We start from the raw sequence: 288,358 nt of genomic DNA, 5'->3' as shown, positions 1-288,358 counted from the left end.
TTTGAGGCAAATTGGTATGTCACCAAAGACACTGAAAAATTTCTACAGATGTACCATGGAGAACATTTTAAAGCATTGCAACACCTTCTGGTAGGGAAAGGCCGCTGCACAGGATCGTAAAAATGCTGCGGAAAGTTGTAAACACAGCCAGCTCCATCATGGGTACTAGCCTCACCAGTGTCCAGGACACCTTCAAGGAGTGAAGCTTCGGATTAGATATATAGGGAATTGTTTTGAGGGAGGTATATTAATGTCATTTGATCAATTAAAGAATAAATATAAAATATCAAACAACACTTTATTTTGTTACTTTCAATTAAGGGCTTATTTAAGAGAAAAATTAGGTCAAACAATGTTATTGCCGAAATCTAATGAAATAGAAATTTTAATTCAAAAAGGAAATATAAAAAATATTATATCTTGCATGTATAACGTGATTCAAAGACAGGTAATTAAACAAGGAGTCCATAAGTCAAGACAAAAATGGGAAAGTGATTTGAATATTAAAATTGAAGAAACAAATTGGTCAAGACTATGTCTTGATAGTATGACAAATACAATAAATGTTCGGTTAAGATTAGTGCAGTATAATTTTCTACATCAATTATATATTACACCACAAAAAATAAAAAAATTTAATCCAAATTTATCGGATCAGTGTTTCCGATGTAACCAGGAAACTGGTACTTTTTTACATTCGACATGGTCTTGCTCTAAAATTCAACCTTTTTGGACAAATTTAAGACTTTTACTGGAACAAATTACAGGAACGCAATTTCCTCATAATCCAATATTATTTTTACTAGGTGATATTGAAGGGATAAAACCGAAACTCAAACTAAATAAGTATCAGAAAGAATTTATAAAAATTGCACTGGCAGTAGCCAAAAAAGCTATTGCAGTTACTTGGAAATCGGATACACATTTAAGTATAGATTCTTGGAAGAAAGAAATCTATGGTTGTATTCCATTAGAAAAAATTACTTATAATTTAAGAGATAAATATGAAACATTTCTGAAAATTTGGAGCTCTTATTTACAAAAGACAGGATTAAATATATAGATGCTCTGAAGATGAAACAATTGGTTATTAGGGGAAAGAAATAAATATACATATTAAAGTTATTACGAATTCCATGGAGCATGTGGAGATCTTCCAACAACCAGGCATTCTTTCTTTCTTTCTTTCTTTCTTTTTTTTCTATAGGGCAGTTAGGGGGGAGGGGTTAAGGGGAGGGGGTAAGGGGTATATACATTGTTTTTTCATACTTTGTAACCATTTAAAAATGTAATAAAAAAAGTTTTTTAAAAAAAGGAGCGAAGCTTCAAAAAAGGTGGCATCACCCTGGACATGCACTCTTCTCATTGTTACCATCAAGGAGGAGGTACAGAAACCAGAAGACACACCATCAGTGTTTCAGGAACAGCTTTATCCCCTCCACTATCAGATTTCTGAATGGACAATGAATCCATGAACACTTCCTCAGTACTTTTCCCTGTCTTTTTGAACTACTTACTTCATTTTTTAAATACTATACATCTTGCAATTTATAGTTTATACTCTTACGTATTGCAATGTACTGCTGCCTCAAAACAACAAATTTTATGACATATGCCAGTGAACTATGGAAGGATATCAGACTGTGCTGTATTGGAATCTCAGCAACCATAGGAAACTGTGAGACATGGCATCAATACATGTATACCAACAGGCATCAGCAAAGCTGTGGCATTCTGTATGGGACTACTTACAGTAAGAGCTCTGCTTGCTGCTTTTGCACAAAAATATTTATTGAACTCTGACATTTTTTACAGCAAAGAAAATGAATCTCTTTGACAAGGTCAAAAGAACAATATATTTCTAAAGCTACTTTTGGTGATAGTTGTGATTGAATCTTTTTGTTGTATATGATATGCATTTAATGAGTTATCATCTCCATTAATCTTGCAGATACAGGAAAGCCAATTTCATAAAATGTCTCAAGAGGCTTCAACCAAAATTTGATCTCAAGTCAAGCACACAGATGACAAAAAGATTGGATGGAGGGCTCTTAAAGAGATATCAAAGGTAAGGGTATATTAGGAATAGAATTTAGGAGACTGCTAAAGACAAAAATAACAGTTGGATGAAAGACCAAATAGGAGAAACAGAGAAATTTAATAGGTTGTAGGGATCACAACAGACTAGGACCATGGAGGGTTCTGGATAATAAAAAAAGATTTTAAAATCAAGGCTTACCAATCTGGGAGGCAGTATAAGTCATAGACCTCAGGTGGATAATTACATGCAACTAATTATACTACAGTTAGTAGAAAGTTAGATAGGCTCAAGTTTACAGAAGACACAAACTGGGAGTTCAGCCAGTAGAGCACTGGTAGTTTGAGAGCCATCAAAAGCAATAATGTTTATATCCACCTGATTGACCATCTTGTGATTGCAGAGGGGAAGAAATTGAAACATCTCCATTGAACAACTGAAAAGGCAGGGGGAGATTCTGAAGACCTGTGGTACCCTCCCAAGCAATGGGCAAGTTCGCTGATGTTTTAGGGACTCACTTTGATTCAGATTCAGATACTGGGTTATGGACTGTAGTTTTTGATGGACTCTAGATCACGGTCTCTTTGGGGGCTTTGCTATTGCTTGCACAGTGAGTGGTGGGGGCTGATGCTTCCTGCTGGAACAAATGGGGGGAGGGAGGGGAGGGTTGATGCTTTGATGCTGCTTGTGTGTGGGAGGGGAAGGGTGTACTGGGGTTCTAACGTTTTTCTGTCATTTATTTTTTGGGTTTTCTTCTGTTTCATGGATGTCTGTGAAGAGTTAGAGTTTCAAGTTCTATATTGCATACATTCTCTGATATTAAATGGAGCTATTGAACCATTGAAATTCAGATCCAGATTTATTTATCACATGAAGATTGAAACGTGAAATGTGTCATTTGCATTAACAATCAACACTCCCAAAGATGAAATGGGGCGGGGGGTCAACCCGCAAGTATTGCCACATGTTCTGGCACCAGCATTGCTCACAGAACAACACAGAACACAATAAGTGACAAAACACCAACAGCAAAACAAACCCCATTCCTCGTTCCCACCCGTGCACATGCACAGCCTTCTAACCACAGGATAGACTGTCTTCTTTTCACTCCAGCCTGTCTAATCTATAAAATCTGTAATGTGATGAAAGAAAAATCCATCTAGCAGAACAAACAGCATTATCTGGCTACTAGAGAAACCCTAAAGTGGCAGTAGAATTTTCCATTAAAACAAGAAAACCAACACATAGAGGCATTCAGAGCAAATAAAGCAACTGTTCTTCCCATATATTTCAATAAAATAAGGTAATGGTTGTAAAACTACAGGATTCACTGATAGGAATTTTACAGCAACACATTGAATGTAATTTATGAAAGGGCCAGCAACAGTGTGAGAGAGGATTGAAGTCAGTCAAGACTCTTTCCCACAGTCTGTTATCAAGGATTTGGCCTTCAGATCTTATCTGACTCAAAGATCTTTTGATGTGTTTTAAACTGGCAGATTATTTCTTTGTTCTTGGCTTGTTGCCAAAAGCTTTGACTAGCTGTCTTACTGATTGGTTAGGTTTGCTTCTGATGATTATCAATAAATGGCTGTAATACGTCTCACTTACTAAATCACTCAACTGATGTTAATCAGTTCTTTTGGTTAAAAAAGGTACATGAAATAATAAGGAGGCATAATTATGCTGCAAAAATAAGAGGAATTGTAGGCTTGCTTTAAGCTGCAGGGTGAGATGAGAATGGTGGAAGAAGGAACAGAAAGGGAATTATTACTAGGAGAGCAAAAATATGCATTTCCTGAAAGTTATATCAAATTTTCTTACAAGGCTTGCATTCTTTTTCATATACCTTAACAGTCTGTCAGATGGAAAGACAGCCTGGATGTAATAATGTCTGGCATGATCTATTGAGATGACATGAACAACAAAACTGTTTTACTAGATATACCACAACCACTCAGAGAGCCAGTAGCAAGATCACATGGGACAAACAGGAAAGTGGATCATTGTTGGGACTAGGTGAATTCCGATCGCCAGAGAACTACCAGCTGCTCAATGGACTAATGGGATGGGTGGGGGAAAGAGCATGTTTGATGGCAACTCGAAGACACACACCCTCCCTTTAGCTGAACCAACAGTCTGTAGAGACTTTTAATTGATGGACTCCGTGCTTTATCACATACCATCAACTCTATGTTTCTCAAGACCAGGGAAAAATGTGCCATGCAAGTGTTAAAGCAAAGCCTTAGAGTAGGGGTTCCAAACCTTTTTTATGCCATGGACTCAAACCATTAAGCAAGGGGTCTTTGGATTCCAGGATTGGAACCCCCGCTTTAGAGCAAAAGAAAAAAGTCAGGAGTTAATTGTGCTGTGCCTCAAAAAGTCTCCTGAAAATACTCCAGTCATTACACTGCATTCTGAGAGTAGTTTGGTTTTCTGTTGCTGAGTTTGGTGAGTGAGAGTAAAGGCCTTCGATATCAAGGCAGCATTTGACCAAGTAAGGCATCAAATTGTCCTAGCTAAAATGGAGTCAATGGGAATTAGGGGGAAAACCCATTGCTGACTGGAATCATACCAGACACAAAAGAAGATGATTGTGGTTGTTGGAGGTCAATCATCCCATCCTCAGGACATCACTGCAGGAGTTCCTCAGGGAAGTGTCCTAGGACCAACCATCTTCAGCTGCTTTATCAGGGACCATAAGGTCAGAAGTGGGGATGTTTGCAGATGACTGCACAATGTTCTGCACCATTTGTGTCTCCTCAGAGAGTGAAGCAGTTCATACCCAAATGCAGCAGATCCTGGACACTATCCAGGGCTGAGAAGTGGCAAGCAACATTCAAGCCACACAAGTGCCAGGCAATGATCATCTCCAACAAGAGAGGCTCTGACCATTGTCCCTTGACATTCAGTGGCATCACCATCACTGAGTCTCCTTCTATCAGCATTCTGGGGGTTACCATTGACAAGAAACTGAACTGCTCTACCCATATAAATACCATAGCTACCAGAGCAGTTTAAAGGCTAGGCTGCGATGTGTAACTCACCTCCTGACTCCCCAAAGCCTATCCACCATCTACAAGGCTTTGGCAGGAGTATAATGGAATACTTGCCACCCACCTCGATGATTACAGTTCCATCAACACTCAAGAAGCTTGACACCATCCACTTAATTGGCAATGCACTTAATTGGTACTCCTTCCAGAAGCATCCAATCCCTCCACCATCGATGAACAGTTACAGCAGTGTGTACTATCTACAAGATGCACTGTAACAACACACTGAAGTTCCTAAGGCAGTACTTTCCAAGACCATGACCACTACCATCTAGAAGGAGGAGAACAGCAGATAACTGGGAATACCACCACATGGAAATCCCTCTCCAAGTCACTCACCATCCTGACTTGGAAACAGATCACCGTTCCTGCATTGTTGCTGGGTCAAAATCATGGAATTTCCTCCTGAACAGCACCTTGGGTGTGCCTACACCTCAGGGACTGCAGCAGTTCAAGCAGGCAGCTCATCACCTTTTCAAACGCAACTAGGAATGGGCAATAAGTGCTGGCTTAGCTGGCGACGCCCCCATCCCGAAAATGAATAAGTAAAAAAAATCCAATTCTTTCCAAAGCTAAACTGTGTTGGTTGGTTTCAGAGCAGCCAATAATTTATTGACATATTGTGTTATTGGCTTCTCAGTTCTATGTCCAATTTAATAATAAACATGTCTAATGTTATTAATAGTTAGAAAACCCTCATCTGAAGAAACTGAAAGCTTGCATTTGAATTATAGATGGACAATCCAATCAATCAGTGTCAGTCAGGCACCCATTCTTGTTCACCTCTATTAGCAGCCCTCACTGAACGTATTGAGCCCATAGATCATGCTTTTGACAAGAGACCATTCGTGCGGGCTATTTTTCTTGATTTAAAAATAGCCGTTGACACTCTAAGTGATGGAAACCCCTGTTGGAAGTTAGCTGTTAGATTTGCTAAAACTACAGGGATGATATTTCATTTGTTGTAGAATAACAACCTTGTGAGGCATGACTGATATAAAATCCCTTTCTGCCACACTACAACTTCAGGGAACGTTTGTCACCTCAATGAGAAGCAAATCAGGATGTCCCATTGTAATATGATTTTTGTAAACTAAACAATTTACTGTTTTTTTCATGCTTACAGGCAGCTTCACTATCCACTGCTTGTAGTATTGTGAAAAAAATCAAACTTAGAGTCAATGGTTCTAATAGGAGAAGATTATTCTCCGCCAGTCACACAACAACGTATCTTGGATTTGTTTGTGTTCACCAAGAATACAATTGTTCCAAGTTGTACTGGAGACTGGCTGACTGTAGCACCACTACAGTTCACCGTTGAACTCAACAGCAGAGTAACTGGTATATTGAAGGCTCTAAATACACTTCGCATCAGGCCCCTCACATTTACACTGGCTTAAAATTGAATGACGTAACCAAAATAGTAGATAAAGGTGGATATTGTTCAATATTTTGCGATATCTTAATGTTTTTGATTGCTCATTTATGTTTCAATATGCTTTAATTCTGCAGCTTTATGTCTAATTAAATAAACGAAACGAATGAAGTAACTTAGGATAGACCTTACATGGTAGTTGAAGTTTTGCAACAGGAGGATGTGAGAGAAAATAGAACCAATTGTGGTACACGACAACCACATCTGCAGTAGGTACTTTAGTTTGAGGACCTTTGGATCTGAAATGATGAGCTGGAGAACAAGGTTTAGTCATTGCAATACCTCAATGTTACCTGGACGTTTTTTCCCCCCATTTTGTTGAAATAGATAGACAAGGGGCAATGGAGATTATACTAAGGAGATTCAGAACGTAATGTTAGACAAGTCTCAACCCTTGAATCCGTCTATCAGTCAGAAAGTATCCTGACTGGTTGCATCATGACCTGATACAACAATTCCCATGTATAAGGAACAAGAGGTTCAAGAGAGCAGTGGTGTTGCCTCAAGGAGGCAGAGTCTATCAAGGATGCCAGCCAAGTGGGTCATGCCCTCTTACCACTGCTGCCCTCACAACCTCTGAAGTTCCACATCACAAATTCAGGAACAGCTACTCTCCTACAACCACTTGCTCTAACCATTAGGTTTTAGAATCCTATCCCTACTTCAACAACAGAATACTACAGATCACCTATCAAAATACTATGGACTTGCATTTTGTTTTTGCTTTACTTTTTTTTTCACAGACCTTCTTTCACTTCAGTGTCTTATATGATTTGTGTGTTAACTGAGCCTATGTGGCTATGATACTGCTGCAAGTTTTTCATAATAAACTAAATGGATTGCAGTTGACAAAAAAATGAGGCTTCTGTAGCCTATGTGCATAAACACAAAGATTGCAAAGAGAATTAGAAATCTGTGAAAGAGCAGCCATTCAATCTGGAGAAGTTAAAAAGCATTTAGCAGTGAAAGGGGATAGTAGAATTAAGGACCAACAAACACAATGCTGGGGGAACTCAGTAAGTTCTGAAACATCTATTCAGGGGAATAAGCAGTCAGCATTTCAGGCCAAATACTTTCATCATGACTGCCTGCAGCATTTTGTGTGTTGCTCTGGATTTCTAGCATCTTCAGAATCTCCTGTGTTTATGAGAAGAATTAAGGAGTTAGATGCAGTTTTCTGCAGTTATGAGGTTCAGTCCCAAAGGCCATGTTGTGTGCAATTCTGCCAGGGTCAGGAGTTTCTTTGCTAAAGGTACATCAGCAGCTGGTGTGCAAATAATGAAAAAAAAAAGCAGAACTACAAACTAATGTCTGCTGATTAACTAACAGAGCCACATGCAAATTCCTATTGGATCAATTATAAATTGATTGTCATCTGTTATCACTGACACATAGGCTCAGACAATCCATAGATCGCACAGGCAATATCTGCTGATGTTTTGCAAACAGCTCACAAAATGGCTAGGTACATTTCTGAACTATGATTAGCAACCTTTAAGATATAAAAAAAAACTCTTCATCCTGCTTCACTCACTTCAGCACTGAACTCGCGCCGTAGCCTGTGCACTCGCTTTCAGGAACTCTGCAGCTCAGATACAAAGATTTATTTGTTTACTTTATTATTACGTGCCAAAATTATCCTCTTTTGCACATTGGAAATTTGTCAGTCTTTGTTATGTGTGATTTTTCATGGATTCTATTGTTTTTCTTCATTTCCCTGTGGGTGCCAGCAATAAAATGAACTTCAAGGTCACTATGCTATATATATTTTTATAGTAAATTTACTTTGAACTTTGGACTTTGATCTGCACAAGTACAGGTATGCACAGGTGAAAATCTTGTAGCAGCATCAGAAGTACATAACATTAGAGAGACAACATTCACAAGAAAGGCATAAATATAGAAGATTATACAAGAAAGTACATATTTGGAACAAAAGATGCTATATCTTTCGCAGTGCAAGGTGATCAGAAAAATACACTTGTTACTCAAATTTCAGTGTGGAAAAATAGGTGTCCATTCATGGGGCATTTCTTCACCATAACCAGAGAAAAGTGAATCTATTTCATTGGGATTCAGACTATTTCCAGTATCAAAGCAAAAAAAGCATCAAGTGGGTGAATAGTGTACAAAATTAAATCATGGCAGCATGAGTTTCTGATGTGGAGAAATTCAACAACTTGGTAAGAAAAGACCATAAGATATAGGAGCATAATTAGGCCTTTTGGTACATTGAGTCTGCTCCGCCATTTCATCATGGCTGATCCAATTTTCCTCTCAGTCCAAATCTCCTCCCTTCTCCCCATATCTCTTTAGGCCCTGACCAATCAAGAATCTGAAGGAAGAAGGCTAATGAAGTGGGTTACAAACATCAGAGGCTGTAAGGAACAAATGATTAGAACATATAAATAAAGCAGCCATTGTTCTCACAAAATATAATTAAATAAGTTGATTGAAGTAAAGTGGATGATACAGTGATTGGAAAGTTCCAAGAGTTTTCCTGCATTTGCATCAAGATCAATTAATAAAAGTCTTAAATTGAAAGAGCACATTTGCCTGTTCCAAACAAATGATTCACTGTGAGCTTCAGTATTCAAAAATGAAGACAGATAAAGAAAAGAAAACATACAATTTGATGCAAGCCAATGATTGGCAACGTTTTGTTGATTGTCGCACAGTTACGAGCTGTCCAACGCAAGTGTAGCAGAAGACAGAAGTCAGTCCGGACTCTTCGCCAGAGGCTATGGCATTAGAAATTATCCTTCAGGTCGTAAAGGTGTTATGATCCATTTTAAGCTAGCAGATTCTTGGTTTGTTACCAAGAGCCTAATTAGCAATTCTCCTGCTTGGTCACATTTGTTTCTGATGATTATCAAAAAACATCACTAATACACCCCACTTACTGAAACACTCACTTGATAATACTGATTATTTTTACTAAAATGTTGTTTGAAACAGAAGAACAAAAGAGAAGGATGTTGATCTGAAAACATTTCACAAGAGAGATCAATTAATGGCACCTCTAATATGCAGGTTTGATCTCATTTCTATTACAGAGACATGATAAATAGTGACCTGCGTTGGAAATTAAACATTCCAGGATACATAAAATTTGAAAAAAATGGGCAAAATGGAATTAGCAATAATAGTAAAGGATAGGATAAAGATAGTAAAATAGGAAGAAACTTTACGTTGATAATTAATTTACTCCAAAGGATCTGCTCGACCTGCTGAGTTCCTTGAGCAGATTGATTGATTAATTAATGGGATGAGCTTTGGTGAGAGTAATAAACATCAGGAGGCCAAAAACGTTCATTGGAATTTCCAAATAGTAAATATAATGTATAACATACGCTCAATGCTCACTTTATTAGGTACACCTGTACACAAGCCCATTAATGTAAATTCTAATCAGCCAATTATATCGCAGCAACTCAATGCAGAAAAGCATGCAGATTTGGTCAAGAGGTTCAGTTGTTCAGACCAAGCATCAGAAATATGATATAAGTGACATTGTGGATTGATTGTTGGTGTCAGTCAGGGTAGTTGGAGTATCTCAGAAAATGCTGATCTCCTGGGATTTTCATGCACAACATTCTTCTGAGCTTACAGAGAATAGTGCGAAGAAACAAAAAAAAATCCAGTGAGTGGAAGTTCTGTGGACAAAAAGGCCTTGTTAATAAGAGAGGTCAGAGGAAAATGGTCAGACTGGTTCAATCTGACAGGAAGGCAAAGGCAAATCAAATTAATCATGGATTACCACAGTGATGTGCAGTTGAGCATCAATGAATGCATAACACATTTAACCTTGGTGGATGGGCTACAGCAGCAGAAAACTGCAAAAACACGGAAGTACTTTCAGAGGCCACTTAATTAGCTACCTCGGTATCTAATAATGTGGCCACTGAGCGTAGGATGAATGTTGGATAGTTAAGAAAGACCACCAAGGGAACTACAGCCCTGCCATGGTTTAGAGGTTTGTGTGTCTCAATGACTCAAAGAGCTATGTCAGGGCTTTATGCATTGTCTCTTGGTAGCGTCACCCATGCCTAACGGGTCAAAGGGTAGAAGGTAGTTTAGTCCACTGGTCCTCCAGGATTGGGGGTTAAGTTCAAGACTAACAACTATATCTGAGTGTGATGGTATTCTTGGGTCTCCACCCAGGACTTGCAAGGCTGGCCACTGAGAGGAAACTGCTGACATAATGAATGAAGCTCTGACAGACAAAGATGGAGGACCTTCATAGTTCCTCTAAATGCCAGCAGCATATCGGGCATTAAATAAGTAAGTATTTAAAAAAGAAGTGAGAGATAAAGCAGGGAATAATATACTCATAAGTCAGAAAACTGCAGTAAGCAAAATACACTCATTAAGTACATTGAAAGCAGAGATTGATAGGTCCTTGATTAGTAAGGGCATCAAATAGTAGGATAGATAAAGGGGATGCTGTGGATGTTGTATATTTGCACTTTCAGAAGGCCTTTGATAAGGCACCACACATGAGGCTGCTTACCAAGTTATGAGCCCATGGTGTTAGAGGAAAGTTACTAACATGGTCAGAGCATTGGCTGATTGGAAGAAGTCAACAAGTGGGAATAAAAGGATTATTTTCTGGTTGGTTGCCAGTGACTAGTGGTGTTTCACAGAGGTCAGTGTTGGAACCACTTCTTTTATGCTGTAAAAAATGATTTAGGTGATAGAATAGAAGGCTTTGTTGCCAAGTTTACAGATGATACAAAGATTGGTGGAGGGGCAGGTAAGTGTTGAGGAAACAGGTAGGATGCAGAAGGACTTAGATAGATTAGGAGAATAGGCAAGAAAGTGGCAAATGAAATATAATGTTGGAAAATGCATGGTCATGCACTTTGGTAGTAGAAATAGATGAGCAGACTATTTTCTAAACAGGGAGCAAATCCAGGAATCTCAGAGGGACTTGGGAGCCCTTGTGCAGAACACCCTGAAGGTTAACTTCCAGGTTGAGTCGGTGGTAAGGAAGGCAAATACAATGTTAGCATTCATTTCAAGGTCTAGAATATACTAGCAAGGATGTGATTCTTAAGCTTTATAAGGTACTGGTGTGGCCTCACCTTGAGTATTGTGAACAGTTTTGGGCCCCTCATCTTAGAAATGATGTGCTGGCATCAGACAGGGTCCAGAGGAGGTTCACAAGGATGATTCCAGGAATGAAACGGTATCATACCAGGAGCATTTGATGGCTCTGGGACTGTAATTGCTGGAATTTAGAAGGATGAGGGGAGAGCTCACTGCAACCTTTCAAATGTTGAAAGGCCTAGAGAGGGCAGATGTGGAAAGGGTGTTTCTCATGTTAGAGAGTCTAGGACAAGAGGGCATAGCCTCAGGATAGAGGGGCACCCTTTCAAAATGGAGATGCAAAGAAATTTCTTTAGCCAACGGGAGGTGAACTTGTGGAAATTGTTGCTACATGCAGCTGTGGAGGTTAAGTTGTTGGGTGTATTTAAGGCAAAGATTGATAGGTTCTTGATTGGACATGGCATCAAAGATTGCAGGAAGAAGGCTGGGATCTGGGGTTGAGGAGGAGATAGACAAAAAAAGGATTGGCCATGATTGAATGGTGGAGCAGACTTGATGGGTCAGATGGCCTCATTCTCCTCTCATGTCTTATGATCTAAATGAGACAAGGAGAGGTAGGAGAACGGTGTGAAGTTGGAAAAATAAATCAGTTATGATTGATGGGCAGAATAGTCTAATTCTGCACATTGTCTTATGGTCTAATAACAAAATACAGAATAAAGTATTACAGTTACTGAGAAAGTGTAGTACAAGGAGTGTTATGAGGTGGAGGGCAAGGGTGCTTGAGGGGGACCAAAAGCAGGACATAAACACGTTTTTCTAAGGTTAAATAAAATAGAGTTTATTACTCTTTACAAGGAGAACCATGACACAAGGATAGAACAGGGAAATCAAGGCGGCAAAGAGGAAATGGGAATAGGCGTAATGAACGAGGTCTCAGGCCCGTGTCTAGGCTGGGACTTAGGGTCTGGGGGGCCAGGACTCAGAGATCGGGGATCAGAGCCAGGACTTGGAACACAGACCTTGGACTTGGAGACTTGGAGGAACACAGACCTTGGACTTGGACACTTGGAACTTGGATCACCACGGCCAGGACTTGGTACTCAAATATAGGACATGAAACACTGAGCCAGGACTCCGCCTTAAGACACCAGCATGGAGTCGGGACTCTTTAACACCAGGGTCAGGACCCTTCTAGGGTATAGGGCCGGGACCCCTCTTTAGACAGGACATGGATATGGAGACCACACAACGACAGTCCATTCAAGTAGCGGCAACGGCCTGCCTACTGAACTGGATACAAGATGACAAGCCAACGGATGGTACTAACACTGAACCCAAGTTTGATCCAAGCTGTGGAGGCTCTTAACTCACCCCTGGTGGGTTAAACTTGCCCGGACCCACTCTGGAAAGGGAAGGCGAATTGCTGGCACTTGCTGCGGGAGGAGTCTTGGCTTGCTCCGGCAAGAAACTTAGTTGGCTCTGGCTAGATAACTTTGGCTCGCAGTAGCTACGGTAACTCGCTAATGCTCCAAAACACTCTCGCTCCGAACAGCTGAAGCCATGGGCTTATAAACTGCCAGTTCAGTTGAGAGTAGATTGCCCTAATCACCAAGATCGAGGGACATGGGAAACAGGGAATTAAAGGGGAACAAGGAGTCAATGGTCCAGATCATAACACAACCTAGATAGATTTAAAGGGAACCTGATCTGGACCATGACATGGAGACAATAAGATGCAAGGCCATAACAGGGTGGACTGTGAGGGCAAGAATCCATCTTATCATACTGGGGGTTACTCAATCCCTCATAGCAGTGGGATAAAAGCTATACTTGAACCTGTTGGTACAAGCCTTCAGGCTTATGTATCTTCTGTTAATGAAAGTGGGAAGGGTGGTGGTGGGAGATGAAAGAATATCCAGGATGGCTGGGGTCATTGTTTATATTGGCACTTTTAGCAAGGTTGTGGGAAGTGCAGATAGAGTCTGTGGAGGACAGGCTGGGTTTTCATGATGTGAAAAGCTGCGGAGAAGATCCAAGAGAATATAGCTATATTAAGTGAATAGAAGAGGACATGTTGGATGAAGATGGAATTCAACTTTTATTTCAACTGTACAAGATCCCAATGAGATTGAAACTGGAACAGTACAAGTTCTGGCCCGCCTGTGAAAGAAAGCATATACTGTATTTGCAGGAGAGGGAATGCAGCAAAGGTTCATCAGATTGATTTTTAGGATGTGGAGATTCTCCTATGTGGAGGGATTAAGTATGCTCTATAGAGCTTAGAAGAATTAAAGGAGATCTCATTGAAATGTTCAACATTCCTTTGGGACATGGCAGGGCAGATATTGATGCTTCACCTGGCTGGACTGCTGAGAACTAGGGCTCACTGTCTAAAAATGAAGAGTTGGTCATCCAGGACGGAGATGAGAAGATTTTTTTTTCCCCTCAGAGTAGTGAATCACTGGAATTTTCTATCAGAGAGGGCAGTAAAGGCTCAATGACAGGGTACATTCATGACAGTGGCTGATAGATTTTTAGACACTAAGGAAATCAAGGATAATGGGGTTAGTACAAAGGTTAAAAAATCAGTATTGATCACTGATCAATCACTGGCAGCCAGAAAGGGGTTGAATGTTTTATTCTGGCCATTTCTTATGTTCTGTATAGATTTTAAATATTTATATGATATGTGTTCTTATGTTCATTATATAACTTTATTTCTGAAATTATTTACACATTTCAATAGTTCTCAGTTGTTTATTGTTTTATTATTGTCACCCTTCTCAGGCCTGCAGAAGCAGGCACCTCCACCCAGCTAATTGGAGTCACGGGCCACTCATTTTCAAATTGTCACTTGCAGCCCACTTAAACCTAGTTCTCATCCACAATCCTTGTTCTCTAAATTGGTTCAGATATTTCCAGATTGTTATATGCTGATGATGTTCTTGTGTGAAAGAGAGGCAGGAATATATAACTAGGAAAATGAATGAAGTAAATGAATGGAGGTTTACTTTTTTGTTGCAAAAGTTCAAGTTATTTGTTTCGAGAAGGAACATTGCACCCACAATTGATATCAAGTTGCATGGTAAATATCTTTAATCAGATTCAGTGATAAAGTTTCTAGGTATGTGGATGAGTACAAAGCTGACATGGAAGGTGCAGGTGAATAAAATTCCTAGAGGAGTGTGAAAAAATGCTTCATGTGCTCAGGTGTTTAATTAGATGTGATTAGGGTGTGAGTAGGAGATCACATAAACAGGTGTATATGTTTTCATCTTTGGTTATGGATGTGTTAAAATCAAATTCTTAGAAAGGGGTGACATAGGATTGGAAGATGTAGAATCCTTGTGGGTAGAGTTCAGAAACTGTAAGGTTGAAATGACCTTGATGAGAGCTATATACAAACCTCCTAACAATAACCAGGATGTGGGGTAAAAATTACAATGGGAGATAGAAAAGGAACATCAAAGGAACAATGTTATGATAGTCATGGGGATTTCAATATGGAGTTGGATTAGGGAAATTCTGGTTGGTGCTGGATGCCCAGAGAGAATCTGTAGAATGCCTCTGAGATGACTTTGTAGAACAGCTTGTGGTCCACTGGGGAAAGGCCATTCTGGATTGGCTATTCTGTAATCAACCAGATTTGATATGGGAGTTTATGGCAAGGAAACCCTTAGGCGGCAATAATTCATAATATGACAGAATTCACCCTGCAATTTGAGAGGGAGAAGCTAAAGTCAGGTTTGTTAGTATTACAGCGGAGTAAAGGGACTTACAGAGACTTGAGAGAGGGAGAGGAGCTGGGCAAAGTTGATTGGAAGGGGACACTAGCAGGGCTGATGGCAGGGCTACGATATCTGGAGTTCTGGAAGCAACTCGGAAGGTGAAGAATAGATGCAGCTCAAAGAAGTAAGGTGATGCAACTATTTATTTATCATTATCATTTTTTCCTTCTATATTTTGTATTGAACTGCTGCTAAATATACAAATTTCATATTCTGATTCCATGGCTGACAAGGGGAGTCTAAGCCAACATAAGGCAAAAGAGAGAGCATGTAACAGAGGAAAAACTGGAAGGAATTTAGAGGATTTTGAAGCTTTTAAAAACCAACAGAAGGCAACCAAAAAGCCGTAAAATGAGAAAAAATGAAATATGAAAGCAAGCTAGCCAATAATATCAAGGAGAATACCAAATGTTTTTTCAGATACAATATATAAAGAGTAAAAGGGAGGTGAGAGTAGATATTGGACTGCTGAAAAATGATGCTGGAAAGGTAGTAATGGGGGACAAGGAAATGGTGGATAAACTGAATAAGTATTTTTGCATCAGTCTTTGCCATGGAAAACACCAGCAATATGCCAGAAGTTCAAATGCACAACTTATGGACCAGACTGTGTGTGTGTGCAGCTTTGACTACCTACAGAGTCTATCTCTCATCCCATCTGTATTATGGCTATTGACAGATGTCACTTGGAGACTGTGATGGTCAGAGCTTGCACATGATCTACTCACATGAGCATTGGAGAGCACTGCTAGTCCATCCAATTCCTCCTGATTCACTCTCACAACACTCCTTTCACCTTGGACTACCCCGGTTCTCCACTCATGATCTTTACTTCATCTACTCATCTGGTCACTGCTGAGTTGGGGACCCAACTGACTGCAACCTCAGTTGATTTCAACCCATAAATCTGTGGAAGAAACCCACAATCTCACCAAAAGCCCACAAAGAATATGAAGACTTAGACATTGCCTTCAGTAAAAGGGAAGCCAACAATGTGGTGCCTCACAGACCACACAACTACATGATCTGCCTCCTCCTGGGTCACCACTCCTCTCTGAGGTCATCTGTTCTCCCTCTTTGCTGTGAGCCATGAGTGACTACATTGCTGAAGTGCTAAAGCACAGCTTATTCGACTGCCCAAGTCCCCTGCCAGTGAATGATTCTTCTTTGTCAAAAAGGAAAATTGGGATCTTCATCACTACATTAACTACTGTGGACTCAGGATTATTACCATTAAGCATTGCTGCTCTCTCTCTTTGACAGATAGCAAATTCAACTACTTCTTGGGGCCCAGATTTTCCGTAAACTAGATCTGCCAGGGGGATGAGTAAAAGAAGGTGCTCATAAAGCTCACTGACCATTACGAATACCCAGTGATGCCTTTGGACTTTAACAGTCCAGCCGTTTTCCAGGTCTTTATCAGAGAGATCCTCTGAAAAATGCCTCACAGGTATGTGTTTGTCTACCTCGACAACATTTTCATCTTCTCAAAGGAACAGTAATACCTCGTCTGTCATGCTATCAGTAATTCAAGATGTACTCAAAAATCAACTGTACTGCAAGTTAGGAAAATGCCAGATCCGCAAAGTTCAAAGTATTTTTTTTTAAATCAGAGTATATGTCACCACATATAAATCTGAGATTATTTTTCCTTAAGGAATATACTGCAAATCTAAATTAAAGTAACTATAACAGGATCAAAGAAAGATCAAATAGAGCCTAGAAAACAACAAACTGTGCAAGTCCAAATATAAATAGCAAAAGGTAACTAGAGCATGAAATAACAAGTTAAAGTCAGATAATTTGTTGTAGGAACATTTGAAAAGATGAGTTTAGCTATCACCTTTTATTCAAGAACCTGATGGTTGAGAATAGCACTGTTCTTGAACCTGGTGGTGTCAGTCCTGCGGCTTTTTGTATTTTCTACCTGATGGTAGCATCGAGGAAAGAGCATGACCTAGGTGATGAGGATCTTTGATGATGGATGCTGTTTTCCTATAACAGTGTTTCAAGTAGATGTGCTCAGTGGTTAGGAGGGCTTTAACGTTGATGTACTGGCCTGAATTCATTACCTATTGTATTGTTTTCCATTCAAAGGCATTGGTGTTTCCATACCAGGCAGTGATGCAGCCAGTCAATACATATCTATAGAAGCTTGTAAATTATTATTATCTATATTCTTATTCTGTACTTTATTATTAGTTAAATCTGCACACTGCTAAGTGTTTTTTTTTAGATGTTGCTGCAGTAACAAAAGAATTTCCCACTCGGGATCAATAAAGTATATATTATTATTATTAAAGTTTTTGATATCATGCTGAATCTCTGTAGACTACAAAGGAAGTAGAGGCAATTTTTTGCTTTCTTTGCAATGGTATTTATATGATGAGTCCAGGCCAGATTCTTTGAGATGGTAACATCAAGGACTTTAAAGTTATTGACCCTCTCCACCTCTGATCCTCTGATGAAGACTGACTCAAGGACCTCAGATTTCCCTCTCCTGAAGTTTACAATCAGTTCCTTGGTCTTGCTGACATTGAGTAAGAGGTTGTTGTTATGACACCACTCAGCCAAAGTTTCAATCTCCCTCCTGTATGTTGATTTATCACCACCTTTGATACGGCCCACAATAGTGGTGCCATCAGCAAATTTGAACATGATGTTGGAGCTGTGCTTAGCCATTCAGGCATAGGTGTAAAGCGAGTAGATCAGGAAGCTAAGAACACAACCCTGTGGTGCATCTGTGCTGATGGAGATTGTGGAGGAGATGTTTTTTGCCAGTCTGAATTGAAGGGGTTCTGCAAGTGAGGAAATCGCAAGCATTCTCTTCCTGGTTTACATCCTTTCACTTCAAGACAAAGCAATGAACCAAGAGAAACTGTGGACCGTTGTTGAATGGCCTTGACTGCACTCCCTCAAACAGCTAATGTACAGCACTTCCTGGTCTTCCCCAACTTCTACCACCATTTCATCAGGAACTACACCGAGTCACCTACCTCATGGGTAAGCTGTGTCTGTTGCCTCGCACCATGCTTTCAAGGAACTCAAGAGGCATTTCTGCACTGCCCCGATTTTTCACCATCTGAATCCTTCTGGACCTTTCGTGGGAGAGATGGATGCATCTGTCCGGAGCCATCCTTGTCCATCAAGAACCAGACTTCTCATGCAAGTTCAAATCTACATAGCACTGTTGTGGAGCAGGAGACTGGGAGCTACTTGCCATCAAATGGGCCTTGGAGAAATGGAGACATTGGCTGATGGGAAACACTGAGCCCATCCTGATCTAGACTGATCATTGGAACCTCATATCCATTCAACAGACTCACCAACTCAACCCATTATCAGGTTCACTGGACCCTCTTCTTTGCACAATTCATCTCCTCCCAACATGCTTCAAAAACACAAAGAGGATGCCCATCATGACAGGTCAAACCAACTGAAACAGAGTTGAGCCCTCAGCCCATCATTTACAATCACAGATCCTCATCCCGATCGTTGGGGTTGTTGAGAACCAGATACTCTAGACCCTCGAGCATTAGCCTGTTCCAGCCAACACACCTGACGACCACATGTACATGTCAGTGGCTGTGTGCTTTGAAGTAGTCCAGTGGGCTCACTCCTCAATAGTCTCTGGCCATCCAGTGGCACATTGGAACCTGGATTTTCTGCAACGTTGGTTAGGTGGCCTACCATGATCACAGATGTACGTCAGTTCATCCCTCCCTACCTTCAATGTACCCAGTCTGATTTCACCAACCAGTGCCTCTCTGGCCTGCAGTCCCTACTTGCCCCTCAACGACTTTGATCCCACATCACTATGGATTTCATTATGGTTTACACCTTCTGATGGGGCGATAGTGACCATGAAAGTGTGGATGGTTCCCCAAAACAACCCATTCCATTGCTATCCACAACATCCATTAACCACTGATTTGGTGGACCTGGTTCACTAACATGCAATTTGTCTCCTGGGATGTTGTGTAAGACTGGTGGCCACTATTTGCCTCCCAGTTCTGGTAACCCTTCTGCTCATTCCTATGCACCTCTGTGAGTTTGTTGTGTGGCTATCAACTACAGAAACAGCCATTCAGCAAGTGAAGAAATAATTGCAGTGCTTTGCTGCCTCTAACCCTTCCACATGGAAGCAGTATCTTCTCTGGCCTGAGCTGTCCCACAATCCACACATCTCCTCTGCCTTAGGTACAGTGTGCCACCCTCTGAAGTGCTTCATGGTTCCACACTGAGGAGTCAATATTGGAAGTCCCATTCACCGAGGACTTGGTTCACCGATGCCAGACCTCTTGGAAGAAGTAATTGAGGGCTATCCCAGTTGCCGACTGCACATATTGCCACCAGGCTAACTGCCATTGGCACCCAATCAGATTACTCTAGCCTGGGGATCGTATCTGGCTGTTGCCATGAGATATGCCTCTGTGCACTGACTCCTGTTAGCTCTCACCCTGGTTCATCAGTCGCTTCAAGATCACCCATCACATGAATCCAGTCACTTACTGTCGCTAGCTGAATGATCCCTCAGGATCAAACCTATCTTCCACTATTCCTGCCTCAAGCCCATTGTCCATGGACCACCGATTCCACCTGAGCCTGCACCTCTAGAACCAAGATGGTGGAAGGGGGTCCAGTGTCCAGGGTTCGCCAGTTGGTGGATTCATATCATTCTGCAATACCGAATCAACTGAGAAGAGTATGGCCCAGAGGAGAGGATTCGGGCGCCACCCAGTTTCATCTTCGATCTATCATTCAATATAGAGTTCCACCAGAGCAATCCAGATTGCACTGGGCAATCAGGTACCGGCTGTAGGAATGGAAGGGGATGGGGATGTCCAGTTAGGTATGCACAGGTAGGCACCTCCCAGTCTCCACCCAGCTAACAGGAGTCACCTACCACTCATTACTAACTCATCACCTGCAGCCTATTCAAACCCAACTCTCATCCACAATCCCTGCTCAATCAACAAAGTTCAAAGTACATTTATTATCAAAGTATGAATAGGGTATATAACCTTCAGATTTGTTTCCGAACAGACAGCCATGAAACAAAGAAACCCAAAAGAATCCTTAAAACAAGAGAGCATTGAATATCCAATGAGCAGAGAAAAAAAAAACTGATCTTGGAATCCACTAAACCCTATACACCTGCCTTCTCACCATTTTCTTTGATGCTCTAACCAATCAGGAATTGGTCAACTTCTGCCTTAATTGTACACACAGACTTGGCCTCCACCATAGTCTATGGCACAGCATTCCACAGATCTACTACTCTCTGATGAAAATTTTTTCCTTACCTATGTTGAGTCTATGTCCTCTAGTTCTGGATATGCCTACCATAAGGATCATCCTCTCCACATTCACCCAACCTAGTCCTTTTAACATTCAGTAACTTTCAATGAGATTCCCCCAGCATTCTTCTAAACTATAGTATGCACAGGCCTAATGCTGCCAAATGTTCATCATATGTTAACCTCTTAATTCCTGGAATCCTCATGAACGTCCTCTTCATTCTTTCTAATGACAACACATTCTTTCTGAGATATGGGGCCCAAAACTGTTGACAATATTCCAAGTGTGGCCTGACTAGTGCCTTATAAACCCACAGCATTATCTCCTTGCTTCTATATTCTATTCCCCTTGATATAAATGTCAACATTGTACTTGCCTTCTTTATCACAAATCCAACCTGTAAATTAACCTCACAAACACAAGAAAATCTGCAGATGCTGGAAATTCAAGCAACACACAGAAAATTCTGGTGGAACACAGCAGGCCAGGCAGCATCTATAAGAAGAAGTACAGTTGACATTTTGGGTCGAGACCCTTCGTCAGGACTAATGGAAGAAAAAAATAGTAAGAGACTTGAAAGTGGGAGGGGGAGGGGGAGACACGAAATGATAGGAGAAGACAGGAGGTGGAGGGATGAAGCCTAGAACTGGGAAGTTGATTGGCAAAAGGGATACAAGGCTGGAGAAAGGGGAGTATCATAGGATGGAAGGCCTTAGAAGAAAGTTAGGGGGAGGGGAACACCAGAGGAAGATGGAGAAAAGGCAAGGAGTTATTGTGAGAGGGAAAGAGAGAAAAAATTATTAAAAATTAAAAATTAGGGATGGGTTAAGAAGGGGAGGAGGGGCATTAGCAGAAGTTAGAGAAATCAATGTTCATGCCTAGACCCGAAACATCGGCTGTACTTCTTCCCATAGATGCTGCCTGGCCTTCTGTGTTTCACCAGCATTGTGTGTGTGTGGTTTGCTGTAAATTAACCTTCTGGGAGTCTTGCAAAAGGACTCTTAAGTCCTTCAGCACCTCTAATGTTTAAACATTCTCCCCACTTAGATAATAGTCTGTACTATTGTTCCTTTTACCAAATTGCATTATCAGACATTTCCCAACACTCTATTCCATCTACCAATTTTTTCCGTTCTTCCAATTTGTTTAAGTCCAGCTGCAATCGCATTGCTTCCTAAGCACTACCTACCAGTTAACTTATCTTCATACCATCCACAAACTTTGCCATAAAGCCATCAACTCCTTCATCTAAATCATTGACAAACAATATGAAAATCAATGGTCCCAATACTGACCCCTGAGGAACACCTTTAGTCACTGGCAGCCAGCCAGAAAAGAAGGCACTTACTGCCTCCTGTCTCTCAGCCATTCTACTATCCATGCCAGTATCTTTCCTGTAATACCATAGGATTTTATCTTGTTTAGTAGCCTCATGTATGGCACCTTATTAAACCCCTCCTGAAAATCCAAGTAAGTGACATCCTCTTCCTCTCTCTTGTCCACATCCTTAATAATAGACTTCAACACTTTCACAACCATTGAGGTTAGACTAACTGGCCTATAATTTCCTTTCTTTTACCTTCCTCCATTGTTAAAAAAGGGAGTAACTTTTGGAATCATCCTGTCCTCGGAGACCATGACCAATGTATCTGTCATCTCTTCAGCAACCTCTCTCAGGACTCTGGGATATAGTCCATCTGGCCCAGGTAACTTATCCACCTTAAGACCTTTGAGTTTGCCTAACACTTTTTCCTTAGTAATAGCAATGGCACTCACTCCTGCTCCCTGACACTCACAGACCTCTGGCACACTGCTAGTGTTTTCAGCATTGAAGGCAGATGCAAAGTACCCATTAAATTCAACTGCCATTTTTTGCCCCCCATTACTACCTCACCAGCATTATCTTCCAGTGGTCCAATATCAACTCTCGCCTCCCTTTTACTCTTTGTTCAACTGAAAAAACTTTTAGTATCCTACTATATATTATTGTCTAGTCTGCCTTTATATTTCATCTTTTCCCATCGTACAGTTTTTTAGTTGTCTTTTGTTGTATTTTAAAAGCTTCCCAATCATGAAACTTCCCACTCACTTTTGCTACCTTATACCCTTTTCTTGACTTTTATGCAATCCTAACTTACCTTGTCAGCCACAGTGGCCTACTCCTGCCATTTGAGAACTTCTTCCTCTGTGGGACATTCCTATCCTGTGTCTTGTGAACAATTTCCAGAAACTTCAGCCATCTCTGCTCTGCCTTCATCCCTGCCAGTATCCTCCTCCAATCCACCTGGGCAAGCTGCTCTCTCATTCCTCTGTAATTCCCTTTATCCCATTGCAATACTGATACGTCCAACTTGTGCTTCTCCCTCTTAAACTGTTTCAATCATATTATGATCACTGTCTCCTAAGGTTCCTTTAACTTAAGCTCCCTAATAAGATCTGGGCTATTGCACAACACCCAGTTTAAGATAGCCTTTCCCTGAGTAGGCTCAAGCACAAGCTGATCTAAAAAGCCATCTCATAGGCATTCAACAAACTCCCTCTTTTGTGATCTGACATCAACTTGATTTTCTAAATCCCCTTGCATATTGAAGTCGACCATTACAATTGTGTCATTACTCTTATTACATGCTTTTCCAGCTCTCTTTGCAATCTTAACTGCACAGCCTGGTAATTTCTTAACTCCACCCACAAAGATTCTACATTCTCTGACCCTATATCACCTCTTTCTAAAGATGTAATTCAAGCTCTTACCAGCAGAGCAAAACCACCGCCTGTGCGTTTTTGCCTGTCGTTTTGATACAAAGTATATTGTTTGATGTTAAGCTCCCAACTATGGCCTCCTTTCAGCCACGACTCAGTGATGGCCACAATATCATACCGACCAGTCTCTAACTGTGCCACAAATTCATCCATCTTATTCCAAATTCTATGCATATTTAAATAAAGCACTTTCAGTCCTGCATTCTTCGTCTTTTTGAATTTTGTCTCTGTGGTGTAATTTAGCTCTTCGTTCTGTCTGCATTTGTATCCAATTATTGGCGTGTCCTTCCTTACATTTATGTTACAGCCGTCATTTACTTGTAAACCTGCTGGTTCATCCTCAAGGCTATCATACTGGTTCCCATCCCCCTGCCATGTTAGTTTAAACCACTCCCAACAACTCTGGTAAATCTGCCCGCAATAATATTGGTCCCCCTTGATTTCAATTACAAGTTCATTTTGTACAGGTCCCACCTGCCCCAGAAAATTGCCCAATGATCGAGAAATCTAAATCCATGTCCCTTGATCCAATTCTTCAGCCACACATTTATCTGCCAACTCATTCTATTCCTATCCTGTTGCGTAGCACAGGCAGTAATCCCAAGATTACTCCCCTTCAGGTCCTGCTTCTCAACTTCCTTCCTAACTTCCTTTCTAACTCACTATTTTCTTTTTCAAGGACCTCCTTGCTTTTACTTTCTATGGCGTTGGTACCAATATGTACCAGAACTTCTGGATGCCTACCCTTCCTTTTCAGGATATTGTGGATGCATCCAAAAACATCTTGGACCCTGGCACCTGGGAGGCAGCTGCCATCTATGTTTCTTTTTTGACCACAGAATCGCTTATCTGTTCTCCAACTATAGAGTCCCCTGTTACTGTTGCCATCCTCATCAGTTCCCTACCCTTCTGAGCCACAGGGCCAGACTCAGTGCCAGAGGTATAGCCACTATTCCTTCCTCCAGGTAGGTTGTCCCCCACTAACAGTACTGAAAATGGAGTATTTAGAATTGAGGGAGATGGTGACAGAGCTGCTGTACACTGCCTGTTGTGCCCCTTCCATCTCCTGACAGTCACCCATTTATTTGTCTCCTGTGGGATTAGGGTGACTACCTCCCTTGTAGCTCCTGTCCATCACTGCTTTACTTTCCCTAACAAGCAAAAGGTCATCGAGCTGCAGTTCCAGTTCCCTTACACAGTCTCAAAGGAGCTGCATCTCGATGCACCAGACTATGACTTGTGGTGTAATGAACATAGTATGTAGTTGCTTTCCTTGTTTCATTAGCCACCAGCCAGAAGTCGCCATTCTACATCAGAAACTCATACGAACCAGCTGGCCTCAACCAGTTGCTCCGAGCCTTCAGTTACCTTGTTGCTTTGTCGTGTTAAGTATCTGTTCTCTCTTTTTCTAATGCCCCTTGTGGCTTGTTATTTTGCAGTTTATTAGTAAAACACTGTTTACGACTGAATCATCTCTGCTACTGTGCATTTGGGTCAAGACTCCTCTACATTTCCTGACAGTCACATGCAATATAATACAGTGGAAAGCTTTTGTTCTGTATGCCACCCAGACAGATCAGGCTATACATAATTGCTTTGAGGCAGTAAAAAGGAAACAGAATGCAGAATCTAATGTTGCTGTTGTGAAGTAAGTACAGTGCAATTGTACTGTCTTATCAGAGGCATTTAATGCAGTTAAAAACCCTCTGTGAACCGGGAGACACCAGAGAATTCATGGGATAGAGACTCGGCAGATGGTGCCTGAGGCTCAGACATTTCTCAGAACCTACTTTGCCTCATGGGATGCTTCCCAAGTGCAGCTGGTTCCATAAGCCAAGCTCACTTAAGCCTAAATCTCCTGTTTTTCTACCTCTGTCAGAACTGTATCTACTAGATCGTGTTGCTTCTTCTTCGTTATATCAACACGTAATACTTCAGCATCTAATGTCACTTGCCACCTATCTGCACAATCCATCGACTTACATATCTTCTTCACGTTGGGTACAATCCTTCACGTAGGTCACTGCACCTCCATGTTCTGTGTCATCAGAAAGTTGTTTACATTTTAGGGTTGGGGCCTCATAATCAGAGGATTCTGAGCAGGATGCCCATCTTAATCTCTAAAGCAGGTGCTTGAGAGTGGATCACAGTGGCCTGTATGTTCAGGTAGCAACGTGATTCCAGTACTATCAGGTTCATAATGTCCAGGAAACTTTTTTTTTACTGGGCCAGAGAAATCTACATTTAATTCTGAAACCTACTTGTTTCACTTGACACATTTCAGTTCATGGTCCTGAAGAAGGTTCTCAGCATGAAACATTGACTGTTTACACATAGATGCTGCCTGACCTGTCAATTTCCTGTGGCATTTTGTGTGTACTGCTTTGGATTTCCTGCATCTGCAGATTATCTCCTGCTTGGCAGTTAACGGTATACAGTATATAGGGTCAGTGAGAATTTGCTGTCCATCTAAGCCCCAACTCCAGTTTCTCACCACTTTTTACAAATAAGTGCACCGTAGAAAGAGTTTCATCCAGATATATCACGGAAAATGCTCTGCCCAAGACCCCAAGGGATTGCAAAGAGATGTGAGCAGAGCCCAATCCATCAGACAAACCAGCCGCCCCTTCACTGACTCCGTCCACGCTACCTGATACCCCAGGAAATGGTACGGCATGGTACGGTAGTGATTTGCAGTACCAATGGCCTCAGCTCTATTCCGACTACTGCCTGCAAGGAGTTTGTATGTTTTCCCTTTGACTGCATGGGTTTCATCCGAGTGCTCCAGTTAGCCTCCACAGTGAAAGACATACTGCTTGGTAGGTTAATTGGTCATTGTGAATTGTCCCGTGATTAGGCTACAATCAAATCAGGGAAATAAAAAACACAAAATGCTGGCAGAACTCAGCAGGCCAGACAGCATCTATGGGGCAGAACTCAGGGTTTGCTGGGCAGCAAAACTTGAAGGGCCAGAAGGGCCTATTCCACACTGTATCTCAACAAATAAATAAATGAATAGCAGCCAGGTAATCAAGAATTCCTCACACCTGTATCAGCCTCTCTTATCCCCATCCCACACCCTCTGCCCCCACCACTGAGCTGAAGACACAAAAGCTTGAGAGCACGTTCCATCTGGCTCCAGGACAGCTTCCATTGCACTCTTGTCAGACTCTAGAACAGACCTCTTAAATTCGAAAAGATGAACTCTTTTGTCATCCAATCTACCTCATCATGAACTCTTGCTCTTTAGTTTTCTCCTGACCTCGAATTTCTCTGTAACTCTAAAGCCATATACTGCATTTGGTTTTCCTTTATACTACCTCAGTGTATGTATGTATGGCTGGCATAAAAAGAAATGCTTTTCACAACAAATAATGCAACAACTCCAGTTTCATATAATATAACTGCTTCGTATTTTCAAGTGCTCTTGCTCACCATCACAAGTTGCAAGGTTATTATCTCCGACCATTGTCCTCTTGACAGTACAATTAATTTGCTTAGAAAAGACACTTTTCTAGTACTGAACTATCTATATTTTTATGCTCCAAGTCATGCTCCAAAATGCCTATACATCAATATTCACACTTCTTTGTATTTCGTAGTCGTACCTTTTTAGTTTCCTGTACAATATAGTGAGGTCAGTCAAAAACGTGTTGGAGTAGTGTGAGGACATTTGATATGTGCTTGTGGTGAACTACATATACCTGTCTGGACACGCCCCCTGCTGACTTCTCCCGTGGCTCCTCCCACAGCCCCCTGTATAAAGGCGATCAAGGCCTGAGCCCGGCCTCTCAGTCTCCAGGATGTAGTATGGTGGTCACTCACTGCTTGTTCCTTCTTCCAGTCAATAAAAGCCGATATCTCGCCTTCACATCTCAGAGTGAGTTATTGATGGTGCATCAGTGCTAAAACTATACAATTTGCGATACAGCAGCTCATGGAACATGATGCTTTGCTACCCTCTAATAACAGAACTGTTCCAAAAGATTAGCTTTATCTTCCACATGTACATTGAAACATACTATGAAATGTGTAATTTGTGTGACACATCACACCAACGAGGATTTGTGCTGAGCAGCCTGCAAGTCTCAACTCACCAACCTTAACCTTCCAACTTTAGAATGTGTGAGGAAACCTACATAATATTTATGTAGGCACACTGCCTTAGCTGAGGCTTGAACTAGCGACCTTCAGATCACTAGACCAACGGCTTAACCACTTGGCCATGTGCCCACACCTAGGCATGGGGAAAACATGCAAAATCTTTACAGACTGCAGCAGGAATTAACTCCTTATCTTATAACTGCTCCATATATATTGTTGTGCTAACCGATATACAACCATGCTGCCCCAATCCATCAGTGTACCTACCAAAGTAAGCAGAAAATAGTAAACTGTGTTATATTTCCTCTTGAGGTGAAATTCACAGGGTACAATAAACAGAGAGAAACAGAGATGAGTGCGCTATTTATCACATTCTCCAATATTTTCATGAAATACTCCCAGATGAGCTCAAGGCATTTTATGCATGCTTTGAAAGGGGGAATAAAACTACTTTCTATGTGAATCACAGCAGCACCTGGTGACCTTGTGATCTTTGTCTCAGAGGCCGACAGTGGAACATTTTTCAAGAGGGTAAACGCTCTCGAGCTGTCAGGCTTAGATGGTGAGCCTGGCAGGTCTCTGAAAACCAGCGCCTACCAACATCTTCAATATCTCACTGCTGCAGTCAGAGGTTCCCACTTGCTTCAAAAGAATGACAATCATACCAGTGGCCAGAAAGAGCAGGGCGAGTTGCCTCAATGATGATCATCCAGTGGCACTCACATCTACTGTGATGAACTGCTTTGAGACGATGGTCATGGCTAGAATCAACTCCTGCCTAGATCGGCTTCAATTTCCCAATTGCCACAATAGAATGCAGCAGATGCAATCTCACTGGCTCTCCACTCGACCTCGGATCACCTAGACAATAGCAATTCTTAAGTCAGGCTGCTTTTTCTTGATCGCTACTCAGCATTCAACATAATCATACCCTCAGTCTAATCAAAAAACTCCAAAACCTGGGCACTGGAGGGAAACTCATGCTGTCCACAGGGAGAACGGATAAACTCTTTACAGACAGTGGCAGAATTGAACACTGAGATCTAGAATGCCCCAAGCTCTAATAGCATTGCGCTAGCTGACAAGCTACCATGGTGTCCATTTTATTTGGAATGCTGGTAATTCTGTTTGACCCTTTCAATTCCCATTCTGTGGTCATGGTTTATTATTTCTGAATGGCGAAGATGCCAAGAAGGTGTGTACCTTTGCCAGTTAGGGAAACTAGCTGATCTTCAGGTTCAGATGTTTCCCCATGACTGCGTAGATTTCCTACAGATGCTCCAGTTTCTTCCCACATTCCAAAGATGTACTGTCAGGGTTCATTGGTTGTGGGCATGCCATGTTGCTGGCAGAAGTGTAGCGACACTTGTAGGCTGCCCAGGCCAATTCTCACTAATTTGATGTGACACAATTGGCATATTCCACTCTGTTTTTCACTATTTCAATGCGCATGTGACAAATAAAGCAGATTTGTTGCAAGTAGAGGTATTGCAAGGGTTGAAAGAAGCCACAGAAAAGGTTAGCAGTTCAGTCATGGTCAAGGTCATCAACAGAGGTACTAAACTGAGGCTACGTCCACACTATGCCAGATAAATCTGTAACCGAAGCCTTTTCTCTTCGTTTCTACCCTCTGTCCACACTAAAACACCATTGTTGTCCCCCGAAACTGGAGCTTTTCAGAAATGCTTTCCAGGGTGGGTATTTTTGAAAATGCCGGATTGGCCAGAGCAGTGTGGATGGGGTAACCGGAGAAACCTGAAAATGCTGTCAGACAGTAGCGTGCCATTTCATTGTTTTCTTGAATGCAACCTAACAATTTCAGAACAGACCGCAACAAGACTGAAGCCAGAAGAGTTAGAAATGTACTCACCAAATACTTTGACCCATAACTTACTGAATAAATAAGGATACTCACTTTGCCCTGCATTCTGTCCTTGAAGGTTGTTTACCTATTTATGTAAGTACTTCTCTGACAATAGATGTGTAACAGCCTAACTTAACATTGTATGGAAATACAAGATAATACTGATGCAAGCATGTTTTACACACTTAACAAGGAGCTTTATTAATGCAACAGGGTTAGTCAGCTTTTCAATGTTCATCGTCAGCCGGGTCAATCTGTCCGTGAACTCCCTGTCGGTTGCCTCCATACACTTCAGTATTTGTGTTTTTACTGTTAAATCCTCCTGCGTGAGAGCTAACAGCAGCCCATCGTTTACGTTTTTCTAGCCTGTAACTGAACAAATGCAATTTCACAGCAAGATTCGACACCAAACATGTTGCTTGTTTTCCATAGATGTGTCCTGCACACGTGCAGTAGGAGGAGATTCACCAAAATCTCTGTTTCAATTTGGACAGAGGTATTTTTGTTAAACCGCATAGTGTGGACACCTACCGTTTTTACATGAAACTGGCGTTTTCAAAATTATCTGGTCTAGTGGTAATGTAGCATGAATGGAGCTAAATTGGAAGGTAAGGAGTTAGGCAAAGTTCTTGCCAACATTTGCATCTGAATGATGAAGTAAGAAGCAGCCAGAGACTGAAAAGGAGAACTTTTGGGGTGTATGATTGGACATAGTCTTGCCTGATCCATTGCTTCCCAAGACTTCTGGTGCCACAGTGGCAAAGCAAACCAGGTTAGATCCTAATCTCTGGTACTGCCTGTGTAGGGGTTACATGGAGAGCAGAGAATAGGTGAGCTGCGCTCCCAGAAATGCCCATTAACACATCTGTGATTCACACACTACCTCTCACACTGAGGTGGTCTGCAGTAGATCATTACCATTCCAACCATTAGTCGTTAGGTTGCGGGAGACATCTGGAACACTTGCAGGAAACAGAATAAAATAAGAGCAGGAGAGGCCATTTGGCTCTTCAGACTTACCCCACCATTCAATGTGATCATGGCTGATCTGCCCCTGGCCTTTAAATCCAATTGTCCTTGATTCCATAAACATTTGAAAATTTATCTCTTTCTGCTAATGATTTTGCCTCCACTGTTCCAGTCCATGTGTGAGCTAGCATTCAAAAGGAGAACAAGCTAATTCAACGCAGACAAACCTAAGGTAAGGATCAAATATGGGTTCATGGAGCTTTGAGACTGTTGCACTACCTGCTGTGCCACTGTGCCATCTCCACAAGAAAGTGAGCAACTATGTTGTAAGAAAATATGAAAATAAGATGAAGATTAATTTCATTTTGAAATGTCAGAGAAAGATCCACTTCAGTATTTCAGTTGCATATTTAAAGCAGGGACAACCTCATGATTAGTTACTGAAGGATTAAAAGGAAAAAAACTAGCTGTTTTTGGTTTTTTCTCCTTACTGCACTAATTATCTAGCTTTGAGCAACTGGCAACATTGAGGTAGAAGGCTTCTTTTATCTATCCTGCAGTAAAAAAAATTCCAGTCAGCTTTGATGTGGTCATGTTTTCCACTATTAATTAAGTGCAGGCAAATTGTAAATACGTTCACAAATGATGTTTCTGTATTTGGGACTCAAAGGAAATGATCATGTATGGAAAAGGAATGTACAAGAATACAAAGGGGGCCAATACATTACTGAAATGTAAATATTACTGGCTTAATTCTGAAGGCACTTAACAGAAGGCAATAAACTCATTGCATTAAAGTGCAAGATAGCAGAATGGACATTGGGCAGCCATTACACGTACTTTGAATGGATTTGCATTGACATAAAGAGAAATTACAATCAGTTTCCTGAAGCACTGAAACTTTATTAGTTTGACACAAAATTAAGGGTCAGAGGGCCTGTCCCTCTGCTGTGTAGTTTATTTTAGAGATATGGCACAAAAATAGTCCCTTCCCCTCCAGGAGGAACACAACCTTATCGTAGGGTTTGGAGGCTTGCGTGCCTCAATGACCCAGAGAGTTTATGTTGGCTAGAGTCAATGCTTTCTGCTTTGGCTCTTGGTAGAGTCACCCACGCAAAGCAGATCAATGGGTAAAGGCCAGACTAAGAGTGGTCAACCGGTCCTTCCGGTTTGGGAGCCACCTCAGGGCTAACAACCCTGAGTGGTTAAGAAAATTGTTACAGAAACAGCAATAAAGAATCCTTCTACAACACGGATGGAGATGGTGGACTTCCATTGCTGCCTTAAGAGCAAGCGGTGTTATGGGCAGTAAATAAGTAATAGGCCCTTTCAGTTCAACAGGTCCGTACTGCCCAATTACATCCATGTGACCAAATTAACCTAATAATCTGTATTTCTTTGGAATGTGGGAAGAAACCAAAGCACCCAGAGGAAACCCACATGATTACAGGGAGAACGTATAAACTCCTTACAGATAGCCACGGAATTAACCCTGGGCACTGATGGAATAATAATGTTACATTAACTGCTATGCTACCGTGCTGATCTCTACATTACCATGCCACTCTCTACATTACCATGCTGATCTCTACATTATCGTGCTGATCTCTACATACCGTGCTGATCTCTACATTACCATGCCACTCTCTACATACCGTGCTGATCTCTACATTACCATGCCACTCTCTACATACCGTGCCACTCTCTACATACCGTGCTGATCTCTACATTACCATGCCACTCTCTACATACCGTGCCACTCTCTACATACTGTGCTGATCTCTACATTACCATGCCACTCTCTACACTACCTTGCACTCTCTACATACTGTGCTGATCTCTACATTACCATGCTGATCTCTACATACCGTGCTGATCTCTACATTACCATGCCACTCTCTACACTACCTTGCACTCTTTACATACTGTGCTGATCTCTACATTACCATGCTGATCTCTACATACTGTGCCACTCTCTACATACCGTGCTGATCTCTACATTACCATGCTACACTCTATGCTACCATGCCAATCTATACACTACCATGCCGTTCTCCAAGCTATCATGCCAATCTATACACTAACATGTCAATCTATACACTACCGTCAATCTGCATGCTACCATGCCAAGCTATACACTACCATGTCAATCTCTATGCTACTATGCTGTTCTCTACACCACCATACCAAGCTATACACTACCATGTCAATATCCATGCTACCATGTCAATCTCTACACCACCATGCCGTTCTTTACGCTACCATGCCAATCTATACACTACCATGCCAATCTCTATGCTACCATGCCACCCCCATAGTTTGTGTTTGATGTTCATTCCAGACAGGACAACTTGAGTGAGGTGGTGAGTTACTGGAACCCAATTTAAATTTCCTTAAAATCCTGTAATGATAATAGGCAGGAAGCATATGATGAACTTGTTAAATTCATTGCCATTACTAATGAATTTGCTTGTTCTGAGTAGAAAGAATAGACTGGAGGATTACTTTAAGTGGTTACACTTACTGTCGGGCAGTGCAGCTTTAAACTCATTAGACTAGGGAATTAACCAATGAATTTATAATATATAATTATTCTCTGGCACTTTTATGGTTAATAAAACTGGTTGAAGTAATTAGGAGGATTGAGATGGATCCTGTAGCATTTTGCTTCAGTTCACCATTCCTACATAGGTTCCTATCAAAACCCCATCCATCAGCAAATTCAGCTGAAAGTGATCCAAATGAAAGTAAAAGAAAAGCAATTACAACCAAAAGGGATTAATGGCTCAAATGATGTTAATTAATAGTCATTACCAATGACGACTGCATTGTAATTTATTAAATTAGCCCAACATGACTCATTAAGATTGTATATAGAGAAGGTAAGATGTAGGCCAATAGGTCTCTGGTTACAGATATTTTAGGATTTGTGTGTGTGGCATAGTCTCTTATATATTCTTGCTATAAAATACAAATTGTCACTCCATCTAATTAATCCACATTTTACAGTGAGCTATGACATTTATTGTACTGCTCAGGAAGTGTTCCCTGTTCCTGCCATTTATCTACTAAAGCTTTGTATCTGCATTGGTATGTCACACACCAGTCAATAAGTGATTATGATTCTAAGTAGTTTAAAAAATGGAGAATAGTTTCATTTGTCACACATGCATGGAAACAGCAAAACCTCCAGTGAATTGCATTGTTTGCAATGTGCTGGTGGGCAGCCTGAAAGTAATGCCACATAGCATGCCCAGAACTCACCAACCCTAACTGTAGGTCTTTTTGGAATGCGGGAGGTAACTGGATCACCCGGAGGAAATGTATGTGGTCAGGGGAAAAACGTACAAACTCCTTGCAGACAACTGTGAGAATTGAACCCAATCAGAGGTCGCTGATGCTGTAAAGAAATTGCGCTAACTGCTACACTATTATGCTCTCTTTTTCTAAGCAAACTGAGAATCTTCACGGTAATCTTTTCAACAACATGTCATAGTAATAGTAAACTGAATAAACCATTGGTGCTGGCTGTGCAGTCTAGCAGTCAAGCAATAAAATATGGTAACATTTTAAGTTGCTTTTGTTGGCTCAGAGAAAATGATAAAAAAAAAGTCACAGAAACAGGTCATTGAGCCTAACAGGTCCGTCCCAAAGTTTATGTTTCACCAACTTTAATTTTTCTAATCTAATCAGCAAAGTTTTCTGCTACTTTCTCTCTCATACATTGTGCATTTTCCTTTTCAGTGTGCCTTTCATGTTTGTCCCAAATACTATTTGTGATATCAAGATCAATATTTTGAACTCTGTGAATCCGAAAGTCATGAATTAAAGATCTACTTTTGAGGTTTGGCTGCACCATTCAGGCTGTAAGTTCAGAGCAGGACTGAGAAAAAGTTCTAAATTGTCAGAGGTGCTTCTAAAGACTCCACGTTCTGTATCATGTAGGCTTGTGGGATTCTGTTTTGAAGTGCAGAAGACTTTTCTTACACTCATCCCAAAAACCAATACAGGTCCCACATCCTTTATCCGAAATTCTGAAATCCAAAAAGCTCCGAAGACCGAAGTTTTTTTCACCAACAGCTGACATCACTCAGGTGTGACGTGGCAGCACTAGCTGAGACCGCCAGACTTCAGCAGTGGCTCAGCGCTAGTACTGGTTACACGTGAATTTGCTGTTTGCTGATATTTTGTATTCACAGTTGACTTTGTGTTTAACTTCACTGTGAAAATGTCAAAAAGAGCTGCAGATATCCCTATGGGTAACATTGAAAAAAAGAGAATAATAGCAAATAATAATAATAAAATAATCTATCATTATCAATAATGCAGAAAGTGGAGTTATTGCAGAATCTTGATCGTGGTGTGTCTGTGCGATGTCTTACTGAAGAATATGGTGTCGGAACTACCACTGTATATGATTTAAAGAAACAGAAAGACAAGTTACTGAAGTTTTATAGTGATGTTCTACATTTATTCCAATATGTCATTTACCATGTGTTCAATTTGGTTTGTTTGAAGCTGTATATTTTTATGTTTTATTGAATGTTTTTGTTGGAAATAAAATATTTTTCTTGTCATTATTCCCTAAACAATACAGTATAACAAGTACTTAGATAGCATTTACATTGTATTAGGTATTACAAGGAATCTAGAGATGATTTAAAGTACACGGGAGGATGTGCGCAGGTCTGGAGCTCTGCCTGGTCCTAAAGTCCACCTGCACTGTGAGTGGTTAAATAAGGGACTTGAGCATATGTGTTTTTTGGTATCCGCAGGGGGTCCTGAAACCAATAAGGAGGGATTCTGAATTCCGAAATGCAACTGGCCCCAAGGATTTCGGATAAGGGATTGTGGACCTGTATCACCATCTGGTCGTTATCGTACAGTGTGTCATCTTAAAGCAAAATAAAAGAATTACAGATGCTGGAAGTCAGGAGTGCAAACAGAAAACACTGGAGTTATTCCTCAGGTCAGACAGCATACGTTAACATGTAACTTCATTGTGTGGAATTTGCTAGATGCAAATTGTTTTACGTATTTCCGGCATTATAATATTTTCTACAATTTAACAAAACTTCACTGAGTTGCCTATGGATTATGAAAGATGCCAGTGTTTTTCTTTGTCTTTTCCCATTTGGAAGTTTGTCCTTACTAGATTTATTGGTGACTCTCCAACATTTACAGGTCCTCTCCAGGTTATGGCGGTGTTCTGTTCCTGGGAACTGTTCAGAACCCAGAGAGTTTGCAAATTGGAAATGCTGGTGCAAACTGAATTCCCAGGTGGAAGGTGACATTTCCATCCATGCATCAAGTAGCAAATTCATCCCATTGATCTCCCAAATGCTCACTTTTATGAATAGGTTGTGCATCAGTCAAGCATTTGTTAAACCGGGGAAAGGATCTCTATTATTTCTAATATTGGACTCCTTTTTTTTGTCTACCCTTCATAATTTAAAAAGTAATTTGTCTCTTACTTCATCCCCTAGTTTTTGCTTTCCTCGATGAAAAGGTGCCTCAGGCTCAGAAACATGAGGAAGTTTGCAGATGCTGAAAATCCAAAACAACACGCACAAAATGCTGGTGGAACTCAGCAGGTCAGGCAGCATCTCTGAAAATGAATAAACACTCAACGTTTCAGGTCGAACCCCTCAACGGCCCAAAACACCATCTGTGTATGCATTTTCATAGATGCCTCCAGCATTTTGTGTGTGTTGCTTTAGGCTGCTAGATTCCTTCAATCTCAATTTCAAATTCAATTTCACTGGGGTCAAAACACTTTCTCATTGGACTCAGTTTAGATCCAAAGTCCATTGCCTCTGGAGGTAGGTCAGAGAAGTCATTTCAAAATTTCTTATACAGAACGGAATTCCTATATTGCCAAGTTTTTATGATCTTATATCCTTCAGTTTAGATGTGATCTGTCTTTTCAGAGAAGAAGAGAACACAGTGTGCAATGTATTGCAGCAAATAGAAGCCTTTCTTCAGTAAGATAATCTTTATCATATTTGTTAATTAGACACAGCTGACAGAAGGACAAAATAAAACTGAAAAAATACATAACGTCATTCACTGAGGGATATAAAACTAGGCTGCTTCCACTAATTTTACCCAACATGATAGAGAAAGGCAAAGAATTGTCTTCTAAAGAATATGGCGCAGCAAACAAGCAATCCCAAGACACAGATCATCAACACAAGAGGAAGGATATAATGGATGGTGTCACGTACCCCATGACCGGGTTACGGAACCAGCAGAAATGGAATACACGGTGGAGTCTGGTATTACTGTAACTAGTAGTGTTTATTAGTAAACTAAGTGATACAGTACTATAAAATGCAAATACATGTAATAGGTTAGCAATGATTTATACAGAAGTGTGGAAATAGGAATCAAAACAAAGCTCTTTCAAAGTCTAGGGGTAAATGAATAGTCTTACGACGATGCACAGTTCAGTTCAGTTCACTTTAGTTTAAGTTGAGGTAGTTGCTGGTGTACCGTTGGAGAGAGAGAGAGTGAGAGGTGATGCCGTTACCGTCGATCTTCCTGTTGCAGTCATCAACTGTGACCATACCAGGCACGACCGTTCTTCAGTGGTAGGCTGTAAGCCTGTCACCCAGGCAAGGTGGACATACAAAGAAGATCCCACCGGTCGCACCTTCACACACTGTGAGCCTCTGATTGATTCCCCCCCCCCCCGAATCGATCCTCCAAACCCCCACCTTCATGTGGGTGCACAGCGCTCTTTCAGTGTCCCGTGGGTGCGTCTGCTGGTATCTTCGCAGACCTCTTTATTTCCCCTGGCGGGGTACCGGCCTTCCAACAGGCCGTCCATCACCTGGTCCCACCTTGCTGTCTCAGCAGGCAAAGAGAGTGTCCTTGGAGCAAAGGTAAACAATCAGCTGAAGCCATAATTTTAAATCATGTCTCTCTCTCTCTCATCTGCAGCAGGATGCCTCCCTGCTCTTCTTCTCTCTCTCTCATTAGCAGAATAGTTCACAGGGGGGTCAACTCTGGACCCCATCTCAGCTTGGTTTGCTCATCACAATGGTACACTTACTATAAAATAAATATCGAGAGTATTCGATATTCTTCTGAAGAGTTGAATACTGGTCAGACCCCACTTGGAGTAGTGTGCTCAATTCTGGTCGTCTTACTACAGGAAGGACGTGGAAACCATAGAAAGGATGCAGAGGAGATTTACAAGGATGTTGCTTGGATTGGAGAGCATGCCTTATGAGAATAGGTTGAGTGAACTTGGCCTTTTCTCCTTGGAGTGACAGCGGATGAGAGAAGACCTGATAGAGGTGTGCAAGTGTATTCAAGATGGAGTCATACAGCAAGAAAGCAGGCCCTTCCGCCCATTGAATGCATGCTGACCATCAAGTACCTATTTCCTTTAATTATAAACTAATTCTATTTTATTCTTCTCTGATTTCTATCAGCTACCGGCCCTACGCACAAAGGGCAACCTTTAGCCCCCAATTAACAATTAATCACATATACCTTTATGATGGAAGACGGAAGAGGTACCACATTATCAGAACAAGGACTGTTAGGCTGGGTAACAGTTTCTTCCATCTGCCTGTGAGAACCTACTAACACCCAGTACACATTATACTGGACAACAAGGATTTTGGATCTTGAAAACTTATGGCTGTATCATAATGGATGTTAGGCTACTGATCATGAAACTCACCATGAAATTTCCCTATCATGCTCCATTTTTTTTTAGAATTGTCTATATTTGTTATTTTAATTCATAATTCAAGTCAGAATAACTGGTGTCAAGAGAAAGGAAGACATTTTTGTTGGTCCACAAATCAAACAGGTCATTATCAAGAACTTCTGGTGGGACCAGAAAAAAAATTGCATGGAAGGCATTCAGGGATATTGCTGAAAATTTTTTTTGGCAACTACAGAGCACCAAACTACATGCAGCTGGTTGACAACATATCTCAAGCTTACAAAATCATGAAGTGCAACCTATCACAAAAGGTTCATTTTCTGCATTCCCATTTAGTTTTCTCTCCAAATCTTGGCACTCTCAGTAACGAGCATGCTGAAAGGTTTCACCAGGATATTGTGGTTATGGAGAAATGGTATCAGAGCAAGAGGAATTACCAATACTCACTGGTCATTGTTGGACACTTAAGCGAGAAGCCTCAGACACTGAGTACAAACAAAAATCATCAACAAAACATTTTTAGCTTAGTTGAACTAATGCAAAGCATCAGCAGTTATGCAATTAAATGCATTATATTCAATAAAAGTTATTTTTTTGTTTCTCCAAGTTCCTATGTGATACAAGTAGTCTGAAATTATACTTGCATTGAGCTTCAAGTGATCTATCATAAACAAAATAACTTTTTGAGGAAGCAACACTTTCGAAAAAAATTGTTGTCCGGTGTTAGTTATGACAGTGCCAGTAACATTATACTGTTATATGTTTAACTATATGTCATATATGTACTTTATGTCAACTTGTACATCTACAGAATATTTTATTATCTATTACAGGTTGAGCACCCTTCAGCTAAAGGGCTTAAAGTCAGAAATGCTTCAAATTTCAGATTTTTTTTGGATTTTGGTATATTTGCATCTATATATTGAGACAGATTGGGGATGAGTCCCAAGTCTAAACATGAAATCCATTTATGTTACGTATACAGATTATACACTTTATACTTTTCACAGTTACCCATAGGGCTAACTGCAGGCCTTTTTTGACATTTTCAACAATATCTTCAGAGCATAGAGCAGAGAATAAGCACAAAATACATGGTAATCTCTGTGTGTAATGCACGAAGGTCTGGCTATGATGACTGCTGAAAACATGCTGGCACCAACAGAGCATGCTCAGTGTATGAGGTCACTTCTCAGAACTGCCTGTGGTGTGCATCACCCTACAAGGCCTTTGTAGTGCCTTGCAGAATTTTCCATTTGTGGTGTCATAGAAGCATTCAAAATATTACAGTTTTTGGAGGTTCTCAGATTTTGGATAAGGGGTGTTCCTCAACCTGTTACATTGTTGTGTTAGTATTTTATGTGCTGTATATGATATTTGTGCACCTTAGTCCCAGAGGAATGTTACATCATTTAGCTGTATACATGTGTACAGTTGAATGACAGCAAACCTGAGCTTGAAATTGAACTGGAGTACCAAGAGAAAGCCCACGTGCTCTCAGGGAGAATGCACAAGCTCCACAGAGACAAGCGCAGAGGTCAGGAATGCACTTAGTTTGCTGGTGTTGAGAGGCAGCATATGGTGCCAGCTTGTATCCCAAAGGCCACAAAGGAGACCCCAACCAATTCACGGGTGAAGTATCACTTCGCTTGGAAGGACTGTTTAGGGCCTTGAATAGTGGTGAGAGAGGAGGTGTAGGGGCAGGTGTAACACTAATCCTGCTTGCTGAAACTTGTTTTCATAAATTACTGACAGGAACCACCATTTTAAAGAACAGGAAGGAAGTTTCAGTGTTTTATTGAAGGAATGCATAACTACATTCATGATTGGCTGTTTCCTTTAGAATAGATATATTTATGTCAATTGATTCTGTCTCGCTTGCATTCCGTAAAATATATGCTATGAAATGGAAACAAGGCAGATTCAATAGGCAAGGACTCATTGGGTCAAATAGCAGCCTTCTGTGCTGCAAGTTTCTATCATTATGGGATTTTTAAAAGGTTAACAAGAGCATATTGGATTTTAGTTGTTTGGAATGAAGTTCTTATCAAGAACCAAGTCCTGATGTGGTGTTTTTTACACAAAATGTTAATAATTCCCCACAGATGTTGCTTGATTCACTAAGATCCTCCAGTAGATTGATTGCTGCTCCACAGTCTAGCATCTGCTGTCTCCTGTGTCTGTAATGTTCCTACCAAGTTGTTTTTGATTAGGAAAAGGATTCAATGCGACAGATGCAGAAAACTGAATTATTCAAGTAGGAGCTTCCAGAATAATTCCAACATTTTAGATGCTGGGCATTGAGTACTTAAATCAAGAAGGATTTTTTCACACAGAAAGGCTATTTTAAGCATCAAACATTGGGTGAACAACAGCCTGCAGCAAATTGCCAGACTGCATCTCCAATTTCTTTTCCACTGATTTTAGTACTACAAGGTGTTAAATGGGCTGTCAATAAATTATCATCCATTTTGTAGAAACCTAGTACTATCTTTCTCTCAAAGTGCAGTGATGCTGAGTCAATTGGCATTTGCACGATGAAGATCAATAGTATTTTTTTGTTTGACAAGAGAGACGAAAATCTGGAGAAAAGAATGCTAAAATGTCATCAAGAATGAGATTTTTTGATGATATCATATACCAAAGACTGGACCCATTTAGAGAAACTGATAAAATACCGATGCTTTACTGCATTTTTGGAGACTTATTTTGCTGCTTCACTGTGAAGTCCCTTCAATGTAAAATGGCTTTAAAGAAGCTTTCTTCCAGTCCAGATGAAAGGTCTCAATGTAAATCTGACAGTCCATTTCACTCCATACGTGCTGTTTGACCCATTGACTTACTCTGGCACACACTGGTTTATTTCCCTTTAACTTCATTTAACTATTCATTGCTCACCAGAGGAGTGCAATGGAAATTGTCTGAGATGCCACATTTAAAATAAGAACTTAATGATGCACCATCAATAACTCACTCTGAGACGTGAAGGCGAGATATCAGTTTTTATTGACTGGAAGAAGGAACAAGCAGTGGTTGACCACCATACTACATCCTGGAGACTGAGAGGCCGGGCTCAGGCCTTGATCGCCTTTATACAGGGGTCTGTGGGAGGAGCCACAGGAGCAGTCAGCAGGGGGCGTGTCCAGACAGGTATATGTAGTTCACCACATTCATCCCCTCCCTTTGTTTTAAAAAGAGTCCCCATGTGGTGAAGTTTCTTACAGGTTAAGTCTATCAGGTGGTCGAATCTGTCGCTGCGATTTACGTAGCACCGGCTGTGATTGCACAGGTGCCGGTGGTGATTGCACCGGAGACGGAGGTTGTGCTGGTTCCGGCCTAACTGGAGGTGTCAGCCCACTAGGCGACAGTGATCCCTCACGCATGTGCGAGGCGCCTGGTATATGAGTATCGTGAGGAGTCTGTGTAGGGCCTGGTGAGCGCGGTGTCACCTCAGTGGGTACAGGGTTCATAGTTACCAGGGAGTGTTCGGGGTAGTGGTCTGCTGCTCCTGCAGGTGCCAGGTCGCATACGGAGACCGTGTCCTCCCGCCCATCAGTTAAGACCATGTAGGCATACTGGGGGTTCGCATGTAGAAAGTGAACTCTCTCGATCAGCGGGGAGTAATTATTACTCCTCACATGTTTCTGGAGCAGCACTGGCCCTGGGGATGTCAGCCAAACTGGTAGAGTGGTCCCAGTGACAGACTTCCTGGGAAAAGAGAATAGGCGTTCATGAGGGGTGGCATTGGTGGACGTACATAACAGGGAGCGGATAGAGTGGAGTGCCTCAGGGAGGACCTCCTGCCATCGAGAGACTGGCAACCCTTTTGACTTCAGGGCTAAAAGTGTGGCCTTCCACACTGTGGCATTCTCCAGGCATTCCACCTGTCCATTTCCCCGGGGATTATAACTCGTGGTCCGACTAGTAGCATTGCCCCCAGCCAGCAGGTACTGGTGCAGCTCGTCACTCATAAAGGAGGACCCTCTATCACTGTGGATATAGCAGGGATATCCGAACAGAGTGAAGAGCTGGCACAGGGTTTTTATGACGGACGTAGTAGTGGTGTCAGGGCAGGGGATGGCAAAGGGGAACCGTGAGTACGCGTCGATAATGTTGAGAAAGTAGACATTGCGGTCGGTGGAGGGAAGGGGGCCCTTAAAGTCGACACTCAGTCGCTCAAAAGGGCGGGTGGCCTTGATAAGTTGCGCCTTTTCAGGACGGTAGAAGTGCGGTTTGCACTCAGCGCAGATTTGGCAGTCGCTGGTCATCGTCCTGATATCCTCAAGGGAGTAAGGCAGGTTCTGGGCTTTCACAAAATGGTAAAATCGGGTGACCCCTGGATGGCAAAGATGTGCATGAAGGGCGTATAGCTGGTCGAGCTGTGCGCTAGCACACGCTCCCCGGGTTAGGGCATCAGGGGGCTCATTGAGTCTGCCAGGCCGGTACAGGATGTCAAAGTTGTAGGTGGAGAGTTCTATTCTCCACCGCAAAATTTTATCATTTTTTATTTTGCCCCGCTGTTGGTTGCTGAACATGAACGCAACCGAGCGCTGGTCGGTCAGCAAGGTGAACCTTTTGCCGGCGAGATAGTGCCTCCAGTGCCTAATAGCTTCCACTATGGCCTGGGCTTCTTTCTCCATCGCGGAGTGCCGAATTTCAGAGCCTTGAAGGGTACGAGAAAAGAATGCTACCGGCCTGCCTGCCTGATTGAGGGTAGCAGCCAGAGTGAAATCGGAGGCGTCACACTCCACTTGGAAGGGAATGGTCTCGTCCACCGCATGCATCGTTGCTTTGGCAATGTCCCCTTTAATGCAGCTGAAGGCCACGCAGGCCTCGGCAGAGAGGGGAAAAGTGGTAGACTTGACCAGGGGCGGGCCTTGTCTGTGTAATGGAGGACCCATTGGGTGTAATAGGAAAAAAAACCCAGGCACCGTCTGAGGGCTTTGAGAGTGGTGGGAAGAGGGAGTTCTAACAGGGGATGCATACAGTTGGGATCAGGGCCAATGACCCCATTTTGCATGACACACCCAAGGATAGCGAGTCCGGTGGTTCTGAACACAAACTTGACCCTGTTATAAGCAAGGTTCAGAGCTTCGGCCACTTGGAAAAATCATTGGAGGTTTGTGTTGTGATCCGGCCAGTCGCGACCACAGATGGTGATGTTATCCAGATAGGGAAATGTGGCCTTCAGTTGGCACTGGTCCACCATCCGGTCCATTTCCCTCTGGAAGACTGAGACACCATTTGTGACACCAAATGGGACGCGCAGGAAGTGATAGAGCCTGTCGCTCGCCTCGAAGGCGGTGTAGGGGCGGTCCTCTGGGCAGATGGGGAGCTGGTGATAAGCCGATTTCAGATCTATTGTCGAGTACACCTTGTACTACCTGTTGCCCATATCCGCGATGCAGGGTAGAGGGTACGCATCAAGCTGCATGAACCTATTGATGGTTTGACTATAGTCCACGATCATCCTATTTTTCTGCCCAGTCCAAACAACAACCACCTGGGCCCTCCAAGGGCTTGTGCTTGGCTCAGTGATCCCCTCCCTGAGCAGCCGCTGCACCTCTGACTGAATGAAGGCCCTGTCCCCTGCGCTGTACCTCCTGCTTTTAGTTGCCACAGGTTTACAGTCGGGGGTCAGGTTGGCGAACAGCGATGGGGGAGGGATCTTGAGGGTGGAGAGGCTGCAAGTGGTGTCGATAGCACAGCTGTCGGCATGGTGCTGGGTGGGATGTGTGGGTCGGTGTGTGTGTGTGGTCAGTAGCAGGGTATATGACGAAGTCTCACCAAACTGAGGATTCCGGACAGTGAGTGGTGGGAGGGGCCCGTCATATGCCATAGTCACACTTTCGAGATGGCTCTGGAAGTCCAGCCCCAATAGTACAGGTGCGCACAGTTGAGGCATGACCAGTAGTGCAAAGTTCTGATATTCTGTGCCTTGCACCACCAATGTCGCTACACAACCCACCCAGATGTCTGTGGAATGCGACCCAGAAGCTAAAGTGATCCTCTGACTTACCGGCTGTGTCACGAGTCCTCAGCGTTGCACTGTGTCCGGGTCAATAAAACTCTCAGTGCTGCCTGTGTCAAACAGGCAGCTAGTCCTGTGCCACTCCACCAGGATGTCCATCATTGACCTTGCAAGCTGGTGTGGGGCGCTTTGGTGGAGGGTTATGGTGGCCAGAGTTGAGCCGTCTTGGTGCCCGGTAAACACCGGCGGGTCGGGGGCAGGGCATGCTGACGCCGACAAAGATGGCCGCCCACATCTGGACATGCAAGATGACGGCCCCCATGTCTCACACGCAGCGCTGCCCGACCACGCTTGTAGTTTAGACTTACAGACCTTGGCAAAATGGCCCTTCTTCCCACAGCTGGAGCAGGTTGCTTCTCAGGCCGGGCAGCGTTTTCGGGGGTGCTTTTCAAGTCCACAGAAATAACACTGCTCAGGCTTTCGCCTGGCCGCAGCCGTGGTCGGGTTTGGGGAGTTCGTGGAATCGCGTCTGGCAGCGGCGTTGGCGAATTCGCTCATGGGAACTGGCGGTGGTGGGGTCTGAGGCATCCACGGAACCGGCGGTGGATCGCGCGACTGGACAGTGTCAGTGTTGTGCAGAGCAGCCTCCAACATGTCGGCCGTCTTGATCGCTGAGCGTAAGGTAAGATCGGCATTTTCCAGCAACCGCTGACGCACATACACTGACCTAACTCCTGTAACAAAGGCGTCTCGTACTAGCAGCTCCGCATGCAGTTCTGCCGTGAGTGTTTTGCAGTCACAAGTTCAGACGAGTGTCTGTCGGGCTCGGAGAAACTTGGCGCTTGACTCTCCAGGCCCCTGTCATTGCGTAGCTAAGCGATGTCTTGCATAGACGGTGTTCACTGGCCACAGGTGCTGTCTTTTGAGGGCGTCCAGTGCCCCTTCGTAGGTCAACAGGTCCCTGATAAATGAATAAATTTTTGGGGTGACCCTCAAGAGGAGAATTCTGTGCATAACAGTGGGTTCAGTTGCACGAACCTCCGCCAAGTATGATTGGAAGCATGCAAGCCAGAGTTCAAAGGCAAGAACTGCTTCAGTGTCTTGGGGGTCCAAATCCAATCTTTCAGGACGTAAAATGGTTTCCATGTTTTAAAACTTCCAGTCAATAAAATTGATGCACCATCAATAACTCACTCTGAGACGTAAAGGCGAGATATCAGTTTTTATTGACTGGAAGAAGGAACAAGCAGTGAGTGACCACCATACTACATCCTGGAGACTGAGAGACTGGGCTCAGACCTCAATCGCCTTTATACAGGGGTCTGTGGGAGGAGCCACGGGAGAAGTCAGCAGCGGGCGTGTCCAGACAGGTATATGTAGTTCACCACACTCAAACCAAGGCATTCTATTTACTTTCAGCTGTATTATGCCAGAAAAGAATTTTTAAAAGTTTGTGTAGTGCTAATGAGTTATTTGATAGTTGTTAGGATATCATCACAAGGCATTTGATGGGAACTTGCTGTATGACAGGTAGCTGCTGTTTTCATTCAACAGAGATACAAGTCGCTTTAAAAAATGTTCAGAAGGTTCAAAGGTTCATTTTATTATCAAAGTTTGTACGCAAAACACAACTTTGAGATTTGCCTTCTCCCTGTAGCTATGAAATACAGAAAAATCATGGTAGTCGTTCATCAACTTCCCCTCCCCCCACACAAAAAAGAACAAGAAACAAAAAGTCGCAAACATCAAGCCCCCAACCCCCTCCCTGGCAGAAAACGAACATATCGCCCACAAGAAAAAGAACAGCGACAATAACATCAAACTCCCAACCCCTCTCGGGCACACAAAAAATTAACAGATCCCCCACATCGATAAACACCAACAGGAACGTCAGATCCCAAATCCCCAAAATGGGAAATAGTGAGGGGGGGAGGGGGGACAGTTCCAGGAAGTTCGGGAAATTGATGTTCAGATTTCTCAAACTTCTGGTTCTTGATGACGCGAACCTCAATTTCTTGAACTTTCAGTAATGGCCCCCCCCTCTCCTTCACTGTTCCCCATTCCCAATTCCCTCTCTCATCTTACCTCTTTACCCACCCATCACCTCCCTCTGGTGCTCCTCCCCCTTCCCTTTATTCCATGGCTTTCTATCAGATTCCCCCTTCTCTAGCCCTTTATGTCTTTCAACAATTGACTTCCCAGCTCTTCACTTCACCCCTGCCCCTCTCCCAGTTTCACCTATCACCTACTACCTTGTATTTCATCCTCTCCTCCCCCTCCTCCCCCTCCTTCTTACTTTGACTCCTTTTCATTCCTTTCTAGTCCTGACGAAAGATCTCGACCTGAAATATCGACTGTACCCTTTTTCTGCCTGGCCTGCTGTGTTCCTCCAGCATTTTGTCTGTATTGCTTGGATTTCAAGCACATGCAGGTTTCTCTTGTTAGTGAAATGCAGTGTTTTGTGTCAAGGATTAACACTGTCCGGGGATGTGCAGTGGGCTGCCCGCAAATGTTATCTCACTTCTGTCACCAACGTAGCATACCCACAGCTCCCTAACCCTGACCGCACATCCTTGGAGTGTGGGAGGAAACTGGAGCACCCAAAGAAAACCCACATAGTCACACAGAGAATGTAGAAACTCTTTACAGACAGCGGCAGGAATCAACCCCCTACTGGTGCTGTAAAATGAGCGGGCTAACCGCTACGCTACCTTGCCACCCACATGCTATGGTGCCGCCCACAGATGAGTAATCAAGGGAGTAAGAGAGCAAGGCAGCGAACAACTTGATGGTTGAGGAACCCAGAGGTGGGTTCTCAGAATTGAACTTGGGCGATAGGTGTGCCAGATTATGGGTTGATGTACAGGTATAAGAGACAATGTTGAAGTGATACAGAAATGGCATGAGTGAGGTAAGGACAGCCTCATACAGAATAAACGTAAGCTTAAAAGGAGGCGAGCAACTGGCCTCCTACCACCATTCAGAACATGTATCATGTTGTTGAAGTGACCATGAAATTAACACCGTTCCCATTATGCTCTTTAAAAAAGCCTTGGAAGAACGATGCTACTGTTGGCATCATGATCAGGTGTTGAAGGCAGTGGCAGAACGTACTTCCTTGGCCACTAACAACAGAAGGCAGCTCTGCCAATCCAGAAAGCCCATGCCTTTGTCAAAGCTGGAAGCCAACCACAGCTTCGCCCCAGATCAGCAGCAGGCTTGCCTGCCACAGTGTCTGACTTGCAACTGAAAATCGATCTTGAATTGAATTGACTTTATTGCCTACATCCTTTATATACATGAGGAGTAAAAATCTTTGTTACTTCTCCTTCTAAATGTGCAATGTGCAATTTATAGTCATTTATAATGTTACGTATCCCGTAACTGGATAACTTACCAGCAAAGATAGAGACGTCTGTTGAAGTCTGTTGTCACTATTTTCAAACATTTTTATTTATAAAGGGACACAAAAGTAGGGTTAATACATACATTCAGATAGTGCACATTGTAAACATTCAATCTAAAACGCGGGTATAGTAATAATCATCATTAAGAAGTGAGCTCTGCTGGTGTCTAGGGGTTAATAGATTGTCCATTGGAAATATAAAAGTCACTCTGAAAGTCTGCAGGCCTCAGCCCTTTGAAAATCGCTGGGCTTTGCAAGGGGCGACCGAGAGAGAGAGATTGGGGGAGAAGAGAAAGAACTTGCCGAGTCTCGACGAATCTTCCGTGAAATCGGGGGAGCGTTGGTTTCCTCTCCCCGATGTTAGTTAAAAGCGGTTTTCTGTGATTCCAGCCACAGATTCCAATCCTGGAATCTAACGCACGTGGCTTCCTTCAGAATGGCTTCCCGCCGCTGCGGGATCACTCTCTCATGTCTTCTGGGTGCGTCTGAGGGGGCTGTCCCCCTGAGACTCTTCTTTATACTTCCTCACGGGGTCGCAGGTGTCAATCAGGTTGGGATGATGCAATCTCTCTCTCAACCAGCCCACCTTGCCCAAGGGCTTTTCACGTGGTCTCCATGAGACAATAGTCACTGTTGTCTTTATTCTGTATGCCTGGCTTAGGACCTGCAATTTGGCACGTTTCTCTCTCTCTCTCTCTCCTACTGGGTCTACTGACCCCCCCCCCCTTTCGACGGGTGCTCTTGCGATTCTCACAAAGGAGGGGGCTGGGATCATAACAATAATAAATAGCATGTTCAACAGGACAGTTAATATAACATAGAAATACAGTTGTATCTGCATGAATTAATCAGTTTGATGGCCTGGTGGAAGAAGCTGTCCTGAGTTCCCATTCCCATTTGGATATGTCCATACATGACCTCCTCTACTGCCATGAAGGGGCCAAACTCAGGTTGGAGTCTCCAGCACCTTGGTGTGAACGTTGAATTCTCCAATTTCCGGTAATCCCCTCCCTCTCCCTTCCCCCATCCCACTTTCTCTCTGCCTCCCCTTCCAGCTGCCTATCACCTCTCTCATGATTCTGCCTTCTTCTACTACCCATGGTGCTTTCCCCTTACATTCCTTCTTCACCTCTCCTGCCTATCCCCTCCCTGCTTCATATCCCCAACCCATTGATATTTCCTCTGATTGGTTTTTCACCTGGCACCTTCCACCCTCCCCCCACCTTCTTTATAGGGCCCCTGCCCCTTTCTTCTTCAGTCCTGATGAAGGGTCTCGGCCCGAAACATTGACTGCTTATTTCAACAGATGCTACCCGACCTGCTGAGTTCCTCCAGCTTGTTTGTACATGTTGTCCTGAATCCTGTTGGTCCTGGCTTTTATGCTACAGTACCATTTCCTGAACAGTAGCAGCTGGAACAATTTGTGGTTGGGGTGATCAGTGATCCTTTGGGGTCTTTTTACACACCTGTCTTTGTAAATATCCTGAATAGTGGGAAGTTCACATTTACAGGTGTGCTGGGCTGTCTGCACCACTCTGCAGACTCCTGCAATTGAGGGAAGTACAGTTCCTATACCAGGCAGTGATGCAGCCAGTCAGGATGCTCTCAATTGTGCCCCTGTAGAAAGTTTTTTAGATCTGGAACCCCATATCAAACTTCTTCAACCATCTGAAGTGTAAGAGGCGCTGTTGTGCCTTTTTCACCACACAGCCAGTACGTGCAGGCCACAAGATCCTCAGTGATGTATATGCCTGTGGTGAACTACATATACCTGTCTGGACACACCCCTTGCTGACTGCTCCCGTGGCTCCTCCCACAGACCCCAGTATAAAGGCGATTGAGGCCTGAGCCCGGCCTCTCAGTCTCCAGGATGTAGTATGGTGGTCAACCACTGCTTGTTCCTTCTTCCAGTCAATAAAAGCCGATATCTCGCCTTTACGTCTCAGAGAGAGTTATTGATGGTACATCAATGCCAAGGAGCTTAAAGCTGTTCACCCTCTCAACCCCAGATCCACTGATGTCAATAGGGGTTATCCTGCCTCCATTCCTCCTGTAGTCCACAACTAGCTCCTTTGTTTTTGCGACATTGAGGGAAAGTTTGTTTTCTTGACACCACTGTGTCAGGGTGATGACTTCTTTGCTGTAGGCTGCCTCGTTATTATTTGAGATTAGGCCCATCAATGTAGTATCGTCAACAAATTTAATTAGCAGATTGGAGCTGTGGGTGGCGATACAGTCATGGGTATACAGGGAGTAAAGGAGGGGGCTTAGTTTGACGACCGACTAAAGTTCCGTAACTTCATTGAATCATCATCATGAGCATAGACATGGTCGTTCTGTCAGAAACCTCAAAGTAGGTAGCCTTAGGAAGACTGGATTGAGGAGGTGTTTGAGCATAAGAAAGCCAAATACAATAAAAGTCTTAGATTTATCCAAAATGTTTGAATTTTAAAACAAGACCAAGTAGAATGTAAAAAAGTACCAATTTCTTCATTACATCGAAAACATTGGTCAGACATATTTAAATTTAATCTATTTATTTTCTGTGGTGTTATATATAATTGATGTAAAAAAATATATTGTATTAATCTAAGTCGAACATTTACTGTATTTCTCATACTATCAGAACATAATCTTGACCAATTTTTTCCATCAATTTTAACATTCAAATCAGATTCCCATTTTTGTCTTGATTTATGAATTCCTAATTTAATTGTCTGCTTTTGAATCAAATTATACATACAAGATATAATTTTTTTAATTTTTCCTTTCTGAATTAATATTTCTATTTCACTAGGTTTTGGCATCAACATTGTTTGACCCAGCTTTTCTCGTAAATAAGCTTTTAATTGAAAATAACAAAAAAGAGTATTATTTGCTATTTTATATTTATTTTTTAATTGATCAAATGACATCAATATACCTCCTTCAAAACAATCACCTATATATTTAATCCTCTTTTGGAACCAGTTATGTAAAAGTTTATTATCCATTGTAAAAGGAATAAGCCTATTTTGAATTAAAGCTCCTTTTGCTAGTAAATGTTTTTGATGTAATCAAGAAATTGGTACTTTTTTACATTCTACTTGGTCTTGTTTTAAAATTCAACCTTTTTGGACAAATCTAAGACTTTTATTGGAACAAATTACTGGAGTACAACTCCCACGTAGTCCAGTATTATTTTTATTAGGAGACCTTGAAGGGATAATACCGAAACTTAAACAGAATAAGTATCAGAAAAAATTTATAAAAATTGCATTGGCAGCAGCCAAAATAGTTATTGCAGTTACTTGGAAATCTGATTTATATTTAACTATGGATCATTGGAATAATGAAATACATAGTTGTATTCCACTTGAAAAAATTACATACAATCTAAGAAATGAATATGATATATTTTTGAAAATTTGGTTCCCATACAAAAGATAGGATTAAATACATAGGTCCTTTGAAGATAAAATTATAAAGTAATTGGGGAAAGAAAAAAATAAATATTAAAATTATTTTGAACTCCATGGAGTATGTGGGGATCGTCCGATATCCAGGCAATCTTTCTCTTCTTTCTTTCTTTTTTTTTCCCTTTAGATAAGGGTTAAGGGGAGGGGGGAGGGTTAATATTATTTTTCTTACTATTTTATCATCACATTTATTCTTGTAATTTTCTAAAATTAAACAAATAAATAATAAAAAAATAGAAAGCCAAATACCAGGAAATGGTAGAACAGTGCCAAAGACAGGGGTGGAGGGCACAATGCGACCTGTAGGGTTGGTTTTACTGGCTGCCTGTTTTGCAGAATCTACTCTTTCCTTCGCATTATGGGACCTGCAAACAAAAAGAGCCATCAGGACTGTCACAGAGGCTGCTGAACGGGCCTCCAAATGGCTATGGATCAAGAGGTGTGACCTGTAAACCTATGAAGGGTCTGATTCAATGCTGTTTTTCTTCATGATTCAAGAGCATTCATCTCCTCCTACAGTAACACAGGCCTACATTAAATGGTTCTTCTAGTTCTTCAAATTGGCGCACCTCAGGGATGTGTGCTTAGCCCATTGCTCTACTCCCTGTACACCCATGACTGTGTGGCTAGGCACAGCTCAAGTACCACCTATAAATTTGCTGATGATACAACCATTGTTGGCAGAATCTCAGATGGTGATGAGAGGGCGTACAGGAGCACGATATACCAGCTGGTTGAGTGCTGTCACGGTAACAACCTTGCTCTTACCGTCAGTAAGATCAAAGAGCTGATTGTGGACTCCAGTAAGGGTAAGACGAGGGAACACGCACCAATCCTCCTAGAGGGAGCAGAGGTAGGGAGAGTGAGCATTAGTAAACTTCCTGGATGTTAATATCTCTGGGGACCAAAACTGGTCCCAACATACTGATGCAGCTTTAAAAAAGGCGAGACAGTGGCTATATTTCATTAGGAAATACAGAAACATAGAAAACCTACAGCACAATACAGGCCCTTCAGCCAACAAAGCTGTGCCGAACATATCCCTACCTTAGAACTACCTAGGCTTTACCCATAACCCTCTATTTTTCTAAGCTCCAAGTAGCCATTCAGGAGTCTCTTAAAAGACCCTTTCATTTTTGCCTCCACCACCGCCATCGGCAGCCCATTCCACGCACTCACCACTCTCTGCATAAAAGCACATCTCCTCTGTACCTACTTCCAAGCACCTTAAAACTATGCTCTCTCATGCTGGCTATTTCAGCCCTGGGGAAAAGCCTCTGACTATCCACGCGACCAATGCCTCTCAATATCTTGTACACCTCTATCAGGAGTTTGAGGAGATTTGGAATGTCACTTAAAACACTTAAAATTTTCTACAGATGTACTGCAGACAGCATTCTGACTGGCAGGATCACTGCTTGGTATAGGGAGTGGGCTACTACACAGCATGAAAGTAAGCTCCAGAGATTTGTAAAATTAGTCAGCTCCATCACAGGTACTAGCCTCTTTAGCTTCCAAGACATTTTCAAGACGCAGTGCCTCAGAAAGGCCGTGTCCCTCATTAAAGGTCCCCACCACCGAGGACATGCCCTCGTTACATTGTTACCATCACGAAGGAGGTACAGAAACCTGAAGCACACATTCAGTGACTCAGGAACAGCTTCTTTCCCTCTGCCATCTAATTTCTAATTGGACATTGAAACCACGAACACTACCTCACTGCTTTTTATTTCTGTTTTTGCACTATTTATTTATTACATAAGAATGAATTGGGGGAAATTGTTATGGGAAACAGGGAAATGGCAACAGAATTTAATACGTACTTTAGATCTGTCTTCACCGGGGAGGACACAAGCAATCTCCCAGATGTATGGATGGGCCAGGGTCATAAGATATCAGAGGAATTGAGACAGATTGACATTAGGAAAGAAACTGTGATGAGTAGACTGGTAGGACTGAAGGCTAATAAATCCCCGGGTCTAGATGGTCTGCATCCGAGGGTTCTAAAAGAGGTGGCTCAGGAAATTGCGGATGCATTGGTAATCATTTTCCAATGTTCCTTAGATTCAGGATCAGTTCCTGAAGATTGGAGAGTGGCTAATGTTATCCCACTTTTCAAGAAGGGAGGGAAGGAGAAAACGGAGAACTATCGCCCTGTTAGCCTAACGTCAGTCGTGGGGAAGATGCTTGAGTCCATTATTAAGGACGAAATAGTGGCACATCTTGATGGCAGAAATAGGATTAGGCTGAGCCAGCATGGATTTACCAAGGGCAAATCATGCTTGACTAATCTGTTGGAGTTTTTTGAGGATGTAACAAGGATGTTAGACGAGGGTAAGCCAGTGGATGTAGTGTACCTAGATTTTCAGAAGGCATTCGATAAGGTGCCACATAGGAGATTGGTGAGTAAAATCAGAGCTCATGGCATTGGGGGCAGGGTTTCAACATAGATAGAAAACTGGTTGGCAGATAGAAAGCAAAGGGTAGCAGTGAATGGGTGTTTCTCGGACTGGCTGGAGGTGACTAGTGGGGTACCACAGGGCTGTGTATTGGGACCACAGCTCTTTACGATTTATATCAACGATTTAGATGAGGGCATTGAAAACTATATCAGCAAGTTTGCTGACGATACTAAACTGGTTGGCAGTGTGACATGCGAAGAGGACGTTAGGAGAATACAGGGAGACTTTGATAGGCTGAGTGAGTGGGCAGATACTTGGCAGATGTCATTCAATGTGAATAAATTTGAAGTTATCCACTTTGGAAGCAGGAACAAGAGGGCAGAGTATTGTCTGAACGGTGTAGAATTAGGTAAGGGAGAAATGCAAAGAGACCTAGAAGTCCTAGTTCATCAGTCAATGAAGGTGAATGAGCAAGTGCAACAGGCAGTGAAGAGGGCAAATGGAATGTTGGCCTTTATTACAAGGGGGATTGTGTACAAGAGCGAGGATGTCCTTTTGCATTTGTACAGGGCCCTGGTGAGACCACACCTGCAATATTGTGTACAGTTTTGGTCTCCAGGTTTAAAGAAGGACATTCTGGCAATTGAGGAAGTGCAGTGTAGATTCACTAGGTTGATTCCTGGGATGGCAGGGCTGTCTTACGCAGAGAGATTGTAGAGATTGTACACACTGGAATTGAGGAGATTAAGAGGGGATCTGATTGAAACGTTTAAGATAATTAAAGGATTTGATAGGATTGAGGCAGGAAATATGTTCCAGATGTTGGGAGAGTCCAGTACCAGAGGGCATGGATTGAGAATAAGAGGTCAGTTATTTAAAACAGAGTTGAGGAAAAGCTTCTTCTCCCAGAGAGTTGTGGAGGTGTGGAATGCACTGCCTCGGAAGACGGTGGAGGCCAATTCTCTGGAGGCCAATTTTCAAGAAGGAGCTGGATAGATATCTGATGGATAGGGGAATCATGGGATATGGGGACAAGGCAGGGACTGGGTATTGATAGTGAATGATCAGCCATGATCTCAGAATGGCAGTGCAGACTCGAGGGGCCGAATGGTCTACTTCTGCACCTATTGTCTATTGTCTATTATTTAACTATTTGTTGTATACACATAACATGTGATTCACAGTTCACTGTTTTTCTCCTACATTGTCATGTATTGCATTGTAAAGCTGTTGCAAAGTTAACAAATGTCATGACATAGGCAAGTGATATCAAGCCTGATTCTGAGTCTGAGATGGTTAGAACAACCTTCCAGCCCTTCTTCTTATAAAACTTCCAGACAGCGCCCCTAAGAGAACTGATGCAGTTTTAAGGTGAAGTGTTGTCACACCAAGTATTGATTTTATTTAGTTTTTACTGTTTTTTAGTACTCTTTTTAATATTTAGGAACTTTTCATTTCATTACTTTTGAAAGCATCTTTGCTTTACAGGAGTTTTTATGTGTGCCCAAGGCTTTTGCACAATACTGTAACTTAAGGACACCAGGAACACAGATCCAGGAAATAATATTGCCTCTGGTGTAGCCCAATTTACTTGACTGCCAGAAAGTCAAGGGCAGTAGGTTTTACATAGAGAAAAGGAGCTAACTTTTCAAATCAAATATCGTTCGTCAGAAACTGGACGGTAACTCTGACCTTTTCTTTCGCGATCCACTGTTTTTCCGTGATTTTCACTTAAAACAAATTAAATCCACTGGACAAGGGCTCACCTACCCTCTGCTACTTCAATTAAAGTAGAACTCTGTTGATTCCAGAAATTTAAGTCAAAAGCAGAAAATACTTGAAATATTTAATGGGCCAGCTGAAAGACCAGAGCTCTGAAACATTAACTCAACCTGGTCTGCAGAGAGTTTCTGCCATTTTCTGTGTTTATTTCTGTTTGACACAAGCTTTTCACAGACTTCTTCATCTATCCCAATCATAATAATTGTTTTTTTTTTCTTCTCCCTGTGTGGTTACCTTATAGTCCCTTAAATTCATGAGTTGGCTTTTAACAGCACTGTGATGGCAATAGCCTGGCACTCAGTTCACTGGAGCCTTTTTACAATAAGGCTCAAAGTCAACTTGACCCCTAACCAAAATTATTAATCTCTCATATGACTCTCAGTTAATTTTAGTGGCTTTGTGAGCAAAAGGAGCATGTAACAGCCAGTTTAGCACCTAGCACATTGAGAATGTGACTGAAAGTTGCTGCCGGCAACACTAAAATTAACACCAGGAGGAGCAGAGAGGAGACACAACACTGAGTAATGTTCCTACTGAGCAAATGTCCTCTGACATGTTTCACTAAATTGAAACAATGACTTTGGATTTCTGTACAGCAATTCAATTGCAGGTTATTTTCAAAACCAAGTCATCAGCATGACTCTCAATTACTGCCAAAGGATTCCTCTCTATCAAGTAATGAATAATCCCCTGCAGGTGATCAATGAGAACAGAGATCTTTATGTGTGGACCTTGTCTTAAAAATATTGCAACGCTTGCTTAAAAAGCAAAAAAAAACGACATGTTTTGAGAGATTGTAAACTGGAGAGAGTCTGCTTTCATATCTGACATAGAGACAGGAATTATCTAACTGTGACTTTTGACAGAACTGAGTTGTAGGTAGAATAACTCAAACCAAATAGTTAAACAATCTAAGATTGTTTAAAGAGTGGGGCAAACAGAATCCACCAACAAATCCAACATAAAAGTAAAGCATTTTTTCAGGCAATAAAATGCAACTGGACAGATGTATAAATGTTGTGCCCTGTAATCACAGGAAAATTGTTTTAGAGTTGTACACAGGATCTCCAGGTAGCAGCCAAGACAATCCACCTGACTCTGGAAAACCAAACTTCCAAGCTAACAGTCCCAATGAAGGACTGTTCAGCTTTCTCCACAACCTGACATGCTGCATTCTCCCAGAATTTGTGCGTGTAGGTACAGGAGCCTCAGGGATCACACCACCAGGTTAAGGAACAGTTACTACCCCTCAGCCATCAGATCCTTGAACCCAAGGGGATAATTTCACTCAATTTCACTTGCCCCATCACTGAAATGTTCCCACAACCAATTACTCACATTCAAGGACTGTCATCTTATGCTCTTAATATTTTTTGTTTATTTATTATTTATTATTATTATTATTATTTCTTCTTTTGCATTTGTACAGTTTGTTGTCTTCTGCACTCTGGTTGAATGCCTTAGTTATGTGGTCTTTCATTGATTCTGTTATGCTTATTATTCAAAGGATTTAATGAACGTGCCTACAAGGAAATGAATTTCGGGGTTGTATATGGTGATATTCATGTACTTTCTATAATAAATTTCCTTTGAACTTTGAAAATTCCCTGCATCTGTGGAACCTCTTGTTTTTAAAACTTACTTTGTTGATGGAGTGCATTAGATTAATCTGGTCACATAAAGTTTTTGGGTTCAAAAGACGGGGAAAATAGTTAGTATATCCATCAGCATCTGTGGAAACAGATTACTGACCCTACACAATACAGAATTGCTAAGTATTTTAAGCAATTTTATTTAATAATTTTTGCAATCTTGCTATTTTACTTTGATTACAAGGAACTACTTATTCATCTCCATTTGGCTAAAAGCGTAATATGCTTCTAATTGCTCCTGTAACTGCTATGTTAACTCATCTGTTTTCAACATATCACACTTTATCCTACAAGGTCATCCCCCATTTCCTCTGCTATTGAAAACTAACTTGCACTCTCTCCTAGTTCTGATGAGCATAGAAAATAGTAGACAACAGAACAGAACAGGCTTTTCAGTCCATGATATTGTGCTGAATTAATAAAGCCATTAATTAAATGTCAAACTGTATTAATCCTTTTAATCTATACAATGTCAATATCACTTCATTCTCTACACATCCATGTGTCTATCTGGGATATTCAAAAACTCCTCTCCTGTATTTACCTCTACGACCCTCTGCATCCACAAGGAATCTAAGCTTGAAGCCCTTCTATACCTTTTTCTCTCTCTCTCTCTCTCAGCTGAATGGAGGATTAAGAGTCAAAATTTAGAATTTTCAGCAATATTGTTGTCTCACTGGAGATAGAACCTCATCATCCAGCAGATAGTTCATTCATTTGATAGACCTGCTCTACTCAATTTGAGAATGTTTATCAAAAGCTGATGAAACCAGTGACGAAGAGATAATATACTTTGTGCGCCAGTAGCGATTCTGAATTACAGCAGTTCAGAAATCTAGGTACATATCACTCTATCATTTTCAATATTATGCTGAAGACTATAATGTATAAAATATAAGTTGCATATAGAAGAACTGAGCGTACCATATATATGATCTATTATTGTTTAGGACACTGTATTAGTTGGGAATTAATAGCCTTCAATAAAGAGCAACATATATAAAATGCTGGAGGAAATCAGCAAGTCAGACAGCACCTACAGAAATGAATAAACACTCGACATTTTGGGCTGAGACCCTTCTTCAGGGCTGCAAAAGAAGATGGAAGATGCCAGAATAAGACGGTTGGGGGGGGGGGGGAGGAGAAGGAGGACTAGCTGGAATGTCATGAGTGAAGACAGGTGAGTGGGAAAGGTGAAGAGCTAGAGAGGGAGGAATCTGACAGGAGAGATGAGTGACCATGGGAGAAATGGAAGAAGGTAACGAGACCATAAGACCATATGGCATAGGAGCAGAATTAGACCAATTGGCCCATTGAGTCATGGCTGATCCAATTTTCCTCTCAGCCCCAATCTCCTCCTTTCTTCCTGTATCTCTTCATGCCCCAACTAATCATGAATCTGTCATCCTCTGCCTTAAATATACATAAAGACTTGACCTCCACATCAGCCTGTGGCAAAGGATTCCACAGATTTACCAGTTTCTGGCAAGAGAAATTCCTCCTCATCTCTGTTTTAAATGGACACCCCTCTATTTTGAGGCTGTGTCCTTTAGTCTTCAACTCTCCCACCATCGGAAACATCCTCTCCACATCCATTCTATCAAGGATTTTCACCATTCAATAGTTTTCAATGAGTTCACCCCTCATTCTTCTGAATTCTAATGAATACAGGTCCAGAACCATCAAATGTTCTTTATATGCCAAGCCGTTTAATCCTGGGATCATTTTCGTGAATCTCCTTTGAAGCCTCTCCAGTTTTAAAACTTCCTTTCAAAGATAAAGGACCCAAACAGCAATTAAAAGTGCTTTATAAAATCTGAAAATTACATCCTTTTATATTCTAGTCCTCCTGAAATGAATGCTAACATTACATTGGTCTTTCTCACTACAAACTTAACCTGCAAATTAACGTTTAGGGAATCCTACATAAAGACTCCCAAGTCCCTTTGCAGTTTTTTTGTATTTTTTCTCCATTCAGAAAATAGTCAATCCTTTAATTTCTTCTACCAAAGTGCATGACAATAAACTTCGCAACACTGTATTCCATCTGCTATTTCTTTTCCCAGTTTTCAAATCTATCTAAGTCCTTCTATAGCAGTGGTTCCCTACGTGGGGCATACGCCCCACAAGGGGGTAATTTGATTTTTAAGGGGGGGGCATTCAAGAATGAATTATTAACAGTGAATTGTTTCTAGTAAGTCTGTGTGAGTATGAGTGTGTGTGCGAGTTAATACATACATGTACATACAGTATGCATACATAAAAATGTATGTATGTACATGTGTAATTGCGTATGTACTGTATCACCATCATTACAACCATAAAATGGCTTTCATAATTAAATTAATGAATTGACTGATGTAGGAAGGAACGAATGAACAAGTCCAAACGCGTAAGAAACTTGTACAAGGTCGCGCCAATGCTGCTTTTTGCAGTAGCTTTCGGTTCTTGGTGGTGTGAAGGTGTGTACATTGCGTCATCTCTTTTAAACGGTGTATCTGTCTTTGTATGCTGTAGAAATGAATCGGCACTGTTTTATTTATTTATTATTATTATTTTAATATCACTTAATGTTCTTTTTTTTACAATTTCTTAGTAATTTCTTCCTCAGAACTTTAACAGTCCTTTGGTTCTTTTATTTTTCTCTTTCATGAATGCCATGTTCTTTGGAAGCTTGCTTAAACCAAGTTAATGGTCTTTTAGGCTTCCTCCAGGTGAATAGGAGTTCACTTTTGAATAATAAGAATTATATATCACCACAGGGGGCATCAGGATTTTTGAGGTGATTAGGTGGCGCATGGCCAAAAAAAGGTTGGGAATCACTGTTCTATAGTCTCTCTACTTCTGCAAAGCTATCTCTCCCCCCGCCCCCCACCTATTGTCTGCAAGCTTTGCAACAAAGCAATCAAAAAGAATCAATCCAAATATAGACCCCTGTGGAACACCACTGGTCACTGGTAGCCAGTCAGAGAAGGGTCCCTTTATTCCCACTCTTTGCCTCTTGCCAATCAGCCACTGGTTTATCCATGCTAGAATCTTTCCTGTAATACCATGGGCTCATAGCTTGTTGTTGCAGCCTCAAGTGTGGCACCTTGTTAAAGGCCTTCTGAAAATCCAAGTACACAACATTGACTGATTCTCCTTTGTCTATCCTGCTTGTAATTTTTTCCAAAGAATTTGTCAGGCAAGATTTTCCCTCAAGGAAACTACGCTGACAATGGCCTATTTTATCATGTGCCCTCAAGCACCCTAGGACTTCATCCTTAATAATCAACTCCATCATCTTCCCAACCATTGAGCTCAGACTAACTGGCCTATAGTTTCCTTTCTTCTGCTCCTCTCCCTTCTTGAATAGTGAAGAGACATTTGCAATTTTTCAGTCTTCCGGAACCATTCCAGAATCTAGTGATTCTTGAAAGATCATTTCTCGTGCCTTCACAATCTCTTTCAGAACCCTGGGATGTGCATCATCTGGCCCAGGTGCCTTACCTACCTTCAGACCTTTCAGTTTCCAAAGAACCTTCTCTCTAGTTATGGTAACTTCACACGCTTCATGCGCTGAGACACCTGGAACTTATGCCACATCGCTCGTGTGTTCCACAGTGAAGACAGATGTAGAATACTTACTTAGTTCGTCCACCATTTCATTGTCCCCAATTACTACCTCTGCAGCATTGTTTTCCAGCAGTCCGATATCCACTCTCACCTCTCTTTTACACTTTATGCATCTGAAGAAATTTTTGGTATCCTCTTTAATATTATTGATAACTTACCTTTACCTTCTTTACCTTCTTAGTGACTTTTTTTAGTCACTTCTGTTGGTTTTTAAAAGCATCCCAAAATTTTTACTTCCCACTAATTTTTGCTCTACTATATGCCCTCTCTTTGGTTTTTATGTTGAGTTTGATTTCTCTTGTTAGCTACTGCTGTGATATCTTTCATTTAGAATACTTCTTCGTCATTGGGGTATAAATACCTGGTACCTTCCAATTTGCTTCCAGAAATCCCAGCTATTGATGTTCTGCTATCATCACTTCCAGTGTTGTTTTCCAATCAATTCTGCCCAACTCCTCTCTCATGATACTTTAATTCCTTTGTAATTCCCTTGTAACTCCACTGTAATATTGATACATCTAACTTCAGCTTCTCCTCAAATTTCAGGGTGAATTCGATCATATTATGATCATTTATTCTAATTATCCTGGGTATTTCTACCTTAATTAAGTTCTCTGATCAATTCTGGTTTATTGCTCAGCACCCAATCTAAAATAGCTCATTTCCTAGTGGGCTCAACTGTGAGCTGCTCTAAAAAGCCATCTCTAGGCACACCAGAAACTCCTCCTCTTAGTGTCCAGCACCAACCTGATCTTCCTGCATATTGAAATCTCTGGTGATGATTGTACACATTGCATTTTTGGCAAGCATTTTCTCCCTGTCACTGTAATTTGTAGGCCAGATCCTTACTACTGTTGGGGGTATGCATACAATTTCCATTGGTGTCTTGTTACCCTTGTAATTCCTTAGCTTTATCCACAATGATCCAACACATTCTGACCCCATGGCACTTCCTTCTAATGATTTGCTTTCATTTTTTACCAACAGAGCAATGCCGCACCCTCTGCCTTCCTGCCTGTCCTTCTAATACCGTGTGTATTCCTGGACATTAAACTCTCAGCTATAATTTTTCAGACATGATTCATTGACACCTACAACACCATACCTGTCAATCTGCAACTGTGCTGCAACTTCATTTACCTTATTCCATATACTGTACGCATTCAGATACTACATCTTCAGGCCTTTTTTGATTTTGTCGCACCATACTCAACCTTTCGATTCTTAACTTTGCCTAAGATCTTAGCAACGTCTGCCTCCACAATCTCTCCAGTAACTCTTTTGGCACTCTGGTTCACATTCCCCTGCAACTCTAGTTTAAAACCCACTGTGCAGCATTAACAAATCTTCCCACGAGGATATTAGATCCCCCTCTGTCCCTTCTGTGCAGGTGTCACCTTCCCTGGAAGAGAGTCCAATGATACAAAAATCTTATGGCCTCCTTCCTATGCCAACTCCTTAACCACAAATTAAACTGTATATTCTTCCTAGTTCTGGCCTCACTAGCACATGGCATGGGTAGCAGTTCTATGATCACAACTCTGGAGGCCCTGCTGTTTCACTTAGCACCTAACTTCCTGAAATCTCTCTGCAGAACCTTGTCGCTCATCCTACCCATGTCATGGGTACCTACGTAGACCATGACTTCTAGCTGTTCACTCTCCCACTTAAGAATGCTGAGGACTCAATCCAAGCTATCCCAGATCCTGGAATCCTATAGGCAAAATACATCCAGGAATCTCATTCTTGCCCTCAGAACTTCCTGTCCATTTCCATAACTAAGAAATCCTCTATCATCACGGCAAACCCCTAGTTCTAAGAGGAGAGGTAAGAGGTGGAATGGGGAATAGTGAGAATCAGGAGGAGAAAAAAATTACCAAAAGGAGAAGTCGATGTTCATGCCATCAGCTTGGAGGCTACCTTGATGGACTATGAGGTGTTGCTTCTCTCCCCTGAAAATGGCCTCATCATGGCAAAAGAGGAGGCCATGGACCAACACATAAAGCCTTCACTAAAGTATGTTTTGGTGATAATTCCATTTTGGTTACCTGCTTTTGGAAGTTGCAACTCAAAACACTATACAGTCACTTCAGGAGAGGAACAAGACTGTGACTTTTCTGAATCAAAACATGTTACGCTGGCAGTGCTACTGAGTTATGAATCACTGTCGACTCTGAGGTAATTTGCAGAACGGGAATTTCTCTAATGTCGTCCTTTTTAATTTTAGAATTGTACCAAGCAAGTGAGTGTGTGAGTCTGAAGCCTATATGACCCACTGCCCAATCTGTCCATCGCCACTCAATTTCCCAACTCCATCCACCACTCCGGTTTCCCTGATCGAATTCTCACAAACCACTAAGGCAGTTTCAGACCATCCACTGCTGGCGCCCAACTGGAATTCCAAATCCATTTTTGCTCTTACTTCAAACCCACCAGACCTTCCTCTGGTCCTTAAATTGTAATTAAGCCTATCACAGTTACTGGGGTATAGGCCCCAGTAGTAGCTTCCCAGAGTCCTCTGTCCTGAGCTAGCCTTTAAAGTTGTCCTGAGATGTGGGCCATCTTTCTGGTGTCAGCTTTAAGGCTGAGTCACCTGGTGTTCTTCGGCTGGAGAAGTGTTATCAGACCAGTGGCTTCCACGGCCTAGCGGGTTTCACCACATGACTTTATACGTCTTCTTGGCCATTGCCCTTCCTCTCTCAGGACTCAGGTTTTCAGGGTTTTGGTTGCTGCTTCTGTAGCTGCGGATTATTTTACAGGATGGGCTTGCTGGCCCCATGCCCAACCCTCCTGATTTCACAGCCGAGCTTGGGACCATTCATGGCACAGTTTATAGTTTGGTAAGCAGCATTTATATCTGCACATTCTGTACTAGCTCAAAGAAGCAAACAATAGTGAAGTAAAGGAAGAAGGCCTTGCCTGGTATAAGTGAGGATATGTTGGTTATAGGCCAGAATATTTTTGGATGAGTGGGCAAAAGGTATAAAATAGAAAAATTGAATGGTTCAAAGCATTATCATTAGCATCCTTCCCATGTTATTAGATATTTATGATATTGAAAGTGGTTTCCCATCTTGAATTGTTTGCACCTTGTCCAACAGCACAAAATTCCCAATAGCTGAACCAGCAATGGAAATAGAATCATGGAGACGTGAAGCACAGAAATGAGCCTTTCTGCCCAAATGATCCAGCCAGGCAGGGTGTTTCAAGCTAGTCTCAATTGCCAATGTTTGTCCTCATGTTTCTAAACCTTTCCCATCCATGTAGTTTTTGTACCTTCCTCTGGCAGTTCATTCAATATATGGACAGCACACAAGTTCCTAGAATATCTTCCCCTCTCTCCTTAAACTGAAGCCTTCTAGTTCTTGATTACCTAACTCTAGGAAAAAGATTAAGAATATTACCAATATTATACCTTTTGGGATTTCTTACACTTCTATACAATCACCCAGTCAGCCTCTACTCTCCAAAAAGTAGGAACAGGCACTTCTGGCCCAACAAGCCACACTGCTCAGCAATCCAACTATTAAACACTAGCCTAGTCACAGGTCAATTGACAATTACCAAATAAACTACCAACAGGTACGCCTTTGGACTGGGGGAGGAAACCCACGTGTCACAGGGAAAATGTACAAGCTCCTTACAGATTTCACTGGAATTGAACACCAAACCCAGGAACACCCCAAGCTGTAATAATGTCACACTAACTGCCGTGGTGCACCAGAAAGCTGGGTCTGATTTACAGGTCCCAATAACTAACCTCTGAGTTCTGGCAGCATCCTTATAAATCTCTCCTACACTCTTCCCAGTTTAATAACATCTTTCCTATAGCAGGGTGAACACCACTGAATTTAATACTCCAAGTGCAGCCTCACCAACATCCTGTTATAACTTCAACATCCCCTCCAGACTTTTATACTAAGTGGCCTGATTGATGAAGGTCAGCATGCCAAAAGTCTTCTTCACTACCTTGTCTCCTATGACCCCAATTTCAGAGAACAATGTACTTATACTCCAAGGTCCCCCTGTTCTATAACACTCCCTAGGGCAGTTGCAGTGAAAGTTCTAACCTGATCTGACTTTCCAAACTGCAAAAACTCACACTTTTCTGAGTTAAACACCATTTGCCATTCCTCGGCCCACTTACCCAACTGATCATATTATTCTACTTTTGAATACAGCAGTTTTTGTATTCCCATTTTCAAGCTGCTCTTTTTATCACTTGAGTGACTCCCCAATGGTTAATTTCAGCAGCCTTCAAGTATATTTGTCGGAGTCTTGGCTTCAAGGATAGCCTTTGCTATCTCATCAACATTAGTAGGCTTTTGTCAGGTGATACAAATGACACCAATTATTTTTCAGTGGCAATAATGAGATTTAGATCATAAATGGTCAGGAACTGATACATGAAGCATTTTCATTTTCATACATATGCATGATTTCTTTAATCACATAAAGCCTAATTTATATTACTATTGTCGCACCAGTCTTCCTCTTCTCTCTTTAGTGATAACTACTTGCTCTTTTCCACAACCGTATCTAAAAAAAATGAAATAAATTAAATTACATTGAAATTCAATCAGAATAAAATATCCGTATGGTATAAGTACGCAATCAGCCAGTCAATTAGGCATACTTCACGAGTTTACAAGTGTTACAAGTTGAATGAAAAACCAATTGTTGCATCACCCAACCTTTATGTTATTTGCACAATGTGCTGAGGTGTGATCATGCAGTTTTCTTTTACCAAGAGGCCTGAGACCTAATGGCTTAATTAGAACCACAGAACCATAGAACATTACAGCACAGAAACAGGCCTTTTGGCCCTTCTTGGCTGTGCCAAACCATTTTTCTGCTTAGTGCCACTGACCTGCACCTAGACTATATCTCACCGTACCCCTCATCCATGTACCTGTCCAAGTTTTTTTTAAATGCTAAAAGTGAGCCTGCATTCACCACTTCAACTGGCAGTTCATTCCACACTCTCATTACTCTCTGTGTGAAGAAACTCGCCCTAATGTTCCCTTTAACTTTTCCCTTTTCACCCTTAACCCATGTCCTCTTTTTTTTTCTCCCCTAGCATCAGTGGAAAAAGCCTGCTTGCATTCACTCTATCTATACCCATCTTAATTTTATACACCTCTATCAAATCACCCCTCATTCTCCTAAGCTCCAGGGAATAAAGTCCTAACCTATTCAACCTTTCTCTGTAACTCTGTTTCTCAAGTCCCGGCAACATCCTTGTAGACCTTCTCTGCACTCTTTCAACCTTATTAATATCCTTCCTGTAATTCGATGACCAAAACTGCACACAATACTCCAAATTCAGTCTCACCAATGTCTTATACAACCACATACAATTCACACCTGAACTGAAAGCCCATCAAGTGTCTCCGTCCAAACTACTCTTTATTCAAAATGGGTGCAAGATGTATTATGATTATTATGTTTGTATATACAATATAATATATAATAACTCTGAACATATTTTAAGATTCCAGTTCTGGGGAATGTGTTAAAGATTTGAATGAAATGATATTACAAGGACCTTTGTTCCATTCATCAGATTGTGTTTTTTTTAATTAAAGGAGCATGGTTTTGTTTTTTCATCAGGTTGTGTTGGAAAACCTGATGAAAAAACACCAGCATATATCATGAAATTTGTTGACTTTGCTGCAGCTGTACAATGAGATACATGATAATAGGAAAAATGAATTAGAGTATATATATAAAACAGTTAAATATGTAGTGGAATAATGGAAATTAAGAAAAAAATAATGAGGTAGTGAAATAGATTTTGAGACACTATGACAAAAACTTCCATTTGTCACAATGACAGTACAGAAGGAAGCCACTTAATTCTCAATTCAGCTGGTCTTATTCCACTTCTTCTCAGTATTTTCCTGCATATTCTTTCCTCCCAATGTTTATTCAGCTGCCTTTCACGTGCTTCTATTAAAGCTGTCTCTCCCTGGACAATAGCAATTGACTGTGTGAGAAGTACTTTCCTCTTGCCACTATTAGTTCACTTCCAATCACCTTCATTCTATACCTTCTAATTCTTGATCACTACATCCATCATAAAAGTTGATTTCTTTCACGTGTCAACACCCATCATGATTTTAAACACTGCTATCAGCACTTGTTCTGAACTTTTCCACATCAAGGAGAAACCCAGTATCTCAAATGTATCCAAATAGCTGGCTAAACTAATCTCTGATAGCTTCTTGCTGAATATTCTCCTGAATCTTCTCTGAGATCTTCACATCATTTCTGAAGTACGCCACTCAGAAATGGGCACAACATAAATAGAAATGTCTGAACCTGTGGTTTATAATTACTTACTGGTTAGTTTACCCTATGCCTTTCTTTATAATGTCCAGGATTTCATGTTTTTGAACCAGTAGCTACACCCCTGTAGCTCTCTGCCCTGCTACAGAATGGTGCCCATTGATTTATGTTGCAGTTTCTTACTTTTTCTACCAAAACTTCTCAGCTTTAGGCTTCACCTACCACACACTTCCTCATTCCATCGGCTAACAACAAATATCTTCGTCTTAATTCACCAGGTTTTGTGTCTTTCCAGATTTCTGAATTATGTCCTGTAAAAAAGTAGTCATCCTTTATCAGTCCCAGGGGTGACTGGGATTGTGCATACTTCAACTTAAAAAAAATAACCTATTTCCTGTCAGTTAGCCAATTTTCTACCCATGTCACTGCAGCTGACATCATATTATGGCCTTTGATCTGGCTGCGTAGTTAATTCTTCATCAACCCTCTTCTATTAATTTCTATTAATAAAGAAATTCAAGTGATGAATAAAGAAATCCTATGAATTTCTATTAATAAAGGAATTCAAGTGATGACTTGCCTTTAATACATACACTAATTCTACAATTGACTTCAAAGTTTAAAATGTTCAAAGTACATTTATTATCAAAGTATATGTACTTTATACAATCTTGAGATTTATCTTCTTACAGGCAAAAGAAACCTAATAGAACCCATATAAAAAAAGACCGTTAAACCCCCAATGTGCAGGGAGAAAAAAAACAAATCGTGCAAACAATAAAAGTAAGTAAATAGCATTCAGAACTGAAGTTCACAAAAATGAGTCGGCAATTACTGCAGCCGATTCAGTGTTCAGTTATTTGCAGGCCACAGCCTCAGTTCAGTGCAGAGATGAGTAATCTGCGTGGAGGAGCAAACTAAATTGGTCCATCCCTCACCCATGTCCTTAACATCCTGACCTTTGCAATCAGGCCCTGCACTTAAATTGTCCAAAGCACAGGTTGTTCCCTGTTCTCAGTCCAGGACCCGCGCCCTGCCGCTTCAATATGCTCTTTGGCCAGAGCCCCACCTCCTCAATTCGGCCCTCACCAGACCTTTCATATTTGGCTTGGCGTTTTAAATCGGTCAAACCTTGGGTCTTCCCATGCTCCTGAGTATGGGCTCTACCTTACCTTGTCTCAGTTCTGCTGCATCAAATTGTCCCTAAGTCTGTTCCAGCCATATCCACACATTAGCTCATTCCCTGCTCTCTTGGCCCGCACCCGCCTGCCTTTGAGACTTTGGTTCACACTGCAAAATTGCCCGGTCTTACAGGGCTTACAGGTGGTTCAAGACCTCAGTTCTGACAGTGAAATTATGGGCTATTGTTTGCAGTGTTCATTTACCAGAAAAGAGTAATAATAAAGTATTTCATTGTTTTCTTTGTTTTATTTGTCACCAGCAAGTTATCCAAGTGACTACTAATTCTCATCCTGATTATTGTTTCCTCTTTCCTGAGGATGTTTATGACATTTGAAATTAATTCTCAAGTAACAAGAAAGGGGAAAGGAGAGAGGAGGAGCAATGGTAATAGCATGTCCTTCTAGCTTAACTCTAATGTTGGCATCTTTCATTCTCACTCTTAACAAGCTCATTTCAACACTTTGGTCTGCAACGTATTATTCCATGTCCATTGTCCCATCCTTTTGAGTCCAGTTCTGAAAGTTAATTCCTCAAGACTTTTATTAGCCCCAGTGCAATTGCCGATCAGTTATCTGTTGCTGCTTGCATCTCCCACAAACATTTTGCACTTATGCTCAAAACTTTTCCAAAACTTTCTCTTTCATGCTACATTCAGTCACCCTTCAGAATGTGTTCTCTTCCAAGCTTAGTGTTTGTTCTTATCACGTCCTTCTTGACAGTTGTTGAAGAATTTGATAAGTTTAAATTTGTTGTTGTTCAATGGTTCGAACTATAAAATGGCACTGAGGACTTCAAAGATTTCATCCAAATTCAACCTAATTAGGCTTAGAAGAATCATAGAGAAGCTAATTGCACAGAAAGATCCCAATAGGACTAGCATGACCATTCCAACTCTGAAAGAGCTGGTGCAATTAGTCCCAATCCCTTGCTGGTTCTCTATATTCCCTGCTCAATTATACTCCATGTATGTATCAAATTCTCTTTTTGAAGAATTGTCTTGAATCTGATTCCAACAACCTTTCAGGCAGTTCATTCCAGATCATAGAAGCTTGCTATATTTAAAAAAAAACGCATTTCTTCCCTCCGGGCTTTTTGCCAATTATCCTAAATAGACAATTTTAAAAAAAATAGCTTTTAAAACCCCACAGTGAGTCTTTTCAGTTCATTTGAAGGGGTGTAAATACACCTTTAAAGTTTTACAGAGAATAGAATTCATAGCTTGTGGGAATGGCACAGAGCTGGCAAAAGGAGATTCTCAGGGGAAGAGTTAATGATGCCCAAAAGGCTTAAGACAAGACAAGTAGGAAATTAACTTTGCCGCAAAGTCCCCAAGGGGAGTCAGTACATTTTAATATAAATCAGAGAAATCTGGACACCAGAGGTTATAATAATTAAGGAAAAAGCAAATGGGCTGGAAGACAATCATATAAAGTGGTCACATCAAGGGTGGCATATAAGTTAGAATAGTTCTTAATTACAGAGAATTTTATGTTTTTAGATTTTCATGCTATTTGGCCTAGAAAGATTGTCTATTAAAAATATTCAATTGATCCCACACCACAGTGGATTAAATTCATTCAGCTTGTTCTCTAAATATGGAAGAAATCCAAATGAAATAAGACCATAAAACAAAAGACCATAATTAAACCATTCAGCCCATCGAGTCTCTCAAACATTCAATCATGGCTGATTTAGTTTCACTCTCAAACTCCTTCTGCCTTCTCCCCATAGTCTTTGCAGCTCTTCCTAACCAACCCCTTCTTTAAGTACACTCAAAGACTTGGTCTCCATAGCTATGTGTAGCAACAAAATTCACAAATTCACCACTCTCTGACTACATAAATTCCTCCTCATCTCTGTTCTGAAGGAACGTCCTTCCATTCTCAGGCTGTGGCCCCTGGACCTATATTTCCCCACTGTTGGAAACATCTTCTGCCTGTACATTCTATGTAGAACTTTCAAATTCCTCTGCCAGCTATTATTTCAAGTGTTGTTTGCGAACTCAAGACTTCACAGAGTGTCTTGAATTCACACACACACACACACACACACACACACACACACACACGCACACACACACACACACACACACACTTTGAAGCATTATCTTGGAGAACCATTCAAATTAAGTTTCCAGGTGAAGGCATTCCAGTAACATTCACCTCTCACTGGGCAAATGAAAGCTGTCAAAAGCTCCATTAACATGTGATTAGCTATAGGCTCAGCTGGCTTTGAGAAAAAGGCAAGGTCAGAGGTTATCTCATTGATATCCTCTCAAGGTGGAACATAAATAAATCAGGATAAACAGTGTGGAAAGCAAATATATATCTTATGCTAAAAATAAAAGATAGGTAAATATTTATGAAACTTTTTGACATTAATGCTGATATCTTCAGAAATGTTGCTGATCTGTTCCAGTGAATATAGATGGTTGACATGCTTCATTACTTTTAAGATATGAAGAATGTTATGAAATAAATTGAAATCCACCATCAAATGTCCCCTTTGACATTTACATCATGTTGAAAGTAAGCCAGCTTGTTGATTTACAAGTGGCCTCTTGCCATCAGCATGTTAACCAAACTATCACCAAAGATATAAAAAGTACATATGGGAATAGGTTGAGTTTTAGAGTAATGAAGCAAGAAACTACAGGGATATCCTTCAGCCCAGCTTACCCATGCCAACGAATTAGCCAAATTTCCCCATGATAGGCCTACATGCCATGAAATCATTACTATTGAAGTAGCAGCTGGCATTCACCTTACTTATGCCTTTAATAATATTGAACACTTCTATCATGTCTCCTCTCATTCTACATCTACTTAGGCTAAAAAGATTTAATTCTTCCACTCCTTCCTCATAGCTCACACCCCACATATCTGGAATGGGTCTTGGCTCCCTTCTCTAAACTCTCTCCAGTGTCTTCACTTCCCTCAGAAACATGGAAACCAAAATAGTGCACAGTACTCAATGTGTGGCCTCACAAGGGCATTATACAGCTTTAGGAGAATGTTTCTAGACTTGAATTGCACTGAGTGCATTACATAGCCCAACATTCTATTAGCCTTCCTAATCACTTCTATACATTGTCTAGATGTTGATAGTCTACCAGGACACACAAATTCTTCTCATACAGTGCACTTTCTAACTTCATTTCAAGAGGACTAGAATATAAAAGCAAGGACATAATGTTGAGACTTTATAAAGCACTGGTGAGGCCTTACTTGAAGCGTTGTGAGAAGTCTTGTGACCCCATATCTTAGATAGGGGTCCTGAAACTGGAGAGGGTTCAAAGAAGGTTCACAAAAATGATTCCAGGATTGTATGAAGAGTGATTGATGGCTTTGGGCCTGTATTCACTAAAATTCAGAAGAATAATGGGTGACTTCGATGAAACCCATTGAAATGTAAAAGGCATTGATAGAGTGGATATGGAGAGGATGTTGCCTATGGAGGGAGAGTCTAAGACTAGAGGACACAGCCTCAGAATAAAGATTCAGATTCAGATCAGATTAAAGATTAAAGGTGCACCCTTTTAGAATGGAGATGAGGAGGAATTTCTTTAGTCAGAGAGTGGTGAGACTGTGCAATTCTTTGCCACAGGCAACTGTGGAGGCCAAGTCTTTTTATATATTTAAGGCAAAGGTTAATAGATTCTTGATTGTTTAGGACATGAAGGGATACAGGAACAAGGCAGGGATTTGGGCTGAGAGGAAAAATGGATCAACCATTATGAAATGGCAGACCAGACTTGATGGGTCAAATGGCCTAATTCTGCTCCTATATCTTCTGATCTTATGGTCTTAAATTCTGATATTATCTGGCATTGCATTAATATACATTCAGTTGCCACTTTATTAGATACACCAGTACATCAGCTCATAAAGTAAATATAGATTTAGTCGATCATATGGCAGCAACTCAATGCATAAAAGCATGCAGACATGGTCAAGAGATTTGTGTGTGCTTTTCAGACCAAACATTAGAATGGGAAGAAATGTGATCTAAGTGACTTTGATGGTGGGATATTTGTTGGCATCAGATAGGGTGGTTTGGGTAACTCAGAAACTGCTAATCTTCCGGGATTTTCATGCACAACAATCTCTATAGTTTTACAGAGAATTGTGCAAAAATAAGAACAAATCTAGTGAGTGACTGTGGGTGAAAATGCCTTGTTAATAAGGCAGATCAAAGGAGAAAGGGCAGACTGGTTCAAGCTGACAGGAAGGTGACAGTAACTCAAGTAAGCATGCATTACAAGAGTGGAGTGCAGAAGAGCATTTCTGAATGCACAACACATTGACCCTTGAAGTGGATGGGCTACAGCAGAAGAGCAAAAACATACACTCAGTAGCCACTTCATTTGGGTACAGGGGGTACATATCAACCTATCAAAGCGTTAACTGAGTGCATAACATTACATTTTCCAGACAGTTGTTCAGATCAAGAAGAGTTTCACTGTCATCCTTCTAGTCATGATTTCATAATGTATGAATGATGGACCATAAAGTTCAATGGTACATCTTTCTAGTGAATACCACAACAGCAAAAGGCTAAAGAAGATATTTGATGGATTGGTTCCAGTGCTAAGGGATTGTGGACTGTGTGCTGTCAGTGAGGCTGTATTTTAGAGCATGGAAAACAAGGAAAAAATGAATATTGTTCAAAGTCTCGAGGAAAATAGATAGAGTAAATATAGGTAAAAATTTGACCTTGGTTGTACGTGCAAAACACATTAGAGTAGTTTTATGTTATTTCCTCGTTCAAAAGGAATTTTCATTGGCTTCATGGAAACTAAATTTCAGAAGTGAAATACAATGATATAGTTTATTCCTTTACACAAGAGAAGCCAACTGAATCCTATCAGTTTTACAGTGGAGTGAACATGTTTGACTGTAATCCCTGAAAAGATGAAGTCAGACAACTTTCATGGCTTATAAGGAAAAGAGTCAACTATCTCAGTTGCGTGACAAATTAAATTCAAGTCATAAGTTTAACAATAAAGTTATGAAATATTTATCATTTTCATTACACAAGGAGATTCTAAAGCCTGTCTGTTATTTATTCTGTTTTGTGGGTACAGGACAATGTCAGAAGTGAAGTCATCTCTAAAAGACTCACCTCCTATAATACTTTTCTACTATCTTCAATGCAATTGTCAGGAGTATTATAAAATTCTCTCAACTTGCCTGGATGAGTACAACCCTAACAATATGCAGAAACCTCTGAACTATTTAGGGAAAGCATCCTGCTTGGTTGGCAACATAGACAATGCATATTCTGGAATGTAGAACAACAACCTAAGTGCTGGACGAACTCAGTGCATCAGGCAGTACCTGTGGAGGAAAATGTACTTGATATTTTGTGTTGATTCCCTTCCCAGGAGAGAAAGTGTTCAGTTGAACAATCTCAACTCAAAACATTGACCGTCCCTTTCTTCTGCAGAGACGCTGTCTGCTTCACTGATTTCTTTCAGCACTTTCTTTGTTTCTGCTTGATTGGTACCCTTCCTTCTGCTCTCCAAGTTCATTCCAAAGACATCTGGTACACTGTGCCTGGAATGTGCACTATCTATAAAGTATACTGTAGTTATTCACTTAAACCTTGAACCTCCATGGACCGGAGTACCAGACATATGGAAACACCACATAATCAGAATTAGGTTAATATCATGAGCAAATGACATGAAATTTGTTATTCTGTAGCAGCAGTACATTGCAACATATAATAATAAAAGTGTTGGCACATGGGCCTAGTGGATAAGGCATCGGTCTAGTGATCTGAAGGTCACCGGTTTGAGGCACAGCTGAGGCAGAGTGTTGTGTCCTTGAGCAAGGCACTTAACAACACATTCAACACATTGCTCTGCAATGACACTGGTGCCAAGCTGTTTGGGTCCTAGTGCCCTTCCCTTGGACAATGGTGGTGTGGAGAGGGGAAGGCTTGCAGCTTGGGCAACTGCCAGTCTCCCATACGACCCTGCCCAGGCCTGCGCCCTGGAAACCTTCCAAGGTGCAAATCCATGGTCTCATGAGACTAACGGATGCCTATATAAAATAACAATAAAAATATATAAATCATAAAAGAAATACATATATAAGTTAAATATATATTTAGTGTGTGTCTGCAGGCTCCTGTATCTCCTGCTCAATGGTAGCGATGAGAAGAGGGCATGGCCTGGGTGATGGGGTTCCTTAATGATGGATGTCGCTTTTTTGAGGCAAGCCCTTTTGAAGTGTCTTGAATGCTGGTGATGACGGAGGTGGCTGACTTTATAGCTTTCTGCAGCTTTTTCTGATCTGTGCTGTTGCCCCTCCATACCAGACAGATGATGAAACCAGTTAGAACGCTCTCCTCGGTACTGCCATCAGGTTGCTTTTTATACTTGGTTTCTTTCCTTCATCGTAGCTCCATCTTAGTGCTAGACTTTCTGCCCCATTATCAGAAACAAGGCAGAGGAAAGAGAAATTGATTCTCTGTCGTCCTCTCAAGGTCATTTGAGAAGTCGTTATAAATCCCAGTTTTATCAGTGACATCCACATCAGCAAGTGAACAACTGCTTTAGTGTCATTCTACCATTTTCAATGACTTATCAAAACAGTTCCTATAAAATCTGAATAAGAGTTTTTATTCCTTTCTCAAGTGAGCTGTCCTGGATATCAAAATCAAAGCCTCTGGAAAGAAATTCAAGTGCAGAGAATGAGGACCCACTTTCCAAGAGAATTCATCAGGTCAAGAAGCCCCATTGTACTTGAAAGTTAATTTTCCTCTGTTAAGTGTTGAGGGACAGCTTATTCCCCAAGTGTCAAGCAGAGGATGTAGGGCAGAGGCCTATAAGACCACATTCTGCCTGGCTCCAATCTGGCACTGCTTCCTCCAGAGTACTCATGCATACAAGGCAGATCAGAATCATTCAAATAAGGCAGACCTGGAATCGTTTTATCTCCCGGCGGTACTTCAAAAAATCACAGAAGGAAGCTATTCAGCCCATCATGCAGTTAATCCTATTTCACAGACCTTGGTCAAGACTCAGCAGAAATAGCCCTTCACGTGCTCAAGCAAGCCATTTCAATCAGGACTAGAAAAAGTAAGCCACGTTCTTGTATGCATCAATGTACCTGGGAGGGAAGTGGATGGGGGCAGGCCATATCCAGCAAGCAAGTTTCCTTAGAAAGGAAAGAATTTGCATTAGTAGAACCCTTAATCTTTCACGCTTTCAGGAATTTCCCATGGTTTTATAATCAATTGACTACTTTTGAAATAGCAGAAACAAAGTACACTGCCGATGCTGTGGTCAAAGCAACACGTACAACAAGCTAGAGGAACTCAGCAGGCCAGGCAGCATCCGTGGAAGCGAACAGTCAACGTTTTGGGCCAAGACCCTTCGCCAGGACTGAAGAGGGAGGGGGCAGGGTCCCTAAGAAATAGCAGAATTGTTTATATTGTGAGGAACATGGAGCATTGCAGAGAAAGCTAGCATTAACAGCAATATGATAAAGACCAGATATCTGGTTTAACAATATTGACAGAGGGGCAATTATTGTCTAGGAGAGGAAGGTAACTTATCTGGTTGGTTTTCTCCAGCAAAGTGGATTGTGGGAGGATCAGAGGGAAGTTGATGGGCATGTGGAAGTTGGAAGAAAATAAGTGGGATCCACAGCTCTGATCTAAGAGCTGACATAGAGTTATAGGGTCAGAGAGTCATAGAGAAGTATAGCACAGAAACAGGTCTTTTGGCCCATCTAGCTCATAGTACACTTTGTTATCAAAGAACATGCCTGTCACCATATATAACCCTAAAATTAATTTTCTTGTTCATATTCAAAAGATCTGTAGAATAATAACCATAAGAGAATCAATGTAAGACCTTACCAACTAGGGTAACCAACCAGAGTGCAGAAGACAACAAAAAGAAGAAATAATAATAAACAAAAAGTATTGAGAACATGAGATGAAGAGTCATTGAAAGTAAGTCCATACGTTGTGGAATCATTTCTGTGATGGGGCAAGTGAAGTTGAATGAAGTTATCTCCTTTGGTTCAACAGCTTGATGGCTGAGGGGTGGTGACTTCCTGAACCTGGTGGTATGAATCCTGAGGCTCCTGCATCTTCTTCCTGATGGTAGCAGTGAGAAGAAAGTATGTCTTGGGTGGCGAGGGTCCCTGATGATGGATGCTGCTTTTCAGTGTGAGTGTTCCATGGAGATGTGCTCAATGCTTGGGAGGGTTTTTCTTGTGATGGACTCCGCCATATTCACTACCTTTGTAGGATGTTCAATTCAAGTCCATTAGTGTTTCCAAACCAGGTACACTGATCCCGCAAATCAATATAATTTCCACTACACATCTAGAGAAGTTTGTCAAAGATTTAGAGGATAAGAAAGTAGTGAACATTGGTTCAGATATCGATATGTTTCTGTAGCATAGATTGTTGTAATGTCATGAACTCTAAGACCATAAGATATAGGAACAGAATTAGACCACGTGGCACATCAAGTCTGCTCCACCATTTCATCATGGCTGATCCATTTTTCCTCTCAGCCCCAATCTCCTGCCTTCTCCCCATATCCCTTCATGTCCTGACCAATCAACAATCTATCAGCCTCTGCCTTAAATATACATAAAGACTTTGCCTTCACAGCTGTCTGTGACAATGAATTCCATAGATTCATCATGCTCTGTCTAACAAAATTCCTTCCTCGACTCCTTTATAAAAGGACACCCTTCTATTCTGAGGCTGTGTCCTCTGGTCTTAGAGTCTTCTACCATAGAAAAGATCATCTCCACATCCACTCTGTCAAGGCTTTTTACCATTCGATAGGTTTGAACTAGGTCACCCCTCATTCTTCTGAATTCTAGAAGTACTATTCTGAATTTAGTCCTGGGATTGACAGTGGACATTTACTTCTTTTTTACATGAACACACAAGAAATATCAACACAGAAGCTTTCAGCACAAATAATGGGAATATATATTTGGTGGGTCAGACTGCATCTGTAGAAAGAGAAACAGAATTTATGTTTCAGGATGGACTCCTGTGATGTTGAAAGGTATGAAGACCCTTTAATAAAACTGAGACCTCTGTTATTTCCAGTTCGATTAACTCACGCGCTATACTTCGATGACTCTGGGCTGGTATTCATTGAAGTTTAGAAGAATGAAAGAGGTCTCATTAAAACCTATCAAATATTGTAAGCCGGAGATAGAGTGCTTTTGGAGAGGATGCTTTCTATCATGGTGAGTCTAGGACTAGAGGGCAGAGCCTCAGAAGAGAAGGATATCACTTTAGAACAGGGATAAGGATAAATTTCTTTAGCCAATAGGTGGTAAATTTGTAGACTTTATTCCCACAGATGGCTGTGAAGGCCAAGTTATTGGACATATCTGTATATAAGGTGAAGGTTGATTAGTTCTTAATTAGTAAGGGTATAAAAGGTTACAGGGAGAAGGCAGCAGAATGGAGTTAAGAGGGATAATAAATCAGCCATGATGAAATGACAGAGCAGATGCAATCGGTCAAATGTACTAATTCTACTCCTATCTCTTATGGCCTATTTATCATGCAGCCTTACCAAAACTCCATCTGTTGAAGAGTAAAGTTTCAGATTCAAGTCCTTTTCTAAAAAATTATATCCAAATCAATCTTAATTCCATAACACTTCATTATTTCAGATCACCTTATCTTTTTAAAATATATCCCCATCCACATTATTCTTCACTTAAAAATATAATTCTTTTGTTTTTTCTATTATTTTCTCCATCCTTTCCAGTAACAATAGATCGGAGGATCTTCGTTGTTAGCTACCCATCATCCTCTACGAGTAAACAAAAGAAACTCTGCAGATGCTGAAAATCAAGGCAACACACACTCAAAATGTTGGAGGACCTCAGCGGCATCCATGGAAATGAACAGTCAACATTTTGGGGCGAAACCCTTCTTCAGGGTGGATGATCTTCTACTAATGATTCCCAAACTCACGACATTCCTTAACTTTCTGATAAATGATCTCATCCTGAAACATCAACTGTTTACACTTTTCCATAGATGTTGCCTGGCCTGCTGAGTTCCTCCAGCATTTTGTGTGTGTTGCTCAGATTTCCAGCATCTGCAGAATTTTTCTTGTTCCTTAATTCTGTCTATCTTTCTGCTCACAATTTTCTAGGCTTGCCTTATTGTTGAAATACTTGTCTCTTCAACTATATCTCTCCTGAACAACCAACTTTAAATATTTTAACACACACTCTATTTCCTGAGGAAACTGAGGTCCTTTAACATCTGCCGGACGATGCTGAGGATGTTCAATGAGGCTGTGGTGGCCAGTGTTTGCTGCTGTGTGCTGGGGCAGCAGGCTGAGGGTAGCAGACACCAACAGAATCAACAAACTCATTCGTAAGGCCAGTGATGTTGTGGGGGTGGAACTGGACCCTCTGATGGTGGTGTCTGAAAAGAGGATGCTGTCCATGTTGCATGCCATCTTGGACAATGACTCCCATCCACTCCATAATGTACTGGTTAGGCAAAGGAGTACATTCAGCCAGAGAATCATTCCACCGAGATGTAACACTGAGCGTCATAGGAAGTCATTCCTACCTGTGGCCATCAAACTTTACAACTCCTCCCTCGGAGTGTCAGACACCCTGAGCCAATAGGCTGGTCCTGGACTTATTTCCACTTGGCATGATTAACTTATAATTATTTAATTATTTATGGTTTTATACTGCTATATTTCTTTAGTATTCTTGGTTGATGCAGCTGTAACGAAACTCAATTTCCCTCTGGATCAATAAACTATGTCTGTCTGTCTGTCAAATACTAGGGGAACTCAGCAGGTCAGGCAGCATCTATGGAGATGAATGAAGAAGAATTGATGCTTCAGGCTGAGACACTTCATTAGGACTGAAAAGGAAGGGGGGGAAGATGCTGGAATGATTTCTTCGTTCTTCCTCCTTCCTTTCCAGTCCTGATTAATGGTCTTGATACAAAATGTTTGTTCTTTATTCCTTTCAAACATTTCTGCCTGATCGATTAAGTTTCTCCAGCATTTTATGAGTTTAACTCTGGATTTCCAGCATCTGCAGAATCTCTTGTGTTTTAAATGTTTTAACTTCAGTTTTCAAACATAAAAAAAGTAAATTACACTTTTTTTGTATACTGAAAAACATGAATACATTCACTACTGATTCTTGATCTCTAAAAATCAGCTCAAAAACTCACTAAATTTCAAAGGATAAGTTGCAAATGTAGAATGCAAATGATTGACCCTTGTAGGTATAAAATATATTGTAAAGCATAACTACAAAATTCAAAGCTTAATGTTTTAAACAGATTTACAGGGAGCTTCAAAGCAAGGAACCTAAATGAACCAAATTAAAAAGAAATAAAGACCAACCCCCAATGCGCATATGAAAAGAAAAAAATAAATCATGAAAACAAGAACAGCATTCCAAACCAAATTGAGTCCCTAGATCTAAATCCCCAGAGCAGCCTGGATTAGGCCCGAAGCCTTGGTATTCGGTTCATCATACTAGTGGGGCAAATCGCTGCTAAGGTGCAGCCACAATGTACAGCAGCTGGGACCAGTCTCAGCCTCAGTGTCGCAGAGATAGGAGCCCCCAGGCTATCTGGTCCAGTATTTAAATTGTCTGAACAGTGGATTGTACCTTGCATTAGGACCTGGTCTCTACCACACTGAATAATTCTGGGCCTAAATTTCGCAGCCAAAGAAGCCATCTTGTCCTCTCCAACTCGGCTTGGCATCAGGAGCGATACAGGCTTGCCTGACTCTCGATACCTGCCTTTCCAGTCTATGCTGGCCAACATTTTAATTCTCCTAATAGTGGACTGTGCCTCGCAATAGCACTTGGGTTCTATTGCAGCAAGCCAATCCGGGTCTAGAGCACACAGCCCAGCAGGTCGCTGTGGGCCTAGATTTCACTGCGGAAGAAGCCATTCTCGATCTCTCCAAGTCGGTTCAGCATTCAGAGTGATCCACCCCCAAACCCCGGTTAATTGGACGGGCATCTGAGTTCCTCGGCCTTGTCTTCTCCTCTTCAAATCATTCGCTCCAACCAGCATATCTCCAACTCAGAGTGCATCGATTTTGCAATGCAGCACACCTCATGAATTTGCTTTGCCTCCGTTCCCCTCCTCATTGTTCGCAGTGATAGTTTACCCCAATTTACATCAAAAATGTGTTATTAGTAATGCTTTAAATCAAATTCCAATTAAAAGATTCCAATGGGTTTTACAGATGCTAGAGATCCCGAGTAACACACCCAGAAGGTTGGAGTAACTCAGCAGGTCAGACAACATCTGTGGAGAGAAATAAAGTGCCCCGATGAAGAGTCTCGGCCTAAAACATCATGCCTTTATTAATTTCCATGCATGCTGCCTGACTTGCTGAGATCCGTCAGCATCTTGGAATGTAACTACATAGTGCAATCAGAAAAGATGTCTTAATATGTTGGAATGGTTTACTCTTTGTACAAATAATGGATTAATTAATTTTTTAAGAGAATAATGAACAAATCAAAATGGATGCTTGCAATTGATTTTGCTTCTGAATTTTTCATGCAATCAGAATATATTAATAATAATGAGTGTGAAGTGGTCAATCATGACCATCTCTAATAACGTTACTTTCAGATAAGACCATAAGATGTTGGAGCAGAATTAGGCCATTCAGTCCATCGAGTGCTCCACCATTCCATCATGGCTGATCACGGATCCCACTCAATCCGATACACCTGCCTCCTTGCCATATCCTTGGATAGCCCAACTGATTAGAAAACAATCAACTGCTGCCTTAAATATACTCATGGACTTCACCTTCCACTGTGATCTGTGGCAGAGCATTCCACAGGTTCACTACTCTCTGGCTAAAAGAATTCCTACTTATCTCTGTTCAAAAAGGTTGCCGCTCAATGTTGAGACTGTGCCTCTAGTTCTGGATACTCCCAGCACAGGAAACATCCTCTCCACATCCACCTACCTAGTCCTTTCAACGTTCATTACGTTTTAATGAGATCTCCCCCCCCCCCTCAAATATTCTTCTAAATTCCAGTGAGTATAGGCACAAAGCTGCCAAACATTCCTCATATGTTAATCACTTAATTCTCAGAATCGTCCTCGTGAACCTCCTCTGGTCTCTCTCCAATGACAACGCATTCTTTCTGAGGTATGGGGCACAAAACTGTTGCTAATATTCCAAGTGTAGCCTGACTAGTGTCTTATAAAAGTTCATCATATCTCCTTACTTTTATATTCTATTCCTCTTGAAATAAGTGCTAATATTACATTTGTCTTTGTTACCACAGACCCAACCTGTATATTAACCTTCTGGGAATCTTGCACAAGGACTCTTAAGTTCCTCTGCACCTCTGATGTTTGAACATTCACCCCATTTAGATAATAGTGTGCCTTATTGCTCCTTTTATCAAACATAACCATACGTTTCCCAGCACTGTATTCCATCTGCCACTTCTTTGCCCTTTCTTCCAATTTGTCTAAGTCCAACTACAATCGCATTGCTTCCTCAACACTGTCTACCCCTCCATCTGTCTTTGTATCATCCACAAACTTTGCTACAAAGGCATCAGTTCCATTATCTAAATCATTGGGGTAACAATGTGAAAAGCAGCAGTCCCAATACTGACCCCTGAGGAACACCACTAGTCACTGGCAGTCAACCATGAAAGGCCCCTTTTATTCCTACCCCCACTGCCTCCTGCCTATCAGTCATTCCGCTATCCATGCCAGTATCTTTCCTGCAACACCATAGGATTTCATCTTATTAAGCACCCCCGTGTGCGGCAACTCATCAAGTGTGTTCTGAAAATCCAAGTGAATGACATCCACTGCCTCTCCTTTGTCCATCCCGCTTGTTACTTTCTCAAAGAATTCTAACAGATTTGTCAGACAAGATCTCCCTTCACATACACCACGCTGACTTTGACTTATTTTATCATTAGTCTCCAAATACCTCGAAATCTCATTCTTAACAATAGACTCCAACATTTCCCTAACCACTGAGGTTAGGCTAACTGGCTAATAATTTCCTTTCTTTAGCTTTCCTCCCTTCTTAAAGAGTGGAGTGACATTTGGAATCATCCAGTACTCTGCGACCATGCCAGAATCAACTGATTCTTGAATGATCTTGGCTAATGCATCCATTCATTATCTCTTCTGCAACATCTCTGAGGATTCTGGGGTCTATTTTGTCTGGTGCAGGTGACTTATCCACCTTAATACCTTTGAGTTTTCCTAGCAGTTCTTTCTTTGTAATAGCAACCGCACTCACTCTTGATCTCTGACACTCACGGACCTCTGGCACACTGCTAGTGTCTTCTACAGTGAAGACAGATGCAAAGTACCTTTTACGTTCATCTGCCATATCTTTGTCCCCCATTACTACTAGCATCATTTTCCAGTGGTCCAGTATCAACTCTCATTTCCCTTTTGCTCGTAAAATAATTGAAAAAACTTTTGGGATCCTGCTTTTGGGATTGGCTATTCTGCGCTCGTATTTCATCTTTTCCTTTCTTAGCTAATTTAGTTGCTTTTTGTTGGATTTTAAAAGCTTCCCAATCATCCAAATTCCCACTCACTTTTGCTACCTTACATGCTCTTTCCTTGGCTTTTAGTAAGCCAATAACTTCCTTTGTCAGTCACAGTTACTTATATCTGTCATTTGAGAACTTCTCCCTCTGTGGGACATATCTATACTGCGCCTTGTGAACTATTCCCAGAAACTTCAGCCATCTCTGCTCTGACATCATCCCCACAGTATCCTCCTTTATTCCTCCTAGGCAAGCTCCCCTCTCATGCCTCTGTAATTCCCTTTATTCCATTGCAATACTGATACATCTGACCTGTGCTTCTCCCTCTCAAAATGCAGTATGAATTCAATCATATTATGATCACTGCCTCTTCAGGGTTCCTTTACGTTAAGCTCCTAACAAAATCAGGGTTATTACACAACACCAAATCTAAGATAGCCTTTCCCCAAGTAGGGCCAAGCACAAGCTGCTCTAAAAAGCCTGCTTGTAGGAATTCCCTCTTTTGTGATCTCAAACCAAACTCATTTTCCCAATTCCTTTACATATTGAAGTACCCATTACAATTGTAACATGACCCTTAGTACATGCCCTTTCCAGATCCCTTTGCAGGCTCAACCCCACATCTTGGCTACTATTTGGAGGCCTATATATGATTCCTGATGCACCATCAATAACTCACTCTGAGACGTAAGGTGAGATATCGGCTTTTATTGACTGAAAGAAGGAACCAGGAGTGAGCGACCATCATACTACGTCCTGGAGACTGAGAGGCCGAGCATAGGCCTCAGATCGCCTTTATACAGAGGCCTATGGGAGGAGCCACAGGAGCAGTCAGCAGGGGGCGTGTCCAGACAGGCACTCGTAGTTCACCACAATTCCCATAAAGTTTTTTTTTACCCTTGCAGTTTCTTAACTCCAACACAAAGATTCAACATTTTCTGACCCCATGTCACCTCTTTCTAAAGATGTAATTCCATCTCTTAGCAACAGTGCAACATCACCATCTCTGCTTTCCTGCCTGTCCTTTCGATACAAAGTATATCCTTTAATGTTAAGCTCCCAACTAACATCTTCTTTCAGCCACGACTCAGTGATGGCCACAATATCATACTAAACAAACTCTAATTGCACCACAAGTTCTTCCACCTTATTCCAAATGCTACACGTATTTAAATACAGCACCTTCAGTCCTGCATTCTTTGTCCTTTTAAATTTTGCCTCTGTGTTACAAATTAACTCTTTGCTCTGTTTGCATTTGTTCTCTATCATTGGCTTTTCCATCCTTACATTCATGTTACACCCTTCATCTACTTGTAAACCTACAGGCTCATCCTACAACATACTGGCTCCCATCCCCTTACCATATTAGTTTAAACCACTCCCAGCAACTCTAGTAAACCCGAGTGTGAGAATATTGGTCCCCCTTGGATTCAAGTGCAACCCATCCCTTTTGTATAGGTCCCATCTAGCCTAAAAGAGGTCCCAATGATCCAGTGATCACAGTGAATGGTGGTGCTGGCTAGAAGGGCAGAATGGCCTACTCCAGCACCTACCGTCTATCATCTATTGTCTAAATCTGAATCCCTGCCCCCTGCTTCAATTCTTCAGCCATGCATTTATCTCCCACCTTATTCTATTCCTATACTCACTGTTGCATGGTACAGGCAGCAATCCTGAGATTACTACCTTTAAGGTCCTACTTCTCAGCTTCCTTCCTAACTCTCTGTATTTTTTTTTTTTACAGCCTCCTCCTTTTTTATACCTATATCATTGGTACCAATATGTCTCATGACTTCTGGATTCTCAGCCTCCATTTTCAGGATATTGTGGGCACATCCAGAAGAATTGCAGGCCCTGGCACCTGAGAGGCAAACTACCATCCGTGTTTTCTTTTCATGTCCACAGAATTGCTTACCCGTCCACCTGACTATGGAGTCCCCTATTACTGCTGCCTTCCTCTTCAGTTACCTACCCTTGTGAGCCACAGGGCCAGATTCAGTGCCAGAGGCACAACTGCTATTGTTTCCTTCAGGTAGGTCTTCCACCACCACCCCCAGCAGTACTCAAAATGGTGTACTTGTTGTTGAGAGGGTTGCCCACCGGGGGTCTGACATTCTCCCTTTGCTTTCCTGACAGTCACCTATTTATCTGTCTCAAGCTGCAACTCCAGATCCATAACACATGGAAACATAGAAAATCTACTGCACAATACAGGCCCTTCGGTTCACAAAGCCTCTGACTATCCACATGATCAATGCCTCCCATTACGTTGTAAACCTCTATCAGGTCACCTCTCATCTTCCGTTGCTCAACCTATTCTCATAAGGCATGCCCTCCCCCCAATCCAGGCAACATCCTTGTAAATCTCCTCTTCACCCTTTCTATGGTTTCCACATCTTTCCTGTAGTGAGGTGACCAGAACTGAGAACAGTACTCCAAGTGGAGTCTGACCAGGGTCCTATATAGCTGCCACATTACTTCTGGACTTTTAAACTCAATCCCATGATTGATGAAGGCCAATGCACGATATGCCTTCTTAACCACAGAGTCAACCTGTGCAGCAGCTTTGAGTGTCCTATGGACTCTGATCCCAAGATCCCTCTGATCCTCCACACTGCCAAGAATCTTACAATTAATACTATATTCTGCCATTATACTTGACCTACCAAAATGAACCACCTTGCATTTATCTGAGTTGAACTCCATCTGCTACTTCTCAGCCTAGTTTTGCATCCTATTAATCTCCTGCTGTAACCTCTGACAGCCCTCCACACTATCCACAACACCCCCAACCTTTGTGTCATCAGCAAATTTATGAACCTATCCCTCCACTTCCTCATCACAAAGAGGAGGGGTTCCAGAACAGATCCCTGAGGCATACCACTGGTCACCGACCACCATGCAGAATATGAGCCACCTATAACCACTCTTTGCCTTCTGTGGGCAAGCCAATTCTGAATCCACAAAGCAATGTCCCCTTGGATCCCATGCTTCCTTACTTTCTCAATAATCCTTGGCGTCGTCGTTGTGGCTATCCCTCGAAGTCGAGGATGATGGTCTTCATTCCATTGGTCTATTTATGGGCTTTCAAGTGGCTTATGAGTCCAATCTTGGCTTTGAAAGTTCTTCCGCATTCAGGACAGTTAGTTCCAGATGGCTGATCGGGCTTTGGTTGTTGCTGCCTCTCTTTCCATTTTCTTCTCTTTTCCTCTCTTGACCATGAGTGGATGGGCCAAAAATAGCTTTAGTTGTGTTGAAAAAGCCTCAAGTGTCATTGATATCTGCTAGTTGTTGGATTTCCTGAGCTTTCTTCCTCCACTGTTGGTTTTTCAGGTTTCGGGTGCTCTTCTGGACTGCAGCCTTGCATTCCTGATAGCGTTTCCTTTTGGAATGTCATTTTGTAAGGTGATTAAAGCTTTTCTCTTTTTGTTGATGAGTTGTTGGAGTAGTCTGTCATTATCATCGAACCAATCCTGATGTTTCTTCATCTTGAACTCAATTGTTTCTTTGCAGGAGGTGATGATAGCGTTCTTCAATTGATTCCAGTGTTCTTCTACAGATGGTAGGATTTGTTGAGGTAGTTGTTCTTGAAGATTTTGTTGGAACTTCTGTACATGGTTGATGTCTTGAGGGATGTCAACATTGAATTTCTTAAAAGTGTTCTGATTTTGCTGTTTCCTTTTGGGCTAAATCTTCATTCTCATGGTGGACAAGATGAGTCGATGGTCTGTCCAGCACTTGCCTGCACCAGTAACAGCTCTTGTTATCAGAACATCTTGTTGGTCCTGAGATCGTACGATGATGTAGTCGATGAGCTGCCAGTGTTTGGAGGGTGGATGCTGCCAGGAGACAGTATCTGGCAAAATTGGGTGTTTATAATCACCAGGTTGTGTTCAGCACATTTGGTGAGGAGGAGTGTTCTGTTGATATTGACCTTGCCAACTACTTACTTACTTATCATTCCAGTCCAGAGCTTATGACCTTTCCCGACTCTGGCATTGAAGTCTCCCAAGAGAATTAACTTGTTGTTGTTGGGAACAGAGGAAAGGACATCGTCAAGTTGGGCATAGAAGTTCATCTTTACTTCATCTTCAGCATCCAAGCACTGATGATGGTAGCATGTTGGTTCTTGACGAGCTAGATTTGCAGAGTCATGAGACGTCCGTTGATTCCTAGTGGTTGCTCTGTCAGCTTCTGAAATAAGCTGTTTCAGATGGCAAAACCTACTCCATGGATCCTCGGTTGTTCAGGATCGAGTCCTGAATTTTTGGAGTTCTTGGGCAACATAGGCAGTTCTCCTCTCTGGTTGGTCTAAGTTTGGGTTATCCATCAGAGTTTCTATATTCCAGGTTCCATATTTCATTGTTTCTCTTCTCGATGTTTTTCAACTGCATGATGGTGATCCGTCTGGATGCAGCTTTCCAGACAGGATGGTGTGAAGCAGGCTACTTTTAGAGCACCTTTTCTAGCCGCTTCCCAGTTCAGGGTGAGCAGAGTGGATCCTAAATAGGTCTGCTCAAATGTGAATACTGCTACCGAACAACTTTCCTGCTTCTGTCCAAAAGTTGAACGACTGAATCAAGTATTCACCACTTCCATCATTGCCTGCTCCCGCCACCCTCCCCCGATCTCCGAAAGACTTGAAGATGTGGCTCACAGAGCAAGGACACCTGTGTGTGTATTTGTTTAACGTGTACTTGATGTTGCACTCCAAGATGCACATGATACTTCACAAATCAACCAACTGATTCCAATGGCATGGAAACTGCGATGACTGGAGCTGATGGATATACTCATTGCATTAAAATAGACACATCACAAACCACCTGTCTGAGCGCATCCCTTCTCTATCAGCTGCCTATCCTCCCTTTCACACCGTCTATAAGCTTTCTCTTTTTGTGAGCCAACCTCCTCTTCTCCAGTCTCTTCAGTTCAATTCCCACCCCTTTCAACAATTCTAGTTTAAACTCTTCTCAGTAGCCTTAGAAAACCCCGCAGCAGGATATTGGTCCCCCTGGGATTCAAGTGCAACCCATCCTTTTTGTACAGGTCACACCTGCCCCAAAAAAAGGTTCCAGTGATCCAGAAATCTGAATCCCTGCCCCCTGCTCCAATCCCTCAGCCACGCATTTATCCTCCATCTCATTCTATTCCTATACTCACTGTCACGTGGCACAGGCAGTAATCCCAAGATTATTACTTTTTTGGTCCTGCTTCTCAACTTCCTTCCTAAATCCCTGTAGTCTGTTTTCAGACTCCTCTCTTTTCCTACCTATGTCATTGGTACCAATATGTATCACAACCTCTGGCTATTCACCTTCCCACTTCAGGATATTGTGTACTCAATAAGAAACATCCGGACACAGGCATCCATGTTTCTTTCCTGCATCCACAGAGTCACCTGTCTGACCCCCTAACTATAGAGTCCTCTATCACTACTTCCTTCTTCTTCCCTTCCTACCCTTCTGAGCTACAAGGGCAGCTTCTGTGCCAGCGGGCCACTATTGCTTTCCCCAGGTAGGCCATTCCCCCCCTCCCCAACAGTACTCAAACAGGAGTACTGGACAGCCACAAACAGGATAGCCACAGGAGTACTGGCTGTAATTTCACTCTTGCCCTCCCCTCTCCTGATTATTACCCACTTATCTGTCTCCCAAGGCCCCAATCTCTAAAGAGCTGCATCTCAAGCACTGGGTGCAGATGCAGCCATCGGGGAGATTGGAAGTTTCCTGGAAATCCCACATCTGGCACTCAGAACAGAACACTGGCTGTGTAGGCATACACCTTATTCTCTCAACATTCAAATAAGAAATAAGGAATGAACTTACCTCCTTTCCTTGCCTCCACTTGTTCTTGCCGAAACCCTGTTGAGCCAAAGCCTTACTACTTCGCCTCAGACTACTCCTTCTCTGACTGCTTCCATGACAACCGCTCCGCTGGGCAGTGCCTCTCTTTTATAGAGACTGGGTTTCTAAAAGCTCTTTGCCAGACCTGCCCAGTAACGCTTCTGTTTCATCTGTGCAGTACTCCATCTCAAGGAGTTAAATTAGCAGCTAACTGGGAGAAGACAAATGAAAACATTTTTAGCCTGGTATTGGAATTTGAAAAACTTGGTCAAAATTGGCTACATACCATTTGAGTTAATATACATTTCATTTTTCTTCCTTTTCGTAAAGGCTCATCTCAGACAATCTGAGTCTTGATTATAGTTTACCCAATAAAGTAACAACAACTGTGTCAACATTTCAAGATCTGAACAATTCCTTAATCTCCACAGTAAAATTAAAGATCAAACCATTAGAACATATAAGTTATGAGCCATGGAGTGTCTCATTATTGTATTATTTCCTTGGTCTTGTTGACTCTGAGTATGAGATTGATGTTGTGACACCACTCAACCAGCTAATCTATATGATTCCTGTTTGTCTCCTTGTCACCATCTGAGATTCAACAAACAACAGTGGTATCATGAGTGAATTTATAGATGGAGTCCCCAACCATACAACCATGAGCGTAGAGAGAGTAGAGCAGTGGGCTAACCATGCATCCTTGAGGTACATTTGTGCTGTCAGTGAGGAGGAGGAGGTGCTATTATCAATATATACTGACTGTGATCACCTGAGCAGGAAGTCAAGGATCCAGTTGCAGAGGGAGGTACAGCATCCAAGGTTCAGACGCTTGTTGAATAGTAATGAAGGGATGATGGTGTTGTGTATTGAGTTGTAATTGATAAATAGCAACCTGACAAATATTTTTCTGTCGTCTTTGTGCTAGAGAGCTACTGAGATTTGGCCACCTGTTCTGATGTTGGCAAATTGCTGCAGGTCCAGGTCCTAGCTCAGGCAGAAGTTAATTGGAGCCATGACCGACCCCTGCAGATACTTCAACACCAAGTGCAACCAAGTGATAGTGACTGGGGCAGCTCACTCTGCTCTGCTGGATGGCAGAGGAGGTTTGAACTAAGAGATGCAAAGTTGCTTTTGGATCAGAAACTAAGGTAGAACTGAGCTGATGGGCGAACATGCTCTGCAAGTTAGGATACAAGCAGCGGAACTTTGGGTGAATTCAGTTAATTGCAGGGTGGAAACAGATGCGAACCAGCTTTGCCTTGAGATATTTTAATTGAGCTACTTGAGGTAACTTTAAAGTAGCACCAATTTTCTCAGGTTGTCAGTTGATGCCTTATCATTTTCTGCTGCAGATACTTCACCAAAGTGCACAAACTGAAAACAGGATTCAGCTTTATAAAACCTGAAGAAGGTTTGATTAAAGATAGAGCTTCATTATTTGACACATATAAGTCAAAACATAGAATGAAATGCACCATTTGCATCAAATCTAATCAGCGAGAATGTGTTTCCGGAGCATGTCCACAACTTGCTAACCCTAACCTGTACATCTTTGGAATGTGAGGAAAATTGGAGAACCCATTGGGAAGCCATGCCATCATGGGGAGAACGTACAAACTCCTTGCAGGCAGTTACGGGAATCGCACCCCAAAGAGTGATAACCGGTGCTGTAAAGTGATTGTGCTAACTGCGAAGCTAGAGTGCTGCCCTAACTATAACATGCAATTTGCTCATATTTAAAAAAGTATAAATGCAGAACATGTTGTGAAGGATACAGTGCATATAAAAAGTATTCACCACCCCTCACCTTCATATTTTATTGTTTTACAACTTTGAATCATTGTGGATTTAATTTTCTTTGACACTGATCAACAGAAAAGAGATTAATGTCAAAGTGAAAACAAATTTCTACAAATTGGTTTAAAATTATTACAATTATTAAGCACAAAATTACATAAGTATTCACCCCCTTCAAGTCAGTATTTAGTAGGAGCGCCTTTGGCAGCAATTGTAGCCTTGAGTCTGTGTGGATAGGTCTCTATCAGCTTTGCACAACTGGGCACTGAAATTTTTACCCATTCCTCTTTACAAAACTGCTCAAGCTCTGTCAGATTGTTTGGGGAAAGTGAGTGAGCAGCCTTTTTCAAATCCAGCCACAAATTCTCAATTGGATTGAGGTCTGGACTCTGACTTGGCCACTCCAGAACATTAACTTTGTTGTTTTTAAGCCATTCCTGTGTAGCTTTGGCTTTATGCTCGGGGTAATTGTCTTGCTGGAAAACAAATCTTCTCCCAAGTCACAGTTCTCTTGCAGACTGCATCAGTTTTTCCTCCTGGATTTCCCTGTAGTTTGCTGTATTCATTTTACCCTCTATCTTCAGAAGTTTTCCAGGGCCTGCTGCAGTAAAGTCTCCCCACAGGATGATGCAACCACCACCATTCTTCATAGTAAGGATGCTGTGTTTTTGATAATATGTGGTGTATGACTTACGCCAAAGATAGTGTTTAATTTGATGGCCAAAAATCTCAATTTTGGTTTTATCAGACCATAAACCTTCTTCCAACTGACTTCAGAGTCTCCCACATGCCTTCTGGCAAACCCTAGCCGAGATTTCATGTCAGTTTCTTTTAACAGTGGCTTTCTCTTTGCCACTCCCTCATAAAGCTCCCACTGGTGGAGCCCCTGGGCAACAGTCGTTGTATGCAACACACATAAACTTCCAGCATCTGCAGATTCTCTGTTGTTTGTGAGTTGTATGTGCAGTCTCTCTCATCTCACCACTGAAGCTTGGAACTCCTCCAACGTTGTCATAGTGGCCTCGCTCACTAGTCCCCTCCCTGCATGGTCACTCAGTTTGTGAGGGCAGCAGTTACAGCTGTGCCATATTCTTTCCATTTCTTGATGATTGATTTATCTATACTCCAAGGGATATTCAGTAACTTGGAAATGTTCTTACCTCCAACTACTGACTTGTACTTTTGAATAACATTTTTGCGGAGTTGTTTGGAGTGTTCTTTTATCTTCATGGTGTAGTTTTTGCCAGGATACTGACTCAACAGCAGCTGAACCTTTCAGATACAAGTGTATTTTTACTGCAGTCAATTGAAACTGGACACAGTTTCCAAACTGGACACAGGTCTCCAAAACTCGATCTCAATTTAACTGATTATGAGACGACTAAAACCAATTTTCTGCGCCAGTGATGATTTGGTGTGTCAAATTAAAGGGGGTGAATTCTTATGCAATCAATTATTTTGTATTTTATGTTTGTAATTAATTTAGATCTTTTTGTAGAGATATGTTTCACTTAGAAATGAAAGGATCATTATCTGTTGATCAGTGTCAAAAATAACCAAATTAAATCCACTGTGATTCAACATTGTAAAACTATAAACCGTGAAAACTTCCAAGGGGGATGAATACTTTTATAGGCATCGTAGGTAACAGGAAAGTACAGCTGATGGAAGGAAGTGAGTTGAGGTTTTGAGTACTGCATTTGTAGCAATACATTCAGGCATTTATGAATTTTATTCTTTTTGTGAACAACCGAAGATGGAATAACAGTTTAGACAACAGTCATTTTAGATAAATTAGCATAAATACTTAAATAAAGGAGGTAAACTATTTAAGCAAATCAGAAGAGTTAATAGATGTGTAGAATGATACTAATAATAAGATGATTGCAAATGATCTGGAGGAAAATAAATATGCTTCAGAAGACTGAATGAAATAAAACGAGTGAAGTTTTTCTTTTGTTAATTAAACCAATTTGCATTATGAGCTTGGTGCCATTCAAATTAACAGAAACAAATACATGGGGAAACAAATACAAATACATTAAAATTTTCAGCGATGAGTCAACGGTGGTATGGGCAGCAATTTATCCCGTGTGACTACACTACCAGTCTCACCATGGTTAACCATCTTTTTTGTGCAGAGAGGTAGAAAACGTTCTCAATATTATAGTGTCTTGCACTAGATGTGCAGGCTGCTCTCAATTGCGTTATCAAGACTCATCTGCAGTTTTAAACTGCCAAGCAAAAATGGGATCCCTATTGTTTCAGACTTCTGGAAGCTGGATTGTGGGCCAATTGACCACAGAATAACGCCTCTCTGCTAGTGAACACTAAGTAGCTGGAATTTGTATTCAGCCCTAGGGACTATTTACACAGAAGTCATATGGAAGTTGTAACTGATGTTATACAAATCTAAATAGTTGGAATAATATGATTTGTAATAAAATGTTTACTAAATATTCTATATAATGTACACTTGAATGCATCACATCTTGGTATGGCAATGACCCTACTCAAGATTACAAGAGGTTGCAGAGAATTATGGACACAGTCCGTCATGAAGACCATTCTCCCCTCCATAGCCTCCATCTACATACCCTGCTGCCTCGGAAAAGCAGCCAACAGAATCAATGATCCCTCTCATTTAATCATTCTCTCTGTTCCACCTTTCCAAGATGCAAAAGATACAAAATTTGTAACACTCATCACCAGTCATAAGTCTATTCTTCTGTTCTAAGAACCTAAAGTGGATCTTTGTAAAGTAAAGATGGATTCTTGATCTCACAGTCTACCTTGGAATTCCCCTTTTACCTTTTTGTCTACCTGCACTGAACTTCCTTTGCAGCAGTAACTGTAACACTGTATTATTCATTTTATTATTGACCTTCACTTTGAATTTCTTCCATGTAGTTTTGATTTGTATCGATTGCATGCAGAGCAGTTTGTCATCTCAGTCCAATAGTGAGTCAATTACTAATTATAAATAAAGCATTTTTAATTAAAAAGGGAATATTCTATCTCCAAAGAACATTGCTTCTGTTTTGATTAGCAGAAATAGTAAGTCTCCTTCTGTTCCTTGGTATTTACATAAAGTGAACAAAGTTGAAGAAAAATTATTCAAAGATTGAATGCATGTACAACAAAATATGGGTACAACAAAGGGAATACCTCTTTAAGGGAGGAGACCAAATGATTTAATATGGTAATTGGAAATCCATCATGCATTTCTTTGGTATTAAACTGAGAACATGCTGAATACCAAAATAAAAAAGGAGTTTAGATATCTAGGAGATTTTCAGGGATGAAGGAAGACACAGAGATGGAGAGGGGTGATTCTTTGGAAGAATTAAAATACAAGCAGCCAATTCAGGACAGCAAGCAAGTAACCACATTATCAAAAGATCCCAGTTAACTAACAAGAGCTTTCTGATTTCCTGGGGTTGCAAAATGGGTTGGAGCAATGCAAATTCTTTCAGTACTTAAACAATCGATGTTGTCTGTCAAATCTGAGGCAATGTTTTCTGTCGGTAGGAAAAACTCAGAATCTGGATAACCTGATTTACATAATAATGAATTAAGGAGCATGCCTTTGTTAGAATGGTTGGGTTGGCCCGATATGCTTTGGTTTGGGATTTTAGTGGGGCAATGAATGCAAAGAAAAGAGGAAGTGTTCCGTTTCTGTCCAAATAAAATGACTTGAGCCATGGCAATGAGAAATTGAACTTGCAAATACAGTATGTAATTGGTAAGGCAAATAATCCACCAGATTCTTGGGTGGATGCCAGCAGCAGGCTTGTTTGGCAAATACTGCATGATTAGACTTCATTAGAGCACACTGAGAGCATGTGATCTATTCTGACAATGTCAATGATATATCAATCATCCAGTCATTGTATATCATGCAGTAGTGAATCAAGGCAACTGGACTTACTAAGTTGTCTGGAAGAGGTTTTGCCACTCATCCAAGAGGCTTCTTTAGTCCTGATCCATGGTGGGTGGTTTCCTAGCTTATAAACTCTGTGAGTTGTTTAAAGGTATAGCAATCACATAAGGGTTGTTAAGAGTTGTAGTGATAATAAGAGGGTCATTAGTCTTATCTTTGCATGAATGGAGGTGTGAATTGTCATGGAGACACTGGGGTAGAGATGTTAGGGCTGCACTTTGAGTACCCCAACCCTTCTGTTCAGGGATGAGTTTTCCAGTTTGAAAAAGACGGCTTCTTTAACCTCTCTTTCAAACCACCGGTCCTCCCTGCCCAAAATGTCCATATTGTTATCATCAAAGGAATGTCCCTTGTCCTTTAGGTGTAGATATACAGCCGAGTCTGAACGTATATCGCACTGAGAATATCCCCACCAACATTACTGCTAAAGACAAGGAGATTAAGTGTTTGAGAGAAGCCTTGAAAGCTCATGGCTACTCTGACTGAGCTTTCAACAAGACAGCAGCAAAAACCAGCAGGGACATCAGCCCAACAGAGGTAAGGAGCAAAGCAGACAGACAAACATATCATCCCATAGATAGCTGGAATTTCACAACACATGCCAGATCCCTGTGTTTTTCAAACCTGCAAACACACTCAGACAGAAACTCGCCCACCCCCGGGATCCCACACCCAACCATAAACAGAGTGATACTGTATATGCTATCGAATGCAGTGAGAACTGCACAGATCTGTATATCAGCGAGACAAAGCAACCGCTTCACCAGCAGATGGTTCGACATAGGAAGGCTAACACCTCAGGTCAAGACTCGGCTGCAGATCTGTACCTAAAGGACGAGGGACACACCTTTACACATTTTGGACAGGAATGACAGGCAGTTTGACAGAGGGGCTAAAGAAGCAGTCTTTGTCAAGCTGGAAAACCCATCCCTGAACAGAGCGGCTGGGATACAACACCACCTATAAGCTACTTACAATGCAGTCAGAACATCTCTGCCTCAGCATCCCCACAACAGTTCACACCTCCATTCATGCAAAGATAAGACTAATGACCCTTTCATCACCTCTACAGCTCCCAACAACCACAGATGATTACTACACCTTTAAACAACTCACAGAGTTTATAATCTGAAAAACTACCCACTATGCATAAGAGCTGAAAAAGTTTCTTGGATGAGTCACGAAATGTCTTCAATACAATGCAGCAAGTCCAGTTGCCTTGAGTCACTGCTGCCATTAAATTATTTTCAGCAAGAACACACTGGTTGGTGGAACAGATTTCATATTAACATGAAAACTTTATCTTTATGCTTGTATAATTTTTGCAGTCCTAACTATCAATGAGCCCATCATACAACACTGCGGTTTTGTCGATACAGAATGACGCTGGAGTAAAAATTGAAAACACCGGAAAACTCTGATCAAGGAATGTTGCCCAATCTGCTGAGAATGTCAAGGATTTTCTGTTTTTCCTTCAGATTTACAGTGTTTCCTTTTAATTTTTTTTATTTACTAGTAGGATGCTGGGATTGTTGTAGTAGGAAAGTCTTCACTACTTGCTTCTGACCACATCTTCTTCCTGCTTAAGATCCTTGACATAAACATGGAATACAGCATGTTCATCCTCAATTACAAACCTTTGCATTTTTAAGTTCAGTATCACAAAGAATACAAATTTGAAGTAATTGATAATAATAACCTTAATATTCTTATCAATGATTGTTATACTGGCAGGAAAATATCAAATAAATGTAAAGAATCAGATCTACATGTGCTTATATGTTTTTACTTCATGTTAGCATATAAGTAGTCAATGTTATTTAATAAATGTGAAGGCAATTGATTTTGAAACTAAGTGCATGTACAAAATGTCACTTAAATAGAGAAGAATTATGGTTTGATACAGAGTTCATGTCACCTTGATCATACGTTGAAGTGTCTTTGAAACTAAGGATCTTCTTTAGCTTGGTCTTACTGGAGAACACACTGAGTACTTTCTGCTCTTTCAACCTTAAGACTAAATGTTATGAAACATTAAGCTTCTGATTAGTGAATCATATAGTCAATCTACGTATAAAAGTGGGAGAACGGTATAGTATCTGAGACCACATTGAAAGTTTCCAACAGACACAATTTTTGCATCTGCTAAAGCTTTGAGATTGACTCAAGCTCATATAAATGCTTCAGGCGTACTTTCTCAACATTTTTGCTAATAATTTTGCTGCACTATCATTAACCCTATGTGGCATTTCTCTCTTGCCAAAATACCAAAATATATTTAACAGTATTATAATTTATTTCCCTATTTGTTTTATTTGTTTTATTTCCCTATTTATAATTTATTTCTTCTCTGGAAGAACAGACCTACATTTGCAGTACCTCCTCTTTGACTGATTTGCAACTGCATGTTTGAAATTCAAATGTTCTCCAACAATGAATGAGCATTATAAATTATTTTAGCTTTGCTGACTTTAGGAGCCTAATTAGTATTATAAATTTATAATGGTTGTTTTCAGGTTTCTGTGCATTTTGTAACAGAATATGTAGATTATTTCCTGACAATTAAGGGCCAAGTTATTTCACTCTGGTGAATCTTCATTGAATTCCTTCCATAGGTAAAACGTTCCTCCTCAGATAAGAAGACCAAAATTGCATACACACTCAGCAACCACTTTAATAGATACACCTGTAGACCTGCTCATTAATGCAAAAATCTAATCAGCCAATCATGTGGCAGCAACTCAATGCTTAAAAGCATGCAGACGCAGTTAAGAAATTCGGCTGTTTTTCGGAATGAACACCAGAATGGGAAAGAAATGTGATCTACGTGACTTAGACTGTGGAACGATTATTGTTGCCTGATGAGGTGGTTTGAGTATTTCAGAAACAGCTGACCTTCTGGATTTTCATGCACAACAGTCTCTAGAGTTTATAGAGAATGGTGGGAAAAGCCAAATAACATCCCATGAGCTACGGTTCTGTTGGCAAAAATTTCAGTTTTATGAGACAGGCCAGAGGAGATTGGCCTTTCTGGTTCAAGTTGACCAGAAGGCAACAGTAACTCAAGTAACCACATGTTACAATAGTAGTGTGCACAACATGTCAAACATGAATATGGATGAACTACAGCAGCAGAAGACCATGAACATACAGAAATACATTCATTGGCCACTTTGTTAGGTGCATCCACTGATGCACCTGAATGTAAATCAGTGATGTGGTCTCACCATGGACCTGCCTAAAGCAACAAAGCTCCTCTGCCCAGATCATCCCAATATGAAGGTTTGTCTTGTTAACCACTGCACTTAGAATATAGGACATCTAACACAACTGCACAGTAACAGATCCTTCAGCCTATTATTGCTGTGCTGACCTTCTAACTGACTCTAAGACCAATCTAACTCTTCTCTGCTACATAGCCCTCCATTTTTCTATCATCCATACACCTATCAAAGAGTTCCTTAAACACCTTTTCTGCTTACTTTCAGCAACAGGTACACAAAGGCACTTATATCTTGATGCATCTCCTTCTTTCACATAGAACATAAAACATAGCACAGTACAGTACAGGAACAGGCCCTTCAGCCCACAATGTTGTTCTGAACCAATTAAATTAGTTATCAAATGTCCAGCTAAACTAATCCCTTCTATCTACACAATGTCCATGTCCTTCCGTTTCCCTCACATTCATGTGTCTATCTAACCATTTCTTAAATATCCCTAACATACCTGCCTCTACCACCACCCCGGGGCAGGGCCTCATTATATTGCACCAGCCATTTATCTGCCCCCCCCCCCACAATTTGCCCAGTTTTGTACGTTCTGAGGTGACTGGAGAGACCAATGTGGCAACTGCAGTCTCCTCTTCAAATGCTGTCTTTCAGTGCAGGTGGGCAAATAGTTGGTAAGGTAATTTATTACTTACATAAATAACTCCCAGCACTCTTGATACTGTCAATGCTATTTTGAATTCTCTTTCACTCTGAGTGAGCTTGGGTCAAATATTCCTAGTAGTTGGTGGGGATTTCTTCGTATCTTTAAAGAGATATCCTTGACCCTTTTTCTCTGTCTGACTGGTAGTCTATTCCAATGGCAGAGCTTAAAATAGATTTCATCATTTCAGTGACATGCAAATGAGGAAGACTCTCAACTGTAGCCAACTGAATCTTTAGTGATGGGGATGATGTCCTAAGAGAGGATACTGAATGTTTGCTCACTTGTGACTTTGCATGCATTCATGCTTCAAAACATTGTTCACTCATTCACTGAAGCTTATGAAAGGACGAGTACAGGGTGATTAATGAACTCAAAGACTGTAAAGAAAATAGGCTGCACTAGTTGCATAACATTTAACATAATATTGTTAAACAATTGTATTTTAAAGACAACAATGCTATTGATAGCAGGTTAAAATCAGTTAGAGTTCATGGGAGATCAAATTCATTCGTATATTTATCATATGTACATTAAAACATTCAGTGACGTGCTGCAGCACAACCTAAGGATGCTCTGGGTGCAGCTCACAATTGTCACCACACATTCCCATGCAAACGTAGTGCATCCACACTGTCCAGCAGAACAAAAACAAAACAGCAGCATCAGAACGCAACAACACTGAACATAACGAGCAACGAAAGAGCAACAGCAAAGCAAGCCTTCTCCCTCCCTCCCACTTACTCGCCCACTCACACATACCGACTGTCCTCCAATCCCCGGATTGGCCACTGCTGGGCTTCCATCCTCCAATTAACACACAGTCTCACAGACACCAGGCCTCCAATTTGCCCAGTGGATTCACTGACTCATAGACTCAGGGCTTTGGCCAATAGGCTTTGGTGTCTGGACTTCAATCGACCTTTGGGCTTTGAAATTGACCCCAGGACGAGCCAGTGGTGGGATCTTGATCTCCAGGCTTCAAACTCCGCACTGATCTGTGGATTTGGCACTGAGCTAGAAATTCAGAGGAAATTGTGCAAAGAACATGAGTATAATGGCAGCATTGGACTATCAGTGTAATGAAATCTGTGTTTCAAAAACAGGTTTCAGTAAGGGTTACAATCTACTTACTGGATTGCCATTAAAAATTTACTAGTTCACAAATGTCCATTGTGGAGTGAGATCTGTGGTTGCCCAGTGTCAGTCTCTGTAACTAGAGAAACTGATCTCTTAACAGCCATCTTTTCAAGCTTTACAATCCAGACACACCATTGTGTGACTGACTTTAAACTGCCCTCCGGAACAGTCCAGCAAGCTTCCTAGTTTATAGAGTAAATAAGAAAAAACAATAGATACCAGTCTTTACGCAGCAGCCACATCCCGCAAGGAACACCATCAAATCCAAAGGGATTGTTGGGAACAGATTTTCAATGCTTAGTTCCAGTACACCAATGAATATTAACTGACCACCTTCGCAATTCACAGTGAGCTGGATGCAGAGAAATATTAAATCATGTTCATTTCTTTAGCACCTCACATAATCTCATCACATTGCAGTTAATGAAGTAATTGTGAAATGTAGTCTCCGCTGCAATGTAAGAAGAAGATTAGCTTTATCTGTCACAAGAACATTGAAACTTCAAAACATATAGTAAAATGTGTCTCTTGTTCTATGAGGCTGTGGTGGCCAGTGCTATCATGTTTGCTGTTGTGTGCTGGGGCAGCAGGCTGAGGGTAGCCGACACCAACAGAATCAACAAACTCATTTGTAAGGCCAGTGATGTTGTGGGGGTGGAACTGGACTCTCTGACAGTGGTGTCTGAAAAGAGGATGCTGTCCATGTTGCATGCCATCTTGGACAATGACTCCCATCCACTCCATAATGTACTGGTTAGGCACAGGAGTACGTTCAGCCAGAGACTCATTCCACCGTGATGCAATACTGAGCATCATAGGAAGTCATTCCTGCCTGTGGCCATCAAACTTCACAACTCCTCCCTCGGAGTGTCAGACAACCTGAGCCAATAGGTTGGTCCTGGACTTATTTCCACATGGCATGATTAACTTATTATTATTTAATTATTTATGGTTTTATATTGCTATATTTCTTCATTATTCTTGGTTAGTGCGGCTGTAACGAAACCCAATTTCCCCTCAGGATCAATAAAGCATGTCTGTCTGTTACATCAACAACGACATGAATATGTGCTGAGGGCAGCCGGCAAGTGTCACCACACTTCTGGCATTAACATAGCATGCCCACACCTGACAAAGCCTAACCCTTATGTCTTTGGAACGTGGAAGAAAACTGGAGAACCCAGAGGAAAACCCAAGCAATCATGGGGAGGATGTACAAACTTCTTTTTAAATTGAGATACAGTACAGAGTAGGCCCTTCAGGGGCATTGAGCCATGCCTCCCAGCAACTCCTGATTTAACCCTAGCCTAATCACTGGATAACTTACAATGACCAATTAACCTCCCAATTGGTACATCTTTGAATTGAGGGTGGAACCCAGAAGACTCAGAGAAACCCCACGTGGTCACAGAGAGAACACACAAACAGCTTACAAACAGCGACAGTAAGAAATGTGGCAGCTAATTGGTGTACTATATGGTACTTAAATATATAACCTGGCAACCGACATTCTCGGTTTTTGTTGAAGAATAAAGATTGTCATGTGAGTGTGGGGAAAATTTACCCACCATTCCATGAAGCGGTACTACAAGTTTTTAACAATAAGCAAGAACAATGAAGATTTTGGGAAAGTTGACTATCTGGTCAGGAAATCAGAGTGCGACAGTTAATTTAAGAAATAATCTCCCAAAACAAATAAAAAATCTAATTTAAGGATTAGTCACAGGCAACTGCTTCCCTTAAGTTGTTTCTTGTATTTGATCACGTACTTGATATCAATAATCTGCAGATGACACCATGCAATTTCATTGTTCAATGTGTTCGCATCAAATTCCTCTTTCTGCTATTTTAATGGATAGTTACGCTAATGTGATAGTTACAAGAAAGGAGGGGGAAATCTGATATGAATATGTCAGGCTTTCTGAGGATATATCAAACACTGTAATTTCCATGCTAATGTTTAGCTGGTTAGGCAAACATTCTAGACCGACAGTGTTCTGTCAAACGTGTATGAAATGCTTGCAGCACACCTTCAATTGTCCAGTGCACTGTATAGTCAGATGTTATACCCTCAATGCATATGATTGTGTCATGTATTTCCAAGCTAAAAACAACAACTTTTGACCTGCTGCTATTAAAATGCTGTGTAACAACACAAAACAGATTAGAAATTAGGAAAACCTTCCAGATTCGAAATTCAAGATTGTTTAATGTGATTTCCAGTGCACACACAGAGTAAAAGAAAATGAAATAATTGATACTCCAGATCCAATGCAGCACAGAAAAATACAAAAAGATAAAGAACATAATGACAATAAAAGGCACAATAAATATATATTCATAAGATAGCTTATATATTCTGTACATAGATTGATTGTATGTACACAAAGATTCACTAGGTAAAGAAGTATCTGTACATGAGGTGACTGACAGGAAATGATAAAGTAGTGGCGGTGGGGGGCTGTGGAGGGGTGGTTTAGTGGGTGGAGGTGTTGATCATCCTTACTGCTTGGGAAAGTAACTGTTTTTGAGTCTGCTGGTCCTGGCATGGGTGCTACATAGCCTCCTCCCTGATAGAAGTGGAACAAAGAGTCCACGAGCAGAGTGTGTGGGATCTTTCACATTGTTGTTGATATTTTTCTGCACCTTTCTGTGCATGTATGTCCTTGATGGCGTGTAGGTTGGTACCGGTGACACACTGGACAGTTCTGATTACCGTTGCAGATCCACCTTGCTGCCGCAGTGCAGTTTCCATACCATAGAGAGGGGCAGCATGTTAAGATGCTCGCTACTGCACACTTATAGAAGCTTGTGTGTACGGATCAGCACAGTCCAGCTCCACTCAGACTCAAACCTTACAACATATCTTAAACTCAGCTAGCAGTTGTGGCAGGCCTTAAGTGTTATGATGGGCTACCACACAAGATCAGGCAGCATTACTGGCAACAGCACATTCTGTCACAATGAGCTTAACACATTCAAGGTACATTGTGAGCAGAAGGGGATTGGAATGTCACCACAAGCCCTGACAGTCTCCAATGCACCTGAACCCACAGTCACCATTGCAGACATAAGACCAGTCTTCCAGAAAGCAGTCTGCGAAAAGCACTTGGCTTGAATGATGTTCTTGGCTGTGTCCTCAGATCCTGCTGGCAGGGGTACTTGCAGACATGTTTAATCTCTCCCTGCTTCAGTCTGAGGTTGCCTTAATGAGAGTGGCCCAGCTGCTCTGACAACCACCATTATAAAGTTCATTGAGAGGCTGGTAATAGTACACATTAACCACAGCATCTCAAAAAACCATGATAGACTTCATTTCATCTACCACCAAAACATACCTACGGCAGACATCTCTCTGGCCCTACACTAACCTCTGGAGCATCTAAAGAGTAAAAGCATTTATATAAGATCATTGTTTATTGATTAGAGGTCACCTTCAGGACTATAATCCCAAGCAAACTCTTCTCCAAACTCCTAGACTTGGGACTGAACAGTTCACTTTGCAGATGGATCTTCACTTCCTGACCCACATACTGCAATCAGTAGGAACAGACAGCAACAGTTACTCTCAACACTCGTGCCCCATATGGTTGTGTCCTCAGCTCTGCTCCCTGTACATTCCAACTTTGTGGCGAGACTCTGCTTTAATTCCATCTGCAAGTTTGCAGATGATACCACTGTAGTGGGCTGTATCTCAAATAATAATTTGGTATATTCCCGTTCTTTTTGATTCTGCTTTTGAAACCTAAAGCATTCTGCAGTCAACAGTAGTTTTGGTTCTAAATGTTCCTGCATTACATGCCTGATATCAGAATGGAACCACTCTCCCACAAAGTGGTGAAGGCATCCGATGTCATCTGGAGATGACACCTAGGTCTTTTTAGAAAAGCAGAGTCATATGTCAGAGAAGGAAATTGTCTATAGCTGTCAGAACCGCTTCTTACAGTCCCAGAATCAACTCCTATGGAGGAAGCCCCAGAAGCCAAGATTGTTTCACAGACATAAGTCTTACCTGCCAAACAGAGTGACCTTCCTCTCCTCCCTTCGCAGGAAAGACATTATCCCCAAGAGTAAGAAACCATTAGTCCAGAATGGGACAATTTAAATGTTACTGTGCAGTTGATGTCTATAGAGTAATTCTACTATATAATATATTGTGTATATATTATATACACAATATATTGATTTGGAGTGTATCACTAATCAAAGAGGAGTTTAGTGTATTTAATATTTCAGTAATACTGAAGTAATATTGTAAGTATTTTGTTTGATTAAGCACTCTTTGTTTGCATAATTCATGACAGGTTATTTGTAAGAAGCGTGTGAATGGCATATGTCATTATGCTACCATGATATATGTGAGCTCCTTTCCAAAGTAAAACTAAGCATACATGTTCTCCTGGGTTCCTGCACTTTTCTCTTGATTAGTTTCTGGAATTACAAAACATAACAATTAATAGCCCGTTCTTGCCCAATCACGTAAATGCCACAGCCTAAAACGCTCACCAGCACATCTATTTCCTCAAGAGACTGAAGAAGTTTGGCAGGTCCCCTTTGAGCTTCACCAATTTTTATCAATTTGCCACAGAAAGCCACTTAATTGGATGCATCACAGCTTGGTATAGGAATAACTGTGTCTGTGATTGCAAGAAACTGCAGCGAGTTGTGGATGCAAATCAGCAAACCATGGAAAACTGCCTCCATTCCATGGAGTCTGTCAACACTTCTTGCTGCCTTAGTAAAGCGGACAGATTACTCGAAGACCCCACCCATCCCAAACATACTGAGTCCTTCCCACTCCCATTAAGAAGAAGAATCAGACCTCTACAAACCTACCACCAGGCTCAAGGACAGATACTACTTCACTGTTAAAATACAATTGAACAGTTTCCTGGTATGAAAAGATGGACTTGTGACCTCACAGTCCACCTCATTATGGCCTTACACTTCACCGTTTTCCTATACTGCGCTTTCTCTGTGATTGTAACATGTAAATCTACATTCTGTCGTTATTACCTCAATCCAATGTTATAATGAATTGATCTGTATTACCTGTTTGCTAGACTAGTTTTTCACTGTACCTTGGTACATGTGATATAATAAACCAATTTACCATTTTAACAATTTGAAAATCAGTATGTAAATGTGCAACAAAGGGCACAATTATAATGGTTCTCCTGCAACTGATTGCTTATATTTCCTTCCAAGAAAGAAGGTGGCAATTTAACCTGTGGTGAACTACATATACCTCTCTGGACACGCCCCCCCCCCCCACCGCTGACTGCTCCTGTGGCTCCTCCCACTGACTGTGGCTCCTCCCATGGACCCCGATATAAAGGCGATTGAGGCCTGAGCCCTGGTCTCAGTCTCCAGGATGTAGTCTGATGGTCAACCACTGCTTGTTCCTTCTTCCAGTCAATAAAAGCCGCTATCTCGCCTTTATGTCTCAGAGTGAGTTATTGATGGTGCATCAATTTTATTGACTGGAAGTTTTAAAACATGGAAACCGTTTTACGTCCAGAAAGATTGGATTTGGACCCCCAAGACCCTGAAGCAGTTCTTGCCTTTGAACTCTGGCTTGCATGCTTCCAATCGTACTTGGAGGAGGTTAGTGCAACTAAACCCGCTGTTATTCACAGAATTCTCCTCTTGAGGGTCACCCCGAAAGTTTACTCACTTATCAGAGACCTGCCGACCTACCAAGGGGCACTGGACGCCCTCAAAAGACAGTACCTGCGGCCGGTGAACACCTTCTACGCAAGACATCGTTTAGCTACGCGACGACAGCGGCCTGGAGAGTCGAGCGCCGAGTTTCTCTGAGCCCTACAGACACTCGTGCGAACTTGCGACTGCAAAACTCTCACAGCGGAACAGCATGCGGAGCTCCTGGTATAAGACGCCTTTGTTACAGGGATCAGGTCAGTGTACGTGCGCTAGCGGCTGCTGGAAAATGCCGATCTTACCTTACACTTGGCGATTGAGATGGCCGACATGCTGGAGGCCGCTCTGCACTACGCTGACGCTGTCCAGCAGCGCGATCCCCTGCCGGTCCCGTGGACACCTCAGACCCCGCCACCCGCGAGCAAATACACTGCTGCCTCTGCCAGACACGAGTCCACAAACTCCCCGAATCCGACCACAGCTGCTGCCGGTCGCAAGTCTGTGCAGTGTTACTTCTGCAGACTTGAAAAGCACCCCTGGAAATGCTGCCCGGCCCGAGAAGCAACCTGCTCCAGCTGCGGGAATAAGGGCCATTTCGCCAGGGTCTGTAAGTCTGAACCACGAGCAGGGTCGGGCAGTGCTGCATTTGAGGCCTGGGGGCCACCATCTTGCCTGCCCGCCTCTTGCGAGGCATGGGGGCCGCCATCTTGCCTGCCAAGATGGGGGCGGCCATCTTTGTCGGCGCCACCTCGCCCCGCCCCCAACCCACCGGTGCTTACCGGGCATCAAGACAGCAGTTCAACTCTGGCCTCCGTAACCCTCGAACAAAGCGCCCCACACCAGCTTGCAAGGTCAATGATGGACATCCTCCTAGCTGCCTGTTTGACACGGGCAGCACTGAGAGTTTTATTGACCAGGACACAAAACAATGCTGCGGACTCATGACATGGCCGGTAAGCCAGAGAGTCACCATGGCTTCTGGGTCGCATTCCACAGACATCCGGGTGGGTTGTGTAGTGACATTGGTGGTGCAGGGCACAGAATATCGGGACTTTGCGCTACTGGTCATGCCTCAACTGTGCGCGCCTGTGCTATTGGGACTGGACTTCCAGAGCCACCTTGAAAGTGTGACTATGGCATATGACGGGCCCCTCCCACCACTCACTGTCAGGAATCCTCAGTTTTGTCGGACTTCGTCATATACCCCGCTACTGACCACACACACACACACACACCGAACCACATGTCCCGCCCAGCGCCATGCCGACAGCTGCGCTATTGACACCACTTGCAGCCTCTCCACCCTTAAGATCCCTCCCCCACCGCCCTTCGCCAACCTGACCCACGACTGTAAACCTGTGGCAACTAAAAGCAGGAGGTACAGCACGGGGGACAGGGCCTTCATTCAGTCAGAGGTGCAGCGGCTGCTCAGGGAGGGGATCACTGAACCAAGCACAAGTCCTTGGAGGGCCCAGGTGGTTGTTGTTTGGATTGGGCAGAAACATAGGATGGTCGTGGACTATAGTCAAACCATCAATAGGTTCACGCAGCTTGACGCGTACCCCCTAACTCACATCGCGGATATGGTCAACCAGATAGCTCCGTACAAGGTATACTCGACAATAGATCTGAAATCTGCTTATCACCAGCTCCCCATCTGCCCAGAGGGCCGCCCCTACACTGCCTTCGAGGCGGGCAGCAGGCTCTATCACTTCCTGCGCGTCCCATTTGGTGTCACAAATGGTGTCTCTGTCTTCCAGAGGGAAATGGACTGGATGGTGGACCAGTGCCAACTGAAGGCCACATTTCCCTATTTGGATAACATCAGCATCTGTGGTCGCGACTGGCCAGATCACAACACCAACCTCCAACGATTTTTCCAAGTGGCCAAAGCCCTGAACCTTACTTATAATAGGGACAAGTGTGTGTTCGGAACCACCCGACTCGCTATCCTTGGGTATGTCATGGAAAACGGGGTCATTGGCCCTGATCCCAACCGTATGCGCCCCCTGTTAGAACTCCCTCTTCCCACCACTCTCAAAGCCCTCAGACGGTGCCTAGGCTTCTTTTCCTATTACACCCAATGGGTCCCCCATTTCGCAGACAACGCCCGCCCCCTGGTCAAATCTACCACTTTTCCCCTCTCTGCCGAGGCCCGCACGGCCTTCAGCTGCATTAAAGGGGACATTGCCAAAGCAACGATGCATGCGGTGGACGAGACCGCTCCCTTCCAAGTGGAGTGTGATGCCTCCGATTTCGCGCTGGCTGCTACCCTCAATCAGGCAGGCAGGCCGGTAGCGTTCTTTTCTCGTACCCTTCAAGGCTCTGAAATTCGGCACTCCGCGGTGGAGAAAGAAGCCCAGGCCATAGTGGAAGCTATTAAGCACTGGAGGCACTATCTCGCCGGCAAAAGGTTCACCTTGCTGACCGACCAGCGCTCGGTTGCATTCATGTTCAGCAACCAACAGTGGGGCAAAATCAAAAATGATAAAATTTTGCGGTGGAGAAAAGAACTCTCCACCTACAACTATGATATCCTGTACCAGCCTGGAAGGCTCAATGAGCCCCCTGATGCCCTATCCCGGGGAGCGTGTGCCAGTGCGCAGCTTGACCGGCTATATGCCCTCCATGCACATCTTTACCACCCAGGAGTCACCCAATTTTACCATTTCATGAAAGCCCGGAACCTGCTGTACTCCCTTGAGGACATCAGGACGATGACCGGGGACTGCCAAGTCTGCGCTGAGTGCAAACCGCACTTCTACCATCCTGAAAAGGCACAACTTATCAAGGCCACCTGCCCCTTTGAGCGACTGAGTGTTGACTTTAAGGGCCCCCTTCCCTCCACCGACCGCAATGTCTACTTTCTCAACATTATCGACGAGTACTCGCGATTCCCCTTTGCCATCCCCTGCCCTGACACCACTGCCACGCCCGTCATAAAAGCCCTGCGCCAGCTCTTCACTCTGTTTGGATATCCCTGCTATATCAACAGTGATAGAGGGTCCTCCTTTATGAGTGACGAGCTGTGCCAGTACCTGCTGGCTCGGGGCATTGCTGCTAGTCGAACCACGAGTTATAATCCCCGGGGAAATGGACAGGTGGAGAGGGAGAATGCCACAGTGTGGAAGGCCACATTTTTAGCCTTTAGGTCAATGAGATTGCCGGTCTCTTGATGGCAGGAGGTCCTTCCTGAGGTACTCCACTCTATCCGCTCCCTGTTATGTACGTCCACCAATGCCACCCCTCACGAGTGCCTATTCTCTTTTCCCAGGAAGTCTGCCACTGGGACCACCCTACCAGCTTGGCTGACGTCCCCAGGGCCAGTGCTGCTCCGGAAACATGTGAGGAGCAATAAATACTCCCCGCTGGTCGAGAGATTTCCCCTTCTATATGCAAACCCCCAGTATGGTTACGTGGTCTTACCTGATGGGCGGGAGGACACGGTCTCCGTCCACGACCTGGTGTCCACAGGAGCAGCAGACCACTACCCCGAACACTCCACAGTAACTATGAACCCTGTACCTGAGGTGACGCCATGCAAGCCGAGCCCTACAAAGACTCCTCACGACACTCCTATACCGTGCATCTCACACGCGCATATACCAGGCGCCTCGCACATGCATGAGGGATCACTGACGCCTAGTGGGCTGACACCTCCAGTTAGGCCGGAACCAGCACAACCTCCGTCTCCGGTGCAATCACCACTGGCACCTGTGCAATCACAGCCGGTGCTACGTAGATCGCAGCGACAGATTCGACCACCTGATAGACTTAACCTGTAAATATACTTGTAAGAAATTTCGCCCCATGGGGACTCTCTTTTAAAGCAAAGTGGGGGGGGGGTGAATGTGGTGAACTACATTTACCTGTCTGGACACGCCCCCCCGCTGACTGCTTCTGTGGCTCCTCCCACTGGCTGTGGCTCCTCCCACAGACCCCGGTAGAAAGGCGATTGAGGCCTGAGCCCTGCCCTCAGTCTCCAGGATGTAGTATGGTGGTCAACTACTACTTGTTCTTTCTTCCAGTCAATAAAAGCCCATATCTCGCCTCACGTCTCAGAGAATTATTGATGTTGCATCATAACCCACCTCAGATCTATCCTATCCATTTTATTCTCCCACTTATTTCCCTCTAAGCCATTCTCTCTCACACTCACATCTACAGTATGCAACTATAATTCTCTGAGGACCCAATGGCACGAGGAACAATTTCCAGCAGTCAGTTAACCTCCCACCTAGCCTACCATCCTTTGGAGTGATGGAGGATACGGAGGGAAGGGAACACACATGATCACGAGAAGAACATGCAACCTTCACAAAAAGATCACCAGAGGTCAGTATTGAAACCTGTTTTTGGAAATGCGAGGCAGCATTACTGCCTGCTCAGTACCCTACCTCATAGCTATCTTTTTTTTTTCATAAACTAATGCAGTTTTGCCCACAGCAAGGAACATTCATACATTCGTGAGTAAAAGTGCAGAAGATGGAACCAGCCAACAACGCAACCAAAGGCGGCGTCCTTCAGACAGTTCATGAAACTATTTATTTTACTTCTTCTTTCAGGTATGATTCTTCTACTATTATAACCTGTGACTTACATTTTGATACTGTGTTTCCAGCAAATTGAATGATCTAGCACCCTGCTGTCTCCGAGGGGGTTCAGTGAGGTTTCAAACAGAGTGTGCAGCCTGGTGGCCAAGAAGCCTGGAGATGGGGAACAAGCCAGAAATCGACTCCATCTCTCACTGATCCTGCCAATAAAGCATCAAACTAGATTGAAATCAATGAGGATGAGAGCAGAAGGTAAGCAGGTGTTCAACATTTCCTGCCTGCAAGTGACCAGCCTCTCATTCGCTCTCGGTCGCTGTTGCTTGAGGAAGGTGCCTGGACTTGAGCAGTTTCTCTCTCGCTCTCACTCACCGCAGCTGAAGGAAGATGCCTCCGTCCGATCAGTCTCTCTCTTCCTCTCACTCGAAGCTGCAGGAGGAAGGTCCAGAGTCTTGAGTCTTGAGCAAGGTTCGGTTGACATGGTGTGTGGATAGGACTCCATCGTTCTCCTTATGATGCATTTCTGGTTTCTGGTTACTCTTCTTTTTGTTGCTATTTTGTGCAGTTTTGATCGGGACAGACAAACTCTGTGGCCCACAGTCAATGAACGGCACAGCACTAAGTTGAACTGAATTGAACTAAACTAAGCATTCCTCGACTGTTTCAATGACTTTGTGGCTTGATGTTTTATATTCTGTGGTTTTGCACATATTTTGCTGTTAACACAATTTTTTTTTTGCACATTGGGTTTCTGATGTTCTTGAATGGTTTCCATGGTGTGTGTTTGTTTCGGGGCTGTCTGTGGGAAGACGAGTGGCAGGGTTGTACATTCTTTGATAATGAAGTCAATAAATTTTGACTTTGAATCTTTGACTCTTAAAAATTTAAAATGAATGAATAGCCATTATGTATTAGATGTAGATTTCCTGCAGTTTTTATCATGAGGCAAGGCAACTTTAATCATGTTTTCACAATCTCCCCCTCAACAAGATTTATTTCCTTGCATTCAGAGGTATTCATCAATTTGCTGTTCAACTGGGAAATAGGACACAGCACATAAAAAAGAACTTAAACTTAGCTGATAAGAATACATTCCAAAGAGGAACACATAGAAAAAATATTATAAAGAGTTTTCTTCCTATTCTTTCAAACAATGAACATAAATGTATATTGTCAGCAATAGCTGCTATCATATAATTAGTCAAAGATCTGAGTATGGAGTTTCTGAACTGCATTGTATAGATTGTGGAATAACTTATTGCTGTGTTGAGTAGATGGGGCAGATTGGAAGGAAATTGCTCATATCAGAGGTAGATAAAAATAGATTTAAGGCGAGGGATTTTTAAGGGGAAGACACTTCGAGGGCATTTGAGGGGGACTTTTCCATCCAGAGATTGATGGAGCGCACTGCTGGAGAGTGTGGTGGAAGCAAAACCACTTATAGCATTTAAGAAGTTTTGAGATGAACTCTTAAATCATCTAAACATAGAAGGCTATTGACCATGGGGATAATCTGGATGAACTCCCAGTTGTTATCCTGGATGTGTTGGGCCATAGAACCTGCTTCCTTTTCAAGTCTCCGGGACTCTCTCTAACAATGGATTGGGTGAGATTGAGTCTGTGACCCACCTTACCAATTCATACTGAGAATTTGCATACCATGGAAGGAGAGCTGATCTGAGTGTTAACTGCCTATCAAGCATCAATACACTATTTTGATTTAACCTACATATTTTCTCCTATTTTCTAATTCTGATCTGACAGAGTAAGAAGCTGACTTTGAAGTGAATAATCAAGAGAGTCCTAAGGTCAGAGTTGTAGAGGTATGAGGCACAGGAATAGATCTTACGGCTCAATTCATCCATATCGATCAAGATGTTCACTTGAGCTGGTCCCATTTGCCTGCACTTTTCCAGTTGATTCACCTCTCTAAATGTTTTAATTATCATTTATCGTAATCATACCCATTGCTACCATTTCCTCAGGCAGCTCATTCCATACACTTTGGCTTATCACTCTTCTGATGAAGTGATTCATTCAAAACGTCAACTGTTTATTCCCCTCTGTAGATGTTGCCTAACCCATTGGGTTCCTCTAGCATTTTGTGTGTGTTGCTATCATTATGCTTTCTTTATTTTTGCTGTCAATATGAAAAACAGATCACTTTTTCACATGTTAAACTTCATTTGACAGTTCTTTCAAGATTCGAGATTGTGAATTGTCCTATTTCAGTACACAAGTGTAAAAGAGAATGAAATGATAATTACTCTGGATCCGATACAGAATAAAGAACATAAAAAATATAAATATAAATGTTTTGGCCATTTACTTAATGTATCTCTATACATTAATTTCCCCTAAACTTTTGTATCATCAGCAAAGTTAGCATGACTTAGGCACTTCCATCCAAATCATCTGTGTAAATTTTTGGAAGTTGAAGACCCAGTGTCAATCTCTCTGATATAGAAATGTTTTGATATTACTGAGTAAAACAACAAAAGTGCTGGATGGCATCATACCTGTACTGAACTTCCAGTTCCAGAACTTACTGAATCTATCTGTTGAATTCTTGGTAATTAATGAGCATGCATCATAGATTAAAGGAAAGATCCAAGGACATTACATGCAATCTGCTTTGTACATCCTAGGCCTCTTATCCCTAATTATCAATTTATTTAAATTAAAGGTTCCAAATTAACAAACTCACCTCTTGTGTCCCAGTTAATGTTTTATTCACATTACTGTAATGGTTGATTAATTATTATCTTTACACAATGTCAGCTGAGGCTCACTTGGAACATATTGGTTCCTTAATCAAAGGATTTGTGATTTGCAATCTACAGCATAACTCCCAACCAGGAAAGTAGCTATTCCTTCAGAGCAGCTTTGAGGGCTTGTTGTATGGCCAGGGATCCTGCTTGTGGTGATTGACTACTGGAGAGACAGTTGACACTTCAGAAAGTCGGCAACTGGGGCAGGAAGGACTAGCAGCCCAACCTGTATCTTCCAAGAGGAAGATACCATACATGCTATGATCAGGCTTATGGAGACATACCCCAAGGGGGATCTGAGAGGTGAGGAGGATGACCACCACACAAGGATGGACCTGAGAACAGCAACCTTTGCAAACAGACCATCGAATACCAGTGACAGATGAATTTGCGGCAAGGTCTGTAAAGACGTGCGTGGCCTAAAAATACATCAGACCAAGATGAAATATCTGGAGCAGGAGAGAGCAACGCAGTGCAGGGATTTATTCCTTGTGGGATGCAAGGGGAGCCTGGCCTGGAGTCACCCATGGTGCTGCAAGCATCAGAAACCCCCACTCCAGGCAGAGTAGCAAGTCACTGGCAGGTTAAGTGGCCCCCAGCAAGTAATTGGAGGGTGGCTGCATTTTCAGGAGTGTATAGTCCATATCATTGAGACAATAGTCAAGGGAGATGTCGATAGATAGTTCCAAGCCATAGTCAGCTTCACTACTGAGAAATTCAGCCTAGTAGTGAAGAAAGACAACAAAGGACCCTACACAATGAACCACAGGGTGGCTTAAATACCCAAACTGCATAAAGAGCTCCAGTCCCTGGGTAAACAGTACAGGGGGACACGAAGAAGAGAAATCACCATTTGTTGAGCTCCACAATATCCTCAGAAGTAATCTTATGACACTGTGTGGGGCCGAATGGCAGAGAAGACAGGGAAGCGAGGGAGTCAGGAAATGAGTGGCCTTTATTGCAAACTCCAGTCCAATGTATCATCCCTTCTGGGCTTGGTTTGGATATGGACCAACAGCAGCATCTAACCCTTTAAAGTGAGTGGTTTTCAATGGATGGTGATGGGAATGGGGAGAGGATCACAGTCAAAGCTGAATCAAAGTCTAAAGCAAGTTTATTGTCATATACGTAAATACATGTGTGGACAGGTGCCGTGAAAATCTACCTGCAGCAGCATCACAGGCACAGAGCATCATCTTAATTAAAACCTAAACATATTATCATACACAATTTTCACAAGAATGAACATAACAAAAACAATTAAAAACAAAGTCCATTTTAGTACAGTGAACAAAGTATTGCCGTGCTAGAGTGGTGATTAGGAGTTGTGCTGGGTGTTCAAGAACTAAATGGAAGAAAGGAAGAAGCTTTTCTTGAACTGGTGGCATGAGTGTTAGGCTTCTGTACCTCCTGCCTAATCGCAACTGCGAGAATATGGCATGGTCCGAATTGGTGGGGATCTTAGATTATGGATTTTGCCTTCTTGGGGCAGACATACTACCAATGGTGGGGAAGGATGCGCCCAATATATATTGTATAGTGTCCACTAATCTCTTTAGTTTCTTTATCGAAAGCATTCTGTCTGGGTGCATCATAGCTTGGAGTGGCAACTGCTCTGCCCAAGACAACTAGAAATTACACAGCCCAGTTCATCACGCAAGTCAGACTCTCCTCCTCTGACTCCATCTACACTTCCCTCTGCCTCAGAAAATCAGACAACAGAATGCTCCCACCCCTGTTACAAGCACTACTCCCCTCTTCCATCAGGCAGTGGACAGAAAAACCTGAGAGTGCATACCACTCAGTTTAGTGACAGATTCTATCCTAACAGACACTTGAACTGACTCTTTTTACAATAACGATAGCTCCTAATCTCCCTGTCTATTTCTCATAGTTCTTGCACTCCTACCTCCACTGTTCTTTCTTTGTAATTGCAACACAATACTCTGCACTCTATTCTTCTTTTTATTGCCTTTATATAATCATGTATGGTATGACATGATCTGTCTGGATGGCATGTAAACAAAAGATTTTTACTGTATCTCAGCACAAGCGACAATAATAAACCAATAATAATAATAATAATAATAATAATAAACTTCTTTCAATTGTCTCTGGCAGTCATTTAAAATGTCTTCAATTTGATTTAAATAATTTAAAAATATTAAAAAGAACACCTAATGTATTATGGAATAATTAAAGACAGTAAAATAAATTGAATAACTCAAATAGATTTTCCACAGAATTGAAGACAGCATTCAAATTAATTGAGTCATCGTTTGCATATCAGGCAGCCCTGCTATGAATCTGAGGGGACAGATGTAAAGTTTGTCTGAACATTTTCTCCCGCACGTCGGAGTTCCATGGGGATCAGTGGTGAGCCCAGCGATGAAGCCGACAAGCAGGGCAGCTAGATTTGGATCACTAGCACACTCATTGTGTACTTCTGTAGAGGCTGAAAACTGTGTTAAGTCCAAGCTGAGCCATGGCACAAGCTGCTGACAGCTGGCCTGTCCCAACAGAACTGCTGGCTGTATTCGACTTCTTAGTTAATGAGAACTCAGCCTCCGAGTGCACCAATATCCTTGCAGCAGTACTGTATTCAGATGTAGAGCTTGTATCACTGAGTTATCGCTGTTTTAAACCACTCTAAGGGTCTGACTTCCTTTTGGGGAATTTGAGGGCAGCAAATTTATCCTTCCGATTTTATCTCAGCAGCCAGCATTTTAACCTTAGTTATTGTTGCAACTGTGAAGCAACAGAAAACCTTCTCCCTGTATTGGAACACATGAAAGTAAACAGTTTTTAATGGCTCACGCTAATGAAAATGTTCAGATCATGTTGGATCAATTAAGCATCTCAGGAGAAGCGGCATTAAGAATTAGTTGGTATTTAAATCCAGGATTGTGCCATTATCCCTCACAGCTGTGGTTCAAACTTGAAAATTGCCAACACTAGTTCTATTGGAAATAAAGCCTGGTCATTGCATCTCTAAAAAAATATGACCAAACTCAATGATTCTGTTCACTAAAAGCTGTACAGTGGCAACTTTATTAGGTTCCTCCTGTACCTAATAAAGTAGCCACTGAGTGTATGTTCATGGTCTTCTGCTGCTGTAGGCCATCCACTTCAAGGTTCAACATGTAGTGTGTTCAGAGATGCTCTTCTGCACACCACTGTTGTACCGCATGGTTATTTGAGTTATGTTGCCTGCCTGTCAGCTTCAGCCAGTCCAGTCTCCTCCAGCCTCTCTCATTAACAGTGTTTGTGCTCACAGAACTGTCGCTCACTGGATGTAATTTTGTTCTTGTACCACTGTCTGTAAATGCTAGAAACTGTCGTGCGTGAAAATCCCAGGGTATCAGCAGTTTCTGAGATACTCAAGCCATCCTTTTTGGCACCAACAATCATTCCACGGTCAAAGTCACTTAGAAAACATTTTTTCCTTATTCTTCCATCCTGATGAAAGGGCTCGGCCGGAAGCATTAACTGTTTATTAATTTCCATAGATGTTGCCTGACTTGCTGAGTTCCTCCAGCATTTTGTGTGAGTTGCTTTTCTCCATTCTGGTGTTTAGTCAGAACAGCAACTGAACCTCTTGACCATGTCTGCATGCTTTTATGCATTGAGATGTTGCTGCATGATTGGCTGATTAGATATTTACTTTAAAGCACAGATGTATAGGTGTACCTAAAAAAGTGGCCACTGAGTGTATCACAGTGCTTAAGTACTGTAGGGGTATTCCCGATGCCTCTGCAGCTATGCCAAAGACATAGAAATTATTTGTTGAACTGCTGGAGGTTGAGGGTTTACCAGCCAACATTTAAATGGATGGCAGGTTGGATCCCGAGAAGAAAGTTCACCACCCCTGTCTTTGCCATATGATGTGTTCTTTACAACCCTATTGCCACAAGCACAAAAATAAGAGAACTTCTTACAAATAACAGAGCACCTTTCTCTGACTTGAAACATTTTAGTGTCAAATTAAGAACATAAGAACCAATCCCTTGAGTGTCACTGAAAGATGGTGCTGGGGTTTGTGTTTTTATTGTAGGAATTGTGGCAAGCTTTTGACAATTTGGAGACTCCCACAAAGATAATTATTAATGTCAATTGACACACAAACCTTTTGCTATGGTCTTGTTCTTCAGCATAATGGCATGGGATCTTTTGGGATCTTTCATGCTTGAAGTTTCAGAAAGATCCTTTGTTTAGCATTGTGTTATAAAGGTAATACCACCAACATTGTGACACTGGTTTACAGTCTAAGAATTATTACTGAATCCCTAAAGTAAGATGGAACTACAAATTGTACAGGAGAGGAGCCATTCTGAAGTTTAAAAAGATGGAAACAAACAGGAAACCATACTTGTGTATACCTGTGAGGTATTTTGGCATTTATGCAAAGAATGAGAGAATGTTGGCAAAACCCTAATTGTTCATTTAAAAATATTGGTGTGCTGTCTTTTTCAACTACTGGTGAAATATTCTCTCAATATTCCTGAACTTTAATCAAGCAACAAGAAAGGATCAGGAATACATCACTTCACTTGCAAGGGATCCTGTAACAAGCGATGCTCCTGCCCTTGTTCTTTTTGCTAACAGAAATAAAAATTGTCAAGAAGGAATTTTTGAGTAATTGCAACTAATTTTGCAGAAAATACATATTGCAGATGGTGGAGTAGTGGTGTTCATTGTGCACAAGATCGACCATGGCACAGGACTGAAAAGAACTGCAAGTTCAATGCAAGAGCATTTGCCTTCCCACCATCGAGGACATCCTCAAAAAAAAACAACGCCTCAAAGAAATGGCATCCATCATTAAGGACGCATGCAACCCAGGGTGTGTCTCATTCCTACATCAGGATGAAATTACAGGAGCCCAAAGACCCACACTCCACATTGTAGGAACAACTTCTTCTTCTCATTCACCATTAGATTTCTGAACAATCTATGAACACTGCTTCACTATTTTGTTCTCTTTCTTCACTACTTCTTTTCTTAATATTCCTTATTATAACTTATAGTAATTTTTAAATGTACTGCTGCCACAAAACAACACAACACAACACAACAAGGTGCATGGGGTCATTTGAATCGGGAGCAAGTTACAGCTTGTGATTCAGCTGGGAGCTCAGAGAATTCGACCGTGTAGGTAGGATTTAAGCCTACCTGGTCAATACCTGTGGAGGAGGGGGAACTGCGCAGGCACGAGTGACGTCAGCATCGAGCGCGCACTTTAAAAGGCAGGACTTCTTTTCAGAGCGGGCAGCGGAGTCCGTGGAAGCAGAGTCCTGGGCTTTGGCTAAGTGGGCTTTGGCGTAAGGGGACTTCGGTAAGCCTGTGTGATTGCTTGCTGAGGGGAAGAAGGTAAGGTCGCTAGGTGCTTTTTAGACTTATTCTATTAATCCAGTTCAGGTATGGGGGAGACAGTCAGAGCAGTGGTGTGCTCCGTATGCAGTATGTGGGAAGTCAGGGTCAACACAGTTGTCCCTGATGACCACACCTGCAAAAGGTGCGTCCAGCTGCAGCTCCTATCAGACCGAGTTAGGGAGTTGGAGCAGGAGCTGGATGAACTACGGATCATTCGGGAGGTGGAGGCAGAGATAGATAGGAGTTATCAGGAGGTAGTCACACCAAAAAACCAAGAAGTAGGCAGATGGGTGACGGTCCAGAGAGGCAGGGGGAGCAGGCAGAGAGAGCAGAGCACCCCTGCGGCCATTCCCATTAACAGTAAGTATACCGTACTGGATACTGTTGATGGGGATGACCTACCAGGAATGAGTTGTAGTGGTCCTGCCTCTGGCACAGAGGTTGAACCCTCAACTAGAAAGGGGAGGAGGGAAGAGAAGAGAGCGATAGTTTTAGGGGACTCTATAGTTAGGGGGGCAGATAGGAGATTTTGTGGGGCAGATCGGGAGTCTCAGATGGTATGTTGCCTCCCTGGTGCCAGGGTCCGGGACATCTCAGATCGGGTGCAGGCTATTCTTGAGAGTGAGGGCATGAACCCAGATGTAGTGGTCCATGTAGGGACAAATGATGTAGGTAAGGTGAGTGAGGGGGTCCTGCTTAGAGAGTTCAGGGAGTTAGGAGTGAAGCTGAAAGGCAGGATCTCCAGGGTGACAATCTCGGGATTGCTACCTGTGCCACGTGCGAGTGAGGCGAAGAATAGAATGATTATGCACATTAATACGAGGCTGAGAGCATGGTGCAGGAAGGAAGGGTTCAGGTTTTTGGATAATTGGTCTTTGTTCCAGGGACATTGGGGTCTGTTTTGAAGGGACGGTCTACATCTGAACCGGAGGGGTACTAACATTCTTGCAGGAGTACTTGCCAGTGCTGCTCGGGGGGGGGGGGGGGGGGGTTAAACTAGATGTGCAGGGGGCAGGGATCCAGACCCAGAGGGTTGGTCAGAAGGTGCATGGGGTTAAATGTGTAGAAGGTTTGGGTGATCTTGAGAAGGTCATCAAAATTCAGGGTGCAATTTGCCCGATGGAAGTTCAAGGAGCTGGGTTAGGTACAGTAGACAGTGTTTTAAGCAAAGAGAGGAGGAATGGGCTAAGAATTCTATACTTGAATGCGCGTAGTGTCAGAAATAAGACAGATGAGCTTGAAGCTCAGATGAAAATGGGGAACTATGATATTGTTGGGATAACGGAGACATGGCTGCAAGGGGATCAGGCCTGGGAATTGAGTGTACCAGGGTATACGTGCTATCGTAGAGACAGAAATATGGGAAGAGGGGGTGGGGTGGCCCTGTTGGTGAGGAATGAGATTCAGTCCTTAGCAAGAGGTGACTTGGGAACAGGGGAAGTAGAGTCTGTGTGGATTGAGCTGAGGAACAGTAAGGGTAAAAAGACCCTAATGGGTGTTGTGTACAGGCCCCCAAACAGTAGCGTGGATATTGGGTACGTTGATTAGGGAGTTAACAGTGGCATGTGCTAAAGGTAATGCAGTCATTATGGGAGATTTCAACATGCAGGTGGACTGGGAGAATCAGGTAGGTGCTGGACCCCAGGATAGGGAGTTTGTGGAGTGTCTAAGGGATGTATTTTTGGAACAGCTTGTGCTTGAGCCAACCAGGAACGAGGCTATTTTGGACTTGGTGATGTGTAATGAACAGGAATTGATAAGTGATCTTGAAGTAGTGATCATAACAAGATAAGTTTTTATCTACAATTTGAGAGGGATAGGGGCAGATCAGAGGTGTCAGTGTTGCAATTAAATAAAGGAGACTACGGAGCCATGAGGGAAGAGCTGGCCAAAGTTAAATGGGCGGATGCCCTGGCAGGAAAGACAGTGGATCAGCAGTGGCAGATATTCTTGGGCATAATACAAAAGATGCAAATGCAGTTCATCCCCCGAAGAAGGAAGGATTCAAAGAGGGGGAAGGGGCCACAGTGGTTGACAAAGGAAGTCAGAGATTGTATAGCATTAAAGAAAAAGAAGTATGGGCTAAGATGAGTGGGAATACAGATGATTGGGAAAGTTTTAAGGAACAGCAGATCTTAACTAAAAAAGCAATACGGAGAGAAAAAATCAGGTATGAGCTCAGTCTAGCCAGGAATATAAAAGGGGATAGCAAAAGCTTTTTTAGCTATGTGAAGAGAAAGAAGATAGTTAAGAACAATGTTGGCCCCTTGAAGAATGAATTGGGAGAAATTGTTATGGGAAACAGGGAAATGGCAACAGAATTTAATGCATACTTTAGATCTGTCTTCACCAGGGAGGACACAAGCAATCTCCCAGATGTATGGATGGGCCAGGGTCATAAGATATCAGAGGAATTGAGACAGATTGACATTAGGAAAGAAACTGTGATGAGTAGACTGGTAGGACTGAAGGCTAATAAATCCCCGGGTCCAGATGGTCTGTATCCGAGGGTTCTAAAAGAGGTGGCTCAGGAAATTGCGGATGCATTGGTAATCATTTTCCAATGTTCCTTAGATTCAGGATCAGTTCCTGAAGATTGGAGAGTGGCTAATGTTGTCCCACTTTTCAAGAAGGGAGGGAAGGAGAAAATGGAGAACTATCGCCCTGTTAGCCTAACGTCAGTCTTGGGGAAGATGCTTGAATCCATTATTAAGGACGAAATAGTGGCACATCTAGATGGCAGAAATAGGATTAGGCCGAGCCAGCATGGATTTACCAAGGGCAAATCATGCTTGACTAATCTGTTGGAGTTTTTTGAGGGTGTAACAAGGATGTTAGACGAGGGTAAGCCAGTAGATGTTGTGTACCTAGATTTTCAGAAGGCATTCGATAAGGTGCCACATAGGAGATTGGTGAGTAAAATCAGAGCTCATGGCATTGGGGGCAGGGTTTCAACATGGATAGAAAACTGGTTGGCAGATAGAAAGCAAAGGGTAGCAGTGAATGGGTGTTTCTCAGACTGGCTGGAGGTGACTAGTGGGGTACCACAGGGCTCTGTATTGGGACCACAGCTCTTTACGATTTATGTCAATGATTTAGATGAGGGCATTGAAAACTATATCAGCAAGTTTGCTGCCGATACTAAACTGGGTGGCAGTGTGACATGCGAAGAGGACGTTAGGAGAATACAGGGAGACTTGGATAGGCTGAGTGAGTGGGCAGATACTTGGCAGATGTCATTCAATGTGAATAAATTTGAAGTTATCCACTTTGGAAGCTGGAACAAGAGGGCAGAGTATTGTCTGAACGGTGTCGAGTTAGGTAAGGGAGAAATGCAAAGAGACCTAGGAGTCCTAGTTCACCAGTCAATGAAGGTGAATGAGCAAGTGCAACAGGCAGTGAAGAGGGCAAATGGAATGTTGGCTTTTGTTACAAGGGGAATTGAATGCAAGAGCAAGGATGTTCTTTTGCATTTGTACAGGGCCCTGGTGAGACCACACCTGGAATATTGTGTACAGTTTTGGTCTCCAGGTTTAAGGAAGGACATTCTGGCAATTGAGGAAGTGCAGCGTAGATTCACTAGGTTGATTCCTGGGATGGCAGGGCTGTCTTACACAGAGAGATTGGAGAGATTGGGCTTGTACACGCTGGAATTGAGGAGATTGAGAGGGGATCTGATTGAAGCGTTTAAGATAATGAAAGGATTTGATAGGATTGAGGCAGGAAATATGTTCCAGATGTTGGGAGAGTCCAGTACCAGAGGGCATGGATTGAGCATAAGAAGTCAGTTATTTAAAACAGAGTTGAGGAAGAGCTTCTTCTCCCAGAGAGTTGTGGAGGTGTGGAATGCACTGCCTCGGAAGACAGTGGAGGCCAATTCTCTGGATGCTTTCAAGAAGGAGCTGGATAGATATCTGATGGATAGGGGAATCAAGGGATATGGGGACAAGGCAGGGACTGGGTATTGATAGTGAATGATCAGCCATGATCTTAGAATGGCAGTGCAGACTCGAGGGGCCGAATGGTCTACTTCTGCACCTATTGTCTATTGTCTATTGTCTATTGTCTATATGTTGGTTATAACAAGCCTGATTCTGATACTGATGTTGATTCAGTGGTGAACATGATGCTTCAAAGTTCAAATTTCAAAGAACATTTATTATCGAAGTATATATGCTGTATACAATCCTGATTTTCATTTCCTAAAAGGCAGCCACAAAATATAAAACCCAAGAGAACCCATTAAAAAAAGACCATTAAATACTTAATATGTGGGGGAAAAAATCTTGCAAATAAAACATTCAGAACTGAAATTCAAGAAAGTGAGTCCAGAGCCATGAAGCTCGTCTTCACTGCAGCTGATTCTGGAGCCCTTTAGGAGCCATCAGTTCAGCGTAAAGACGAGTAAACCTTGCAGAGCAGCAAGATGAACCAATCTGTCCCTCATCTCAGGCCCTGACACCCTAACCTTTTCAATCTGGCCCCGCACTTGGATCATCCAAACTTTGGGTCATTCCTTGGTCTTGAACCTGGAAGGCAGAAACATAGAAAACCTACAGCCCTTCGGCCCTCTAAGGTGTTGAGATGTTAGAAGATGTTGGAGCAACATTCATCCAGACACACAAAGAATTTTCCATCATGTTCCTGACTGTGCTTTGTAGGTGATGAAATACTGTGTGTTATCGGGAGATAGATCAGTCATTCAGGATACATAATGTCTGGTTTGCTCTTGTCATCATAATTACATAGCTGATCCAGTTAGGTTTCTAGTCAACGATAGCCGTAGGCAGTCTTTCCATATCAACTATGCTACACTCTGCAATTGACAATAATTTTACTAACACAAACAGCTGAGATAGTTAAACTTTGTATCAAATGATTTCTGTCAGCGTTACTTTGATATGCAGCCTTCAAAAATCAGCCTTCGGCTCCTGCTCAAGATTAGAAAAGTCACATTTTCCTGTGGGTAGTCTCAGACATAAGCAAGATTCACAATCAGAATCAGATTTATTATCACTGACATATGATATGAAATATGTTGCTTTTCATCAGTCGGACAGTGCAAAGGCCTACAAATCTATAAATTACATGAATAGACAGATACTGTAGTGCAAAAAATGTGTTAATGGGTTGATGGACTGTCCAGAAATATGATGACAATGGGGAAAACCATTCCTAAATCATAGTGAGGGTCCTTATATACATTCAGTGGCCACTAGAGGGATATCCATTTAGAACGGAAGTGAGGAGGCATTTTTTTTATCCAGAGAATGGTGAGTCTGTGGAATTCATTGCTACAGGCAACTGCGAGGTCCAGGCATTGGTATACATAAGGCAAAGTTTGATAAGTTTTTGATTAGTCATGGATATGGGGAGAAGGAAGAAGATTGGGGTTGAGAGGGAAATGGATCAGCCACGATGAAATGGTGGAGCAAACTTGAGGGCCTAATTCTGCTCCTTTATCTTCTTACCCAATGGTGTTATGGTCAAGTGATAAATGCAGGTTTCTTGAGATACTGTTTGTTGAAGATGTTGTCAATAGTAGGTGAGGGTGTGACTATGAACCTATACTCTCTGCAGTCTGTAGCAAAGCTGTGCAGTGGTGATTCCATTTCAGGCTGCAATGGCATACACAATCACCTCTGTTTCATCATGTCAGACGGTCTTCAACCTGTGTGCTTGCATGCAAATGATCATGACCTTTGTGACCAGAGTGGCTCAGATTTTGTACTAATAATAATGGTGATGAAGCTCAGAGTACTAATAGTTATTACATGGGATGCACCATCAATAACTCTCTCTGAGACGTGAAGTTGAGATATCGGCTTTTATTGACTGGAAGAAAGAACAAGCAGTAGTTGACCACCATACTACATCCTGGAGACTGAGGGCCGGGCTCAGGCCTCAATCGCCTTTATACCGGGGTCTGTGGGAGGAGCCACAGGAGCAGTCAGCAGGGGCCATGTCCAGACAGGCACACGTAGTTCACCACAACATGTAAATCATTGAACAGCCTCCAGTGACTACACTTACAAGGTTATTCACTCAGTGGCTACTTTATTAGGTAGACCTGCATACCTGCTCGTTCATGCAAATATATAATCAGCCAATCATGTGGCAGTAACTTAATGCATAAAAGCCTACAGACGTGGCCAAGAGGTTCAGTTGTCATTCAGACCAAATGTCAAGATGGGGAAGTAATGTGATCTAAGTGACTTCGACCATGGAGAGAATATTGGTACCAGACAGGGTGGTTCGAGTATCTGATTTCCAGGGATTTTCATGCTCAACACTCTCAATGGTTTACAGAGAATGGTGTGAGAAACAAAATTCATCCAGCGAGTAGCAGTTCTGTGAGCAAAAACACCTTGCTAATGAGAGAGATTGGAGGAAAATGGCCAGACTGGTTTATGCTGACAGGAAGATGACAGTAACTGAAATAATTGGGTGTTACACCAGTGGTGTGCAGAAGAGCATCTCTGAATGCACAACACATTGAACCTTGAAGTGAATGGGCTACAGCGGCAGAAGGCCATGAACGTACATCCAGTGGCCACTTTCTTAGGCACCTCCTGTACCTAGGAAACAGGAAATTATTTTCCAAGTTTGCCTGCTCTTGCATAAGTGAAAGATAACTGACAATTTGCTGAAAGGCTCATTCTTGAAATAAGTGGAAAAGGATGGAAGTAGCATTTTATCACCATAGGGGAAAAAAAATTATTTTAATTACGCAAGAGTAACTTTGAAAATGTTTTAATGAATGTAACTCATCTCTGAGTATAGATAGAGTGTAGAACGTTACAGAACAATGTAGGCCCATCGGCCCTCAATTTTGTGCCAACCTTTTACCCTATTCCAAAGTCATTGTATCACTTCCGTCCCACATAGCTCTCCCTTTTTCTCTTTTGTCCATTTGCCAATCTGAGGTTCTTTGAAAATTCCTTAATGCGTCTGCCTCTACCACCACCTCCGACAGCTCATTCCATGCATCCACCTCCATGCATCCTCTATGTAAGATTTATGCCATCCTGCCTATGTTTTTCTCCAATCACCTTAAACTATACCTTCTCATACTAGCCATTTCAATCCTGGGAAAACATGTGCTGGTGGTCAAATCAATCCATGCCTCTTACCATCTTATATACACCTCAGTCAAGCCATCTCTCATTCTTCTTCATTCTTGAGCGGGAAGCCCTACATCATTCGACCTATCCTCATAAGACATGGTCTCTTATGCAGGCAGCATCCTGGTAAATCTCCTCTGCATTCTCTCTAAAACTTCCACATCCTTCCTGCAGTACGGAATCAAGTGTGCCTACAGAGGCCTCTGCTCTCTCCCACACTGTCTCTGGCATCTTCTCCCTTAAGCAATTGCAACAGGCAGCAATGCAGCAAGGGCCAGGTCCTTGACACAACTGAGGCAAGGCAGCTAGTCCACTGTCAATCTCACCAAGGAACCCGTGAACCGAACTTGCAATATTCTGTTTCTGGAGTTCTGCGATCACAGTAAAAATGTCTGAAAGAATCACTCACCTGCTGCACCATCACAACACAATGCAAAAAGTCCAATAAATTCTGAAATATAAATTCCGACATGAATTTCCTGATGACTGAAAAATACAAACATATAATCTAGTTTCTTCAAATCTTAATGATCATTGGAGGATAAATAAAACAGTAAATTAAATGTTATCACTTGTCCTCCACCGACCATTTATCTCTTTCTGCTTCTTGTTCATTTCACGTGGATCCCATCTTTTTCTCCTCTGTTTTGTGACTTTGTGAACGAAACAGCATTGAATTAAGCAAGCAATTTTGCATTGCTGATTTCCTTAATCTACCAGCATCAGTGATAAAACTCCATTCTGACTCCTTCGGTTCACACAATCGCTGATTCACTTCAGAGGCATTAAGCTTCGGTGACATGAGCATTTCTCCAGGTTCTATTGCAAAAGCCACAAGAAATTTGTGAACAAATGCTATGAGTCTTACTGCTCTTCTTTCATCTTTAGAAATCTCAGTCATTATAAACTTTTATCCTCGTGATTGTCTTTCCTGACCACCAGTTGGATGCACACAGTAACTGGCCTAGCTACTGGAATATGCACCTTCCTCGATTCCTTTGAAATTCTCATATAATCAGAGGATAGAAGGAAAGTGGAACTGAAATTGAAACCAACCATAATTATTGTGAAGCAGTATTGGAAAGGAGATTTTGCAGTCCACCCTTACCCCATGTCTTCCATTCTGCCTTGAAGCCACTGTTCCTTAGCAACAAAGACCTTATTACTTTCCACGATAGTATTCTACACAGTTCACAGTTGTCTGAGAAACAAAACATTTGCTGTTTTGGTTGACCGATTAATTTAGTGTTTTGGAAGTGAAAGGAAGTACTTTTTGTATATGTTACATGTTTTTTCAGTTCTCTGTAATTCCCACTAAAGAACAAGAGCATCTCTAAAGTAACAACTGGAATCTTGTCCAGTCACTATTTTAAGGAGCAACAATTAACAACAGCAATGAATAAGATTCCCAATTTAAGGAAAAATTACAAAAGAAATCCTTAAAATAACTTCCATTCAGCTTGTATATATTGATGCTATAGTCCTATCCCTGTTCTGTTCCTTCAAAGCACATAAATGCAAACCCACAGTGAAGCTCTAAGATTCAGGTCAGAACTGATCCTCCTGGGTACTGACACAAAAAAAGATAAGAGAATAAGATAATTTTTACAATGAGAGCCTTTCAAATTTACTTCAGCAGACCTGCAGTCCTGTGCAGGTCAAATAGTCCCGGGGTGATTCGCTGAATGGTCTAGTAATGTTTTAAAGGAAAATTTGAATGATATTAATGGTATGAAAGCACAGCTATTCCTGACAGTTCTCTCCTCATGCTGAAGTGAAAGACAAGCCCTTAATCTCAATCTTGTCTCTCGTTTAATTACTCCAGTACAACTGCCTTTGCACAACGCAGGTTAAAAATAGCATTTAATGAATAAGAAATGGCAGTACATTTTTTTCAACCTTAGCCAATGAACCAAAAGAAAAGTACAAGTTAAGGAACTGCACATTGATTTAAAATATTCTATAATAGGCTTAAAAGCCAGTAATTTAAGAGTCTCATTTTGTTTTTGGTCATTTGAAAATATACAGTATATATTTTATATATATTTGAGCCTTCAATGTTTGAAGTTTGTCACTGCGAAGTGCATGGATATTCTACTTGACTGTTTTCCAAAGGTATCTCAAGAGGGGATAAATTAACTAGCGGTACTAACTTTCAAAGATTATTGTAAACATCAATAAATGCTTGGCAGCACTTTTACACGATGAATTCTGCAGACAGGTTCCAGATATTTTGCACAGGTCTTTAAGGCAGTGGATATATCCAACTAATATTAAAATAAATACTGAGGAAGAATTAAGCACCATTTTCAACACGAACGAGATAGGATTATATAAACCGAGTACAGGGCTAACAGCTAACATATCTCCAGGACATGATATTTCATATCCTGAAATCCTAAAAGAATTAGGATTCACTGGTTATAATTTTCCAACAATGCATAGGTTCTAGAAATGTACCAGAGGAGTGGAAAAAAACAGTTTTATTTAAATAGGGGGGAGACAGAAAAGGTGTAACAATAGGCTAGTTAACCTGATATCATTTATTGTTGGTATTAACTATCATGGAGAATATAGCAGTGTACTGGAAGTCTTAGTTTGATCTTAGAGAGTTGGCGTGGTTCCTCAAAGACAAACTTATCATAGGTCCATGAGGAATTCACAGTAGTAGTGGAGGGAGAGGAACCAGCAGATGTAGTAGTGTGTTTCAATTTTTAAAAGACATCCGAGTCGGTTACTTTGCAAGGTGAAAGTTCACAGTGCTGGAGCTGCAGTGGATTGGTTAGCGAGCTTGAAGCAGCGAGTAAGGAAGGGCAAGGGGTCATTTGGTTACTTACAGACAGTGGGGTTCTGCGGGGATTTGAACTGGGATAATAGCTGCTTGTGATATACATGAATGATTCAGAGTTAGAAAGCAAGTGTGCTGTAGCCACGTTCAGAGTTGACCCAAATGTGACTAGATGCTGGTATTACAGACACATGCTTGAAGGACTGGCAATTCCTGGCAATTATGATAGAAGCTATATGACAGAGGGACATAGCTAAAGGGATGTTTGGCAAGTGGGTGGCTTTTAAAGTGAGATGTGGATAATTCATGGCTAGCGTGTCCCAGCTAGGGTGAAGGGAAAAGCTGACAGAATGAGGAAACCCTGGAGTACAAGGGATGTAGTGAGGGGTTGCTTCACAGAGGTTTGTGACCAGTGTTGTGGCACAATGATTGATGTTAATCCCCTTGTTTTTAGACATGCATGTTACCGATCTGGATGAGAATTCAGTTGGCATAATTAGTGTGTCTGCAGATCATACCAAAATCGGTGGAGTAGTGGACAGTGAAGAAGAATGTCTAATTTTACAGCAAGTTCTAGATCAATTGGGAAAATAGGTGAAAGAATAGCAAATGGAAATTAACTCAGAGATGTGCAAAGTGATGCATATTTGGGAGTGAAATAAGATGTACACTACGAATGACACTATGAGTGTGTTTGTGGTCTTCTGCTGCTACAGCCCATCCACTTCAAGGTTCAATGTGTTGTGTGCTCAGAGATGCTGTTTTTTGCACACCACTGTTGTAACGCATGATTACTTGAGTTACTGATGCCTTCCTGTCAGCTTGAACCAATCTGGCCATTTGCCTTTGTCTTCTCTCATTAACAAGGTGATTTTGCCCACAGAACTGCGCTTACTGGATGTTTTTGCACCATTCTCTTTAAACTCTAGAAACTATTAAGCATAAAAATCCAAGAAGATCAACAGTTTCTGAGATAACCAATTCACCCCATCTGGCACCACAGTCCAAGTTACTTGGATCACATTTTTCCCCATTCTGATGTTGGATCTAAAAAAAACAACTGAATCTTTTGACCATGTCTGCATGCTTTTATCAATTGAGTTGCAGCCACATGATTGGCTGATTAGGTATTTACATTAATAAGCAGGTGTACACATGTACCTAATAAAGTGGCCATCGAATGTATATTTCTTAACCAGCTCTTCAAACGCTGGTCATTTATCTCACCGCTGACTGAGGGTCCTTAGGTTAAAATGAGCTGCTACGTTTCCCATCTTGCAATAGTTACTACACTTCAAAAGTTCTGAGTTAGACATAAATCATTTGGGATATCCTAAGGTCATAAAAGGCAATAAATATTTCCAATTTCCTTCTTTTTGTTCCTTAGAAAACCATCAAATTATACACTGAAATACAAAATACTGCATTATAGTTCATGAAGCAAACAATATTGAAATCATATTAATGAACAAAGATTGACATATTCAGAATCAGAAATATCCCTATTACCCTTTTACTTTGGCCAGCAAAATATCATGTTAGAGATCTGGGAAGAACCCAATTGGTGATAGATGTTATTAATCTTAAGTGAATTATGGAAATAAAGAATATATTTAATTTCTTCCAGCTAACATAATCAAATATACCATGTATTATTTAATTTATAGAGGACAAAATCTATGGTGATATTACATTTCTAAATACTTAATTAGCTGTCTATACATTTTACTCTGGTTCATGATTTTATATGCACATGAATTGAAATGTTGTAATTGCAAAATGATCATTTGATTGCCCAGTCATTATACCCAATATAGCTTTTTAAGTTGCTTGTTTGTGCGTTTTGGAGTTTTGGAGCAACCCATTGGTATGTAAGGACAGCTAACTATTACACACAACATTACTCTGCAGGGATTATATTTATTTGCATACAATAGAAAACTCAATACACATTTTAAAAATGATTACAAACTTCCATTTTGTTCAGTGTTTCTTGGAACACTGCTTTGAAATGTTCAGTAAATATTTCAGCTGTAGACTTTACTAAAATAGGAAAAATTCCCTTTGATTTACATAATCTACAGTTTATTGTTGATCAGTTGAGAAAAAAATGAATTGAAGGAGCCATCAATCTGATGATGTGTCTTAAAGTATGAACTCTCTTTACCTTTCCACAAATGTGCCTTCAGCTGCAATTTTCTCTAGATTCTCTGATTTTATTTCAGATTTACAACATCTGCAGTATTTTGATTTTTCATGAGATTTAAAGATGAGCTTCATTTGTCATGTGTACAGCAAAACATCAAAACATACAGTGAAAATCACCGACTGTCACCCCTGTCACTGCACTGCACTGTAAACACTTCAAGCCACTTTTTAACCACACAGTCAAAGGATGTGCTGAGGTCACCCCATAAGTGTTACCAAGCTCCAGGAACCAAAATACCAAAATAAAAGGTATATTGAATGATTATAGATGAATAATGTCTTCTACTTCAAATAAACATAAAACCATAAGGCTATGATTTGTGTGCTTTTAATAGAAGTATGTTCCTTGAGATTCGCAAAATTATGTCAGCAATGTTCCACAATAAGATACAATTTGGGGGAAATGTTTATTTGTAAAAGATGTATATTTATTAACGGTTATACAAAATACAATGCTATTCAGAAATAATTTCCTGTTTATGTCAGAACTGAGTAGTTTCGATGTAAGGTCGTCAATATTTAACAAGAATTTAGTTTTTCTCTCTCCAGAGATGTTGCCTGATCTACAGTGTATTGCCAGCATTTTCTTTACTTTCAGAATTCTAACTATCACTGTCTTTGCATCTCAGAGCTTGTCCATGATATAGTGTTTTTTTTTGTCACTCTCACACAAACTGCTCCTATTCAATATCAATCCAATAGCACCAGAAGCGTTACAGGGCTATTAGAACAACAACTTCATGTCTTCATAAACCTATCTTCCTCTAGGCAGTTAATCTGATTAACCACTCAAGTTATCTGCCCCCAGCCCACTGTCACCCCTGTCACAGCATTGTACTGGAAACACACCTTAAACCACTTTTTATAATGTTGTTTACTCTGTAATCACACGCTGGTGTTTATGTACATTTTATTCCATATCCATACTTCAACCTCTAACTTTATATTTATATAATTCTTTATTCATTATAATTGTGGAATGGTGTTTTTATTTTTATATCGTATCCTGACTACACACCACAGCAAGTTCCTAATACAAGTAAAATTAATCCTTGATCCTGGATATCATATTTACTTGATGTCTACTTCATCACAGACATTCCACTTGTTCTCTCCATATCATTGTTCCTGAAACTTTAAACATTTTCTTTCTCATTTGTCCACTTTTGAAGAAAGGTCATTGGATGGAAATATTCTCCGATGCTTCCTGGTTTACTGGATATTTCCAGCAATTTCTGATTTTCTTTAATATTTTTTTTTCTTTGAAGTAGCAGATTGAAAGCTAAGACTTATTTTAAACATAGAAAATAGAACAGTTCACCATAGGAACAGACCCTATAGCCTACAATTAAACAGGTAGTTAAATATGTAACTAAACTAATCACTTCTGTTTACACAATGTCCAAACCTTGTGTCCTCTACACTTCCATGGCTTAGGCTCTCAACAATAAGAGCTTCCTTAATGTCTCTATCTTCTGTGCCTCTGCTGGCAGTGCATTCCAGGTACCCACCACTTTCTGTGAAAAAAAGTCCCTGACATCCCCTCTGAACTTAGCCCCTCTCACTTAAATGCATCCTTCTAATGTTAGATATATGATTCGGGACAAAAGACACTGATATTAGATATATTATCATGGGGAAAAGATACTCAAGTCAAGACAAGTCACTTTTTAATTGTCATTTCGACCATAGCTGCTGCTACAGTACACAGTAAAAACGAAACAACGTTTTTCAGTACCATGGTGCTGCATGAAACAGTACAAAAACTACACTGAACTACGTAAAAACAACACAGAAAAAAAACTACTACACTACTCTAAAAAAACTAGTACTACTCTATGTATCCTCTAAGCTTTTAAGCTTCTTTCAGATCTTCCCTCAGCCTTTGCCACCCCAGAGCAAATGACCCAAGTTTGTCCAACCTCTCCTTTTCACATATACTCTCTGATTCAAACAGAATCCTGGTGAATCTCTTCTGTGCCCTTTCCGAAAACTCTACATCGTTCCTATAATGGGCTGACCAGAACTGAACGCAATAGTTCAGATGCAGCCTAACCTGTGGTTAAGAAGATGCAACATAAACTATTGAACAAAATACTTGACTAAAAATGGTAATAAATATTTTTGTCCTTGAAGTAATACAACGAATGATAAATTTCAGAGTACACTTACTTTCAATAGTTGTTAACTTTATTGAAATGTCGTGAAATAAAGCTTTCTGAAGTGTTGGTTTGACCTCAGGTTTTCAGTTCTTGAGTCCTCAACTTTGGGAGAGCTTTGGAAATGGTGCATAAAATCCTATTGGAATAATAAAGGAATAGAAGGCTTGTATGTGAGGAACCTGGAGAAGCTGGTGATGATCAGGGAACAGGGAAGGTAAAAGGAGATTTATTTAGTTTTCTAAATCATAAACAGTTAGGGAGAGTGACAGTAAAATGAAAAATATCAACAGACAGATGCTTCTTGCAATTAATGAAAAAAATGAGGCTAGACATCAACTTTTTTAAAAATGCAATTTGCTGTTGTATTCTGCAAACTTTGCTGGAGCAGATTCAATAACAGCATTCAACAGAGAACTGGATAAGTAGCTGTTTGGAAATGGTACTATAAATGCAGGAATAAAAGGAAGATCAAAGGTTTGGAGTCAATTGGACAGCTTCATTTCAGAGAATTGGATTTCCATGTTGTTTCATGAGAGTAGGATCGAAAACAGTAGGAGATCTAAACAAAGGAATTAGTTTGAGAACTTCAATTTAGTTTAGAAAATACAGAACATGTCAATAACAATAAAAATAAACTTTCAGTTGCTAGATTACTACCACATTTGGTTCATTCTGAGAGTCAGGGCCATTGAGTTATATAGCAAGAAGCAGGCAATTCAGCCGAACTCATCCTTGCTGAACAATATGTCTACCTAAGCTAGTCCATTTGCCTAAATTTGGCCCATATCAGTCTAAGCTATTCTTATCTATGTACCAACTTTTAACTTTTGTAATTGTTTCCACCTCTAATGCGATTCTCTGGCAGCTCATCAAACCGCTTCCTCTGGCAGTTCATATACGTGTACTTTGGAGAAATTTACTTGTTATCTTCAACAGGTGAGATCTCTATGTTTGACTCCTTTGCCACACTGCCTTAGCTATGTATAGATTGGTCTAACAAGCTGCACATTTGTGACAAATAACAACCAGCAATTTGAAGATTCTCAACAAAACCTCGTGGCTTAACCTTACATTTCCAGTGACCTGGGTTAAATACTAACCCCCGTTCTGCCCGTGTGGAGTCTGCAGGTCCTTCCTACAACTGTGTTTCCTCCCACTTTTCAGTAGGTTGCCCAGTAGGTTTGGAGGTGAATGGTAAAATCTGAGAGAGTTGATTGGAGTGCAGAGAACATAAAAATAGAATTGGAGGGAATGGATGCTTACTGGGAGGTATAGGCTGGGTGGGATTCTGTTTCCTATCATGGCTGTAAGTGAGCTAAGGAATGATAACACAATAAAACTCTCAGGACCCGCGGGACTTGGGTAGTGGCAGACTAGCTGATTTTCCAGACTATTAGATATTAATCTTATTCATAAACCAGCACTAATTCATTTACTTTAGACGCTACACAATATTATAATAAACACTCTGGTGAACAGGGTATTTAAAAGGACTGGGGAAACAGAGTCTCACTCAGTATCATGTAAGTATGGGAAATAGGGTGCCAGTGAGTCTAAAGGGAGCATCGGAAACATTGCCCCCATCAGCTTACCGGGAGAAAGAGTAAAACAGTGAGCCAGTGAATCTAAAAGGAAAGTGCTCAACAGGGTCCCAGGGAGTATAAAGGGAGCGTGTGAAACAAATCCCCAGTGAGCCATATGCTAGGGCATCGGAATTTCTCGAAAACATGAGAACTGATTTTAGGAGCTTTATTGTAAATGCCAGCCTTTACCTGTCAGGCCTGCAATCCATACGTGAGTAGTGTGAGTATCAATAATGTTTCAGAAGTGATAAAGTTCTTGTGAAAGCATGATATATAAAGATTAATGTGAAATGAATGAAGAATGAATCAATGAATAAATAACCGAAAGAATGATTTCCCCTGGTATTATATCAACTCTGAAAGTAGCCCCTTCAATGTAACTTGGTTATTTTGCACTTTATAAAGTAGTTGGAGTGAAAAGGCAAAAGTGGAAGGGGTATTGTCTCTATGGGCATACTTTTCCTCAATATGAAGAAAACATGGCCAGATTTTTGTCACTCTCAATCATTTCCAACCATTGGAAAGAAGCTGTAATTAAGGAAGAAATAGCTAGTAATGTAGAGAAGCTTCATATTTTCAATCTATTGGCATGTTTTTATGAAAGATAAATCTTGTTTGATCAATAGAGCAGAACCAGTAGATATATTCAAATTTCCAGAAGGCATTTGATATGGTTCTTTATAAAAGACCTGTAATGATCTCTTTGGGCTTTTGTGTGGAGATGGACAGTGTTGGGCTCTAAGGCTTTTAGAAGACGTGAACTGATTAATTGTTGTCAAATGAGAATTATTAATCGTTTAGAGTTCCTTGTGTTTTTTCTTGAGCAACTCACTCTTTCTAGTGCAGTCTCTTGCTCCTTTCTGTTTAAACTTGTTGAGTTTATTTTGATAGGCTTGGGGATTCTGAGTTTCTTGAGCTATTTAAGCAGGCGCCAATTAGCATTACTGACAGGCTTCTAGCTTTGAGAATGTTACGTCTCCTGGTGTTGCTTAGCAGAGACACTGATGTTCTGTTGGAATTCTTCATTGCCAACATACATCATGACAAGACCAGTCACAAGGTACGGAGAAACTTGTGATAGCATAGGTTGAAGTCTGTTTGTCATGTAGAAGATAAAGAGAAGCAAAAGCCATTTTCAAACTGGAAGGAAGTGACTAGTGGAATACTCCAAGGATCACTTTCTACTCCTCAGTTAGTTATTATATATATTAATGACTCGAAGAAAGGGGCAGAGCATAATGCATGCAGTAATGATGATGTTTGGACTCCACAAACAAAACATAGAAAGATATAAGATATAACAAGATATATATTTAGTGAGTAAGTGAGTGAAAACTTGGCCGATGAAGCTTAATGCATCAAACTGTGAGATCATGGGAGAAATTCCACTCCATAGATGCTACTTGACTTGTTGAGTTCTTCCAGCATTTTGTGTGTGTTGCTCAGGTTTTCCAGCATTTAATGGAAAGCTTTCACTTAATTTCTATTTACTTCCAATATCTATTTTTTTAAAACTTAATTCTGAGTTACTCGCATGTGTTTATTTGGTAATGTTCTTGATTCCCAATCCACCACATTGTGGCCCTTATACTGTGCTTGTTTACCTGCACTGGCCTTGCTCTTCAGCAGTAACATTATATTCTGCATTTAGTTTTCCACTTTACTTCTTCAGTGTCATTATGTTTGCAGTGGTCTGTCTGGATAGCAAGCAAACAAAAGCTTTGCACTGAATCTTATACATGAGATAAAAAATAAGGCAACACCAATTGAGTTTTAATTGCAAAAACTGTCTGAACTGGAAATATTAGTGATTACATTCCCTGCATTTCCATAGTGTAGCACGAAATGAGAGCATTGCTCTTGCCTCCTTCCCTTTAGAGTTGTTTAAGAATATTTTAGTACAATGTTTACTGCAGTAGGGAGTACCTGCTCCCAGTGTTACAATAAACCCAGAATAATTTACATGCATTTATGTCTGTGCAATTTAAGTTCTCTCTTTTGCATTAACAGGGTGGCACAGGAGCACAGCTGGTAGAGCTGCTGCCTAGTACCTTTAGAGATGCAGGTTCATTTCGGAGCTTGTGTGCTGTTTGAGAGGAGTTTGTATATTTTCCCTGTGATGGAATGGGTTTTCTCCAGGTGCCCTGGGGTCCTCCATGGAGGAAACTATCCTCAAAGATCAAAGATCATCAACTGGCAGTGAAGAGGCATTACCAACTCTCCCTCATCTCTACTCATGGAGATCGATAGTGGCACAAATTCGACTGGGCATTAGGGGAAGTCATGGCACAAGCAAACACGTGGCATGCAAGAGAATTTCTAGAAGCATGGTTTCCCCACAAACAAGTCTATAAACTGACATACAGACCTCAATCCATTTATAAGCCAATGCGGGCAAAATTCCTGATGATGCACAGAGTTCACCAAGCAACCAATCAGCAATGAGACCCCTGCGTACATCATAATTGAGTTTTCATAATGATGACCAATAAGTATATAAAGGCTGAGCATTCGGAGGACACAAGTGAACGGAGCACTGATGATGTCTCTTCGTACGGGAATGAAGCTTTTGCAAACGGATTGCCAAGATCAGAGATCAACTCAACCCAACCATCAACCACTCAACCACATTTTCAGAGTTATTTCCAACCAAACAATGTATTTGCATTTGCTGGGAATCTGAGCTATGACCAGTGTGGGATTGACATTTGAGTGTGGACAGTTCAGTGACACAGTGACAATGCACTATTAGTTAATTCCCATTAGCAACTACAAAGCAATTTGTGGGATATTGTCTATTACTATCATTTTAAATAGTGGGAAACTGAGCATTAATCTTGTCGATGATGGCTGAAAGTGTTATTGAATTATACTTCTTTATATTCAAAGGTTCATTTAATATCAAAGTATACAACTCTAAAATTCTTAATTCTCTGGGTAGCCACGAAACCAAGAAAGAAAAGAAAAAGAAAGGCAGCATGATCATCAACCCCCAAATTACACCTCCCCACAAAAAAACTAACAGAAGTGGAACAAGCACATCGACCCCTACCTTCCCCAATTCCCTCCTCCCACACAAAAAAATGAACAAAACAGAAAAGGCACATCAACCCCCCCCCCCCAAATCCCTCCTTCCGCACAGAAAAATGAACAAAACGGATCAGGCACATCGATCTCTAAACCCCTCTCCAACGCACAAAAATTCCCAAGAAGAACAGGCAAAAAAACACAGAATATAATGACCAAAACACTGAAAAATGAAGTCTACAATCCAAAGTCTAAACGCAGTAAGAACCTGGACAGCACTCTCTGCAGTGGCCGGCTTTTGCCTCTCCGGTACAGACAGAGCAACCCATCAAAAGACAGGCGGCCGGCGCTCACTCTCTGCATCAGGTTTGGTACTTCAATCTCCCTTGTCACTTTAATTGGTGAAATGGGGCCAAATATTGGCTTGTGCCCCATCCTGCACCCTGTCCACTATCAGGTTCATGCTGAGTGCCTCCCAGAATCCTCTTGGAGACTGCAGAGCACTGAAACACCCAAACGATCTCCAAACTTCTGTGCTCGCCTTGATGTTTCAATCACCCTCATCGCTTTAATCGACGAACAATGGAAACCAGAATTGGGGAAATGGGGTCAAACCTCAGCCTGCGTGCTATCCTGCAGCCTTCTCACCACAAGGTTTGTTCACACGGCCTCTGCCTCCCAGAATCCTCTTGAAGAATGCAGAGTGCTGAAGCACCCAAATTACCTCCAAACAGTAAAAGACTGGTTCCAAAAGTTCCAGAATCGCATTCAAGGAGAGAAACAAGCAGATAAGACATAAAAGAAGTGAGAAAGATGGTTTCATGATCTATCCAGAAAATGTCGCCCAAAGCAGCGTGGTGCGCAGGTACCAGCTTGACCGGAAATACACCCTCCTCTATGTGGATGGTGGTGAGCAGCTGGATTGGCACATTTGCACCTGGGTCAGTGGTGTTAGGACCCAGGTTGGTGGTCACTCTGTACAGAAGGACTGAGCTTGTGCAGCTTCTCTCCATGTATGCAGATGAAGAGACGTTTCCCGAATTCCAAGATTGATGTGATTATTGGACTGTACTTTTTTATTGGTTTCCTTCAGTCTTTCGGTGTCCTCATTCTTGTGGATGATTGGCAGGTGGGTAATCTGTTAATATGTGTGTGTAAGGATGGGGTTGGGGTTTGGTACTATTGTCAATGTTCTTTCCTGGGAGTGAGAGATCGGGGATCATTACGTGTAGGGGGTCGGTTGTTGTTATTATGATTGTTTTTGCTGCAGGGGAGGGGGTATTTTGGCGTCAGTGAGTTCTGTTTCTTTTCTTTTACATTCAGGGGAGGGGCAGTTGAGTTGACAAGACCATAAGACACCGAAGCAGAGGTAAGTCATTCAGCCCATCGAGTCTGCTCTGCCATTCTAGCGTGGATGATCCTGGGTTCCACTCAACTCCATACAACTGCCTTCTCACCATACCCTTTGATGTCCTGATTGATCAGGAAACTAACAACATCGCCTTAAATATACCCACGGACTTGGCCTCCACCACAGTCTCTGGCAGACCATTCCACAGATTTAGTACTCTCTGGCTAAAAAAATTCTTCCTTCCATCTGTTCTAAAAGGTCACCCCGCAATTTCGAAGCTATGCCCTCTCGTTCTGAATACCCGCACCAGAGGAAACATCCTTTTCACATCCACCCTATCTCGTCCTTTTAACATTTGGTAGCTTTCAATGAGATTCCCACACACTTTTCTAAATTCCAGTGAACAGGTCCAAAGCTGCCAAATGCTGCTCATATGTTAACCCCTTCATTCCTGGAATCATCCTTGTGAAACCCCCTGGACTCTCTCCAAAGACAACACGTACTTTCTGAGATATGAGGCTCAATACGGTTGACAATACTCCATGTGTGGCCTGACTAGTGTCTCATCAAGCCTTAGCATTATCTCCTTGCTTTTATATTCTATTCCCCTTGACATAAATGCCAACATTGTATTTGCCTTCTTTACCTCAGACTCAAACTGTAAATTAACATTCTGGGAGTCTTGTATGTGGACTCCTTCATCCCTCTGCAACTCAAATGTGTGAACCTTCTCCCCATTTAGATAATAGTCCACACAATTGTTCCTTTCACCAAAGTGCATTATCATACATTTCCCAACACTGTACTTCATCTGCCATTTTTTTGCCCATTCTCCCAATTTGTCTAAGTCCTGCTGCAATTACATTGCTTCCTCAGCACTTCAATGGGAGAATCAAAGATCTGACCATGACCTCAATCAGGAGAGAATGTAAATGAGTAGATTACAAAGAAATATTGATGTTCTGCTGATGAAACACAATAAGTTAGCATGCAGTCACAGCAAGGGAGTCAAACTTATGGTTTTCCAAAGTCTGAGAGCCTCCAGAGATTCAGTGAGTTGAGAAAAACTTCAATCAAAGGCCTGTTATAACTTCAGCTACCTCCTCCCAAATTATTGTTTTCAGATAATCAGATCCTGCTGATATGTTTGACTTCCCAACACAAGTTTTATAAATTCATCCTGTTGATTGAATCTAGATCAGAGGTTCCAAACCTTTTTCATACCGTGGACCGAGGAGGTCTGTGAACACCTGTTCTAGACCATCTCTGGGATATTTGCCATGTTCTCCACTTTGATAACTTCTGCAAAGTGTTGGATTCAATTATCTGCCATTCCATTGTTAATTACTGTCTGTCTCATTCTCCAGAGTCCCACACTCAGCAGAGCTACCTTTTTCATTTTTATATGCCTGTAAGCTTTCTTATTGTTTGTTTTACCGGTTAATTCTCATAATAATTAATTATCTCTCTTCTTAGCATCTTTTTAGTACCTCTGTCCTCTGGTTTGTCACTAGCCCTTCCAACATTGTATGCTTTAGTTTTTGATTTGATATGTTCCTTGACCTTATTTCTCAAACACAAATGGTACAGCATTTTCAACCCAGAACCCAACTACATTCTTAAGTAAACAATATCTGCCAGTGGATTTCTCCTGGCATTTCTACACATATATTAAATATAATTACAGTAGTTTCCAAAGAATACATTCTGTGCATTTCTGAACTTTAAATGTCATAGAGGCATATAACCCTTCAGTCTACCCCACCCATCCTGACCAAAGTGTGTTCCCAAGCTAGTGCCATATGATCTGCCGTGATTTTTCAAACTTTCCTTTGGGATTCAGGACTCTGCTATAGTTCTGAGCTCCATTTCACATCACTCTCTCTTTCAGCGTATAAAAACATTTAAAAGACACTTGGACAAGTATACGAATAGGAAAGGTTTAGCAGGATATGGACTATATGCTGGAAGATAGGACAAACTTAGATAGAAATTGAAACGAGCATTTGGGCCATGTTGAGTGACTCTGCCTGCCCTCATCAATGTTAACCAGGTAGTGCTGTAAGCATTGGTATCACCATAGCTACCATGACTCCACTTGAACAGATATATTCCCTATGTCCTTTCTATCTCTCCTCTCCCAAAATTTTTTTGTGAACTTTCAAAATAATTTGCTTCCTCCCAGTTCTGATCAAGGGTTCTCAAATTGAAACATTTAACTTCATACAGATACTGCTGACCCGCTGAGCATTTCCAGCAAATTCCACTTTAATTGTGCAGGTAGCTAAGTCAACGTTCAGCAACACGCTCAAAATGCTAGAGGAATTCAGCAGACCAGGCAGCATCCAAGGAAAAAAAGTACAGTGGACGTTTCTGGCCAAGACCCTTCAGCAGGATGGGAGAAATAAAGATGAGTAGATATAAAAGGTGGGGGAGGTGAGAGAGAAGCACAAGAAGATAGGAAGGGGAGGGATGAAGTAAGTAGCTGGGAAGTTGATTGGTGAAAGGGATACAGGTCTGAAGAAGGGGGAGTCTAATACGTGGGGATAGAAGCATATGGAAAAATGAAAAAGGGGGAGGAGCACCAGAGGGACGTGATGGGCAGGCAAGGAGATAAGGTGAGAGAAGGAAAAGGGAATGGGGAATGATGAAGGAGAGGGTGGGGTGGGGGAGGGCCATTAGCAGAAGTTTGAGAAATCGATATTCATACCATCAGGTTGGAGGCTACCCAAGCCAAATACAAGATGTTGTTCCTTCAACTTAAGTGTGGCCTCATTGCGACAGTAGGGCAGGATTGACATATTGGGAAGGGAATGGGAAGTGGAATTAAAATCAGTGGTCACTGGGAAGTTCCACTTGTTCTGGCAGACGGAACATAAATTATCAGTGAAATGGTCTCCCAATCTATGTTGGGTCTCATTGATATACAGGAGGCCACACCAGGATCACCAGACACAGCATATGATCCCAACAGACTCACAGGTGAAGTGTTGCCTCAGCTGGAAGGACTGTTTGGGTCCTGAATGGTTGTAAAGAAGGAGGTGTAGCAATTGTTCTGCTTGCAAGGATAAGTGCCTTGAGGGAGATCAGTGGAGAGGGATAAATGGACAAGGGAATCATGTAAGGAGCGATCCCTGTGGAAAGCAGAAAGTGAGGGGAGGGGAGGGAAAGATGTGCTTGGTGGTGGGATCCCATTGGAGATGGCAAAAGTTCCGGAGAATTATGTGCTGGATGTGGAGGATGGTGGGACGGTAGGTGAAGACAAGAAGAACCCTATCCCTGGGAGGGTGGCGGGAGGATGGGGTAAGAGTAGACATGCGTGAAATGGAAGAGATGCGGTTGAGGGCAGCAATGATGGTGGAGGAAGGGAAGCCACTTTCTTTAAAAAAAGAAGACATCTCCTTTGTCAAAGTTGAGTTGAGTGCAGTGCAAAACATTTCCTTCAAACGTTAAAGGAAGGAAAAGCTAACAAGATTATATAAATGCTGAGCTGGATTTATTGGATGATAATATTTTATTGCTGATTTTGACATAACCTACAAAGCGAACTTGAGAAAATGTGAGGATATTTTTCTATGGCATGCCACTGAATATCAATGCACTGTCATGAGATATTCAGGAATATCAATATCATGAGACATTCATGAATAGCCATGTCCACAAATCAAAAAAATGGTCTGTAGTTAATTATGCACTTATATTCAAGTGCTTAGTTTAAATACATTCATGAGAAACCTTGTAAAGTGCAAAAACATTTTATAAGTACTTTAAAAATATAGATTAACAAGCCATTACAAAGATGTGAAAGAAACACCCAGAAAGATTGTAAAAAATCATATAAGTTAACTAAACCATAAAATAGTCTTTTAAAATGAAGAAGCTATTTAATTCCGGCCTTAATGGTCATCTGTGGTTCCATCTTGGACTTATTTTCAAGCGCTAGTTCAAAAATATTCAGTGTCATGAGAACATTTTATAACTATGTTTAAAAATATAGGATTTACAAGCTATTACATAGATGTGAAAAGCCTAGAAAGATATTTAAAAATCATATAAATGAACAACCATGAAAAAGTATTTTTTTAATTAGGAAGCTGTTGAAGTCCTCCTTCTTGGTCATCTGTGGTTTAATCCTTGACTTATTTCCAAGTGCTTGGTTAAACATATTCAGTGTCATGAAAAGCCTTTAAAAAATTGGTAAGTGTTCCTTCATCTTATCCTTCCTGAAGTCCACAATCAGCTCTTTCGTCTTATTGATGTTGAGTGCAAAGTTGTTGCGATGATATCCCTCCAGTAGTTGGCATATCTCACTCCTGTATGTCTTCTCATCACCACCTGAGATTCTACCAACAGTGGCTGTATTGCCAGCAAATTTATTGATAGTATTTGAGCTATGACAAGCCACACAGTCATGGATATATAGAAAGTAGAGCAGTGGGCTAAGCACACAGCCCTGAGGTCCACCAGTGTTGATCGTCAGCAAGGAGAAGACATTATCACCAATCTGCACAGATTGTGGTCTTCTGGTTAGGAAGTTGAGGATCTAATTTCAGATGGAAGTACAGTGGCACAGGTTCTGCAACTTCTCAATCAGGATTGTGGGAAGAGTGTATTAAATGCTGAGCTGTAGTTGATGAACAGCATCCTGACGTAGGTGTTTGTGTTGCCCAGGTGGTCTAAAGTCGCATGGAGAGCCATTGAGATTGTGTCTGCCGTTGACCTATTGTGGCGATAGGCAAATTGAAATGGGTCCAAGTCCTTGCTGAGGCAGGAGTTCAGTCTGGTCATGACCAACCTCTCAAAGCATTTCATCACTGTAGATGTGAGTGCTACCGGGCGATAGTCATTAAGGCAGCTCACATTATTCTTCATATTGTCAAGGTAATTGTGACTGATGCAGGTTTGTATTTATAGGGGACTCTCGGTCAGTGCTGGAGCAGAGTCCGGGCGTGTTTGTGGAGAATGATTTCTATCGTGGTATCACTCGGTCATACCTCCAATAATCTGTTGGTATTCCTATGCCTAACCTCTCATTTCCATCTCTACATGCAAGTCTGTGACAAAGCGCTCGCTGTGACAAAGACTACTGTTCCTCCACACCTGGATTCAGTTTTGACAGTGACCACCGTGACACTGGGCCTACACCTGACCCTACACTAACCGTTCAGTGGGGGAAATTAGATTTTCTTCATATTAGTGGGTAGGGGTAAGAATTTATGGACGGTAGGGGACAGAGCAAGAATCAGGATTTATAGAAGAAGGATTGAGATCATGAATGATATGGAACATTTGGGGGAGCAGTTTGGGCTAAGGAGATTGGAGACTGAAGGAAAAAGGAAGAATGGGGATTGGCAGTATTGAGGGGCAATTATTGGCTGGCAGCCAGTAGGGTTGGGTCACAAATGGAGGCAATTAGTGGACATGTGATTGAGCAAGAACACTATTAGGAGACTAGAAACAATGGAACTAGTCTTACCCGAAAGACGATAGACATTTGAATTCCTGCCAAGTGTCATCCTTATGTACCACATTTGTACAGTGCATTTAGACCACATTTAAGATAAAGCACCTCATGTACATACTAAGGTTTACTTACAGAATGCATAAAAATACTGTGCTAACTAAGAAAATCTGGTGTGTGTTAAATAAGACTTCAAATTCCAATAACATGTGCATATTATGTAGTAATTGATCCAGCGACTTTCTTCAGATAATTCAGAAATCTATTTCTTTCTCTTCTCTTACATCTTTTTTTTCAAGTGTGGATCTACTAGTGCTGGAGCCTATGATCCACATTGTAGTGGTCTGTTTTTGGGCCAATTGAGTGACCTGGTGCTTTGCTGTCTCCAAGGAATTTTGGTGAGTTTTCAAGCAAAGTGTGCGGCCTCTATGCCAAGAAACCTGGAGATGGGCATGAGCCCATGATCAACTCCATTTCTCATTGGTATTACCAAGTAAAGCACTTAAAACCTTCAAGGATGAGAGTGGAATACAAGTGGGTGGTCAGCGCCATTTACCTGTGTGTGTCCAGTCTCTCTCTTCTTCACTCTTGCTGCTCCTGGAGGAAGGTGTCTGCGCGTGACAGTCTCTCTCTTCCTCTCGCCTGCTGTTCATGTTATAATATGCTCCTGGTTTCTGGTTGCTGTTTTTTATGTTGCTACTTTGTGTGATTTTGATTGTAGCACACTGGCTTTGTGGCCTGAAGTTAACATACAACACAGCACTAGTTTGAACTGAGCTGAGTTAAACTGAATATGCTTGGACTCTTCTGATGACTTTGTGGGTTGGTGTTTTATATTCTGTGTTTTTCACTACTTCTTTTGCTGTTTGCATGATTTGTTTTTTTCTTTTGGGCATGTTGGGGGTTCGAAGTTTTTCTTTGAATAGGTTCCATGATTTTCATGTTTAGTGACTGTCTATGGGAAGACAATTCTCAGGGTTGTATACCACATACTTTGATAATGAATGTACTTAGAATCTTTCATTGTAGGTATTGCTGTGAAGTTGGTGTCAAGATAGCTTTTGATTTTAGATTTTTAATGAAGCTTATTTTCATGTATACATTTCTTTCCATTTGTAAACATTTGTTCAATAAATCACTTACTTAAATGAAGGGAAGAAAACATTCAAGAAGTTTAAAATATTACTTCAGACTCCAACTCAGCAGGTGAATGTGTTAAACCTTTCACAATTCAAAATAAAGAGCTTGTTTTTGAATTAGTAGAGAAATCTATGAGTTGTTCTAAATAAAAACTTTTTTTTAACAACTCCCTTTAATCAGAATTTCTGGTGCACAGATGAACGAAGTGATTTTAATGTAATTTTATGCATCACTTGAAATCAAGGTAGCTCACATACATTAAGCAGCTCATTTTATCTTGACTGCTTCTAAATAAAAGCGAAATAATGAGGAAGTAAAATCAGTACCTGCACTCAAATGATCCTAATTGTACAGTTGTACTGAAGAAAGAGTGCCATTATAATTAATGTTTCATTCACACATGAGTGACTCTGTGAGGCAGAAACTTCAGCAGAAATCCTGCATTAGACTGAATCAAATTATATTGATGAATTAATGCAAGACCTCCATTTCTAAAAGTGTTGCAGGATCACAGCTCGCACTCAGCTGTGAATAAGCTCTGTTTTTGTGGACAGTATGAAAGACTTGCTTCCTCGCTGGAAGACCGTAGCTGCAGAATTAGGCCATTTCGCTCAAATGTTCCACCATTCCATCATGGCTGATTTATTATCCCTCTCAACTCCATTCTCCTGCCTTCTGCCCATAACCTTTGACATCCTGACTAACCAAGAATCTATCAACCTCTGTTTTAACTTGGCCTCCACAACCATCTGTGGCCAATGAATTCCACAGATTCATCACCCTCTGGCTAAAGAAATTCCTCCTCATCTCTATTCTAAAGGGACAACCTTTTATTTTAAAGCTGTGCTTTCTGGACCTAGACTTCCCCACTATAGCAAACATTCACTCCACGTCTGCTCCATTGAGGCTTTTCAATTTTCAATAGAGTTCAATGAGACCCACCTTCATTCTTCTAAACTCCAGCAAGTACAGGCCCCGAGCCTCATTCATCTAAACTCCTGCAATTACAGGTCCCAAAGGCTCCTCATACATCTCACAGCAAGGAATTTCTTTTAATTAGTATTTTCATTGGTTGCGCATGGAAAATGGAAATAAATTAGGCTTGTAGTGCATGAGCATATGTAGTGAAAGATCAGGTTTGCCAACAACCTTAGAACTGTAGGTTCTGAGGAGTCTGCAAAGATATATGGACAGTTTCAGAGAGTTTAAAACAAGATGGCAGGTAAATGAAAGGAACGGTGTGGATTTTTGCTTTGTTAGAAAAATAGTAAACATTGTTATGCAAGGAATCAGTGTGCTGCTTTATGGTGCTGAGAACCGGACGAGAAAGGGAAATGCCAAGGTAAAGTGTCTCATACTTTGCTGACAAATTGGTTATCTGGCCACAGAAGGAATGGATCAATCAGATTTGTACTTCACCAGAAATGCCATAAATCAAGTCTGATGGCTTATTCCTTAAATGCTAAATATTAAAATAATAAAATATACTGCACAGTTCTGATGCACGTTGCTGGAGAAGAGATACGTGGTCGGCAATTCAAAATGCTTGGAAGTGTCCTTCTGAAAGGATGAAGATTGGTTCAAGCATTTCATTTGAAGTACTGAAATGCTCCACTTTCAGACCAGGAAAACACACAACCGCAAAGAGGCAAGGACACAGCAGAAGGAAATTGCTTTTGTTTTTGCTGGTTGGGGGGGGGGGGTAATCTCCACATTACTGGCAAGGTCAGCAGTTGTTGATCAATAGATGAGCAATTCAACGATATGGCCCTGAACACAAGAGAGACAGCAGATGCTGGCAATCTTGAACAACACGTAGAAAATGCCAGAGGAACTCAGCAGGCCAGGCAGCATATAGGGAAGGGAATAAATAGTCATGGACATCAATTTATCTAACTTCCAATATTTTTTCCCTCTTCCTTTTTATTACTTCTGTTCCCACACACAATTCCTTTTTCCTTTCCCCATTCTGGTTACATGCTTGGCTGTTCTCTTCCCCTCCCTCTGATCCAAGATTAGTCACCATTCACTATAAGGGTATTAAAGTCAATCAAAAGTTCAAGTGGACAGTCGATGATATTTTGAAGTTAGTAATGACAATAGAACCCTGGGTGTTGGGTATATTTCACATCCTTTCATTAATATTTATGCTTTAGGACAACTTACTTGAAAAGTCTCACTACAGTGGCTTTATTCTTTTGTCTTCAGTGCACCCAACCACAGTCAACCCAGTCTATCTCATCTGTAGTAAGTAGAGATGTCTTCAGTTGTCTTATTTGACAACAGCTGGCTCAAGCTCTACCTTGTCTTACTACAACTTCTAAAACATCACTCCCCCTTCCCTCATCCATCCTGCTTCCCCCCTCACCTGTTCTCAGCTCGAACCTCCCACCTTCTTATTCTGACTTCTCACACCTTCCTTTCCAGTCTGATAAAGGCTCTCTGTCTGAAATGTTGACTATTTGATTCCCTCTATAGATGCTGCCTGACCTGCTGAGTCCCTCCAGCATTTTGTGTGTGTTGTTGATATGGTCCTGATTCTTTAGAGTATAAGTCATTTTAGAGTCTTGGCAATGTTAGGTAGGTTGTTTCACTTTCAAGAGAATCACCTGTTGTTTGTTAATAACAGTCATAATTAATTTTGCTGGCAGGAACAAAACTTTCTCGGCAGGTGTATGATGCACAAAGATATCCTTCCTCAAAGGCAATCTCTCAAGATGCATTTTATTTCTTCTTCACTTTTCTCTTCGACTGCTTTCTCTCAAGACCATTAGACAAAGAAAGTGAAATGTTAGAGACAATCTCCCACAGTTATACTGCACCAACTCCAATGCTTCCGAATAGCAGCCAAGTCAGCTTCTCTGAACCCAAACCGGCACCTCCAATATCCTGACAAGCTCCTCCAATATCCCGACAGACTCCTCCATGCCCAGACTGGCTCCTCCTCTAATTCTAAGGATCAATGAGTTAGATGGTTACTTGGTCACACTTGGACTAAAGTAATTTCTCCGCACCTCTGTCCTAAATGGACCTCCTTCAATTCTGAAGTCATGCTGTCTTGTCCTGGACTCCCCTACCATGGGAAATAACTTTGCCATATCTAAATTTGTTCAAGCCTTTTAACATTTGGAATGTTTCTGTGAGATCCCCCATGATTCACCTGATCTCCAGGGAATACAGCCCAAAAGTTGCCAGATGTTCCTCATACAGTAACCCTTTCACTCCTGGAATCATTTTCATGACTCTTCTCTGAACCCTTCCAATATTGGTATATCCTTTCTAAAATGAGGTGCCCAAAACTGCACACGATACTCCAAGTGTGGTCTCACAAGTGCCTTATAGTGCCTCAACATCACATTCCTGCTCTTATATTCTATACTTCTAGAAATGAATGCCAACAGTGCATTTTCCTTCTTCACCACCAAAGCAACCTGGAGGTTAACCTTTAGGGTATCCTGCACAAGGACTCCCAAGTTCCTTTGCATCTCTGCATTTTGCATTCTCTCCCCATCTAATTAATAGTCTGCCTGTTTATCTCTTCCACCAAAGTACATGGCCATACATTTTCCAACATTGTATTTCATTTGCCACTTCCTTGCCCATTTCCCTAAACTATATGTCTCTGTTAAGGCTCTCTGTTTCCTCAACACTACCTGCTCCACCACCTATCTTTGTATCATAGGCAAATTTAGCTCAAATCCACTAATCCCATAGTCTAAATCATTGACATACATTGTAAATCAAGTGTTAGTAACCAGCAGATGATCTGGAGTGAATGAATGCCCTCAGCTCCTCTGCAGAACTTGGAGGAGAAAAAAAAGATGATCACAATTCACAAAAGGAAAAGAATGAGTGAAGGTAGAACATAGAACATGCGCTCAGTGGCTACTTTTTCAGGTACACCTGCACACTTGCTCGTTAATGCAAAATATCTAATCAGCCAACCATGTGGGAGCAACTCAATGCAGACATGGTCAAGCGGTTCAGTTGTTGTTCAGACCAAACATCAGTATGTGTGAAGAAATGTGATCTAAGTGACTTTGATGCTCAAGTGATTGTTGGGGCCAGATGGGGCAGTTTGAGTATCTCAAAATCTGCTGATCTCCAGAGATTTTCACACAAAGTGGTATCAAAAGTTTACGAAGAACGGTGCACAATTTTATTTAAAAATTGGTGAGCAGTAGTTCTATTGGTGAAAATACCTAATTAATGAGAACGTTCAGAGGAGATTGGCTCGATTGGTTCAAGCTGACAAGAATGCAACAGTAATTCAAATAACCACACGTAACAACAGTGGTGTGCAGAAGAGCATTCTGAATGCACAACACATTGAACCTTGAAGCGGATGGGCTACAGCAGCAGAAGACCAACACTGGATTTCACTCCTGTACCTAATAAAGTGGCCGGTGAATGGAGAACATAGAACAGCGCAGCACAGGAGCAAGTCTTTTGGCCCACAATGTTGTACTAAATTAATTAAAGTAGTGAACAGATGCCCAACCAAACTAATCCATTCAGCCTACACAACCTCCATATATCTCTATTCATTACACATCCATGTGATTAGCTAAGAGCCTTGCGGCTCCAGTGAATTTGTGTCCATGACTACCTCTGGCAGCACATTCCAGGCACCCACCACACTGTGCTTTTGAAGAAACAACTTGTCCTGCACATCACTTTTGAACTTGTCACCTCTCATCTTAGACACATGCCGTCTGGTATTAGACATTTCCACACTATCTATGCCTTTCATAATCTTATAAAACTCTATATCAGATTTCACCTCAGCCTCCAGCACTCTAGAAATCAACTCATTTATCCAATTTCTCCTTAGAATATCCTCATGTCCTTGTATTCACTTGCCCTCTAATTTTCTAAGTAGGATCATTGGAGTGCAGAGAACTGCAAAGCCCCTTTACAAATCTGATTTGCTGGGAAAAATTGCTTTCAAGGCATAGTCTCTGACTAGACGCTTATTAGGTACATCTGTCTTCCTGTTCACTAATGCAATTATCTAATAACATGGCGGCAACTCAATGTATACACACAAGCAGACATGGTCAAGGTGTTCAGTTGTTGTTCAGATCAAACATCAGAATGAATAAGAAATGTGATTGAAGTGATCTTGACTATGGAATGTTTGTTGGTGCCAGATGGGTTTGTTTGAGTGTCTCAGAAACTGCTGATCTGAGATTTTTACACACAACAGCCTCTAAAGATTACAGAAAAGGGTGCAAACAACAACAAAAAAATCATCCAGTGAGAGGCAGTTCTGTGGGTGAAAACACCTTGTTAATGAGAGAAATCAGAGGAAAAGTGGCCAGTTGACAAGAAAGCAACAATAACTCAAATAATGACATGGTAAAGCAGTGGTGTGCAGAAGAGCATCTCTGACTGCACAGCACATTTGAAACTTGAAGTGAATGGGCTACGAGAGCTGAAGACCATGAACATACATCTAGCAGCCACTTCATTTGCCTAATAAGGTGACCACTGTGTGCATATGTTAAGGAGTATGAAATGGAGGATCAAAGTTCAGCTTCAGCAGTGGTAATAAGAAAAGTATATCAAGGGATAACAGAAAATGAAAGCAGGAGTAGGCCATTCAATCCTTTGTGCCTGCTTTGCCATCTATTATAGTCATATAGTCATGAGTAATCATCTTCTTCTCATAACCCAAAACGGGCAAAGATCAAGTGAGCAAGCTATGTCCACATCAGTTGCATTTCATAAATGAACAAAAAGCCTATGGAGGTGGTACCTGGTACTTAATGTTGTAAATTTGTTGTTCTTGTTTGTAATCTACTGAGTTTTCTGCGCCTTGTGCTGCAAATACAATGTTTTGTTGTTGGTAGTACACTCAGTAGTGGGTGGTATGTGATACTGTGAATTTAATAGTTTTGTTTGTAGTTTGCTCTATATTATGTGGCATGTTCTATTGTGTGAATGTATTTCTTTTGTTTGTATAGTCAATGTTCCAGTTGACTGACCCAAATAATTGAATTAAAAATTGAAACTACTGGAAACGCTTATGAAGTAGATTCCTGATTGGTGAGGACATGAAGGGATATGGGGAGAAGGCAGGAGAGTGGGACTGAGAGGAAAGTTGGATCAGCCACAATGAAATAATGATGCAGACGCAATGCGCCAAATGGCCGAATTCTGTTCCTAGTCTTGTCAGATGGTACCATTGAGTGGAAATACAGTAAATGCCCAAAGACAGAAACATTTAATTCTCCAACTTCATATAAACTTCATGTTATCTGCTCTGCCTCTGACCTTCATTTTTCTTTCCTATTGTTTAATTTATTTTCTTTTACACACTTCTAGCAGTTCCCCCATCACCCTGTTACCTTCACCTTTTCTCCTCCCCTCCACCCTCCTCAGTTGCCATGCACTCCTCCCAGTGGATATCCTTACTTCTGTTTCTATCAGTCCATCCCACCTCATTTATTTGGTTCCATGTCCCACCTTCCTCTCCTATTGGATTCTACCATCTACAGCCTTAGTTGCCTCACCTCTCAACTCCCAGCCTCTGTTACTGCTTTCACTCTTCCGTCCTTCATTCCATCTGTCCCTGCTACCACTATCAGGCAGGAGGTACTGTCGTATTAGGAGAAGTACTGTTAGGATGGGAAAAAGCTTCTTCCCCTAGGCCACGAGATGACTGAACTCCCTGTTATCACCCAGGTCTTGTGTATGAAATACCAATAGTGTTACACTATTTACATTTTAACATGTCATAAATGCACCTTATACTAAATGTCAATATTCTGGAATGTATTTCATTATACAGCTGAATGACAATGAATTTGAACTTGACCTGCCTATCACCCCTCCATACCAGAATCCATCTATTCCTTTCCAGATCATCTCCATCCATTCCCTTCAACACTTTATACTGCTTATCTCCCGGATGAAGAAACATTGCCAATCCAATTCCTTTCATTGACGCTGATTGACTCACTGAGTTCCTTCAGCACTTGCTGGTTACTCTAGAGTCCAGCATCTTCAGTCAATTGTAAATTTATCATTTCAGATCAGAGACTCATCATCCAAATAGGAAAGAAAGAAGATTGAGGTTCAAAAGGGGCGTGAAGAATGGAGAAACAAAAGGTTAAAATTTGTCTTATGGTGCAAGTCAGACTAAATGAAAAACATGATGGAAAAGGCAAAATAAGTGATAATGAGGTAAATAATTAAATTAGATGGATTTTAGTCAGGATGGTTCATGCAACGATAACACCAGATTTACTACGTGTTTATGTTATGCTACTATTTGATCACTTATCTTCCATAGAACATACTGGCACAGTTCTACACTGCTAACATAGAGAGAATCTTCCCGTCAGTAATTACGGTCTGGTTTGTGCTATATACAAATACTACAGAGAACTGGCAGGTCAGCTGAAAAGGTCATTGGCTGCAGTCTACCCTCACTGCAGAACTTCTACATGTTCAGGACATAGGAACAGGCAAGAAAAAATATTACAGACACTAACCTCCCAGCATATAGTCTTTTCAAAAAATGCCCCTCTCGAAGCATTAGAGAGCTATTAAGACAAGAACCTGATGCTATCTTAAAATATTTTTCCCTCAGGAAGTTAATGTGATTAACCATTTTGGTTAGCCCTCTGCCATCCCCTCTGTTTATTACCCTTGTCACTGCACTGCATTTTGATAAAGCTGTTTACATTTTAATTCAAGATGGGATTTATTTATTTATGCATACTTCATTCCACATCTGTACTTTAATCTCTAAGTTTATTTATTTATTTTTAAATTCTTCTGGGAGGTGGGGCTCATCAGACTTGGACTGCAGCCCTCCGAGGAGAAGGAAAATTCTGATTTTAAAGCTCCTCTACCTTGCGGCCATACCCACTCATGGGAAAGGCTTCGGGAGTAAATCCTGAGGAAGAAATCTGGAGCCGGGATCCCTGAGGCAGTTTGATGTTGTTTACAGCATCGCTCTGACAACCTTTGTGATGACACTTGTGCCAAGCTGTATCAGCGCTTGCCCTTCCCTTGGACTACATCAGTGACATGGAGAGGGTGATCCCACTGTATGGGCAACAGTCGGTTCTTCAAATCTTCCTTCCCAGGACACAGTCCACTAGAAGCACATACCCATAATCCCCTGGGATCAACAGCTGCCTTCTACTATTTTTGTTTTTATAATTGCTGAATGTTGCTTTTTTTTGTTGAATGCCACACCAACATAAATTCCTAATACATGTAAGTGTACATTACTCTGCGTTAGTCTTAGACACATACAGTATATATAGCTAGGGTGCCTAAGATGTCTGCACACTTTTGTAGTAATTTTATGTATTCCACTGTACTGCTGCCACAAAAATCATATTTCATGTCATATTTGACTGATGATAAACCTGATTCCGATGTGGGTCTCTGTTGTGGACTGAGAGTAGGAAGGGGGCAGGGAGATGGGAATCATGGTTGGGAAAAGTGGAAAGGGAAGGGGAGGGAGTGGGAAGCATCAAACAGACATTCTGTAATGATCAATGAAACAATTGTTTGGAATCAAAACACATTGCCTGGTGTCAGGGGTTGGGTGTGTCTGTACCTGTGCCACCCCCTCCCTTGGTATTCCTCTGCCAGATATCCCACACCCCTCCTGTAGCGCTCCACCCTTGCCATTTCCAACATCCTTCGCTCCCACCAGATTTATAAACTCACTCTCTGCTCCACGCTGACAAATGCAATACTGTGAAGAAGTCTTAGGTATGCATATATAGGTGTGTGTATCACTGGGCTTTTCAATCATCAGTGAAAATAGTCCTGATCTTCTAGTAGAAAGTCTTACGCCATTCTAATAATGTAAACACCATGAACTGCTGCATAGCAAATCCAAACTGGGCATTCTTTGGACACAAGGGATTAAGATGGAAAATGAAATTGTTCATGTATTTCAAAAACATCATCAGAAAACCCTATAAATGGTACATGTATCTTGGGATGGCCTGGAGAGTCCAGATGCAGGGATGTTTAACTTAGTTGAGGCAAATATCAAAAGATTAATCCCAGGACTTGAAATTCTGATTACATTGGTCTTCAGCAGTTACCAGAAATGCCTCCCTCTTACATAGCCAGGGAGCTGTGAACTAGCCCTGTGGCATTGATGCAAGCCAATACGTTGCCTGAGGTGTCATTGACGCTGAAGGTTTTGATTTATGATATCATCATCGGATCCACATAGCACATTAGGAATACCCAAAGGGAGTCTCATTACATTAATTGAGTTGGCTGTCATTTGCAATGTGATGGGAATTGCAAAGGCACCAGGAAGTATTGCCTTAATTTTAACAATAATGGGGAAAAGCAGAAGGGAAAAATGAAACTTGTGCAAAATGAGAAAAGCATCAGTAAGCATGTCCTCGCCATCAGCCAAGTGCAAAGGCTTAAAATAATTTTAAAACAATTGGCAGAAGAAATAGAAAACATTTTTTTTGCACTGGGGAGGTGGTGGAGGGAATTTGCATCTAACTATTTGAAAGGTAATAGGAGCAGAAATCTCAATTGCTGTAAAAATAATTGTTGGACAGTGTTGTGAGGTACAGAATTTTGGATTAAGAGCTAGAAAATGAATTAGCCTGGAGGCTCAGTTTTAGATGTCAGGTGCAGACATGTTTTATTTATTTAGAGATGCAGCATAGAACAGTCCCATCTGACACATCGAGGACCGCTGCCCAGCAAACCACTGATTTAATCATAGCCTGATTACCGGATAATCTACAATGACCAATTCACCTCCTAACCAGTACGTCTTCAGATTGTGGGAGGAAACTCTTGCACACTCAGGAAGAACATATAAACTTTCTTACAGAGGATGCTCCTAACTCTGAACTCTGACACATCAAGCTGTAACAGCAGTGCACTGAACATTACACTGCCATAGCACCCTATGATGGGCACAATATCTTCAGCTCTGCCTTAGGTTTCAGTGAATTCAGTGATTCCATGAATTAATTCTACTATTGTTTCAAACAGTTTAAAATTCAATCTAATTTTGCCTTTTGATACTTTGGGGTTAGGTACAGATTGGGGGAAAATAGTTATCAAGGCTTCAACAATCTATCACCATCAGTCCATGTCATCTTCTTGTAGCTACCAACAAACAGGAGGTACAGAGCTCTGAAGTGCCACATCACCAGCTTCTTCCCATCAACTACCCAGTTCTTGAACCGACCTTGCTTGTGGACTCTTTGTCCCACTCCCATCAGGAAGGAAGCTAAATAGCATTCTCACCAGGACCAGCAAACTCAAAGCAGTTACTTCCCCCAAACCATCAAGCTGATCAAAACCCCCACCCATCATACTCCCAAAAAGTTCTACTTTATCTTTTCCTGTCAGACTGACCTTGTGTAAGACACTTCTATATTTAGTGTGTTTATGTACTTGCAGTCTGTATATGTAAGCTAATCTTATGTATTTAGTTATTGTGTCCTTTGTGCTTACTGTGTTGTTTTTTATGCAGCATTAGATCAAAAGTAGCAATTATTTTTCTCCTTTACATTTATGTACTGAAGAATGGCAATAAACAATGTTGAATATTGAAACTTGGATTCTGAATCCTAATTATTCCCTCACTATAGGAACATTATGAACATTTTGATCTATTTGCACTGCAAAGGACTTCACATTTTTGATTTTAATTGTGTTTTTCATTTAAAATTGTGCAAAATAGAATGGGAACAGCAAAGGCACCAGGAAGTAATGCCTTAATTTTAATAATAATGGGGAAATGCAAAAGGGAAAAATTAAATGTGTGCTAAAGGAGAAAAACATCAGTAAGTACGTCCTCACCATCAGCCAAATGCATAGTTTTAAAAGCAATTGGTAAAAGAAATAGAATGTATTTTTTTTTCACCAGGGAGATGGTGGTGCGAATTGGATCTCACTTTTTGAAAGGTGATAGAAGCAGAAATTTCAACTACATTAAAAATAATTCTTGGACAGTGTTGTAAGGTACTGAGCTTTGGATCAAGTGCTAGAAAATGAATTAGCCTGGAGAGTTCAATTTTAGGTGGTCCAGACTTATCTCCCGTTCCGCCTCAGATTTCAATGAGCTCGGTCATTCTACTATTTATTCAGTGATTGCCACAAAGAGATTAAGATTCCGGGGAATGCAAGCTCAACCTCATTTTGCCTTTCGATATTCAGGGTTTGGTACAGGTTGGGGAAGATGGTAACCAAGGCTTCGAAGATCAGACAGCATCCATGCCATGACACATGTTCATAGCTAGCATCAGACAAGGGGGACAAAAGTCTGAAATGCCACACCACCAGCTCACCACCAGCTTCAAGAACAGTTTCTTCTCTTCAACTAGCAAGTTCCTGAGCCAACCAGCACAACCCTTATCTCCATCTCGGTGTAGGAACACTGTGACCATTTTGATCGATTTGAGCAACAGTGACTTCGCGATTTTTGTTTTAATTGTGTTCTTTCTTGTAAAACAGTGAAAAACATAAGTATAAATTTGTTTTTCTTGTGAAAGATACTCATCTGATGCTATGTGCCCGTGATGCTGCAGCAAGTAAGCTTTTCATTGCACCTGTGCATGCATGTACTTGTGCATTTAACAATAAACTCGACTTTGACTTCAATGTCCAGATGAGAATCTTCACTGATTAAGGATTCAATTTTCCTGACCTGATGAGTTCCTCCAGCATTTTGTGTGTGTTGCTCAAGATATCCAAGCATTGGGAGAATCTCTTGTGTTTAACAATACAGTACCAGTTAATTTACAGTGCATTCTTTAAGGTCATTATCTAGTATAATAATATTTTTGAATATTAAGAAAAATATTAACATCTTCATTGTTTTATTCATTTTTACTTGTTTTTGAATGTTTCTAAAGGTCATGGACAGCAAACTTGGTACAGTGACTTATCTGCCTACCAAAAGTGCTTAAGGTTGTTTCAAGCTTCTCCTACCTCTACCACCCACCTCGCCCCATTTCAACATCTAATGTGATGAGCATAAGGGAAAGGCCATAAGACAGTAAGAGAGAGGGGGCATAATTAGGCCATTCAGCCCATTGAGACTGCTCCGTCATTCCATTGTGGCTGATTTATTATCTCATCATCCCAATTCTCCTGTCTTCTTCCCATTATCTTTGGCACCCTTAATAATCAAGAACCTATCAACCTTTGCTTAAATATACCAAATGATTTAGCCTTCACAGCCATCTGTGGCAATGAACTCTGAAGATTAACCACCCTTCGGCTGAAGAAATTCCTCCTTGTCTCTCTTCTAAAGACAGGTCCTATTCTGAGGCTGTATCCTCTGGTCCTAGACTTCCCCACTGTAGGAAACATCCTCTCCACATCCACTCTATCTAGGTCTTTCAGTATTTGATATGTTTATTTGATAAGTTAGTTAACAGAGCCTTTGGCAGAAACTTTACATTGATACATTCAGAAAGGAAAGTCTGTACTCATCACATTATCATCATTGAATGTAGTCACTCACAAGAAGTAGACTTTATGTGTTTTTCTATTATTATTTAAATATACCCATCACAGTTACAAGACTTTTCACCCCAGCGAGTCTGCACTGGTCAGTTAAATCCAGGTGACCAATTGACCCACTAAACCGTACATCTTTGGAATGTGCGAGGAAGCAGAACACTGGAGGAAACCTACACGGTCGCAGAGGGACAAACTCCTTACAGACTGTGATGTAATCGAACCCAGATCGCTGGCATTGTAACAGCATCTCGCTAACCACTGCGCTACCGTCACACCCATTAGTGGTTTCTGGTGAATTGATATGGATATATTGAACTGTGGATCAGGACTGAAGACCACATATCCTACTTGTATTCTTGAGTTTTTATTTCTTACCCATGCAAAATAAAGGCCAAAGTATTCATGAGTTGTGATGTCACATCATGCTTCCAATATTGTGACTTATAAATAATGCTTGGTGAAAACTACAGCAAAATATTATTGATGCATGTTTGTATGTTAATATTTTGACATGTACAACATGTAATAATTAACAATGTAACATATTGCAGCTGGGGACCAATGATTTTATCTAGCGCAGTCATGCAGATCACCCATCATTTTCTCTTAGTTTCTACCTGTCCAGTCTACTACAATGGACAAGTGAGTTATTTATCACTTTTGGACATTTCCCTTTATTCGTGTCATTTTGGAGGTCAAACACATTTTCAACGATCCATTGTGAATGAGGGCACTCATATTTTATTTGTCGCAGAGCCTTTGAAGAGAGAACTAGGCGCCTTTCTGCTTGGTATCTCAGCTCATTTGTCTTCCATGCTGAAGTTGATTAGAAGCTGTTTGTCCAGACTGGTGGAAACGATGACCTAAAAAAGCTGTTTCCCTTTTGACGGTGTGACCTTGAAGGGAAGCTCAGAACTTGCAATTTTCCAGTCTGTCGAATGCCATCGTTCATCAGTGTTTTGCCTCTCTCCAGCAAATCCATGAAGATTATAGTCCATCGAGGCTAGAGGGAGGATAGGCATAGTAGAATATAATTTTGAAAATCAACAATTGCTTTAGTTAGTAGATCTCACAGAGGCATACAGCATGGAAACAGGACTTTCTACTTACAGAGCCCCCTACACCCACCCCCTCCCCAAACTTATCCGTAAGTCCATAAGATACAGGAGCAGAATTAGGCCATTTGGCCCATCGACTCTGCTCTGCCATATCATCATGGCTGATTCAATTTTCCACTCAGTCCCAGTCTCCTGCCTTCTCCCTGTATTCCTTCACATCCTGACTAATCAGAAATCTATAAACCTCTGCCTTAAATATACATAAAGACTTAACCTCCACAGCTGCTAGTGGCAAAGAATTCCACAGATTCACCTCCCTCTGCCTGAAGAAATTCCTCCTCATCTCCTTTCTAAAAGGACACCTCTCTATCCTGAGGCTGTGTACTCTAGTCTTAGACTTCCACCATAGGAGACATCCTCTCCACATCCACTCTTTCAAGGCCTTTCACCATTCAATAGGCTTCAGTGGGGTCAACCCTCATTCTTCTGAATTCTTGTGAATACAGGCCCAGAACCATCAAATGTGCTTCCTGTGACAAACCATTCAATACTGGAGTCATTTTTGTGAACCTACATTGAACCCTCTCCAGTCCCAGCACATCATTTTTCAGATAAGGGGCCCAAAACTCACAATATTCACAATACAATGCCTGGATTTCCAACATCTGCAGATTTTCTCTTGTTCATGATACTCTGCAGTGCTTTATAAATATCAACATTACATCCCTGCTTTTATATTGTAGTCCTCTTGAAATGAATGCTAACATTGCAATTGCCTTCTTCACCATAGACTCAACCTGCAAATCGACCTTTAGGGAATCCTGCACAAGGACTTCCAATTCCCTTTGCACCTAAGTTTTGTTTTCCCTTTCCATTACAAAATAGTCAACCCTTTCATTTCTCCTACCAAGTGCATGACCATAACTTGAAGACACTGTATTCCACCTGTCATTTCTTTGCCTATTCTCAAATCTTTCTTTCTCAAAACTACCTGCCCACATCATTCTTCCCATATTCCTATCAGTTCCACCCAGATTTGACCAATCACTGATACATAATGATCAAGTAACAGTGTCCATTTGACCTACCGTCTTCAGAATGCAGGAGGAAACTTTGCACTCAGAACTCAGGATTGAACCGCAGTCACTGAAGTGGAGAGGAAATATGTCTACTGCCTCATGACACAAAATTCTGGAGGAACTCAACAGGTCATGCAGCATTTATGGAGGAAAATAAACAGTCAACATTTTGGGCTGAAACCTTTCATCAGGTGTCTCAGTCCAATATATCAATTGTTTACTTCCTTCCTTAGATGCTGCCTGACGTGCTGAGCTAATCCATCATTTTTTGTGTGCGTCTGTGTTGCATAAGATTTCCAGGATCTGCAAATCTCTTCTGACTTCCATTGCTTCTACTGCTTTCTGTGGTGTGTCAATAGAAATCTTGAACATATTGAGAGGATTTGATAGGTCTGATAGAGTCTTTCTTCTCAGACTGGAAATGTCAAATATTAGAAGGCATAACTTTAAGCTGAGGTGAGAAAGACTGAAGGAGATTTGTGAAGTTATTTTTTAACCCAAGGAGTTGTAGGTGCCTGAGTCATCTGGTAGAAGCAGATACAATGGTAACATCTACAAGGGATTTAGGCGGGCACATAAACGGGCAGGAAGTAGAAGGATATGGAGCATGTGTTGACAGATGGACCAGCTTCAGCTGGCAGGATGCTTGGCACAAGCATGATGGGCTGAAGGGCCTGCACTTGCGCTATCCTGCTCTGTGCTTTATATACCATCTGGGCTACCATGCTATCCTCATTCATTTCATCCATATCAATAACCTTATCCAACAACGAAGGCAAAGAAGGACTTGCACTTCCACAATTTCTCCCACATCCTTTTCAGAAACAGTTTATCACCAACACATTACTGTGGATGTGCAGCTATTGTTGTGTTAGGGAAAGAGCCGTCTTGCACAAAACCTGTGTCTACAAACAGCAAAATGCTGCTGACCTGGTAATTTGCTTTGTAAAATTTGGTTGAGGTAGATGGCATCTGGGATATTTGTGTCAACTTTCGACCAACTGGTAGTACAGTCCTTTGATTCAAGACAGCTAGAAATAATACACCAAAATTAAAATAATCTAGGCTGGTAACTAAGAATAATGCTCTATTATAGGTGCTGGCTGTCAGAAGTTCTGTTAAACTGATGCTTTATTTACATTCAAAGGGGCCATTAGAATATCTCACGGTACATCCCATTTACAGTCCTCTCTTACATTGAGCCTGGAGTTAACAGCAGCCTGTTTCTTCATGCATCATGTTTTGTATAACTGCCATCCAAGAGATCTGTCTGACATTTCAGAGCAACACTAAGGAATTGCTGTTTGTTCCAGAATGTTGGCTTCAAGATGAGATAAGAAGCATCTGTCAGGGGAATCTTAAAGTTTTACCAGCAATAATTCAAAGAAAAGCATGGAAGTTCTCTCTGGTGAGATATCTATGGCCAATTGGCCACTACAGAAAAAAACTTACAGAATCATTCTGACTCCTGAAGAGGGGTCTCGGCCCGTTGTCAACTGTTTATTCATTTCTATAAATGCTGCCTGACCTGCTGAGTTCCTCCAAAGCATGCATTGCTTTGGATTTCCAGCATCTGCAGATATTCTTGTGTTTATAGCATCATTATTATCGTTACTTCTGATACCTTGTCTATAAATTAACTGTATTAAAGTTCAAAACATTTAAAGTAAATTTAATTTGAAAGTACATATACGTCATGATATATGTGACTTGCTGGCATTCAGATTACAAGTAGTAGAATAGAATCAATGAAAAACTACAAGAAGCAAAGACTGACAAGCAACCAGTGTGCAAAAATAATGAACTGTGCAAATGCAATAATACTAATAATAATATCAACAAGAACAGGAAGTATCAAATGCCTGGCTTAGAGTTGGAGACCTTTTCCTAGAAACAGAGGGGTTCCTTGTGGCAATACAGGACCAGGTGGTTGCCACAAAAAATGTTCAAAATTCTTAATAAAGGCCAAAGCATTCATGATAAATCCAGAAAATGCCAAGAGACACTAGAACCAATCCAACACATTATAGGATTCTGCAACAGTTTAACTCAATTTGATAACCTACACAGGCATAATCAGTTGGCAAATATCATTCACCAAAATCTCAACAAACACATAAAATACACTATACCTTTTATAAAAACAAGCCTGATCCAGTTTTAGTGTCAGAGTCTAACAAATGACCATTATATTATTACTGATAGAACAATCCATAATAGCTCTCTGCATATAATATTACAAAGTACCCAAGCAAGTGTAGGCCTCCGTTAGTCTCGATGGATTTGCGCCTTGGAAAGTTTCCAGGGTTTTTTTTATGGTAGACCGGTAGTTGCCCAAGCTGCAAGTCTCCCCTCTCCATGCCACCGATGTTGTCCAAGGGAAGGGCATTAGGACCCATGCAGCTTGGCACCGGTGTTGTCACAGAGCAATGTGTGGTTTCTTGCCTTGCTCAAGGACATAACACATAAACCTCAGCCAAGGCTTGAACTAGCGACCTACAGATAACTAGACGAGCGCCTCAACCACTTGGCCACACACCAGCACAACCAAGCAAGAAAAACTTACTTAATAGATACAGCCATTCCAAACACAAACAACATATTGACATCAATAAATGAAAAACAGCAGAAATATGCTGAGAAAATTGAAAGACTATGGAATATGAACAGGGTAACCATTTGTCCCAATAGTATCATCCCAAAGTCACTACACAATAGCATTAATCAATTAAGCCTATAGAGCAATATTTAATTTATTGAGATACAGTGCAGAATGGGCCTTTCCAGCCTTCCAAACCACACCACTCAGTAATCCCCAGATTTAATTCTAGCCTAATCATCGGACAATTTACAAAGACCAATTAATCTGTCAACCAGTACATCTCCAGGAAGACCTTCTTCGTTGCTGCTGCTGCTGTGAGGTCCGGGTCTCTGCTGGGAAGAACAGGCCCCCAGTCCTTGGGGTCGTGTTGCAGATGGCCGTTGGCAGGGCCGTCTTAATATGCTCGGCAGAGGATGGTGCTCGGAGAAGCTGTGCCGTAGGGGATGGTCAGTGACTCGGAGGTTCAACGGACTTGGAGTCCGCTACGGTCGGAGCACTTTCACTGTGTGCTGTGTCTGCAAGGCTGGGTTTGACAGAGCTGTCATTGTGTGCTGCGTCTGCGAGGCTGAGTCGGGTAGAGCCATGAAAGTCCATAGTGGGGGTATTCCCTTCTGCCGCCTGCATGGGATGACAAGTCTATCGGGACCTTAAGGACTTGTGGAAACTGTGTGGTGGTTTCTTTCGAATTTATAGTCTTTTAACATCTTTGGACTATTTTAATTGTGCCCATGGTCTGTTTTTTTTAATCAATTATGCTATTGTTTGCACTGTTGTAATGATATGTTGTAACTGTGTAGTTTTGTGCAGGTCTTGTAGCTTTAGTTTTTGGTCTTGTTTTGTCTGGTGTGATTGGAGCTCCTTTCCAGGGCACGCGCTAAGATGGTAGGGTGATATTAATACACAGCAGCCTCTCCGGACTCTGGATTGGGGATTGCCAAACATTATGTGGATTTTCTGGTGTAGTCTGTTTTGTCATGTGCTTTTGTGATATCATTCTAGAAGAACATTGTCTCATTTTCTAACTGCATTGCATTTGTGGTTTCTAGATGACAATAAACTGAATCTCAATCTGAATCTGAATCTTTGTACTCTGGGAGGAAATTGGAGCACCCAGAGGAAACCCACATGATCACGGAGAGAATAGACAAATACCTTACCGGCAGCTGTGGGATTTTTGTAAATCTTCAGAAAACCAGAATACTGAACACCACTGGACTAGTGTAGAATATCCTAGTAATTGAGAAATGAGTGTGCTTGACTACGCCTGTATCTCTTGAGCTGGGAAAAAATAAAAATAATAAATATATAAATGACTAATACTGAGACGATGAGCTGCAGAGTCCTTGAAAGTCATTCCAAGGTTGTGTTCAATGATCAGTTCAGTGTTGGCGTAAGTCAATCTATCCACTCTGGTTCAAGAGCGTCATGGTTGAAGGGTAGGAACTGTTCCTGAAACTGATGGATGGATCTCAAGGCTCCTGTACTTCCTTCCCAATGGCAGCAGTGAGCAGTACATTGTCTGGTTGGTGGGGCTCGTTGATAATTATAATCAGAACCACCATATGTTGTGAAATTGGGTCACTTAGCAGCAGCATTAGAATGCAGTATATGATAAATATAGAAAAAATAAATCAATTACAACAAGTATATGGGGGTGAACATGGATGACAGAATTGAGTGGAGCACCAATACAGGTTGTATACAAGAAGGGCCAGAGTCACCTCTACTTCCTGAAGAGACTGAGGTCCTTTGGAATGTGCAGGCCTCTCCATCACATGTTCTAGCAGTCTGTCGTTACCAGTACAATCTTCTATTTGGTGGTGTCCTGGACAATGGCATCTATACAGCTGGTGCCAACAGGCTCAATAAACGGATTAGAAAGTCTGGCCCCATTATGGAAGTCAAACTGGACACACTGGAGGCTGTGGTAGAACAAAGGACCCTATGGAAAATCCTGACAATTCTGGACAATTTTTCTCACCTTCTGCTCGTCACCTTGGCTGAACAGAGGAACACTTTTAGTAATAGACTAAGATAATTGTACTGCTCCAAAGAGCACTATATGAGGTCATTCCTACCCTCAGCCATTAGGTTCTATAATGATTCAGTCTATAGCCAGGAAATTGATGACCCCCACCCCCATCTCCTGTTGGACTGTGGTAACTTATTTTTTATTCTTTCTACTTCTCTTCTAATATTTATAACTGTAATGCTACTGTGATACTGTAAATTTGTTTGGGATCAATAAAGTTTCTATCTATCTAACTTAGATATATATTAATCAGTTAAATTAAAAATAGTGCGGCTTCAGGCTTCTGTTCTTCCATAGATATTGCCTGGTCTGCTGAGTTCCTCCAGCATTTTGTGTGTGTTCCTTACAACTTTCTGTAGCTTCTTTCAATCCTGTGCAGTACCCAACCCACCCCCATACCAGACAGAGATGCAGCCTGTCAGAATGCTCTTCATGGTACATCGGTAGACGTTTTTGAGTGTTTTTGGTGACATACCAAATTTCCTCAAACTCCTAATGAAATATAGCCATTGTCTTGCTTTCTTTATAGCTGCATCAGTGTGTTGGCACCAGGATAGATGCTCAGAGATATTGATACCCAGGAACTTGAAACTGGCCACTTTCTCCATATCTGACCCCTCCATGAGGACTGGTTCATGGTCCTTCAGCTTACCCTTACTGAAGTCCACAATCAGCTCTTTGGTCTTACTGACGTTGAGTAAGTGGTTGTTCCTGCGACACCACTCAAATAGCTGGTATATCTCACTTCTATACACCCTCTCTTCTCCATCTGAGCTACTTTCTCAAGGCAGCGCTCCTTGTAGATGTGTTCAATAGACTGGGTTGGATCCGCCATTTTTATAAGCTTCTCTGTCCTTGGGCATTGGAATATGTCAGCAGCGACTGCATTTCAGATGGGTTTATTTGGCTGTGTTGCCTCATATCTTTCAGCCAATGTGCAGTGATCTTTTCATAATGATTATTGGCATGATACCACTTTGAACTGTGTGAAGTGTGCTTTAATGAGCTATTTATCTTTATCTAGATCAGGCCAACATTTGAAAGAAGGATCTATTGAATGAAAGAATGTTGTTACATTCTGCTTTCCTATTCCCATGGTGCTTTCACTTTAGCCAAGGCAATTTTGTAGGATTATCAAGTCTACTCTACCATATGGCATCATTCACAAATCTTAGTCCCTTTCCCCCTCCGCATCAACTTTTTTGCTATCCCTACTTCTCCTACATGTGGAGTTGTAAACTGCTGATGCCAAAGCTAAATTCTATGTATGGATCAGATACAGGATGCTCATTGATGGTGTAACTATGACTGGTACATTCAAATCCGTGTCTCCACCTCAGTTCCATTGGTGGCCTCTTCTTGGAGATTAAGACAGATGGAGCCTCTCATGTACCCAAACTGAGTGAGAAGTGAAGTTCAGCATTACTGGCTCCTGAAAAGCTGCATTACCCAGTTCCAAAAATTCCGAAGATGGTGTGTGAGAGTGAAAGTTGGAGATTACATTAACTAAATCTTATTGCTATGCATTGCACGAACACATGACAAATTAGGGAGACGTGTAGTGAAATGAATGAAAATGAGACAAATTAGGCCAGGTTGGTTAATTTACACACACTTATATTTGTCTTACCTTAAATGATTTGGAGTTGAGACTCAGTCTTAAAGATCAATTTACATTATCTCAAGTGAGCTCTCTTGATTACTCAATGTGAAGAAATTGAATGTCATCCTGAGGTTACTTGGAATTTGGTTGAGAGACATGAAAGTGCTCAATGATGAGCTAGATTGTCTGCTGGCAATTTCTTTAAAGTTGGAGACAAACTGTAAGTCAAAAAATGTGAGAAAAGTTTAATTTTGAGTTACAGAGAATCTTGAAAATTGCATTTTAATCTTTTAATGGATTCTATTGGAGCATATTCATTGAACACTCTTGTTGCAATTAAGAGCTGTATTGGAAATATTTAAGTTGTCTCATTGGGAGCTCCCTCATCCTGAAACAAATCATGGTTTTAAATTCTGATATACATATGGTATTCAGTGAGGTACTGCTGAAGAATGAGAGAAGCTTGTACTTGAATAGATTGGTTTGCATTGACAATTAGCCAGCATTTCCATAGAAAATAGTAGGCTGGCTGCACCATACAGCTTTGAGCTTGTGTAGTATCATTCAGAGGTGTAGAACACACAAAATGATGGATGCATTTGTATCTTAATACTTATTCGAAAATCAAAGTCAGTCTTGACTTCAGTCAAGGTCCAAAGTCCAAGGTTAATTTATTATCCAAGTATATGTCACCATGTACTACACTGTGATTAATTTTCTTGTAGGCATTTACAGTAGAACAAAGAAATACAATAGAATCAATGACAAACTACACTCAAACGATCAACTTTCAACAGAAGATAATCTGTGCAAATGCCATAAATATATAAATAGATAGGCAGATAAATAAATTACTGAATAAATAATGGATAAATAAATAAAACTAAGAACATGAGTTATACCTCCAATCAGACAGCTAACTGATTTTTTATTTAACTTATATACAAACAACTCTGTGAACAGGCACGTAGACCTCAATCTTACTTATGAGCCAAAGTGGGCAAAATTCCAGACCACAAAGCATGAAGCTCACCACACAACCAATCAACTCCAAGATTTCCTCCCTCAATTACAATTGTGTTTCTGTAATGACAACTAATCTGTGGAATGATAAATATATAAAGGCTATAAATTTGGAGGACACCACACTTAACAGCACGCTGAAGACGGATGTCTCTTCATATGGTGATGAAATGTTTGCAAGTAAATTGTCAAGATTGGAGATCAACTGAAACCAGCTATTGCAAATTATGTTGAATTTGTGTTTCACATTTGCTCTATAAATAATAACTATATTCCATACAATTATATTATTGATATTACACCAAGTATTCAAAAGCTATTCAGCTTTTAGAGTGGTTCCCAACCTGAGATCCAATGACCCCTCTGTTCATGATAACTGTCCATGGCATAAAAAAGGTTGGGAACCCCTGTGCCAAAAGACAAATATCACCACTTACCCAGGTCTTAATCCCAAGCCACGTAAATAATTTCATTCCAGTTGCCTACTTGGTCCACTTCTGATAAATTTGTAAAATGGTTTATTATCACACATACCTGCTTTGCTTGCTATCAACATATATTATTTCATCACATGCATTGAGGAGGCACAAGATAAAACAGCAACATCATGATGAATAAGCGTTACTGTTACAGAGTAAATACGCTGCAGGCAAAGAATAAGTAACAAGGCCATATTGAGGTAGGGAGATCAAGAGTCCATCTTATTGTACCATTTAATAGTCTTATAACAGATAAGCTGCCCTTGACTGTGGTTTTATGCCCCATTGGGCTTTTGTATCTTCTCCCCAATGGGAGAGGGGACAAGAAAATTCTGGGTGGATGGGGTTTTGATGATGCTGTCTGTTTTGCCAAGTAGTCGAGAAATATAGAGTGTTGATTGATGAGCAGCTGACTTCTGTGATGTTCAGGTTGTGAAGGGATTGTTTTTATTTTCACCATCCACAGAGGCAGTGACATCCAAGCTGGTAGTACATTCTGCAATATATTAAAATTGCAAAATAAACTTTCCTTACCATTTCCTTGTACCTTTTGCCCACATTATTAAATCTCTTCCCTTGAGTATTGAACCATCCAGTAATGCATTCAGCTTCTTTCAAACTATCACACAAGTCATAATCATAAGCATTGGGACAATGCTTTCCAGGGCTTGTGATTATAAGGCTCACACAAGAGAAACGGAAGGAAAATCCAGCAAAATTGTCATGATCTGTCAATTTCTAAAAGGGCAAAAGAGTACTTTTAATAAGAACTTGAGATGAAATTAGATATATGCTTTAAAAGAGAAACATTTGAATTGATAGGGGCAGGGGGAACTGGAAGCTTTGACAAAACAAAAGCATCTCATTGTGACCACCTGAGAAAGGATGTGCTGGCATTGGAGGGTGGGGAATCCAGAGGACATACATAAGATTGATTCCAAGAATGAAAGGGTTAATGTGTGAGGAGAATTTGATAGCTCTGGGCCTGTACTTGCTGGACTTTAGCAGAATGAAGAATGATCTATTGAATATTGAAAGGCCCAAATAGAGTGGACGTGGAGAGAATGTTTCCTATAATGAGAGAGTCTAGGACCACAGGGCACATTCTCAGAACACAAGGACATCCCTGTAGAATAGAAAAGGAAGGAATTTCTTTAGGCAGAGTCTGGTGAATCTGTGGAGTTCATTGTTTCAAATGGCTGTGGAGAACAAGTCATTGGGTATATTTAAAGCAGAGATCAATAGGTTCTTAATTAGTAAGGGTGTCAAAAGTTATGGAGAGAAGGCAGCAGAATGGGATTCAGAGGGATAATAAATCAGCCATGATGGAATAGTAGAGTAGACTCTTTGAGCTAAATGGCCTAGTTCTGCTCCTACAGTTTATCTTAGGTCTCCCAGTCTTTTGTCAAGGAGGTGCAGGTGCCTAAAGGCACACACTCAATGATTCAGGAACAGCTTCTTCCCCTCTGTCATCAGATTTCAGAATGGACATTGAACCCATGAAAACTAACTCACTACTTATTTAATTCAACTATATATATATATATATATATATATATACTGTATATGTAGGGGTATTATTCATAACTTTCATTTTTATGTATTGTTTTGTACTGCTGTTGCAACAACAACAAATTTCACAATATATGCCAGTAATATTAAACCTGATTCTGATTCTGATCCTACGACCAAACTTTACGACCAAAGAAGAACTTCTACAGATTAGTCAGTGCTGCAGTCTGAGTAATCCAGCACACAAAATTGTGCCATCAATGAGATAATAAAAGATATTGTGCTTTCAGTAATTGCGTCAGCAGCAGAAAGGGGGGCTCTTGCTTCCCAGCATATCTGGAAATTTGTCCGGTTCATTTAGTATGTCTGGGCCTCCAGCAAACACGTGGCCAAAAATAGTCCACTCAAGCCATTAAACAAAACAAATGTAATTCTGGCTAAATGCATTATTTGCATATGACAAGAAGTTTAATTCCCCAGCGGTGGTCTCAAAGCTCAAGTGCGATATCATATAAGCCCATAACCCAACTAGCTGTAGTCATTCACCATAAAAAGTCCCAGGTGAGGGGAATTACTCTTCATACTAAGATCAATCACACCAACTAATACTTTCACTTTGTATTGAATCATTCCTTAATCCAAATTAACCTATATGATTTATTGTTCCCTTGGTCTTAACAGTCCAGTAATTTCTTTTTCTCTCTTTTTTTAAAAATAAAGAACTTTATTTTCTCATTAGATGGGTGTAGTGGCTGTCGTCTGAGTGGACATATTCAGAGCGGTAATCTTAAAGGTTTAGCTCTTTGAGGCTTCTGCTTGTACAGAAGGGATGGTTTGCACCTGAACTGGAGGATGACAAATATCCTAGTGGAAATGTTTGTTAAAGCTGCATGATGGGGTTTAACTCAAGCTGCGGGGGAATGGGAGCCAGAGTGCCAGAACAGTTAGTTGAGAGGTTGTGGAGGCTGATGTTGGTAAGGTCACAGAGAACGTTAGGAATCAAAAAGTTGAGCACTGGGTGACAAAATTGAAAAAGGTGAATACAGGACTGAAGGTGTTGTGTCTAAATGCATGCAGTGTATGGAGTAAGGTAGATGAATTTGCAGCACAGTTTCACATTTGCAGGTATGATGTTGTAGGCATCACAGAATCATGGCTTATAGCTGGGAGCTTAATGTCCAGTGATACATCATGTATCAAAAAAATAGGCAGCAAGGCTAAGGAAACAGCGTTGCTTTGCTGGTAAAAAATGAAAACACATCATTAGTAAGAGGTGAAATAGGGTCGGGAGTTGTTGAATCATTGTGGACAGAATTAGAATATATTTAACCCAGGGAACCTGTTCATATTCTATACCTTCACAGCATGGTCCGGATCAATTTTGACCCAGCCCAAGAATCCCCTCATAACAAGTGTCTATACCAAATTTTGAACCACAGATCTATTTAGAATGTATAAATAGCCTATGTGACATTAATAAATGGGTGATTAATCCTTAATTAATGTTTCAGAGATCTAACATCCATTTCAATAGATACGGGACAAACTTGACCCAGAACAGCTTCATGTACAAAAAATGTATAAAATTTTTAAATATTTTCATTTTTGTGCATTTTGGGTCACTTTAGGAAAAGTCATCAAGTTTCAGATAAAAAATGGCATTTAGGGTGTTTTTAGGGTGTCAAATGTCAAAGCGGGTCAAATTTGGCCTGAACACTAAGGGTTAGTTCTTACATCCATCCCACAACATGAGGGAGTAAAACTCTTGGCACTATGCCTCGTCACAAAGTACAGCCATCTGAATTTAAAAGTCTAATGACTTGTATAAAGAAGCTGTCCCATAGACTGTTGGTCTTGGCTTTAATGCAGTGATACTGTTTGCCAGACAGAAGCAGCTGAAACAGTTTATGGTTGGGGTGACTGGTGTCCCCGATAATCTTCCAGGCCTTCTGTCTGCACCTGCTGCTATAAATGTTCTCAATCGAACCATAGAACCATAGAACATCACAGCACAGAAACAGGCCTTCTGGCCCTTCTTGGCTGTGCCCAACCATTTTCCTGCCTAGACCCACTGACCTGCACATGGACCATATCCCTCCATACACCTCTCATCCATGTACCTGTCCAAGTTTTTCTCAAATGTTAAAAGTGAGCCCACGTTTACCATTTCATCTGGCAGCTCATTCCACACTTCCACCACTCTCTGTGTGAAGAAGCCCCCCCCCCCATGTTCCCTTTAAAATATTCCCCCTTCACCCTTAACCCATGTCCTCTGTTTTTTCCTCCCCTGGCCTCAGTGGAAAAAGCCTGCTTGCACTCACTCTATCTATACCCATCATAATTTTATACACCTCTATCAAGTCTCCCTTCATTCTTCTACGCTCCAGGGAATGAAGTCCTAACTTATTCAACCTTTCTCTGTAACTCAGTTTCTCAAGTCCCAGCAACATCCTTGTAAACCTTCTCTGCACTCTTTCAACCTTATTAATACCCTTCCTGTAATTCGGTGACCAAAACTGAACACAATACTCCAAATTCAGCCTCATCAATGCCTTATACAACCTACAATAACATTCCAACTCTTATACTCAACACTTCGATTTATAAAGGCCAATGTACCAAAAGCTCTCTTTACAACCCTATATACTTGTGATGCCACTTTTAGGGAATTATGTATCTGTACTCCCAGGTCCCTCTGTTCTACTGCACTCCTCAATGTCCTACCATTTACATTGTATGTTCTACCTTGGTTTGACCTTCTGAAGTGCAATACCACACACTTATCTGTATTAAACTCCACCTGCCATTTTTTCAGCCCATTTTTCCAGCTGGTCCAGATCCCTCTGTAAACTTTGAAAACTTTCCTCACTGTCCACTACATCTCCAATCTTGGTATCATCAGCAAATTTGCTGATCCAATTTACCACATTACCATCCAGATCATTGATATAGATGACAAATAACAATGGACCCAGCACTGATTCCTGTGGTGCACCACTAGTCACAGGCCTCCACTCAGAGAAGCAATCCTCCACTACCACTCTCTGACTTCTTCCATTGAGCCAATGTCTAATCCAATTTACTACCTCACCATGTGACTGAATCTTGCTAACTAACCTCCCATGCAGGACCTTATCAAAGGCCTTACTGAAGTCCATGTAGACAACAGCCACTGCCTTCCCTTCATCCACTTTCCTTGTAACCTCCTTGAAAAACTCTAATAGATTTGTTAAACATGACCTACCACACACAAAGCCGTGTTGACTCCCCCTAATAAGTCCCTGTCTATCTAAATAGCTAAATCCTATCTCTTCTTACTCCTTCCAATAATTTACCTACTACTTTCATCAAATTTACCGGCCTATAATTTCCCGGATTACTGTTAGAGCCTTTTTTAAACAACAGACAACATGAGCTATCCTCCAATCCTCCAGCACCTCAACCGTAGATACCAACATTTTAAATATATCTGCCAGGGCCCCTGAAATTTCAAAACTAGTCTCCTTCAAGGTCCAAGGGAATACCCTGTCAGCTCCTGGGGATTTATCTACTCTGATTTGCATCAAGATAGCAAGCACCTCTGCCTCTTCAATCTGTATAGGTTCCATGACCTCACTACTTGTTTGCCTTATTTCCATTGACTCCATGCCAGTTTCCTTAGTAAATACAGATGCAAAAAAACCATTTAAGATCTCCTTCATTTCTTTTGGTTGTATACATAGCCGACCACTCTAATCTTCAAGAGGACCAAGTTTATCTCTTACTATTCTTTTGCTCTTAATATACCTGTAGAAGCTCTTTGGATTATCCTTCACCTTGACTGCCAAAGCTACCTCATGTCTTCTTTTAGTCTTCCTGATTTCTTTCTTAAGTAGTTTTTTGCACTTTTTATACTCTTCAAGCACCTTATTTGCTCCCCGTTTCCTATACATGTCATACACCTCTCTTCTTCTTTATCAGAGTTCCAATATCCTGAGAGAACCATGGTTCCTTATTCTTATTCACTTTGCCTTTAATCCTGACAGGAACATACAAACTCTGCACTCTCAAAATTTCTCCTTTGAAGGCCTCCCACTTAACAACAACATCCTTGCCAGAGAACAACCTGTCCCAATCCACACTTTTTAGATCCTTTCTCATTTCTTCAAATTTGGCCTTTTTCCATTTTAGAACTTCAACGTGAGAACCAGATCTATCTTTATCCATGATCAAGTTGAAACTAATGGTGTTATGATCACTGGAACCAAAGTGTTCCCCTACACATACTTCCGTCACCCGTCCTAACTCATTTCCTAATAGGAGATCTAATATTGCATCCTCTCTAATTGGTACTTCTATATATTGATTTAGGAAACTTTCCTTGACACATTTTACAAACTCTAACCCATCTAGACCTTTAACAGTATGGGAGTCTCAATCAATAAGTGGAAAATTAAAATCCCCTACTGTAACAACTTTATGTTTCCTGCAGTTGTCTGCGATCTTTCTGTAGATTTGCTCCTCCAATTCTTGCTGACTATTGGGTGGTCTACAATACACCCCCATTAATGTGGTCATACCTTTCCTGTTTCTCAGCTCCACCCATATGGCCTTGGTAGACAAGCCTGCTAATCTGTCCTGCCTGAGCACTGCTGTAACATTTTCCCTGATGAGCAACGCCACTGCCCCACCCTTCATTCCTCTGCCTCTCTCACATCTGACACATCGGAACCCTGGAACATTAAACTGCCATTCCTGCCCCTCCTGTAGTCAAGTTTCACTAATGGCTACAATGTCATAATTCCATGTGGCACTCCACGCCCTCAGTTCGTCAGCCTTCTCCACAATACTCCTTGCATTGAAAGAGATACACCTCAGAAGATTATTACCACCACACAACCCTTCTATTTGTGACTTTGCATGAAATTTTAACATTATTTATTTTCACCCCCCGCTCCACGATCTACTCTGGCACTTTGGTTCCCATCCCCCTGCAAATCTAGTTTAAACCCTTCCCAAAAGCACAAATGAACCTCTCTGCAAGTATATTGGTCCCCCTGTTGGTCAGGTGTAACCCATCTCTCTTGTACCGGTCCGACCTGGCCCAGAAGAGGTACAATGATCCTGAAATCTGAAACCCTACCCCCTGCACCAGTGCCTCAGCCATGTATTCATCTTCTAGAACAACCTACTCTTACCCTCATTGGCACGTGGCACAGGTAGCAATCCTGAGATTACCACCCTCGATGTTCTGCTTTTTAACTTCCTACCAAGCTCTCTATACTCACTCTTCAGGACCTCCTCACTCTTTCTTCATACGTCATTTGTACCGATGTGTACCATGACATCTTGCTGCTCACCCTCCCATTTCAGACTGTTGTGCACGTGATTAGAGACATCCCTAACCATAGCACCCGGGAGACAACAAATCATCCAGGAGTCTCTGTCGCGACCACAGAGCCTCCTGTCTGTATCTCTAATTATCGAGTCCCCTATCACTACCGCTCTCCTCTTCTCCTCTCCTCCCCCCTTCTGCACTGCAGAACCAGACTCAGTGCCAGAGATCCGGCTTCCGCAGCTTGTCCCAGGTAAGTCATCCTCCCCAACAGTATCCAAATCGGTATACTTGTTGTTGAGGGGAATGGCTACAGAGGAGCCCTGCTCTGCCTGCCCTTTCCCCTTCCTTCGCCTGACAGTAACCTAGTTACCTGTGCGCTGCTCCTTTGGTGTAACTGCCTCTCTGTAGCTACTATCTATAAACTCCTCATTCTCCTGGATGATCTGGAGGTCATCCAGCTCCTGCTCCAGTTCCCTAACATAGTTTATTAGGAGCTGCAGCTGGATGCACTTCTTGCAGATATCGTTGTCAGGGACACTGGAGGTCTCCCTGACTTCCCACATTCCACAAGAAGAGCATTCCAACATCCTGCCTGGCATTCTCTCTACTCTAAACAAACAAAACAAAACTTACCGGAACCTACCTACTCCCGCTGAAGCCTGTTGAGCCAAAGCCATCTCACTGACTCAGTCCACTTCGATGATGGCTGTTATAACAATGCCCGCTGTATATGGCTGTCTTTTTTTTTTAAACCTCTGGCGCACTACGTCACGCGCCTGCACAGTCTAGCTTCTTTTCCCTGATCAGTTAAAAAAAAGGAGGGAAATGCGTTGGGCTGTCCATACAGTTCCTGCAGTGCCCAGCAATCAAGGTTGTTGCAGTTCCCGTACCAGGCGGTGATACAGCCATTCAATGGTGCCCCTGTAAAAGGTCTTGAGGATCTGGGGGCTCATGCTGAACTTCTTCAGTCACCTGAGGTGGAAGAGATACTGTTGTGGTTTTTTTGCCACACAGCCAGTGTTTACGGTTCAGGAGAGATCATCAGTGATGTGTATACCGAGGAACTTGAAACTACTCACCCACGCAACTGCAGACCCATTGATGTTGATCAGAACAAGCCTGTCTCTGCTCCTCCTATCACCCACAAAGATACAACGGCGTACTTCAATACGTAGGTAGACTGGGAAAATCAGGTTGGTCCTGGATTACAGGAGGGAGAATGTTTAGCGTGCCGACGAGATGTAACTATAGAGCAGCTCACGGTGGAGCCCACTAGAGGATCAGCTATTCTGGATTGGAGGGTTGTGAAATGAACCAGAAATGATTCATTGATCAAGGGACGACTGCACAGATGCGTGGACATCAGCAAGTTAGACCCTTGCGAAGTTTAAGAGGAGACAGTTTTACAGAGCGGGCCAATGAGTAGAGTGAGGCTTTGCTTCAACAGGGCTTCAGAGATAATGAGGTGAGGCCAGGTAGGTTATCTGTGAGGCCGGTGTTCTGTACTGGGTGTCAGACGTGGGAAGTCCGGGAGACTCCCAGCATCCCAGAAGGCCACATCTGTGCCAGGTGTGTCGAGTTGCAGCCCCTTAGGGATCGGGTTAGGGAACTGGAGCTGTAGCTGGATGACCTTTGTCTAGTCAGGGAAAGTGAGGAGGCAATAGAACGGAGCTATAGGCAAGTAGTCACACCGGGACCTCGGAAGACAGATAAGTGGGTAACAGTCAGGAGATGGAATGGCAAGAGGCAGATATTAGAGAATACTTCTGTGGTTGTCCCCCTTAACAATAAGTACCGTAGATTCCGGACTACAAAGCGCACCTGATTAAAAGCCGCACGCTCTAATTTTAGAAAGAAAATCAATTTTGTACTTGTACAGGCTGCACCGTATTTTAAGCCGCAGGTGTCCCACGTTGTAATATGAGATATTTATACAGAAAGATATTACACGTGAGGATTTTTTAACTTTTAATTAAATCCATATGGTAACATAAACAAATACATATTGCAAATGCTTTTTTTCGAACAGTGCCTGTAAAACAGCTGCTTTTAAATATACATACGTATCGGTAACACACAAATTACATTGCGTATACTTTTTTACTGAACAGTGCACGAACAACATTCCAATATCTCCTAACGACTGGTAAAAAATATATATATACTGCAGCCTACCAGGAAAAGTTATTGATCGCCTTCTTCATCTTCCTCCTGCGCACTAAAACAATCAAAGTCCTCTTCTTCAGTGTCCGAGTTGAACAACCTCAGGATCTCGTCACTCACTTCAGTCTCTTCGTTGTCGCTCTCACTTGAGCGCACGCGGTCCTCTTCATCACGCAGCAGTCCAGCCTTTCGAAACCCGTTGGTGATGGTGGATGTTGTGACACGGCTCCACGCATTTAGGATCCATTGGCAGACTTGAGTTAAAGATGCTCTTCGCATGCGTCCTGTTTTGGTAAAGGATTTCTTGCCGCTCGGCATCCAATCCTCCCACTCAACGCGCAGCGCCACTTTAAATGCCCGGTTCACGCTGATGTCCAGTGGCTGCAAATATTTCGTGGTGCCCCCAGGAATCATAGCTGGAATTGAGTTTGTACTCTTGATGGCAGCTTTCAATGAACTTTCATTGTCAGCCGCTTAAAAATCACCATCGGTGGAAGCTTTAGTCCAGATGCTGTGCAGCTCAGAACACAAGTAAAATGCATTCTCTCATGGCCACTTGTTTTCAGTGTGATGGATGAGTCACCTTTTTTATTAACAGTCCGAGTGAGAGCCAGGTCAAACGTCAAAGGTACTTCATCTATATTTATGATATCATCTGGCCCGATGGAATTCTCCGCTATCTTTGTTTGAGTGAATGTGCGGAAGTTAGCAAGCTTTTCCTCATGGTCTGGAGGGAGCTGCTGACACAGAGTCGTGCGTACCCTGACGGACAGGCCTTTTCGTCTCATAAATCTAAAACACCACGATGGCCCACCTCTAAAATCTTCGATTTTCATTTTGGTGGCAATTGCTTTAGCCTTCAGTCTGATCTGCACGGTGGAAACACCGCGGCCGCCTGCTCTCTGTGTGTTAACCCAGTCTTCAAGAAAGTTTTCAAGTTCGGGCCATCTGCTATGATTACCTCCAAAAGCTTTTGTCGTCTTTTTGCATTGACTCAGTTCTTCACACTGGCATCTCCACCGTCTCACCATCGATTCATTTATGCCAAGATTATGTGCAGCAGCTCGATTTCCTTCTTCAACCGCCAGATTGATCGCCTTTAACTTCAAAGCTGCATCATATGCTTTTCTTCGAGTGTTTTCCATGTTGATGAGGGTGAGTACAAATGACTGATTTACAATAATTTAATTGTGAAAGTGCGCTTGATTTATCGTACAATTTCATTGGACCTCTGTGAACTACTCATCAATTTTATTGGTCTACTGTTACGAGGCAAAATGTTTTTGGTGGCATGAAAAAAAAACATGCATTAGCCACACCGTAGTATAGGCCGCAGTGTTGCCGTAGTGTTCAAAGCGTGGGAAAAAAGTAGCGGCTTATAGTTCGGAATTTACGGTACTTCATCCCTCCCTGTCCATGTTTCACCTATTACCTGATGTGTCTCTCCCCTCTTCCCCCACCTTTTAAATCTATTCCTCAGGTATTTTCTCCAGTCTTGCCAAAGGGTTTTGGCCTGAAAAATTGTCTGTACACTTTCCCTAGATGCTGCCTGGCCTGTTGAGTTCCTCCAGCATTTTGTTGGTTTTGCTAAGATAGAGAACACAGCTGCTCAGACTGAATACTACACCTAGAAAAGTGTAATATACTTAGACAGAATCAACAAGTTTTTTTATATATATGAAGGAAGACAGTCCAAATCTTCATTTGATATCTCTATGGGTTTCCTAGAAGAACTCAGCAGGTCAAGCAACATCTGGGGAGACAAAAGGGTGGCATACATTTCAGATGAGGACTGCATTGGGACTGGGGGTGCAATGGAAATGGAAAGATAGTTACTATATAGAAGTGAGATGGAGAAGTGATGCAGAGGATAGTAGGTGATAGGAGGGAGTAGAGGAGGCAAATGTAATGGGAAGGGAGGGGAGGGAATAGGCATGTTGAAGCTTGGGGGAAAAAACCTGGAGGATGAGTATGAAGGCCAAATCTGTTGGCAAAGGTTTATGATGAGGTTTATGATTAGTAATGAGGTGGTGAGGGTTAGAAAAGATATTTGAAGAAGGATGGACTTTCTGTGGATTTGTGGGAGTGGGGAAGGAACACAGAGGTGTAGGTTACATGAAAATTCAATGTTCATACCACTAGATTGTAAGTTACCCAGACAGAACATAAGGTAATATGCTTCTAGTTTGCACTTAGAATCTCTGTGGTTATGGAGCAGGCCAGGCAGGTCAGTGTGGGAGTGGGAAGGAGAGCTGAAATAACATGCAACTGGAAGCTGAAAGTGCCCATTGCAGGTGCTCTGCAAAATGGTTACTTGGTTTATACCTGGTCTTACCAACATAGAGGAGGACACAAGCTGTCAGTCGTATAGAAGTTTGGAACTTCTAAGTTCACTCTGAAATCACAAAGCCCCGCAATAGTCAGATGTCAGAACCCCCAGTGCTCAGTCTGGACCAGTAAAACAATTGACTAAAAACTTGTGCAAAGAAGTGTGTTTCAAGAATGTGTCAAAGATAGAGAAATGTTAGAGAGGCAGAGTGTTCAGATGTTCTTAAGGGGAAGCAAGTGGTGCATCAGTGATTAACACTGGTAATTTATATTAATAGCCTAGATAAAGTTTCACGGTATATGGCATCCAAAATGGAGAGACAAGAGAACGGAGGTGCTGGAATCTGGAGCATCACACAAGATGCTGGAGGACCTCAGCGGGTCAAAAAGCAGCCATGGTGGGAAATAGTCAGACAATATTTCAGGTCAGTCCAGGTGAAGGGTCTCAACTTGAAACATTAACTATCTATTTCCCTCCATAGACATTGCCTGTCCCATCAAGTTCCTCCAGCATTTGTGTATTGTAACCAGGATTGCTATTGTGTAGGCACCAGAGAGGGAGCTGGTGGTGGTAACATCTATGGTGTTAAGCTATGCTCTGAATGTACAGTAGCCTGAAGCATTTGCCCGCTATCTAGTACTAAGTTGAAGCACAAGTTTCTTGGCACTGTATTCAAGTTCACTCTGGGCTTCCACACAAAATGAATATTACATGAAAGCAGGAAGGCTGAAGTCTGCATCAAAATGTAAATAATTGGCCCATGATCATGTATAAATGATCATGAAAATTCCCAGTTTCTCACAATAACTGTGGCAAAACTCCCAATTAATTCTCAAGAGCTAAAGTATAGTCATACTGATTGTCGAGACTTTTAACTGTTAGTATAGGGTGCAGTCTAAAATTGTAGTTCAAACAGTCTATCTATGTTGATAACATAAGAAAATAAGAATGTAAAACAGTACAGTACAAACCCTTTGGCCCTCAGTGTAGTGTCAACATCTAACCTACTCTAAGATCCAACTAACTCTTCCCTCCTCCATATCCCTCAATTTTTATTTCATCCATGTGCCTATATAAGAGTCTCCTAAGTGTCCCTAATATATCTGCCTCACCAAGCAGTGTGGTTCATGCAAATAACTAACTGTGTAGAAAAAAAATACTTCTAATATCTCCCCTATACTTTTCTCCAATAAACTTAAAATTATACTCCCTCATGTTATCCATCTCCACCCTGGGAAAGAAGTCCCTGGCCATCCATTTGAAGTCTCAAGCTTCTTATCATTTTGTGCACCTCTATCAAGTTACCTCTCAACCTTTTTCACTCCAAAGAGAATAGCCCTAGCTTGCTCAACCTTTCCTCGTAAGACATGCATTCTAATTCAGGCATTATCCTAGTAAATCTCCTTTGTACTAAAACCTCCACATCCTTCCTACAATGGGGCGACCAGAACTGAACACAATATTCCATGAATGGTCTAACCAGAGTTGTATAAAGCTATAACATTACCTCATGGCTACTGAACTCAATGCCCTGAATAATGAAGGCTAACAGTCCATTTTCTTTCTTAACCACCCTATGAATTTGAAATTTATGAACGCTTGCATTAATGGCAAAAAGCATATCTTTTTTTATTCAATTTTTTTTTTCAGAATGGATTGAAGCATATTTCAGAGCAAATTGTGTTGCTATAAGTGAGGTTAGCCAACTGGCAGGAATACTCAAGGACATTTTCAACCTTTCACTACTACGGGCGGAAGTTCCCACTTGCTTCAAAAAGGCAACAATTATACAAATACCTAAGAAGAATAATGTGAGCTGCCTTAATGACTATCGCCCGGTAGCACTCACATCTACAGTGATGAAATGTTTTGAGAGGTTGGTCATGACTAGACTGAACTCTTGTCTCAGCAAGGACATGAATGTACTGCAATTTGCCAACTGTCACAATAGGTCAACAGCAGATGCAATCTCAGTGACTCTCCATGCGGCTTTAGACCACCTGGACAACTCAAGCACCTACGTCAGGATGCTGTGCATCGACTATAGCTCAGTATTTAGCACCATCATTTCCACAATCCTGATTGAAATTAGAGAACTGAGAATTACATATTGAGAAGCTGGGCCTCTGTACCTCCCCTCTGCAACTGTATCCTCGACTTCTTACCCAGAAGACCACAAACTGTGTGGATTGGTGACAATCAACAGCTCCTTGCTGACAATCAACACTAGTGCAGCTCAGGGGTATGTGCTTAACCTACTGCTCTACTCTCTCTATACCCATGACTGTGTGGCTTGGCATAGCTCAAATACCATCTATAAATTTGTTGATGATATAACCATTGTTGGTAGAATCTTAGATGGAGATGAGAGAGGGTGTACAGGAGCGAGATTACCAACTAGCAGAGTGGTGTCACAGCAACAACCTGGTCAGTAAGAAGAAAGAGCTGATGGTGGAGCTTCTGGAAGGGTAAGACGAAGGAACACATACCAATCCTCATAGAGGGATCAAAAGTGGAGAGAGTGAGCCGTTTCAAGTTCATGGGTGTCAAGATCTCTGAGGACATAACCTGGTCCCAACATATCGATGTAGCTATAAAGAAGACAAGACAGCAACTATACTTCATTAGGAGTTTGAAGGGATTTGGTATGTCAACAAAAACTTCTGTAGATGTACCCTGGAGATTATTCTGAGAGGTTGCTCACTGTTTGGGGGTGAGCGGGATGTGGGGGGCTACTGCACAGGACTGAAAGATGCTTCAGATGGTCTTAAATTTAGTTGGCTCCATCTTGAGTGCTAGCCAACAAGGTGCTCAAGACATCTTCTAAGAGCTGTGTCTCAGAAAGGCAGAGTCCAATATTAAGGACCTCCAGCATCCAGGGCATGCCCTTTTCTCATTGTTACCATCAGGTAGGAGGTACAGAAGCCTAAAGGCACACATTCAGCAATTCACCTTCTTCCTCTCTGCCATTTGATTCCTAAATGGACATTATTCCTATTTTTGCACAATTTTAATATATTTAATATCCATATACTGTAATTGATTGATTATTATTATTATTTTCTCTCTCTCTGCTAGATTATGTATTTCATTGAACCGCTGCTGCTACGTTAACAAATTTCAGGACACATGCCGATGATAATAAACATGATTCTGATTCTGATTCTGAAATACACCTGATCAAAATATTGCCAAGGCAGGGCATGAGAAAACAATCCTACTTATAGAGACAGGTTTGGCTGCAGATGTTACTTTGACAGACCTCTTGGCACCAAGATGTTTCCTTTAGTGAAAGGAACTGCACAATCATTTTAATCCAGTGAAAGCTGTGGAACCAGAACCGGAATCTAAATGTCAGGCAAGACCATCAGTGATTATATTGCTGTGGTGAAGAATCAGTCTCCATAGAGCAGCCTTGGCGTCTTTTTGAATCAAGCATTATGAGACAATTTGTATGCTGTTTAACATACAATCTAAATTATTAAATATACATGATTTAATATTTCAATGTTTATGTTAGATCACCACGTCATTGGCAAAGGCTTTCGAAATCACTGAAGAATATTAGTCATTGCATAACTTCAGCATTAACGCTGTACCTGGACAAGGAGCAGTATCAGAAGCAGAAACTCTAATGCTCCCCTCAGTGGCCACTTTAAAAGGTTGACATCCATCTGTCTTGAAGGACATCGGGTGATGATCATCGCCATAAGCCTGCACAGAAGGTATGGAGATCCTAAGATGCTCAGTCGTCAGGATCCCCCTCTCAGCCTCACCAGTGTAGTCCAAAGGAAAGCTTATGAAGCAGTACGTTTGGCACCAGCTTGGCTGCAGGAGCTGCCAAAAGGATTTTCAATGATGTCTTGTCACTTTAGGTGCTCCACTCCAGATTTGCTGTCTGGGTTTACTCCCGCTGCCTTCATCTCTCTTGATGCTCCCCACAAGGCCGTGGGACCATTTACCCATAGCTGGGGATCTGGTTCATGAGCACCGAGGCGTGTCCACACACCAGTGGGCCTGCGGGCTACTTATGCAGGGGCCAAACCTCCTCCCCGTCCTCTGTAGTTCAGCCTGAGTCCAAAAGGAGTTCAATTTCTGTGTGTCACCAGTGAGGAGGCACTACATGAGGCTTTCTGTTGGAGAGACTGTGTACTGGCAGAGAGAGACTTACACATTCTGCTTCTCCATTTTGCAAGACTGCTAGCCAGCGTTGGAAGTTGAAAGTGAGAGTGCCAAGCACTACCCACTACACTACCACATTAGATGCAGCACAACAACCATGTCAACACCAACTTATTCGGTACGCCTGCTCATTTTTGCAAAGAAATCAGCCAATCATGTAGCAGCAACTCAATGTATAAAATTATGCAGATGTGGTCATCAGGTTCAGTTGTTCAGACCAAGCATCAGAATGGGGAAGAAATGTGATCTAAATGAGTTTAATCGGGGAATGATTGTTGGTGCCAGACAGAGTGGTTTGAGTATCTCAGAAACTGCTGATCCCCTGGGATTGTCATGCACAGCAGTCTCTAGAGTTTACAGAGAATGGCGCACGAAGCAAACAAATATCCAGTGAGCAGCAGTTTTGTGGGTATAGTCACCTTGTTAATAAGAGTGATCAGAGGAGAATGGCCAGACTGATTCAAACTGACAGGAAGCAACACTAATTCAAATAAGCATGTGTTGCAAAGATGGAGTGCAAAAGAGCATCTCTGAGCAAGAGGTACCTAATAAAGTGGCCACTGAGTTATGGACGAATTAAATGTGATAAGCAAGACTACAGTCAATATGGCACCAAACTGCTGCCTTCATCGAGATCATGGCACACATCAGTTGTTTGTTTTTTTAGCTTCATAGTGATGGTTTTGGGGAGAGAGGGGAGTTAGGGGTCAGATGGGGGGTTTCAGGATAGGGGTATGGGGAAGCTAGAGGTTATGTTGGAGTCTGGGCCTCCACACTGCACCCTGCATTCAAAGGCCAGTATTGTGGACAAAGGACATCACCAACACAAAAATCTGAATCTGACCCATCTGACTAGCAAGAGGAACTTCTAACAATGTAATGGAGATCAACCACAATAGGATGCTATTTTAGACTAGTGAGGACATTCAGTGGCAAAAAAATTTTAATTTAGAGGCAATTTGTAATGAAATAAAACAGGATAGAAAATTAGAATATTATTAACTAAACAGGTTTTTAATATGAGGTTCTGAATGGAAGCTTTAAATTATAGACTTCTTGAAGCAAGACGAGGCAACTTTTAAACAGCATACATGCAGTTGAAAGCAATCATTAAAAATGCAATTAATTTAAGATTAAAATGCACATTAATGATCATTATACTATTTCATTACAGAAATCGAAATGGCTACTAATTGCTTGGTTATAAGCAGAGATACTTACTTTTAAAAATCAGCTATATCTCATGAACAGAAGGCATATTGTTCTTGAATGAGATGCTCTAAACCCTCAGATACAATATGTAGTCCCTCATCATATCAGGAAGTGATGTTACTGGCCATGGTTGCTAATCACAGATCACTCTAAAGAAAAAAATTAATTTAAATAATTGAAGTAGGTTAGAAGAATATATGTGGTGTGTGCTTTTCACAAACATGTCAAGACAAACTTCTGTTTCAAAATATAGATATGGTCAAATAAATGTACTAACATTAAGAAATACAAAGTCCAATTACAAAACCAACCAAATGCCAACAAAATTACTACAAGCTTAGACTGGCATCATACACAGTGAAGACTCGAGTATCAGAGACATTGAATAAGCAGAGCTGACACAGCCTGTTGTTCTAAAACAGCATTATTTTTGTAATCACAGAACAGTAAAGAACTTACAGGGACCTTATTGAGCTTCAAAAAATGCAAAATATCCATCACCTTTGTCAAAAGATAATGTCAGCTGAATTCTGGCACAGACTCGTGTCTATGCGAAGTTGGTCCTGTCACTGGTGATGCAAAATTAAATATAGAAAAGAAAATGAACATTCTCCAATGATCAATATTTGTAAGGATATTTTCTTATAGTTCGATCAACATCTGTATATCCTTCATCAGTATTTCCAGCAGTTCCCCTTTTCAGTCATAGTTATGATGTATATCATATTGTTATACATCCCAGCTGGTCCATGTCAACCACAGCATCCTCTCTGCTAGTTCCAGTTGCCCACATTTGGCATTAAACCCTCCAAATCCATCCCCTCCATGTACCTTTCCAAATAGCTCATAAATGTTGTAATTACACGGACCTCAACCACTTCTTCTGGCAGCTCATTCCAGGTACTCTTTAACAAGATCTGTAAATGTAATATCATCTGCATACTTGGTAATCATGCCATGTAATTCACAACAAAATCATTTACATAAATAATGAATAATAAAGGACACAGCAGTAACTTCTGGAGCACCACACAACAGTCAGAAAATTGATCATCAACCATTACCATTACTTCCGAACGTCAAGCCAATTCTGAATGCTATGCAACATGATCTTCCAGATAAGCCTACCATGTGAGATCTTGTCAAAAAACTAACTAAAGTCTATTTAGACAACATAAACTGCTCCACCTTCCTCTATCCTCTTTGTTGCCTCTTCAGAAAACTCTGAAAGATTCATCTCATGCACACAAAACCATGTTGACTATTCCCCATTATGCCTTGACTATCCAAATGATGGTTGGTCCTGTGTCTCAGAATTGCCTCTAGTAGTTTCCTTACAAATGAAGTCAGTCTTACCGGCCTGCCTTTGCTATCCTGCTTGAACAGTGAACAATATTAGCTATTGAACAATCTTCTGAATTTTGGCTGATGATAATGCAATTATCTCTACCAGGACTTCCACTATTTCTTTCTGTTTCCCATAAGGTCTAGAGATTTGCCTGTTAATTCTCTACAGGGCTGCAAATACCCCTTTCCTCATAATATGCATAGCATCCAAGACCTCACTATGTATTCCCCTCATTTTTGACATCCATGATATTCTTTTTAGCCAAACCTGAGGAGAAATAAGCCATTAAGCAGCTCAGCTACACAAATACATCGGAATAAATGAAGTCCAAGCCTACACAACCTCTTTCTATATTCTAGTACAAACAACATTCTCACAATTTTTTCTCATAGAAGAATGACTAAACTGAACACGATATTCTATGTATGACCTACAAATGTCTTGTACAGCTGCAAAATAATATCCCGACCTCTATACTCAGTTCTACAACACTTCCCAATGCCCTGCTCTTCACAGAGGAAATCTGACACTGGTTCAACTTTTGCAATTCCAATCGGTCTCCATGCTGCAGGACTGCTTCGATGACGTCAACTGGAATGTCTTCCATGATGAGGATGTCTCCGAGTTCACAGATGCTTTATCCGGAAGTGCATTGATGATGTTGCCCCCAGAAGTTGGTCAGTGTCTTCCCGAACCAGAATTCCTGGATCGATAGTTCAGTGTGAGCAGCTCTTACCGCATGACCCAGAGCTTACGCTGCCGACAATCAGCAGGAGCTCAAGAAAAGCAGCTACGATCTGTGCAAAGCTATCAAGGCTGTGAAACAACAATGTAGGGACAAAATTGAGTCAAGATTCACAACGAATAGCACATGTGACTTATGGTGAGGGTTGCACACCATCACAGACTTCAAAACCGAACATAGTGGTGCCACCAACATCATGGCCTCTCTCCCAAATGAGCTCAGTCACTTTTATGCTTCGTTCAATATTGCTAGCTCTGAGCCCCTGAGGAAAGCCATCTCTATGACTATGATTGCACATTGCTCATTTAGACGGAGATGTAACAAAGATTTTTACTCCTCAAGTATGTGAAGGATGAAAGAAATAAAGTCAATTCAATTTGACCAATTGACCCCACTTATCAAAATACTGCTGCAATTCTTGAAAATCTTCTTCCGTGTGATAACACTTATTGTAGTGTTATTTGCAAACTTACTAACCATGCCTTGCACATTCTCATTCAAATTATGTTACTAAAATAAAATGAAAAATAAATGCATAAAATTGCACTGTACTGCTGCCTAAAAAAAACAAAATTCATGACATATGTGAATATGTGAATATTTTGATATGGGTCTTTTGTGGACTGAGGACTGAGAGGGCGAACGGGGTAGGGAGAAGAGAATCATGATTGGGAAAAAGGGAAGGAAGAGAGGAGGGAGCAGGAAGCATAAGAGAGACATTTTGTATTGAACAATAAACAAATAGTTTGGAATCAAATGACCTTGCCTGGTGTCTCAGTGCTGAGTCTGTCTGCACCAATGCAACTCCTCTCCCCCACCCCCAACACTCCTTCTCTGCCACCTTTCCCACACCCTTCCCACCACTCCACTGCCACCATTCCCGGCATTCTTCACTCTTGCCAGATTTACAAGCTCACTCTCCACACCATGTTGACAAATACAGTACTGTACAAAAATCTTATGCATCATGGCTACAGCATGTGCCTTAGATTTTTGTACAGTATGTAAATTATCCAGATCCAGTCAACTCATTTAAAGCTCCAGAAATAACAACATAAATCAAAGGGGATAAATACCTATTATGATATGTTGATGTCATCAAAACATAATGAACATCACTGACAAGAGAATTAGCTGGATTGAGCTATTTTAGTCCATTCCTGGTCCTCAGTGTCAGCATTATTTGATAGCACCTTGATCTTAATAACCATAAAGATATGCCAAAACCTTTCTGTGCTCAAGATCCCTCCACAGCTACATCAGCACCGAAGAGTGGAGGCACGAAAAAGACTGCAGATGCAGGGAACCTGGATCAACACACACAAAATGCTCCAGGAACTCAACCTTTCTAGCATCATCATTGGGGGGGGGGGGAAATTAACAGTTCGCATTTTGGGCCCAACATCTTCTATCAGGATTGGAAAGGAAGGGGATGTGAACATACAAAGTAAGAACAGGAGAAAGGAAAGCAGCAGGAGCAGGCAGGGGACATAGCCTCAAGATTCGGGGGGAGTAGGTTTAGGATAGAAATGAGAGGAACTGGTTTTCCCAGAGAGTGGTGAATCTGTGGAATTCTTTGCCCAATGAAGCAGTGGAGGCTACCTCAGTCAATATATTTAAGGCAAGTTTGGATAGATTTTTGCATAGCAGGGAATTAAGGATTATGGGGAAAAGGCAGGTAGGTGGAGATTGGTCCATGGCCAGATCAGCCATTATCTTATAGAATGGCAGAGCAGGCTCAATGGGCTAGATGGCCTACTGCTCCTATTTCTTACGTTTCTTATCGGTGAATTTAGATGGGAGAGGGAAAGTAAGAGGATGGGGGATGAAGGATGAAGGATGAAGGATGCTTCCAACTTCCTGCCTGATTGCTTCATATTTCCCATTACTCCAATTAAACACTCTCTTAACTTGTCTGTTCCTACCCTGCTCCAATTCTACGGTAAAGGAGATAGAATTGTGATCATTATCTCCAAAATGCTCTCCCACTGAGAGACCTGACACCTGACCAGGTTCATTTCCCAATACCAGATCAAGTACAGCCTTTCCTCTTGTAGCCTTGTCGACATATTGTGTCAAGAAACCTTCCTGAACACACCTAACGAACTCAACTCTATCTAAACCGCTTGCTCTATGGGGATGGCAATCAATATTTGGGAAATTAAAATCTCCCACCATGACAACTCTGTCATTATTACACCTTCCAGACTATAAGTCGTTACTTTTTTCCCACGCTTTGAACACTGCGGCAACACTGCGGCCTATACTACAGTGTGGCTAATGCATGTTTTTTTTTTCATGCCGCCAAAAACATTTTGCCTCGTAACAGTAGACCAATAAAATTGATGAGTAGTTCACAGAGGTCCAATGAAATTGTACGATAAATCAAGCGCACTTTCACAATTAAATTATTGTAAATCAGTCATTTGTACTCACCCTCATCAACATGGAAAACACTCGAAGAAAAGAATATGATGCAGCTTTTAAGTTAAAGGCGATCAATCTGGTGGTTGAAGAAGGAAATCAAGCTGCTGCACATAATCTTGGCATAAATGAATCGATGGTGAGACGCTGGAGACGTCAGCGTGAAGAACTGAGTCAATGCAAAAAGACGACAAAAGCTTTCGGAGGTAATCATAGCAGATGGCCCGAACTTGAAAACTTTCTTGAAGACTGGGTTAACACACAGGGAGCAGGTGGCCGCGATGTTTCCACCGTGCAGATCAGACTGGAGGCTAAAGCAATCGCCACCAAAATGAAAATCGAAGATTTTAGAGGTGGGCCATCGTGGTGTTTTAGATTTATGAGACGATTTATGAACCGTCAGGGTACGCACGACTCTGTGTCAGCAGCTCCCTCCCGACCACGAGGAAAAACTTGCTAACTTTCGCACATTCACTCAAACAAAGAAAGCGGAGAATTCCATCGGGCCAGATGATATCATAAATATGGATGAAGTACCTTTGACGTTTGACCTGCCTCTCACTTGGACTGTTAATAAAAAAGGTGACTCGTCCATCACACTGAAAACAAGTGGCCATGAGAGAACGCATTTTACTTGTGTTCTGAGCTGCACAGCATCTGGACTAAAGCTTCCACCGATGGTGATTTTTAAGCGGCTGACAATGAAAGTTCAGTGAAAGCTGCCATCAAGAGTACAAACTCAATTCCAGCTGTGATTCCTGGGGGCACCACGAAATATTTGCAGCCACTGGACATCAGCGTGAACTGGGCATTTAAATTGGCACTGCGCGTTGAGTGGGAGGCTTGGATGACGAGCGGTGAGAAATCCTTTACCAAAACAGGACGCATGCGAAGAGCATCTTTAACTCAAGTCTGCCAATGGATCCTAAATGCGTGGAGCCGTGTCACAACATCCACCATCACCAGCGGGTTTCGAAAGGCTGGACTGCTGCGTGATGAAGAGGACCGCGTGCGCTCAAGTGAGAGCGACAACGAAGAGACTGAAGTGAGTGACGAGATCCTGAGGTTGTTCAATTCGGACACCGAAGAAGAGGACTTTGATGGTTTTAGTGCGCAGGAGGAAGATGAAGAAGACGATCAATAACTTTTCCTGGTAGGCTGCAGTATATATATTTTTTTTACCAGTCGTTAGGAGATATTGGAATGTTGTTCGTGCACTGTTCGGTAAAAAAGTATACGCAACGTAATTTGTGTGTTACCGATATGTATGTATATTTAAAAGTAGCTGTGTTACAGGCACTGTTCGAAAAAAAGCATTTGCAATATGTATTTGTTTATGTTACCATACGGATTTAATTAAAAGTTAAAAAATCCTCACGTGTAATATCTTTCTGTGTAAATATCTCATATTACAACGTGGGACACCTGCGGCTTAAAATCCGGTGCGGCCTGTACAAGTGCAAAATTGATTTTCTTTCTAAAATTAGAGCGTGCGGCTTTTAATCAGGTGCGCTCTGTAGTCCGGAATCTACGGTAAAGAGCTGTGAAGTTAATTGGTGATAGAGACAGAAGGCCATGGAAGAAAGAAAAGGGGTACCAGAGGTAGGAGATGGATAGGCAAGGAGATGGTAAATCTCCAATGCTATATTCAAGTTTGCTGATGACACTACTATCATAGGCCAGATCAAAGGTGGTGATGAACTAACATATTGGAGGGAGATTGAAAATCTAGTGGAGTGGTGCCAATAACAACAACCTCCTACTCAATGTTAGGAAGACCAAGGAGCTGATTATTGACCAGGAGGAGGAAATAACAGGTCCATGACGCAGTCCTCATTAGAGGATCAGAGGTGGAAAGGGTCAGCAGACTTAAATTCCAGACTTATTATTTCAGAGGACCTGTCCTGGGCTCAGCACATAAGTGCAATTATGAAGAAAGCACAGAAGCACCTCTATTTCCTCATGAGCTTGCAAAGATTCAGTATGGCATCTAAAACTTTTAAACACTTCTGTAGATGAATAATGGAGAATATCTTTGCAGCCTGGCATGGAAACACCAATGCCCTTGAATGCAAAATCCTACAAAAAAAATAGTGGATACAACTCAGCCAGTCACAGGTAAAGCGCTCTCCACCTTTGAGCACATGTACATGAAACATTGTCCCAGGAAAACAGTATTATCATCAACGACCCCACCACCCAGGATGTGCTCTTTCCTCACTGCTGCCATCAGGAAGCAGATACAAGAGCCTCAGGACTTAGCACCTCCAGGGTCAGGAACAGTTATTACCCCTTAACCATCAGGTTCCTGAACCAAAGGGGATAATTTCACTCAACTTCACTTATGCCATCATACATATGTTCCCACAACCTATGGACTTTCATCTCATGCTAGCAATATTTGTATCCTATTTATCTATAAGTATTATTTATTTATTTCTGTATTTGCACAGTTTGTTGTATTTTGCACACTGTTTGAACACCCAAGTCACTGCAGTATTTCACTATTACTACCATTATGGAGTTATTGAAAATGAATCTCAGGGCTGTACATGGTGACGTATATGTAATTTGATAATAAATTTACTTTGAACTTCAGAAAAGTACATGGATAGGAATGGTTCAAAGTGGTAAGGACAAAACAGGAGCACTGGGACTGCTTAGATGGAGATCTTGGTTGGCCTGAGCCAGAAGGGCCGAAGGGTTTGTTTCTACACTGTAGCAAACTCCGAATCCATGACTCTAATTGTCCATAAAACCTATTGTGATAAATCCACATTCTCAAATAGGACTGACAGGATTTAGCCACTGCTTTCAATTATTGGTCAGCAGCAGTCCCTTTGCTGTATGAAATCAGTTTTACAACAGCACTAACCTTCATTGGTGGATAGTATTTATACAGTAGCCTGATCCAATTATCACTATTTATAAATAAAATTAATCTGCAATTTTCTTTTGCCTGAATAGAAATGACAAGCTAGAAACAAGTAATTATTATAAACAGAAAATACTGTCAATATTAACAAGCTGGTTTAAAGCATTAATATAAGCATTATTAATAAAAGTCGAATTTAATGAACTTTCATTTGTAAACTGGCAAGTTTACGAATTGATGTTTTCCTTGTGAAATTACATATTTATTATCTGGTCATGAATCATTTCATTTTGATGTTATAAATATGTAGCACGCTCCAGAGGTTCATTAGGTTTATAATATGCACATTCTGATATTTAATTTCCATTCAGAGCACAATCACATTACTATCTGGTTGGATTTAAAATCTAAGCATAGATAACATGGACAGCACAATAACCAAGATTCTGCTGAAGGTACATAAGTAGATAGAATTCATGTCATAAACCAGAACAATCTACATTCAGCAGCCACTTTATTAGGTACAGGAGCTGCCTAATAAAATGGCCACTGGATGTATTTCTGCATGGTTGTGGTCTTCTGCTGCAGTAGCCCATCCCTCTTCATGTGGCTATATACTTCAAATACTATGCACCCTATTCAAGGTGACTACATACTACAAATACATGCGTATGGAGACAATACTGTACAAAATTAAACCCCCTAGCCTGCAACTTTGGGACCTGATTGGTATCAATCCATAGGAATTGCCAACTTCAGAAATTAGCCCCTTTGATCCTCTTCCTCTAAGCAAGAGAACTGTTCCTTTTAAGGACAGACACTCCCCAGGTCATGTAAGGGCTCCAAAAACCATCTGTGACTTAAAGTTCCTGAAAATCAGCTAACAATGTTGCCTGAAATCACTGAGATCAAGAAAAATACATGAGTTGGTTAATTAACTGTAGGGCAGCACAGATCTTAGTTAATTTTAGACATTAGTTAGATCTTTGTCAGAATTATTTAATTAGTACTGCAGAGTTAAAATATGCCAGAATAAGGGGGTTGCCAGACTGCAGAATTACATACTAGAAAGTTTCAACCTGTAGTTTCTACAGAAGCATGCTTGAACAGTGATAATAGTTAGAAATTAAGTACTCCAGGATACACAAAGGAGAGGTAAGAACATTGAAAGTTGGCTGGCATGTCCCTGACATAATAGAATGGGATAAAAGCATAGAAGCATAGAAAACCTACAGCACAATACAGGCCCTTCGGCCCACAAAGTTATGCCAAACATGTCTCCACCTTAGAAATTACTAGGCTTACCTATAGCCCTCTATTTTACTAAGATCCATGTACATATCTAAAAGCCTCTTAAAAGACCCTATCATATCCACCTTAAACGTTAATCATAAGTAAAGAATGTCAGAAAATCATGAAGTAATAACAGATTGAGTAGAACTAAGAAACAGCAAAACACAGAAAATATTGGTGGGAGTTATATATAGGACTCAAAACTGTAAAAATAATTTAGGGTATAAAACAGAAAATTAAAACGAAAGTAATGCAATATCAATTGAAGTCTTTTATTCCACACATACAGTCTTAGGCACATATAAATAGCTAGGTGCCTAAGACTTTTACACAGTACTGTATTTGTCAACGTGGAATGGAGAGCGAGTTTGTAAATCTAGCAGGAGCAATGGATGTTGGGAATGGCAAGAGTGGAACACCATTGTAGTGGTGTAGGTTAGGTGGCAGAGAAGGAGTCCTAGGGACGGGGGCTGGCGCAGGTGCAGAGACACCAGGCAGGTCATTTGATTTCAAATAGTTGGTTTACTGATCATTACAGAATGTTTCTCTGGTGCTTCCCACTCCCTCCCCTCTCCTTTCCCTTTTTCCTCTACCTGTCCACTTCCCATTCTCAATCCACAGTAGAATTAGAATCAGGCCTAAGACTTTTGCACAGTTCTGTAAATTGCACCAATCAATAAGTAGTAATAGTGTGAAGAAGAGGTGGATTTCTGGACAAAAATTATAAGAAACATGATATTTTGTATCTAGTAGATATTTTGTATTGTATAATGGCAGTTAAGGGGCTTTTAGGGGTGAGTGACGAAACAATCAGAGATCTTTTTTTTATGAAGAATGAAAAAGATTTACTCCAATCCTAAGCCACTGTCTTGAATTTAAATGAACCAAGCTACAAAGGTGTTAGGCATGATTTGGTTATGTTAGATTGAGAAACTCCCATTCAAGACAGAAATAAGAAGAAATGTCTTCTTTCAATGTGCAGTTATACTCTACCAAGTTTCAAATTAGTCACCTTGTATATCCAAGATAGATACAGACAAAAACTTTTCAGGGAATCAAACTTTATGGAATTAATGCAGGAAAATAATATTGAAATAAAAGACCCTGAATTTATTGAATGAAGAAGCAAATGTGCTGAGCCAATGGGTTTACTTCTGCTTTTATTCTTTATGGCCTTAATAATGAAATATGTTACAGGTTTATGAACTTTGCAAAAATAGTAGAGCTACATTAAGAGTCATAGAGTTTTAGAGAACAGCAATGAGCCTCAGTCCACACTGTCATTTTTACTTATCTGTACTAATTCCATGTAGTCACATTAGGACCATATCCTTCTGTGCCTTGCCTACTTAAGTATCTTTCTAGATGCCTCAAAAAAGGTAGCAATTATGTCTGATTCCTCCACCCCTCCAGCAGCACCTTCTATTTATCAACCACTCTCTGCATTAAAAAATTACCTCTCAGATCCCCTTAAAGTTTTTTACCTGTCACTTTGAACTAATGCCCTCCAGTTTTTGATTCTTTTCCTAAGGGGAAATGTTTTAACAATCTACCCTGTCTATTTCTGTCATAAAATTGTATGTATCTATCAGGCCACATAAAGATTAAAACATTAGCTGTATTTGTCACATGTATATTGAACATACATTGAACTGTGTCGCCCGAGTCAATTCAAACTGGCTAGATTGTGCTGGTCAGTCTTTAAATGTCACAATGCTTCCAGTGGCATCATAATGAGCCCACAACTTACTAAGACTTAATAGGACAGATGACCTAATTCTGCTCCTATATCTTCTGATCTAACCCTAACTTGTAGATCTTTAGAATGTGGAAGGAAACCAGAAAACCTAGAGGAAACCCACATGGTTATGTGTAGATTTGAACACTGCTCAATAATCATCAGGATTGTAAAGTGATGCACTAACACTGTGCTATGGTACCAAAGCATCTCAGTCTTCTTCACTCCAAAGAAGACAAATCTGATCTCTCATAAACAAAAGTCTTCCCATCCTTGTACTTATGTTCATCAAATAATACAGTATGCTAACCAAAAACCCTATAACATTGTGTATGGAATACTAATCAACAATTACAACACATATCCAGATCGATTGTGAAAGTAACCCGATATGAAATTCTATTGCATCTAATAGCAATGGTATTTGAAGAATTTATTCATCCTTTTAATGAGATTTGAAACTCATAAAAATAAATATTTGATATAAATTTCTCTACCAAGATTATCCCTTGAAATTCAGCCAACTGACTCTTCTGCATTACATTGCAGGCGGATATTTGAAATACCATCTCACATTTTCTGCCATCATTTTCACTCTCCCCCCCCCCACCCTCATCTGTCTAGCACCCCTCATCACCTGCCAGATCATGATCCACCCCTTTCTTCCATTTTTTTTATACTGGCTATCTCTCCTCTTTCTCAACTCCATAGATGCTGTTTGACTCACCCACTTCGTCCAGTGCTTTGATTGTTTCCACAGATTCCAACATCTGCAATCACCTGTGACTGTGTTTTTCAATATAAATGTGTTTGTTGTGATGACATGTTGATTAAATTACAGGATCAGTGTCAATGATCTCTCTAGACAGTCGATCCATAGAGACGAATTTGAAGACCACCAAGGCAATGCGAATGCTCCAATTCAAGTGATGAGAATCTACCTTCAGAAAAGTAATGTTAAAAAGCAACTGGTCGGCCTTTGCTATGTTTGATTAGACAAATTCATAGCTGAGTGAGTTTATCTGCTTTCTTTATTGTCACATTACTTCCTTATTTCATTATTTCTTTATTCTCACATAAGGATTCAAGAAAAGCTTCTTTCCCTCTGCCATCTGATTTCTGGATGGACATTGAATGCAGGAACACGACCACATGAATTTTTTTTGCACTATATATTTAATTTGACTATTATACTTTTTTTCAATTCACAGTTTTGTTTTATTGTAACACCCTGGTTAAGATGTTCACTGCAATGCTGTATGTATTCCATTTTAGCAGTTCTGTAAGAGCAGTCTGTTCTGCTTTTAGCATGCTTGGAGTTGAGCTAAGGATATGGGGCGATGTTGGTTCACCTGAGGAATGTTGTGTCATCAAATCAGGATGGTGGAATTAGGAGAAGGTTCAGGAGAATACAAGGTGGAGAGGTTTATGTGATGGATACCGATGTGGGTTGAGGTCTTTTTGGTGGGAGGTGGGAGAAGACTGGAGTGAAGATGGCTGAGAGTGCCGTCTCTGTTGCACAAGCTGCTTTGTGCAGATGAATGGCTTGAAAGAGGAAGCACCAATACTCCTGGGGGGGAGTCCACTTGCTTGAGATGATTTCTAGCGACGTTCGGTAGGTACACGCAGACAGTGTGTCCAGCGTATCAGTTAAAGACAAGCTGGAGATGAGCTCCATCTTAAGTGCACATTTGGACTGGGTTAACTGTAATGGGCGCTTTTTTGCTTTTTTTCCCTTTTTTTCCTACTAAAGCTGAATTTTGTAAATATACTTTTTTTATAATTGTATGCAGTGCACGATCTATTATTTCTTGCCAGCAGCTCATTGCACAGATTTAGTATTTAGACAGTATTTGCACCGATTGGTGTTTGGGTGGCCAAGATATCCCAAATTCCCTGATTTGGTGGGACCCAAGTCATACCAGCCCTAAACACATGGAGTTTGAGAAAGGTGCTTTTCTCACCGCTGAGTCCAGTGGCTGTTAGTGAGGGGCTGATGAGCCACATCCTTAGAGACGCCTGGTAAAAAGGTGCTCCATGTTATTATACATTGCAATGTACTGCTGCCACAAAACAACAAATGTCATAACAAATGCCAATGACGTTAAACGTGAATCTAATTCTGATTATTATGAGGGGTGATTGATAAGTTCATGGCCTAGGGTAGAAGGAGTTAATTTTAGAAAACCTAGCACATTTATTTTTCAAAATAGTCCCTTCCTACATTTACACACTTAGTCCAGCGGTCGTGGAGCATACGGATCTTGGACCTCCAGAGTGTCCACAGCAGAGGTGATTGATAAGTTTGTGGCCTTAGAAGGAGATGAGTTATACAGCTCTCGTTGCATGCACATACAGTTCAACTCATTAAGTGATTATGCAGAAAGTTTGAAGTTAATAACTCATCAGGGTGGTTGATAAGTTCATGGCCTAAGGTAGAAAGGGATGAGTTATTAACTTCAAACTTTCTGCATAATCACTCAATGAGTTGAACTGCATGTGCATTTAAAGAGAGCTGTATAACTCATCTCCTTCTGTCTTAGACCATGAACTTATCAATTACCCTGCTGTGGACACTTTCTGGAGGTCCAAGATCCCTATGCTCCACAACCGCTGGACTAAGTGTGTGAATGTAGGAGGGGACTATGTTGAAAAATAAATGTGCTAGGTTTTCTAAAATTGACTCCTTCTACCTTAGGCCACAATCTTATCAATCACCCCTTGTATCAAATCCTGAAAAATAGGTATGTTCCCAACTGTAGAATATCTTGAAGAAATATACACAGTTTTTTTCAGAAAATAAAATATGTATAGTATTCTGAAAAAGGGCATTCGGAAACAACAATACATCACTCATTTTGTTAATAAAATCATGTCACTTTGTTACTAAGTTTCTTTTATGAGAAGGAGGTTTCCTCTCAAGTAATCCGTAATGATTTTCTGGAAGTGAAGGCATTTAATACTGCATCAAGTGAAGTTGCTCAGTTTCTTCTTGAACCTTGATAATATCCATTTCTAAAGTACAGTTTGTGGATCACTTGGAAGAAATGATGTGCTCACGTACCACACTTTATGAATAGTGTAATGCTCTGATCATTGTGGCAACAAGTTCAAAAGACTGCTGCTGCTAGGAGGTTCTCACTTGCCTCTATGTTCATCATGTTTACACAAGAGTCATAAGTTCAAACAGTAGCTTGTATTTCACTGGTCTCTTTCAATTAATTTTCCTGGTAGCTTTTGATTATCTCTTGACAACTTGAGTTGTGCACAAACACAAGTGTAGTTGATTCCTGTTTTTGAATTTAGCTGATTCCTACTTCAGTGATTTTCCTTTGGGATGAGCTTTATAGATGATTTTCTCTAGTGTTGGCTTGCAACAAACAAGATTTGATCTTGTGTCATTTGACATTTAAGGAGAATGCAAACTTATCGCTTTAAACATAGAACATATGCATATTGGAACTCAGGAACTGGCCCTTTGGCCCACAATGTAACAAAAAACTCATTAAACTAGTATTTAAATGCCTAATTAAGCTAATCCCTTCTACCCACACAGTGCCAATATACTTCTGTTCTCTGCATATTCATAAATACGAGAGATTTGGCAGATACTGAAAATCCAGAGCAACACAAGCTAGAGGCACTCAGCAGTCAGGCAGCATCTATGGAGAGGAATAAACAGTCACTGTTTTGTGTCAAGTCTTCATCAGGACTGGTGTATTGCTCTGCATATCCATGAGCCAATCTAACAGCTTCCTAAACACCTCTGTTGTATTTGCCTCCAGAACCATCTCTGGCAGCCCACTCCAGACACCCACCAACCTCTGTGTGAAAACCTACACTCCACATCTCCTTTGAACTTACCCCCTCTCTCACTTTGAAGCATGCCCTCTAGTATTAGACATTTGAACCCTGGGGGAAAGATATTGGCAGTCTACTCTAGTTATGCATCTCATAATCTTTAAAATTTTGATCAGATCTTCCTGCAGCCACATCAGAGAAAACTGTCCAAGCTTGTTCAACCTTTCACTGGTCTGTGATCTACATCTACTATTTTGCGGGACAAAGGCAGCATTTGCAAACAGCCCTGCAAAAAGCAAGTTGTGGGATAGTCATCTTCACAGAAGGAGAATGGGCAATATTCACAGTGGAGTTTATCTATTACACTCATTGATGGATCTTTGGGGTTCTGATCTTATCTTTCATTCTATGGGGTTTCTTGTTTCGTAGACATCTGTGAAGAGTAAGAGTTTCAGGTTGCATACTGTACAGATTCTCTGATATTGAATTGAAATATTTGAAATGAATTTAGACATAGAAACATAGAGAACCTACAGAACAGTGCAGGCCTTTGAGCCCACAAAGCTGTGCTGAACATGTCCCTGTAGATAGACAATAGACAATAGACAGTAGGTGCAGGAGTAGGCCATTCGGCCCCTAGCCAGCACTGCCATTCACTGTGATCATGGCTGATCATACACAATCAGTACCCCGTTCCTGCCCTCTCCCCATATCTTTTGACCCCGCTATCTATAAGAGCTCTATTTAATTTTCTCTTGAATGCATCCAGAGACTTGGCCTCCACTGCCTTCTGGGGCAGAGCATTCCACATATCCACCACTCTCTGGGTGAAAAAGTTTTTCCGCATCTCTGATCTAAATGGCCTACCCCTTATTCTTAAACTGTGGCCTTTAGTTCTGGACTCACCCATCAGCGGAAACATGCTTCCTGCCTCCAGTGTGTCCAATCCCTTAATAATCTTATATGTTTCAATCAGATCCCCTCTCATCCTTTTAAATTCCAGTGTATACAAGCCAAGTCGCTCCAATCTTTCAACATATGACAGTCCCACCATTCCGGGAATTAACCTTGTGAACCTACGCTGCACTCCCTCAATAGCAAGAATGTCCTTCCTCAAATTTGGAGACCAAAACTGCACACAATACTCCAGGTGGGGTCTCACCAGGGCCCTGTACAGCTGCAGAAGGACCTCTTTACTCCTATACTCAATTCCTCTTGTTATAAAAGCCAGCATGCCATTAGCTTTCTTCACTGCCTGCTGTACCTGCATTCTTTCTTTCATTGACTGAAGTACAAGAACACCTAGATCTCGTTGTACTTCCCCTTTTCCTAATTTGACTCCATTTAGATAGTAATTTGCCTTCCTGTTCTTGCCACTAAAGTGGATAACCTCACATTTATCCACATTAAATTGCATCTGCCATACATTTGCCCACTCATCCAACCTGTCCAAGTCACCCTGCATTCTCATAACATCCTCCTGACATTTCACACTGCCACCCAGCTTTGTGTCATCAGCAGATTTGCTAATGTTACTTTTAATCCCTTCATCTAAATCATTAATGTATATTGTAAATAGCTGCAGTCCCAGCACCGAACCTTGCGGTACCCCACTGGTTACAGCCTGCCATTCCGAAAGGGACCCGTTAATCACTATTTGTTTCCTGTCAGCCAGCCAATTTTCAATCCATGTCAGTACTCTGCCCCCAATACCATGTGCCCTAAATGTGCCCCCAATACCATGTGCCCTTAATCTCCTATGTGGGACTTCATCAAAAGCTTTCTGGAAGTCCAGGTACACTACATCCACTGGCTCTCCCTTGTCCATTTTCATAGTTACATCCTCAAAAAACTCCAAAAGATTAGTCAAGCATGATTTTCCCATCATAAATCCATGCTGACTTGGACTGATCCTTCTACTGCTATCCAAATGTGTCGTAATTTCCTCTTTTATAATTGATTCCAGTGTCTTTTCCACCACTGACGTCAGGCTAACTGGTCTATAATTCCCTGTTTTCTCTCTCCCTCCTTTCTTGAAAAGTGGGACAACATTAGCCACCCTCCAATCAGCTGGAACTGTTCCTGAATCTATAGAACATTTGGAAAATGCTTACCAATGCATCCACGATTTCTAGAGCCACCTCTTTAAGTACCCTGGGATGCAGACCATCAGGTCCCAGGGACTTATCAGCCTTCAGACTCAACAGTCTATCCAACACCATTTCTTGCCTAATATAAATCTCCTTCAGTTCACCTTTTACCCTAGTTCCTTTCCCCACTATTACATCTGGGAGATTGTTTGTGTCTTCCCTAGTGAAGACAGATCCAAAGTACCTAATTTACCTCATCTGCCATTTCCTTGTTCCCCATAATAAATTCACCCGTTTCCATCTTCAATGGCTGAATTTTGGTCTTAACTATTTTTTTTGCTATTCACATACCTAAAGAAGTTTTTACTATCCTCCTTTATATTCTTGGCTAGTTTACCTTTGTACCTCATTTTTTCTTGGCGTATTGCCTTTTTTGTTATCTTCTGTTGCTCATTAAAAGCTTCCCAGTCCTCCGGTTTCCTGCTCATCTTTGCTATGTTATACTTCTTCTCTTTTATTTTTCTACTGCCCTTTACTTCCCTCATCAGCCACAGCTGCCCCTTACTCCCATTAGGATCTTTCTTCCTCTTTGGAATGAACCGATCCTGCACCTTCTGCATTATTCCCAGAAATACCTGCCATTTTTGTTCCACTGTCTTCCCTGCTAGGGTATTGTTCCATTGAACTTTGGCCAGCTCCTCCCTCATAGCTGCATAGATATGAAAAGTCAGCTCTAATATTAACCCCAAGGCAAGTTATAGAGTATTTTTTATCTAGATTCCGTGATTACTTGACATGCTTGACCTTGTCCTCAAGAAATTTCATGGAAATTATACCTTTTACTTCAACAATTGCTTGGTTTTCATTATCCCTTGATGATGTTCATGAGTAATGCCAATTATGTGACTGCAGAAGATCTGAGATTGGTGTAATTGTAATTTTCTGAAGAACAATTTTCAAATCTTGTCATGTAGATGCAGCATCACTGCAGAGTTTACTAGAAGCTGCAAAAAGGCAAGAGGCAATTGGCAAGAGGTGAACAGGGAAGCTAACTCATTTGGAGTTTTCCTCCTGAGCAAAAGGCTTGGCAAGAGTTTTGTCATAGGCAATACACCGTTTTGTCAAAGAGACCAGCACAAAGGCCTGACAGTCCAGTGTCTGGCATCCATTAGATTATGTTACTATCAAACAAGAGACTGCAAAGCTGTCACTGCTTCTACCAAACCAGAAACTGACAACCAACTAATCTACATTGTTCTCTTCAACAGTCTGGCCTGCAAACAATGGAACGGTGCCTAAAAAATTAATGTTGATGTTCTCAGGAATTCACTAAGATTGTTCTTCTCAATGGAGCATCGCAAACATTACATCCAGCTAACAGGAGCTACAGCATATCCAAAGGATGTAGCTACCTGAAGTCTCCATAGTTATTTAGCATCTACAAAAAAACACTCGGGCCGATATGATGAGAATGTTCTTGATGACTAAGAGCTAACTAAGTGAAGAGAAGCAATTCTTATATTAGCTACACCACACAACGCCTCAAATGAAAAGTAGCAGCAACTCCTGAAGATAGAGATAAACCTGTGTGGTGGTGGGGTTAAGAGAGCGAGTGAATGCAAATGATAGAGCGAAGTGCAAATAAAAGTCGAATCTGGAGTATTTTAAAGACCATTTACAGTCCAAATGCACAAGACCTATTATATTGAGGGAGGTGGTCAGCAGTTGCTGGGAGCAGCATTTTAAATATCAGCGGTGACTCTGTTCTTGATGTGATCACCTTTGATAATAATTACCTCACAAACTGCCTTGATAAGTTTTGTCATGATCAAAGGTCGACAATAAGATATAAAGGCCATTCATATGAAGAACAATAGAGGTCCTTCAGCCACAAAAAGAACAGGGTCTCAGGAGAGTAACCTGAGGAATTTCTAAACCTTGATCGACTACACAAGTTTAGAGCCACATTTCTCACATGCAACAAGAGAAAGTCATGTTGGGGGTACCTTAGAGATGCTGTGATTGTGTGACCATCTTCTGGAAAGAAGCCAAAATCAATTACAAAAGGTTCTCCCTGCTCTCTGTTACAGAGGAAGCCATTGTCTGGGTATTTTTTCAACTCTTTCTTTCAGTGAAGAAAGAGTTATCCCTGAAATTATTATGTAGATTCCATGCATACAGAAATGTGCAGGAGATTCCTGAGTTATGATTTGTGGTGCACCTAGAAAACAGTCAATATTGCAACCCCTGACCTTATAATATACATAGATTTCACCTTGCATCTCATTGTCTACCTGCACTTCACTTTCTCTACAATTGTAATACTTAATTACGGATTCTTTCGCTGTTTTAACTCCTACTACCTTAATGCACTACTGTAACGCAAATCAATTCAATACACTGCTGTAATGAAGCGAGCTGCATAGCAGTATGCAAGGCAGATTTGTCACTGTACCTCATATATGTGCAATAATAAGCCCCTTCACCAGTTTACCAATTTCCATAGCAGAAAACCACGTCATTCATGCATGCATCAAGAAATGCAAATTGGAAAATAAAGTTTTTTATTAACTTTTTACCAACCAGATTTCAGAAGATGCATTTATCTTTCTATCTGCATAGTTCCAGCATACACCCCTTTCTCCCACCACCAGTCACTCCATCTCTCTGTGGCTTAAAACACACTAATTTCTTCCCTTTCATAGGTCTGATTGTGGGTTTTGACAAGAAGCATTAACTCTTTCTCTCACCACACATGCTCTCTGTCTTGCTGAGTTATGTTTTTACTTCAGATTTTCAGCATCAACAGTTCATTATGTTTCCATCCAAGTTGTTTTTAAAAGTATTGTTCAATAAGTTTTGTTAACAGCTCCTACTTAAGAATGGAAAGACTTTGTTTGCAGTAAATTGTCTCAGGTGTATGCAGTACTGCTCAATTATTCAATTATTTTGTTTGCGGTTTGCCTCGTGTGTCAAAACACACTTCCCTATATATGACAGTACAGTGCTAAAGTCTTTCTTTTTCTTTTTCAATCTTTTTATTAAATTTCATATATAAAGAAAACATAACATAATAGTGAATAGGTTATAAGTGCAATAGACTTGAGATTATATTAATAATAAGATAACAATATCCTATTAAATATCAACAACAAAAAAATAGTATATTAATCAATCAAGTCTATAATAATTATATATGAAAAAATAAAAATAATCATCAAAAGAAGAAAAAAAATAAAAATACAAGAGAAAATATATATTGAAAAAAAACACTAAACTAAACTAACATGGGCAATAATAACAGTTTATATGTATATGATAGTGTCAAAAACTCCGGAACGCCATACCTGAACAAGAATAAGCAGAGAGAACGTCTGGAAGAGGTCAAATTAATTCATATGAAAATGTCGAATGAACGGTCCCCAAGTTTCTTCAAATTTAACTGATGAGTCAGAAATAGTGCTTCTAATTTTTTCCAAGCTCTGATAAGAAATAGTTTGAGAGAACCACTGAAATGTGGTAGGAGGATTTACTTCTTTCCAATTTTGTAATATAGACCTTCTGGCCATTAATGTTACAAAGGCAATCATTCGTCTAATTGAAAGGGAAAACTGATTGCCATCCTCATTTGGTATACCAAAAATTGCAGTAATAAAATGAGGTTGTAAATCGATATTCCAAATTGAGGATATGGTAGCAAATATGTCCTTCCAATAGTTATGTAAAGTGGGACATGACCAAAACATATGGGTCAATGAAGCCACATCTGAATGACATCTGTCACATTGAGGGTTAATATGAGAATAGAATCGAGCAAGCTTATCTTTAGACATATGAGCTCTATGTACAATTTTAAATTGTATTAAAGCATGTTTAGCACATATAGAAGAAGAATTAACCATTTGTAAATTTTTTTCCCATTTTTCTGTTGATATATTATATTGAAGTTCTTTTTCCCATTCTTGTTTAATTCTACCTGATATTTCTGGTTGTATCTTCATAATCATATTATAAATAAAAGCCACTAATCCCTTCTGACAAGGATTTAAGGTAAAAATCAAATCTGAGAAATCCATTGAAGTTGAATTGGGGAAAGATGGTAGAACTTCATGTAGAAAATTTCTGATTTGTAAATATCTAAAAAAATTAGATTTAGGTAACTTAAATTTGTTAGAAAGTTGGTCGAAAGATATCAAACTACCTTCAAAAAAAAGATCACAAAAACATTTTATACCTTTCCTTTTCCATATGCTAAAAGCTTGATCTGTCAAAGAAGGTTTGAAAAAAAAAATAAGTAAGATTGGGCTATCAAGAACAAAGTTTTTCAGAGTAAAAAACTTATGAAATTGAAACCAAATTCGTAATGTATGTTTGACAACAGGATTAGATATCTGTTTATTGAATTTAACTAAATCAGTAGGAAGAGAAGAACCAAGAACAGAGAATAAAGAATATCCCTGTACCTCATTGCATTCTAAATTTACCCACTGTGGGCACAATGGTGAATCCAAATCTAATTTCCAATATATTAGGTTACGAATATTACTCGCCCAATAGTAAAATCTAAAGTTAGGTAAAGCTAAACCACCATCTTTTTTAGATTTTTGTAATTGCCTTTTACTTAACCTGGGGTTTTTATTTTGCCACACAAATGAGGAAATTTTTGAATCAATATTATCAAAAAAAGATTTAGGAATAAAAATTGGTAAAGCTTGAAATAAATATAAAAATTTCGGTAAAATCATCATTTTAATAGCATTAATCCGACCAACTAATGATAAGGATAGGGGAGACCATCTTGTAGTAAGTTGTTGAATTTGATGGAGCATAGGTAAAAAGTTCAGTCTAAATAAATCTTTATATTTCTTGGTAATTTTTATACCTAAATAGATAAAGTTATCAGTAAAAACTTTAAGTGGTATCCTATCATTCAATAAAGTTTGCACGTTTAAAGGGAATAAATCACTCTTATCCAAGTTTAATTTATAACCAGAAAAACTACCAAATTGAGCCAACAAGGATAAAATAGCGGGAATAGACCTGTCAGGATCAGAAATATATAACAACAAGTCATCAGCATAAAGTGATAACTTGTATAACTTCTCATTACAGGTAATACCAAAAATATTAGGAGATTCACGAATGGCAATGGCTAAAGGTTCTAATGCGATATTAAATAATAAAGGGCTTAAGGACAACCTTGTCTCGTACCACGAGATAATTGAAAAAAAGAGGATCTGTAATTATTTGTAAGAACAGAAGCAACAGGTTGATAATATATTAGTTTGATCCATGATATAAAATTAGGACTAAAATTAAAATATCTCAAAGCGTTAAATAAGTATGTCCATTCAACTCTATCAAAAGCTTTTTCAGAATCTAATGAAATAACACATTCTGGAATTATGGGTGATGAAGTATAAATTATATTAATCAATTTTCTAACATTAAAAAAGGAATACTGATTCCTAATAAAACCAGTTTGGTCTTCTGAAATAATCTGTGATAGTACCTTTTCTAACCTAATGGCTAAAATTTTTGTAAGAATCTTAGAGTCTACATTTAATAGTGATATAGGGTGATAAGATGCACATAAAGTAGGATCCTTATCTTTTTTTAAGAATTAGAGAGATAGTAGCTTCATAAAAAGATTGAGGTAATCGCTTCTTAGCAAATGCATCATTAAAAATTTCACATAACCAAGGGGAAAGCGAAGAAGAAAAAGTTTTTTAAAATTCTATAATATAACCATCAGGACCAGGAGCTTTCCCTGAGTTCATTAACGAGATAGCCTCTTCTATTTCGGCCATAGAGATAGGAGCATCAAACAAGCTATGATCTTCATCTGTCGGTTTGGGAATATTCAAATTGTTAAAAAAATTACCCATCATGGACAGATGGCCATCAAATTCTGATTGATATAAAGATTTATAAAAATCTTGAAAAGTGTTATTGATTTCTTTATGATCAGTAGTTAGATTACTGTCCTGTTTACGAATTTTAATAATTTGTCGCTTAGTCGAAATAGCTTTTAATTGATTAGCTAACAGTTTACCAGTTCGATCACTATGGATATAAAATTGAGCCCTGGTCCTAATTAATTGATTCTCAATTGAAGAAGATAATAATAAGCTATGCTCCATTTGAAGCTCAACTCTCTTCTTATAAAGTTCTTTGGTAGGAGTCACGGAATAAATCTTATCAATTTCTTTAATTTTATCCACTAATAAAGCAATATCTAAATATCTTTGTTTTCTTTTACCAATGGAATATGAGATAATTTGTCCACAGATAAAAGCCTTAAAAGAGTCCCAAAGTATTCCTCTGTCAATCTCTTCAGTATAGTTTGTTGAGAAAAACAAGTCAATTTGCTGTTTTATGTAGGTGATAAATTCTGGGTCTTGAAGCAAAGTAGCGTTAAGTCTCCAAGATCTAGTATTATTGGAAAAGTCCGAAATCTTGATAGATAACTTCAAAGGTGCATGATCCGAAATAGTAATAGAATCATATTTACAATCAGTAACATCCGTTAATAAACAATGATCAATAAGGAAATAATCAATTCTAGAATAACTGTGATATACATGTGAAAAAATGAAAATTCTTTATCTTTAGGGTTCAAAAACCGCCATATTTCAGTAATTCCCGAATCAACCATAAAAGAATTAATAAGTAGGGCTGATCTATTCGGAAGAATTCGGATAGGTTTAGATCTATCCATCAAAGGATTCAGACAACAATTGAAATCTCCACCCATTATCAACATATATTCATTTAGATTAGGAAGGGAAGTAAATAAACGTTTAAAAAATTCAGGTCAGTCAAAGTTTGGAGCATAAATATAAACTAGAACCACTTTTCGATTAAAAAGTGAACCAGTTATCAACAATTATCTGCCCTGTGGATCAGAAATAATTTCATGATGTGTAAACGAAATTGAGGGGTCTATAAAAATATACACACCCCTAATTTTGGCGGTACAATTCGAGTGAAATTGTTGACCCTTCCAGAACCTAAAAAAACGTTGATTATCCTCCCTCCTAATATGGGTCTCCTGTGCAAAAATAATATAGCGTTTAGTCTATGGAATACTTTAAATATTTTTTTTATGTTTAATCAGATGATTTAAACCATTATTATTCTAAGAGATAAAGTTAATAGACTTATCTATCATGCCAATATTAGTTGTGTATATCATAAAAGGTTAAAAAGACACATAACCCATAACTCAGGAAGAAGGAAAAATGATTCAGGAGCAACCGGAGAACATGACACCTCAACAATATTAATAATTTAAAGTCGGCCCATAAACTAAAAGCAAAAAAATAAAAAGCGAAAGCGTGAAAAAAGATCCCTACCCCCTCCCCCAACCCCTCGAAAAAGAGCCAATCGGCAGGCGCACAAACTAATACTAATATTACCCCCATTTTCAAGATGGCAACTTCATGAAAAGAAAGAAAAGAGAAACTATATAACACCCAGATATAAATACAGGGTTGTAAAAAGAAAGAATATATATCAATCAAAATGAAAAAATAATATAAAGAAGCAAAAAATTATTAATAAAAAAAGGATAACCATTGAAATTTAAAGTAGTGTAATATGCCTTTAAAAAAAGACTCCATATTCAAATATACGAAAATGACGTTTCAAAAACAGAGACTTATGGAAAAAAGAAACGACATTTTGAAAGGACCATATTACAGAATATAAATGTAAATTCGCCAATCTTTTTTTTAAAAAAAAAGGTCATCAAAATAAGATTAAAAAAGGATTCAATAACCATTACAATATATATAAAAAAAGGTTCAAAAATTCAAGACATTCGTCCCATTCTCAAATACAGGCAAATAAACGCTTACGGAAAGCAAAGTCTTATGGGAAAAAGAAACGACATCTTAAAAAATAAATCATTATTACAAAATCTTAACGTGTATATCTAATCCAGAGGGAAAAAACTTAATTAAAAAAAGCATTATAGTAAAATTAAAAGAGCATCTGTAAATCATGATAATAAAAAAAAACAGGTCTACAGACCAAAGTAAAAAGCTATACCGCAGCTTTATAAGTTAAAGCCTAAAAGTGGAATGGCGTCTTCTCTCCAAAAATTCTTCTTCAACATAACGTATAGTTCAACTTGTACTAGAAGACCGATATTCTTCAACAAATTTCTTCGCTTCTTCCGGAGTATTAAAGAAGCGCTGACTGTCATCACTCAACGTAATTCTGAGATTCGCTGGGTATCTTAAAGCTTGTTTAAGTCCAATCGAATGAATACAGTGCTAAAGTCTTAGGCATGTACATATATAAAACTGGCAGGCAAATTCAGTTGTGAACAGAGCAGGCAAACTGGATTAATGCAGGATAGGATACTGGATTAAAACAGCTAAAGTACATTCTGGGTAGAACATTTAAAAAGCATTCATTAAACTGCACTTCCAGTTTGCTCATACCAGATTTTGACAAGACTGTGATATGTGTGTTTGATCAGGCAGCCTCACTAAAGATTCAAGATTCAAGGTTCAAAAACTTTATTGTCATTCTAACTGTACATCAGCTCTGCAGGGCAGAATGAGACAACGTTTCCCAGGAGCAGTGCAATCATAACATAACAAACGCACCACTAAATAATAAACATAACAATAAATAGTAAAACACAGCAGCCACATGTCAGTTAAAAACAACTTATGTGTCCAGTGCAAGTTAAAAGTGTCCAAAGCAGAGTCAGGTAGAGCAGCTATTTAGCAGTCTGACTGCCTGTGGGAGGAAGCTGTTCAGTAGCCTTGTGGTTTTAGTTTTGATGCTCCTGTAATGTTTACCTGATGGCAGAAGAACAAACAGTCAATGAAACAAATGTTGTTTACTACATAAGCTCACCCATGATATTGAGCATGTTCAGAAGTGTAAACAGACCTAACGAAGAAAAATACAGATCTTTCCTAGACTGTGACACTTATTTGTAGCCCATAGATATGAACGTGCATTTGGAAGACTGACATGAGGAATTTGTAGGCTGTTGCGAGCCTGAAGCTATTTCCTGGGAACTCAGTTATTGGCTGCATTTCTACCTTGACTACTGATGGAGTTACAAAGAATTTGCAGCAATGTAACTTTGCCATTGTCTGGGGAGGGCTTGTCTTGCGGAAATTGTAGCAAGACAAGGATTAAAATGGTGTGCCGACAGAATGGAGTGCAGACATTGTATAGTCTCAAGCTGAACCAAATGTTTGGCAGCTGGACTTCCCTTTATACATTCTTTTCTGAGAATGGAAGTTCAGTAAGGCAAATATGATGACAAAGTGACAAAAACACTGTGCAGACACAGTGCAGTCATTTAGGTTGAATAGGGCCCTTGAAAGCCTAACTCTCATTTGTACAGCCTTTCTGTTCGAGCCTGGGAGTCATAGTTGCCACAAACACCAAGACAAGGTAAAGCTGCAAACAAAAGATTTTAGGGCAACACTTACTGCTCTCAGTGTGGAGGCACAACATCTCGTATTCCATCCGGGTAACATCCATACTTCCGGTAAACAAACTCCCCCCTCTGACATTTTACCACTTCTCACTTCCCTTGGATTCCCTTCTCTTTCTCCCATGGTGAACTCTCCTCTCCTATCAGATTCCTTCCTTTGACCTTTCCAGCCACCCGGCTTCATCTGTCACCTTCCAGCTCGCCTCCTTCCACTCCTCACCCACCTTTTTATTCTGGCTTCTTCCTCCTTCCTCTTCAGACTTAAAGAAGGGTTTCGGCCCAAAATGTCGACTGTCTATTCATTTCCTGACCTGACCTGCAGAGACACCCCCCAGCATTTTGTGTGCGTAACTTCGGAATTCCAGTACCACAGAGGATTTTTTTGTGTTTATGGCTTACTATTGGACAGTTGTTTTGTTAATTCTCATGTATTATTGGCCTTGAACACATAAATTCAATTGGTTATTTATACCTGAAATATGTTTTACAATTGATATTTAAACATGCAAATCATGAGATTCAGAAGTGCACAATGTATTCAACTAATAAATTTCTGCAGTAAAAAGGCATTTCTTTGTTCAGACACAGTTTGGCACAGTTTGGTGCCAGGACCCAGGCTGCTCCCTTTGTGTACCAATAAAACAAATATGACTGCAGAATGAGTGAAACTTTTCAGAGTTCTCTCGCTCTGTAACTGCTAGTATATGCAATATTCTTGAAAATGAAATGTATCAGCAGAACCTAACAATAACCAAGCACCAGAGTTCATAATCAACTCAATCATTATTAAACCATCCTGCTGCCCCAGTGTCATTTGGAACAAAATAACTTAACACTGATACCACAATCTATTGACTCATTTTCATGGACTTTGAAACTCATGTTCTCAGTAATTATTTATTTGTTTGTTTGTTTATTATTGTTGTTTTTGTGTATTTCCAGCTTATATTCATTTGCACATTGTTTATCAGTATATGTTTGTGTGTAGTTTTTCACCGATTCTCTTGTATTTCTTTGTTCTACTGTAAATGCTTGCAAGAAAATGAATCTCAGGATAGTATATGGTGACATATATGTACTTTGATAATAAATTTACTTCGAACTTTTAGCTTCACCTAGTCTGATCTGTAAGTCAAGAAAGATCCAGAGAAATCTGATTAACTCTTCACTATACATTATTTGTGATACAGCCAGTTACAGATGGACAAAAAAAAGTTGGTTTTGTCTGTAATCCCATGAAAAGGTAATAGGATAGATCTCAAACATATGTGATTTAATTGTTTTTTATTGTGATCCAGTTGCATACTGAGTGGGAATTGCGAGGCTGCAAATTCCTCAATGACCTATTTTAAAATATTGAAAGAAATATCAACTATTCTAGAACATATCACATTATTTGATAAGAGACTGCTTCTAGTTTTTTTTTATCTGTTTCAGTCCACAAACCAGCTTGACCATTTCCAGTGCACATGGTTTTACTAAAGTCTCTCCAATAGAGCAAAGCTTCTTCTGTTTGGCAAACTGGTAAGCAATCTTATAGGATTCTTCAGAGAAAGGTTTTTGTGAAATAGCAAATCCAAGTTTTGGAAGTGTCCCAATGTTTTGAATTGAGCCTTCTTCATCCAAAAATTACCCACATCTACAGATTCATTTTCAGGATGAACAGACGTGATATGTTCTTTCAGTTTTGCTGGCTTCATATATCTGGTCACAAGAATTCTTCCACACAGAAAACACTGTGGCTCTTGTGTCCTGTCACATCTATTAATAGAAGTGAAAACATGTAATATATAGTTTTCATCATATTTCCTTTTCTTCAACATTTTAAATTAAATTGTATGTGCAAAAAAATGAAATAAATAAAGCTAAAATAAAATATTTGATTCAACAACAGTTTTTGAAACTCTATTTTTGTATGGTTTTGACAGCATTCTAACCCATATCATGAACCAAGGTCAGTTTTAGATGTGACCTCCATAATTCCTGCAGCAGTGACAGAGAAGATATGGAAAGGATGTTCTATATGGTGGGAGAGCCTAGGACCAGAGAGCACAGCCTCAGGATAAAAGGGCTTTCAAAACAGTGATGCGGAGAAATTTCTTTAGCCAAAGGGTGGTGATGTAATGGAATTTGTTGCCATGTGCAGCTGTGGAGGCCAGGTCATTGAGCGTATTGAAGGCAGAGATTTTTAGGTCCTTGATTGGACATGGCATCAAAGGTTACGGGGAGAAGGCTGGGAACTGGAATTGAGGAGGAGATAGAAAAGAAGGAATTAACCATGGTTGATTGGCAGAGTAGACTCGGTGGGCCAGATGGCTTCATTCTGCTCTGGTGTCTTATGGTCTAAGGCATAAAGCGCACTTGTTAAGAAGCAACAACACACACAAAATGCTGGTGGAACACAGCAGGCCAGGTAGCATCTATAGGAGAAGCACTGTCAACATTTCGGGCTGAGACCCTTCGTCCTGACCCTTCGTCTTGGCCCGAAACGTCGACAGCACTTCTCCCTATAGATGCTGCCTGGCCTGTTGTATTCCACCAGCATTTTGTGTGTGTTGTTGTTTGAATTTCCAGCATCTGCAGATTTCCTCATGTTTGCTTGTTAAGAAGCAGATGTTTTTAGGCACGCACGAGGATGTGGCACAGTGGATCAAAAATTGTCTGTATTGTGTGTTAACTAAAATGCCACACCCTAATATCCACCCCCCCCCCCCCCCCCCACCCAATGAAATCATTTCTTGTTTCTCGGCTGCTCAAGGTTGTCGCTGTAGATTTCACTGTGCTTGAGCCGGCAGCTGACGGGCGGCAGTATGTCTTAGTAGTCATAGATGCCTTTAAAACATTCAGCCAAGCATTTCCAACTTAGGAATAAAAGGTGAATACCACAGCAAAGGCCTTGTTGTTCTTCACTTTCTTGTAAGCCATTTGTACTTCTTTGATATTAGAGATTTACTCTTGTCCTCCTCCATGGGTCATTGTGGGAGCTGATTGTTGACCTCAATGTCAACAGTGGTGTTACAATTAAGCGGCTCCTGAAATAGTTCCTTTCATAAAGAATTGATGGCATCATTGTCCTTCAACAGCCTTTGCCCATCTTTGGCCTGAAGGGGGTTTAGGCCATGATGGTTTGGGCCATCTGCTGCCTTGGTGGCAATAAATAACCCCCTGATATCACCAGAGTCAGCAAGCTGCTGTATTTCTAGGGCCCTTTCAGTCCACCACTGATTCTTTATCTCCCTTTCTCCACACTGGACTACGGCCTTAGCTTTGGAGTGGGCTTCTCTTTTTGCCTTACGGTTGATGTCCTTTTGACAGGCACGGAAAGTTTGCCTTTTGTTGTTGATTAGCTCTTCTATTTCATTGTCATTTTCATCAAACCCATCTTTGTTTTTCCTGGTCTTGTATCTAATGATACCTTTAGAAGTATCGAGGATGGTGCTCTTCAGTGAGTTCCAATGTGCTTCAGTGTCCTCCAGGTACTGCCTTGGGAGCCTTTCCCAAAGGGCAGCCTGGAGAAGTTGTACCTTCGCTGTGTCTTTTAGGCTCTCGATGTTGAACCTGGGATGGCTTAGTTTATTTTGCACTCTACTCCTCCACATGATTTTAATGGTCATTTGTGAGTGAGTAGCTGATGGTCTGTGCAGCCATCATCAGCACTGATCATGGCTGTTGTATTCTTTATGTCGCTGCGAATCCTCCTTCGAACAATGATGTAATCTGCAAGATGCTAAGTCTTTGAATGGGGATGCATCCACAAAGTTTTGACTTTAGTTCTCTGGTGGAACAGGGTGTTGGCAATGGTCATGTCATGTTCAGCACACTTGAAGAGTAAGAACACTCCAATTGTGTTGATATTGTCAACACCTTCATTCCCAGTTGTGCCTTTCCAGGAGTTAGTGCTCCAGCCAATTCTAGCATTGAAGTCTCCAAGAAGAACAACCTTACCTTCTTTGGGAATATCCGATAATATGTGGTCTAGGACAGCGTAGAAGGTCTCCTTAACATCTTCTGGTAAGTCTAGAGTTAGACCGTAGGTACTCACAGCTGTAGACATTTGGTTGTTAGTTAGCTTAATGCGCATGGTCATAAGGCATTCATTGATGCCATCTGGCAATTCAGAGAGGTGACTGATGATGCTCTTTTTTATGGCAAATCCAATCCAGCTCCGTGGATTCTGGTCCATCTGCTGATTTCCCCTTTCAGAAGAAAGGCGTATCCACCCTTCTCCTCCTTTAATTGTCCTTCCTCAGCCAATCGTATTTCAGAGAGGGTGGCAAGGTCAATTTGGAATTCTCTCAGCTCTCTTGAGATGACAGCTGCAAGTCTTTCAGGACAATCGCTGGTTTCACTGTCCATAAGTGTCCGCACATTCCAGACTCTAAACTTTGTTTCAAACCATGATCCCACTGGACATGATAATCCAATCAGAATGAGGAGGCAGGCTATTTTTAGGGCCACTTTTCTAGTTCCTTCCGCATGTGGGGTGAGCAGAATAGGGCTGCTCAGTCATGGGTGCAGCTGCCAAAAAGCTCTATCTGCCTCAGTCCAGGATCAAACACCCTCAGTCTGTGTGCTTGGTTGTGGCTGGGAGCTCTCAGACTCCACTCTGCTGGTTCTGTCACCGCTTCCTAGTCGCCACAGAGCTTTATCCAAGCCTGTTGTTTGTATTACCAGGAGAAATGCCTGTGCATGGGGTCTTTTGACATGAGGAGACTGATGCACTAGCAGCCACCACATGATCCTTTACAAAGAAAGGGCCAGAATCCAATGGCATGGAGACCAAGACAATTGGGGCCATCTTCTGCTGCAGCCTTCCTTCACCTTCGCAGCCATTATGGTGGTCCAGAGACTCTAATTTACCACCATCTTCCACCTGCTCATCCATTGAGGTTTTAGTTGCACCGTGCTTCATCTGGATTCCACCCCCCCACCCCCGACCTTACCACCATGGGTGACCCTACCAGGAGCTAAGCTCCTGATGGCATTGCTCTCAGGTTCTCAGGATTACACAAGCCCCTCTACCTCCTCTCTACAACAGGAAAGGTACTCACCCAAATTTTATGTAACTGTCTTTCACCTCAGGCCGAAAACCTCCTGCCTGAGTCTCAATGTGGCTTCTGTCCAGCCAGAGGAACACTTGACATGATCTTTACAGCTTGCCAACTGCAGCAGAAGGCCCGTGAAAAAAGTCTGCCAGTTTGGATGGCCTTTATAGACACTGCAAAAGCACTTGACTCTGTAAATCATCTTGCCCTTTGGCAAGTACTGTCCAAAACTGGGTGCCTGGAGAAATACCTCAAGATCCTGCAGCTCTTACACAATGACATGAGTGCAACAGTCATCAGTATCAGCCGCTTTGAGACCAGGTGCAAACAGGAGTGCATCATTGCTGTAACTCTTTTTGCCATTTTTATTGCAACCATTCTTCGTCTCACAGGCCAAAACCTCACACAAGGAGTCCAGATTCTCTCTAGGACAGATAGGGGCTCTTTATCCCTAACAGGTTCAAGGCAAAGAGAAAGCTATCAACTACTTCCATCATGGAGCTCCAATATTCAGATGACAACACTTTCGTAGCTCACTCTGAGGAGGACCTGCAGTGCATAGTGAATGCTTTTGCCAGGATATACAGGCTCCGGGAATCTGATCTAAACATCAAGAAAACCCAAGTCCTGCACTAACCTGTTGCAGACCGAGCTCCTAAACCTCCAACCATCCAAGATGACAACGTCCCTCTGGAGGGCACTGATCATTTCACGTATCTTGGTAGCCTTCTTTCTTCAAGAGCCAGTATTGACCTGGAAATAAATCACAGAATAGGCTGTGCGAGCGGTGTTTCTGCCAGGCTGAGGAAGAAGGTTTTTGAACATTGGGATATCAAGACCAACACTAAGCTTCTGGTCTATCAATCTATAGTCATCTCCTCCTTGCTATATGGAGCAGAGTTATGGTCAGTATACAGCTGGCACATAAAATCCCTAGAAGCTTACCATCAAGGATGCCTCTGACGGATTCTGAGAATTAGATGGAAGGACAGATGTACTAACTCCAGCAACCTGGAGGAAGGTAACATTAACTGCATAGCCGCAAATGTGACTCAGCATTAATTGTGATGGGTCGGTCACATCATCTGTCTGCCTGATTGCTGCCTCCCTAAACAACTCCTGTTCGGCCAACTCAAGGATGCAAAGTGCACTCCTGAAGGACAGAAGAAGCCATACAAAGACAATATCAAGACCCACCTGAGGAACTGCCACATTAACCTAATGTTTGGGAGAAATTAGCACAGGACAGGAAAAGCTGAAGAAGGACTGCCTATGAGGGGACTGCAAGCCTGAAGAATACCTTCACCGTGCCACAGAGACTAAACGGCTTTATCGTAAGAAGAACCTGGGAAAGGCCCAACCAGCTACATCCACCACCACTTCAGTGACCCACACCTGCCAACATTGCAATAGGACTTGTGGATAACGGATCGGCCTCTTCAGTCATCTCAAAATCCACAAGTGACCAGGAGAAGAATCATACTCAAATACGATGATGTATCCATAATCCATAATTCTAGGTTCATTTTGAGTGACTCAAAACCAGCAGGACGTCTTAATACAAGACACAGGGCAGGTAGTTTTGAGGAAGTAAGGAGACTGCAGTAGGACATGGACAGCTGAGGAGAATGGTTATGTAGAAGGTCATTAGGTGTATGGTCATGTAGAAGGCATAAAGATGTAGACACTTTTTAAAACCGGAACAAGTTCAGAAATTGCTGGTGCAAAGGGACTTGTGAATCCTCATGTAGGATTCTTTAAAAGTTAACTTGCAGGTTGTCTTGATGGTAAGGAAGGCAACTTTAGCATCATTTCAATAGGAGTAGAATATAAAAGCACATATCAGGTATTCATCAGTCCACATTTAGAGTATTATTAGCAGTTTTGGGCCCCATATCTATGAAAGGATGTGCTGGCGTTAGAGAAGTCCAGAGAACATTTACAAGACTGAAAGGGTTAATATATAAGCAGAGTTTAATGGCGCAGCTTCAGAATAGAAGGACAACTAATTGATAAGGGGGGGGTCAAAGATTATGGGGGGAAGCCAGGATATTGAGAGTGAGAGGGAAAATAAATCAGCCATGGTCAATGTCAGAACACACTTGATGGGCCAAATGGCGTAACTCTGTTCTTATGATATTTTAATATATGGCCTATTGGCAGGAACTCTGGATTTGTTTATTTGGGAATAGGATTTCAAATTCCACCAAAGCAGCTAGGAAATTTAAGTTTAACCAATTAAGTAATAATGAAGTAAATATTGTATCAGTAACCATGACAATGGGTTTTATTAAGTGCAGCAACAGTTAATATGGTAAATTGGTTAATTGGTTTAATATTACCATATGCATTGAAGTAGAGTGAAAATATGATTGATGTAGCACAAGGGAAAACAATTATAGAATGCAGAATAAACCATTACAATTACAGAGAAAGTGCAGGCAGTAAGCTCAAGACCAAGGAAATTGAGGATCTCAACCATCTCCACATCAACACCATAAGAACTGAAATTGCTGAGGGAAGAGATTGGGGATCTTAATAGCTGAGTGTGTGAATGATAGACAGATTGTTAAGCAGATAGTTTTAGACAATAGACAATAGGTGCAGAAGTAGACCATTCGGCCCCTCGAGTCTGCACCGCCATTCTGAGATCATGGCTGATCATTCACTATCAATACCCAGTCCCTGCCTTGTCCCCATATCCCTTGATTCCCCTATCCATCAGATATCTATCCAGCTCCTTCTTGAAAGCATCCAGAGAATTGGCCTCCACCGTCTTCCAAGGCAGTGCATTCCACACCTCCACAACTCTCTGGGAGAAGAAGCTCTTCCTCAACTCTGTTTTAAATAACTGACCTCTTATTCTCAATCCATGCCCTCTGGTACTGGACTCTCCCAACATCTGGAACATATTTCCCGCCTCAATCCTATCAAATCCTTTAATTATCTTAAACGTTTCAATCAGATCCCCTCTCAATCTCCTCAATTCCAGCGTATACAAGCCCAATCTCTCCAATCTCTCTGCGTAAGACAGCCCTGCCATCCCAGGAATCAACCTAGTGAATCTATGCTGCACTTCCTCAATTGCCAGAATGTCCTTCCTTAAACCTGGAGACCAAAACTGTACACAATATTCCAGTTGTGGTCTCACCAGGGCCCTGTACAAATGCAAAAGAACATCCTTGCTCTTGTATTCAATTCCCCTTGTAACAAAGGCCAACATTCCATTTGCCCTCTTCACTGCCTGTTGCACTTGCTCATTTGCTCATTTGGAAGGAAAAGAAATTACCGGGTAGGTTACAGAGAAAAAAGTTTGGAAGAATGGGTGTGCGTGAAAGTACCTGAGTGAATCAAAGGAGAGAGCAAATAACAGGGGAGTTTGGGTGGCCTGAAATTGGAAACTTCAGGTATTTATTTAATTGGGTTATGGACTACCCAGTCAGAATATGAAGTGATACTTCTCTATTTCCTCAAGATTTCAAAAGGGCAGGGAAAAAATTATTTGCTAATCTGTAAAAAAAAATTACAGCACTAAAGGGATTGCTCTACACTGGGTTGGCACCAAGTCAATGAATGATCACCTTCTGTGTTACGCACATCATTGATCTGAAATGGTAGAACAAGAGAAGGGTAACTATGACAACTTCCCCATGTAACTGAGTCATGAGTAAAATTAAAGACGAAGGTAAACAATTCCAGGAAGATCACAAAACAGAAAGCTACAAGTAAAAATAATGTTTGAAAACACAAGACAGTAACTTATTCTCCTTTTGTGGTATGTGGTTTCGGAGTACATTCAGGTATCTCTTTAAGGGCGGTGCTCCAGCTAGTCACCCTTCAGTTCAGAAGATGAGAATGTGCTCCAGCTCCTCAGAGATGAGCTGTGTGTAAGTATCCTACTTGAAGCTTAATGGAACACTCTGTGTACAGCACTCAGCTCGCAAATTCTTTGGGATCTTTAGAAAAAGTTGTTTTCACCTTGCCTGAATGCACAGATCTTGCACAATGAGCCTGCACTTAATCTGTTTAATCTTATTATACCAAGCATCCATTCTATACCCACTGCTATAAGACTATTGGAGTGACCTGATCAGGGTCACATGAAGCCATGAGAGCAGGTGGTGGATGGTCGTATGAGCAGTTGGTGCATGTCACAAGTCCTGGTTATGCAACCACTGACACCAGGCAGGTAACCTCTGAAAAGTATTGGTAATGGCTGGGATCACTGGTCTTGTAAAGACACTGCCTAGAAGAAGGCAATGGCAAACCATCTCTGTAGAAAAATTTGCCAAGAGCAATCATTGCTCAAGGAAAGTCCATGATCACCCACATCAGTCAACACGGCACCTAACAAATGAACAATAAGCTAATGAATATTCTTCTTGGTAAATTTAAAGAGTGAAATAATTATAATGGGAGTAGTGAGTAGATCTGCAGAGAGCAGCCTGTAATGAGTCACCCCAGCACAAAAACCTGACTTGGTCAGTGTGAGGTGTCTTCTCTATTAGCAAAGCTCTTTTTCTGAAACTGTAACAAACAGTGTAATTGATTTTTCCTTGTGCTACCTCAATGTACTGATGTAATGAAATGGTCCGTATAGATGGCATGCATAACAAAGTTTTTGACTGTACTTCATTTCATATAACAGTAATAAACCAATTACTACCATTCCTTGAAGAAGCACATCGTGTGCTACATTAGAGAAAGCATGCTGAGCCCACATTCCAAGCCTTCATTTCAACCCTTTGTTTGACAGAGCTTACTGAAAGGGACACAAAAATTCCATTGAGGTCCTGTGAAAATGTAACTCAGGTCCTTTATTAGGAACTGAAACAGAACTATTGACCTAATGCCAGGACATGTGACAAATAAAGCTAATTTAAAAAATCTAAATGCAGTCTTAGCTGGTTGGGTTTTGTTGTTCTCTGATCTTGTCAATTTACTTGCAAACATTTCATCACCATGCGAGGAGATATCGTTAGTGTGCTATTTATCAATTTACTTGTTTGCAAATAAATTCACAAGATTAAAGAACATCTCATCCTAACCATCAACCACATGAACGACACATCTTTGAAATTATTTCCAATAATCTGAGCTCTTGGCTATTCTTTTAAAAGAGCCTGCTTAATCAGTAGCTCACTCATCACCTTACAAATCCTCTATCAGCAATGATCTATAGCTGTAATATGTACCATTTACAGAAAATGCAATGACAACTTGTCAATCACCTCTCCTATCTGAAAAAGATAGGAGCAGGTATGATCCGCCTGATTTGGACAGAAGCTGCAAGATGCCTGAGCAAAAAGCACTGGAACTATTTATACCAGTCAAGCAGTAGTTCAAAAAGTTAGTTCATCTCCATATTTTCAAGAACAGGTAACCAGGAAAATAAATTCCTGGATCTACCAATGACAGGCATAACAGAAGAATAAATAAAATATTTCAATCCGACACAGGTTCCATCAATTACTTTCAGTTCAACTCCATTTCAATGCAACTTATTTCATGTTCTTCACATTGTTCAGCCTTGCTTCCTTCCTTATGTGGTTAACTAATCCATTAGCCTTTGAACTGTCTGAATTGTAGGTTAATATTGTAAAAGTTTTTCTCAAAGAGATGCATTTGCTGGTTTGGTGATTGGCAGGTGGATGCATTTCATGTCATCCAAATGAAATCTTGCTGATTAAGGAGCACATTAAATGCTGAATGAAGAGCAAAAATCAAAACTCTCTTCCTGAGCATAGACACAGTGGAGCCAGACAGCCAGCCCAAGCACAATGTCCTAATCGTTCAAAGCGACATTTTAATTTATATGATAGGCAAACCTTTCACAGCTTCTGCTGATCAAAGCTTACATAAGATTTGCCTAATTGCTACCTACTGTTGAGGCCAAGTCAATGAGTATATTTACAGCGAAGATTGATAGGTTCCTGATTAGTAAGAACATCAAATGTTACAAGGTTGAGAGGGAAACCAAATTGGCTATGATGAAATGGCTGAGAAGATGCAATAGGCCAAATAGTCTAATTCTCCTCCTATGTACTTTGATCTTATGGCTTTTTTTCCTTTGTTTTCTTAAGATCAAAATTAGCCCATGTGATCATAGCAGAACCTTTTTTCTCCTCCACAGCCCCACTCCCCGGCCTTCTTCCCATAATCTTTGATGCCATGGCCAATTAAGAGCCTAAATACATCTAATGACCCCAGATGCCCCTGGAAACAAATTGCACAAATTCCCCAGCTTCTGGCTACAGAAATGTCTCCGCATCTCTGTTTTAAATGGACGCTCCTCTATCCGGTGGCTGTTCCGTCTTGTCCTTGACTCCCCCACCATTGGAAACATCCTTTCCACATCTACTCTGTCTAGGCCTTTCAACATTTGAAAGGTTTCCATGAGATCCCCTCTCAAATACTTCAAAATTCCAGCAAGTACAGGGCCAGAACCATCAAATGTTCCTCATACGATAGCCTTTTCATTCCCTGAATCATCCTTGTAAATCTCCTCTGGACCCTCTCCAATGCCAGCACATCTTTTTTATTTCAATAAGGAGCCCAAAGCTGTTCACAATACTCAGCACTGATTTCAGCCTGATGGTACAATCCTTCAGCCTTTTGCATCTGTGGCCCGAAGGAAGGGGGAAAGAACGGATGTCTGGGAGGGGTTGCTTTTTTGATCATACTGGCTGCTATACTGAGGCAGCGAGCAGTATAGATAGCACTCACAGAGGGGAGACTGTTTTTTATGATGTGCTGAGCTGTGTCTGGAGCTCCCTGCAGCATCTTGCGGTCAAAGGCAGAGCAGTTGCCATACCGAGCCATTATGCATCCAGGTAAATTGCTTTCTCTGGTGCATTGATAAGAATTAGTAAGGATTGAGGGGAACATTCTAAATTTCTTCTGCTTCATCATTAAAGTCTTCTGCTACAGTACATAATGTCAGAAGTGGGGAAGTTTGCTAATAACTGTGCTATGTTAAATTCTATTTGCATTGCAAGCAGGAACATTAAGGCAATATTCAGACGAGGGCTGATGAGTGGCAAGTGATATGCAATGATCAAATCCAAAGAGAGTACTTAATTGTCTTCTCTTAACATTCAGTGGTATTACTATGACTGAGACTAACACCATCATTGATTAAGTTCTCAGCTTAACAAATGGATACAAGGAGAGTTTGGAGGAGGGGTACCTACAGAAAATTTCAAAGGGCAAAGCACATTTATTATCTGAGTTCAAAGTTCAAATCATGCTATATACAACCTTGAGGTTTGACTCCTTACAGGCAGCTACGAATCAAAGAAACCTGGAAGAACCCATGAATAATGAAGACTGCCATACACCCAGAGTGCAGAGAAAAAAACAAATCATGCAAGGAATAAAATAAAGTAATTAACATTCATGTAAGTTAATTCAAAGCCATGAAACCAGTCATCATGGCTGCCAATCCAGGAGCCCATTAGCAGGCCCTAACCCCAATTCAATGGAGATATGAGTCAATCTCACAAAGTAACGAGCTGGTCACCAGCCCATCCCTCGCCTCCGACCGCACCACCCTGTCCTTTTCAATCTGACTCAGTGCTTATAATTGGTCAAACAGCATGTAATCCACACTTTCGCACTCAGGCCCTTCCGCTTCCATACGCTCTTGGGCCCTGGGCCCACCACCTCGATTCGGTCCATATCTGACCTTCCAATTCAGCCTGCACTTAAATCAGTCAAACCGCCACTTGTTCCTCACTTTTGGGGAGGGATGAGCCGGTGTCCAGCTCGCTACTCCATGAGGTTGACTTGTCTCTGGATTGAACTGAGGTTGTGGTCTGCAACCTACGGGCTCCTGGATCAGTTGTCGTGAAGACGGGTTTCGTGGCCTTAGATTCACTTTCATTACTATCAGTTCTGAATATTATTTCCTTACTTTTATTGCTTGCATGATTTGTTTTTCAGGTTTTTGACAGTCTTCTTTTTCATAGGTTCTTTTAGGTTTCTTTGTTTTGGGGTTGTCAGTAAGGAGACAAATCTCAAGGTTGTATTTAAATGAAAGCCGTTCAATCCAAAATCTTTTCACCATTGTCCAGATACATGTCCTGTACACTGACTCATTTCCACCTGTGATTTCTCCAGCAACAGTTGTGTCATTGGCAAATTTGTATATTGTATTGAAGCTGTGCTTAGCCACACAGTCAGCTTATGTACTTAATGTAGCTTCATTGAACCAAGCATTTAAGACATTCATTTAAGGATTTTTCACATTTTGTTTTAAACAGAGAAGCCTATGATTTGGGTTGATCAAATTAATTGAGTAGACATTTAAGGCCTTAAATCAATCAACCAAGTAATACTGTATTTCCCATTCGCAGCGGAAGACTGGCTGACTGGAAATTACATTGTCCCAATTCTCAAATGAGATTCAAGTATTGGTCATTACTGGGTCATCCATTCATCATTATGAAGCAATTCATTTGTATTTTATGGTATTGATTTGCCTTTGCACCTTAGACAGTTTTATACCGGAGTGAAAGTCAGGAGCTATTGATTTACTTAAATAATTTAATACTTTGCTATGTAGCTATTATACCCTTTAACATCTTATATAAATTCATATATTAATATTTAAATTGCTTTTCTTGTGAAATATCTTTGCAGTAACTTTACTTCTGTTACCTCTGAGATGTAATGCAATTGTGACTATCAGTCACAACTTATTCATCCAGCCTGAGGTGGTTTCAGATCTATATTCATATATATGCCCATTATATGTCTACTTCAATGAGCCTGTGTAATGTTGCAGCCTCTGAAGAGGAATCATTTAATTGTTTGTTGTGTGGTGGTTAAAAGATTTTTTGAATGCAGAATTTGGAGTAGATCTTGTTATTTACTACTGAAATCCTAGAGAGCTTAATTTCTTTGAATAAATAAATATGATATATTCATTATAGAGAATATTCCATGTGATATTAGTAGGTGAAAGCTTAAAAGTTCCGTGCTTACTATGGATCGAGTACATACAGGACATATTAGTATACTGCCCCACACACCCGTCCCCAACCAGTCTCCTCAAGTCAGCCCCACTATTCACAATACTCATGGTGAATCTTATGCAGGCTTCATTTCTTCTCCTGTGCCTCTTGCATATAATGCTAAATTCCTTGCGCCCATAAATCAAAATATTAGGAAGAACTCTTCCATTCTCATGTTGAATGCGTGCGTGTGTGTGTGTGTGTGTGTGTGTGTGTGTGTACGTGTGTACGTGCGTACGTGCGCATATGTGTGCACCCACTTTCAAATTTCCATGATTTGTAAAATGTAAATGTAAAGTGATTTAGTTTGGAGTCAAATTGCTCAGCAGGATCATGCCAGTCTTCCTGATACCTCTCGTCTTTCTTGGGAAGTCTAACGGACAGTCACAGAAGCATTGCGATTGACAATGCGTGTGGATAATTTAATGTAGACAGGACACATCAATCAATAGTCTTCGCTGCTGTGAAATAATGTGGACTACTTATGGGATGATATTCTGTCACAAGCGCGAAAATTCAATTGGCTTAAAAGTGGGTGTAGACTTGGTTCCTGAATCAATCTTTGACCCACTCACAGGATCATTAAGAAGAAAGTCATTCAGTCTATTGTTTCTAGGCTAATGAAAAATGCAAGTTATTCATATTTCTCAATTCTTGTTCTACATGTTATAGCTCTTTAAGTATTCGTCTAAGTGTGAATGGTGAGTGCATTTGCTTCCACATCCCTTTCAGCTAGTTAGTTAAAAACCACCTCGAAGTCCCACCTGCCATTCACTGAAGTGACTTTTCTGTCACTTCCTTAATCCTGCCACTAATTCACTCATATATCAGCACCATTAATGTAACTGCTTTCCCCATGATAGTACGTTCTTCCTTTCCTCAGAACCTGCACTTCACTGGAAGGATGAGAAAACCATCCCTGGTAAACGTATGGGCTGCAAGACATTTCAGTTTGATGACTGATATCAAAATTAACTTTGCAGACAAATTAAGCCTAAATCAGGTTGACTACTTATTATATATTTAATAGGAAATTCAACAGAAGTCATAGCATCATGGAGAAGTACAGCACAGAAGGAGGATCTTTGGCTCTTCTCATCCTTGCTGAAAACCATTTAAACTGCCGGAAATTTCGAGCTCTGCCACAGGACGCTGCTGGACAGAGGAAAAAATTCAAGAATGTACTCAAGGTCTTCTTGAATTAATAGAATATTCTCACAGATTCCAGGGCATTTCAGGAACTCAAAGTGGAAAGAAAGCATTTGGAATAATATTAAGAACTTTAAGCCCATGCATTGGAAGTACACAGGGTTGTCGTCAGCAGTGGGCAGGACACAGGTTCCCACAAGATACACACCTGCAGCCCTGTCAGGGACCGCATGCCGCTCTGTGGATGAGTCTACAGTTTCCATATTGGTCTCTTCAGGCAACTCAGTATCCCCAAAAGCAGAGAGGAAGTGAGGAGCTGTCTAAAGCGAAGATTTCATGGGGTGCATTTCACTTTGTGCATGGCTGTATGTTTCACTTTGCTTCATAAACTGAAGTCATGAGTATCTGAAGATGAACTCCCAGGTATTCTTCTCCCAAAGCCTTTCCCCTGAGTGGGTAGAGCTGCAAGGCAGCGGAGGTTTGAAATCGGAGTTTTCCTTCTCCTGGATGAGCTGCCATCCGTGGTTAACGAGCCCCATCTGCCTGGAGCAACTGGTTTTAAGGCGCCAGTGGCCCGCCTTTACCCCTTCTCCTGTCAGTGAGAACAGCTCCGCTGGGCATAAGAACTATGCCACGTAACTATCCTGAAGGCCAGGAGTTGGACTTGAGAGGCTGTTTGAGACGCACGCCATGAAAAGCATTTGCTTAGCAATGGGAGCTAACACCCTTTGGCTATGACTACCCTTGGAGCCAATTAACTATGGAAGTCAATTCACTGATGAAATTAAGTAAATAACAGAACAGAGAAGAAATATAAGCCAGTGAAAAGAGATGAATTTAATTGAATTTTCTTTTTAAGAGTAATCACAAGTATAATGTGCCAAAGTCCTTTTTTATTATATGATTCCACAAATCCAATATATTGCTTCCAATTGCATGTTTACCTTCTTACTTCAAAGGCTACTTTCCTCAGAACCAGTACTTAACTGGAAGGATAAGAAAAATGTGCTGAAATCATTCCTGGTAAATACATGGACAATGATACGTTTCAATACGTTTCCAGCATGTGCAGACTTCCTCATGTTTACATGTTTATACTTATGAAAAATTTGTCTATTGAACCTTTGTACGGTGCTGGTTTAAACCTTAGGAAAAATTCAACAGTGGTGTGGATGATATTGCATAATGAATGAACGCGATTCCTTCAGCAGTGATGCCATTAGTAAGGGGGTGGGGATATGCCTATAAGAACGTGCACTGCCCTTGATTACAACTGGATGCATTTATTGTCCGTTTTGGGCACATTTTGTGTATATGTACTGCTGGTGCATGAGGGGAGTTCTCAAATATCTCACTGCCCCTCATGTCCAGAGAAACATGTATTTACTGAATATCAAGCCTTTCATGAACTCAGGACATGTCAGCACACTTTAGAATCAGAATCAGGTCTACTGACACTGAAATGACTCATGACATGTCTTTTGTGGCGGCAATATATTGCAAACAACACAAGTTACCATAAGTTACAGTAAAGGTAAATAAATAAGATGAATAGTGAGGCAGTGTTCATAAGTTCATGAATCGTTCAGAAATCTGATGGCAGATAGGAAGAAGCTGTATCTAAACTGTTGAATGTAGGGCTTCAGGCACCTGTACCTCCTCCCTGATGGTCATAACGAGGAGATGGTATGTCCCCAATGGTGACACTTTACATCCACTGCAGTATTTAGAGGTGTCACTTCTCCTGTATTGTAGGAAACCTGTGGTCAGCCTGACAGAACAACATTATACAAACAGACATAAACAATCTGCTGGGGGAACTCAGCTGAGCAGCGTCTCTATGTGGAAGGAACTGTGTATGTTTTGGTATGAAAACCTGTATCGTGACTGACAGCGAAGAGGTGAGATGGCCAGTATAAAGAGGGGAATGGGAGAGGCGAGAAAGAGTCTGAGGTGGTTGGTGGGCTGAAGACCCTTCTTACACCCTTGTATGATGACAGGTAGGACTGGGAAGGGAGCAAGGGTGGAGTTCAAAGATTCAAAGTACATTTATTATAAACTATACAACTTTGAAATTTGTTTTCTTACAGGTAGGCACAAAACAAGAAACACAAAATAATCCAATAAAGGAAAAAAATAAATGCCCAACACCCAATGCACAAGAGAAAGGGAAAATAAAAACACAATTCATGCGGGCAACTGAAGTGAACAAACAACATTCTGAACCAAACTGAGTCCTCAGCTCCGAACCCTGGTGCAGCCTGGAGTAGGCCTAAATCCTCACTTAACGGGTCATCATATGAGTAGACATGGAGCACAGCAGCTGGGACAGTCTTTGTAGCCTCAGTGACATGGAGAGAGGAGTGACCATCACAGAGAGCGAACAAAATCGGCTCTCACCTCAGATCCTGACACCCTGTCCTTCCAGTATATCTGAGCCAGTGTTTAAATTGACCAACCTATTGAACAGCAAAAGGCTCTGGTGCCCTGGAGAGAGGAGTTAGCATCATGGAGAGTGAATGAAATTGGTTCTGGCCCCCTATCTGGGCCGGTGTTTAAATGATCTAACTAGCGGAATGTACCTCACACTAGGACCCAGTTGTTGTGAAGGGCTCAGGGCCTAGTCCATGCCGTCCAGCAACTCGTCCTGGGCCCAGATTTCACTGCCCAGCCTGCAGCCACTCTAAAGCTCTTCAAATCAGCTCAGCACCAAAAACAATCCAACCTCACACCCCGGTCAGTTGTGCAGGCATCAGAACTCCACTTATCCTCTATGAATGGCTCAGTTCATCTGTATCGATTCTGCAACACACCAACTCTGCTCATCCCCCAAACTTGCCTCACCGTCACTCACCCCCTTACTGTTTGCGGCAATAATTTAGCATAATTTACTTCAGTAAAAGTGTTTGTACCGAACACTGCCTGACGTGGTGGCGAGGAAGTCCTTCCCTCCCCCAAATGACAAGGTGCTGTGTCTCACCGTGGCCAATGTGAGAAGATCCCTGTGAACGGTCAACCCACGGAAGGCTGCTGGACCAGACAATATTCCCGGTAGAGTGCTCAGACCAGCTAGCAGATGTTCTCACTGACATCTTCAACATCTCCCTGAGCAGCGCCACCGTTCCAACATGCTTCAAGGCCACCACCATCGTCCCCGTGCCAAAGAAGTCTTCAGAGTCCTGCCTAAATGACTACCATCCCATTGCACTCACATTCATCATCATGAAGAGTTTCGAGAGGCTCATCATGAGGCACATCAAGACCCTGCTGCCCCCCTCACTGGACCCCCTGCAGTTTGTGTACCGTCCCAACCACTCAACAGAGGAGAACATTGCCATCACCCTCCACCTGGCTCTAACCCATCTGGACAAAAAAGACACATATGTTCAAATCCTGTTCATAGACTTCAGTTCAGCATTCAACACAAACATCCCTCAGAAACTGATTGGAAAGCTAAGCCTACAGAAGGAAATCTGCAGATGCTGGAAATTCAAGCAACACACACAAACTGCTCATTACATTTTACAGGGGTTGTATTGAGAGCATCCTGAGCAGCTGCATCACTGCCTGGTTCGGAAATTGCACCATCTCAGATCGCAAGACCCTGCAGCGGATAGTGAGGTCAGTTGAGAAGATCATCGGCATCCCTCTTCCCGCCATTACGGACATTTACATTACACGCTGCATTCACAAAGCAAACAGCATTATGAAGGACCCTACCCACCCCTCATACAAACTCTTCTCCCTCCTGCCATCTGGGAAAAGGCTCCGAGGCATTCAGGCTCTCACAACCAGACTATGTAACAGTTTCTTCCCCCAAGCTATCAGACTCCTCAATACCCAGAGCCTGGACTGACACCAACTTACTGCCCTCTACTGTGACCATTGTGTTGTTTATTATTTATTGTAATGCCTGTACTGTTTTGTGCATTTTATGCTGTCCAGGGTTGGTCTGTAGTCTAGTGTAGTTTTTTTTCTGTGCTGTTTTCACATAGTTCAGTGTAGTTTTTGTACTGTTTCATGTAGCACCATGGTCTTGAAAAACATCATCTCATTTATACTGTGTACTGTACCAGCAGATATGGTCGAAATGACAATAACAAGCGACTCGACTTGACTTTCCTTGACTTTTTAGTGATGCTTTTAGTCAAATTTGGGTTGATCAGACCCAAAAGATCCAAGCATTCAACTGCCCAGGAGATGTGGTAATAATCATATAAGTACAACAAAGTAACTTAAGCCTAATATTTTACAAAATTTAATACACCACAACACATATACTAATTACAGAGACATAGAGTAACGGTATAGAAACAAGCCTTTGGCACAACTCTTCCATGTTATCAGGGTGCTCACATAAGCTAGTCCTATTTGCCTGTATTCAGCCCATATTCTTTGAAACCCTTCCTACCTTTATGCCTGTCAATGAGTCTTTCAAATGCTGTTATTATACCTGTGGCAACTACTTCTACTGGCACTTGTTCTATATACAAACATACCACCATTTGTATGAAGAAGCTGACTCTCAGGTCTGTTTTAAATCTTTCCCCCCTCGTCTTAAACTATGACTTTTTCCTGTTACTTGTGAAAAACATTGTACGCATTACTCATAAAATGCTGGTGGAATGCAGCAGGCCAGGCAGCATCTATAGGAAGAAGTACAGTCGACGTTTTGGACCAAGACCCTTCGTCCTGGGTCTCAGCCCAAAACGTCTGCTGTACTTCTTCCTATAGATGCTGTCTGGCCTGCTGTGTTCCAGTGTCTCAGGCCGAAATGTCGACTGTGCTTCTCCTTATAGATGCTGCCTGGCCTGCTGCGTTCCACCAGCATTTTGTGTGCATTGCTTGAATTTCCAGCATCAGCAGATTTCCTCGTGTATGCATTACTCCATTTATTGTCACACTTCAGTTTCCTATACTGCAAGGAATAAAGCACTGGCCTGCTCAGCCTCTCCCTATAATTCATGATCTTGTATCCTAGCAACTTTTTGCACTTTCTAGCATTTTTCCAACTTAATGATGCATTTCCTATTATCAAAACTTTACATAATACTCCAGGATGGTCTCACCATCATCCTTTGCAACTGTAGAGCAATATCCCCTCTCCTATACTCGGTGCCCTGCCTAATCAAAGCCCGTTTGCCAACTTCCTTCTTCATGACCCTGTTTACTTCTAAAGCTACATTCAGGGAACTATACACGTACATTCCTCTGAAGGTAAGTGTAACACTCCCTAGGCATTTACCATCCACTAGTTAGGCCATCTATGGAGTGTTGCATCCATTTCTGGTCACCAAATTTTAAGAAGATGTGAAGTCTTCAAAAAGGTGCATAACCAATTTACTAGAATGTACAGATGAGCGGTTTCAGCTGCAATGTTCGACAGGAGGAATTGAGATTGTTCTCGCTGGAACATCAAAAGTTGTGAGGATATCTGCTAGAGGTTAATAACATAATAACAAGGTTAGAAAAGGGGAATCAGCAAAGCTGTTCATGTTAAACTAATTATAGTTCAATATCAGGGATGGGGTCTGTGTTGAATCTGGTCTCGAAAGGAATACCAAGATTCTGTGCTTACTGTGAGGCAGTTATCAAGGTTAAAGGAATAATGAGACGCCTTTTCAGAGCAACACATTGTCTGATGGGTGACCTTTCAAAAGTTCTCCAAAAGTTTATAACTGATTTTCAACTGAAAATATTAACCTGGGAAACTACTAAATCTGTTCAAAATTCTGGAGTTCTGCACTATATGTACAATAAAAAATAGTATTTTATTTTAGCAATTTCCTTTCAAGGAGAAAACTAGATTCATTTGCAATTCCTCTTTGCTCATCTGTGCATGAAGGTACATCCATCCTAGAAGTAAAGGTGTGAAACTTATTGATGACAGTGATATGATTGAGCTTCTGAATTGCATGTCTGCCTATCTCACTGGACCAGAACCACCAAGGTATTGTATAAAACTGAATTTGCTTAAAATGCTTTGATTGTTTTTACATTCTTAAGGTAGCCTTCTTAAGACAAATTAACTTGACAGTTTGACACCTAAAGGTACTGACGTCCTCTCTGGTCCGTACACTTCAGCAGATCTAAATAGCATCACTTTCACGCTGTTGCAAAAACAATAGAGCATTGAGCTATAAGACATAAGAGCAGATTTAGGCCATTCAGTCCATCGATTCTGCTCTGCTGTTTCATCATGGCTGATTTTTCATCCTTCCTAGCCACTTAAGAGCAAGTAAACACAAAGTACACTGCAGATATTGTGGTCAAATCAAGACGTACAAAGAGCTGGATGAACTCAGCAGGTCGGGCAGCATCCGTTGAAAGGAGCAGTCAATGTTTCGGGTCAAGACCCTTTGTCAGGACTAAAGAAGGAGGGGGCAGGGGCCCTATAAAGAAGGTGGGGGGAGGGTGGAAACCAATCAGAGGAAAGATCAAGGGGCGGGGGAGGGGAAGCAGGGAGGGGATAGGCAGGAGAGGTGAAGGAGGAATCTAAGGGGTAAGCACAATGGGTAGTAGAAGAAGGCAGAGTCATGAAAGGTGATAGGCAGCTAGAAGAGGAGACAGAGTGAAGGTGGGATGGGGGGAAGGGAGAGGCAGGGAATTACTGGAAGTTGGAGAACTCGATGTTCATACCAAGGGGCTGGAGACTACCCAGACGGTATATGATATGTTGTTCCTCCAACTGAAGTTTGGCTTCATCATGGCAGTAGAGGAGGTCATGTATGGACATATCCGAATGGGAATGTGAAGGAGAGTTGAAGTGAGTGGCAACTGGGAGATCCCGTCTGTTGTGGCACCCTCCTAATAGTGTTAGAAAATATTTTACTTTTATTTTTCTTAATAGACAATAATCTGCAATTAAATGCTTCAAAACAAATTGACTTTAGAATTAACAGAGCACTAATAAAATTGATTAACCTTGAACTCAATACCTAGATAGTTATGCATCCTGGAGTACCTTGCATACAACCAATTTATTTTTAAAGATTTTTGAGGTAATCAACAATCTGACTGGATCAGTTCACTGAGAGACCCTCAGTGTATGATTAGGCTGCAACTTTGATACTGTGTGAAATTCAGGTTGCCCAACTACAGGAAAGACATGTTTGTACGAGAGAGGGTCCAGAGGTGACTCATTAAGGTGTCCTCAGATGGCGCATTTTAGTTATGAAGAAAAACTGAAAGAGTGAGATAGTTTATTTTGGAGTGGAGGAGGCTGAGGAAGTGGGATCCAGTAATGAAGTAGATCAGATCGACTCCACGAACATTTCCTTAATAATAAATATGTCTGAAACTAGTGAACAATGGATAAGATCAGGGGCAGGATGATGAGAAGGAATATGAGGAAAAACCATTTCACCCAAACTTGTGGAAGTCTGGAACTGCCTTAGTGCATGGTATAGGCAGATCTACTCACAACATCTATGTGTCTAGGTAAACATATGCACCACTCACAAATATATCATCTACATAGACCATGTGCTAGCAAATGGGATCAATACAGATAGTTACTTGATTGTTGGTGTGGACAACCTGGGTCTGTGCTGTGTAACTCTAATTCTCTGAGAGAGAACCAAGATGTGTATGGACACATGAAGTTCAAAGTAAATGTCAAATCAAGTCACTTTTTATTGTCACTTTGAGCATAACTGCTGGTACAGTACACAGCAAAAATGAGACAACATTTTTCAGGACCATGATGCTACATGAAACAGTACAGAAACTACACTGAACTACGTAAAAACAACAGAAAAAAAACTACACTCGACTACAGACCTACCCAGGACTGCATAAAGTGCACAAAACAGTGCAGGCATTACAATAAATAATAACAAGACAATACAATAAATAATAAACAAGACAATAGGCACTGTAGAGGGTAGTAAGTTGGTGTCAGTCCAGGCTCTGGGTATTGAGGAGTTTGATGGCTTGGGGGAAGAAACTGTTACGTAGTCTGGTCATGAGAGCCCGAATGCTTCAGTGCCTTTTCCCAGATGGCAGGAGGGAGAAGAGTTTGTATGAGGGGTGCGTGGGGTCTTTCATAATGCTGTTTGCTTTGCAGGCAGCGTGTAGTGTAAATGTCTGAAATGGCGGGAAGAGAGATCCCAATAATCTTCTCAGCTGACCTCACTATATTGAGATCTGAGATGGTGCAATTTCCGAACTAGGCAGTGATTCAGTTGCTCAGGATACTCTCAATACAACCCCTGTAGAATGTGATGAGGATGGGGGGGGCGGGGTTGGTGGGAGATGGACTTTCCTCAGCCTTCGCAGAAAGTAGACGCTGCTGAGCTTTCTTTGCTATGGAGCTGATGTTGAGGGACCAAGTGAGATTCTCCGCCAGGTGGACACCAAGAAATTTGGTGCTCTTTATGATCTCTACCGAGGAGCCATCGATGTTCAGCAGGCAGTGGTCACTCCGTGCCCTCTTAAAGTCAACAACCATCTCTTTTGTTTTGTTCACATTAAGAGAAAGGTTGTTGGCTCTGCACCTGTCCGTTAGCCGCTGCACCTCCTCTCTGTATGCTGACTCGTCGTTCTTGCTGATGAGACCCACCATGGTCGTGTCTTTGGCGAACTTTATGATGTGGTTCAAGCTGTGTGTTGCAGCACAGTCATGGGTCAGCAGAGTGAACAGCAGTGGACTGAGCACACAGCCCTGGGAGGCCCCCGTATTCAGTGTGATGGTGTTGGAGATAGTGATAAATATATTATCAAAGTACATGTATGTCTATACTGTTGGTAAATAATTTAATAGAGAGTGAGAGAGAAAGAGAGAGGGTAAAGGGAAATGTCTTCAGAGAAATAACAGGACTATAGGGTGGTGACATTAAGTAATCCATAAAATTTCCTGAACATCAATCAAGATAATGTTAGAGTCAAAGGAAAAGAGGGGAAGGATTTCTGAAATTAATACAGGTAAACTTCTTAGGACTTTGAGGAAGAAGCTATTGATGGATTTAGGGCTACTTATGAGTGCAAATATCTGCAGCCAAGCACCCAACAACAAGAGATCATTGTATTGTAAGGTATTGTGGTAAAGTCAAGAACATATAGATTCTCTTAAATGAAAGAGAGGTCACTTCAAGAGAAGATAAGGGACCTAGTCAGAATAAAGTGGGACCCGAGATTGACAGGAATGACTATGATATGATAAATGAAGAAATGTTTCAGGTACTAACTAGGTGGATTCACACAAGACAGCTATCTAGGAAGACCAAAGCTAGTGCTACCTGGAAGTTAAAGGACAAATGGAATATAGTGAAACAAAATGAGAGGACATGTGGTTCAGTAATTGTGTAGTATCTTTTTTTTTTGTGAATATGAGATGTCATGGCAGCATAAATCACGGCTGCACTTACTGTTTAAGTCTCTCCTTATCAGGGAAAACCCCCTTATATAAGCAGCTTCAACTAGTCTGCAGTATAACGAGAGAGCAAGAAGCCTCTAGCTTTTTGTTTTCTTGCTGTTATTTGTTTCTCTTTTACTGTCGTTATTTGTCTTGCTGGTGTAGATTCAAAGTTCAAAGTTCAAAGTAGACTTAATATCAAAGTATTTGTATGTTACCATACTGCTGGATGAACTCCAAATTCCAGCATCTGCAGAATCTCTTGTGTATATGTTACTATATACTACCTAGAGATTCAATTTGTTGCAAGCTGACTCCATCTGACCTGTACTGTGATGAACATTTATTAAACCAGCCATAAGCATAAAATTGGTGCCTCATTATTAACTTCAAAAGAACCTTGTGGACAATATCATCCACATTTCCAACACAAAGCAGTTTGAATTTTGGGTTTAATTAGGAGAAATAATGAGCATACAAACATAGAACCTCTGCTGAATCTTTATTAAGCTCCAGTTAGACCAGAACTAGACTCCTGGCACCAGTTCTGCACGTCGGTTTCCAGAGGGTGTGAAGGTCCTTGAGGAAGTTCAGAGAAGGATTACAGTTTCAGTAATAAGGAGTTTTAGATATAAGCTTATGTAGAAGAAGCTGAGAATTTTTTTTCCTTCCTGCAAAAGGGATAATTGATGGTCTAGTACAGGATTATGACAGACTTAGAAGTAGACAAGCAAAATGTGTTCCCATTACTTGAAGACATAGGAGCTAAGAGACTCAGGTTTGTGACTTTGAGTAAGAGATTCAGGAGAGACGTGGGGAAAAACATTTTTGATGCTGCTGTTGCTAATGACCTAGAATTTACTTTTGTGATGGTGATTAAGAAAGCAAGTTGGATAAGCACTTGAGAAAGCAAGTGGTTGTCAGGGATTGTCACCTGGAAGATGGGCAGTAAAAATGGATTAGAAGTGGAGAGAGTGAGCAGCTTCAAGTTCCTGGGTGTCAAAATCTCTGAGGATCTAACCTGGTCCCAACATATTGACATAGTTATAAAGAAGGTAAGACAATGGCTATGCTTTATTAGGAGGTTGAAGTGATTTGGCATGTCAACAAATACACTCAAAATCTTCTATAGTTGCACTGTGGAGAGCATTCTGACAGGCTGCATCACTGTCTGGTACGGAGGGGCGACTGCACAGGACCGAAAGAAGCTGCAGAAGGTTGTAAATCTAGTCAGCTCCATCTTGGGTACTAGCCTACAAAGTACCCAGGACATCTTTAGGAAGCGGTGTCTCAGAAAGGCAGGATCCATTATAAAAGACCTCCAGCACCCAGGACATGCACTTTTCTCACTGTTACCATCAGGTAGGAGATACAGAAGCCTGAAGGCACATACTCAGCGATTCAGGAACAGCTTCTTCCGCTCTGCCATCGGATTTCTAAATGAACTTTGTAGCTTTGGACACTAGCTCACTTTTTAAAATATACAGTATTTCTGTTTTTGCACATTTTTTAATAATCTATTCAATATATCTAATTAATTTACTTGTATATTTATTATGTTTTATGTTATTTATTAATATAAATAAAGAAGAAAGCTAATGGCATGTTGGTCTTCATAACAAGGGGATTTGAGTATAGGAGCAAAGAGGTCCTTCTGCTGTTGTACAGGACCCTGGTGAGACCATACCTGTAGTCTTGTGTTCAGTTTTGGTCTCCAAGTTTGAGGAAGGACATTCTTGCTATTGAGGGAGTGCAGCGTAGGTTCACGAGGTTAATTCCTGGGATGGCGGGACTGTCATGTATTGAAAGATTGGAGCAACTGGGTTTGTATCCATTGGAATTTAGAAGGATAAGAGGGGATCTGTTTGAAACATATAAGATTATTAAGGGATTGGACACACTGGAGGCAGGAAGCATGTTCCCGATGTTGGGGGAGTCCAGAACCAAAGACCACTGTTTAAGAATAAGGGGTAGGCCATTTATAACGGAGTTGAGGAAAAACTTTTTCACCCAGAGAGTTGTGGATCAGTCTAATGCTGTGCCTCAGAAGGCAGTGGAGGCCAATTCTCTGGATGCTTTCAAGAAAGAGTTAGATAGAGCTCTTAAAGATAACAGGGTCAAGGGATATGGGGAGAGGGCAGGAACAGGGTACTGATTGTGTATGATCAGCCATGATCACAGTGAATGGTGGTGCTGGCTTGAAGGGCCGAATGGCCTACTCCTGCACCTATTGTCTATTGTCTTTTATTATTTTCTCTCTCTCTGCTAGATTATGTATTGCTTTGAACTGCTGCTGCTAAGTTTACAAATTACACGTCACGTGCCGGTTACAATAAACCTGATTCTGATTCTGAAAACTGAGGGGAGAATGGCACTTGTCAGTTTGCTCAACAGAGAACCAGCATAGGGACTATAGGCTGATCACTGAACTGTACTTAATGGTGTTAGTGATTATTTATTTATTTATTGAGATACAGTGCAGAATATGCCCTTCATACTGCACAGCTCAACAACCCCTAGCCTAATCACGGGGCAACTTATAATGACCAATTAGCATTCCAATCAGTACGTCTTTGGACAGTGGGAGGAAACCGGAGCACCTGGAGGAAAGTCATGGTGTCACGGAGGGAACTGTTTAGAGGCAACAGCAGGACCGTTTCTTCCACCAGGTCATCAGACTGCTTAATTCATGCCGACACAACTGTATTTCGATGTTATATTGACTGTCCTGTTGTACATACTATTTATTATAAATTACTATAACTGCGCATTGCACATTTAAACAGAGACATAACACAAAGATTTTTACTCCTCATGTATATGAAGGATGTAAATAATAAAGTCAATTCAATTCAATGCACATAAACAGACATAGAAACACATGCACTCACTCATCAAATGCAATAACACGATGGGGAACTGGGCAATCTTCTGTTGAGCAGAGGTTCACTCTCCCCTGTACCATGCTGTCTGCTACAGCCAGACTCTGGTTACAGTACTTCACAGGATGAGGGAGGTAGCTTCTAGAAGTCTGGCATGACTAAATGGAATATGGAGGCTTTTTTTGTATGAGAGCGCCAGTTGAACTTACATACTGATTTTGACAATTGGTGAGGATCCAGCACCAGGCTCATAGTCTGCCAAATGTGTCAAGTATCAAGGATCAACTTTTTTCACATATACATTTTCATGTATTAGGAACTTGCTGTGAAGTGTTGGCATGACATGCAACAAAAACAAACAACATTCAACAATTATAAAGAGTAATGAATTATAAAAAAATAAACTTAGTTAAGTTACAGACAAGGAATATATGTGCATAAACACATACAGTAAATGCCAACATGCATTTACATAGTAAAGAACAATGCTGTTGAAATCAGTGAATACACTATAAACATCCAATAATGATTACAACTTGCTAAACATGTTAAAAATTAAATAAAAGCATAATATTAATACTTAACCATTCAGAATACACCCATTTACTAAAAATGACAAGTAAAAACACAATCACAAACAAGAGAAAATCTGCAGATGCTGGAAATCTGAGCAACACACACAAAATGCTGGAGGAACTCAGCAGGCCAGGCAGCATCTATGGAAAAGAGTATAGTTGATGTTTCGGGCCAAAACTCTTTGGCAGGATTGATACATAGCAAAAAAATTGCATTAAAAACATGATATAGCAAATAAATGATAAAAATTAACAAATAAATAATGAAGTCTGATACCTCAATTTACCTTTTGCCTGGTAGCCAGTTCTGCCACTCAGTGGAGTGGTAACTACTGCACTTGATTAACGTGGTATAGATTCAGTGTGTGGATTTCTCAGGCAGAGATCTGGGAAGACTGCCAGAAGTGGTTGGACTCTATACATTTATCAATGAAGTAGAGTCTCAGAATCATGGAGCACTGCAGTACAAAAACAGGCCATTTGGCCCCTTTAGTCCGTGCCAAATTACAATTCTGTCTTGTCCCATCGGCCTGAACCGCCACCATAGCCCTCCATCCCCTTCCCATCCTTGTACTTATCCAAACTTCTCTTGAATGCTGAAAACAAAATCACACCTATCACTTCGGCTGGCAGCTCATTCCACACTCTTACCATCCCCTGAGTGAAGAAATTCCCCCTCATGTGCCCCTTGAACATTTCACATTTTGCTGTTAACACATGACCTCTAGTTCTAGTCTCGCCAAACCTCAGTGGAAAAAGCTTGCTTGCATTTACCCTGCCTACAACTGTTTCAGTGTTCCGGTGCTCCCTACCTCTATGGCTTTACTTCATATTTGCTGATCCAGTTTACCATATTACCATCCAGATCATTGATATAGATGGTGAACAACAACCCAGCACTGCTCCCTGCGGCACACCACTGGTCTCAGGCCTCCAGTCAGATTGCAACCCTCTACTAACAACTCCCATGAAGCCAATGTCAAATTCAATTTACTACTGCCAAGTACCAGAGCACCCACAGCCACTGCCAGTGGGGCAGGAGATAACGGTTCTTTGTTAAGCTCACATCATTACTGAAAACAATGACTTTCACAGAGACTCCCAGCAATAAACATGTCATTGTAATAAAAGATCTGCACCATTATATCTAAACGTGTTTATCAACTAGACTTAGATCATAAGAACATAAGAAATAGAAGCAGGAGAAGGCCATCTGGCCCATTGAGCTTGCTCCGCCATTCAATAAGATCATGGCTGATCTGGCCATGGACAAATCTCCACCTACCTGCCTTTTCCCCATAATCCTTAATTCTCCCACTGCGCAAAAATTGATCCAACCTTGTCTTGAATACATATGCTGAGGTAACCTCCACTGCTTCATCGGGCAGAAATTTCTAGATCATTCAGTTGGACACACTGGTAATAATAGTCATAACATTGATGGCTCCATGATATCGGATCTAGTCAAGCTTTGCACAGACCTCAGTAGAAAACAATACAAATGCTGCCCAGAAGTAAGAGACAGAAAGAGATCAAAGTTTTCCTGAAATGATCAATTAACTATTAATGAATTAAGCTGTGAAAATATTTGTAAGAAAACAGTAATAAAACTAATCTGTACTAAAGGCAAAATATTTATTAGAAGTCTTAAGCATAGAAAAAAGGAAGTCTAGACGCAAGGCAAGACCTATGATTAATCATATACAGAAAGAAAGTCAAAATATAAATAATTGTGTTAAGTACCATAATCACGCTGTCCCTAGTAACGGCAATGGTACAAGAAAATAAAAGCAGATGCTAAACATTTTGTTTTAATTAATTTGCATGATCTTTGTGATGTCGTATTGTTACAAGGTCACATGTACAGTGGGAGCTGTATTTGCAGGCTGGCTTAGCTGATAATTTCATAACAGATTTTACCAAAATCCCACCAGAGTTCATTACCGCCAGTCAAACAAAGACTGAATTCTTGAGTGCTTATTTCTGCCAAATTGCAACATTTGATCATGTTTACACTCCTGTAGAATCTTAATACATTCATTAATTTTCCACAGTCTTGACTTTCTTACTTAACTCTTTTGCTGAGGCATAAATCAACTTCAGTGCCAAGAATTCCAAGAAAATAAAATTATCTGTTATCTTTTATACATCACAGCAGTTGCTGGTATCACTGAAATCAGATGACTGAGTATATTCAATAGGAAGCTACTCGTATTACACTATTCTGTTTTATTCTCAAGTGCAGGTAATCTAGGAATAGGCGGATTTACCTGACAGAGCTGATGATAGTGATCATAAATACCATTAATCTTCGAACAACCTTGATTAAACACTAGGAATAAGCAATACATTTCACTATCTTTTATGTCCTTCAGAGAGGAAAATCTGCTGCCCTTAACCTGCCTTGTTTGCATGTATGACTGCAGACTGATCACAATGCAGCTGAAGCTTAACAGCCCTCTTAAGTAGCCAAGAAAGCCAGTATTGAGTTGGTGTAACAATTCAGAATGGCCTATGCTTTGTGCACACTTATGGTTTCAGCCATCACAATCAGAAAGCTCCAAGTAAATTTATTCAATATATAAATCAGCCATGATGGAATGGTGAGGAAACTCGATGGGCCGAGTGGCCTAATTCTGCTCCTATGTCTTATAGCTTTATTATCAAAGTACACATATGTCACCAAACCCTACCTTGAGATTCATTCACTTGCAGGCACTCACATCAGAAGAGAGAAATAGAATGAATCAATGAAAAACCAGACACAAAGACTGACAACTAACCAATGTGCAAAAGAAGACAAATAGTGCAAATAAAAATGAATAAGTTAATAAGTAACACTGAGAACATGAGCCCTTGAGTCCATGGATTGTGGAATTAGTTCAGGTTTGAGGTGAGTGAATGTTAGTTGCATCAATGATCTAATTGCACCATCCTTAACATCCACTGGAGTGACTTTGTCACCAACATTGAAGTCCTCAAACAAGCGGAGCTCACCAGCATCGAGGCCAGGCTGTTGAAGACACACCTGTGCTGGACAGGGCACATCTCCAGGATGGAGGATCATCGCCTGCCCAAGATTGTGCTGTATGGCGAACTCTCTGTTGGCCACCGTGACAGGGGGGCACCGAAGAGGAGGTACAAGGACTCTCTGAAGAAATCGTTTGGTGCCTGTCACATTGATGCCAGTGGTGCCAGTGGTCTACTCTAGCCTCCGATTGCGAGGTCTGGTCACACACCATTCACCAGTCTGTCTCCTCCTTCAAGAACGCACGCAGGGCTGGCCTTGAGAACAAAAGGAGAACGAGGAAGAACCGTGACACAGCAACACAAAACCCAGAACAGATTTTTCCTTGCAGCCACTGAGGCTGGGTCTGCCTGTCACGTATTGGCCTCGTCAGCCACCAGCGAGCCTGCAGCAGATGTGGACAGCCCCCTTCCTAAACCTTCGTTCGCAAAGCCAAGCCATGATAATTTTAATATACACAATAAAAACTCAGGAATCCCAAAAGTGTAGACTGAAGCTGTCTGAACTCTGACACTAGGCTCTTCATGGATTTAAAAGTAGGGAGAGAAGTTGGACTAAAAGCTTAAATGGACCAAACCTCAGAATATTGGAGATCAGCATTCAATTCCCACATCTTCTATAATGACTCTGCACGTCTTCCCTGTGGAATACATTAGGGTTTTCTCAGTTCTTCCAGTTTCCTCCCACCATCCAAAGACTTAAGTTCCGAAAATATCACCCCAAGAACGTTTAATACTAGAAACTCCCTATACAGATGATGGAATAAAAGGTGTTACTCCTTCAATTAATTCTGGTAGAGCACCAGGTCCAGATGGTTATACAGTTGAATTTTTTAAGTGTTTTTCTTCTATTCTCTCTCCTTGGTTAGGTAGAGTTTTTAAAGAAGCAATTAGATTAGGTAAATTACCACAATCATTTTATAGGGCTTCCAGTTATTTAATTTCAAAAAAGAATAAAGATCCTACTTATTTTGCATCATATAGACTTATATCTTTGTTGAATGTAGATTCTAAGATTTTGGCTAAGATATTGGCAACTAGGTTGGAGAGCATATAACCTCGAATTATACCTGTGGATCAAACTGGATTTATTAAAAACTGTTACTCTTCTTTTAATAATAGGAGATTAACGAATATTGTTTACACTCCTTCATGTAGTACTCCAGAATGTGTCATTTCATTAGATGCTGAGAAAGCATTTGACAGAGTTGAATGGTCATATTTACTTACTGTGCTCGAGAATTTTAATTTCAGTTCGACATTTACATTTTAGATTAAATTGATATATCATACCCCAGTAGCTTCAGTTAACACTAATAATCAAAGATCTCCCTTTTTTCGTTTATTTCGGGGCACCAGGCAAGGCTGTTCTCTTAGTCCATTACTATTTGATATTGCTTGGGAACCTTTAGCAATTGTTATTCAAGAATCACCTAATATTTTTGGTATTACCCATGGGAATGAGGCACATAAACGATCACTATATGCAGATCATTTATTATTATTATTATTATTATATATTTCTAATCCTGAGGAATCTGTCCCTGCAATTTTAACTTTGTTGGCTCAGTTTAGTAATATTTTGGGTTACAAACTGAGACGTAATAAGAGCAAACTGTTTCCTCTAAATATGCAGGTTCCAATCTTTGCATGTTTACCTTTTAGATTGGTTACTGACTATTTTATATATTTAGGGGTTAAAATTACAAAAAAAAGTATTTATTAACCATATAATATAACCATATAACAATCACAGCATGGAAACAGGACATCTCGGCCCTCCTAGTCCGTGCCGAACTCTTAATCTCACCTAGTCCCACCTACCCGCACTCAGCCCATAACGCTCCACTCCTTTCCTGTCCATATACCTATCCAATTTTACCTTAAATGACACAACTGAACTGGCCTCTACTACTTCTACAGGAAGCTCATTCCACACAGATATCACTCTCTGAGTAAAGAAATACCCACTCATGTTTCCCTTAAACTTCTGCCCCATAACTCTCAAATCATGTCCTCTCATTTGAATCTCCCCTACTCTCAACGGAAACAGCCTATTCACGTCAACTCTATATCTGTCCCTCTCAAAATTTTAAACACCTCGATCAAATCCCCCCTCAACCTTCTACACTCCAACGAATAGAGACCTAACTTGTTCAACCTTTCTCTGTAACTTAAGTGCTGAAACCCAGGTAACATCCTAGTAAATCGTCTCTGCACTCTCTTTAATTTATTGATATCTTTCCTATAATTCGGTGACCAGAACTGTACACGATATTCCAAATTTGGCCTTACCAATGCCTTGTACAATTTTAACATTACATCCCAACTTCTGTTCTCAATGCTCTGATTTATAAAGGCCAGCATTCCAAAAGCCTTCTTCACCACCCTATCTACATGAGACTCCACCTTCAAGGAACTATGCACTGTTATTCCTAGATCTCTCTGTTCCACTGCATTCCCCAATGCCCTACCATTTACCCTGTATGTTCTATTTGGATTACTCCTGCCAAAATGTAGAACCTCACACTTCTCAGCATTAAACTCCATCTGCCAACGTTCAGCCCATTCTTCTAACCGGCATAAATCTCCCTGCAAGCTTTGAAAACCCACCTCATTATCCACAACACCTCCTACCTTAGTATCATCGGCATACTTACTTATTCAATTTACCACCCCATCATCCAGATCATTTATGTATATTACAAACAACATTGGGCCCAAAGCAAATCCCTGAGGCACCCCGCTAGTCACCAGCCTCCAACACGATAAACAATTTACCACCACTACTCTCTGGCATCTCCCATCTAGCCACTGTTGAATCCATTTCTAATCTCTTTCTTGAGATTCCTTTTACATTCTTTATATTCCTTGAGCAATTCCTTTACTCCATGCTGCCTATATCTATTGTAGACATCCCTCTTTTTCCGAACCAAGTTTCTAACATCCCTTGAAAACCAAGGTGCTTTCAAACCTTTAACCTTTCCTTTCAACCTAACAGGAACGTAAAGATTCTGTACCCTCATAATTTCACTCTTAAATTACCTCCATTTCTCCAATACATCCTTCCCATAAAACAACTTGACCCAATCCACTCTCTCTAAATCCCTTCGCATCTCCTCAAAGTTAGCCTTTCTCCAATCAAAAATCTCAACTCTAGGTCCAGTCCTGTCCTTCTCCATAATTATATTGAAGCTAATGCTATTGTGATCACTGGACCCGAAGTGCTCCCCAACACATACATCTGTCAGCTGACCTATCGCATTCCCTAACAGGAGATCCAACACTGCCCCATCTCTAGTCGGTACTTCTATGTATTGTTGCAAAAAACTATCCTGCACACATTTCACAAACTCTAACCCATCCAGCCCTTTTACAGAATGAGCTTCCCAATCTACGTGTGGAAAATTAAAATCTCTCACAATCACCACCTTGTGTTTACTACAAATTTATTTAAGGCTAATTTTTTATCTTTAATTGATCAGATTAACCATTTATTTACTTATTGGTCACCAGTGTCTTTGTCATTGATAGAGTCGGATCAACGCTATCAAGATGATGATATTACCTAAATTTTTATATCTATTTCAAACAGTACTAATTTTTATTCCGAAATCTTTTTTTGAAATTATTGATTCTAAAATTTCTGCATACATTTGGCAGAATAAAAATCCGAGGCTGGGCTAAAGATACTTACAGAAGTCTAAAATGGAGGGTGGCCTGGCATTGCCAGATTTTAGATTTTATTACTGGGCAATTAATATCTGCTATTTGAAATTTTGTCTATGGGACTTGGATACAACTTCAAGTCCTCATTGGGTAAATCTCGAATGTAAGTCGGTACAAGGGTTTTCATTGGCTTCTATTCTAGGGACTTCATTTCCCTTTACTCTTTCTAATTTGTATAAACATTTGGATAATCCAATAGTTAAATACACTTTACGAATATCGTTTCAATTTCAGAAATTTTTTAGGTTAAATCAATTTATTTTAGCAAGTCCTATTATATCTAACTTTTTTCTCTATTCCTATATTATGGACCAAGCCTATTCGACGGAAAACTAAAGGTATATTACGATTTTGTAATTTGTTTTTCGATAATTGTTTCATGCCCTTTGAACAATTAGTTAACAAACATAATTTACCTAGATCCCATTTCTTTAGATATTTACAGGTTAGAAACTTTTTAAATACCATTATTCCTACTTTCCTGAATTTATACACTGTGGACAGTTTGGAAACATTTTTAGATTTAAATCCTTTTCAGAAAGGTGCAATAGCAACTATCTACAATATAATTATGAAAATCCATTTAGATGTATGTAATAAAATTAAAAATAATTGGGAAAGGGAACAAGATTACTTTATCTACCGAAAAATGGGAAAAATTCTTCAATTAGTTAATTCATCCTCTATATGTGCTAAACATTCGTTGATACAGTTTAAAGTAGTGCACACAGCCCATATGTCTAAGGATAATTTAGCTCGCTATTATTCTCACGTAAGTCCTGTGTGTGATAGACGTCAGAACTGTGTCCAGTTCTGGTCACCTCACTATAGGAAGGATGTGGAAGCATTGGAATGGGTACAGAGGAGATTTACCAGCATGCTGCCTGGTTTGGAGAGTATGGATTATGATCAGAGATTAAGGGAGCCAGGGCTTTACTCTTTGTAGAGAAGGAGGATGAGAGGAGACATGATAGAGGTGTACAAGGTATTAAGAGGAATAGACAGAGTGGACAGCCAGCACCTCTTCCCCAGGGCACCACTGCTCAGTACAAGAGGACATGGCTTTGAGGTAAGGGGAGGGAAGTTCAAAGGGGGTATTGGGTAAGGTTTTTCACTCAGAGAGTGTTTGCTGTGTGGAATGCACTGCCTGAGTCAGTGGTGGAGGCAGACACACTAGTGAAGTTTAAGAGACTAATAGACAGGTATATGGAGGAATTTAAGGTGGGGGTTTATATGTGAGGCAGGGTTTGAGGGTCAGCACAACATTGTGGGCTGAAGGACCTGTGATGTGCTGTACTATTCTATGTTCTCATCTCATTCTGAGACAGCCTCTTTAACCCATATGTTTTGGTCATGTTCCTCTTAGAAAAAATATTAGGAAGATATCTTCGATATTATTTCAACTGTATTGAATATTGACTTACAACATCTTATTACTGCAATTTTTGGTTTACCAATGATAGAACCACATCACTTAACCTCTTCAGCACATTGGATGATTGAATTTTTTACATCAATGGCTAAAAGATCTATTTTGCTGAATTGGAAAGAGATTAATCCTCCCACCACATTTCATTGGTTCTCTCAAAGTATGTTATGTTTAAACTTAGAAAAAATCAGAAGTGTTATATATAATCCTTCTATTAAATTTGAAAAGACTTGGAGGCCTTATATTCAACACTTTCATATGATGTGATTTGACATTTTTCCAAACCTATTCTCTTGTTTCAATATATGCAGAGGTTCAGAGTTGATGACAGGAATGGTTCTATCTTTTCTGATGTTAAAAACAGCCCATGTTCTTTTCTTTTGCTTAGCTTTTGGTTAGCATTGTATTGATTAGTTTTTTTTTGGGGGGAGTATATATTTTTTTCTTTTTCTTTTCGGATATGTTAATCCTTTTTTTGCGTACACTATATTTGTATTTGAACAATTTTGGGAGGTTTATTACCCTTGTATTAACTGATTATATATTTATATATGTAACCATTAATAATGTAATCCCAATAATTGTGTAGCAATACTATGTTATATTTACTATTTTGATATTTTGATGTTAATAAAAAGACTGGAAAAGAAAGACCTAACAAATAGGATAATTGGTTATTGTAAATTGTCCTGTGATTAGGGTGGGGTTAACTCAGGGTTGTTGGAATTTTCAAGCAGTGTGACTTGGAGGACTGGAAGGGCCTATTCCATGCGATATCTTTGAATGAAATAAAATAAAATTAGTATGCATCAAGGACCCTAACCTAACCTAAAACAAAAAAAAACGAAGATTGGGCAGTCCATTTGGGGATAGAATTAAAAATAAAGGGAAAAAAAAACATCCTTCCAGTCACCTCCGTACCTTCACGGATGAGGAAAATTTTTCCTTACATATGAGAATACTGAATAAAAGGTCACCAGACTTGCTCAAAATTAAAAGATATGTCAAACGTCGGACTTCTAATTTTCTCCAGACTTAAGCAGGACATAATGGAGGAGAGCCAGTTAAAAACAATAGGTGAATTAGAATCTTTCCAATATAACAAGATAGCTCTCCTAGCCAGTAAAGTTGAAAAGGCTATCACATGTTGAGCAGAAGCAGGAAGTCTTCTTATTTCCTCCGGAATAATCCCAAAAATTGCCATATGTGAATTGGGTTGTAAATCCACACTAATAACTTCTGATAATATTCTAAATGCATCCCTCCAAAGATCATTCAACTTTACACAGGACCAAAACATATGAGTCAAAGTAGCCACCTCTGCATTGCATCTGTCACAAATAGGGCTTATATTAGAAAAAAAAGTGCTAATTTATCTTTAGACATATGATCCCTGTGTATTATCTTAAACTGAATTAAAGAATGATGTGCACAAATAGATGAATTATTAACTAGATAATAAATTTTACTCCATTGATCCCCTGAAAGTGAATGTTGAAGTTTTGTTTCCCAAGTACGTTTAACCTTATCATTAGGCAACTTACATGCATTCATTAACTGTTTATAAACAATAGCTATTAATCATTTTTGCAATGGTTTAAGCTGAAAAGTAGCATAAACCAAATTTGATGAGTGACCCAAAGGATAATTTGGTAAAAAATCACGTAAAAATTTCCTAACTTCTAAATATGTAAAAATATGTGTACTAGATATATCATATTTATCCATTAATTGTGAAAAAGACATTAAGCAATCCTTTGAAAACAAATCTAAAAAAGTTTTTATTCCCTTAGTTTTCCATATTAAAAAAGCCTTATCCAAAGTTGATGGTTTAAAGAAAAAGTTAAAATAGATATTACTAGAGAGTACAGAGTTATCTAATTCAAGAAATCTACGAAACTGAAGCCAAATTTTTAAAGTATGTTTAACAATAGGATTGAGTCCTTGTCTACCTATTCTGGAGAGAGAAAAAGGAAGGGGAGCTCCTAATTAAGAATAAAGGTTAGTGGAACTGTTTTACAGTGCCAGCAATCGGCTGTCTGTAAGGAGTTTATACGCTCTCCCTGCGACTGTGTGCTTTTCCTCCCACATTCCAAAGACGTCAGTGTTAGTGAGGATTAACGTGTTGAGGACATGCTAAGTTGGCACCAGAGGCATGGCAACACTGGTATATAGTTGGACTGTTATTGTTGTTAACACAAACAACGCATTTCACTGTATGTTTCAATGTACATATGACACATGAGGCTAGAAGAAATTCAATCAGTTCATGAGGTTGATTCCTGGGATAAGAGGAATAGTAGAAAAAAAAGGTTTATAGGTTGGCCCTATACTCATTAGTGTCTGGAAGAATGGGTGGAAATTATTTCTGAAGAGAATCGACAAATAGAAGTGATGTTAAGTGGGAGTTGGGGACACAACTTCAGAGTGAAACTTGGCGTCATCCCTAAACCCTTCCTTGATACAGTGAACGGTTAACTATTTAAGGAAAAGACCATGAGGATATTTTTCCTTCCATCACAAGGGTCATAATTCTTTGGAATTCCCTGCACCAGAAGTTTGTAATGAGCAGTTATTGAATATGTTTGAGCATAAACTGAAATATTTTTGAATTATAAGCAACTCAGAACAAGGCCATTCACCCAACTGGACCTATATTATTCCCAACAGATCAATAGTATTAGTTCCATTCTCCTTCTCCCTGCAACATTCTCTTTCATGTACCACCAACACAGCTTTGTTCCTGTACAATAGCAAGTTTGATATTCCATGTAATGGGTAAAAGTGGGTAACACTAAGTAGTAGCTGTTATGATGCCATCATGAAATGACAATAATTGTGTATAATTTGTCAGCTTAGTGCTTTATTTGTGGTTCAGGAACCTGAAGGCCAACACTTATTGAGTAGCTTTTCCCCCTCCATGATCAGATTCCTGAATAATCCATGAGCCCATGAGTATTATCTCGTTGTTGCACTATTTATTTATTTTGCAATTTGTAGTAATTTTATGCCTTCGCACTTTACTGCTGAAGCAAAATGACGTACTTCATTTAGTGTAAGACAGTGATAATAAATGTGATTCTTATTCTGGTTCTTATTCTATATGGCCGTTACTCTCTGGTGTCTAATCATCATTATTAACTATTCTTTGCACTGATAAAATTCTCCTTGCTGGAAGAACTTTGATTAGTCAGGCAGCATCTGTGGAGGAAAAGGCATTTCAAATTGAGACATAGCTTTTCCTTTATAGAGTACAATCCTGTTGTGAAGATATCTATACTTTGTGTAAAATCTGTGACCTCCCAGTGGTATTAAACAATTCTGGGATATAGCTGTTGCTGCCAAAGTCAGAATTTAATGGTCATCTCTAACTGCCCTTATGAGAATGGTTCTCCCTGTAACCTTTGATGCCCTTACTAATCAAGGACCTATCGATCTCCACTTTAAACATATCCAAGGAGTTGACCAGTGCCATGAAGACATTTCAGCTTTGAATTTAGTACAGTAGTTGAGGATGGTGCCAGCAGCAGAGTTAAAAGTGGTGTTCAATTGGCAGGAACTCTACAGACACCAGACCCGGCGAGAGCAACCTGGCCTAGTTGGGTCAGCTGAGCAACTGGCAACTGCACTGGGGTGCGAGAAGAAGAAGAAGAACTTGAATCATTGCATTGCTTCTATTGAACATGCTCCTGCAATCCTGTTTGCTAAGGAGTTCCAGGATTTTGGAAGTGAAACACATTGTAGCAACACTGGAGGGGATTAATGTTTGAGAGACAGGTGGAGTACCAGTGAGTCAAATAAGCTCACCAATGCCTGAAGAGAGTTGGACTTTGAACATCCATGCCGATGTCACTCTACGGGTGTACAGTGGAGAGCAACCTAACAACTGCAGTGGACAGGAAAGCTCTACCATAGGTAGTCAAAACTGCCCAACATATCATCAGCACCAGCCTACCCACCATCAAGGACATATATACAGACAGGTGTCAAAGAGGTGCCAGTAACATCATGAAGGAATCCACATATTGCGCTCATTGATTGTTTGACCCAATCCCTTTAGGGAGGCGGCTACATAGCATTTACAGCAGGACAACCTAGTGTCACTTTATGGACAAACAATATGTCTATTGTGGTGAACTACATATACCTGTCTGGACACGCCCCCCCCCCCCCTTTGCTGACTACTCCTGTGGCTCCTCCCACTGACCGTGGCTCCTCCCATGGACCGTGGTATAAAGGCGATTGGAGACACCGCCCCGGCATTAGTCTCCAGGATGTATTGTGGTGGTCAATTGCTGCTTGTTCTTTCTTCCAGCCAATAAAACCCTATATCTTACCTATCGTCTCCGAGAGTTATTGATGGTGCATCATCTATATATACAATATTTATTTTGTTTTTACTATTATAATGTTCTTTATTACTTGTGTATTTTTATGCTGCATTATATCTGGAGTAGCAATTAGTTTGATCTCTTTACACTTGTGACCAGGAAATGACATTAGACTATCTTGAATCTCATGAAGGTAGTTCTTGAACCACTGCAGTCTGTCTACTGAAAGTGATTCTGCAATACTGTTCGAGTAGGGAGTTCTAGGATTTTGTAAATGAAACATACCGTAGCAATACTGGAGGGAATTAATGTTTCGAGAGGTGTCAAGTAGGCTGCGTCCTCCTGGATAACACTGATCTTCTTGAATGTTGTTAAGCCTGCCCTCATTCAGAGAAGCAAAATGAATTCCATCACACTCTTGACTTTTATATCATGGAAAGGATTTAGGGTGTCAGAACATATGTTATGTTGCGCAGGATGCCTAGATGCTGAACTGTTCTTAATGGCCAAGGTGAGCCTTGGGTCAGTGGTAACCACCAGGATACTAATGATGGGAGGATTTAATGAAGGTGATGACATTAAATGTCAATAGCAGATGGTTAGCCTCAAGATCTTCAAGTTTAATGTAATTCAACCAAACACATTTACACAGCTCAACGAAACATCATTCCTCTTGGGCGAAGGAATAAAATACAGTCACACACAACACATATAGTTATGATCCAGCTCATGCAGTCACAGAATAATATTAACACTGACACTTGAGAGGTATGGCTAAAGATTGTCAGGTTAACATAAAGAGTAAGGCGCACCACACATCTTTCACCACACAATGCAAATCTGCTAATAACTCTGTTTCCAAAGTCTGATGTATTGCTGGGATTTATTTTTATATTTACTTTTATGACCTAAGGATGATTCATAGCTAATTAATGAGCTTTATCTCACTAGTCTCATTTACCACACCCACATTGGTGTGTTACTTGCATCAAATCAAATCAGCAAGAATTGTTCTTGGCAGCCCGCAGGTGTTACCACGCTTCTGATGCCAAAAACACATTAAACCTAACTGTACATCTTGGAACCAGAGCACCCAGAGGAAAGCCATGTGGTCACGGGGAGAGTGTACAAACTCATGGACAGCCCATGAATTAAACCCTGATCTTACAGTTGCCTGCTCCGATATTGTTTATCATATACCATATCCCGCAGTTTCACTGAAACTTAAGTAATTCAGCATCTTTGGGATTTTGAAGGTGAAGGCTAGCAGATTTCCTGGATTTTTGGATTTATTGGATTTTATCCTATTAATATTTTAATTCCCTTTTCTGTATTACCCAGTAGTGTGAGAAAAGGGTCCAAGTAAATTTAAAGGGGGCACAAGAACATGGTGAGATAATAAGGAGAGCTGGAAATGAGACCTCAATGTATTTGAAGGGAGCAAGGGTGGTTGGGCCTGGCTGAGTGAGTGCATTAGAAGTGTGGGAAACAGGGACCCCAGTGAGTATAAAATCAGTATGGAAAATAGCTAGACACCAATCACCAATCCATTGGAGTTTAAGAATGATGGGATAGAGCAACAATGGAGTTTTACTGCAGGTCATTTTTGGAGCATTATTGTAGCTGTAACCATAGTCAATCTAGACACAGTAAAAATTCCTGCAGACAAAATTTAGAAAATCATTAGATTATCTGTTCACATTTTCTCAGAGGAGCTTTCTGCCGAGCTACTGATGTTGCAGCAGGAAGTACATTCAGTGTACAACAGATTTTTTTTAAACCACAAGTGAATCAAAGGTTATAGGGGTTGGGCAAGAAAAGCATTGAGGTCAATGACCTGGTCAGCCATAATGTTACTGATTAAAAGAGCAGGCTTGGAGGGTCTGTAACTCTTTCTACCTCTTTATTGTTCAACAAAAATAGCATCACTCAATCAATAACATCCCCCTGAGAGAGCAAACAAGGCTGCCTGAGTGACCGGATGCTATAAGGCAACCTGCAGTCTTTGGATCAGCCCCCGAGGAGCTGCTTGCTTAGTGTTTCCAAATTGCAAACCTACTTTTTCTTCATGTTATCTGCTTCTGTCAACTTGTGAACACATCCCCCATCACAGGAGAATGCTGACCCATCCTGCTGTAATCTCCAGCTCTCTGACATATTAACACCTAGAAAATCAATGCTAATCCATCAGCAAAAGGAAGGGAAAAAAGATCTTAAAGAATAAAAAGTGTTTGGAAACACACACACACACACACACACACACATGCACAGGAATACATGAATAGGTTGATAGTTTGCAAGGTCAGTAGAATAGCTGTTTTAAAGAAGTAAGTTTGCCAGTGGGTCTAATCATTGACCTAAGCCAGTTCTTAAGAAAGAAGTCTATACAACATCGATTTTCTGGCAATGAAAATAGCTGATATCCTTCATCTCCTGAATTAGTCAGGTCAACATTTACTCCTTTGTGTGAGCAGGGATTTTAGCTGGAAAATGTTCCATCAGGTACCTTACACAAAAGAGCCCCTAATCATATTGCAATGGGGAATGAGTCATTCCCCATTCAACGACTCCTCAGTGAGACAGTACTGACCACCCAGCATTTGGAACATTGTAACAAAAAGTCATGGTCACAAGAAAGAAATGCTACGGTATCTGTGGGTTGAGATGTAAAAACTAAGTTCTCTCTGTGGTGATGACATTGCAGGTTCATACCTGTCTTCTAGGTTAAAATAACTTGTTAAGGGGTGAAAGCTTAAACAACCCTCTTTTTCTTAGGTAGTGCCTCATAACTTCTGTCCATTCCACTTCCTGTGTTCTGCGGCGACCGATCAGACTAAGGTACATTTCTCTGCAGATGGGACAGGCTCCTGATGTTTCAAGTTGGTGTGTTTTTTGTGAGGTGGTTTCCTCCACCTTCAATCACACAAGGATCACACTGATGCAGGGACTTAAGGTCGACAGTACCGTCCTGAATGCTGCTTTTCTACTTTGAATGGTCATGGGATAAAGGTTCCATGGACTCAGTGGGAAAGTTGCATTTCTTCCTAAGTCAAGGACAGAAGCAGGGGAATTTGGTTGTACAAAAGGAAGGATCTCTGATCAGCTAGATGGCAGGAGAGATTAATTAGATGAAGGGATAATTGTGCAAATTTAAAATGGGGATATTGTACTTCAAGCAAGTTTTAACCACATCCTTGAATCCCCAGAAAATAAGTCACCAACATGTTTGCAATCAGCTTGCAACATGCAGATAATGCTCGTGTTTAATTCATCTACCGAAGTGAATGAGATTGGCACTCTACGTCTGCAAGACCACCTTGTCCCTCTGTACCATACTGTCCTCTCACAATAAAGATCATGGTGAGACCTTGGAAATTCTGGATGAATTCTCACTTCTCAGGAGCCACCTCTCAGCAAACGATGACACTCTCTACCACCTTCAATATGCTTGCACATATTATTAAGGAATAATGGTACTCAAAGCTGCAGATGTAGCACAAACATGTGGTCTATTTGATAACGGAGATCCTTGCCTTCTCTGCTTCTGAAAACTGGTAGACTTACAATGGGCATCTCAGGGCTTTGGACAACTATCATTAATGTTATCACTGCAAGATATTTTAAAATTTCTGGAAGCATATGGGCATGAATGTCAGCATCCTCCTCCAGTAATGAGGCCCTAGTCACTTTCAGCTTCCTTTGGATGGGCTACATTGTCTGCATGCAGCAAATCAGATTCTAAACTGATAGACTATTCTGAATTCTGTCATTGAGGAAATTCAGTCAACACACCAACAGGAATGACTTTAGGATATAGAAGGAGATTTGAGTGCCGGGGAAAGTAATGGGGTTATAGGCAGAACTTGCAAACTCCATGCAATCAGCACTGGAGATCAGGATTGAACTGGGTCAGTGAAGCTCTAAGGTTTTGATTATGTTTCACCATATCAACCTCTATTTTATTTAAACAGGGCTGTTTGACATCATACTGAATCAAACACTGTCTTGATGTCAAGGACAGTCATTCTTACTTCATCTTACTTTGACTACTCCAACACCAGGTTCAAGAACAGCCACTTCCCTTCAGTTATTCAATTCTTGAACCAACTGGCAAAAACTCAACTATAGCATTTGATTAACACTCTGATCACTTGATATTTAACTTGACTTTTTATTTGCTCTAATTGCATTTTATTGTTAAAATTGTCTATAATATGTTTAATTTATGCTCTGTGTCTGTGATACCACTGTATGTACTGTAAACCTTTTATTGCACCCATGCATACATGTACTTACACATGTGACAATAAAATTAACTTTGACTTTTTGAATTTTTGTTTCTTTATGTGACCTGCTGAACATTTGCCACTGGAATGTTCTACTTTCTAAAATGTACTTTCTTTTACTTTAAAAATAGTACATTTAGAATGAAAAAAAAGAGATCTCATTGATATGAAGAATATATGGTCTTTTTCTGAAAGCAACTCTGTCAAATTAATAATTTAATTACAATAATGAATATATTGCTTGACCAACCCTTGTTCCTTGTATTAGCTTCTGAGAGACAAACAGGTACTGATAGCTGAAATCTGCACCAATCATCATTTGCTTTCCTGGACTTGGTGGTGCAGAGACATGTGGAAGGCCATTATAATTATGCCAAAATAGCACTTCTGACAGTACTTCATATAGGGATCCCAAACTGTGCCTGAGGTTGAAATTTCCTCTAACCAGCATTCAATGATAGCAGAAGCCAATGGCTATGCTAGAGACAAAAATCTCTCCAAAATTTAAAACTGTGATTTAGTGAAAATGTTTTAGGTAACTGTATTTATGTTTTGACATAAAGCATATGAATAGTTTGTAAAACAATGCTTTTCTTTGTACCTTGGTTCAGGTAACAATGATAATCCGATTCTGCTTTACCAGTCACAAGGAAATCTGTAGATGCTGGAAATTCAAGCAACACACACAAAATGCTGGTGGAACGCAGCAGGCCAGGCAGCATCTATAGGAAGCACTGTCGAAGTTTTGGGCCGAGACCCTTCGTCAGGACTAACTGAAAGAAAAGATACTAAGAGACATGAAAATAGGAGGGGGAGGGGGAAATGTGAAAGCTCTCCCCCTCCTACTTTCTTTCAGTTAGTCCTGACGAAGGGTCTCGGCCTGAAACGTTGACAGCGCTTCTTCATATAGATGCTGCCTGGCCTGCTGTGTTTTACCAGTTATGGTTTCTTCATGAGTTTACTAATATTTGAACTTTATAGAAGGAATACATGTCTCAAACTTTAGGCCAGTACAGATAGCATTAAAGGGACTGCTCTTTGATGAAGATAAATATCTTTTGTATACATGATGCTTTACTTATAGACAGGATATTGTTAATTGAATTAAGGTGGCATCTATCATTAAGGACCCCCATCACCCAGGCCATCCCTTGTTCTCATTGCTACCATCAGGTTGGAGGAGCTTCCATTATAAATGTTTTTGCAGTGTTACATAAAGATGTAATGGCATAGCAGACATGAAAGTTAGATTGAAAAATGGTAGGAGTGAGTACAGCTAATTGAACTATTTTCTATCTTGTCTTGAATTAGCTTGATATGTAAATTCATAGAGTCCATTGGCGTGATGCTGCACTTGGTGTAGAAGGTTTAAAATGGTGTGGAACAATTGCTATTGTTGTCAATCACATACTTCAGCATTTTGAACAGGGTACTGCTCTTCTGAAGATTAAATCTCACCCTTAGGATAGAACAGGGACCACACTGGCAGTGGTTGTCAAAATAAGCATTATAATTTATTTTATGCTTGGATTCTTCTAATTTATTTTATTCATCTTATTTTAAGATACTTTCAACTTGCCTTTGTTTTTATTTATGAACCCTGTATAATGGAGATCATAGAAGCTTTCTATTTCAAAGTGAAAGTAAATTTATGATCAAAGTTATATATATATACTGTTTAAAGAGAGGTGACTACATTTCATTCTCTCTCACCACAAAGAACCAAGCAGAACTAACAAACACTTTTGAAAAGACTTGTCCATTTAGTGGGCTCAACTAAGATTGCACTGACTGAGACTGCAGATGGCAAATCGTGCAGACAACAAGTAAAATCTTGGCAGCAGTTAGAACATCTTGATTCTGCATCAGGTTGATGTCCTGTCTGACTTGTACCACCAGAAAGTGGCACCTGGCTGAGTTTGGTGTGCAACGCATGCTTGAACGCACTCAATGCATACACACTAGGCGGAACTGCCATGTGAAATGTGAGAGTGGAGCTACTAGTTTGCAAAATGATTTTCCGTAGATGACACAGCTCATGTCAATTATCAGTCAAAATCTACTGTAATCTGCTCATGCTCCTCACAAGGGAGCCCTTTCCTTGCTACTGTCTATACTGTGAAGAACTGTGCGTCAGAAGGATGACGAGGAGGAAGAAGAAAGGAGGTATCTATTTTTGCCAGGAATAATTCACGTTCTATTAAATAAAGTTTCCTGGAGATTTACTATCTATTTATTGCTGGCCATCACTGTTCCTCTTAGTTACTCTGCAAAAATAATACTAATATAAATAATATTAGCAAACTGACTTATACATTAGTACTGCAAAGGAATGCCAAGTCATCATTGAATTAAAAACAACACCAAATATTTCACTGGTGTGAACAGTGAATTTTCCAGTATCAGGTAACTCACTCCAGAGGTGTTGCTGCCCCACTCTCACCAGTCCATACTGGGTCTTTTTCCACTTGTTTTTCCCTTTGCATCTACCCACAATTCATGTAACTGTCTTCCTGGGTTTCCTCTCCCTCGGGCAGGGGTTCCCAACCTTTTTTATGCCACTGAACCCTACTATTAACAAGGGGTCTGTGGACCACAGGTTGGGACCCCCCACCCAAGGATCACCTTCTCTGTCCTCTCCCAATATGGTTCCAAATGCTTCTGATGCCTCTGTAATCTGGCCACCCTCTGTTTCTACCCTTCACTATACACGTCCCAGATGACTCCAGCTGCCGCTGTTCTTACGTTTCACTGACGAGTCTCTATCATAACTCTTACCCCTTCTCCCCTTCAATCTGGCTCCATTTGCCTATCGACTCTCATATGATCCATTCATCACTTTCTTTAATTTGACTCTATTCTACATTGTTGTCTGTACCTAGGTACCTTGCTACAAGCTAGATTTTCATTGAACTATCCCTCACAGTGCTGGTCCACAGGACAATCATTTCGACTTGACAACAAGTCTGTGTCTCTTCCTTCTCCCTCACATTAACATACTGGCTATGTTCCCTTGACACTTTCAGTCCTGATGCAGATACCAACACAAAATGTTGGCAATACATCTTTCTCCATAGATGCTGCTTGGCCTGCTGAGCTCTTCCAGCAGTCAGTTTGTCCTCCAGACTCCAGCATCTGCAGGCTTGTTGTTTCTCAGATTATCATTCTTTTTGTCATCCTGGCTGGCCACCTTTAGTGTGTCCATTCACCCTGACCTTGTTGCTTCCTTATTGGAAGCCTTGTTTTTGAGCCCCTCACCCAGCAGTTCTGGCTTTGCACTGCACCATCATGACATCCAAGAAACAATGTGACATGGTCACATAGTGGTTACCATAACAACTAAGCTTATCTTTATCTTTATAAAATATTGGCAACAGGATGCCAGATAACATTGAAATGGATGGGAGCTCAAAGAATGCCATAGCGACAGAAAGCAGTTTTGTGTTCTAAAAAACAACCATTGCAAAGTAATAACACGGCAGCTCCAGTAATCTGTGTAATGACAGGCTTGTAGACTGAACTGACACCTGTTAGCTTCTCTGAGCATTGAACCTAGTCTGGCCTTCCATTACAATGCCTGAATAATGGGTGGCTTCACGTTCAATGGAAGCAAACTCTTCAGCCATCAAGTGAGCTTTCAACAGTGGAGCTTTCAACCACAAGGTCATTGTGATAAAGTGATGCAGCCAGAAGAGCCACCACCTTATTGCTCTGGTGACTGGATTCACTCCTAACCTCCTATGCTGTCCGTATGGATTTTGCATGTCCTTCTTGTGATCGTGTGGGTTCTTTCCTGGTGCTCTGGTTTCATTCCACATCCCCTATGTGTGGGGTTGCAGGTTCGTTGGACATTTGTGTAAGTGTGAATTGATGAGGATGGGGTAGGAGGTGGTGCCTGGGAGATGAGATACCAGGAAAAAAAATAGAGAGGGAATGTCATTGCACTGAAGGCAGTGAGCCAAGATGAAGACTTCCCAACGGACAGGATGACATCATCCCTGGACAAAACTGACACTGGATATCCTTTTGCCCCTTGACATTGCAGCTGGGCTCTGACAGGTCAGAAAGAACGTTAGAAAGTGAAATGCTTTGTCAACCACAGAACAGTACAACCTGGATCACAGATTACTGATGTCTAAATCTAATTGTTCATCTGCTCCTTGACTGAAATTGCTGTATTGTTTGCAAAGGAATAATGGCAATTCCATTATCGTTAGTTAGACAGCCAACTCTGACCCATCATCTTTCAAAGGGTTGATATTTATTTCAGTTGAAATCTCTTATTTTATGTTTCTGAAGAACAAAACACTTAAAATAAAGTCTATTACAAGGAACATGGAGGTAAAGAACTGAACAAAGTTATGGAAATGACAAATCTTCAGAATATAGATCAGCCCAGGGTATTATTGACTAGTTTTTCATATTTGCATTTTTATATGCTCTTTAAGGAAAACCTGCTAAAAAAAAGCCATCAGGGGAATTATAAAATAATCATGGATTATGGTATTACGGAATTCGTAGAATGTGTTAGTGACCCTATATATTCTGAAAGAGCTATTGAGTTACAAACTTTGCTGAATGTGCCTTGCCAAATTTTTAGAGTAATGTGTGGATTGTTATGGTTCTGTTACTTAATGCTTGCACAGAAATAATAAAATTTGCTAGTTTGATGTTTTCTGGCAAACTTAGAAAACTGGATGCTGTTTTATCAGTCACCTCACAAATGCCAGAGAAGGAATTGGCTGAACCAGTGACAAAGTTACTCATTTTCCATCTATCTATGAAGATATTCATAGAAAACACCAGCAGACTCAATGACAATGTGGATACAAGTAAACACATCCACAGACCTTGGTCAACATAGATAACTTAGCCTGCTGTTAGAGATAGAAGACTACATTTTGTGACCATTTTCATAGAAGGAGAAAAGAACGGTGTGGATTTTTATAGTCTTGCCTTGGGTCCTTAGCTCTCAGCACAGCATAGGCCATCAATGACCAACCATCTCCATCATTGTCCTCTAAAGTCGATGGAATTGTTGGAGTTCATAAATGCTTCTGCAATCCATTGTATCCACTGTACAGGGGATTGGCCTATGTAGCTTTACTAGATACCATGGTAAGGGAGGGCAGAATTTGATATTCATCTTAACAAAATGCAAGACTTCCTTCTGCATTCTCTCTGACAGAGACTTAAACATCAACATACCAATACCGCTCTAGGATGCTTCATTTTAAAATGCTAATATGCCAAGCGTCTTGAAGACCACATCAAAGCCCTGCAGATGCTGGAAATTTCAATAACAAAAAAGTTAAATACTGGAAGTGGGCAGCAAATAGAGCTGTTATCTCAAATCACCAATGGACCAGGTTCAATTCTGAACTGAGCTGCTGTTTGGAGATTGTATGTTTTCACAGTGGGTACAGGGGATTTCCTCCAGATGTTCTTCTAACTTCCAGTTTTCTGAAGACAAGCAGGATGATTGTATAATTGCCTCTAGTGCGTAGGTGAGTGGTAGTGGTAGGATCATGGTAAATTGGTGAGAATGTGAGAAAACGCTGTGGCAAGCATTTGGTCTATGTTGACAGATGACAGCTTTATTGTGACAAGCACAAAAACAGACCGGGCACTAGGACCTGGGGAGGGAACCCACTCAGACACATACAAATTGGGGAGGTGAATATTACACACCTGTTTATAGTCAGGGTGACCCACAAACACACAGGAATAATAGCTAAAAATGTACCAGTAAATGAACTTGGAAATCACACTATAATCCTATGAAAGCATTCTAAAACAAGAGCCAATAAGTAGTGCTGGCCACTAGGAATGCAAGTTTGGGCTGTCGACCGCACGTCCTTTCAGAGTACCACAGTGCCCTCACCTGGGGAACAGCCAGCCCCGGTAACCCCCGAGTCCACCACAAAAGTCCCAGTGGCAGTTGACACCACTGCCTGGCTTGGTGTGATGTGTCTGCAGCTACCCACACCCCATGGAAGGCACTGTTTAGTGAGGCAAGAGGCAGTGACATTTCCTCCCTTCAGCCTCGCGAGGTCAATGGTGGCCGAGGGCCGATATGGTGCCAGCTGGTCCTAGTGCAGCACAATTGCTTTCCACTTCTCAGGCAATTACACCTGGCTTACCACAGCAGAGATGGATTTGAGCACCTCTCCTGGCCCCTTCCAACAGCTTCCAAGCTTGGGGGATAGTCCCTTCTCCCAAGTACTGTTACATTGGCATCCTTGACTGGCAGCCTGGCCCCTTCTGGGACGTGCATACATCACAGCAGTGCGCAAACATCTCCATGTCCTGCCTACGCCCAGGCAGTGGAAGCATTCCCGCAACTTGCCCAAATTCTTTGCGAGCTCGAATTGACCAGCCCCCACCAGCCAATGCACCAACCACCAGTTGCAGGAGACATCTGTCACCATCGGTAAACTGACACCAGTGGAACAGCAACCCATCGTGTGTCTCCAACGTGCCCCATGGTGGGAATAGGGTTTTGGTCTCTGGATCCAGGGCAAGACCTCTCCTCTCCAGCTGCTGTCTCACGCTCAGCCACCCCTCACCCAGCCGCTGGTCAATGGGGGGTCCTACCTCGCAGCTGGCTGCCACCAGCGCCGCTTGCCTCAGTTCTGCTGCGATGCACTGGGCCTCTGCGCGGTGGGCTGCACTGTAGCAGGCTGCTGTGAAACCGGAGGTTACTGCCCCCACCATGTCCGCGTTCTGGAACTGCCCTTCAGCACCAAGGTAGAGTGTTGTCCCACACACAGACCAACCCCCCTCCCCAGAGGGAGAGCAGGTCCAGGGTCTTCCTCCCTCTCATCATGCAGTCTCAATGACCATAGCCAACTGGACCACCATTGTTGTCCTCCCAGGCTGGGATGGCTGGTCCATGGTGGGGAGAATACCGGGACGGACGATGGTGATGGTTGACTCCGTGTCCACCAACACACGGCAGTCCACGAATAAGCCTTGCTCTTCACATAAATGGCCCACCTGGAGGGGCAAAAAGAGAGGGATTCTGCTGGAGGTCTTGGGCAGCGCTGGCCACTTGGTGTTTCACAATGGCTGTGCTGGGCTGTGCTGGTGTGGGGCAGTCCTGGGCCACGTGGCCTGCCTTGTCACAAGGAGAGCAGAGGTTGCTCCATGGGCACAGCACTGGCTGGACCTACCTCATGGTCTCCTCTTTGTCTGTTTCCTTCTCCACCTCGATGACACGAGCCCAGAGTTGAAGCATGCGGGGCATTGCAGGAATGCCTTCCAGGACTAGAACTGCTTCTGCCAGAGCCTCGGCCAGTGAAGATGGTGATGTCAGGCAAATGTGCTGCTGAAGTGTCACTGCCTTTACAAAGGCCTGGAGGGCAAACTCTTCCTGGGCCTCGGAACGGAACTGGGGGTAGCCATGCCCAGTACAGTGGCGGAGATCTGCTGCGAAGGCTTTCTCCCACACAGTGCCACCGGCAGCCCAGTTCTTCCCTCATTGCTTCTTCCAGTGGCCCCTGCCTGAAACGCCACCCCAGCACCACTATGAAGGTCCTGTAGTCATGCTTCTCAGCCGGAGTTAGGCCAAGGAAGACTCAAAGGGCATCCCACTCCTGCACCAGGGCAAGGTGCACCGCCGTCTCGGTGGGGCACCACCCATTGTGCCGTGCAGCAAGCTTGACTTGCGCCAGGTAAGGCTCCATGTGACTGGTACCATTGTACGTGCGGAGCTTCAGGGTGGGCCTTGTGCCGTTAATGGCTGAAGCCTGTGGATCTACCTCTTACTCCAGCAACGTTGCTGGTGCCCGTCATGTTGCCTGTGCTCCCATGGCTAGAGTATTGGGTTCCCAATCGTGGGCTGTGAGAAAGGTGAGTGATGCACTCTACTGTGTCCCCCAGTTTGCGGAGCCTGGGTACTCTCTCAGGGTTCCCTGGGAAGGCACGATGCTCAATTCCCAGGTCCTTCATCCAGGTCAGCGCCCCATCTTTGGGAGCCGAGTCTGTGGGGGTGGACTGGGGTGTGGGGTGGGAGTGCAGGGAAGGAATACTGCTTGACTTATTCCCCAGGTCTTGAGGCTCTCCATCTGATGTCATAGCTCTTCCATCTTGCTGTCAATCTTCAATTCCACTCCTGACACCAATGTGCCAAGCATTCGGTCCATGATGACCGATGAGAGAAGCTAGTTTAGCTCAACTGCCGGTTTTATTGCTACAAGCACAAAAACAGACTGGGCATTATGACCCAGAGAGAGAACCCACTCAGTCACGTACAGACAGGGGAGGTACTTATTGCAAACACAGGTTACAGTCAGACAGTCCATAAACACACGTACAAGTAACTGTATAACTCATGCTAAAATGTAACAATGAATTAACCTGGACATACTACCATAATCTCACAAAGGCATTTTAAAACGAGAACGATACATAGTGCTGTCCACTAGGAATGCTGGGCTGGCCTGCACCACAATACTTTGGATTTGCTTATGTGAATACTTAAACAGAGTCATAGATTCTTACAGTAGAATTGGATCCTGTCGCCCCTTCGCCCATGCTGATAGTGTTTGGTAAGCTGCATTGGCTTAATGTTTAACAGGCTGCCCTGTCCATACGTAAGGTCTGTGCTAACAATGATGCCAAATTAAAATAATCCCGTCTGCCTGCACATAGCCTATATTCCTTGCCTGTTCATGCACCTGTTTAAATGCCTCTTAAGTGATACAGTCACAGCTGCTTCCCCTGCCTGTCCTCGCACCATGTTTCAGGCACCTACCACTCTCTGTGTAAAAAACCTGACTCGCAAATCTCAGTCTTTCCACACTTAAAATGTTGGAGGAACTCGGCAAGTCAGGCAGCCTCTATGGTAAGGAATAAGCAGTCAATACTTCGGGCTGAGACCTTTCATCGGGACTCTTAAATAATCTCTTCTAACCGATTTTGCTATTCAGTAAGATTATGCCTGTCACTGCTCTGAGTACTAAGTTCCTGTGTGCTTCACATATCCCTTGACAGTTTTTATGTCTAGAAATCTGTCTGTTAAACAGTTCGAACGGCTTTTCCTCTGCTGCTTGTTCTGATAGACAGCTCCATAGGTTCACCACCCTCTTCTTCGACAACTAGAAGTTGCACTTAGCGAGCAGATGAATGGTGGCGTCTACTGTGGGAGGAGCTGATGCGAATGAGACTCATTAAAAATAGCTTGATTAGGATGAGTGTAAATATAGATTCCCCGGGGGTCTTGAGATGTTCTAAAACATTGACCCCTTATTTGGCACCCATCCCACAGTGGGTCCCTCCTGCCCTCTCAACATTTTGGATGGCTCATTGAGATCACCTTTCATCCTTTGAAACTCTGATGAAGAGAGGCTGGCAGGGCTACTGCTTTACAGCTCCAATGACCAGGGTTCATTCCTGGCCTCCAGTGTCAATAGAGTTTTGCTATTCTCCTTGTGAGTGTGTGGGTTTCCTTCAGAAGTTCTGGTTTCCTCATGGTCCCCCAGCCCCCAAAACAAAACTCATGCTTTAACTGCCAAGTGTGAATTGCCCCTTGTGTGTAGAATCTGGGGTGGGAGAAACTGTGGGGACACGTGGAGAATGAACACTGTTTAGGTCAGGATTAATGTTAGGATGCTTATTGATTAGGCAGGCTTGTTGATCTGAAAGGCCTTCTTCACTGCTATATCTCTCTATAGTTTTTTTTTAGTGTCTGCAATTGGCTAAAGTTATCCTAACATAACATTCACAACACCCCAGGAATCAGTCCAATGAATCATTGCAGAATCCCTCTTCAGTGAGTATTTTCTTTCTTAGCTGTGTAAAGCAGAAACACACACAGGAATCCAGTTGTGGTTAAGGGAGCACACACCAATCCACATACAGGGGTCAGAAGTGGAAAAAGTGAGTAACTTCAAGTCCTGGGTGTCAATATCTCTGAGGATCTATCCTGATTGAACTCCAAAGAAGGCACAACAGCAGCTATATTTCATTAGGGATTTGAGTATATTTGAAATATCACCAAAGACACTCACAAATTTCTACAGAGGTTTTGTGGACAGCATTCTAACTGAATGCATCACCGTTTGGTGTGGGGCAGAGGTGGGGTTCGACTGCACCGGTTCAAAATAAGTTGTAGAGAGTTGTAAATTTAGTCAGCTCCATCACGGGCACTATCCTCCGCAGTATCCAGGGCATCTTCAAAGAGCGATGCTTCAGCAGGTGGCATTCATCATTAAGGACTCCCGTCAGCAGGTCAAGCCTTGTATCATTGCTGCCATCAGGAGAGAGGTATAGATGCCTGAAAGCACAAACACGAGGATTGGGGAACAGCTTCTTCCCCTCTGCCATCCAATTTCAGATAGAACCCATGAATATTACCTCACCTCTTGTTTATTTTTGCACTACATATTTAATTTTACTGCTTTATATGGGTGTGTGTGTGTGTGTGTACGTACTTAACTGTAATTCACATTTTTCCTCTATTATTATGTATTGCATTATACTACTGCTGCAACGACAACAAATTTCACAACTTATGCCAGTGATATTAAACCTGATTCTGATGGAAAATGATGGCGGTTAGTTTACACAGCACTGGCAGTATTCCTGGCTATTTTCCACCAGCTTTGACCTTATCATTGACCTTAATAGACATTTACTGTGCCAATTATATTTGCTTCAGGTGTTCACACTCAATTTCTGGGGATTTTTAAGATTGAGTACTGCTACTGGTATACAATGGCAAATTAATACTTCACAATTCCCAGTCCTCTCTTTTTATGAAGCATATTTATCAACATGATACATGGTAGTATACCCAGATGGTCAGGGGAAGCTTAACAGTGAGCACTTTCAGACCCCTGTATCATGCTCAATTTAAAAGTTGGCGGAGTAATAATATAGAAATATACATGACATTTTGACCTTTACTTACTCAAATGGTGAGGTTTGAAAGTCATCGCTATCAGGCTGCAGCCAACCATCTGTTTTGCTGCCGGAATGATAAATAACTTCCACTTTAAAAAACTCAAGTAACATCTTGCGTCAAGTTTTGCAATAGAAAGTAAAACATTGCTTGTCTTTTATTTCCAAAAGTCCAACCTTTAAACTAAAGAATATATTGCTGGGTGTGATGCAGGAATAATCGCAATGAATTCAGTAGAATCCAGACTGACCATTGTTAATTAGGTACTTTAGGGATGTCACGTGCACAAGCATGTAAGACCTGACAGATTTAAATTTCCATGCACATGCCTCGTGTTACAGGTGTGCAGGGTTAGGGTTCCTCAGTGAATTCTGCTTATTTCATATTCATTTATGGTTTTATTTCCCATCCACTGTTGACTTTTAGCTTTAACCTTGCATCTGCAGAAGTTTTATTTCAGTGGCCAATTTTATGCATATGGCTTCCATGGCATTTTCATGTGCAGTCCCATTGATTCCAAAAGGCCACATACAGACCCATTAGGAAATGTTTTCTGAAAAATGAATTACCCATAAGAACAGAAGGTTCTGCACGGAGCTCTGACTAATATTTATTTCGCAACCAAATGTGGCCAAAAATAGATTATCTGGTCACTTTCACTTGAGGCCTTGGTTGCTGCAATTCCCGCACGACAATATTAAGCAGATGACACTAAACCTGGAGGCATAATGGTGAATTTCTAAAAAGTCTGGGCAAGCTGGCAGAATGGGACTCATGACATTTAACACTGATGAAATAAGAAAGGAAGAATGGAAGAGGCAAGAGTCAACATTCTAAAATGGGTCCAAGAAAGAGATACCTGGAGATATTGCTATGTAGTTCATGTACAGTGCAAGGTTGAGAATGAATTGAAAAGCACTGGGGATCCTGAGATTCATAAATAGAGGGAACAAATATGAAAATCAAGGAAATGATGATAAATGTGTGCCGAACACTGATTCATCTGTAAATGTATTTCTTGAATCTCTTCCATCTCTGCGAGCCTCATTGAGTGAATGTTAGAAAGGGTCCACTTGAGATTTATCAGAAGGATTTCAAAGAAGTGGGATTTTAGTTTTAAGGTTTCATAAGGCAGTATTTATGTTGCTGCCAGTATTTTGGTGTCAGGTAGACAGAGGAAACAGAATGGGTTAAGTGATGGTCAGTCCCAACACACACAGATGGTACTGACCCTCTAGCAGTCCCTTTTTGAAAGCATGATGTAAAATAACAGTTGGCAGTGGGATATTGCTATGAGGTCATGTACTTGTTTTGCTTTTAAAACAAGTGTGTTGTTTATGAATAAACCTCACCTATTCACTACAACAAGTTAGAGTGGCCAATTGACTTGCCGACCAGCAGGTCTTTGAGTTGTAAGAGGAAACCAGAGCAAGCTGAGGAAACCAATGTGGTCATGAAAACTCTTCACAGAGTGCAAAGGAGGTCAGTGCTGAACTCTGGCCTAGCACTGTGAGACCTCTGTGCCACCCTGTCCCAACTGTGAATATCAACATTACCTTCTTTTAAAAATGTATGAAGTACACATCTGATCAATACCATTGCCTATTCTGGATATGGCAAAAACTGAACTGTCAAAATGCAATCCACTGCATGCATTAAATTTTCAATCTGTTTTGAGTTCTTTTGCCCACTTTTCTCTCTAAAATGGATGCCTGCTTCCTTTATCCTGTAAGTATTTACAACACAGATTAGAATAGAAAATTGTTTCTACAAACTTAAGGAATTGTTTCCATTTATATTTAGTCACAACAAAAGACAAAAAACTATTTCAAATGTTCTAAGGTTGAATTTAATGTCAATGTATACAATATACACCCTGAAATGCTTTTTCTTCATAAAACATCCACAAAAACAGAGAAGTGCCCCAAGAATGAATGACAGTTAAACTTGAAAACCCCAAAGTACACCCCCACATGTAAGCGGTGGCAAGCAACAATCCCCCCCACCCCTCACTGGCAAAACAAAAGGCACACTGCAAAAAATTGCGTTTTGAGTAAAACTGGTCCTATTTTAATACTCTTGTCAGAATATTTAGGGAATGTTGAATTTAATGCTAAAGAAATAAGATCATTTAGCATACTTGTACTATTTAGATGACATTGAACAATCAATTAAATAGTTGCAGAGCAGATTGTCCCACAGACAAGGGACTTATTGGAATCAGTTTGATGAATGGAAGCATTTAGTAAATATTTCATCCAGGAATGATTTGTGTCAGTGCAGTTGTTCAATCACAATATGATAATATAGAATGGAGAAAGGGTGGGTTTTGCACATGCAAATATGCATTAAGTGTCATCAGGAGGAAATAAAATCCTACAGTAAGATTCTCAGTTTTATTCAGTTTGATAAGTCAGCATCTGCAGTAAAACAATTAAAATATAGAAACAAATCTTTGGCAGAAAAGTAGCTGGAATAAGTGTCTGTTTCATACTGAAGCTACAGAAAGGTTGTTGCATAAATACACCAATATGCCTAGCTCCTCCAGAAGGGATATGACTTTGAAGTATCACATTAAAATGAAAGAAAGCAATCCTTACTCTCTTGGAACATTGCAAGTGGCTCTTTCATAGTACAATAAACACGCCACTCACCTTCATAGAACATTACAGTACAGTGCAGAGCCTTCTGTCCACAACCTTTTAACCTACTCTCATATCAATCTAACCCTTCCCTCCAACATAGCTCTGCATTTTTCTCTCATCTATGGGCCCATCTAAGAGATTTTTAAATGCTCTTAATATATCTGTTTGTACCACCACCCCTGGTAAAGCATTCCGCGCACCCACCGCTCTGTGTAAAAGAAACTTGCTTCTGAAATCCCCCTACACTTTCCTGCAATCACCTTAAATCTATGGCCCCTTGTATCTTCCATTTCTACTCAGGGATAATGATCACAAATGTAACCCAATAAAAAAAAATTATTACTTACTTCCTCTTGCTGCATGGCTTCATGGAATCAAAGGCTGTGTCAAACATCAGAATAGATTGGGAAATACTCCGGCATTCTTAAGTGTCACTGACCTGAACAAGGTGTTCCCATTCAGTGGGAAAGATCTAAGTGGTGAGAAGCTATCTCTAGAAAGCTCACTGGCTAACAAGAGTTTGCACTCTACATATGACATATATACAATGATTTGATCACTGCCATGGAAAAAATGGAACGTACCTTTGGTGCAGCCAAGTGTAAGAGCTTTAATGTCAGAAAAAATAATAAAACCAAGAATGTGTGCAATCAAACAGGGTTCAAGAGGTTGCAAGTACTCTATTGACAAAAAGTCATCCAAAGGTCCTTTCAAAGGTTATCCAAGTTACTATTAAAAGTACTTTTCTCTTCAGAAATGCCACTATCTTTTAACCTGTGGCTATAATTGAAAGAAATTCATGTGTTCTTCATTTCTGAAATTTGAGAAATTTGAATTAATTGGTGGAAGGGTCAGAGGAGAGTGAGGAAACCAAAGAGTAGCAGAGATTTGCAATAGGTGAGGGAGGCGGTAACTACCCTCATACAGTACTTAAATGAAAATGCATGACAAACCAGATGTTAGCAAGTTCAAATCAAAGTTGAATTCCAGTTTATTGCCATTGCACAGGTGCAGTGAAAAACTTACTTGCTGCAGCACCACCATATCGCAGTATTTGCAAGATAAAATATAAATCAAACACATACACAAGTTTTACAAGATAGAACACAGTTAAAAGAAAAAAAATAAGTTTATTTTAGTGCAAAGGATAAAAGTGATCATAGATTTGCTAAACTATAGTGATTAGGGCTGTGTTGGTTGGTTAAAGATCTGAATGGTTGAAGGGAAGTAGCTATTCTTGAACCTCGTGGTGTGGGTCTTCGGACTTCTGTATTTCCTGTCCAATGGTAATTGCAAGAAGATAACATGGTCTGGATAGTGGGGATCTTTAATGATGGATGTTCTATTCTTGAGTAATGCTAGTAGCGGTGTTTTGGTTAAAATAAACATGTTACTGTAATACCTGTGTAGTGCTTGCCTTATCTAGAGTGACTGGTTGCTGACTCTTTATGAAAAAAATCAAATTACATAGTACTACACTGGGTGCTAATGGGCCATCAGAAGCTCTAGGAATCAGAGGGAAGTAATGAATGGAAAACATACACTCTAGAGGTAAGTTTTGTTTATAAAAATAGCAAAATATACAAAATATTTATAAGAAAAATTCAAAATTTCTGTATTAAGTTCCAAATCTCAAAGTTTCAAAGGTTCAAAAGTCCAATTTAATGTCAGAGAAATGTATACAATATACATCCTGAAATGTTTTTTCTTTGCAAGTGCCCATGAAAACAGAGAGGTGCCCCAAAAAATGAATGACAATTAAATGTGAGAACCCCAAAGTCCCTCCCCCAGCTTCCCCCTCCTGCAGCAGCGAACAACAATCCTCCCTCCTCCCACAGGCAAAAAAAATAAGCATCGCACTCAAGTGTGAACAAAGCAAAAGCAAAGATACAGACTTGCAGTTACCCCAAAGACTTTGCATTTCACACTGGCATTCAACATGCCCCAGGTTTTCTCTCTCCCTAATAAGGGAGAGGGAGGTGTCTCCATTCTCCCAGTGAGCGGGGAGACATAACAAACAAATCACTGGTTCACGATGTAATGTTGCTTATTTTGAGCTCTGTGCCTGAGGATCGCAGGTCTTCAGGCCCACAGCAGAAGATTTGTTGACTCCCCTGATGACACACGGGTCTCCTGCTGTGATACCATCCCTCGATCTGTCCGTCTCCAGAGCCCTGAGATCTGAGGCTTCCGAATATGAGCCGGACTGTCAGGCTGAACCCTTGGCGTGCCGAATAACAGCCAGTTCTGAAACCCCGAGAATGGGTCCCTTTCCCACAAAGAACCAAAGTCAGCATGTAACTCCAGGTCAGGGTCTTCAAAAGAACCCTGAAAGGGAAAAATAACAATATTAAAGATGGAAATAGAGCTGTTTCCAAACATGCAAGCAAAGGAGTCACCATTTAGTGCCATCTTAACTCCACCTCTGCCTCAGTTAGCAAATGAAAACTTTATAGTTCGAATCAATGAGACTCATTGGTGGTGGTGGCATCCGTGGGTCTTGAGAGACCATGGATTTCCGCCTGGAGTTTCCAGGGCGCAGGCCTGGGCAGGGTTGTATGGGAGACCGGCAGTTGCCCAAGCTGCAGGCCTGCCCCTCTCCACGCCACCGATGTTGTCCAAGGGAAGGGCACTAGGACCCATGCAGCTTGGCATCAGTGACGTCGCAGAGCAATGTGTTGTTAAGTGCCTTGCTCAAGGACACAAGCACACTGCCTTAGCTGAGTCTCGAACCAGTGACCTACTAGTCTGATGCCTTGCCCACTAGGCCATGCGCCAACACTAGAATAACCTTTACTACTCCAATTTCACTAACTAATTATGTGGTAACTTCTACTTTGAAAAAAGGACCACTCGACAACTTCATGCCCAAAGGAACAACTTTATCTGGGATGGCAAAACCGATATTTACATGCAGAGGCTTTCACTGAACCATACTGCACAGCAGAGAGGCTATACGCATGCACATAGGACAAGAAAACGGAAGTAAAACGCCCCCAACCCTGGAACCAGCCTCTCCTTACAAACAGCTTCCCCTCGCGAGAGTATTGCTATATTACCATTATCCTAACTAGTATTAATTTGTTTTTATAACACTCACATTACAATACTTCTCCCCCCCCCCCCCTTTAAATTCCAACATTCCCCAAGTGCAAAAGAACTGGGAAACAAAAACAGTGCTGTCCGTACCCCTGAAACTTACATTAGTTTACCAAAACAAAACACCTGAAAAAGTGGCAGATTCAACATTTAGTCTAACAGAAAAGGAACTGTCCAATCAAACATTCAGAATGTCAGGAGGTTTGCGAGAACGCTGTGATCTACGCTCTACCCCCAGTGACCCAGCAGGCACAGCTCTTGGGCTGTTTTGGGTGGATCTGGTAGTGGGGGCATGAGAGGGGTCTGTGTGCCTATGTGAGAATGTCCATCCTCCTCAGGGGACCCCGACTCCTCTGCCAGTGTCTCTCTCTCTCTGGCAAAGTCACTGGTGGACATGCTCACACAGAAGTCTGTCTCATTATTGGAACTCCGTGAAACTGTCTGCCTCTGAGCCTGTATCATAATGCAGGCGTACATGGTCCTGATGTCTGTGGAAAACACGTCCATCAGTCAGCTTAACAGCATAGGAGATTGGACCACTCTGCTTAAGAATAACCCCAGGTAGCCATTGCCAGGGGTATATCTATGGAAAATATCGTCTATGGTAAGCACTGAAATTGACCCCGGTCTAAACATCTGACACTCATCTTTTAGATAACTTTAGCATAATATCAGCTCAAAGATACAAGTCAAGCTCATTAATCTTTTAATTAACAAATTATGGCACCACATGAAAATCGTAACTGAACTTTCCTTGCTTTCACTGATGCAAATTGGTCTATGATGTGATCAAAGTCAGTTTGTTTCAGTTTTTTCTCTTTCTACATTCAGCAGAGCAAGATCACAGAATCTGCTTTGACCCATGGAGGCTCTCAAATACGAAAGTATTAGTTTTAACTCGCTGAGTGATCTCTCACAGCTGGCGATGGAAACTGCGATAGTTAGCATTATCTGAATAGCAATGCAAAGATTGAGGAAGACAATCTCATCCCCATACTGAACAATAACAACAAATAATAAACAATAAATAAACAATACTGAAAAATAACTTCAAGAAGCTCTTCAGGTCTTGATATTTTCATGACATTTTGATGACATAATGACATTTTGTCATTAGAAACGGGGATGGTGCCGGTGGAATGGCATATTGCTCATGTGGTTCCATTGTTTAAAAAGGGTTCTAAGAGTAAACCTAGCAATTATAGGTCTGTCAGTTTGACATCAGTGGTGGGTAAATTAGTGGAAAGTATTCTTAGAGATGGTATATATAATTATCTGGATAGACAGGTTCTGATTAGAAATAGTCAGCATGGACTTGTGCATGGAAGGTCATGTTTGACAAATCTTATTGAATTTTTTGAAGAGGTTACAAGGAAAGTTGACAAAGGTAAAGCAGTGGATGTTGTCTATATGGACTTCAGTAAGGCCTTTGACAAGGTTCCGTACGGAAGTTTAGCTAGGAAGGTTCAATCGTTAGGTATTAATATTGAAGTAGTAAAATGGATTCAACAGTGGCTAGATGGGAGTTGTCAGAGAGTAGTGGTAGATAAATGTTTGTCAGGTTGGAGGCCAGTGACTAGTGGTGTGCCTCAGGGTTCTGTATTGGGTCCAATGTTGTTTGTCATATACATTAATGATCTGGATGATGCAGTGGTAAATTGGATTAGTAAATATGCAGATGATACTAAGGTAGGTGGCATTGTGGATAATAAAGTAGGTTTTCAAAGATTGCAGAGAGATTTAGGCCAATTAGAAGACTGGGCTGAATGATGGCATATGGAGTTTAATGTTGATAAGTGTGAGGTGCTACATTTTGGTAAGAATAATCCAAATAGAACATACATGGTAAATGGTAGGGCATTGAAGAATGCTGTAGAACAGAGTGATCTAGGAATAATGGTGCATAGTTCCCTGAAGGTGGAATCTCATGTGGTGAAGAAAGCTTTTGGTATGCTGGCCTTTATAAATCAGAGCATTGAGTATAGGAGTTGGGATGTAATGTTAAAATTGTACAAGGCATTGGTAAGGTCGAATTTGGAGTATTGTGTACAGTTCCGGTCACCAAATTATAGGAAAGATATCAACAAAATAGAGAGAGTATAGAGAAGATTTACTAGAATGTTACCTGGGTTTCAGCACTTAAGTTACAGGGAAAGGCTGAACAAGTTAGGTCTTTATTCTTTGGAGCGTAGGAGGTTGAGGGAGGACTTGATAGAGGTATTTAAAATAATGAGGGGGATAGAGTTGACGTGGATAGGCTTTTTCCATTGAGAGTAGGGGAGATTCAAACAAGAGGACATGATTTGAGAGTTAGGGGGCAGAAGTTTAAGGGTAACATGAGGGGGAATTTCTTTACTCAGAGAGTGGTAGCTGTGTGGAATGAGCTTCCAGTACAAGTAGTAGAGGCAGGTTCAGCATTGTCATTTAAAGTAAAATTGGATAGGTATATGGACAGGAAAGGAATGGAGGGTTATGGGCTGAGTGTGGGCCAGTGGGACTAGGTGAGTGTAATCGTCGGCATGGACTAGAAGGGCCGAGATGGCCTGTTTCCGTGCTGTAATTGTTATGTGGTTATATTTTGACCCGGCTTGATAGCAACATTCTGCAATCAAAAATTTCTTCATATAACTTCTGTCTATCAACATCAGAGCTGTACAATTCGCCCAAATTTTCACACTTCTTCTTTAGGTCATTACTGTTGGCGTCGTAACACAGTCCCTCGACATCGAGAAGGAACCCAAACTTGGCGTCAGTGTCGTGCAAATGGGTGAACCTTTCATCCATTCCTCTGTGAAGATGGTCGAGTGTTCCCTTCATGACTCCTTCCATTTTCTCCTTAGCTGTTAACCCAGCGTCTCTCGAGTTCTCATCAGCCATTCGTTTCTTTCGTCTCTGATGTCATTCAACTTCAGTATTCCATTCTTGACAGAGACTGACTCCTACTTCGAGTGACACACTGACCAACACTTCTCTTTCATCATAAAAACTTGTAGCAGGTGCAGGCTGGAATGTGTCAAACTACTTGTTCCAGGCTTTTCAAAGAAGGGCATGAAGAACTTGCTCGACTACTTGGCTTCCTCCGCCTCCAACTTTTGTCTCTTCCATATTTCAGCTCCACTTTCCTTCTTCTTCGTGAAGAAATGTTCCATGGTCTTCTTACACCATGCTCTGAAATAAGGCCATCCTAGTGCTTCTCGCCCATGATAATCAAAGACAGATCATACATCTGAAGAAAATTCTTTTTTTCACTATCCGAGGATGGCTTGTCTGACTTTAATAGAAACGGCTCAGTGGCGCCCCCCCCCTTCAAATGGCACCCAGAGTTCCTGCCATACCTTCCATACCTTAGGTACCCCACTGGCCATTGCTAATTGTTGTTACTGTTGAAGTTTCTCACATAGATATTGTCATCCAGTTTTAACTGTCTCCCTCGCCCATGTTGATCATGTCCCTCCTTCTGCTTTTCCAGCTTTCTCTCTACTTTTCCCTTCATGTCCGGGCGCAACAAGTCCAATCTTGACTTAGGCCTATGCCTCATCAGCATCTCTGCTGGAGTGTGTGCAGCCGTAGTTTGTGGCATGATGTGGTATTTAAACAGGAAACGTGAAAGCCGGGTACTAAGAGAGTCCCTTGTCATCCGCTTCGGGCCTTCCTTCACTGTCTGAAGAGCCCGCTCAGCCAAGCCATTTGAGGCTGGGTGGAAAGGGGTTGTCTGAATGTGACGAATGGCATTCTGCTGCATGGACTCACCGAAAAGCTCACTGGTGAACGTCGGGCCATTATCAGTGACCAGAGTGTCAGGCAACCCGTGGACTGCAAACACTTGCCTGAGTTTGTCTATGGTTGAGTGGGCTGTGATGTTACTAATGGTGTGAGCTCTATCCATTTGGAGTGCACATCCACCGTTACAAGAAACATCTACCCGATAAAGGGGCCAACAAAGTCCAAATGTACCCTAGACCAGGGTTGGTCTGGCCATTCACATGGGTGCAAAGGAGCTTGTGGTGCCATGTTCTGACTGATCTGACATTGCGTGCATGATTTTAGATTGTTCTCGAGACAATGTGAGGGCCCAACCCTGTGTCCTGGCTGAGGCTAGCGGTGGGATGCATCTAGTCTCACTGAACAGGCTCATCAGTGGTTTATGGTCCATATAAGTTGTGAATACACGTCCATAGAGATATTGATTAAAGTGTTTGACCACAAAAACAATGGCCAGACCTTCTTTGTCTAGCTGTGAATATCCCTTCTCAGCAGCCGTCGGGGTATGTGAAGCAAAACCAATAGGCTTCTCTAACCAGTCCTCCGTTACGTGTGAGAGAACTGCCCTGACTCCATAGGACAAAGAGTCGCATGAAAGGGTGATCTCCTTGTCTGGGTCATAGTGAACGAGCGGCTTCGCTGAGTGGAGGAGTTCTTTCACTTCCTTGAAGCCTCCTTCTACTCTTCACTCCACCGCCACTTAGTGTCATTGTGAAGCAGCTTATACAGTGGGGCCAAAACCTTTGAGAGGTCCCGAAGGAACTTGCCATAATAACTCACCGTGCCCAAACATGATCTGAGTTCAGTGACGCTCTTGGGGCTTGGGGCCTCTTTGATCGCTCTCACTTTGTCCTCCACTGGGCAGAGCCCCTCTGCTGTGATCTGGTGTCCAAGGTAGGTCACACTCAGAGCCAGGAACATACATTTTCCGTGTTTCAACCGCAGCCCTGCATCTGAGAGTCTCTTCAGTACCTGTTCTAAATCAGCCAGGTGCTCCCCCTCCGTGGCTCCCGTGATCAAAATATCATCCAGATACACTGCTAAGTGCGGAATCCCCTACAGTAAAGAGTCCATTGTCCTTTGGAAAATGGCGGGGCTAGACACCACTCCGAACACCAGGCAATTGTATTTGAATAATCCCTTGTGTGTATTGATGATGACATACTCCTTTGAATCCTCATCGAGCAGCAGCTGTTGGCAGGCGTGGCTCATGTCCAGCTTTGTGAACAGCTTATCCCCTGACAGGGTCACAAACAGGTCATCCACCCATGGCAATGGGTATTCCTCCAGCTCAGAGACCTGATTCACTGTAAGCTTGTAGTCCTCACATATCCTCACTGTTTTATCTGCATTCAAAACTGGAACAATAGGAACCGCCCACCTTGAAAACTGGACGGGCTCAATGACGCCCAGCCCCTGTAATCATTACAGCTCCTCCTTGACTTTGTCTTTCATGGCAAAGGGCACCGACCTGGGCTTAAAAAAATGTGATGTGGCCTCAGTGTCGACATGGAGTTTCACTGTCAAGCCCTTCAGGGTGCTCAGCTCGTCCCTGAAAACGTCACTATACCGACGTAGAATGTCCTCCGTTGTGTGTACATACATAATTTCATGCCAGTTAAGCTGGATTTTGTGAAGCCAATCACATCCCAAAAGACTGGGCCTGCTGCCCTTAGCTATCACCAGCCTGGCTTCAGCCTTCTGACCCCCGGCTGAAATATCCACATATAACACCCCTAAATGAGGAATGGGCTGCCCCATATAGGGTCCGTGTTTGAGCTTTAACAGTCTGATGGGAGGCAGGTTGGATCCCCATGTCCTCCTGTAGGTCTCCTGACTAATCACCGATGCAGTAGCCCCTGAATCAATCTCAAACTTAACGTCCTTTCCCCTGACAGTGACTGTGGCATAATATGGTTCAGGTGGTTCCTCATCCGTTTCCACTCCGATCATGTTGTAGGCACACGCTGCCTCTTCGTCTGCTTCCCCTAGGTGGTGTGTGGCTGCCTGAGCCTGTTGAGCTTTCCCCTGCCCAGGCTTAACCTTACCCTTTGAACTCCTGCACTTTTTAACTAAATGTCCCTTTTTGCTACAAGCATGGCAGACAGTATCTTTGAATTTGCAATCATTTGTATAGTGCGTCCCTCCACATCGAAAACATTCCACCCGCTATGTCTGTTTACCAGTCTCCCTTCTGACTTGTGCACTGCCGTTGACTGCGACCTCCCCACCCCCCCATGTCCTTTCTGGATATCCTTAGCATTATTAGCAGTCATCTCCATGCTTTGGGCAATCTCTAGGGCTTTCTTGAAAGTCATCAGTGGGGTTTCCCCCAGCAGATGGTGTTGTATGGCGTCATTATTAATGCCGCATATCAATCTGTCATGGAGCATGTCATCCAACACTGCCCCGAAATCACAATGCTCCGACAGCTGCCGAAACTCGGCCACAAAATCACCCACAGACTGACCTGGCTTCCGGACATGGCTGTGAAACTTGAACCGTTGGACTGTCACCAAAGGCTTCAGATTGTGGTGGTTCCCCACAAGCTTGACCAGTTCGTCGTATGGAATTTCTCCCGGTTTCCGCGGTGTGGCTAATTTCCTTACAATTTGTACGTCTTTGCCCCACACACACTCAGGAGAATAGAGTGCTTCTTACCCTCCTCAGTAATTCTATTAGCACAGAAAAAGTGGCCCAACCTTCCCTCATACTCCAACCAGTCCTAGTTCCCCTCCATAAATTCACCAATAGTCCTAAACATAGCCATCTGAACACGAGGCTCCTTGCTCTCTGCACAGCTGCTCCTACATAGCCGCCTAACTAGCCAGCACACTGTAGCTTAGCTAAGGCTAACAACAGAAATGAAACGGGATGACACGTGCAAAATACCAGTTCACCTCATCGCCAAAAATATATGGTAACTTCTACTTTGATAAAGGACTACTGGACAACTTCATGCCCAAAGGAACAACTTTATCTGGGACGGCAAAACCAATATTTACATGCAGAGGCTTTCACTGAACGGCAGAGAAGCTATACACATGCACACCGGGCAAGAAAATGGACGTAACCCCTCCCCCCCCAACCCAGAACCAGCCTTTCTTTGTAAACATCTTCCCCTAGCAGGAGTATTGCTATATTACCATTATCCTAATTAGTGTTAGCATTTTTTAATGCTCATATTACAAAAAATCAGATCTAGCATTATTCCTATTTAAAGGTTTACTGGCTAATATTTGCCTTTTTTATTTATCTCCAGTGTGGTGAACTACATATACCTGTCTGGACACGCCCCCCCCTCCCCCGCTGACTGCTCCTGTGGCTCCCCCCACAGACCCCGGTATAAAGGCGATTGGAGACACCGCCCCGGCCTCAGTCTCCAGGATGTAGTGTGGTGGTCACTTGCTGCTTGTTCTTTCTACCAGCCAATAAAAGCCCATATCTCACCTCGCGTCTCTGAGAGTTATTGATTGTGCATCATCCAGTTAGTTAGAAAACTAATTGAATTCTTATTTTTAAATATTATGGTTTACTTCAGTTTCATTTCAGGTCAGTATGCAGACAAATTCAAATACAAACCCCAAAAAAATATATACGTAGCTTGACTCCTTTCACAGCAAAACCTCCAAAATCACAACTTTTAACCAAAATAAATCTCATTCAGTCACTTATCGAGGGTCTTGCAAAATAGTCAATTCTCCCAGAAAATCAAATTCAGATCCTTCAAAACAGAAATTAATATATATATCCAACCATATTATATCCTCTACTTCAAATGTTTTGTTCCCACCCTGGTTCTTCATCTTGGGTAGCTTGCCATCTTGTTTCTTGGTTCATTGGATAAAGTAGTGAGTCATCCATGGAAAGTCGATTCACAATACTTACGTAAGAAAAAAAATGAGCTGTATACAGCAGGATTACAATCTGTAATTTCTTATACACATTCTATTTTCTATTTCAAAGCAACTCAATATCACATTGTCATTTCCAAACATTTTTCGGATACAACATGATCGAAGGTATTTAGCACACAAATTATACAGTCAGAACAGTAAAGGTGTTTTAACTCACCAAATCCCTAGGAATGATTTAACAGAACTAATTCCTGGTTACACGGTAGAGATCTTGGACACTATTCTCTGCTGATATTTTCTTATTACAGCAGATGTCTGTTATAGCCGGAGTTTCAATAAATATTTTATTGGCGTTGTTTTTTCACCCTTTGAATTTCTACTAAGTAGGGTAGAGATACTAAATACTAACTCCACTTTAACAGTTTTTATCTTTAGTTAGTTTCTGTAGTTTGCTGCATTTCTGTCACTTGTCCACATCTTGTCAGCCATGCCTCACTCTTGCATAGCTATTTTTTTGAAGTTCCCTTTTTAAAAAAATCAGTAAACCTTGTTTTCATCCCTTCACAGGTGGAGATTTCTGACTTTACATCTTTGAATTTAATTGACCTGGGTTACCTTTTTGTAGAATAAATATTTCTGATTATATAGTTTTCTTGTCCTTGCAATATGGATCTGTCATTAAAGATTGGAAGGTAATTCTTTCAGAAAGACCTCTATGCTAATCTGTCTAATTTGGCTGATTCTAAGTGTGGAGGTGAACAGGCCACTTTATACAAGGGGTTTTTACTCACCTATATTAGTCTTTCAAGAAGGTTTTCTAAAGCTTACTAAAGATGGAGAATTGTCTGGTTTCCTGTTAAATAACTATGATAATAATGTCAATAGGGTGTGAGAGAGAGAGGGAGAGAGAGAGGGAGAGAGAGAGAGAGAGAGAGAGAGATTGATTTAACAATTATTTCCCAAGAGCTCACCATTCACATTGATTATCATGTTCCATTGTATTGCATCATTTTTTCTGATGTGTTTAATTCTCACACACAGACATGCGGTTTCTTAAAAGACTGACAGACTTTCTGGAACTGTTTCCCTAAACATTGTTGAATTGAATTGAATTGACTTTGTTTCTTACATCCTTCACATACAGGAAGAGTAAAAATCTTTATGTTACATCTCCATCTGAACGTGCAATGTGCATGTTATAGTAATTTGTAATAAGTAGTCTGTACAGTGAGATATACGACAGAACAGTCAACATAGCTTAGAAATACAATTGTGCCAGCATGAATGATCAGCCTGATGGCCCAGTGGAAGAAGCTGTCCTGGAGCCTGTTGGTCCTAACTTTTGTGCTGTTGTACTGCTTCCTGGATGGTAGTAACTGGAACAGTTTGAGGTTGCTTTTTATGCAGCTGTCGCTGTAAATGTCCTGAATGTCCTGCTGCGTGTACACAGAGCAAAGTAAGTCGGACGGGACAATCAATATGTTTCCAATCCAACATTACAAACTCTACACATATTACAAATGGAAAAGATTAATTTGGCTTTGTTTTTCATGAGAATAGTTCAGGGAAATGTGGATTTCAGTTAGAAAGCGGTATATTTTTTTTTAGTTCCTAGAAAGAGAAACTCCACAAATGAAGTTGACCAGATAAATATAGAAGAAATAATTGAATTATTTATGAGCTAATTAAGTGGAAGATCTAAAATTGGCTAAGTAGTCATTGCAGTTCCCTGGGACTGTCAATTCCAGCAAAGAAATAGTGCTGTGATTTTTAACTTCAACATTGTTTATTAAATTCGCTCCCCAGGGATTTGGATTCAGTATTTAGGCTGAGAGGCAGAACAACTGCAAATGCTAGAAATCTGAAATAAAATAGGAAATTACAAACTCTGAGAATGGTTAACTCCTGGGGTGCAGTGGTAGCCGGAACACACCCGGCACATCTTCAAGCAAAAAGCCGAACTAAACAAGCTAATTAATGAGGTGCCGTCCAGGGTGATTTGAGTATCTTAGAAGTTGCTGATCTCCTGGGATTTTTACACACAACAGACTCTGGGGTTTACAAAGAATGGTGCCAAAAACAGAAAAACATCCAGCGAATGGCTGTTCTGTGAGCGAGAACATCTTGTTATATCCACTTGCTGGTTGTTTTTTTTTTGTTTTTGGCACCATTCTTTGTGAACTCCAGAGTCTGTTGTGCATAAAAATTCCAGGAGATCAGCAGTTTCTGAGATAGTCAAATCACCCTGGGCGGCACCTAATTAATTAGCTTGTTTAGTTCGGCCTTTTTCTTAAGGATGAGCTGAACATGCTCCAGCTAGCACTGCACCCCTGGTTAACTCCAAGGTAACCTTGTCAACCCATCTTCTCATTGCATGGATGTTCCCTAACCAGCTAAAAATTGTAAGGATTCTTTGATTTTATTTTGGAAGGGTGTTTCACCTGGAAAGGCTGTTGCACCGCGATGCTACATTATGTTTGTAACGTTTAGCCAAAACTCCAAATGCCCTTATGTTATTTTGAAAAAAGGACAAGGTTATTGTCATAACAAATGTTTAGCCCTCAAGTAAGGCTCTTGCATCTGTAGTCAGGGCTTGTCAAATGCAAATTGGTTCATACTCTTCCTATATTACACATTTCAAAAATATGTGTATAATGCCCTGGTTCATATTTTATACTATGATCCTATATGTATTTCATTTTGTGCTAAACTGTGCAAGCTGCTTGTTTTCAGCTTATGTGTAGGGTATTGTTGAAGATAAGGGATGAGGAGAAATGTGTGCCGTTCAATTAGGATGGTCAAATTAAGGGGAGGTTTCTCCTGTGAGGGACACTAAGGGCTTGAGGCTTTTGTTTGTGAGGAGATGAAGAAAGAAGATGCTGGGGAGAACCACTCATTTGGTGGGAGACCCATTTGTTCGCGATGGATTGCAAGTGATGTTTAGAAGGTGACGTGAGCTTTCACGTTGACCGAGGGCCCAGCACAGAGAAGCTCAAGATGAGCTCCAACTTGTGCACATTTGACTATGAAATCAGAATGGGTCCTTTTCTTTTCATTATTCTTTACTAACCCTTCAATTAAGATTCATAAATATAATCCCTTTAATCATATGCAGTGTACTGCCTGTTATTTTGTGGCAATAATTTGTAACAGGGTAGCGAATGACACAGCATCCACACAAATTGGGGTTTGATGTGGGATCGAGCGTGCCTCTATCTCACGAGTTTGGTGGGGCTGAAGGTTGTCTTTCCTGGACTTACGCAGTCAAGGAAACCAGGGTGTTTCACTAGTTATTGCTATGGCTTATTAGTGTCAAGGTACCAAAATGCAATGGAAAGCTTTTTTTTTGGCGTTTCATCCAGGCAGATGTAAGTACACTGAAGTAGTAAAGGGAAAAAAATGCAAAGTAATTGTGTTTCTGTTGCAGACAAATTGGTGTGCAGATAAGCAAATAAGTTTAAGGGGCTACAAAGAGGTAGATTCAGAGTTCGAGAGTTCATCATTATCATACGAGAGATCCGTTCAAGAGCGTGATTAGAGCGAAGCTGTCCTTGAGTTTGCTAATATGTGCTTTCAAGCTTTTGTTTCTTCTACCTGATGGAAAAAAGAGAGGGGGGCAGGGAGGGAGAGGGAGAGGGCTGTGTAGGAGTGCTGTGTAGGAGTGCTCCTTGATTATGTTGCCTGCTTAATTCAGTCTAAAGGATATTGAGACATCTGGAACCTAGAAAAGTACTATTAGAATATAAGTTTTATTTTATAATAATTGAAGGATCTTGCAAAATGCAAACAAATATCTAAAGCAGCAAGCACACTCTACAAACTCTGCTGTTTGTCTGATGGAGATTATTATTTATTTCTCTTGAACAATGAGGTGAATATATGAGCCTTTCCATTGCAGCACAACAATGATTAATGCTGAAGTCCCATAAAACATTTACACAAAGCTGTGTGCCTGTTGCAAAGACACCATAATTCACTTTTGCCTAACTACAGTCACTTTTGAAGTGCAAAGGTTCTCCTGAGGTTCTGCAGCGACCTGGCATATATGCCACATCATAGGGCTAAACAATATATAACCTGCTATATTTTAGATTGTGTTTTATCCTTCTACATTGTAGCCTGGGGATTGTGATGAAGGCGGAACATTGCTCAGTCAACTACCTATTACTTAATTATGCCAGTGAGCACTTGCTAACGTATTTTATTTATTTTTTTATCAATGAGAATAACCAAGAAGACAAACTGCAACTGTTACATTAAATTTTAATGCTCAGGTAGATGCTCATTATAAACTGGGTTACATGGACACTGATGTATGTGGAGCAGTGTTCAAACAGTGAGTTCACCCTTGAATTGAAGTAGTAGCACAGTCTGCTGAAATAGCAAGGGGCCTTGAGTTCCTGCACAACATAGTCAGAAGGAACACATGCCAAAACCTGAAAGCTTAGAGGCAAATTGTTTCTGGAACTTTGACCCTTGTGGCTTCTAATATTTCTAGTATTGTGTGCAGTTTTGGTCCCCTAATCTGAGGAAAGACATTCTTGCCATAGAGGGAGTACAGAGAAGGCTCACCAGATTGATTCCTGGGATGGCAGGACTTTCATATGAAGAAAGGCCGGATTGACTAGGCTTATACTCGCTGGAATTTAGAAAATTGAGGGGGGATCTTATTGAAACGTATAAAATTCTAAAGGGATTAGACAGGCTAGGTGCAGGAAGATTGTTTCTGTTGTTGGGGAAGTCCAGAACGAGGGGTCACAGTTTACGGATAAAAGGGAAGCCTTTTAGGACCGAGATGAGGAAAAACTTCTTCACACAGAGAGCGGTGAATCTGTGGAATTCTCTGCCACAGGAAACAGATGAGGCCTGTTCATTGGCCATATTTAAGAGGAAGTTAGAGATGGCCCTTGTGGCTAAAGGGATCAGGGGGTATGGAGAGAAAGCAGGTACAGGGTTCTGAGTTGGATGATCAGCCATGATCATACTGAATGGCGGTGCAGGCTCGAAGGGCTGAATGGTCTACTCCTGCACCTGCTTTCTCAGTTTCTATATTTCAGAACCAGCTATTAACAAAGGTAGGTAGTGTCTGTGAAAAATGCAATGCATATAAAAAATATTCACCTTTCTTGGAAGTTTTCATCTTTTATTATTTTACGACATTGATTCACAGTGGATTTAATTTGGCTTTTATTGATATGTATCAACAAAAAAAACCACTCGTGTCAAAGTGAAAACAGATCTCTACAAAGTGATCAAAATTAGTTACAAATACAAAACACTAAATAATCGATTGCGTAAGTATTCTCTACCCCTTCCCTTCGGTATGACACACCAAATCATCACTGGTGCAGCCAATTATTTTTAGAAATCACATAATTTATTTAAATGAAGATCACCATGCCATGTGCAGTCAAGGTATTTCAAATACCTGTACTGAAAATACATGTGAATCTGGAAGGTCCAACTGCTGGTAAGTCAGTATCCTGGCAAAAGCCGCACCAGGAAGACATAAGGACACTGCAAGCAACTTCGTGAAAAGGTTTTTGAAAAGCACTCAGGAGATGGTTACAAGAAAATTTCTGAGTCACTGAATATCCCTAAGAGCACAGATACATCAATCATTAAGAAATTGAAAGAATATGGTACAGTTGTAAACCTGCTTAGATCCGGCCGTCCTCAAAAACTGAATGAACATGCAAGAAGGGGACTAGTGAAGGAGGCCCCCAAGAGATCTATGTGAACTCTGGTGGAGTTACAAGCTTCAATGACTGAGATAGGAGAGACTGAGCATATAACAACTGTTGCCTGGTACTTTGCCAGTTGCAACTTTATGGGTGAGTGGCAAAGAGAAACCCACTGTTGAAAAGAACTCACATGAAATCTCAGTTAGAGTTTGCCAGAAGGCAGGTGGGAGACTCTGAAGTCAGCTGGAAGAAGGTTCTATGGTCTGATAAAACCAAAATTGAGCTTCTTGGCCATCAGATTAAATGCTATATTTGGCATAAGCCAGACACTTCATAACATCAAAAACACAACATCCTACCGTGAAGCATGGTAGTGGCTGCATCATGCTGAGGGGATGCTTCACTGGTGTAGGCTCTGGAAAGCTTGTGAAGCTAGAGGGTAAAATGAATGCAGCAAAGAACAGGAAAATCCTAGAGCAAAACCTGATATAGTCTGCAAGAGAACTACGACTGGGGAAATTTGTTTTCCATCAAGACAATGACCCCAGGCATAAAGCCAATGTTACACAGGAATGGCTTAAAGACAACAAAGTTAATGTTCTGGGGTAGCCAAGTTAAGAGTCCAGACCTCAATGCAATTGAGAATTTGTGGCTGAACTTGAAAAGGCTGTTCACTCACAATCCCCATGCCATCTGACAGAGCTTGAACAGTTTTGTAAAGAACAGTATAAAGTTTTGTAAAGAAAATTGCATTGCCCAGATGTGCAAAGCCGATAGAGATTCATCTGCACAGACTCAAGGATGTAATTGTTGCCAAAGGTGCACCTACTGACTTAAAGGGTGCGACTACTAATGCAACCAATTATATTGTGGTTTATATTTGTAATTAATTTATATCACTTTATAGAGATCTGTTTTCACTTTGACACAAAGTATTTTACTGTTGATCAATGTAAAAAAAAGCCAAATTAAATCCACTGTGTTTCAACGTTGTAAAACAATAAAGCATGAAACTTTCTAAGGGGAGGTTGTCACAACCACGGATTTGGCAGCACAGGTGATGCAGCAAAAGTGCTTGTGAATTTGCATGTGTCAGCTAATTATTATTTAATTGTGATAGTATTTAACTCCATACTTGTTGTCGTAGTGCTTGTCAAGACTTGGACAGATCACAGCAATGCTTCGCTGCCTGTTTGTTCCTGCCTTCCCTGAGAAATTGGACTTCCGAGTCGACTGACTCTGAAGACTAACGGTACTCATTTAATGTTTAGATTTTCTTTTCAGCTGCAGTGTAGGCTTCGTTTTTCATTTGAGAGTTTTAGTTAACGGCCCTATTTGACCTAGTATTTATTGTTTTATTTTCCCTTTAACACATTAAAGTTTGTGAACTATCGACCGGCTTCAGTGTCTCTCACTCCGCACTTGGGCCATACCCGAACCTGGTAACAGAGCTGAATACTTTTTGTACGCACTTTATTGAAGGATTAGAATTTTGATGCAGAAAAAGTTCAAAAACTCCAGGTTCAAACTAAGTTTTTTTTTAATCAAAGTACATATATATCACCATATACAAACTTGAGATTCATTTTCTTGCAGGTATTCACAGTAAGACAATGGAATCAGTGAAAAACTACATACAAAGACTGACAAAGAGCTGATCAGCAAAGGAAGACAAACTGTTGTAATAAATGAATCAAACAATCAACCTATCTACTGAGAACATGAGTTGTAGAGTCTTTGAAATTAAGTCCATTTGGTTGTGAAATCAGTTCGGATTTGAGATAAATGAACTTATGCAATCTGTTTCTGGAGCCTGATAGTTGAAGTGTGATAACTTTTCCTGCTCCTGGTGGTATAGGTTCCAAGGATCCTGTACCTCCTCCTTGATGCTAGCAGCAAGAAGAGAGCATGGCCTGGATGGTAGGAGTCCTTGATGGTGGATGCTGCTTTCTTGTGGCAATGCTCCCAGTAGATATGCGGGATTAGTGGTGAAGAGGGAGAGGTTCAACCTTTTATATGTTTTTATGTATACAGACATAATAACTGGCTTCCGAATATTATATCTGACTTGCATTTTTACAAGTCACTTTGGTAGTTGTGGTTTGAAATATTTTCATTGAAGGTTTGCATTCCTTTGGAGAGCTTCTATGTTTCAGAAATTAACTTTTACATGATACAACAGGGTTAAAAATAAAAATGTCCAAAAGGTAAAGGAGTGATTGGATAGGTAGGACTTGTTTAAGAGACTGTGGTAATGTGACATTATGAAGGGAATAGACAGTCATTGCATTTCTCCCACAGAAAGCATGTCAAAATAAAAATTCAAAAGGGCATCAAGATCAAAAAAGTATAACCTGAGATGAAGATGTCTTAAAAGGATTCAAGTAGTGAGCTTTTTTTTTATAACAGAGGAAGTGGTTGATATCTGGAACATGTTGCCAGAGGAGGCTCTGGAATCAGATACAATTGTTACTTTTAAGAGTCATTTTGACAGACACTTAAATAGGCAAGGAACAGAGGATGTAGTACAAAAGGGAGCAAATGGGAATATTGTGAATTGACAACAGGGTTGGCATGCACATGATGGGCCAAAGGGACAGTTTGTGTGTTGTAGGTGTCTATGACTCTGTATTTCTCTGTGATGGATCGCATCTGAAAGATTGGATTGGCTCATGTTGCAAGTCTGGCCCCAATTTATTCACAAGTAAAGGTTCAGGTGAAGTAAAAATGCCCCAAACTGAGATCCTTCACCAGGACTAGAAAAAAGAGGTGAGAAGTCAGAGTAAGAAGGTGGGGGGGGGGATAGGATGTGATAGGTGAAACCAGGGGAGGGGGGAGGGATGAAGTAAAGAGCTGGAAAGTCAATTAGTGAGAAAGATAAAGGTCTGGAGAAGGGAGAATCTGATAGGAGAGGACAGAAGACCATGGAAGAAAGGGAAGGAGGAGGAGCTCCAGGGGGAGGTGATGGGCAGGTAATGAGATAAGGTGACAGAGGGAAATGGGAATAGGGAATGGTGAAGGGGGTGCAATATTACTGAAAGTTGCTCCTCCCACCTGAGTGTGGCCCCATCACAGCTGCAGAGGAGGCCATGGACAGACGTCGGAATGGGAATTGAAATGGGTGGCCACCGGGTGATCCTGCTTTTCCTGGGGGATGAAGCATAGGTGCTCAGTGAAGTGGTCTCTCAATCTACGTTGGGTCTCACCAATATACACGAGGCTGCACCGGGAGCTGTGGATATAGTATATGACCCCAGCAGACTCACAGGTGAAGTGTTGCCTCACCTGGCCGACTGGTGGCACAATGGCACAATGGAACAAAGGCTCCCGAGTTCGAATCCAAGTCGGGCTACACCCGAGTACGCTTTCCATCCATGCCGGGTTGAGCATTGAGCTAGCCACTCAGCCTCATTAAAAAAGGGTCAAGTCAGGAACATTCATACCATGCCCCGGGTAATCCAAAAGAGACCAATCCTGACACCATGCGCCAGACAAGAATGGCTGACTGTCTGGTGCAACACGCTAAAAAAAAACCTGGAAGGACTGTTCTGAGAGTAAGCACTCAGCACGGACTAGAAGGGCTGAGATGGCCTGTTTCCGTGCTTAAATTGTTATATGGTTTTGGGCCCTGAATAGTAGTAAGGGAGGGGTTGTGGGGCAGGTGTGGCACTTGTTCCACTTGTGAGGATAAGTACCAAGAGGGAGACCAGTGGCGGGGAAAGACTGTACAAGGGAGTGATGTAGGAAAAATATCTTTGCAGAAAACAAAAAAGTGGAATGGAGGGAAAGGTTTGCTTGGCAGTGGGATCCCCTTGGAGATGGAAGTTACAGAGAATTATGTGCTGGACACGGAGGCTGGTGGGGTTGTAGCTGAAGAGGAGAGCAACCCTATCCCTGGTGGGGTGGCGGGTGGATGGGATGAGGGCAGACGTCCGCGAGATGCTAGTGAGGGCAGCGTTGATGATGGAGAAAAGAAAGCCCCTTTCTTTGAAGGAGGAGTCGTCTCGGTAGCTCTGGAATGGAAAGTCTATTCCAGAGAGCAGATGCAGTGGAGCTGGAGGAACTGAGAGAAGGGGATGACATTTTGTCAAGTGACAGGCATGAATTCTAACTTCTATGGGGTTACCAGGCAAGGTCCCAAATGTTAAGTTTTGGAACTCCAAAACATAAATCTAATTGAAATATGAATATGGAGTCAGGAATAATGTCTGGTTTCCTTTTTACTTTAAATGATGTTGCAGGTATGACATGGTGGCATGATGACATATATATACTATTAATATTAACCCTCAAAAGAACAAGAATACTTAATCAAACTGTATGTTTACAATATTACTCAAATATTACTGAAATAACAAATACACAACACCATTAACAGTACTAGTGTGGGATAGAAGTTTTGGGATATTATCTCCAATCTATTTCTGTTTCTTTCGGATCTGGATTGTGAAGAATGGCTGTGCATTTTCAGATTTC

This window comes from Hypanus sabinus, chromosome 7 (genome assembly GCF_030144855.1).
Source record: "Hypanus sabinus isolate sHypSab1 chromosome 7, sHypSab1.hap1, whole genome shotgun sequence".
NCBI lineage: Eukaryota > Metazoa > Chordata > Chondrichthyes > Myliobatiformes > Dasyatidae > Hypanus > Hypanus sabinus.
Note: the sequence above shows the minus strand (reverse complement) of the source record.